The sequence below is a fragment of the Enoplosus armatus genome, chromosome 16 (genome assembly GCF_043641665.1).
Source record: "Enoplosus armatus isolate fEnoArm2 chromosome 16, fEnoArm2.hap1, whole genome shotgun sequence".
Lineage (NCBI taxonomy): Eukaryota > Metazoa > Chordata > Actinopteri > Centrarchiformes > Enoplosidae > Enoplosus > Enoplosus armatus.
This window is the reverse complement of record NC_092195.1, coordinates 8,288,081-8,575,133: the sequence shown is the minus strand read 5'-3', so window position 1 is coordinate 8,575,133 and position 287,053 is coordinate 8,288,081. Positions and strand designations below refer to the sequence as shown.

Genomic DNA, 287,053 nt, shown 5'->3' with positions numbered 1-287,053 from the left:
ATGTTAGTATCTATTCATGTCATGTGGATGAATGAAACTGACTTTTGCCGTGTGATAGTGGTTGCTGTCATTCTACATATTAGGCAAGAACTCATTTGCTGTGATCATTTTGCTCAAAAAGCAAGCTGTCTGCCTTATGTTACAATGTTAAACATCAGAGGATTATTTGTTCATGTTTAGTCAACTGTCATCTTTACAAGTTTCAGCCCTGCAGGGAGCAGCTGAATGACAACAGCCTGTCTGGCAGGAGCAGTACAGCTGTCCTCTAACTGAACTCATCTCACACTAGACTTCCTACAGCAGTGAAGATGTGTGTTAGAGCAAACAGTTTGTGAGCAGAGACGCTGCAATACATGCACCGTAGGTAAAAAAAGGTACAGCAGTGTAAAGCTGCATCACTTGGTTACTGTCAGTATGTCTGCATTTGTACAATTCCTCTGTGAGCAGATGCACTCAGCACTATGTGTTAGTCAAAGCCTTACTGTTCTCCAGTACCTCAGCCACAGCAAGCAAAGCACTGCTGGGAGCAGGGAGGGTGAGGGGGGGCTCGGAGGTGGCCAGCGGTTAGTGTGCTCGCTGCCGCTCACCCCGAGCTATGTGTGTGTGCTACCTTAGCCAGGGAGCGTACAATGGGACTTTCCATGATGCCACGCAGGAAGAGCAGGTCGATGTCTTTGGCGCCCGTAGAGGTGGGAAGCTCACCCAGATTATCCAACACCTGCTGCATGGCTGGATGGACGGGGCGAGGGACAAAGGTGCAGACATAGACAGAGAGAGAGAGAGAGAGAGAGATAAGAAGAGTTAGCCAGGCGTGAAAGTCACACAAAGCATAAACACATGCATACTTAACTGCAGCAGCTGGGAGGGAGAGAAGTACACACTGAAACCAGTACCAGTTGCAAAACTAGGTCTGTATTGGCCATGTTTGCAGTCCATTCACTCTCTTCATACAAAGTTCTGTACATCACTCACGCAACCAGGCCCCCAAAAATGTCAAATTAAAGCTCCATCTGGAGGTACAGTGGTCCGTTCAGATCGAGCACGAGTGCACATGTTCAGTTTGTAAAAAGCTAAAGTCCAGTGATAAATCTAAACCCACATATAATTTGTACATGCTGAGGCACAAAATCTCCCAGGATTCAAATATTCTCAGTTGTTAGAAAGAATCGTAACAAATGAACTCTGTTGAGTCTTTTATTCTGTGCACACAAACAGAGAGAGGTAGGGGAGAGGTAGGTATCAGCCAGCTAACGCCCTAACGACAGGGTCTTAAAGCCCATGTAAGCCCATTTAAGACAGTTAAAGCCCTGGGAACGTGTGTGTGTGTGAGTGTGTGTTCCTCTGTGTCATTATACACTTATGTGGGTAGTAAACATGTCCAGTCAGCACTCGTATACAGTTGATTCACTCTGTGAGTTCTCTGTATTTTGCTCTACTAGCATATTATCATCTTTAACCTTGACACGTGTTCCAAGTCATAAAGTCAGCCCCAAAATGATGAAATACTGCTGGTGTTTGACGTGCGTACTTTAAAATGTTAATCAACTTTCCCTTACAAAAAAAAGCACATACGGGGAAGACCATTTCACATGTGATCATTTCACACACCAGTATATGTGGTTTTTGGACGTAGACTGTAAGACATAATGTATCACATGTGATTAAGACATATCCTCACGTGTGAAATATGAATTTAACATTTGCTTCTTTTGTAAGGTTTGGGTCGTATTTTCCTCCAAAATGAATCTATTTCTGTATTTTTGATTTCTGGTTTCTGGTTTGTAGCTCAAAAAATGTTAAACAGTTAAACTAGAGCTTGACAATGTCATTCTTTATTATTCATCATACATACATAAGTCACACAGCTGCATGATTAAGAAGGAGGAGGAGAGGGAGATTGGTGAAAATACAGTTTATCTCACAATGATACTAAGACCTCGCACTGGCTTGATAACCACAGTGCACAGGCAGACTGCATAAACAGCAGGCTCCATGCAAAAACAAACTTTAAATATTTATGATCCGCTTAAAGAAGGACAAAAAGGGGAGGGAGGTTAACAACTGCACTGCAGACTATCAAACCTGTATATCCATAATATATTTACTGCCTGACAATACAGAAGTCAATTCAGATATATAGTAATGTATGAACAGGGTATTCAGTTCCTGTGGGGACCCCACACTATGTTTCACAAGCCAGAATAAACACAAAGTCTCAGAGCAGAGCTGTAATTGTAGTAAACACATCCACACACACATACCATGTGCAAACACATAAACTAGCATCAAACCACCATCTTGATTGCGCTACACTCACTCACAACCACTCACAGTTAGCCATGGTTCAACCTCCGGATATTTGGAGAATAATGTGTTTTCAAACTTCAAAAAAGTGCAATCCTGCCCTGTTTTTTGTTTAAGAAAGAAAGAGCATGCATGAGAGATATCCAACAAAGACTCGTCCAATGTTAAAACTGACCTCACAAACATAATTGAACACATCTGACAACAAAACCTCAAAAATACATAAACCAACACAAAACACACACACAGCTGGATCCTGCCGATCCGCGTTTTTGTGCTCTGTGTGTTGACCTTTACCCTCTTGGTCAGCTCTGTGTCACTGTGTCCTTGGACCACAGGAATGTTTGCTCTTCCCGGCCCCCCGCCCCCCCTCTGCCACGTGTACTTGTGTGTACATTGCTCATTCCAAAAAGCAACCTCGAGATGTTTTTCTATCCAGTGAGAAATTGGAGATGAGCAAAAGCCTCCTGCCTAAAGTCTCTATAATCCTATGAAATATGGAGATACAACCACCTACCAGCCTCTCGCTAAGCCTGGCCTGAAGAAGTTGTAAAAGCTAAGAGATTACAGCGCTGGACAGTTACAATGGAGAGTTTTTTTCCCCAGTTGGTTCATTCATCTACATAATGAATCATCCTGCTTACCTGCACTTAATTCCTCCCTCTGTGGCACTCTGGTTTATCTGCAGTCTCTCTCACCATCTAACCACCGCCTCTGTATATGTACACCTACCAGCGCTGTGTGCGGTGAATGCCAATGCAGAGACTCCCTGCTTAAGAATTCCTAACTCAGTTTCTCAAGGAAAGCAACACAGATCCCACGAGAAAAGACCTGGCAACCTGTATTATTATGTGTTATTACTATTTTTTAGCTCACAAGTTGGAGACCAGAGGAGCAGCTTGCCTGCTCTGTCACAAAAGTAACATCACCCATAACAAAATATATTTCAGTGTATTTTTTCGGCAGTGCAGGTTAAGGACTGAACCGCCTCCAGGGAAAACAGGCGACTCTCACAGCGAGAAGTGAATCAAACCAGGGGCATGTGGAAAGATTGTAGACTAGCTAAACTGATTTGAAAAAATACAAATTACATTTTGATTAGAAAAAAAAAAAATATATATATATATATATATATATATTGAGTCAGTTGAGTATATGCAAACTAGCTAGTTAGCTATGGGGCTGAGAAGTCCAAACAGTTATCTAAAACTAAGCTAATGGATAAACGGTTGAAATTGTTGGATACAACTTTAAGCTAATGGATGAACAGTTGCAGTAGTTAGCTAAAAGTAATGGATAAATGGCTGAAATAGCTACCTAATTAACAGGTAAAATAGCTAAAAGTCATAGTTGAATGGTTGAACTAGTTAGCTAAAAGTAACAAGCAGTTGAAACAGCTGAAAAGGCACGGATAAATGGTTGAAATGTCCAAGTGGTAGAAGAACAAATGCAAACATGACCAAACCAACCTGAACATCAATAGTGTTACTTAACATCTAGTTTAAAATCAATTTAAATGAACACTTTTGGAACATGACGATGGAGGGGTACTGAAGTTCACCTGACAGGGCTGTGGGGATACATCAGACAATAAAGGCTCTAAAGGAACCACTTCACTCTGTAGGAGTTACCTCACAAACAATACTGCCTTCTGATTATACATTTTTCATAAAAACCCTGCCACTACAGTGTCCCTCTGTTCATCTAAATATGTGACACGCCACCTCTTCCTCCTCCTTTCCTCACCTCCAGACGTATCTGGCTCCTGGGTGGACTGCACGGCCGGGGCCCCCTCCACGCCAGGCTGTCCCGGGGGCGTCATCTCCTCCTCCTCCTCCCGTACCCCATTGGGACAGGCATCCTCCATAGCTGTGACCATCGCCAAGCCCTCCTTCTTCCTCCCTGCTGCCACAAGTATGCTAAGGCTAACCACTAGTAAACCACCAGCAGTTCTGCAACTATGTCTTCTGTCCTCCAATCGTCTTGTCTGGCACTGCTGACCCGCTATACTCCCAAAAACAGAGAGAGAGAGTACAGAGGAGAGAGAGAGAGAGAGAGAGAGAGAGAGAGAGAGAGAGAGAGAGAGAGAGAGAGAGAGAGAGAGGGGGGATTGAGGACAGAGAATGAGAGAAGCAAAGAGACACAAAGAGAACGACAATAGAGTGGGATTAAGATCAGGGGATATTAAGAGACAAGGAGGGAAAGAGGAGCAGAGAGGAGGAGGAGGATGAGGAGAGATGAGGGGGAGAAATTCAAGAAGAAGGGAAGAGGCTGATGACTGACAAGTTCAGAAAGGCAGGCATGAAAAGAGACAGAGAGTGGTAGAAAGCTGGATCGCATACACAGATGTGGACATGCGTTCAATGCTTGTCAGTCCCCTCCCACCCACTCTTTAATACCTTCCCTTCCTAACCCCCCCCCCCCCTCTGCTGATAACACACACACATAATCCCACAATCCTTTCCTGCTGTTGAGGGCTTGCTTGAGCACCCCTCCTCTTGTTTCCCCGACCCCACCCAAAGTCGAGTTGCCCCCTCTTGTCGAAACACACACACATACACATACACACACACACACACACACACACACACACACACTCTTGAATGTGTCATTATGTAAGTAATCTTACATAAGTAAGTGTTACTGAAGGGGGCCTGACCCTACATTCCCATTCTTTTCCTCCGTCTTTCTCTCATTCACTCGCTGCAGCAATGTGCAGAAACTCTCAGCGTGTGCAGAATGTGCTCGTACGTATTCCCTCAGCGGTCGTCCACCTCCTTAAAGCAGCATGTGTCAGCCTAATGGGAGCTTTTTCTCTCCTTCATTTTTTCTTTGGTCTCCCTTCCTACTTAAATTAATGTGCCCTTACCACCTTACATCTCACAAAGTCAGAAGACACGAGGTGCTGACTGGATTATGCACATTTTGGGGCTGCAAATTAAGCTGCTTCACACCTGAGTTTAAATACTTTTGGGAAAGATACTGCCAAACGTTCTTAGTAGGAACCTTGGTTCAACATTTCTACAGTACAGCCGAAGCTGGTGGGAGTATCATTAGTTTTGTGGGTTTTTGATCATAAACCAATACACTGGACAAATTAAAATTTTGATGATGGTGCTAGATGAAAAGTCAGAGGATCACCAAAGTTATTAAAATTCTTCCGGCTATCACATTTTGTACAAATCCAGCAGTAGGTGTTGAGATATTTCACTGGATAATTGAGAAATTTGACCTGCTGGTGGCACAGGATAAAAAGTCAGGGAATCACCAAATTCTTTAGGATTCATCCTCTGGGAACAATGAATGGCAGTACAAAATTTCATGGCCATCCATAAAATTGATGGGCCGACTGACTGAAGGACCAACATTGCCATCACAAGAGTTGCACCGCTTGCATGGCTAAAAACCAAGAAGCCAAATAAAGTTGAGTGCTCTCGCTGCAATATAACATAACACAACCAAACTACAGAAGCTCAGCAGAATGTTTTTGGTTGTCCTGTGATTTGGTTGGTTGGCTGTCAAGATGCAAAAAGGCAGCCAATACAGCCCAGTGTTAAGAGTCATCTAAAACAGGCTCCTCCCCGTCAGCACCCATCAAGTCCCTCCCACGGCGGCACAGCTATGCAAGGAGCAGATCTGTGGGCTTTAATCCGCCCCGCCTCTCCCTCCACCCTTCCACCCAGAGTCAACCCCTCCCCCAACCCGGGAAATGGGATTTTAATCCGGCCACGAAAGCATGGGATTACAGAATCTCTCTCTCCTTCTCGCACCATATCCAGCGTTCAAACATCTCTACACGGCTAACAGCATGATACACTGTCTGGTTTGCCAATGGTTTGCTGACGTACTGACGTTGGCCTGCTGAAATGGCCTTTAGCAACCACCGCCTCCGACCCACGTGTGAAAGGAAGCAAGAGATTGTCCCTTTGGACATCAATACAGTGTTACAATGTATTTATTATACATAAATAAAGCTAAGTGCTTTCTGTTGTCTTCAAAACAAAGCATCATGGGAAGTCAACACAGATTTTAAGAAAATAATTGATCACCAAGCTCCAAGTCTATAATGAGCAAAGTAAGATTGTGCTATGTTATATTAATATAATTTGTTAATTATTCAGCAATAAGCCAAATTATGTTTATGAAGAGCACTGAGTGAAAGCACATTTCTAAAGGCAAGTGAAGCCTGCATGTGGTGACTCATGGAGACAAAGTCTGACAAATATACTTTTACCTGCACTGACAAAAATATAATGGTACCCAACAACGCCCAATAATGTAACAGATGTGCTTTCTGCCAGTCATGTAATGTCGGGTAGGATTCATTCCAGTAAATTAATATATAAAGATTTTTTTTATCTAAAAACTGAGACTTCAATTTCACAGTTTTAGATTAATATTAGCATGGATCTTTAAGTACAGAGGAAGTATTATCAACCGTGTAATCCACATGGACATATAAACACATGCGGGGAAAAAACAGCTGCTTCCTTACTTCCTTAAAAAAATGAGGTTTTTTTTTAAGTGCAGCACATCTTTGCTTCAAAGACTGGCAGTCCTCCCACTGAACTGACAAAATCATGTCAGTATGCAGAAAACATTTTCCTAAATGTCTCCAGCGTGTCAGTACTGAGGAAGAGGCGGCGAGGAAGTTGTGTTTACCTGTGGCAGTCGGTGTAGCCCAACCCCAGTCCTACTGGCTGCTCATCAGTCAACTGTGAAGACCTGGAGAGAGAGAGAGAGAGAGAGAGAGAGAGAGATGTGTGAACGTTTGTGAGACTCGTCCTTATGAGGCAACGATATTCAGTCCTACTCTCATTCCTGCACACCAGTTTTCATCATTCCTCACACACACTTGCTTGAGCATTCAGATACATACTTGTGCTTATCCCTCACATACACTCAATGACTCCTTCGTTTTCCGCGGTGGATTATCTGTTTCATCTATCTATGTCATCCCTTGTCTCTTGCGAGATCGGAGTCTCGTCTGCAGACTGAGGCCGTTGTTTGTTCAGAGCGATGCACAGAGTCATCCAGGACAATTCATTGTCCTCGGCTATTCAAGGATGCCTGCATCATCAGCTGGCACAGTGCCGGCAACGTAGTAAATGGCCACTATTCTCCGAAAGTAATGACAAAGCAGTATGCATTCATTCCCAGAAAGACTCTCCTCTCACTTGCAGACTTGCACTCCTTTTATATGTGTATCATGTAGAACCAGATCTGTGTATAAGAGGATCAATAATATTAGCTGTTACTAGCTTATCAAAGATATATCTATATCATTGTAGGTGTTTGCTGATATGCAAATGCGGTACACAATGCAGGAGTCAGTGCTTTAGGTCACTGAGAAAGTCATTGTTGCAGCTAGACTGAATCAGCCAGGCTGATATATCGACCGTTATTAGCTTATTGAAGATATATCGCTTTCTGTGTATATGTTGGCCGTTAAGTAAGTAAGTAGAAACTGCAGCACAGAAATGCCAAACTAATGTCACCATTGCATAATTTGTCCACCCGAGCGCTCTGAAGTAAAATGTCAACTGTAAAATACGCCATGTATCTTGGTCACAATGATTAAAAAAACAAATCTGAGGGATTCATGTCAAGATTGTTTGTGTTTATGCTTAAAATAAATATTATTGGCCAAAATATTGTAATCAGATTTTTCATTTAATGTATCGGAATCAAACATCCAGTTTTGGTCTTCCTATATTACGTTGTTTAGCAGATATATTTAAAGTACTCTGCAGGACCTGAGTCAACAGAAACTGGAACTGATGGATCCTTGCTTGCTGATGTGCGTTTACGTGCCAACATAAAATATTATCAGCCAAAAATCATTATCTGAATTAGGTGACAAAAAAACTCAAATCAAGGTCTATTTAGTTTTGAAACTTTTGACTTTCATCACAGTGCTAGAGGTGGTCAAACCCATTGTAAGTTTTACCATCTACAGTTCTTTGACATCTGAGCAAGCTACGTCTGCTGATGAAGACTGTGAAAGATGATTGAAAGCTTCCAAACAAGCAAGTAAATGGTACTTGAGTTGAGATTCTGTCAAGCTCAACTAATCAGAATTAAGTATTGGTATCTGCATTAGCCCCAAAATCAATTTTCAATCTCAAAATGTATTTCCATACTTCTTCTACTCTGGTTTTTATTCATAGGGAAGGACCTGCTCCTCTGCAACAACCCAAAAACCCCACTGTACAATGTTTAAAATATCATCTGTCTAATAGAACCGCAAAGTCTGCCAGCGCCTAACCCATTCATGCTGCTCTGAATAGCCATTGTGAAATGGACCATTACAAAATGCAAGCCAGCGAAAAAACAATGAAATAGTGTGATTACAAATAACGGATGCCTGCAATATCCCATAAAACAATAGATTATCACTCTTGCTCGCTTCATTTCGTTCATCCTCTTTCTCTTCCCCTCTATTTCTCTCCCCCCCCCCCCCCCCCGAGGACAGGAAGGACAGTGAGGCTGCTGCAAAGACTGTCCTATAAAAATTACAGCTGTACCTGCTCACTCTGGTAAAACAGTGTGTAAAAGCATCCGCTAAATGTCCTAAAATATTTCCCTCTGTTGGTGTACTTTCACAGACACACTCAGGAGGAGATCCACTTAACCTTTGACCTTAAGCTCCTCTCATGGGTCATGCCAACCCAGTCTCATGTGCCAAACATGTACAAGGTGATTACAACACACAGAGGAAGTCTACTGATCCCTGGTTTGCTATTATCCCTTTTTGCTGTACTGGGGCCCTTTCACCCATCATGCTAGAGCTAATTGGTCCTTTATTGTGTGAGAAAAAGAGAGAGGAAGAGAGAGAGAGAGCGAGAGGTCGATTCATTACGCAACACAGATTACAATCAGGCCCGGCACGCTCATTGGAAGTGAAAGATATCCCTTGGAAGAATGTTAATGGACGCAGAGCCGCCGCAGCAGTTCCTCGCCAACTCATCCGCACCACGGAGCTGGAGCCGGGCTGGGCCAATCAAAGGTCCAACCAAAGGTCCGAGCAGGGAGGGAGGGAGCGAATAGGGGAGGTGAATCTCTGAGCAGAAGATGGGAAGGGGCACAACTTGATTTTAGAAGAATGTATAAAAATGGGCAGTGGGAGTGGGAGAATATCAGAGGAGTTAGAGAGAAGATTCAGAGCAGGAGAATAAGTGGTAGATAAAAGGCACATTAGGAGTCCTGAAGGGGAGGAGAAAGAGAGAAGAAGCCTTACAGATTAGACAGAGTTGTGGGAAAAGCCTCTCAAGGCTTGGCAGGATAAGAGGAGGAGAGGGAACAGAGTCTTGAGAGAGAAAAGGGTAATGGGAGTGGTCGTCAAATTCAAACACCTTCCTAATCTGTTTCACTGTTTCTAGAAACTGCCAGGTAACTCTAGTTCCTCTTGTGATAGCTGCACCAAATGACAATCTTTTTGTATCTGAAAGTCCATGAATGCTTTCTGAGAATTTGCTTTACATAGAGAGTTTGTGTGCGCATGTATTTAAATGCAAAAGCCAGGTCATCTCAAGGACTAGGAACTGGGTTACATCAAACAATTACATTTTTCACTGGCTAGCTATCATTGATTTAAACTCTGAGCATGCACTGGACTCGGGACTCCCTAATGTCCTTTTATCACCATCACTGTCTGGAGTGAAAATTACAGGAAGTGGTCATCTGTGATCCCGGCTGCCATTGGTTGGTGCGTGGGGAAGGATGGGACAAAAACAAAAGCCCTCTGAGTGCCCCCTGGTTGCCAAGCACTCAGATGATGGACAGCTCATGGAAGGGGGATTATGAGGGATCAGAGGGTTTGTTTTTGTACAAAACATCCTTGCTGCCTCACACATGTAAACGTGTGTGTGTGTGCGTGCATATGCACGCTATTAAAAGCACAGACAAACATCAGCAGGCTGTGTGGTTTTAATTCCTCCAGTTCGAGTCACGCTAGCAGGAAATCTCACTCTACCTCCAACTCAGTGTCTCACTGAGCACATTTTGTGAATTTATAGTCTCGGATGGAGTGCAACGCCACATCCCTTGGAGTCATGAAACACAAATACACACACAGAGTTGAGCCCATAAGGCATACATCCTGGAGAGCCCATTCAGTCCGTGTCTATATATTTTCTCCACCTCTATTCTCTGACTGACAAAAACTTACTCTCTGCCCTCCTGTGCATTGCAGAGCCAGGGGGCACAGAGCAGCCGTCACTCTCAGTTCCTCTCAATGACTCGAGAATCACAAAAGAGGCTCGTGATCTCTGTCCTCCCTAAGAGCCCAGATGTCACTTCATTGGCTGACTGCAGGGGTAGCAAAGAGCAATTACTGAACTTTCCTGAGCAGTGAGCTGCCGCGCTCCCACTGTATGGCACCAGTATGGTAGTGAGTGTTAGAGGGGCGCAAGGAAACAGTGTGTAACTGTGGACCTACATGTGTGTAATGACTGGCTATTCATTTAACCACCCCCCACCCCCCATAACCAACCCCATCCTGTCCTGCCTCGCACCCATCACCCTCTGCCTCCAGACAAACCCTATGTAGGTCACTCCATGTGTTAACACAGCCACTCAATAAGAGGATTACTCTGCTGCCCCCAAGATGGCCATCTTAGCAGATCAATATCTGCCCAATATTTACCATAAGCATGTTTTCCAACCAATCATCCTATTATTGCAGCTGTTGATGCAGCTGTCTATAGACCGTTGATGAAATCAGCTCAATGTTGTCTCCAAATCCACCACAAATGATGCGAATGCAGCTTTCTGCTGATTCATGCTTACCTCTCCTCTTCACCTGACACTGCAATCTAAATCTCCACCTTTTGACACAAAGGCATCAATTGTTGCATCACTGCACTTTTCCCTGCATCGCCAGGAATGACCTCATTCTCCTCCTCGCTGATGTTCCAGCTGGTGGGATGTCTGCGCTTTGCCACGCTCAGTATGATATAATTACACGGCCGTCCGCAGCTCGTCAAAACCCCCTTCGGCATTGAACGTGCAGTGATCTTAATAATGAGCACCCCGTGACATAATCTAACCCGCCACATGGCCGAGCCTGCTTCTTCTCAGTCTCTCCCCCTTCCCAGCCTCCTGTTACTGATCATTAGTGTTAAGGAAAAGAAGGAGGGAGGGGGGATGTTGAAGTGATGCAACAGCCCTTAACATGACTGCCAAATTTAAAAAATGAGAAAATGTTGTGTGATGTTGGACGGTGAAAACTGGATGTGAGAAGAGAGAGCGAGGAAGAGATAAGGAAAAGAAATTAAGTGTCAAATGACTTTACCCAGCGTGTTTGCCTTCTTCTGCGTTCGTCTTGTCGTATTTTCAAATATTGGCAAGAATTACAAACACTTGCACCTACTTCATCAAACAAGACCTATACTGTGGTGTTAAACTGGCTGGAGCTGCTCCAGTACTAAAGAATGCGACTTGGAGCTGGTATACTCGCACAATGACCTTAAATAATTTTGTTGCAGATGAGTTTTCAGCAGAAAGTATGCTGGTTATCTCACATGCGTGCTAATTCTGTCACCTTTCCCATCTTTATCAGTCTGTTGTCTGTGGAGTTTTATAAATGTTGCATCACAAATTCAACATTTCTGTCTTTATTTAGACGATTTAAGACAAAAGTTTTGCATAAAACTAAACTGTCTTGTGCTACATGCCCCTTTAAGGCCTTAGTGATGGATGAAATCTGGTGAATCAGCAACTATAAGCTGCAGCAAAAAACCATGCCAAAGACATTTGCCTTGAAGCAACTCTTACACAAAGTCCATTCCAAAATAATGTTCCTCTCTGTACAGGGTTGTCTTTTAGTTTCTTTCTTGACAGGGATGCAATTAACTCATGGTAGCTGTTATGGGGTCAGTTATGTGTTAACTATAGGGAGGTGCAGAGCAGGGAGGGTTGATTGTAGGTGTGTACATAACAACCCTCTGATAAATGTGTTGTTCATAGCTGGGAGGTTTGAGTCACTCCCGTCCAGTGTGTGTGTGTGTGTGTGTGTGTGTGTGTGTGTGTGTCCCTGTCTTTTGTTCTACCCCTTCCTCTTTTTTCCTGTACCATCTCTCCCATAGCCATGTATTAATAATGGAAGAGTAGAAGCTTCTGAGCGATGGATTTGGTCTCTGAATGACTCACTGACAACTCTCATATGTTTCAATCACTGGCAGCACGTGTTTAACTTGAAATTCATGTTTCATGTTCCTGCTGACGGGAAGGGATATGAAGAGGGCTGAGAATTCCAACTCTGTGCTTTATCCCACCTACTTCAGCAGAACAATAAAGGTCATCCTGACTCAAATGTCTTACTGGATGTCCCTGCCCAGGGACTGCAGATTTACTCTAATGCACTAAACGGTCTCGTCTCCTTCCCTTCCTCCTTTTGTTCCTCCTATTAGATTCAACAAATCTGATTAGGTCTGATTACAATTGCAAGGAAGAGGGGAAGACCCATAAACTCTAGTTTAGATACAACAAGGTCCATGCTAGCCCTCTCAGTGGTCTAGTGGCCTATATAGCCCCTCCCAGGAAGGATCCCCAAGGATGTTGCGTATGTGCATGGGCTTCCCCCATCACGTGCGCGAGGCTAAACTGCTTATAAACCTTGCCAAGTGACCCTGTGCTCCTCTGAGCAAGGAAGTCCCAAGATTCATTGAGAGCTGCAGTCTGTTGTGATATGGAAGTGGTTTCATGTTTCGATTAAGTGCCCACATAAAGTGGGTTTGACATCATGTTAGTGCATTATTATTCGATGGCGCACTCATACATCTCAGTGGAGACAAAAAATAAAAATCAATAGGACCGTCTGGCTGCGCCTCCGGTCGGCCAGCCAACCTGTGCCAAGCCGCCGGTCCCCTTCTCCGTTTTCAGTCAGCATCAGCTCCATGCAAACAAAGCTCTGTTGATATTAGGTGTGAAAGTTTTTCTAGACAACAACATGAGAGAGAATGTTCTACCTGGTGCAGATACGGCCGTGTATGACTTGACGTTATAGTAAAAGCGCCCTGTGTCTTCTCTCAAGCCCACCACCCTTTGCTGAGAGATGTTGCAGTCTTTCATTTCGGGACGGCACCAACCTCTTCATCCTGTCAGCACTATAACCTGCATCTCTGCCCTCACATCTTCCCAGTCATGGATCGACGCCACAGTTCTGACGCACGGCCACATCCGTGCGCCACATCCGTGCGTTTGAACCGTGCGCCAGATCCGTGCCAAACGCCTTGCGCCGTTTTGGCTGACCAGACAACTGTACATTCACACCGATCTCGCCTCACGTGCGGCCATTTTTTGTTACCCATCCGAGCCTTTGTGGCTTGCGCACACTTATGACCAGGCTACAGCCCATCCGCTGTATCCTTCCTCATGATATGCGGGAAAAGAGAAAGGACGCGTCCGTCTCTACAATAGACGCCCAACGCAAACTGATATGTGTCTGAATAAAGCTTGTTCTCACAGCAGAGCGGGCTCTGTAGGGGGGCAAACCTCCCCTTCTGTCAAACTCTACTGCACCTCAAACACGGCAAAGTGTCTTTGTCTCCCATTTGAATGCCACGGGATGAATGAATTCAAAAGCCTCACATCACAAATACGATCACGAGCCGTGACTTACCTGTGAATCGTGCGTGTGAGTTCGCGGTAGTCCACCGACCGTCCCGGTTGGACATTCAGGCCCCCCTCAGCTGTCTGTCCTGGTCCCGCAGAAGACTACCAGAGAGCACGACGCCAATCAGACAGACACGCCCCGCCTCCTCTCCTGACGTCATACAACATCGACCAATGGCAGCGGAGGTACAACCCTCGATAAAGCGAATACATTGAAGCGTGTAGTATTTTCTTTCTATCACAATATCACACACTCGTCCATTCACATAAATACATTTTAGCATCATTTCAAAAGCGCCATGTTGCTTATGGACATTAAAGTCAAAAGGCTCCCACGCAAAGTATAGACTATGAAGCTATCATAAATGGCTACTATCATAAACTATAGGCCTATTTTAAAAAGTATATTTTGTTTTTATTTTGATTGTTTAGGCTACTCATTTTGACAACAAGTAGCCTACAGCTACACAAAATTCACTCTTGAGTAACATAAACGTGCTAGTAAATTATACAGCCTAACGTTAATATATTGTACGTTAATTCATGTATTGACACACTAAACAATAGTTAGCCTAGCCATAGTCATTTATGGCCTACAACGTTTTTACCAGACTCCATGTAGTGTTCCAAGTCATTGTTCATCTCCTTTTATCTCCTCTACACAGAGAACCGACGCCTTTAGCGAGGGGGATTACTAAGGGGGGCAGAGAGTGATGAAGTCTTCAATTCATGGTTCAGTGTCGAGCAAGTGTTACTACCTTACTAATGGTTGAATTGGTTCCACACTTAGGGTAAAATGTTGCCACCACCACATGAATACCAAGAAGTCACCGGGGCCCCCCTCTGCACGTGTTTTCGCCCTTTGGGTAATCTCATTCCCATTGCAGACTGCGTGTCTGCGGTGCCTCTGGGCTCTTAACTGCTTGATTTGTGCTCTGTGGGCTGGTTAGATGTCAGGTTGCGGTAGGCTAACCACTCGTATAATTGCAATAATGCTCCTGGAATTGCCATTTCTCCCCTCACTTAGTTTCAGCGTAGGTACTTATCCTTACGGCCACAAGAGAGCGCCATTAGCCACCCAATAGCTTCAAATTGACAAATTGACTGATGTTTTCTGACCATGTAAGCTTTCACTGGACCATTCATGCTTATTAGACCCAGTTTAAATGTACTCTTCGTGCACTTGCCCCATTATCCAGTGTCACAGGGCTACATAAGCTGCTAGAGTCTTGGGTTTCAGCTGGGAGGCGAGGAGTGGCACAGCAAGTCCAAACTTGATCTCATGAGGGAAGACATCAAGCAAACAGTGTCTGAGATGTGTCGGGAGACCAGTTGTAGAAAAACATTTTGACATGAGGGGAACATTCAGGGCCAATATTCTCTCTAATCTGACAACTGGGCGATTTATGTCAAATAATTAATCACATAGAATATATAATATGATGTCAGCCATCAGTCATTTCCCCCTTAACTGTGCTCAGGTATGCATATTTTGCAAACAAATATTAGATAATGTGATACATCAACCATGCAAAAAAATACATTTCTTCAAACAATTAATCTTTAATTGCACAATTATACAGTACAATCAACATGCCCTCCCCCACTTTACTTTTATGTTTCACAGATGATAACTCTGAATAAACTATTTACAATTTTATGGCATTTAAGCAGAGGTGACTGTAGCTGATGGGTAAGGAGGCGGGGCTGAATATACGTGGCGGCTCATAGAGGTAAAAGGGGAAGAGGCAGGGTGGTAGTTTGGTGTAGGAGGGTGTGGAGTAAGAGATGTGTAGAGGTCAGAAATGTCAGCGGCAGCGGGGCAGCAGTGAGGTGGAGCCAACACTGATGACATCATCACCACAATGATGGGTCATATCTGGTGAGAGAGAAGCAAAAGGTCAAGTTCAGTTTCCTCCTGTGAGAGCTACAGCAATGTAGTACACTCACAGTCTTGCACACACACACACACACACCTTGACTGTGGAAGCGTGTCTGTGCTTTCCTTCAACAGCAGCTCTGAGACCAGTGTGTCCAGAATCTCAGGACTGGACCTCTTTCCATACCTGGGACACAAAGAGACAGACAAACAGGCAAAGGGACGATTATTTGGGGAAATTTAAAGGGCTTTGCACCAACCTTGGACCTTTTGGTCTTTAAGAGAAAAAACATCACAGGGGAGGGAGAGACCTTGGCTGATTTTAGGACAGGGAAATAAATAACTGAACCTATTTCTCTGCATGTCCTCATGTCATATGTCCAATTATAAGCTCAGTGAAGGCTGATCGCAGTCAGACCGAGACCTTGCAGGAGCAGACAGGAGTTGCATCGCAGGTGGTCATAGTTCCTTTTCTGTCCCTCAGATGATAAGCCGTGTCGGCGCGCTTGTCCCCCTGGGTGGCTAAACGCCTGCAGCGGCATCCAAGCCCCTGACATTCAAAAGAAAGCTGAAAAACTGTGGGTGATTTGACACAGCATGCTGGCCATGGCAGTCATGTCTCCCCAAGGTTTTTTTTTTCAGGTGGTAAATGGGCAGCGGGTGTTTGCTGCTTTGTAACAAGTCTTAGACTACTGGCAGCTCCAACAGGCAAAACTTTAGGTGGACTTATGGTTTTGTTTGTTTGATGTCAAAATGTTGTGCTTTAGTGTCAGATTACTGTCAAGACCATAACAGAAAATGGCAAAAGTGGAGGAAAGTTTCCTACAAAGACCAATGTTGACGAGTTGGATGATAGCAGAGAAACAGAAGAAAATATACTTTTTCTCATATTTGTTTGTGGAATCTGTGACATTCCAGCCATGAGAATAAACAATCCGCCAAAATTAAAATCCTGCATTCCTACTTAGCAGAAGTTTGTACAGTAAGCAGTAGAGCTATGGAAGAAAATGGCTTAAATTGGAAGAATATACCGAAGCACCACTGAACTTGCAAGCATGTTTTATCTGATAGCAGTCCTGTCATTATATTCACACATTTGTAAAACAGGACAGAATAGAATAGAATAATGTGGGCGAGCTACCAGCCAGTGGACAAATATTACCAATTCATTTCCAATTCATATCAAGTCATTTGAGGAGAAAAAAGATGGCAAAGTACTACTTGAAATCAAATTAAACATGAAACCACATGAACTCCAGATCTTTTAATACGCTTTCTATTCTTGCAGAGGTGTAATTAGTCTGCCTACCTCTGTCTTGTGATGAGGTTGATGTAGTGTCTCAGGGCTGAGTAGTACTTGGCCAGCTCCTCCGCCGGGGCGTCCTCCCCGGGGTTCTCCGGTTTCACCGGGTATCCCTCCGTCAGGGCGCCCAGGCAGAGCAGCGCCCACAGCAGGAACCCCAGAGTCCCCAGCCAGCTCACCAAGTTAGGATGCATCTGACCGGGAAAAGTAAAAACTGTTATTTATTTATAAGACTGATCACTGTTCAGCTTTGAAGTCATTGCTTGAGGAATACATGTATAGTTGGTCGGAGTAAAAAACATGAAAACAATATTAGTAGAGATGGATTTCCAATAACCAGCATTTTTTTGCAGCTGCATAACCAGCAGACAGTCATAAAAAGTCATGTCGAGAGACTTTAAATGAGTTTAATCAGTTCATGTCAAGGTTCTTGCAAATCAAATATGAAGGTACTTACATTTCCCAGAGGGTCGGAGGGAGACTTGCGCGCTGTCCTATGGCGTCTCTTCTGCTCTTCTGGGCTCTTGGTGCGCGGCGGGTTTTATATCTGTGTGCGCAAGAGGCGCTGCAGAAAAACGCCAGCGTCAGAGCTGCGCTCCGTTTAGCGCAAGTCTCTGCTTGTCTTCATGTGAACGTCACCGGTGATGCTGTCATAAGTGTGTGTTTCAAAAAGCTGTTTTCTATTAATTTAAAAGACGTAAAACAACAATGCAAACTAAAAATAGAGTGAGTTAATAAGCCTGGTTTCCAATGAGACCAAGAGGGATTAGTGATGAAGTGTTTTTTTTTTAAAGGATGTGGACAATCCAGCTGCTACAGTTACATTTCAGGATACTAACCAAAATTTACAGTAATGACATTATATTGGATATGATAAGTTCACTACAAAGTCACTGTAAGATGTGTCTGATACACAACATTCAACATAAGTTACTGTGTTGTTAATGTAACAAACATTATGTTCTATGTCTCAAATGCAGGGGTGTGTATAAACAGGCACATCACACACACATTTCCACACTTGCATTCAAACACAGTCAAACAGATTGACACACACATGCTGAGTGTGATGTTTTGGTGTTCATGAGGCTTCTCTATGAGGAAGAAGGTGATAAATTATTGCACAATCAAGTAGTGATTCTTCTGCATAATGAGACCAATAATCCCATCTGAAGTCACAAAAGAATGGCAGCAATGTGACACTGTTGGCGAACTTCAAATGAATCTTCTATAGGCGGGCTCCTTACCAAAAGGAAGCTCATATGACGATGCCTCGGGTGATCTGGAATAAAAAGATCTCAAACAGACACACATGTACGCGAACCCCCCTTTTTTTGACACGCTATTTGACTGAATCAGTCCACTAATTTCATTTTGCGGTTCACTCCATCAGATGGAGAGAGAGAGACTGGGACACTCAATGTGAACAAAAGGCCTAAATGTGAATACAGAGACACGTCAGTCAAAGAAGAGCCCAATCTCCAAGAAACCCACTTAATAAGAAAACCCAAATAGCACTTCAAATGAATCTGGATCACTAAGTGCTTCATTTACCTCCCATTCATAATCCTTTTGTATACCAGCTCGCAGCCATATAATCTATCAAAATCAGTATTCTTCAGCAGTGCTGCTTTTTAAGTAGCGCAGAGGATGTGTTAAGGGCTTTTTGTATAACACAGGATGCTAAGAGGGAGATGAGGAATGAGACACAAGTTAGAGAACGTGGAGCACAAAGTCATGACCGAATCACAGACAGGAATTAGTACTTCTAGTCCTCTTCAGGGGGATACACACACACACACACACACTCAGTGACTCACTTCAATAGGTATAACACCTTTTTTAAGCAAACAGCTTGAGCCTACGGAAGTGTCTGACATGTGAATGAAGCAGATGTATAAAGCACGTGGACAAAGTTGAGAGGTCAGTTAGTGTTTGCTTAAACATGAGACTCAGGAAAGTGACATTAAACTCAGTATGATCATTAGGGGACAGATGCATCAGCTCCGGCGCCTCAGAGACAGGTGACGTCTTAAGATCTGACCGAATGAATGCACAACTCATCGATCCTGGAAGCAGCAGGCTAAAATAGAAGAGGCCATGTTGGGTTACAGTCATGTCAGCTAAGAACAAACAACACTGGGAGTCTTCAGTCATGCTAACAGCTTTGTGAAGCTGTGCTTACTTGTGCCTATTTACACAGTGGTGTATTGAGCTAAAGGCTAATGCTAGACCACCTAATGCTACTAATTAACTATAGACTAATTATGCTGATGTTAAGCAGGCACGCTGTACCGTTTACCATCTTAGTTTAGCGTGCTAACATGCTAAAATTTGCTAATTTGCACAGCGGAGGCTTCACGGCAATCCAGCCATTAGATGTCAAGACATTTCACTCAAATTCAGGAACCATGGATGTCTGTACAAGATGTTGTGCCAATTCATCCAGCTGAGCAAAGTCACAGTATAGAAGTGAAAACTAAGGGAAAGTCAGAGGAATAGTTGTTGAGATATTTCAGTCTGGACCAGACAGACCTACATTGCCATCCAAAGAGTGACGGCAACAACATGGTTAAAAACCAAGGAGTCCTCTTGGAGCCCTTGCTGCCCCTTGATCTAAACCTTAGGTGGGAACAAAATGTTGACAACACAGTGGATGAAACCCAAACGAAATATTCTTGTCACACAGGAGATTAAGAAACACACACAGACAACTCCATGTCTTTAGGGATGCATTTTAGCTTTTTAAACAGCATGCATCCTTCCAACCAGGAGCCAAGCAGCATTTAAACAGCCACAAAGAGAAGCTTAGTTGATAGAAAATGAATAAATACATCATGAACACAGAAACACAACTCTGCATTGTCAGTGTTGCTTCTGCTGATTGACCGAAACACTGACAATCTTAATGGAAGGTGATACATGTAACTTAATCAGTGAATCACCACATTCATTGAGTGACATTAGTCAAATGATTGGGAACATATCACAGTCTCTACAATGCGTGTTACACTGTGAAGGTTAAGGCTGCTGCTATTTTACTGTGAAAAGACCAAAGCCAACAATGATCGCACTGGCAACTATTGTATTTGTATCCAAAGCGTGATATGGATTGTTCCTCTGGGCTACAGAGCTCAATGTTGTCCAAAAAATGTTAAAAATACATCAAAAAGACACACTGTTGCACTGGTTCCTTCCTTACCATGAACATTGGCACTGTAGTCTATTTTGAGTCCCACATACACCATCCTGGTGCTCACTAGTGCAACAAATGTGTATTAATCCACATATGAAAATAGTCCCCAACAAATACACAATTTACTCCTGATTAAGGAACGTTTGCTGAAGACTAATGTGCCCAGCTGGTTTAGGAAATTATAGAGCTTTTAAAAAAATTAAATAATATTATATTTATGACCTGTTTTTAAGGATTTACATCTTCAGTAGGAACAAATGGGTTTGTGGCTGAGTGCCAAAGACAGGGTAGAGGAGTTAGGAGTTATTGAGAGAGGGATTAGCACATTGTTTTGGTCTTTTCAGGGAATTTGTTGAAAACAAGAACAATGTAGAATAACGGTAGTCTTAGCCTTTAAAGTATATGCTGAAAGTGAAGGTAATCAACTAAATTAGCTTAGCACCATGCAGTTGGAAGGTGTTTTCCCTAAGACATCTTCTTTGCACAGTGGATTAGTTCATGATTGGGGTGGTTTCAGTCTCCAGTCGCCAGTGTTCTATTCATTAAATATTCACAACATGTTCTATAATTAAAATGGCTCTGACAACCAGGTCAGATTTTGGGAAGAAATCTGCTGGATTTCTGTGCAGCACAAAAGAGGAAGAGGGCGGTGTTCTTCCAGCTCAAGGGCAGACAAAAGGCCATGTGACGGGGCGAAGTATGGTCATTCATTTTGATCAACATCAGCACTAATAATATCAATGCTATTAGAAAGATAGCTACCAATCATCTCCAACAGAGTCCCGGTTGTTTACGCTAATTAGACAAATCAGAGTACCCTCAATTAATATAGCAATAATATACTGCTGCCCTAATTGTTGCACCAATGCTGTATATAAGAGGATTTCTTGGAGCTTGGTTTGTCGACAGAAATCATGTCTGTGGAGAACGAGTCCTTCAGAGAGCGAGCTGTTTAAATGCAAATGTGTTTTCCCCTCCTCTCATCAGCCTCCTGGTATGGAGGTAAGTTATTTCCCAAGATTTGTTAAGACAAAAAAGGCCTGTAATTTTCCGCTGCTGTGAATCACACTTTTCAAATTTATAGTTCAACGGTAAACGGAAATACTGACAAGCAGGGTGCCTGTATCTTCTCTGTCGGGCCAGTTAGAGGCTGGAAAGGGCAAAATCTCATACGGCTTTGGTGCTTTCTTGGCTATTACACCACTTTCACACACAAGTCTGACATCTAAATTGCTGCTTTTGACTACACTATTGTGCTTTGGTGACAATCTGTTACTTCCGGTAAGCAAGCACTACTATTACTTAGATAGAGCGTCGGAAGCCCCCTTGGCTACGTGGGCTGCAGCTTCAAGCTGAAGGTGATTTGAGTAAAGCGGTCCTGATATTAGGTTCATATTGGAGGTTTAAGGGATTTTTATCATTACCAAAACAATGTGATTACCAAATTGTATTAGTGAAACATGATTTTTTTTTGTGTTGAGCTATGTTACATTGGATTTAAATCAAATACAAAAAATATATTTTATTACTGATTCAATGTGATTTGCATAAATTCCTTAACAATAATTGGCTTGTTTTTACAGAACTGGTCTACCACCAAAGAAGTATCATTTCTGCTATCCACTTCTCTGAGCCGTTAACTATCAACACTTCAAAGAAGCATGTCCCCAAATTGTTCTTCTTTGTTCTGGCGTTGACATTAATTGACAGCCTTTGCAAGCAATTACTGAACCATATAGCATCTCGGAGAACACAAGCTTTTCTCCACTTTCAGTTCAGAGTAAGTACAGTACTGACAACTGCTCAATGAAGGAATAACAAGAAATGATGTCCTTTGTCGTTTTCTCACTTGTTCTTCTATCGCTCTAATTAAGCCCCCACTGCTTTAAGTGTCACCCTATCTAGTCTCAGTGTTTTAATTCACCTGCCTTTACCTCCCCTCTCAGTGTGTGAGTGTGTGTCTGTCTGGGTGTGTGTTTAAATGCGTCTCTGCCACATCTGCTCCCGCGGTGAAAGCAGCACAAACGTCACGTCAAGAGAAACATCATATAAGGTGTTTTGATTGACAGGTGAACAGAAGGTCAAGCCGCCAAGCTGTGGCAGGTCTGTTCGGCTCAGGTGTGCGGGTCAGAGTCCTGAGCCTTGATATTAGGAAACCTGAAGAAAGCTGTGACCACGTCAAAGGGCACTAAACTTTAGTTTAATAACTGATGTGACCTATGTGAGACCACAGTAGACCAGGTTGTCTGCATGTTTGTTGAACCCCAGAAACATTAAATATGAATGAACATGAATTCTGATGCTGATCAAGGTTATACATGCGTTGTCCATCGGTAGCCTATTACAAGTGCTTACATTTAATGGATTTTTACCTGTATAACTTTTATGTTTTAATTTAGTGATATTTCGTGCAATAGGATTAATTAATCTAATGAGTTGAGAACATTTTAAGATGATAACCTCCTCCAGTAAACAATAGCCGATTGCTGACTATCCTTACAGGTTATGGTGGATGTGGTGACTAAATACGCCAGTTATGATTTAAATAGCAGACTGAAATCTACAATATGAAGACAAAAAAAATAACCATGCACACCTATTAAATCTTTTAACACACTCTCATGTTTATGGGAAATTAATGTATTTAAATGCAGCACAAATGAAGAAGGACGTCACAATGCCCAAATCACGTCACTGTTGTGGTTTAACATTTTAACATGTCTGCTGAATACACTTTTGAAAGCACTTTTTCCAGCCATTTGGCATACTGTAGGTCCGAAGAGTTAATGTGATAACCACTGGGGCAGCCAGGTTAAATATATTACCAGCATATTAGATGCATGCTAGATGCAGGCTTCAGCGACGAGGAGCCTGATAATGGAGGGGAAATCATGATTTAAGGAGTCCAGCTAATGCATTAGGAAGCAGTTGAAAGCATTACTTCTCAAGAGTGTGCTGCATTTATGAAAGGACACATTTCTCCACATGGCTGTCAGTCAGCCATTGAGGGTGTCCAAATACGTATTATGCAAAGTAAAGGCATTTCCAGATTTAATGTTATTATTCAGGTAGCTGGCAGAAGGGTGCATAATGCTGAATTTCTGTAAGCACAAGCAGCTAGACACACAGAACATACTCACACAGACAACACTACACTGCCACACTGAAGCAGCAGATACATTTTAATTACAAGTGCAATATTCTTATTAGGAATAGCTCCAATGGGGTTTAAGTTGCAAGTGATGATTCTGACTGATGAGCAATTGTATTGTGTTTAAGACTCTTTAAGACTCCATACAAAGTGCTGTATGAATCTGCTTCATAAAGACACCGAGACGAGAGGACAAAGGAGAGAGACTTTGGCGAGTTTCGTGGTGAGTTCTGAGTTCAATCAGAGGCTGAGTTGAACACAAACACGCAGGCACAAACATGAACGCTGCAATTACATTGGCCATATGGAGTGGATAAACACAATGGCCCAGCAGTCAAATTCATGCGAATAACGCACCGACAGCCAGAGCCAGGTTAGCTGTTTTCCCGTTTACAGTTTTTATGCTAAGCTAGGCTAACCGGCTGTAGCCTTATATATAACAGACAAATACGAGGGTGCTATCGATCTTCTCCTCTTACTCTCGACAAGAAAGTAAAAGCGTATTTCCTAAAAGTACCATCTATTTATGTTTCAAAAATAAAATATTTATTTAGGTCTAAAATACTAATGGATACAAAATCCATAAAGGCAATCCTTTGATGTGAGCACTCTGCATTTATATTTCAAGTAATTTGATGTCATTTTCTACAATTTAGCTGGATTCTAACTGATTTCTAAAAAGGGAACACAGCTTTTGTGAAATATCACAAAAGGATCCATTTGATTGGTGTGTCCACTGTTGTCTGTTTTGTCAAAACTGTCTCATGGATTGTTTGACCCTCTTCTGAAAAACGTAATAATAACTTCGATGGCAGGTTCGATGGCTTATTGTATGGAAACCCTACAACCATTTGTTCTTGACTAGGTCCTTTTACAATATGACAACTTCTTGACTCCTTACAAGTGCCTTATTGCCAAATGGTACTGATAACACTGCACTATACAAACAGGAATTATTAGCACTAATTCCTTTCTGTCAGACATACAGTATGCCATGTATGTGTTTATGGTCTTATGCACTCCATTAATGTGTGTATATGTGTGAGTGGGTGTGTGTGGCTGCATGTGTTTAAGCATACTTCTGTTAGTCAAACATTACTATTGATTTAACCCAGCTATACAACATCTCTTTCTGTTTGTTATCACTGTGCTTTGTGAAAAGGCAAAATCCATTTCTCACGACTTGCTCTCCATCCTCCTCCCCGAGCCTGTCGACACAGGAGGGGATTGAAGCAGAGCCTCTATGAAGTCGCTGCACTGTCAGTTTCCCACTGTTTCTACCACAAAAGAGAGACAACACACACACACGACCAATGTGTCAAAGTCATACGTAGGATTGTGCTTCACTTTTACGAGATTGTGATGGGTTTTTTGTTCTTCTTAGAAACAGAGAAAGCTGCATTTTGTTCTAGTAAGATCTGTCCTAAATTGAAAACGGGCTGATTCTTCAGATAATCAAAGGAGGATTCTTGGAGAAACAGTGAAAATCTGAGTTGATGATGTTTGAAAATAGCTTAAAGGTCAATTTGATGAAAAGCTGAAACAAAGTTTGGCTACCACAGAAAGCTGTTGGGACTGCAGACCTCAAGTAATTCAACGGATGTCCATAAACTGTACACTAACATTATGATACGTGAATAAAAATACATTGAAATGTATTTTAAAAACAAATGTATATTTACATTTTGAAATAGTCCTCCAGTAAATCTGATTCTGTTAATATGGTATGGTAAATTAGACCTAAAAATACACCCTCAAACATTTCAATGACGTTTAGGTCAAAAGAAATTGCCACTTGGTATGGTGAACATGCTAGCAAACTGCTGCCTATTTACATTGATGGACGTATTCCAATATTCATGCTCTTTTATCTGTGTTTTAGGTGTCACTAACTCTTTAGCTGCTAAATGCTCCGCCACATTCACTAACTAGCTGCTAACCTCTACTGCCTGCCGTTTGGTGCTGGGCAGGTAGTGTACACAGGCTTCACCAAAGCTTTATGCTAAACTGCTTCTTGCTGCGTCAGAAAACAATACTGATGGTGGTGAGGGTGAACCAAAACAGTAAAGTTGCAGGCTGGACAACTGAAACAATTAGCTAGAAGACAATAAAACAGTCAGTAGAACTGAGGGGAACTGTGGAGTTGGGTGATAATTATCACTACAAAGCAATAAAAGCAAAGGGTGAGACGCACAACTTGACGCATTGATGATGAATTTGAGGCCAACAGATTTCATGGACTCACAGACTATTTGTTTTACCTTTCACATCCGAATGGACTGCACAGTACGTACATATATGCAATATGTCAATGAAGTAGCTAACAGATGCTCTTGTCCTTTTTTGCATCGTGGAAATTCTATTCTAAGCTGTATTTTTTTTTTGTTTTATCTAGTTGACAGTTTCAAGTGATGTCAGTAGCTGTCAGTCTGTTGTGTCTCTCTGTTTTTGTTACCTCTCTCTCTGTCTGTGGGGAAATTAGAGGAGTGTGTTCTTCTCCGTCTCCAGTTAAGTCAGTGTGTGCTTACTGTAACTTCCACTGGGGTAATTAAGTGTTTCCTTGCACAGTAATTGCCAATTTAATCTTCTGTGCTCGTCTCCTGATTTGCAGTGTCAGTCAAGCTGGGCGTGGTTTCCATGGGGATAAGGGAAGTGTAGTCGTGATTCACTTAAACCAATGGCCAAAGTAAATTACCTGTAGCCTCCTAAACTGGGTTGCTATGGAGAGGCAATTACCCTAAATTGTAATTGTGCCAGACTAATGTGTCAGGCCTTTACCTCTTAAATTAATTGGGTTTTTCGCTCTTTCTCTTTGTCGCCCCCATCTCACTGCACCAACTGCCTCTGACCCTCTGTGAGAAAAATGTCCAGGAGTAAGCAGTGGAAACAGGTCAAGTGTTTTCTAAAGGACGCTTGATTCTAGCAGTCAACAAAGCTCTTCTGAGTTCTGAGTAGCAAAGGGGAAACATGATTTCTTTAAAATGTGAATGTGTGTGTACATACTTGTGGCAACCTGATACCATGGTCACCGTAGATACACACTGAATCCGAAGTGTCAGATGAGATCCCTTCCACTTCCTTCCTCCTCATCACTCGGCCGCAGAGACCCAGGTGCATCCATGCCATCCTTCAGGCGTAACCCTACTTCCTTTCCCTCGAGACCACCTGTTCGGCTCACACACACACACACACACACACACACACACACACACACACACACACACCAAGCTCCCTCGTGTATTGCTTACATTACGACACAGGTGACTTGAGATGCACTGGTCAGCACCAGCGTAGATGCTGATCCAGTTTGACTTGCCTCAGAGTGGAAACATTTGAGTGGGAGTGAATCCCTGTTAATTTTATTTCTCAGTTAAAGACGTTGGAAAGTGGGCCGCCAATGGAGTAAACATGACATGCTTCAATCTCCATTCACTGCCTGGATTAAATCAGCTCTCATCACAGCTGATCTGCCGTGAGGAATGGGATTAATCAATCGGAGACAGTACATCTATCTGCAAATTAAAAACTGTGCTCATCACTGAACACGTAGCTCCATGGCTGTGGTGTTATTTTGGTGACATGTTGAGTGGGCGGCTTTCTCTCAATAAGAGAACATGAATCACACAAACCTCAGATGCATACACTGACCAGGTTATGGAAAGTGTATCGAGAGGGAAATATGAGGCATTTTTGAGAAAACTGCAATAAATAAAAGTATAGGTTGATTAGGGTATCAAACATGACTGTGAGGAATTTTATAGTAGAGATGACAGCAGGTTCTTATGTTGAACTGGCCTTGGGTATGACTTAGTAATTCAATATATTTCTTTTAGATTTTAAATTCAAAAGTTTAAAAGAACTGATTCTAAAATTGTTTAGATTTTACATTCTTAATCTCATAACTTAATTTTACACGTGAGAGTTTATGCATGGTATTTTTGCAGCTCACAGAAACACAGAAAACTAGAGACCATCTTGCAATTTGGATCCCACCAGCCGAGACGCAACATGTTGATGTGCCGACCCATGAGTACTCAGTAGTCCACACTACATTATCACACAAAATTCAGCGCTCAGTACAATGGCTCCCTCCCTTCTTCCTGCGCCCCCTTGCTCGGAACACACCCATCTTCAAACTTGGCCTTCATTTTGACTCAACTACACACCTGTAAAGTTTACACACCTGTGGTAATACCACAGAAAAGATCTCCTAACCATGCTTCCAAATGTGATAAATCCACCTATTTTTTAATCTTGACTATGTATTCAGCCTCTGTCAAACTGTGATTTGATGAGGTTATGTCTTAAAAGTTGACAAAGAAACTGTGTCAAACTCGGAAATCTGGATGATCATAGTCATGCTGCCAATGGCTACCCACACTCAGAGTTCTGATTGGATCAATATATTGTCAGCTAATTATGTATTTGTGAGGTGGGATTTAATCACTACTGTTGCTGACAGTTGAATATACAACAGTGTCACGACACTGACAAAGACAGACTCTCCCCTGAAAATGAAATAGTTCAGCTGTGAAACAATCAAAATGTTCTTAAGCTTTAGACAAGATTAAAGGTTACAGCTCAGAAGACATGTAAGATTTATTTGATTTGTCTTAATTGTCCAGTATCTAATGGACGGTTTGACAGATGGATTCTGAGAAGGTTGCATTTCACTGTTTGTTGGTCTCTCTCTTACAGTGAGTGGAGCTAGATGTTTTAGTAGATGTTTCTTTGATCCTTGATGCTGAACTTCTCTGCTGGCAGCCATCTTCTCTGTCTTGCTCTGAATAAGATATGGCAGAGAGATATGGTTACCAGCTGCGGATGTTGTGTACCAGGTATGCACATGTATGGAACTTATCTAAATCTATGTTGTGTGCATTAACCATACTAGGATCTGAAGCACAGATGGTGTTAAAACTAAAGGCTTATATTTCAAAGAAAGCATTTATCTGCAGTCACTGATGAACTGAATACAAATGTGTTCATCGTAACGATAAATATAACATAACGATTTATGTTCCCAATTAAAGAAACTATATATTGAGTGATAACTTTAAAATGGGGCTTGCAAATGGGGCTTCTTCAATATGTACGCAAGCGCCAACTGTGCATGCGGCCTGTTACAGTTGCTCCTGTTTATTTTCGTACAATTTCCCCCCGGGGATCAATAAAGTATTTCTGATTCTGATTCTGATAGAAGTTATGATGGCTACATCCAATCTGATGTTGTACCTAACAGCATTTGGACAGCATGTGTGTGACATTTGAACTAGACATTTCAAACTCGTAACTCTGTGTGTGCAAAGTAGATGCAAAGTAATCAGTCAACAGCATTTGAAATCATACATAATTAACTACACATAAATGGATTTAAAAATGTGTAATTAATGTTGTACATTAAATCATTAATTACATTTCCATGGATTTCACAAGAGGTGAAAATGACTTCTCAAATGCAGCAGAAGCCATGATTAGTCTGATATAATTTGCAAACTTAACTTGGCATGCTGAACATTGCACTGCAACATTATAACTAAACATTCTCTTAACATGTGCATGTAAGCTTCATGAAGTTATGATGTATGTCAGTTAAGGACCTCTGTGCGATCATTGTAGTCATCTCACATAGTGAAGATGAGTCTTAAAAGAGGCTAATCTCAATTAATCCTGCAACAATATGAGATTGCCTCCCCCAGAAAAGCTCTACTAGTCTGGGTGAGAAATCCATGTGGTGATGAAATCTAAGGCGTACGCATGCGGTTTTTACTACACACCTTTGAACTGAACAAATCCCCACTCTGCAGACTTGTTTATTCAACACTGCCGCTGTGCTGCTCTTTGCTGCCCTCGCATGCCTCTTAAAGGAACTGTCTTCACCTTTAATACAATGCCTGCACACACACCTCCATGAAAACAGTCTTAACAAAGGCTGGATCACCATAACACTGACTCCATGAATCAAAGAATGTCTGAGCTGTATGCATACACATACACAACTTTCCAATGGATCCCTCTGCTGCAGCTTTCCATCGCAGAAGGAGATTAAATCGTCATATATAGGCATCACATATCTGGTGCTCACCTGATCCACTGGCTTCCAAAGCGAGGTAACCATCCAACAAGGAGCTGAACCCTGTCAGCCCCCCCATGGCAGAATAAGGAAAGTCCCTGCCTACAGGCTGACCACGTACATCCCTCTCTAGTTTTGTCTCAACCTGCCAAGAAAACAATGTGATTTGAGTTGAAATTATGTGAAGTGTGCAACGTTATGTCTGGACAAATGGTAACAATATTGTAAATATATTGTGTTTTTTACACCAAGGACCTGTGTTTGATGTTTGACTCTACTCACCAGGGTCTGGTGGGCAGAGCTGGGCTGGCCACACCCACAGGTGTAGGGGCTCTGGAACCCAGAACAGGAAGTGCCTGAAAAATGAGTTATTAGGAAACAAGTATGTGAAAATAATCTTTTGAACATTCACTGTATATATGATTCCATCAAGGTAAGATGATACTGTCTTTAAATGTTGTGATTTCAGACTCACACTTTTTGCACAAGTGGCCAGTAGCTTCACTGTGATCCTGAGGTAAGTGTTTACACCTGCAGTGGACAGGGTTTGGCCCAATCCAGGGAACATACTGGTAGGCAGAACAATGACATCCTCTGACCTGGCATGGTAGGGCGAGGGGTCGCTCAGAGGGAACCACTTCAAAGTCAGTCTTATGTTGCTTGTACCTGGACAAAATGACATTACTAGTGTGTTTATTTATGTACATCTAGCCTATGTGTGTGGTGGAGAGTAAGGGAGAAGGATGTCTGATTTCATGTGTTATTGAATAATATATGACCTGTGTATACAGAAGCACTGTGTCTCAGGGCCAATGAGTTTACAGTCGATACCTCCCGGCACCCCAAAGCTCACGTACAGCCTGTTTTTCACTCGTTGAGGGAGCATCTTCCTCTTGTACTCCTCATATTGCTCTGGAGTGAACAGTTTTCCTCCATCATCATCACCCACAATCCTTGAAGAGACAAACCACCAATAAACACACCGCTATAACTTTCAGAATCAGAATCAGAATCAGAAACTGTTTATTGCCAAGTAACATACATTACAAGGAATTTGCTGTGGTCTGAAGGTGCTATTGTTTTGATAACAAATAAGTAGAATATAAAAGCTAAAATAAGAATAAGAATAAAAAAAAAAAAATAATAATAAGATAAGATAAATAACAACAGTGCAGTGACCAGAATAAAGTAAAGTGTCCAGATAAAGTGTCCAGTAGGGGGTGGGTGCGTTAATGTAACGCAGTGGGGACAAGGGTGATGTACGTTAATATAACGTATAGCTTGTGTTTGTGTTCTTACCTATACAATGAGCTGACCTGCCTATAACAAAAGGGTTATTGTGTTGTTGAAGCATGTGTATTGTACTTTAGCTGCTACATCAGTTCCTGTGTAGTTAGCATTAGTTGTCACATGCTGGTGGCTTGCTCCAAAGTGCATGAAAACCCTCTCGAGATTAGTCAAAGGCGATAAACGCAAACAATCAAACGTTGAGACAAACCTTCTGTACTCCCAGTAGTCATCCACTGCTTTTAAAGCTGAATTATCGAGACATATTGTCTCCATTGTCAAAAATCCAAATCGAATAACTGTGTTTTTGTCTTGCACAGCAAACTGCTTCCCAAAAGCTTTGAGGTTGCCATGGAAATGGTTGTAGACATCCCTCTAATGGTCGCAACGTGCACTGCAAACACACGCAAACATAAAGTTACACATAGAGGGAGAGAACATCAGAGGAAAAGTTTATATCTAACGCTGAATTAAAATTAAGCTACGTAGCATCAACACTGACAGCTATGTAGCTTAGCTAACATCCTTAACACCATGTTTCCACACACTTTACTAGTTAGCTGTTTATTCAGCGCTATATGAACGGCTTTTATTATTTTAATTAAAACTGATTGACTGTAGTTTAACGGGTTCCTAGCATATTAGCTAGTCATTTCTTATTTTGTCTTGTGTTCAATTGAAAGAAAACGAGCAGTATGAATACATTTCCCATGATGCCGTAGTAGTGACGCAAACAGTAGACGTTCAGGGGAACCATGACAGTCAGCACAATTGCATGCTTGGATTTCTAGCTACCGACTTTTGACTGCGAGGACCTCACCGTTTCGGAGACCGTGGACGAAGAAGCCGAAATGATTATCAGACTGAACAGACACCTCAACATGAAGCTCGGCAGCTAACTTTTTTAACGGAGACAGCGAGCTGCTCGAGATATTTTCCCCAGCTACAGCAACGACAGCCCAAGGTTGCCAAACAACAAGCATCATTCAGTGTCAGCCAGAGGTAGCAGCTAGAGCTCACAGGCGCCTCGTCCCTGCTTCAACCGCAAGGTAGCTTCTCAGACAACACACTAGTGTAAATGATCTGTGTTTGATGGCATTTGCTAGATTTGCTGATCATTTCCTGTCTGTCAAGTTTGAGCGGTGCCGAACTAACATTTCAAGCTAACATGAGATGTTGGATGGAGTTGGAAACAGCTTCAAGTGAGCTTGAGCGGCTGCTAACAGTTATTGTAAAAATCTAGTTTTGGTTAAAAAGAAAGGAAACTAAGTATCCAAAATGACTGCACCTTTCATTTATCATCCGTTGTCGACTGAGCGTTGCTTAGCTTACTTTTCATGCGTTTGTTTAACTCGACATATGTAAATGTAGTCAGTTTAGAAACATGTTTGCGAAATTGTTAATCTGTGGTTTGTTGCTACTTACTCTGTTTGTGTTTAGTCTGGTGGAGTTACAGTGTCATGTCTCACAATAATGTTATCCAAGTCTTCATATCTTTTCTATCCTCCCACCCTAATATTATTGACATTTCAGTTTTTAGTTTATGCTGTAGGTCTGCTCATTTAGCCTGTGGCTGAATTACAGATGACAGCTGTTCTGGTCAATATTTAACTTTAAGATTAGGTATGTGACTGATACTCCGTGCCTTATCGCTGTCAATCACCCCGTTAGTTACACGATATTTAAATAGCCCTCTAACCAAGTGGAACATTCATTGTCTGTAGCCTTGGCCTGAATGGTGTGCCTTTCCACAGAACAATGATCAAGCCTGATGCAATGATACATGACATTGAAGACTGGACAGTGTCTGAAAACCAAAACTATTCTGGTTGTCACCAAGTGTCAACCTATGATTAAGTAAGATGGATATGATCTGTTGACTGGCAAATGGATGGCATAAAAAAAAAAATCATCCTCAAGGTTTCTGCCCTGGGGCATGAAACATAATCTGACATGCGCTTCAAGGATTTTGCACTTTTCATATGAATTCAACTGTCACTTTCATAAAGTCTTTACACCTTGCTTTCTCTTTCCTCTCTAGTTCTTGCCTGCTGATACACAGTGGTGCCCAGGTCATAGGAAGGACGTGTGTGTGTGTGTGTGTTTGTGTGTGGATAGAGACTGGGAAGCATCTCTAAAAGGATTCTATTACCCTTCTTTTCATAATTTATTCCCTCAGTCACTGTCCCGTCTCTGACCTCAATAGGAAGTGACACTCCCACACCCAAGAGAGAGAGCGCAGAGAATGAACTTGGTGACAAAGTTGTGAAAGCTGAGAAATGATTGTCTAATTTCCTCTGCATGTGCACAGTGCACTCTCAGGCTATTTGTCAGTCAGAGAACCATTGCTGAGGTTTGAGTAAAGAATGAATGCCCTCTATGCCTCTGTCTGTTACTGTGCCTCCAATTTGGAGCTGCAAAGTGGGTCCCATGAAATCTAGACTGGTAATCAGGAGGGCAGAAAAACATTTGTTGAGTGGGCCATTGTGCACCCTGACCCAAAGCCTGTCTTTAATAATAGCTAAATAGTCTAGGAAGCCACTTTGATGTAGCCACCAGCTCCTTGCCAAGAATGATGAGGTGGATTTTGTTCTTCATCCAGCACATGCAGTGGCGTCTGTTGGAAAATCTTGCATGCATTTATCCACCCAGAATAAAAACCACAATGACTTTTGGTGTACAGCAGAATGAGTTTCTTGTCCCAATTCATGACAATGCAGCACTGCACAATGAAAATGTAAGCATCATACCATCTCTGCTAAATTGATCTCTTAAAAACTAATTTTAATCTTCTCTGTCTATCTTGATATATTTTTCCCACATAGTCAGCAATGTCTGCGGACCCCCTGCCTGAACGCCCAGTCTGCATCTGTGATTTGGAGTTAGACATCTTACAACCAAAGCACCTTTCCAAAAACCCCTGACTGCCGGTGTCTGTGGGCGTCAGCTTCCTTCTGGTTCCACTTCCTGGCCTCTGCTGTTGCTCAACTCTTTCTATGGGTATCGGGCAAGCACATGTCCTGCTGGAGTTAACATGAACAAGGCACTGAATCCGTTTCAGCTCTAGGAATGCTTTGTAGTGGACTTTGACCTCTGACCTCTCTGTGGATACGGACAGCAGAGAAGAGAATTTCCCTGCAGGAAACAACAAACTATCACTCTGTCAAATTATTAGTATATTCGCATCCAAGAAAAGACTTTCAGCCTCAGACCGGGCCTCTCTTGCTCCCCACCCCTTCGCCACCCCCAGTACCATGCTGGGTGCACTCCTGCGGAGGAACATGTCCCAGAAGCTGAGTGTGCTGCTGCTGGTATTCGGCCTGGCGTGGGGACTTATGTTGCTGCGCTACACTGTGCAGCAGCCTCGCCATCAGAGCAGCGCCGAGCTACGTGAGCAGATCCTGGAGCTCAGCCGCCGATATGTCAAGGTCCTGACAGAGGAGAACCAGAATGCGCCAGGTGGACCGCAGGGAACCTCCATGGCTGGTTATGGTAAGCATTTAAGAAGTCAGGAATGGTGTGCAATATATGGGGTTACTACTGTCTTTCCTGAACATAAAATTACTCCCTTACTCCGGTATGAACATTATATGTTTCATCGTTGTGAAAAAGCATACTCATACTCCTTCTCTACCCCTCTCACATGCACACACAGCTGATCTGAAGAGGACTATAGCTGTGTTACTGGACGACATTCTGACACGGCTGGTCAAACTGGAGGGGAAAATCGAGATGGTGGTCAATGCCTCCTCCACTAACACCTCCCATACAGCAGGGGGCGTCCTTGCCTCTGCTCCCGCTGCACTACAGAAATCCTCAAAGCAGGACACACCTGGAAGCCACCAAGGGACGTCTCGCCTTCACCCACACATCCCTAATAGGCCTCGTCCACATCAAGGAGCATAGTCCTGATAGATGTATTGCTTTTTTTATTTTTACCACATCACACTTTTCCAGCATCCATCACTGATGTAGCCACATCAGCAAAGTACAAAGCAATAGGGAGACATATGGACATCCAGAAACTTGGGATGCTTCTCGGAAAGCCAACTCAGAGGGAAGAAGGAGGACTTCTTTATGCTCTGTCCTATCATATGCTGATATTTATTTATTTTTTACCAAGACTATCCAGCGCATTTCTTTATATTTGTATTGCTGATTTTATTTGGCTTGAATTATAGCATTTTTTACAATGCCATATTTGAATCTTGTGACTGTTAAAGCAAATGCAGAGAGGTATAAGCACCCTTGGAACTGAACCTGATTCTCATATGCTTTATCATACAAATGGCTTAAAATGCTCCCCTAGCTACACTGTTTACTACTTTACAATACTGCTTCAACATATCAAAATGCTGACCTAAACAGTACACTTATGAATTAAGATTCTACTTTTAGCTTACATACATAGTTTTAAGGACAATTAAACTGTATAGTTCACCTGTAAGAGATAATCCAAAGAATGTTATATACACTCCATCTGAGGGCAGTGTAAATTGCTGCAAGACTGTTTGAGGTTTATGCAGAATATGATGGGGTGATGCCTATTTGCCACTGTAAACATGAGTGTGTGTGTGCTTTGTCTCAGTTGAAATCCAATGGTTCCCTTGCCCGGTGTTGAGAGATGTTTTGATTTAGGTGTGGAACAGATTGAATGTACTGTGTTGTCAGTCTTTAGCCATGTAGTGCTGTTAATATGACTGACCTACTGCTTACACATGTTCAGGGTTCATGTTGCACTGTGACTCTATAGAGATTTTCTAAAAATGGGTTCATCCAACTTTGACTTTAGGGTATTTTAAGGAGGTGGGCGTACACCTCACCCTGTCCTGTCCAGAGGAAGGAGATCTTTAGTTTGCTCAACATGATGCTCATTAACACGATGACTTTGTGTGGCAAGACAGATTGACAATACATTCATCAATACTACTTGGGGATTGTATGAGACAAAGTCAATGTGGGTGGCATACTAAAATATGAGGAAAAAATTGTTTCATAATGTTGCTCACATATTACAAACTTAACTCTATATGAAGGCCGCTAGACTGAATTATCAAACGGTGGTTTGACTGTGTCTACATTGAGCGATGCCATAAATGTACTTTGCTTCATAATGCTACAGTAGAAAAGATGGTGAGCCAGTTCGCTGCTGTGACATTTACTAATAAAATGACCTCATGGAAAAACAATTCTCCCCCTATTTAAATCAGATTTAAATCAGATTCTCCACTCAATTCCCACAGATTAAATGTGATGGAAAAAATATGCTTAGTGTCATTCAGGACATCTTAGTTGTGATATCATGTGCCTCACAAGACAATTAATCCAGTTGTATTTGCTTCTACCCACATATTCAGTCTGTGGTTCCCACAGAGGGCATCCTCCATGAGGGGTGTGTGTATGTATAAGTGAATTTATAGGACCAGTTTTTGTTTATAGGATAAGTTTTACTGACCCCACCACATGTGACATTATAACTTACCAGCCAAATTACGTCTTTCAATGGAAAGCGACAAAGTACAGCTACGTATTATTGCATTTAACTTTAGTGTTTCCATTTTATGCTATTTTATACTCCACTACATTTGCTTGATAGCTGTCAAGGTAAGAGACTTCACATATAAGAAAATGGTCTGTTTATAAAATTCATTCTTGCAAATTAAGCTACCCAACAGTATATAGAGTGGTTGAAATGAGCTCCATCTCAACCAGCTTCAACATTTAAATGATGCCTACCTTATAATATTTTAATAACTTAAAACACTCCATAATGTGTATAGTAGTTTTACTTTTTAAGATTTTGAATGCAGGACTGTTACTTGTAATGGAGTGATTTTTATGCTGTGGCGTTCCTACTTTTACTTAAAATATCTCAATTCTCCTTCCACCGCTAACCATGGGGGACCATTGAAAAAGTTGTCAGGGTGTGTGGTTATGAGACGTTCAAGTACGCCAAGTTTTTGCAATAAGGGGGCGTGGGACACGAGACGGGACATGACGTCAGATTCTGCAGTACATAAACATACCACCCACCTCACGCGCCATCTTCTAGCTAGTATCCGGCCAGAATAAAACATTGTTTTAAACCTCAGTGCAGTTTATTTCTCTCAAAATACTCGTTTGTATTAGCTATACTGAACAATGAGTGACATTGAGGATGGAAATTATGAAGGGCGGGTAAGTCTTCACATCGAAAGATATCAAATATCTCCCTTTCTGCCTTTTCCTTCCGTGTGGCTGCCGATAGAGAACACTGTAGGCGAATTCACCACTAACGCTAGCTAATCTAACAGCTAAATTTGAGCCAACGCTGAATTAATAGCTTAACTTAACGCTGACGTTAACTTTACGTGCTTTGTTGGCTAACATTATCTGTGTTAGAGAGGCAGAGAGGTATTCTGTTCTTTTGCCTCGTGCCAACAATGTTCTCAAAGCTACTTTGTTATATGAACGGTTCCCGCTCCGCTAGCAAGACCGCTTCAACCAGACTGCTGTAACGATAGCTAGCTTATAAATCACCGGGGTTAGACATTTTTAGCAATTGAAATGTGTCCTATTTTTGCGTTGTCAGTTGAATGTATTTTATCTGTCTCATTCGCTCATTTAATTAGTTAGGAGCTATCTACGACGTTTGTATGTCGTCCTTTTGTGCGGATATCACTATCGCTATTGCTGCAGCCATTGTTGCATTTCGGCAACCTGAGTATTTATTTTCCCTCATCTAGCATTTAGTTATACTACAAGTAACTATAGTCCTAAGCCTTTCTTCCTTCCTTGCTTTCACGCTCTTATTCAGCAAATTCAAACATTGCTACAACTTATATCTAAGATTTTTACTTGTAAACATGTAGCTTAAATTGTTGTAACCTTTGCTAATTTACATAATTTCTGGAATATTGAAACTTAATGAAGAAACAATGTAATTGTATTGCATTCAGTGTTCCTTTTATTTCCTATTATATTTATTCTCCTTTTTTTTTTTAAACCTATGATCTTAATTTTATTGAATGTTCTTTTTTCATTAAGGTTATTGATCGTGAAGGATTTGAAGAGTTTTATCCAAGAATGATGAAGAAAAATTTCAAGATAAAAGAAGGCTAATGAAAACATGTACAGAGCAGAACATAGAAGTGGAAAGGGAGGAAATGTGACTGAAGAATGGTGTCAGATAAAAGCGCTTGCAGTGTAATGGCTAAAATGAAACTGGTTTCAGTTTGGGTGAAGAGAGGAAAAACAGACCTGGAATCAGAAAATGAGAAAACTGAAAAAAGAAGAACGAAGAAGGATAGAAATCCTGAGAGAAGGGCGTAGCGTGTAAAGAATCTGGAAGAATGAATGTGTCCCTAGGTTAAGTAAATATACTGTTTGTGTCACAAATGTCTTTTCTTTACCATGCTCCCTTTTATGTACAATGACAATGCATGTTTTATTTTCTCCCTTGATGGCCCAGGTGGACATGGAGATAGACCTGTCATGTACTTTAGAATTATATGGTTAATAATAGACCACATAGTAAACCAAAGATTTATTTATTGAAATTATAAAATGACTAACCCTTTCCTCCACAGTACATAAGCTGTGCATTTTAGACAGGTGTACTGTATGTGTCCAACATACTCTACTACATCTCACTACTTTGTGCTTCATTTGTTTTTCTGTATAAAGAAATAAATGTTTTTGTCCTTGAGAAAGTTGTTAACATCCTGCTGTGGCAATAGGGGTCACGCTCCCCATCTAAATCGGATCGTGGGAGTCCAGCTCGGGTCAAGTCGGAGAGCAGGTCCGGCTCCCCGAGTCCATCCCGGGCCTCCAAGCGCTCTGAGTCCAGATCCCGCTCTCGGTCAAAATCTAGGTATGTTGTTGCCATTTTATAAAACCCTTAATCACTGATTATCATCTATAACTTCATCATTTGATGTGTACCATTACATTCAATGCCTCCCTCCCTCTATTGCGTCCTTTTCAGGTCTCACTCTAGGCGACACTCAAACCGCCGCTACAGCCGTTCACGCTCTCGGTCCTATTCCCACCGGAAGAAGTCACGCTCTCGATCCTACAGCCCTGAATACCGCCGCAGGAGGAGTCAGAGCACTTCCCCTATGTCGAACCGGCGCCGTCACACAGGCAGCAGGGTGAGTGTGATGAGATCTGAAGACAGGGCAAAGTACACAAGGCTATAGGAGAGCCAAAGGACACTTTCTGTATGCTCACACACACTTATAAGATGTTAGTACTGACATTTTGAACATCATTCAGAGTTTTGTGGAGATTGGCTTATTGCAGATTGTAATTAGTGAGGACATGGGCATATACTGTATGATCTGTTACTTAACAAATTGAACACAAAAATAGTCATGCTCAAAATGTTTTGGGAAGAGAAGGAAGTTGTGACAAACTTGAATTTAAAGCTGTTGCATGGTTTCACAATCATCATGCTAATCTCCTCAAAACTGTTTTTCTTTAATATCTCATTATTTCAGCAATTTGTTGTCTTTTTTGTTTAGACAGATTGGCTTTAGCAAAATGGATTGAATAAATTAAACTTAATGTGTATAAAATGTTTTGCAAGTGGATTGAGTTGGATAATTAAAAACATGATTACAAGGGTTATATGATTTAAGTAACACTTAGTTTAAACTCAAGAGCAAGTGAATTTCTCATTTTATGTGTTAGGAAGTATCATTTTTTTGTTTTTGTTTGTTAATGCTGTGGGAAACCACTTTGAAATGACATTTAATAACCCCTTTTTATTAACCATCCCCTCTTTCCATTATATCAACAGAGCCATGACTTTACAAAAGAAGCATGCAGTCATGGCGGTGATGCTGATGTTAGGGTATGTGGACCTTACGAACTATTTTGCGCAAGAGCGATGTAATGTTTGTGTGTGGGTCAAAGGTGCTGCTCCCGATGTAGTACTGGGTGAGGGATAAGGGGGTAAATATAACTTAGCAGAAATGAAATAGAACTTGGTATATTCAGATGGTGGGTCGCAACCAAAATGGCATGTTACAGATTCTGATGTGTGCAATGTGCATTGGATCACCTACAGAATTATAGTAAATGTGGTAACACTGGTTCAAGATGGCCATTAGCCAGCTTATCAATACTTGTTAGTATTTAAATTACTGTATGTTCATTTTATTGCATCAACATATAATATGTGGATGGCTTCAAATGTGTGTGTGTGTGTGTGTGTGCGTGTATGCAGTTTTCGTGCATTTTAGTTTATAATGTGCTGTATCTGTTTCATTATGGTATTATAGTAAAATATGAATAGATAACATAATATACTAAATATGTATATTTAAGTTAATGTGTTCCAAAACTTTCCTGTAACAATGTGACACTGATAAGGAAGCCTTTTAAAGCTCTGATCAAACTGCTAATGGAAAATGCTAGATCAAACATGTTTGAAAATCTATATTTTACACTTGGAAACATTAATTTTTCTTAATAAATCAGGGCAGCTAGTCATAAGTAGATCTCTGCTTTTCCTGTAGCACCATGTTAGACCACAGTTTGTAATGTCAAAAATGTTTATAGTGCACTGCTGCTTTAAGAGGTCCATGTAAGGCAAAGCAGGAATTAAGTGAGATTTTCAAAGCAAGCAGGAGGTGAATTAAATGGTTTTGTACGTTGTATAATTGTCCCAGGGGCATCTTTTTGAAAGCCGTTTAAGGGGTTATTAAAGCTGTCATAGTTTACCCACTGAGCATTTACTGTTGGACTGGTAAAACTGAAGATGCTTGGTGGGAAAAGTTTTGGTACCCCAATGTGATAATATTCTTACCTTTTTTAGTAGTAACTCAATAACGGCCATATATGTAAGCTAGAAATCATAAGATAAGAGCAAGAATCCAATGTAGTACCTCCTCTCGAAACAGTGAAAACAGATCGGAAGCAGCCAATATATAAGTAAGGAGGTTTTTAAAAGTGAATTAATCCTAGATATATTCTTGGTGATTTTGGAAAGATTTACTTCCACAGTATATGTGTGTAGTGTATTAAACATGAAAAATTATGCCATGTGTATAAAGAAGCATGTTTTCCATTTATCCATTTACTGGATTTTGGATGCAAATCATTACTTCGGGAGATGCGGTACACCACACCATCAACTCTGACCTTATTGTTGACCCTTCCAGGCAAACCCTGACCCCAGCACATGTTTGGGGGTGTTTGGCTTGAGCCTGTACACCACAGAGCGTGACCTGAGGGAGGTTTTTTCGCGCTATGGTCCTCTGGCAGGGGTCAATGTGGTGTACGACCAGCGCACAGGTCGCTCCCGTGGCTTTGCCTTCGTTTACTTCGAGAGACTTGAGGATTCCAAAGAGGTATGGGAAATGTTTGTGGTTTTATTCATTGGGTAGATATCCAACGATCCTCTGTTCTGGTCTCTGAGACTTGTTTGTTTTATGTCTTCTGATGTAGTTAATTGCATTCATCTGGTGTTAAGATGAAGATTTTGCCCATGGACACTTTTTTGATTAGTTCACTTAAAAATACTTCTAAAACTTTAGTTTATCCATATATGGTCATTCGCAACTGCATATTGTTTGTCATTTTAGTACATGCAGGTTCTCCCTTCATATAAAGCCACTAATTTTTATTATTTAGATGTGATTACATGAATACGCCACTAGGTGTCTGCCTTGGCACAAATTCCTTCACTTAGCAGTCATGCATCCCATAGCAAGGGTCTACGGTGGGTAATTTAGGTGGGCCTTTGTGAATTAAATAATTTCTACCAAAAAGCTTACATTAGTCTGACAATATCTTTGTCTTCTCCTGCCTCTTTTCAAGGCTATGGAGCGAGCCAATGGCATGGAGCTGGACGGGAGGCGCATCAGAGTGGATTATTCCATTACCAAACGTGCCCATACTCCCACACCAGGAATCTACATGGGCCGACCAACTCAGTAAGATCAACACTAATGTCAAGTCTCGCACATCCCTTTTCTTAACCTATTGTGTGGCCTTGAATTGTCATCACATGGTTGAAGTCCATGCACATTGAGTTGTGGTGTCACTTATCATTTTTGTATGTAATTGTGCATCCTTTCTTGAAATACATTCGTGATTTGCAACAATTCATATCAGCTTTGACATGGCGCTGTGTTTTTAAAGAGATAAGAGGCCTGGAAGTCATGGCCTTGTTTTTCTTTATTTTAACAGCAATGGGGGTGGGGGTGGGGGTGGTGGCGGCGGCGGTGGTGGCGGCGGCGGCGGCGGCAGCGGCGGCGGCGGCAGCAGGAGGGGGAGAGACTCGTACTATGACCGTGGCTATGACCGCTATGACAGATATGACGAGTACGACTATAGGTATAGGTGAGTAATAATTTGAGAGTACAAAGCCAATGTTACACTGTTAACGTAGGAGAAAATGTATGAAATTTTCTTTATCTTTTGCAGTCGCAGGCGCTCTCCATCACCCTACTACAGTCGATACAGGTCTCGCTCACGGTCTCGCTCCTACAGCCCACGTAAGTGTGAAGAGAAATGCATACAATAGAAAGCCTGCCTAGCTGGATGTATTTTATCATCTTCACACATGAAATCAGACATGCTGTTAGTATTAAACAGATTTATGTTCCTTGATCACTGGTGAAAGCACATTGATTTTAATAGTAATGTACTTATAACTGGACTAATGTAAGTTTCATATGTTCTTTTCGCAGGGCGATACTAAGTTTCTTCTGTCAACTTTCAGCTTCCCTCCAATAATTGATGGTGTGTGTTTCATCAAGGTGTTTCTGAGGGGAACATTTTGAATTAGCATGTCTATATCAACAGAACTCTTAAGTTTTGAGATAGTTCTTGTTTACATGCAATAGATGTCTTAATTTTTAGACGTTAAGATGCATCCGTGTTGAGTGTGAGCAAAGAACTCAGTTGTTGTTTCAACATAGACTTGCATCCTTCCTTCTTAATTGTCTGCAGCAATGACTAATTTTTTTCTGTGAAGTGATGGTTAATAAGATTTATTGCACTGATCACTGTTAACACGGCCCGTGTCATGATGAGGAAAGAAAACTGGGTTTTAGTAAATAATGGTGACACTTAATTTTACAACCTGTATTAAGTAAATATATGAATACACTCGAAAGATAATGGATTAATCTCAATGTTATATAGGACTAACTGGTAAGTAGCAGGTAAATCAGGCTGTAAAAAGAAGTGTTGCCAGCAATCATTGGTTGGTTCTCTGCTCACATTCAGAGTCACTGTTTGTTTTTGTTTTTTAGTCAAGGAAGTTTGAGTTTCTCCAGAGTTTTATTATCATGTGTTACATTTTTTATTGTTGTTTCTTTGTATGGAAATACAAGTATATGAAAACTCCAAAGTTTGTAATGCGTTTTTCTGACTTAATGTGCATGAAATTGAAGTTGAGCTTTAGTTGTATAGGTGGGAGTTAATACTTTAAGTTGAGTGGGTGAGGTGGGAAAACAAGCTGGGAGAGTTTCACAGAACAAGACCAGTGCCAAGACGTTGTGCGTGATAAGTTTATGTTCACACAAATTTAAAGTTGTTGATCTGGAGCCACTCTTTGAAACCACAATAGATTGTCCAAAAGTTGGGTTTTCTCTCATTCAAACTTCACCAATGAGACATGTAAAGAAGGACTTTTACCAACCTTTTATTGGGTGGCTTTCATTACATAAGATACAAAGTTCACATGTGAGAAAAACAAGATTATTATTGAGAGAATTCTGTAACTCTACATGGCATTTCTCTCTGCATATTCACAGTAACTATAGTCATTACTTCACCTTAATGATGTTACTAGAACATTTCCTTATTTACAGTAACACATTTTAAGCTTTGCGTTATGAAAAGATGACTGAAATGGTCAAGTTTGTTCTACTTCTGACAAGATTTACCAGTCACACTTTACTGCATTAAATTGCATCAACACAACATGATTAGTTTTTGTCCCAAATAGATTTAGTTTTGGGGTAAACAAGACCTTGATACTGAGTGGCTAATCTCAAAAGAAAACCTGAAGGAAAGGAGGGCTCTTTATCTGTAGACCTTAGCACCAATAATAAAGCACTTCATTCAAATGGGGTTAATAATCACTGCTGACATGTCATGGGGCCCCTCAGAGTTACGCATTCATTCACACTGACTCCAAGATAATTCTAAAGGTAACCACTAGCTGGAAGGATACAAGGGTCAAAGTATGAGCTGTTTCTCAAAGATTCGACAGTCAAAGCCATCGTCGGATGTCTATTTTGTCCATTTAGGCTAATTTTTACGTTAAGGGAACTTCAACCTCTTGTTTTCCTTTATACACAGTTTGTGTAATCAAATAAGTAAACAGAAAACATTTAGTTATTGTGCTCTAATTCATAGTCTACATTCATAGTTTTACATTGAGAACAGGTGCAGATTGGAGAAAATGCAGATAATTCCCTTGATTTTATGGTTACATGTAAGGTTGTGTTGTGACACAAATATATTTCTCTTCACTGAAATTGCACGGTGACACAGGTGTCGTGGCGGGGGGCACCTTCCAATAGGTTGGCCAGTATGTGACAGAACAGGCAGATACTTTCATATTATTAGAAGTCCATGTAGCGACATCTCACCTATAGAACTATACTCAAATATTCAGAAAGATAGACACAAGTGCATTATTTTCTAGTTCAGAGAAAGGACAATATCAAGAGGTATGTCAACTTTTTGCTTGGAGGAAGCAGTCCACACCTACTTCGCCCGCACACAAAAAAAGATCATTGTTGCACTCGCTGATTCTATGAAATATACTAATTCCATCCTTTTCTCAGTTTTCCATCAACTTTATCATATAGTTATACTATAGATGATTTTATAATAAAGAAGCAAACACGCAGGTGCAACTTGTAGCTTTAATGTGCATTTGTGGTCAGAATAAAGGTGGGAGGGTACACTCCTAACATACAGGACAATGTCTGAAGGTTATCAGGCAGCAGCATGTTCATGTAGTCTGTATGGTTTGAACACAGGATGACTGGTGGAGGGGTGAAGGCTTAAATCCACCACTTCTTCAGTTGTTCACGTCCGAGCAGTAAACATAAGGCTCCACTTGGAACAACAAGCATTAGCAACTGTTTGCTATTCCATCAGCACACACTGATCATCTCACTTATCAGCCAGAGTTCTTGATGATACAGTTGTCCAAAAGAGAAATATCACCTGATGCTTTCTATCATTTTACTTTGGGCTTATATCAAGTTATAGTCAGTGGAAGATGTTTTCAGAAAATGACATTTTTATGAGATTAAATGCATTTATCTGTTTATATCTTAACGGAATATGTCCAAACTCAACCAACAAACCTTTCTTTACTATGCCAGAAATGTGTTTTATTGTTTTGTTTTAACTGTAGGCTAATTTGTATCAACACAATAAAATATTTCATTATCAATTTAAAAACTGTTTGAAACTTGTGGTCAATGTTTTGCATATATGCACAGCTCAGATTTTAATACAAGTGACAATCCACAGACAGCGGAAAGGTTTACTCTGCCATAACATTTTTAAAAATTGCTGGTTCAAAAACCCTGTTAAATCCACATCAAATAATATGTATTTCTCTACTGAAATTAATTTAGAAAATCCTCAAGTTGATAGATGATTACCTCCAACACTTTTACCCCAAGTCAATATTCACATACAATAAATAACAGCTATATTTTAAACAAGAATTTGCAGAAACTTTTCCACCTGAGAGAAAATACAATGTAGTCTATTTCCAGATTGAACAAATAATGCACTTTATTTTGCAATAAACATAATCTAATGTAAAATTACAAGTGTGAAAACATGAAGCACCACAGAATCATGTGTCTCCCCTCTTTAAGAAAACAACATATTGAAGAAATTGATTGCTTTTGAGTTGTTTCAAGAGACATTTCTCTACACAAACCACAGTGTAACGAATCAATCAAGGTGCTGAAAGCAGCAAACAACAGCAGCCAGAAGGGAAGTATTCCTACAAAAGAGACAGAGCTACATGCTAAAGCATGGCCATACAATATAGCTGCAAAGTGTGACAAAGTCTGCAAATATTCATGTGACACTGCGTGAAAACACCCACTTTCATCAGACCTTTGTACTGCATGAGCATGTGGCGTTAATCTGATCAAATGCTCAACAACAACAATAATAATGCAGTCATCTGAGGATCACAAGAAATACAAAAATCAACACGTTTATTACAAAAAAATATAGATTTCTGTTGAAATAATGAAAAGTAAAAACAAATGTGAATTTCAAGCTATTTCTTTTACACATGGTGCAGCGTGGGGAATGCAGTGTGTGCAGTACTGAACCAAATAGCTTGCAATTAAACAAATATTTCATTAAGAATACAGGGAGAGTTGTTGCAACTTGTGACACAAAACAATAGTATGACGGCAGCTATGTTTGGCTGCTATTAATAGCTTTAGGGGGTTGTTTTTAACACAGTAAGACACCAATTATTCCCTTAAAAATATCTCCACATTTAAATAATCTTTTCTGCTACTGTTGATCTAGATTGAGTTAACTTTTTCATACTAATTTGCAGCATTTGACTTTTGTTTGGGGGAAAAAAAGAGTACAAGTGTCGAGAAAACGAGAAAAAAAACTATAGATTCTGTACTAGTATTATTCTTTTTTAAAATAACAGAGATATTAGCTTGAATATATGTTGCCATTTGAATATTTTACCACTTAGCATGACCTTGTTATTTACTGTTAAAAAGAAATGCTCCTTGGCATGTGTTTTGAGGGGGCACAAACCGCCATTTTCTAATGAGATGAAGGGTGTCATCCCACAGGAGAATGTGAGGAGAAAACACATCCATGTTTTTTTTGTTTTGCAGCCTGCATGTAACCTCTTGATGTGAATAGAAAACACATGTCTGGACCCAACAAAAAAAAAAAGAAAGACTTGCATTAACGTCGATCAGGACAGTGTTTCCATCAGTTCATGTTACTGCAAGGCTCTAGACTCTCCTCAACATGGCGTTCACCACAGTGTTCCCTGACTCTGTCCGAAGCGGTCAGTCAGTGGATTTAATGGTTACAACTCAAGTGGAAAGAAAACATAGGTACAGATTTGAATCGCCTAAACAATAAATAAAAAAATAATAAAGCAATCTCACCGGAAAACAGAATCCCTTGATTCAGTGTAGCCTAAAGGGGTTTGAAAAAGAGCCTTGCGCTTGGCGACGCAGACTATCTACATCTTGGAGTGAGGCCAGCAGCTCAAAGTTGGGCTATAAGCTGCGTTTTACTTAAACAATCTGCCTCCCCTCTCCTCTCTCCTTCTCTCTCTCTCTAGAAATATCCCAGACTATGTTTAACCAGATCGATTTTGTCAGTTCTTTTCCTACACTGACATTAACCGCAGCACTCTTCCCACATAGGATGCAGTCTGAAACTTTATGTCAGTTTGCCCCCTATGGAATTTGTCCATAGCGAGGAGTCCTGAGACTGGGGGCGGGGAGACTTTCTGTACATTCCACAGCGATACATTCACTACTCCTCCTGCAGAGCCTGCAGCCACACACACACACACACACACACACACTCACTCACTCACACACAAGCAGACAGGCTGCAGCCATGCATCAGTTCATTTAAACCGACAAAGTCAGGCGAGAGCTCCCATGACTGCTGCCGCCATACGTTCAGTCCACAGAATCGGCCATCTATAAGGCGCGATCCAGCAGGGAGGGCACGTTCAGACCGGGTTCCTGCGCGTGCGTTTCGTTGTTTCATTTGCAGTGGAAATCGTTAAAGCCAAATAAACTGTGTTATAAAAAAAATTGTAGGCCTGGGAGCCTAACTAGGCCAACGGAAAGCGCTCAGATTTAACACATTGCTTATATTAGTCCATACATAAAGAATATATGGATCTAACTGCTGAGTGAAAAGTTATTAAGAAACTTTCCGGGAGTTGAAACTTGAAACAAATTATAAAACGATTAAACGTTAGTAGAGAGTGCACTTAAAGAGAATTTTAAACGCTCTGTTTTATTCTCTTTTCATTTAACCTATTTATGAGTGGCCCATTCATGCAAACACAACCTAAACTTCCTGAACTGTGGAGAACGGTTATAAAAAAGTGCCGCGGATTCGGCCACTGGCTCGCGTTTCGTTACATCTGTATGGTTTATGACAAAGCCCTGCCGAGGAAACATGGGGAGAAATGCATAATTGGCGCGCTGATTCATATAGAATAGTCGAGCCGAGGAGCCAATGAATGAGCGCGTTGAGGCCGAGCCAGCAGCAGTAGTACGGAGCGGGGCTGCAGCCCTCTGATTGGACAACCTTTCCGACCAATCAGGACGCTTCGTGTGTTTGTTCAGCAGCAGAGGAGTAACCCCACTGAGACAGCCATGGCCCCAGTCTGAGCCAGTGGCTGAAGGGCCCACTAAACCAACAGTCCCTTTGTAACCTGCTTTACATGAGCATGCACACCTAGGCCTATTCATTAGGAAACACTGCAGGGACACACTACTATCATTTCAGCTCAAAGCATAGCTCTTTGCACTGGGAATTGCAGGGCTGCAGTGGAGGTTACACCCACCTAAACTTTTCCAACACTTTCCTTCCTTAGTGAAATGCACTTTAACCAACTTTTCTAAACACAGCTGTTTAAAGGCTAAATGACTTAGCATGTAATATATGTAGGCTGCAATGAAAAACATGCACTTACAGGAAAAGGAAATTCAAGGTAATGCTATTATGTAACTTTTTATAGTTTCCATTGTTACTTTCTGGCTACAATTCATACTTAGTTTTTAATTTGCCACTCATAACTCATACAGGACAATTCATATAACATAATTATAGGAATTAAATGATGCCCTTATGCATGCCCACACATGATTCTGAAAAACTGTCTGACAAGTTATACTGTAGACCTCATATCTCAGATTATACCGTCATGTGTGCAGGGTATTGAGCACACGAAAACACTTTCGTAGAACTGACCCCTCAGTCTGAAGATGTCGGGATTAGAGTTGAACATTCAGCTTTAATATTAAGAATATACAAAGTATACACTACATACAGATACACTACAGTTGCCTGTTTATTAGGTACACGCACCTAAAACTAATGACGTCTAATACAACAATCCTGCAGTACATTCTATGTTCATGAAGTGTATAATGTTCAGTTTATTAATTGTACTGTATTACTACACCACTCAGTATAACACAATACACTTCAAAGCACTGCAAAGTGCAGCCCCCAAAATGTCCACAATGTTGAATCAACACCTCTCTAAAAAAAACACTTAAAAAACACTGAACATTACACTGTCATGAAGGTAGAATTTATCGCAGGACTGATGTATTAGACTGCATTAGTTTTAGCTAGTTGTACCTAATAAACCAGCAGCTGAGTATAGATAGATAGATAGATAGATAGATAGATAGATAGACCTACTATAAAATGTAGGCTACTTCAGTTCCACCAGAAGAAACTATGACAGAAATGATGTTTTTAGGTTTCCCTTTCCTCCTTTACAAATCCAGTGTCAGATATGATCTATTGATAAGCACGACACTGTGTAAATCTTCATTTAGGGGTCCCTCCTGTTGAAAAACTTAGTATATTGACCATTATGCCATCAACAGGTATGGATTCAGACGCCCATCAGTCCTATAAACACGGCCATCCACTGCAGAGTGACCCCTGGGTAAGCTATCGGCCTTTGCCTATGATTTGCAAAAGATCTTATTGACAGTTTTGTAATATTTTAGACATGTATTCCACACGTGAATGAATTGGGCTGTGCGTTACATAGGACGCTAGGGGCACTTTAGTGTAGGAGACCCCTCCCTCTTTCAGTACATGCAAGTCCATGGCGGAGGTATAGCAGAGAGGATTCGCCATGTGCAGCCGCTCCACATGGCCAAGGCTTTCTCGTTGTGCCAAATGCTGTGAAAGTTGGAAAAAACAAGTGGCGCGGCGGCACCCATCTCGCCCAAAGACACCCCCCACCCCCTCATTATCATTTTGTGTGACCACGGGCAAGTCGGGCCTGCTGTTGGACTTTGAGTTGTGGATCAGGGAGGGCATGGCTCCACTCTAGCAGGAGAAGATGGATGCCGTCATGTGGATAGTAGTACGTGTCATTCCCATATTGCGCGAGGGCCCACGGAGCGGCGCAGGGCCCTCCCTAGTCATGATTTTCTAAACTAAATGTGTCCAGCATGCAATTTAGCAATATAGTGCAACATCATTTATGAATGGCCCCACCCCCTTTTCCTCTGACTGTGTCATCAGTACAGCGCACTTAGCACAGCCGTGCGCACAAGCCCCCGCAATATCAGCGTCTCCCTGCTATGGGCGTGCGTGAGCGCACTGCCGTTTTACTATTCCGCAGCCGACCAATGAGAATCGAGGCTTTGCAGAGAAAGGCACACGAATGTGATTCTAGTAAAGATACACTGGGTTCTCACGGAATCCCTTTACGCACATAGCTCGCCAGGTTTTTTCCCAACACCAATCCACTCTTCCCCTCCTTTTTACTCCACTCCCCTCTGCTGTCCCCACCCCAGATTCCCGTGCAATTTTCCCCAATCCCAAACACTTAATTGAGCAATTGGGATTCCTCACGTGTGGGCTGATTTGTAGTTTGAACACGTGGCTCATTCAAAAAAGCCGGAATAGCAGAGGATTTTTTTTTCTCCCCCCTTCTTCTTCTTCTTCTTCTTCTTCTTATTCTAGGCTCTAGACTTAGAGGCGGGCGCCAGCCTTACCGTGTGTGACATTCTCTGTCTCTTTGCCAAGGGGTTTGGAGGAAGACACAAAGTAGTTTCTCCTCCTTTTCACCCAGCCCGCCATCGTTTGGAGACACGAGATTAATAATTGAGCATTTATTTATTGCGCGATAGAGACAGAGGGGCGAGGGAGAGCGAACGCACTGTGAGGCTGCCAGTTTAAATCTATCTGTGGCTTGAACGACCGGGAAGCACGCCACAGCCACTCCGTAGTAGTAAAGGCGATTTAGGCTACTCTAAACACTGCACATCCGTGTGAGCAAATAACTATCTCTCCCTCAGCGTAAAGATTGTCCCTTTTCGGCGCAGAACATGAATAAGCTATACATTGGCAACGTGAGCGCTGAGGCGAGCGAGGAGGACTTCGAAACTATCTTTGAGCAGTGGAAGATTCCGCACAGTGGTCCATTTCTTGTCAAAACTGGCTATGCGTTTGTGGATTGCCCGGACGAGAAGGCTGCGATGAAGGCCATCGATGTTCTTTCAGGTGAGAGATTCTGGGCTTAAAAAAAGTGGTATTTGGAAAAGACGCACGAACTGCTGCAATTGTGTGAAGATTGCCATTTACTCGAGCCCTGTAGGGTGGGGGTGTATCCAAGCATTTCTTTCTCTCACACAACCTTTACTTGGCCTTTTGACACCGTGGGCTCAGACAAATAGCTGCCCTGGGTTTGAGTGAAATTCTGCTCTTGTAATTTCACTGAGTGTGGCTTGATAAAATGGTCGAGTAAACACAATCATGAGGATGAAGACACCAAGGCTTTCCCAATGCAGGTTACGTGCCGTTCAGGGCAGCGGGGCTGTGGACGCCGTGAAGTGAACCTTATTGTGGGCTCTATCACACTTTGGCACGATTGGGAGCAGAGGCCGTAGTGTGTTGCTGCTTTTTTATTCACCAGCTTCAATTTGAACTTGCACTCTTATCCAGCTCTCCAAACTATAGGCCTTCTCCAGTGGCCACAACTCGCTACATTGTGAAGCCATTTCGCCCATGCTGACACACCAGGTGGTTTAATTGTGTTGGTCAAATGTAGGCCAACTAACTGAGCCACACGACCATTTGCTTTTGTATATTATTCACTTCGTCCCTCACGGTCTTGTTGTGAAATTAAAGTTCGACCAGCTCAACACAGGGCACGTAAACAATTCAGCTAAATTCGTCTTAATTCTTTACGAATTTGGGCTAATGCCTGCCTCATTTGTGCCCTCGTGCTGCATTAGTGGTTCGCACACTTCCAGCAATTTGTGTTGCTAATATCACACTATGCTGAAAATATCCAGGACGCTGCCATGTGTACATACGCCTGTTTTTTAGATTTGTCCACTACATACAATGCGTAGTAAACACTAACCCCAAAAGCAAGAAAGTAGGCCTGTGTAGGAGGTCAAAGGCTCACTGAAAATTTAATAGCTGCATTTTGTGTTTTTTAGGTAAAGTTGAACTTCATGGGAAAGTTCTCGAAGTGGAGCACTCGGTCCCTAAACGTCAAAGGTAGGTCGAGTTTTATTATAAAGTGGCTCCCTCTTTTTTAAATTCCTTCAGCTATTTTCTATAAGAAGCCTGTATTTTTATTTTTTTACCAAGTGACATTTACCGGAAATATGCGTCTATGTTGTTGCTGAACATTATTAATTCAGTGGTGTCAGTAGGTTTTCATTTTGGTTGAATGAGGTGTCTTTTTTTTCTTTCCTGAATGCTCTGGGGTCAAATGAAAGGGGCGTATGGTGGTATACTCCCTCCTCTCGCCATGGCTGTGGGGTGCTCCTAAAACCGTCGTGCATTTGGGTTTAGCCAGCACATGACTGTATTTTCTCGGTCGCCCATCCACTAGCATTGTTCTTTCTTGCATACGTACAACACTTAGATATTATTTGAGCTCCAACCTCAGGGCGATGAGTGAAAGCCCGAGTGTGCTGGTTTGAAATGTGTGCAGGCTGGCTTTGAGGCGTACAGGCCTTGTGGAGTCGTCCATTTGAGAAGGATCTGCCCGTCATTCTCCCTGCCTGCCCTGTGCTTCCGCCCTCCTCTGCACATTGTGCTGCTGTTGCACGAGATGGACTCCCAAAAACGCCAGTGGAATGGGAGGTTTGGGGCCCAAGCCACGGAAATCCTTAGTTTCAGAGTCAGACCCCCGTAGTGGACTGCCGTGTGTCAGTGAATCATTTCCACAAAGCGTACCTTAAATATTTTCTCTATGGTCTACGTAATGTGTGCTGAGGACGTAAAATACTGGGGCTTTTTGGCATTGTGTGCGTATTTTTGGTGGTGACGCAATTCGGTCATAATTAATCTTTTTCTTGAATTAAATTAAAAAATAGCTCGTGCTTGTTAATTGGTGTAGTAATTTCTAAGTGGCGTTACACGTAATATGCATGGTTCGGTCTCCTGAATGCTGTTGTTACGCAAAGTAACAGGCCACATTTGAAATCAGAAAGTCGAGGTGAAACATGGAGGCTTTCAAAGTAATGTACGTGCCTTATATTGTTTTTTTTTAGTAAGTGCTTAGATGTGGATTAAGCAGGATTTTTTTTTTTTTGACGTCTTTACGTGAAATGTGTTTTTCGCCTGAAGGTCATCAGCTTCCCCTGGCAGCTGCTGGTCTAAATTGTAGCTTGGATAAATAAACCAGGTGAGCTACATTGGGGAGGGGGCGTTTTTTTTTTTTTGTCAAATCTTGAGACCTTCCTCCAAATGTTCCTGATCACGAAAAACTGGTGACGTTGCTCTGTCTTTTTAGTGGTGCAGCCTGCTGTGTTGGCTATGGCAGAGTCGAGTTTCAGCCACACTTCAAAAAAGTAAAACGTGCCCTCCCTTTACAACATGGAACATGGCAGTAGTCAATGGGAACAGTATTCTGAGTATAGGCTACACAACACACACACACTTACTTTACATGCTGGGGCCCCCTCTTTACATTCCAACCTGCAAATATCAACTGGGGGCTTGGCCAATCACCATGGCTTAACCTTTGAACCCCTCAGGAAGGGGAAGTGCTATAGCAGACAGATCAAGGTGGGGTGGTGGCTACAGTTTGGGGCTCATAAAGATAGAGAACCGCGTGGGGTGACATGCTATTGAGTGTGGTGTTTCCCGTTGGCCTAAATACGTCACATAATCAAACATGTTGATATACATTCCTTTGCAATTGTCACGTTTTGAAGCCAAAAGCCCACTAAAATCCAGTGCATTAGCAAAACATCTGCTGCATTCAATGGTGACTCCTGGAAAATATACTGTGTGCATTAACAACATAACACAACAAAATTTAACTAATTGAAAATATCTAGTCCACACATGCATTGTATTCTTTTCATGGTTATTAAACCTTTCGGCCATCTTATGGTCATTTACATTTCACTTTGACTGACTTCTTAAAATGTGTTGTGCTTGGCTTATTTTTTTTCTCTAAATTTTAAATCTGGCATTTAAAGATGACACCCACTCATTCCTGACAATATCTTGCGCATTTATTTATTTATTTTGTTCTGAGAAGGCATGTAAATTGTACAATAGGAAATCAAGCATTAATCAGAATCTTACAGGTGTATTTACACTACAGTGAAAACAGCCTTATTTTCCACAATTGACATAACTGGAAAAATGGCAATTGTATTTTCACGTTTGACCCAGCTTTTTACAAAAGTGTATTGTATATGCTTGTTAGCGCATCTGGGACACATAAAATTAATTTTTGCTAGCAGCTACTAATTTTCAGTTCATAATCAGTTTTTTTTGTTTTGTTTTTTAATTCCAAATATTTAATTTAAACCTTTTTAATAATAAGGCAAACTGGGTTGCAGCTGTGACATTATTGTGTACACACTGGCTTCACTTCCTGGGTCAGATTATGCTCCCCTTAAATCCAACAAAATAAATGTAGTTTACCCATCCCCACATGCATGCTTAGTCACATGTACAGGGAGAGAAAAAGGCATGGCTTTAGGAGGGGTGGCCCCAAGTGTGTGTGTGTGTGTGTGTGTCTGTGTGTGTCTGTCTGTGAGAGCGAGAGGGCAAATGGACGTTAAACATGTGTGTTCAACTTTGACTTATTTTACAACGTACATAGCGTAGCAATTGTTCCCAGTGAGCGGTGTAAAGTTTCAGCCCTTTTGACTTTCCCTTTTTTTATTTTTATTTTTTTCATATAAACCAAGCACTAAAAGAACATGTATAAATTAAAAACAATAGTGTAGATCGTATCAGTGCTGCTTGTAGAAACGGCTCCTGGCTCTTATTACAAGAATTCTGGGTCATGGGGTCACTGTGGGGCCCCACCTGCAAAAACGGGGATTTGGGACGAAGACTTGGGGTGCCAGAGAATTATGAATGTGGCCCCTTGTTTTACCCAGACTGCAGGCAGAGGTTCCTTAACTCTCCCTCCTTCCTAGGCTCAAATCAGAACCTCATTGTAGTTTTGCTTTCTCAAATATATGTAAAATGTATTTTATTTGTGGCGTGGCGGTCGACAGAATGTGTAATAGTCTTTGCAGAAGTTGAGTCATTTCTAACTGTTGATATCCAACTCATTGGAATTCTGAAGGAATTCCAAACCAATCTGTCCAAACGCAAGTGTTGAATGTAGCTTATTGGGTGCATAGTGTGCATATAAGGCCTGTGAGAGGGCAACGGAAACCAGACTGTGTGGAGTTCAGTCATTCAGAACCTCTGCATACTGAATAGTCAATGGCTGTGGATGGGCGTTGACACCATCCCTGATGGTGTCGACGTAGAGTGCTTCAGTGAGGCTGGACGATGAAGAAATGGAGATGAATACAGGTGTGTTGCTGTCCTACGCTGCTTCACTTGTGAATCTTCTTGTGGTTTTTAATGTGTGCACCCTTGTATACGTGTCTGTTCACTCACTTGTGTGCGTGATCTCCACAGTGCAGGCCCGTAGGTCTCAGCTGAGCGGTGAAAGTAGGGGGTGAACATGTAGAATGTTGGTCCATTTTTAAAAGTAAATAAGGAGCCGGCCTCCTCCTGGCCATCACATGACGAGCCAACCCCAGGCACTCCTGGCCCTCCCCTCCTTCCCTCCCCCTCCCACTTTTAACCCCGCTCTACATGTTCCTGTCAGTGGACTTGTCCGTGTCCATGGCAACAGGGCCCCACCCCCACAGGGCAGAGAGGGCCCTTGTTACCCTTGCCTGAAACAGGGCTAGAACCCCCCCCCAACACCACACCCACTCACCCCCCCCCCCTCCCCAAATCAAAGGCTGGGACTAGGGAATGTATACCACCCCCAACCCCCACCCCACCCCATACCCTGGCTGACTTCTTCTGTGTGTGGAGCTATAGGTTAATCCGACTGGAAGTGCTCGGTGCATTTGCACAGTTCACATGGCGTTCCCACCGCAATGCAGAGCATACAGAATGTGTGGGGAGAGGGGGCTGGATCAGCCAGGAATGGCACAGTAGGCCGGAAAGGGCTGGAATTCCTCTTGGAAGTTATTTGGGAATTTTCTTTACAATTTGCCCATTTAGAATTAAGTAGTTTACTAATGTCTCAAATTAAATATGTTGTCGAACTGCAGTTGGCTTGATTATGGCCCGTAGTGGCTAAGCTGAGGAATTTCAACTACTGCGGCCCTTGTTGCACATGTGCAGTACGTTTTACTGCGTAGATATGCATGTTGTTGTTTTTTTCAATTACCTTTTTGTTACATACACTAAAAATTCAAATTTTCTTAAAAATGAGTTGATGGTGGAAAGAGTGAGTTGTGTAAATGCATGTTGTAAGGAGTTATCTTCTACACAGCAGATTACAAAACAACCACTAGCAGTGGAGCAAGTAGATGAGCTGCATTTTAGACATCATTTAACAGCTCAGTGAAGCTGGAGGAAAAGAACAAGAGGTGTGTGTAGTGTAACCTTTTTTTTTTTAAGTTTTTGCACAGAAGACAGAAAATGACGTCTACACACAATAAGTTAAATTAGCTGCATATGTATCAGGTATGTACGGAGTGAGTGCAAGGCTGGTGTAAAAATGGGTTGGGGGGGGGGGTGGGGTGTCAGGGTTTGTGATTCCACATTGTGTGCGTGTTCATGCTTCAGCTCCCGGTAATATGTACATATTGTTCCTTTAGGTTTGCACGTGTCAACAGGCGGGGGACTTTGGAGTCGCCTGCGCTCTTCTCACATTTTTATACAACATCCACATGCAGGCAGACACTTGTGAAACTCTGTGACTCATTGATCCACAAGTTCCATTGTCTGCATGACCCCCACACAGTCTGTATGCTCATACCACTGTACACAAAATGTAACTAAGTTGGGAACCTTCAAGCTAAAAGGATGAATTTGGGGATGTCTGTTCGGGTTGTTTCTAGTGGCAGAGCACAGCAGCACCGTTGTAACTGCTATTCTCCACTTGCTCCTGCTAATGTGCGCACTCTCTACGAACAAGCACACAATTTTGGTTGTTTCTATTTAGAGTGACGTGGTCGGTGGAGATTCCCTTTGGTTTCTGTTTGGCACCTGCACCACGCCCCCCTCCCTTTCCCCATTTTTGATACAACAGCTGGATGCTTCTGAATAAGTGTCTATTTTGGTTGAAAAGAGTGGGCTTGAGCCTTGCAGTGGTTGAATACTCATGACGCAATGCTACAGGGCACATGCTTGACTCAAAGAGTGTAGACAAGACGTTCTGATAGCGTATCTTGGCCTTCTCAACCTCCCTTTTCCCCTCTGCTCTTACTACTCCTCTCCGCCACCTTACTGTCCTGTTTCTCTGCCCTCTCTCGTTCTTCACACTGTGTGACACAGTTGATGTATTGGGACAAAGGGCGTGGTGCGTTTTAGCTTAATTTTAATTTTGAGCACCCTCTACTCAATTTAGGCCACCCAGCAGTGATTCCAAATCACCCCTTTGCTCGCTTTTTCTCCATCACTTCCCCCCCATGTTTTACCCAGCGTGTCTCCGTGCACCTGCTGGGTTGGGAATGGAATTAAAGCACAAGTCATATCTGCAGCTTCTCCACCCTGGTCTGTCTCACTAGATGGCAGAGGGAATAAAGACCTGTTCCTTTTTTTTCCTTAAGATACCTTTCTGTCATTTGTATCATTGTGCCCTTGGTATTGTCAGCTACTAACTGTCTTTCTCCCCTCTTCTCTCCCCATCTACCTTCATCAATTTCTTTTCTCTCCCTCCTCCTTTATCCATCCCCCACCCTCTTCCTCCCTTGTTCTCTCTCCAGGAGCTGTAAGCTGCAGATCAGGAACATCCCGCCTCACATGCAGTGGGAGGTGAGTGCTAACAGGCTGCTAACTGCTTCCAGGGCGGGGCACCATCGCGCAGCCCAACTGGGCTCTCATTTAGTGGCCTCTGGAGTCACCTTGCCTCCCTTTTGGGCTTCAATTGAGCATGCGCTTGATGAATCGTTTGAACAGGGCTGCAGCTCGTGCCGAAGTAACACACTGACCAGGGGGTGGAACTGTGATTGGTAGAACATGAATGATTGCAAATACAACTGGAAATGTGATAATGAAGATTGTATGGTTGGATTTTTACCATTTAGCTACATGGCAGGTTGGAGGAGCATAGATAGGTGGTCATGATTACCTAAACACGTTGGACATTGGAAGATTTAAAGATTCTTTCACGAGAGTAGGGTCTCCAGGTGATGTGGCTGGGTCATGCACACGAGGAAACTTTTTTTAAGCAGTTGCATGATCTTTTGTGGCAGTATATTGCAACATATGTTGGCTACCTACTAGGCATGTTTTTAGGCATTTTGCAAAAACCATGAGCTTTCTTACAAAAAACAACCTCACAGGGAAATACAAATAAACCAAGTGTATTGTGTGAGGGGTTGGGAAACATTCATGGCGGGGGGGGGGGGGGGGTTGACATGGCCCCATGGTTGATGGGATATTTCTATTTATTTTATTTAGAAAATCAATTAAATTATTCAGTACTTTGTGGTGGTGTAGTTGTGTTTCATTAACACAATGAGTGTGGAAATGAAGTGATTTGAAGATTCACACTTTGGCAGTGTGTTTCCTTGACATGTAGATGGTGGAGAAAATAAAATCAGCACCTGCACAATTTAAGGTGGAGAAAATAAAATCAGCACCTGCACAATTTAAAGCAATCCAACACACTGGCCATGCATGAAGCACTAAATGTTTGAAGCTTATAATGCTTAAGTTTAGTCTGTAAGAAATTCAACTATCCCAATTTAAAGACAGCTTGTGGTGTCTGAGAATATACTATGAAGTGTTTTTTATGGTTAATTTGTAATAAAATAATACACCCCATAAATGCCACCACAAACTACACCTCAACGTGCATATTCTCCTGACACTGTAGACAATAATGCAACAGTATAAACTCCACAAAAATACTTTACAAAATGCAATTTAATGTGATATGGCATGCTAACCTAAAACAATATATATATTGCCATATTGATATACACATAGCTCAGAGATGGGCCCCACATTAAGGGGAAAAAAATTAAAATAAAAAAAAGCTAATAGTCTCCAGAATTACAACTATTCCAACACTGGTAACTTTTTAAACTGCATGAATTATTTGACTTGATCTTGGATTAAGCCTGGAAGTGAACCTTGGTATTTTACGCAAAAATACACCCACAAATTTTCTGTGGCAAATTCTTCATAAAACCATGTTTGAATTGATCATGCAAAACTGTCCTCGGTTGCATGAGTGGAACTCGAATGAGTCAATTGGATGTTTCACGTCAGGTTTCTACAGAGGATTTAAAACTTGAGTTGAAGCAGTAAATGGAGGCTCAAGGTCAGTGTAAAACCTCATACAATCCACTTGTTTTTTTTTTGTTCCCCCATGAAGGGTTAAAGGGCAAAAACATGACATGTAAAAATGATTATCCATAGAAAGTGTGAGCTTATAACATAACATGGTCAGAATCCAAGGCCACTGCCTGATTAGTGAAACGAGTGTTGAGCAACAGTCGTGTGTGTCCGTGCATTGCATGTCTTTCCCTGCATGTGATAAGCGTCTAATGTAAAACTGTTTGGCAGCTACACATTCTACTTTGATTACATACTCTTCTGCGGGCACATGCACATTTAGCCGTACTTTTAATTTCAACATTTTAAAGTTGTCTGACAGATTTCACTGAAGCTTTTTTTTCTTCAGAAATCATTTGTGTCAAACTTGAGATCCATGTGGAATCTCATGTGCCAGTAACACAGCTTTACGTGACCTTTTTTTTCCCCCCTCTGCAGAGGTTTAGCTGTGATAGCGTGTGCTTGTAGTGTTTAATTTAATTTTCTGCTCCATAAAGACTAGAAACCTACTGAGGATTTTCTTATTGAATTGCACTATTGTTCCGTATTCTAAATTTGTAAGATTGTGAGGTTCATACATGGCTTTAGATTTCAGCCTGATTCACTCACTGTGATCAAATGGCTACGGACAGGCTCAGTGTTTTATAATGGTGGGCTCGCTTTGCCTACGTATGTCCCTCAAATGCAGCTCCAGATCCACCCATGTTTCTAGTATGTAGCAAGCGGTTTGCTTTCTGAAAAGGTGACATGGAGGTTTCTCCCTTCAGAAGGGGGGGGGTTAGAAGAATGGAGGAACGGGACAGAAAGGGATCTTTTGATGCAAAGGCCTTATATGTATCTTATCAGGTAGATAAGACAATGGGTCATAGTGTGTGTGTGTGTAGCCTTACAGCGAGAGAATAGCGGTGAGTAGTGGCGTGTTCACAAGCTGTAGTGGGTGGGTGGGCTTGGACTGTTTCCCCCTTCCCTTCCATGTACTCCGATTCACAGAATGTGTAGCATGAACTCGCACCCCTCCCCCAGCCACTGCTTCCTGCTGGAATGTACCCCACCCTTTCCTGAATGGCCTGGATTCCCATTGGCCAGGCTTGGTAGATGGACAGGCGGCGCATCCAGCCAGCAACCGGCAACTCTTGGCTTCAGGGAACTCGTATCAGAGCTGGAGCAACCAATGATGTGGAGTGGAGATGGCAGGGAGGCGGGATGTTGCTTGGTTGGTGGGTTGGTGGAGTGGGGGGGCAGGGACGTACTCTTGTTGGCTAGAAAGTGGGGTTGAGCTCTCGGGGGTGTGGCCTTGCGTTTGACTGAGCATGGTCGGATGTCTTAGCTTAGCTTAGAACCCTCGCTCCCCCTCTCACCCACATTTGATCACATCTATGAATTGAAATCCTGTGGTCTTCAGATTTGGGCAGGTGGCCAGCGTGGTGTGGCTTACTTTTGGATGCATTTTCTAATAAACATTTTTTGCTATTTGCCTTTTCTATGTGATTCCAACATGCTGGTAGTTTTTAAGTGTATTTAATAATTGTAGTAATATTTATAAATAAGTCTTAACAAGTAAAAGCAACCATAGCTTTATGGATTTGTTTCCTGAAATGGTCAGGATTTTTTTTTTTTTATAAATCATGAATATTCTTAGGTGAATAGCGGGCTGCTTGCAAATCAAATATTCAGTATTATTTTTTTTAGAAATGGTTGTTGTACAGCGAATGCACAGGTACTGAACTGAAGACTTTAAAATGTTATAAAAGCCGCTCAGCACCTGGAGCTCCATGCAAGTGCCCTTAGGGGGAGAGTCATAATTTGAGGTAGACAGGCTTTTACAAGAAGGCAGCAAATTTATCCACGTAACTCAACATTGAACTCTGGGGTTCAGAATTAATGGACTATGTCCTGGCAGTGAGCTGGGCTGGTTCCCATAGATGAGGGTTAGGGTTAGGCTTCTGCTCACTAACAGGTTCTGGTCAAAGCCTCCTGAGTAATCATGGCTTTTTCTTTCTCTCTCAGGTTTTAGATGGTATGCTTGCTCAGTACGGTGCAGTAGAGAGCTGTGAACAAGGTAAATACACTCTTGTTTAAGCTTTGTGTCGCAATTTGCTTAAAACACAATCCCACCAGCTCGCCTCAAAGCACACCTTTGTACTGCATTCAGAATTTGTGTGCTGTTTTATATTTCAACTGCATTTGTTTCATTTTGATTATCTTTTTGGAATAAAGTACATAATTGCAGAATAAAAAGTAGTTAATTGTTTAACCATGTAAAAGTAGCCCATGCTGGTAAATTGTAACTGTCACTGAATGCGTGTGAATTGACTGTGCTGTGTGTTCTCCCACAGTTAACACTGACACAGAGACTGCGGTAGTCAACGTTCGATATGCAGCCAAGGACCAGGCCAGGCTGTGAGTACACACACACACACACACACACACACACACACACACACACACACACACACACACACACACACACACACACACACACACACACGCAGTGTATTCACATCATTAACCTCCAGCTCATCTGTCTTGATGTCTTTGACGTGGATCTGCTGAAGTTTTTCACGTTACCCAGCATTCTCTATTGGAAACTGCATCAACTTCCTCTGTCTTGTGTTCTTAAAGTGCACCTGATTTCCTCCTTCCAAAAACCAGTCTAGTTTAATTTGACATGCAATGATGACGACGAGGAGGAGGAGTGGGGGGTGGAGAGGGAGGGGGGGTTAAATTAGCCATCTGGTGCCCCCTGGTGTACATGAAACGTACTACAATGTTGCTCTCTGCACGAGTGGTTGTAGAGGTTTCCAGGCATAATTGATTGACTCACTACAAATCTAAATCCTTCAGTCTGACAAGGCAGACATGTATCAAGTGTGAATGCTACCTTGAGGTTGGAGTGAATTTCTCGTAGCTCACATGAAGTAATGTTTGGCCACTGCCCCCTCAGTATGTTGGCCTTGTAGGAGCTCTTACCTCCTGGGTCCCCTCTGCCCATCATTTGAGACATAAACTGTATGAATTTGGAGCGAAGCCTCTTGATTGTGTTTTAATGTCCCCACTCCTTGGATTCTTCCATTGGTAAGGAGATGGGAAAGAAATCAAACCTGAAGCGTAGTTGAGTGCCTCATCAGAAATTTGTTTGGCAGTTGATCCAGTCAGAGCGTTTCACTCTCGGCCTCCCTGTGTTCTTAAGTCATACCCACTCAGTGGCGATCAAGACTTTGAGACTGACATCTCTTTCGTGCTTCCCAGGGCGATGGAGAAGCTGAATGGATCTATGATGGAAAACTATGCCTTGAAAGTGTCCTATATCCCAGATGAAACGGCTGCACCAGAGGGTCCTTCACCGGGGGGCAGGAGAGGCTTTAACGCCCGTGGACCTCCTCGCTCCGGCTCTCCAGGGCTGGGTGCCCGGCCCAAAGTGCAGTCAGACATCCCACTGCGCATGCTGGTTCCTACACAGTTTGTAGGGGCAATTATCGGCAAGGAGGGTGCCACTATCCGCAACATCACCAAACAGACCCACTCAAAGTACGTACACCGAGGTCAGGAATTATACTGAACATTGCCAGTGAGCTGTGTCCTGTCCTTTCTTCTGTAGCCTTGTCTTCCAGCATTAAAGTAGCAACACTTTTTTTTTTTTTTTAAATCCTCTTTCCTTTCACTAAGGTAAAGGTAGTCTTCGGTAAGAAAAATGCTTGATGGGGAAATGCCACATAAAAATTAAAAAAAATGTTTTCATTGATTTCACAATTTGATCCTATCAACCACATAACCTTAGAGGAAATTGTGCAAAATTTGAAATCCTCCTCCTGCTGCCTGCCTCAAGTGTTTTTAACTGCATGGCATCAGATCTTCTGTAAATAGTCAACACTTCTCTACTCTCAGGATATTTCCCACAGGCTCTGAATACTGCAGTTATTAAGCCACTCTTAAAGAACAATCTAGACTACTCACTAATGAACAATTACAGGTCTATATCAAACTTCCATTCAGTAAAATCATTGAAAAGGCTGTTTTACAACAACATAACACACGTTTTGGCCCAAAACAATTGTTTTGGTGTATTCCAGTCAGGATTTTGACCACACCACAGCCCTGAGACTGTTTTTATTTGTCTTGATTGACATCCACTTAAACGTAATAGAACTGTGTCAGTCTTAATATTAGGTTAATCCTAGTTGAAGAGCGGGGACTATTTTGTGTTGGTTGGTAATTACACACGAGTGCACACATTGTGTGGCGTTCCCCAAGGCTTTGTTTTCAGGCCTCTTCTGTTCAATATCGACATGCTCCCACTAGCACAGATCATAGAAAACAACAAAATGTCTTACAATCATTATGCCGGCAAAACAGATTTATATAATATCACCATGTAACTATGGTCCCATACAAGCTCTGAGTAGGTGCACTGATCAAATCAAGGATTGGATGTGCTACAATAAATTTTTTCTCCAGTTTAACAAAGATAAACAGACAGCCTAAGCACTGAGGGCCAAAATACATTTCTAAACTACTTCTCCGTTATGAACCGTCCAGACCTCTCGGATGGTCTGGGACAGGCCAGCTTACTGTCCCAATCTAAACTAAACATGGAGAAACAGCATTCAGTTTTTACACACCACATCAAAACAATGTCTTTTTTTTTTTTATACTGTCTTGTTTCTTTGTCATGTATGGCACTTTGAATTGCCTTGTTGTTCAATGATGCCATCATTTTTCTTGCTTTTTTTACTCCAGAATTGACATCCATAGGAAAGAAAATGCTGGTGCAGCAGAGAAGCCCATCACAATTCACTCCACCCCTGAAGGTTGTTCCAATGCTTGCACAACCATCATGGAGATCATGCAGAAGGAAGCCGTCGACACAAAGTTGTGAGTTTATTTGCCTTGCTTTTTATGTCTCTCTTATAAACTCACGAAAGACCAGAAGCGGTCATTTTGTTAAACACACCCTGATCTGAATGTTTAGTTGCTGTTGAGATGCATGTAACTAAGCCCCCTATGTGTCTTGTGCAGTACTGAGGAGATCCCACTGAAGATACTTGCACACAACAACTTTGTAGGAAGATTAATTGGGAAGGAAGGACGCAACCTGAAGAAGATCGAGCAGGATACGGGGACCAAGATCACCATCTCACCGTAAGACTGTTTGAGACTACTGATGGCTCTTTTTTTATTCACACTATTCGTAGTCTATGCAGCCCATTCATTAAAGTGCTGCTTAGCATGGCATGTATATTTTATATTGTAGTATTTGCTTTGGTGTCAGAAATAAACAGTTGTGTCAGAGTATAAATCCTCTTAATTCCCCCGTTTGTTCCGTCCAGTCTCCAGGACTTGACCCTGTACAACCCAGAGCGGACCATCACAGTGAAGGGCTCCATTGAGGCGTGCTCAAGAGCAGAGGAGGAGGTGATGAAGAAGATCAGGGAATCGTACGAGAGCGACATGGCTGCTATGAACGTAAGCATCTATTCAACAAGGAAAAAGAGAATTCCTTCTAATGGAAAGTTTCCGTTGACTAACTGCTTCAAAAGTGACGTAGACGGTCAGCTACAGTAGATAATTACTGTGAAGTAAGTTAACATAAATATAAGTAACCAGATAACTGGGAGTTTTTTGGGAAGTGAATCAGTAATCTGCACACACAGCTGCCATAGCAGCACTTTCATATCCTCAATCATTGTATCGTTATATAACTACACACACTTAAAAAAAACAAACAAACAAAAAAAACAATCTCAGTAACAATGCTTTTCCAGCAAGATTATATTGTTAACCAGGTTCCTCTTAATGCCTTAGTCTGAAGGAAAGATTTCTTTTCTAGACAATTTCAATATTGAGGACAAAAAAACAGGAATTTACAGATTACTTAAACTCAGTGACCACAGTCTATTCTCAACTGTTGACTTTACAGTGGCCACTGTGAACACAAGGAAGGTGCATACTCTACCTGGAAATTTTTATTGCACCGTGTGAATGCTGTTTATAAGTTGGACATTGCTTAAACTTGTCTATAGAAAATGTATTTTTTTTAAAAAGCATCAATAGACTGGAAGGATGGGCTCACGGTTTGATACATTTTGACAGTTTACAAACATACCTGCTAAAAGCAAACTCAAAATGTTGCTCAGAGATTGCTTGATTTGACTTTTAATTTTTTCGTTCCCATCTGAAGTCCTCACTTATGTGTTAAACAAGTTTGATATCAATCTTCTGGGGAGTTTTCCCACCCCTTCACTGTTTTGAACAAAGTGTTACCAGGAGAGGATTATTGTATATATAATTTAATTCCCCCCTCAGGTAAAATTGTTTGGATAAACTTTATAATTTGCATTTGTTTTTCTCACTTTCCAAGCTGTAATGTGACTTTTAGTAAATGTAATGGATTAATGGTGTTGATGGGCAAGTGTACATCTTGTGATGCATTTTGTATTAATAGAAATGTTCTCACTTCTCTCCAGCTCCAGTCCAACCTAATTCCAGGCTTGAATCTGAACGCGCTGGGTTTGTTCCCCAGTGGAGCACCGGGAATGGGTCCCTCCATGTCCAGTGTCCCACCTCCTGGAGCCCACGGCGGATGCTCATCATTTGGAGTAAGTGATGGTCTCCTTGTCACATACAGTGCAGTGCTCGCCACCATTACAACATTACATTACACTCTATGTTTTGCAACTCTTGGTCAGGCTAGTGAAAACTACAACTAATTTAAACAAAAGCAGAGATTTAGTCTTTAGCAATTCAGTTCCATGTTTCTTTTTTCCTTTAGTGCAGTCCTTATGGGGGTGAGGGGCCATTTTGGGCTTCTATGCTGTCGGCGAGCAGCCAGCCCCTTGCTGTAAGTCACCCGTCCCGAAGTGCTTTGCACGGCTTGTGGCTGCTCGCTGCGGGATTAGGGGGCGGGCAGGGTTTGCTACATCAAAGTTCTTGACCTTTTTTTTTTTTTTTTTTTAGGCAGGCCCTAATCTGTGTGCAGTTGTTAACCTGGTGGATGGGGAGGCATAAGTCCTGGAGGGCAACAGTAGCCTGGGCTAGTAGTCGTATTTTAGATGTTTTACATTGTTATTTCTGCCAAGGAAAGGTGAATATTTTTTGAACAGCGAGTAAAACCTCCTCAGCACTTCTCCAGATTTGGAGGCTGCCAAAGCAAGTTGTTAGCGTGCCCTCAGCTGACACATGGACTGGAATATTGGGCTTGATCCAAAATCAACAGTGCTACTTGTTGTTCCTCCTTTGACGATGCAACCAGCTCCTCTTCCAGAGCTCGAGTCAATCACACACTGTAAAAACAAGGTATCTGTAAATACAGTCAAGACACTCTTCCATTATGGAGTGTAAATGCAAAAACATGAACTTCATATCCAGATACCACTCTCCACATGCTTGTTTTTCTAAACCAGTGGTTCTTAACCTTGTTGGAGGTACTGAGCCCCACCAGTTTCATATGCGCGTTCACCGAACCCTTCTTTATTGGAAAAATAAAATGTGTTTTTTTTCAAATTCAAGACATAGGTTTATGTTTTACTGGTGCACAAAATGAACCGTGCATCAACATCACTGTGTTCAAAGAACAAAACCAGCAAAACATGATTTTCACACAAAAACGTTGTTGTGTTGTATTCCCCATCTCCATGCTGCTTAAGGAAATGTTCCTTTAGCTTTGCCGGTGCTAGGCTAGAATTGCTCAACTTGGCGTTGCAAATCATGCAGTTAGGACGCTGACTCCCATCACGTTCCGTTATACACGTGAATCCATATTGTACATATTCGTCCGACCACTTTCTTTTTTTGCTCGACATAGTTAGTGTGAAGGGATTAAAATATTAAGAAAGAAATCACACGACGTACCATCACGACAGTCACAAGTCGACAACTGAGCGCACCAACTTCCCTGCAGCACAGATAGGCCAAGCGATGTAGCGTGATCACCTGCAGCCAGTGATGGCCAAGCGGGGCGTGTCATCACGAATCATATGAGTGAGGTGTGTGTCTTGACCTCCACCGAACCCCTGAGACTGACTCACCGAACCCCTGGGGTTCGATCGAACCCAGGTTAAGAACCACTGTTCTAAACTGATGCATGTGGCAAACTCGGATTGTGACTTTTGATAACGGAATGAAACTGCTAAATGTTTTTAAATATTAGTTTTAACACTGTGATCTGTGCGGTAAAATGGACTAACACTGAGGCGTCGAACATACAGTGTGCTCTCCATCTGAAATAAGTAAGAACAGAGTGGTGTTCCCACTGGACGTAATGACAGTAGCATCTGCGTTTGTGTTACTGCAGGACATACATGTCTCTTCTGGCCAGCTGGTGATTTTTCAAGAGGAGGGCATGAGCTCCAATGTAGCTTAAAGAATCAAACAGCTTCTGCTAGATACACTCTGCATTTGCACATTGGTGGCTGGAGTTGAGCACGAGGTCTGCAGTTGCTGCTTGTGCGATCTACTGGCCACAGTTGTGCTAACGTGATTTATACCCAGCAGGGACATCCAGAGTCGGAAACAGTTCACCTGTTCATCCCAGCGCTTGCAGTGGGAGCCATCATCGGAAAACAGGGTCAACACATCAAACAGCTGTCGCACTTTGCCGGAGCCTCAATCAAGGTGAGTGACGGACGGACGGGGGGGTTCTGAATTTCAATGATGTGTCGATGTCTGCTGTCCAGCTGTTGTCACTTGACTGAAAGGAATTAGAAGCATAAGTGAAGTTTTTTTTTGCTGGCTGTGTTCCCTCCTTCAGATTGCCCCTGCAGAAGGAATGGATGCCAAGCAGAGGATGGTCATAATCGTTGGGCCGCCAGAGGCTCAGTTTAAGGTGTTGCACCTCTTCACAGCCATATAAACGCATAAAACACTGTTGGTAGAAATAAAAGAATGAGCCACATAGTTAAATTTGATGGTAGCAGCTGTTGGGTAGCTCTTTCATTTACAGTTTTTATTAGTATGTAAGTGGCTCTTTACAGCCAGTATAGAAATGTTTTTCTCAGGCTTGTTTTTTCTGGAAAAAATTGTCCCTTTTCCTGAGTGTGCAGCATGAATAATCTGTACTTGAACCTGTCCGGCTGCAGGCTCAGTGTCGCATCTTTGGCAAGCTAAAGGAAGAGAATTTCTTTGGACCCAAGGAAGAGGTGAAGCTGGAGGCTCACATCAAGGTTCCCTCCTTTGCTGCTGGACGAGTCATCGGGAAGGGTGGAAAAACGGTAAACAAGGCTGCTGATTCATTAATCACTGCTCTAGCTGGACAAACCAAGCCAGAATATTGCACAGCTTAACTTGGCACTAACATTAAGTTTGTTCCAACAAATGAAAAATTAAGCTTTTATCCAATTCTCTTACTCTAACGTTTTATTTTGGTGTCTTTATTGTGGCTGCAGGTAAACGAGCTGCAGAACCTGACCTGTGCAGAAGTGGTGGTGCCCAGGGACCAGACACCTGATGAGAATGACCAGGTTATAGTCAAGATCAGCGGACACTTCTTTGCATGCCAGGTGGGTTTTTAAAGAAAACAAAGGTGTGCAGTGCCCCAGGAATGTAAAAGCTCTGGGTCTGATTGCCCCAGAGGCACATAACTAAGAAGTAGTCTCTCCATCTCTGTGGAATTGAATAAAGGTCCTTGCAGTAAGGTACTCGCTACCTGGTCTTGCTGTCAGAAATAACTTATTTGAGTACTGTGTGCTGTGATCTTATCTTGGCATTTTGTCATATCGTCTAGCTGGCCCAGAGGAAGATTCAGGAGATCCTGGCCCAGGTGAGGAGGCAGCAGCAGCCTAAGCCCACATCTGGAGCCCAACCTCCACAGCCCCGCAGGAAGTAAAAGATCCAGCGGACCTGGAGGAACGGTGACTGAATCTGCCAGAAGACTCAACAGATGGGCTGATGCAGCGGAGTCCAGGGGGAGAAGACAAAGACAAGGGGTCTTAATGCTCATCTCAGGGGTCAAAGGTTATCAGAACCCAACCAAACATCCACCCCACCTTGTCTTACTTGATGAACTTTCAAGTGTGGCTAATAAGAGACCCTACGCCTCTAAACCTCCACCCACCTCACCTCTTTGCATCTCTGTGAGAATGTACTTCTGAGGGCTCCCAACAACGTCACCTGCCCTCAAATGTACACACCCCTCGACCGCTCTCCTCCCCCCACTCCACGGGTGTGTTAAAAAAATTTTTGTCCCCTTTTACACTAGAAACACAAAGAAGAAATAAGGATCCCCCCCTCCTATCACCTCCTTGGTGTGGTACTTCAAACCTGACAAGATGTTTTGGTTGACTTCAGATTTAGTTTAATCTTTTTTTTCCCCCCTTTAGTGTTTAATTGGTTGATGAAGCTTTCTCATGAGTTTTCTGTGGAAAGGAAAAGGCATTGCTATCAAGGTCCTGGTCGGACCAACAGAGAGGTTTATTTTGGGGGGAGGGTTGGCTCAGATTGGATGGGCCATGTTTAGGGGAAAGATTCTTGTTTCAGGACGGGACCCCTGAAAGGGTGGATTATATTGGGCGTCCTGCCCTTGTAATGATAGTGGCATTTTATAAATTTGGATGCATTTTATAGATAGACCTATATACATAGATGAATATATATTTAGAGGTGAGGGCAGCGCCATGACTGACACTTAGGGAAACGGTGCCGAACTGCTGCTGCCCAGGAAAACCAATTTAATATGCATTTTACTTAACTACCTCAGGATCTAGTACCTCAGAAGAGAAAAGAAAATGATTATATATATATGAAAAAATGTTCCTTTCTTTTTTATTTTGCTTTTGTGGTATTTTGTATACTTTATAAAGCTGATAGTCTTTGAACATTTTTATTTTTTTAAGAAAATTTAAAATTTGGTCAGCTGCCAACTGACCTTGCCTTCAACTCTGGTGCTTTAGGCGGCATTGTTCATGTGTATGTGTGACTTAAGATGACCCTGTACATAAAGTCTATTTGTACATAGCAGCCCCGGAGCAAGAGTTGGCGCCCCCTCAGCTGGCGGCTGACAGGAGTATCGAGAGAAAATCGCCTCAGTTTTTCCCCTGAGGGTCCACCATCTTCTGAAAAGTACAAAACAACTAAAACATGCAACTAATGCCAACCGTACATAATTGCAGCAATGCCATTTAGTTTTGGGATTGACACTGTTATTGGTAATGGTACTTTAATTTGTCAAAAATATTTCCTTTTTGCCTTCCTAGGAGGGCTGTGGCCAGGGCATGCAGCGTGGACTGTTAACGGTCCTCTCTCTAGCTGCCCTAGAGTCAGCAGAGCATCTGTTTTTTTGTCTGTTCTGTTCCCAGGCCAGCTGCCACCTTCTTGATGATGGTGTCTTAGCATTAGCAAGGTCCAAGCCCGACTAGGTTTATTTTCATAGAGCAAGCTTTGTCAGTTCGGAGTGGCCCTTGTAGCCAGGCCATCAAGTCAATGTTAACGTCGTTCACTGCATGGTGAGGGTAGGGGGAGTCACACTGATAGACGCTTTTTTTTGTTTTTTGTTTGCGCTATAGGAAAATGATTTAAACAACATACATTTCTCTGTAACCCACAAATGTAACTTGATGTTTCAATTTGTTTTTCGTACAGGGAAAACAAGGCCGAAAAAGGCACACAAAATACTGAATGAACCCTGACTGGGGGTAAGAAAAGAGGAAAGCAATCCAAAACTTAAATATACGATTTATTTCATTTGTCTCTTCATGCCGAATGTAAATATGTTGATTGTGGTAAAAGTGCTTGTGTATCCATGCTTCCACAGTAGAACGCCGTCTACCTCAGCTGAGGGGGTGGGGGGTTGTTGTGGCACTAGGCACCCCACCCTGCCCCCACTGAGCGCCAGCGCGCACTGATACCTCAGTCCCCCCGAACACTTCTTTCTACATGGGCGCGCCATCCTAACACCGCGCTTAACTGAGGGGCACAAGTGATACTTAAAATTATCCCCGACACCTCCCGATTCCCTGCCTCCTACCTGCCAAACCACCCTCCCCATCCCTTTCCCCTCCACCGCAGTTTGTTTTGATCTACCTCTTTAGAAACGTATTTGAAGTAGAGGCATTCTTCTATTTGTTAGGATTTAGCGCCCCCCCCCCCTTTATGCCTCCCCATGCTTCCCCAGATATGAATGAAAACTTAAAACTAAAATCATGTAATCTTTAGAATTGAGAGAATAATCGAAAGTGATCAAATATTTTCTTTTGCCAGTGTTTATATATACTCTTTTTGGCTTAATTGAAATCCTCAAACGATGGTTATTTCTTTCTGCTTTCTAATTTTGGTGGTGTGGCTTACATGTATTTGAACTTTTGCTTGGGTTTTTTGTGAAAAGGTCAAATCACGTGTTTTGATTTTGCATTCAATAGTTAAATGAGAAAATACATTTTTTTTTTCCCAAAGGGCCTGCCTTTTTTTTGTTTCTGATTTGTAAGACTTCAAAATAGATACAAGTCCTGTCTTTTTCCCCCTTTCTTTTTTTTTTTTTTTTGTCTTTCACAGATGCTACACTCACTCGCTGGTTTGGTAGCTATTATCTTCTGTTAGCATTTCTTGGCTGTGTAACGTGGAACATCCTCTTGGTATTAGACAGATATGAGGGACTGGGTCTCTGAGTTTTTTTGGAAACGTGATCTAACTTCAGCATGATATTCCCTCCTCCCACTCTCTGCAACCATGCTTGTGCCCCTTCACCTCCCCTTCACACACAGCTCCACTTGTCAAATGCCTCTGAATTAAAAAAAAAAAAACAACAAAAAAACAAAAATTCAATTGCATTGTTTGTCCTTTTCTAACTTTTTTCCAAAAATATGTTAAAGATTGTTTTTACTGGATTTGGGTATGTGAGCGTTAACAGACAACCAAATCTTTATCGCTTGTTGTTCTGAAGACAGAATGCTGTTGTTTGAAAGAGCCAGAATGGTTGATATTGCAAGAAAGCAATTGGATTAAATGTAGTGCAAAGGTGGATTGCTTTATGGCACAAACCAGGAAGACTGTGCTGTTCTAGGTCACACACACTGTTGCTCACTAATACTTAATTTAGTAATAAGCTTGGATTCGTAGATGAGAGAAATCTTGCCTACTGAATGTTCCTTCTCGGTTAAGAGAAGTTGTGTTGGAGACTTTAGGGTGTGACGTTTATTCTGGCTCAATGAGTAAAAGACTGTAAATGGGAAATCACTTGCACAGTGTTTATTTATATTAATTACACAGAGGAAGGACTAGAAGAAACATCCCTTTGACTGGGATGGGAAGTTGCTGATTTTGAGAAGCACTACAGTGGTCTTCCATTCTTCTTGTTAAAACTTGCTAAAAGTACCTGAGAATTCATATTGAGGATTGGCAGTATGTTGTACAGTCATGTTATGTACAGTAGTTATGTCCCAAAATCCATACTACATACTAATTGCATACAGCTCTTTACAGTATATATTTTTCCAGTTAGTATAGAAGAACTTAACATACTTGTACTATACAAGTATGCTTTTTTTTTATACTAGCATGATTTATGCAACATGTGTCCAAAGGAATCAGTCTTTAAAATGACCAATAAACCTCATGAAGAGGCCGCAAAATGTTTTTTCTAATTTAATTTTCAGCCGTCTGACCATTTACTTTTTCTAGCTTTGAGCTCCATTTCCTTTGTGCATTGCATTGTGGGGGAACAGTACTGTATACATCACCAGCACACTATATAAACTACAGGTTTTTCAGTGTGAACACAAACGTACTTGAATTGGTATAATATGGATTTGGGACACAGCTAATGTCGTGTGTTGTGCTAACGAGGATCCACAGGATTATATCCATGTGTGCTGTTGAGGGTGTAAATGATTCTCGTCTCGCAGTTATGCCACAGGGAAGTTGTCTTGCCAAGGTGGATGTGTTGCTGTTATAAGCTTTCAGTAGCTTCAGTCTTGATTTGAAAATGATAAAAGTGAATGGTAAGTGCAGATTTCTACAAGTTCTTAACCAAACCTTGAATTACCTGTGGGGTATTTGCACTGAAGCAATGTTGATCAAAGAATGATGGAGAGACTAATGTCTGACTGTCTTGAAAAGATGAGTGGTTAATTTACAACTTTAATCAGAGGCATGTCAAGTTTCCAGTGAATAACTGAAATTTTAAGTTGTCTTTCAGTTTAATATTGTACTTTTAATTCACTCAACTGAGGAAGAGCATGCACATGTCACTGGAAGCATCTCAAGGGTTTATCGTTGATTACAGTACAAGGTGCCGTGTTGTAGCAAAGCAGTACTTTGCACACATTTTTTAAATCAGAAAACAGCCATGACTTGAACCCAATTCATCTCCTAGCAACTACTGCATCCAATGATGAGCCGGAACAAGGAGGTCAAAAGGAGCAGTGCCTCAGACATTTAACAGCCTCTTTAGTAAATCATCTCACCAATCATATACTGCTGTAGCCAGCACACGTTTAACAACTAAATTAAGACACAAACAAGACATTATTGTTATTTATTTATTTCTCTACAAACATGAATATATTCCTGCTATCTGGACTTTTTAATGATTTAACTTAAGCTTAGATTTATATGTCAATTGTGATTTTTCTGCAGTATTTTTGCCATTAAGGGCAGAAATGCTTTGGAGTAGCTCTGTAAAGCCTACAGGGGGCGTCTCTCCGTCAGCAGGTGATGGCTCTCCTCACTGGAGGGGAAGAGTGCCTCCCTCAGACGGACCATGTGACCTCTGGCACCAGTGTGGCCGCGGGCGTCCTCCACCAGTGACCTACGGATGGGACGGTACACCTTGTAGCGCCTGGGAAAGAGGAAAAAGTGAGATAAGGGATAGGAGGATGCAAGTGAGCGAAATGTGCTGGTGGATGGTCAAAATAACGTGTAAAGAAAGAGCAGAAAGACATGACACTTTGTGAACACTAGGAATATGTTCACGTCCTCATGCTGTGTACTGTATATCCCCCTGCATGTTGTGACTACTTACTTGCAGACCAGGTAGGCGATGAAAGCAAAGACAGCCACCAGCACAGCGCTGGAGGAGAGCACCACCTCTGCAGTGTGAGAAGTCTTGGACACTACAGGGACAGAGAGCAGCAGTGAGAGGGACAGACACAACCCGACAGAGAGAGTATCAATCTGTCCACTTTCTACAAAGCTGCTGGTTAAAGAGAATGGAGTTATAATAAGACTACTCTTCAAAAAGGTAAATAAATCATTTGTGAACGTGAGAAAAAATGTCTTTGTAAAACCAACCAGGTGCATCCTGGGACTTGTTGATGGTGACAGTGGTGCTGGTGAAGGCCAGGCTGCTGGAGTCCTCCAGGGTGATGTTAACACAGTAGGTGCCAGGCTCCAGAAAGGTTCGCCTCAGATGCACCTCACACTCTGATGACGGCGGCACATCATCGCACATAATTTTACTCACCTGAGTACAGCTGGGGTCTGACACGATGGTGCAGGCTGAAGTGGGGATGCTGAGGATGAGGGGCGGAAAGATGAAGGGTTAAATACAACAACAACCCTTTTCTTTATCTATTTTAATGTGTCATGAAATGTGCATATTGTATATCTGTAGGGATGGGAGGGTTTTCAAATCTTTTCAAAGCCCTCAGACAAAAAAGACAAAAGACATTTTGTCCTCAAGCCAAAAAGGAAATGACAAGACAATAACACAATCAAAGTACATTGAATTGTGTAATGATTTGACAGATTAATGAATACATTTCTAATTTCCTAATTTACTCATCATGATTGTGAAACTTTGAGTGGGACTTTGTATCACCATAATCCAGATGATTTTAAAATGTATAAATTACTTAATTCCAATATAACTGAAAAGCGTCAATCTCTGTCCCGTAGTGACTTATTTGTATGTGCTAGAAACATAAATGGTATTACTGAGAGAAAACGTGTCCCTTCATGACACCTGAAAAGCTGTCTTTTTGGAGATTCACATTTTTATTTCATCCAACAGCAGTCAATAACTCATATAAACATAGTCTGTTTGACATTCATATCAAACTGATAATTAATTACTTATATACTCACTTGCCCAGACATTTCACCAGGAAGCTGACGTCGGTGTTGGTCACTCTGGAAGCCGACACGTCCACAATGCGACTGCTTGGTTGGCTGTTCAGTGCGTGCTTGGGCTCTGCGGGGAGAACAGATTAATGCAGTTGGTTTCAGATGTGTAATCAACTTCTCGTGACATTAAAATTATGAAGCACCAAGTTTTTTAGTGAAGGATGTTGTGAGTGCTTTTGACCCCACAAAGACTTTTTTTGGGGAAAAACTGAACCATAGCAATAAGGATTAACAAAATTATAATCCATCACATACAAATGTGAGTATACAAAAGTGGATTTGTTTTTTTATTTTATCTATGCAAAAATCATTACAGGATTCAACTTAAGACACAAAAGGCCAGTTATATGATAACTACTGACTGGATATTCGCCCTACTGTCAAGACATCTCACATGATGGAGTGATCACCAAACTCATTAGGATTCATCATCTGGGCATCATATATGTCTGTACAAAATGTCCGTAATTTTTTGTCATCCCTGGAGCAAGGCCACCAGTGTGGTTAAAGATACATAAATGATAAAGGAAAGGAATCATATTATAATGACCCAACACTTCTTTCCAGTTATATTTTAAAGCCCCTATGGGTAGGATTTAAAAACATCTGACTTTGGCGCCACCCAGTGGTAGTATTTTAAAAGACACTGTGGCAGGCAGCAATGCACAATGCTTTGACAATGTTGATTAAGTTTTTAATCCCCCCCCCCCCCACACAAATTCATCACAGTAGTGTAAAATTATATGATTCATCAGATTACAAATTGAAAAGGAAACTGCCACCTACCAATAATAGTTATGTTGCCCATGAAGGTCCCATGGGCGTAGCGGAAGCACTCGTTGCTGTTGAGGCGCCTGGTGCGGAGCCAGGGCAGGGTGATGGGGTTAGACTCTGGGGTCACACTGGCAAAAGACGGGGGGAGAGGCTCCGTGGTGGGCATGCCTGATGTCATGGCAATGGGAGAGGAGGAGGGGAGGGTCCGGCTGGTGCTGGGTGGCACTGATTTAGGAAGTGGAAAGATATGGACTCACTGGACAAGATGTGTGTATGTGATGCATGCAAGTATTTTATATTCAAGAGTCTGTCTCACTCTCTTACACAAACATAAACAAACACAAACACACTGTTAGCTTTGGAACTCACCCTGTGTGGTCTCCATCTTGATTGTACCAGCATGAGTACCCGATGGATGTGTGGGAGCCTCTGGAGGAAAAGACACAGGAATGCAGATATAACACATCTAGTTTTGTGAGGCCACACTTCAATGACCTGTGCAGGTAAAGTCACGTCTTCCTTTGCCTTCGCCATCAGAGTCAGACTACAGGACCAGCTGTGTAACAGCAGTGATCCAGTGTCCTGCCCGAGGTTAGCAGGGTTAATGTTTGCCTTTGTCAGTTCATCCAAATTATAAAAAAAAAACATGCTGTCTCACTTCTACTCTTCTCACTCCTCTAGTGGTATGTACCATGCAGATAGTTTTGGTCTTATTTGCCCAAGATTTGAGATATCTCTCCCTGAGATGTCTGCTTTCACTTCAAGCTTAAGGCACTGAACAATTACATTTAAGAATTCAACAGCAGCTTGTATTATCAGAGGCAATGTTGCAGCTACTAAAAGAAATAGTCCCTGGGTGGCCAGTCCATGAGAGACAGATAGCTCAAAACCTGGGCAAATAAAACCCAAACTATCTGAATGACTACATAGCAGTATGTGAGAAAATAGGTTTTTAGTAATTTGGGTGAACTGACCCTTTAAGGACAACATCTTCACCTTCTAGACCACCCTGTTGTTAAAGTATGAAAACAGTTGAATAATGTCTTCTGTGGGTGTGGAGGGAACTTTCCAAAGTCTGAGAAAATACCACTGCTGGTGTCATCAGGGTTATCTGAGCTTGGGCTTGGAGACTTCATGCTCTTTACACAAAGTCTCTGTTACAAACTGGGGGCAGTTTGAAAGACGTAGACATTTACCAGGCAGGGAGGGTCTAACAAATGTTCAGTGTAGGATCCAGCATTTTTACATCTAAGAGTCAGGATATTTCAGCCTCTGCTGCATCGATTTAGACCATTCTTTTTCTTAATGTGACTCTTGTGAATGCCCAAACTTTATTTAATGGAGTACTCCTTTAAGGTCTCTAAATCTGAGCCACAATTAACGGGCCTGGCCATCAAGTATATTACAGTGTGGGAGGCTGGATGCACATGTTTGTTCCTGTGTGACAACATGCAAATGAATTAAGAATGAATGAAGTGCCTACACACCAACTTGCTTTAAACAAAGAGTGGTAATATTAACTTTAAAGCCACCCTGTGTAAGATTTGAAATGTTTCACCTTTGCCCATTAGGGCCATAACTATGTGTCTCTGTCCAGTACCTGTGGGTGTTGGTGACGTGGGGGTTGCAGCGGTGGGTGGACACTCTACAGGGAACGCTGCTTCCACCACCAGCTTCACACTCATGGTCCCTAGCCTGCTGTAGGTGTGTGTGGTCACGGCTCGGTGTGTCACCAGCTGGTTGCCATCTCTGAAGTCCCAGATGTAGTCAATGGCGGTGGCGGTTTTGAGATAGCCACTGGGGTCATGGAGCTGGACTTTGAAGACCACGTCCTCGCCACGGAAGAAAACGTTCTCAGACTGGTTGACCGCAGCCTTCTGGGAGATGTTGACCGCCACTGGGATCTTATCTAAAAGAGAGTGTGTAGGGGAGTCATGAATAATTCATTCTCTACGTTTCTCCTTGTGTTTGTATTTGTCCGTTTGGCTGAAACCTGCCGACAGATAAAGTTGTACAAGCTGAATGTGTGAGTCTCCACCTGTGACGTAGAAGACGGTGTTGTCAGTGGTGAGGGGGCTGTATTTCCTGCGCTCACGTTTCCTGTACACCATGACCTCCATGACCTCTGCCCCCAGAGGGATGTTGGTGGTGTTGATGGTCACACTGGAGGAGGAGCCGTCACATGTCTCATAGTACTGGCCTGGGACAAACAGAGAAGACGAATGGAGACAAAAACAGTTACTTGATTTTGTTTTTTTTTGCATGCAAATCTGTAAACCTGCGTGTTCTCACCCATTGAGTGCCACACGTAGACGTAGCTCTTGCGTCTCCAGTCGTTGCTCTGAGGGAAGGGCTTCCCATCAGGGAACACATTACATTTCATCAGGTCTGTGCACTTTCCAAAGCCATAGTCGTCCAACCAGGAGGTCCAGTTGTACACGTATCCAGAATGCACCTGTCCATTGGCTGCTCAAAAGAGAAGCGAGTGAAACAAAAGGTTGTGCTGTTTAAAAACTACAAAAAATAAGATTTGCTTGTGTAACCATTTTTGTATTACTACACTCCTGTGGTATTTTTTTCTTTCATGTATGGTGCAGTATGGCTGTCTAACATGGTGATGTAATGTGTTTGGGGGCGTGGCCAGGCTGGGCTTTCTTAGCAGCACCTGAGGCCTCCAGGTCCGTACCGTCCTCACAGTGCTCATTCCATACAAGGTCCCCATTGGCATCCTCTTTCTGGCATGGAGGGTACTCCAGCTTGGCAGTGAAGGAGATGCAAGAGCCATTGAGAGCCGGACTGTCGCTGGTCAGACGAACCTTGGGTTTACCTACAGAAAGGTCAGATGTTCTAGGTAAAAAAACTCGGGAGGAAGAATTCAGAGGAAAAAAGATTCTGTTACTCGCCTTTGTGATGCATGAGCCCCTTTGGCTTTGGATTTAGTGGAGGGTAGAGGTAATCATCCCATGGGTTGGTGTCAGGATCCCAGCCAGGGACTGGTGGAATTGGAAATGGAAACTTCCCCACTGCATGCTTGTGGGGGAACATGTCACCGACTGATGGAGACAGAGAACAAAGCACATTTGAAGACACCCAGGCCCCTTAACATGAACGGTGAGGATCACTGAGGGAGGGGTGCCCCAATAGAAACTTTTTCTTTTATTAGTTAATCGTGCACATTTAGCCATGTATTGGAATTTTTCCTTAAATTTCTTTTGGAAAAAGTTACAGAAAATGTCTTAATTTCTTTATTATTCATAAAATAGTTTTTATTCCATGTCTGCAAGAATGGTATAAGTCTTGGCTTTGAATAATGAATTGCTCATTTTTTCATTCAACCTTTTTTTTTTTTTTAATCATGACATGAACATTTTCTGCTGTTTCACCTGACATGCAGTGTCAAAAGTATGAAACCCATCTGAAAAGAAATCTGACTATGGAGTCCTTGAATCATTGAATAGAGAGATTTACCCCTATTGTACATGATGTGGGAATCCTTTTGAGGATCAGGCTTCTGAATAATAATGATGAGTTCAGGTTTTCTCTAGATGGTTCAGTTTTAAATGAAGTATTTTACTAAAAGCTCCCTCTGACTGACATGCAGACGGAAGACTACAGCACACAAAACAAGCCAGAACCATAAAACAAAGTGTGGAAATTTTGGAATAACCTTTTAACACCAGGCACAGCTGTTCTGTGAGGAAGAGGATAATATTTTGATACCAGATGAAAGTATCTGACCCTCAGCTAACACAATTATTATTACCTTGAAGGAATTGATCTGATCCTTCCCAATTTTAATTATATTGTTCTCTAAAAACGCCATGCCTTTGTTTCTGGCTTCTGTCTGAATTCCCTCAGAGTGACTGACATATTTTAACAGTGAAACATGGATGGCAGCACAACAAATCCCATCAATGTGATTTCATTAAAGCAAAAAGAGTTTAGATATCTGTGGGAACAAAGATCTGTGCAGATAATCAGCTCATGTCAGAAACATAAAAATGCTGTAATAAAATAAAAAAACTTTTGTTGTTTTCATGCTGATAACGTGTAATACAAAATATGTTTTTAATTGTTTGTACATTTTGAATCCTATGTGACCCATTACTGTAAATGAAATAGGTTTGAAGGTATATCCGGTTCTCTGAGTGAGGGACCGTCAGCCCGGGCACGCGCCTTAATGAAGCTCATGGGACTGTGAGTGCAGACAGCTGATGACAGGCATTACACAAACTGCGAGACAAATGTCGAATATCAAAAGTCTATTTCACACTTAAGAACTACTGCGACACAACCATTTCCAAGTCAAGACTCATAAGAAAGACATCATTTCTGTGATTTCACTGCGAGTATTTACATTTCAGCAGCACATTCAGTAAATTCATGATGAGTCTGCAGTTAATATTTCTACATCGCATCTCGGCAGATTTACGGCTCAAAACACTGCATCGTAACTTCAGTTTGATCTGTCTGTCCAAACTTTAACGCAGCTCCACTTACTTTTGCGTCCATCAGCTTGATAAACAAAGCAGGCACAAAGCAGGAGAAAAACATATCGCGAGGCTTCCATTTCCACTATGCAGCAGGAAAATATTGGTCAATATGTATCCAAAACAATAGCCTTTCCACCTCCCAAAAATAGTTGATGTCTTCGGCGACACAGCTCGTCCCTCTCTCTGCTCGTCCAGCTCTGGCAGAACTTCCCCCTGCTCGCCCTGATGTTCAGTAATTTAATCTGGGGCCGCTGAGCGCACAAACATGTGATGTTTCCTAATAAGACGCATCTCACCCCTCATTACTCTCAGGGACGCAGGAAACTCATGCTACACGCGCACGCCCCCTCTGCCCTGATAAAACATTATGAAGGCGTTTATTTATCTACAGCTATTAATGCGAGCACCGGTACTGTACAATTTCCCCCCGGGGATCAATAAAGTATTTCTGATTCTGATTAGGCTGCGTACTGTTTACCTGTTTGGGCCTATTAGTTTACTGATTTATTCATTGCCTTTTTTGAAAATATGATAATAATGTTTGCATAATCTATTTCTAAACAGTTACTTGGTTGTGCAGTTCAATGTCGACAGATTTCTCTCCATAGTTTTGTTTTTGAGAATTTAGAGAATTTGTCCTGAATTTGCAGGGTTTTATTCTGAAATTTGCTGGACTAAAAATAAGTTGTTTCATTTTATATCCAAATAAAAAAAAATTGTATTGTCAATTTGATCAGCATCTCTGGCTGAATGGAGAAAGATGTTAAATAAAAGGGACAAACATGGCTTGGCAACGTGCCTAAATTAGTCGTATTAAATATAATGTAATTACAGGATTGCATTATCGAGATTGTGCGTTATGTTTTCGTTGAATTCTTGCTTGAACGCTTAATAACCTGAAATGTCCACGTGTGACAGCTGTGCGCATGACTGAAATATTTCATATGTTGGTCTCATCGAGCTGCGTCACGGTCAGACGCTCCGCGAGGCTGCGTGAGATGTGAGGTCCGGGCAGGTTGCGCCACAGCTGCACGCGCGAAAGCAGAAGGAGAGCGTGTGATGGGCATCAGAGTGGAGTTGGTTTTCAACACCAACATGTGATGGATGTCTTTATTTTAGCGGGTCTTCTGCTGTCACGGGGAGAGTTTGGAAACTGCTCCAAAGGGCTCCTAAACTGTAAACTTCTTGACTTCTTACTCAAAATGTACTTTTCTGTTGAAAAGTCAAGAAAAGAGGTTGTTTTCGTCAATCAAAAGAACGTCTTTGTTGTGAAATTTCTGAAAAACATATCACGATATTTCATTTTAAATAAACAATGAATGAAATATATGTATTTATAAATGTTATAAATAATGCACACAATATTTGGGATGCTGCGGAGCTGAATGTAGACAAAAGCAGGTATCTGTTACTAATTTACAATATTAAATCTAAAGAGAAACTAAAGAGAGGGAGCAGGATTTTGAAACTTTGAAACAATAGGAAGCAACTTAATATGCAGAATCAATTCTAATGTCCTTGCTGATCGGTAACATGATGTCAAGAATTGAAAACCCAGAATAATGCGCTGACAGTATGAGTTTCATCCATTGTTTCATCCATATTCACCGAGACAAAGCCCCCCCCCCCCACGTAGTCTACTCGGTCCAGCTGTTTGGAAATCCAATCCACTAAAGAGCTGTAAAATCATACTTTGCAATGATCAAATAGCGATGTTAAGGTCTAGAAGACTTTGTTTCTGGCACTTCAGTAACATTTGTGTTTCATTAAGGGCTGATAAAGTCAGTCAGACGGTAACTAAACACACAAATTACCAAATTGTTTTCATATGTGATCACATGTTATCAGTAAGCCTGCTGGGAAACAAGAATAGATGTGTGAAACAAAACATCAAATGCTGAACTTAAAGTTCATTTATTACATCTCCATGACAACCGGACACCAAACTCCATACACTCATGAAGGCCACGAGATGTGACCGAAAGCTCCAGAAGAAGTCTAGTAGGTGGCCCTTGAGTTTTTTTTCTTTTCTTGGTCAAGACATGTAATAAAGAAGAAACGTTCAAGCAAGAACATCAATGCTGCTCATCCTCCAGTAGAGGGCAGCACCACCCCGCAGCTCCCATGTTGGAAAGCTGGAGAAGTTGTTGGGGCCCTTTCAAGATCTGGTTTCCTCTCTCTCTCTCTCTCTCGCTCTCTCTCTCTCTCTCTCTCTCTCTCTCGCTCGCTCTCTCTCTTCCTTCTCTCTCTCTCTCTCGCTCTCTCTCTCTCTCTCGCTCGCTCGCTCTCTCTCTCTCTCGTCTCTCTCTCTCTCTCTCTCTCGCTCTCTCTCTCTCTCGCTCTCTCTCTCTCTCTCTCTCGCTCTCTCTCTCTCTCTCGCTCGCTCTCTCTCTCTCTCTCTCGCTCGCTCTCTCTCTCTCTCTCTCTCTCGCTCTCTCTCTCGCTCTCTCTCTCTCTCTCTCTCTCTCTCTCTCTCGCTCTCTCTCTCGCTCTCTCTCTCGCTCTCTCTCTCTCTCTCTCTCTCTCTCTCTCTCTCTCTCTCTCTCGCTCTCTCTCTCGCTCTGTCTCTCTCGCTCTCTCTCTCTCTCTCGCTCTCTCGCATTACAAGATAACAAAATAAAATTGACAAACCATTACAAGACAACAAATACTTAAAAAAAAAACCTTTAGAAAATATATAAGACTGCAACTAATTATGATATCAACTAATATGATATGTCAGAAATAGTCCAAAACTCAGTCTACGATCATAGAAGACTACAAAAACACTCACAGTTGAGAAGCTGGAACCAGTTAATTGTTGGCATTATTACTTTAAAAAATGACTGGAATAATTTGTTGATTGTCAAAACTGTTGCAGATTAATGTTCTGTCTGTTCTGTCCAGAAATATGAATGAACAACAACCCAGAAATGCATTGTGTAGCCAAAAGTCTCTCTCTCTGTGGGTGAGGGAGGGTGTGTGTGTGTGTGTGTGTGTGTGTGTGTGTGTGTGTGTGTGTGTGTGTGTGTGTGTGTGTGTGTGTGTGTGTGTGTGTGCACGCGAGGGGAGGATGCATGTGAGTGCTTGTCGTGCCTTCTCATTTACAGCTCTGGCTTCTATCGGCTGGTGGAATGCAGAAACATTCCCGAGAATGTGGACTGGAGCTTCAGTGTGTGTGTGTGTGTGTGTGTGTGTGTGTGTGTGTGTGTGTGTGTGTGTGTGTGTGTGTGTGTGTGTGTGTGTTTGCGCGTGCATTTACGCGTGTGTGTTCTTTTGGTGTTTATGTGTGCGTCTGCAAATGTGCTGGCAATTCGGTGTGTGTTTTGGCTGCAGGATGGAACATATGGGAGTGTTCACTGTGCCGCACTGGAAATACATGAAGACCTTCTTTCCTTTTCGATCTCGAGGCTTATAAACATTATTCCCACAAGAACACAGGAGTCAGGGGCCGGGCCTCCTCTAGCTCTCTTTGTCTCTCTGATCTCTCACGCTGTCTTTCATTTCCACCCTCTTTGCAACGCCCTCGTCTTGTTGCTCTTCTTGTCTTCTGAAGTCCTCCTTTGCTCTTTCAACTTCTCCCTCTGTCTCTCCAGGTGTCCCCCCCTCCTCTGGATACTGTAATCATAATCATCAGAAGCCATTCTGCCCTGTCATCCTGAGTAAAGGGGAGGTGAGTGCCATTGTGTATAATGGGAGGAAGGCAGGGAGCTGTTAATCCAGAGGCCAGACAGTCACCACCACCAGAACCACCACCAGGACAGGGGAACCAAACTGGCCTCAAAGCTCCACTGGCTGCACTGCCAAGTTACAGGCAGTGGCCTTTCACAGCTCCAGTCAGCCACAACACAGAACAGAGCTTGTGAAGCAGGTTGACGCAGAGGATCTTCATTTCAAGTGATGTGGTGAAGAAAAAGTGGGTACAGCTTGACCTCCTGTTGGCCACCACCAAAGGAAACATCACCCTGAGGTCACTTGGAAAATGTATTAGGAAATTATTATGCCTTTCCCATGGAAACCCTTACATGACTTTCCCCCTTAAACTTATTTTTCATAATCTAATTTTTGGTGCCACTCACTATGTGGGCTGTGCTGCATTCATTTGCAGCGTGATACAGTAGGAAAAACAACTTCATGACAAAACAGAACTATGCAATGTTTCCACTTGTCCAAAAGAGGAAAAAAAAACCAAAACGGTCAGACGGAGGTCTTTCTCTCCATTCAGTTGAAAACAGCAGTCTGGGCTGCCAAGATCTCCTCGGAGAACCCGGGAGATCGAAACTGCGACCGCCCCGCTTCCCGGCACCGACAGACGGTCATGGGACTGCGAGGCCCTCCGCCAGCTGGCCGGAGAGAGCATCTTTGATGTGTGACGCACCGGGGAGACGCCTGCACCAAGCCGACTCTCACACACCAACTGGAGGAAATATAAAAACACTGCCTCATTCCACTGCAATGTGGGATTATTTATAACTTACTGTTGTTTCTGGTGGGAAACATACTGAGTTTTGAAACAGACATGTTGCCATTTCCAATTTTTAAAAAAACCCTTGCAATAACTTTTTTGAGTTTTAGGATTCTGTGCAAGTCATGACAGGAATATTGGCTCCATATGACAGCTATAAAAACTACTGAGTCCCACAGAGATCCAAATCCCTAACTTATTCCATGATTCAACATTGAAAAACAGCTCTCTGGAATTGTAGTTTAGGGTTTGTCTAAAAAAAGTGTTTAAATCCCTGTTCATCATCTGTGCTTTGAGAGGCATCTCACGGAACAGGTGGATGTATCAGGTGCATCTCATGTGTGAGCTCACATTTACTCGGGCTTTAGGACCGCGGGATGAGCTGGATGAGAGGCAAAGTCTGCGCACCTCCACCATGTGGACTAGAAGTTGAGGGTTTGTCTTGAACCTGTCTTGCCTGTCACTCGTGTCCCAGGTCTGGAGCTCCATGGATGCAGCGTTACACTTCAGAAGAATGAGGGGCGATTTATTTCTTTTCCTACTGTTTGGATAAACAGAGTCTCATCACTTTGGTGAAATGCAATCGACATCAAAGTGAAGTCAAAGCTCAAAAATGGGGACTTCAAGACAGCACTGGGCTAACTTCTGAGCGCCGTGCCTCCCCCCCCCCCTCTCCTCTGCACTCTTCACCATGAGGCTGTGGGGCAGAGCTACTGCTGTCCGGAGGAGGATGCTCTGCCTCTGGCTACTGCTCCTCGGGTTCGCCCTGGCTACTCTGGCGCTCTCGGACCTCTTTAACCGGGACCGGGACCACGGTCGTCAGAAACCTGGCCCTCCCCGAGGCCCCCTCCAGCGGATTCCCAGTGCACCGGACCTGGAGGTCATAGAGCTTGGTGCCGATCTCGCCCCGCTAAAATCTCTGCAAGAAGACCAACTTTTATTCGTTCCATCGACTCAGGGCACCAAGTACCCGCCACAGAAGAAGGGGAGTTACAAGGTGCTTCTGCCCGGAGTAAACAGGGATACGCGCGCTCCTGCGCCTCCGACGCACGGTGAAATGGGGAAAGCAGTGCGGCTACACCTTGAGGGCACCGAGAAGGATATGGAGCTCTCTGCGGTGCAGAAGTTCGGATTCAACGAGGTGGTTAGCGAGAGGATTTCACTGCATCGCAGGCTGCCTGAGGCGCGCCACCCGGAGTGAGTGCACGGCGCGGTGGCCAAAGCGCACGAATGAAAGATAAACCAGAACCTTTGCGCTGGTATTAAAAAGCGTTCATAAAGTTTTACAGTGTGAATTTGTTTCCCACTTGGCAGGTGTTTGGGGGAGCAGTACAGCGAGTCGCTGCCGTCGGCCAGTGTTATTATCTGTTTCCATGACGAGGCTTGGTCCACGCTCCTGCGCACCGTGCACAGCGTGCTGGACACTGCACCCAAACAGTTTCTGCAGGAGGTTCTGCTGGTGGACGACCTGAGCCAGCACGGTGAGTTTCTCCATCTGTCCACATCCATCCATCCATCCCCTTCACCTGAGCTGATAACATGACGCCAACGTCTCTGTCTCTGTCCACTTGTCAGGTCACTTGAAGACTGTGCTAAGTGAGTATGTGTCTCATCTGGACGGAGTGCGTTTGATTCGCAGCACCAGGCGCCTGGGCGTTGGAGGGTGCCGTGCTCTGGGTGCTGCCAGGGCTGCAGGGGAAGTGCTGGTGTTCATGGACTCCCACTGTGAATGCGAGAAGGGCTGGCTGGAACCACTGCTGGAGAGACTGGCTCAGGACAGGTACTATTTACTCTAATCATCTATAGAAAACAACTAACAACAGTGCAGATTTCTTGTTATTTCACTGCATTATCATTAGTAAATTGCTCTGTTGGTTAAATGCCAAAAATATGAAATGTAAGTTTTGTAATGAAGAATAATTAAGATCTAGATAAAGATTTGGTCAGAAACCCAGCCCAGCAGCTGTCTGTCGCTTGGTTCTCTATTGTGTTCTGCTGTTTGACAGAACCACTTGAAAGAAGTGAGAAGATGGAGGGTTCAGAGTTATCAGTTGTCCTTACTCATTAGTAAGGCAGGTGGATACATGTGCTGTGTGTGTATCCAAAGCTCAGCTCCCATGATTTGGCTCTAGTCTTGTGTCTCAGGCTGCCTGCAGCGTGGCTCTAATTAAACTAGGTAATTAGGCTGAACTCTCAGACCTGGAATCTGCAACCACTCAACTCTCTCAGCCACATGTTTGACCCTTCTCCCATTTCTTGCTCTCTTTCTTCCCCCTTTAATCTCTTCATTCCATTTCCTCTGAGCATCACATCACACGTGGCCTCTTGGTAGAAATATTTCAAAGAACACATGTGAACCAGAAGAGACCCCAACAGAGGACAGTGTGTGTTTCTTAACTTGGCCTCTGTGACATGAGCCTGAAACACACTCAAACATAGACAGCACACATACATACATACATACATACACACTGATGAGGAAACATTTTGACTTCACTCAGTACAATTCTCACTGCAGACAGACTTCGAATAATAAATGTAAATGTAAAGGAAGGCTGGTTAAGAATTTTAAATGTCCTTGTTCTTCCAAATATTTGACAGGAACACACTTCTCATTCATAACACCAACCTCATTTTGAATCAGCCTACTTGATAAATGTCAATGGAAAATTTGAATATAAAAATGATGAATTTGACGTCTCTGCGCAGGACCAGAGTTTTGTCCCCCATCATGGATGTGATAGACTGGCAGACCTTTCAGTACAATGCCACCCAGTGGCCGGTTAGGGGTGTGTTCGACTGGAGACTTGACTTCTACTGGGAATCTAACCCTCAGATGCAAGATAAGGACCCGGACTCAGCTGTTCAGCCTATGAGGTGAGTTTACAGTTTCTCTCAGTGGGGCTTTCATGACATGAATATGTACCTGAAGTAATGTTGAGTGAAGCCTAAGATCAAATTTGCTTTTCTCTTTTATCTGGACTTGATAATCTGCATCTTGAAAAGTGCAGCAAATGAGAGAGATGTATGAACAGGAAACTCCATTTTTGGAGTTTTTGATTTGATTCGTTTGATTTGTTTCAATGGATCACAAGCTAAAAAGATAAGGAGGCATTGCTCTGGGCTGTATGCTGTGATCCGTTTGTCCCTGCTAACCATGACTGAAGTTTGTAATGTCTCTCTGCTCCTTGGACACGAAGACAAATTCCTGTGTTTGTTCTTGGCCAGTAAAGTGATGCTGATTCTGTCTATGACAGGAGCCCAGCATTAGGAGGCGGAGTTGTGGTCATCGACAGACACTTCTTCCAGAGTGTGGGAGCCTACGACCCGGGGATGCTGCTGTGGGGGGAGGAGCAAATTGAGCTGTCAATCAGGGTAAAGAAAACTTTTTTTTTAATGATCATCTTTCCATCCAAATCCTCTAATTCACCTGCTCACATGGGACAGACAGATGACAGATTGCTTTTGTTTTTCTTCTTAAGTCACGTAAGCTTTCTCAGCGATGCTTTGGCTGACTGATTCAGTTGCCTTCTGTCAGGGCTTCAGGAATGTTGTGCTGGGACATGATGCCTTTTGCAAATGGAAATCTCAGGTTGAATAGTGGTCTGGGAATGTCTGGGCCAGTTGACAAACACACAAGCATGAGAGGAAAATGTTACTTGACCACTTGTTTTCCTATGCTGACCATTAAGACTCATAACGTGGAATTGTTGCATGTTCTGTGAGAGATTAAAATGTAAAATGGTGCGCTTTGTAGAAATAAAAATCCATATGCAATTTGCATAACAAAAGATCATGTGTGCACCAACATGCAAAAAATAATCACTTTCTTATGATACTATTTAAACGAGAATCAAAACCTTTGATAAAGCTTTCCCGTTATCCTAGGTGTGGTCATGCGGGGGCTCCATGGAGGTGGTTCCCTGCTCCCGTGTGGCCCACTTAGACCACCACCACCCACCTTACCACTTCCCAGACCAGGAGCTGCTACAAAGGAACAAGATCCGGATCGCAGACACCTGGATGGATGCATACAGGAAGGTCTTCTATAGAAGGGACACGCTTGCTCATTTCATCAGGCAGGTGTGTATGTTTGGTGTGGGGGATTCGGTGAGGAGATTTTGGGAGTATCACAAAAACACAAAAAAAGTAAGTATTAATTAAAGTAATTGTACTTTTTGTGCAGTCTGAGAGCCCTAACATCACAGAGCGTCTGCGGCTTAAGAGGAGTCTGGGCTGTAGGAACTTCCATTGGTACCTGACAACAGTTTATCCACAACTTTACATCCCCCAGGACAGACCTGCACTGTCAGGCGAGGTAGCGCGCACGCACGCACACACACACGCACACACACACACACGCACACACACACACTTTGTACTACTCATTGCTGGACATGACAGACTGATGTCTCCCATTTGTGCCTGTTTGAAGTTGTACAACGTTGGCACTGGCAGCTGTGCAGACTACCCCCGAGGGCAGGGACTGCAGGGCGGGACCATGAACGTGGCGCCGTGCAGTGGGACGGGCAGCCAGGTAACCATGACAACAGTTGTGAAAGCCGCAGAAAGACAGGTAACACACAGTGGCACAGATGATCTCTCTTGTCACCGCAGCACTGCGATCTAAACTCTGAGTCTGAAGTGCGATGGGGTCCCTCGGGGGCTTTGTGTCTGGACACCAAGGGAGAGAGGGTGGTCTTGTCTCCGTGCCCCACACATCGACCGACTAGCAGCAGACTCCAGTGGAAGTTCATCAAGGCAAGGCAGAGAATTCAACTCTTTTTTTGTTTTTGGAATAGGTGTACGTGGTCATGGTGGGAGTTTGGCTAACTCGGTGTGTCTGCTTTCTGCTTCAGCTGAGCGGTCAACTTGTCCACCAGCAGTCCCAGTTATGTCTGGAGGTTGTAAAGGAAGGAGGGCTCCCACAAAGCAGCCCCAGAGAAGTCAACACCAGCACAGGAGGCCTCTTCCTGCGCCCCTGCACCCATCACCCCAGACAACAGTGGCACTTTGAGCAACTAGTAGCTCCTAAAGGTGCCTGATGCAGAAAGTGCAGAGGGATGAATGGATTTGATGTAAATCCTAAGCACATAGTATCATATATGTACTATGCATAGTGGCACACAGTAGTAGTAGTTTTTTAGCTCCACTTTTGTTCCTGTTTTAAGGATTGCAAATAAAATTTACTGTGATAAATAATTAACAGATTATCTAAAATAATAAAACACAAGATATGATTATGTTGAAGTCTTTATTTAAAACTGCTTTTGTAGGAATATATATTATTATATTGTATTTATGTACATTTAATCATATAAAGTGGAAAAATATGTAGAGAAATTATCTTAAATTATGTTTTACTTCAGTAAATGCTTTCATTAATTCATGTGTAAATGTTTTTGTGCACATTTCCGAAAGATCAAAGTTTTCAGCAGACAGAATCACATTAAAAGCCAGTAAAGTGCTATTAACTGACGTCAGATTGGATGGAAATTATGAAGGAGACTTGGTTAGTATCAAGTAGTAGACAGTACAGAAAATCAGTATGTATGTTATCCCTACAGATTCCCCTTGGCCTAGAGTTTAGCCTATTAGATAGAATTTGTTCTGGAAGCTTTAACCCCTACACCACCAGTGCATCCTTCCTCTCTCTTTATCTTAAAGTAAATATTTCACACTAAGAAGACGATAAGAGGAGATATGACAAATAGGGGCCTATTGAGCAAGCAAGTTGATCTGCAAATATAAACCAGAGGATTATAGGCTATAAAAAGGACCTAAATGTAGACGCAGATTCCTTTGGTCTGGGTCTATTGTTTTTTTAAAGAAAAAAATGTAAATAAAACATCACCAGCACACAACACAGAGATGTAGAGACAATATGAACTCAACAGCAGCTGCAGCCCACAGTCATACATATATAATCAAAGGAGAAACTGCAGTTTTTACACTGACGCTCTCATCTGTACAGTGAGTTGTAAAATAAAGGACACTGTACTCACCTGTCTGAACAGCATTCTGTAAGTCTTGGACTGCAAAGTCCTCCACAATCTGCTCCAGGTTCAACTTCTCTGCTCCTTCATTCTCAAAGCATTTTAATAACCAGTCTCTTTCCCACTCTAACCAGTCAACTGGACCTCTCTGTCCCACTATGACCATCCACTCGTTTTCAAACAGCAGCAAGGCCTCACACACACCTCACTGAAGGTAAAAGTTCCTCAGTGAACTGGAGGATCCACCATGAGCATATTAGCATGTTAGCTAGACCCAGTGTGTACCTGTTGGTCACATGACAACTTGGGTGTGTTTGATTTGGTTCACTTGTTGTGCGCACCGGGTGGTCCATTAGATTCAGTGATTCATTAAGGCAGATGCAACCTTTTTTTAACTACTCTAATGTACTCTAATGCTAACCACAACCATACCCGACAATGACTGTGTTCACTAACTAAAGGCCCGGGCGGGTAGGCGGGTAGGCTACTGCATGGTATGTATTAAAGGCCCTGCAAACCCAGATGTTTTCACAGAATTTCAATGAAATTAATGTCTTTATTTACTCCTGTAAATATGTCCCCACTGTGACATGTCAAAATGTTCTCTGTGCAAGAAAACCATCAGGAGAGCGAGAGAGATGTCAATCAAGCAATCTGCACACACCCACCCTGTCCTGAGAAGAGGTCTGATAAGTGACCTAATTACACCAGTGTGTGACGCATCAGTGTCATTAACTACCCCAAAAATGCTGTATTTTAAAATGTTTTATTCTCTGTGTTTGGGATCATTGCACTCTTACCATGTTTATTACCAAAAAAAAAGAGTATATTGATTCTTTGTCAGCTGTGAACAGCAGGGGGAGCCATCTGCCTTCACAATCTTTTTTAAAGCCCCAACTGATCACTTTGTTATTGATATACATGAATAGCCTCCCCTACATAATTTACTTATGAGGATTCCCATGAATATGTTCTCATGTAAACTTTCTGTCTGTGGTTGGAGTTAATATAATAATGCTATACAGTAAGCCTAACATGTGACAGTAATGTCCTGATGTGCATGTGACTGAGGGGAGTGGATGTTGTATATATCAGGGAAAACCTCTGATTAACAACCACACAGCAGAGTCATGTGTTTTTGTTTATCTACTGTAACTGTAACTCACAGCCCAGTTATATTGAAGATGTTATTTAAGCCACAGAGGCCAATGTTTGGATGGCAACTGGCAGGCAGGGAAGACCCCGAGCTGGTCCTCAGCAACTCTCTCTCTCTCTCTCTTGCCCCCAGGCATTGAGTGCTAACAACTGCCTATACTTTGTCACAGTAATGCTCTTCTTAACCCATAGTGCACTTAGCCCAGTCAAGTACACAGCACCTTTTCAATAAAAAACAGTCATATGGTGTCTGCAGCTTCGAGGCATAGGTCAAATACTTGGACAAACAACATGTTGTTGATAACTTCAAAGTTACATAACTGTAGGCTACTATATTACTATAGGCTACTGAGCTGTTGGCTGACCTTTGGGTCACAGACTCATTGTATGGCTAATTTCACTGTGAGATATACATATGTATAAAGTATACTAAAGGAAAAGACAAAGCCAGTGACAGGTCTGACAGTTTGACCCTAATGTTCTGTTTGGGGTCTAGGAGAACCCAGGCCCTCTTTAACAGCTCAGAAATACACAATGTTGTTTTATCACCTTGATACCTCATGACTTTTACTAACAACACACAATATCTCCTTAGTTAAGTGTAATAACAAAGCTTTATGGTAATTTCTGTATTTTGTCACCTTCATCAGACCTGCGAGCTCAGTTTGTGACAAAGCGAAGGGTTACCATTTCAATACTTCTCTGCATTATTGGTTTTAATAAAGTCAGAATACAAAGAAAAGAAACGTTTAAAGGAAAACATGTTTTTTCATTTGCAGCGAATAGACTAGCCCATGATTCCGTGCATCAAACCTGTCCCACCAATGTTATCCACACACCACACTAACAAAGGACCTGTGAAAAGGAAGTGACCTGTAGCCAACCTCTGACACCCTTGATTAAAACTCCTGTTACTGCCTGTTTTATGACGTAAATCCTACAGACCATAGGGATCTCTGATGTCACTTTATATTGCAGAGTATGGTAAGATGTGTGAAAATGTCCCAGTAGAGCATATAATAGGCCATATAAAGTAATCAGTCATTCATTGTGGTCTCTGTGAGGTCTCTCAGCAATAACTAGTCAAGTCAAGCTGATAAAGCAACACCCTTAATGCTTGTTTGAGGGAGAATGCAGTATGTTTAATAGTCATAACATATGGCAACTGAAGGCGCTGTAACACTTATTTAGTGGCCATTAAATTCCATTGAAGACTGGCATCACATATTTAAGACTTTTTGATAAATGTTGTGAATATGCTGATTTCTAAATGTCATACAAAATAGGAGAAAACTGGAGTGTTGTCCAATATGTCTGAGTATGTATGTAAGTATTTTATTGCAAATGTCTCCTTCTGTTTGCATTCAAATGCTCCTTCTCCTGCTGTACTCCCCCCGTCCTCAAACTGTCCTCCTTCTCTGTTGCTGCATGCGACCTTTTGCTGGCCCTCCCCTCCCCTCTGTCTCCCATCACCGGCATCGTCCATCTCCTCTCCATGTTGAGGTGAGTGTGATAAATACAGTGAACACCCACATCAAACGCTGATGGCCGCTGGGCATGTCGCATTCTCGCCAGCCACCCCCCCAAAACACACACACACACACACACACATCTTCTGGGGAACCTGGGAGACTCAGATGGATGTCAGCTGCTGGTGCAGGAAGCTGTGGCCTTTTTATGAAGATCCATGGGGCTATTTCACCCAGGACGGAGGTGGCTGTACTTACTGTGCGCGCCTCAAAGAGCCTTGGGTCTTCTGTACAAAGACACTGTTGTTTCCAGCGATTTGTAATGTGCTTGTTGTGCAATTAGGTCTATGTGGATGGGCCTCAGGAGTCGGGGGCTGACACTGAGCAAAGAGTAAGCGCATTAAAATGTGACAAAAACTTGGCTTGCAGCAGCAATTAAGGTCAGAGACAAAAACGGCTTTTGAATGTCTCATTTAGAAAGTTTCTGGTGACACAAACACTTTATGAGGGCACCCTTCAAATTCTGAATCAGTGTTTTAGTGATACACATGTTTGTGTGACACATCAAATACTTGAAAAGAGGACTTTCAGGTCAAAAAACACTTGATCAGATAGATATGAATGATATAATAAAGGCAACTTTGATTAAATACAAATCTTAACTGTTCATCTCTCTCTCTGTATGTCATTTATCACGTTAGCATTAACATTTTTCATGTTTAACATGTCGACCTGTGTGAACCAAGTGAACAGGGCAGCATAAAGCTTTGCACAGGTACATATTTTAATTACTTAATATTGCTCCTCAGTGTCACACATATTATGAAAGTTATGAAAGAAACCACAAGGGGTATAATACAACACTTACATTCTGCACAGTGGGCAGATTTCCTTCAGAGTGCTGCAACGAAGTCAGTTTAGATGCCCATCATAGGCATCACACAGCTGATTGACAAGGTAAGCCCTGGTCACACTGGATTTGCTGTAACAAGCAAGCAAGAAGTGCACAGTCCCACACAGAGAAATGTTGCAAATGTTGCGGACAACTGAACAATGAGCTGAAACTCAGTAAAGCCGAGGGGAGGGGCCGATTCAGGTAATAGTTCTCTGTAGGTTCATCATGATGAGCGACCCCTTTCACATTGACATTTGATACATCATTATAGAAATATAATTCATAGCCGCTTCAAGTAGAATAACTCTTAATTACTGAGATGAAATGGATGTGCAAACCAAAGGCTGCCATCCCAAAAACAACAAAATGTGCCAATATTGTAAGGCAAGTTTAAATAAGAAGATTACACAGTTAGATGAGCCCCATCACAGACAAGACACACATGCAGAGAGGGAGCCCTGCTGCCATCATCTTACCAGATAGTCTAATGCTGTTAGTTGTCTTTGATTAGATGGACAAAAAGAGCTGCAGGACTTTGATTCATTGTGTTATGTCAATTTGTGGCCACCCTACAACAGAACAGAAAGGTACATCATGTGCGGCTGTCCAACAGTGTTGTGTTGTTAATTTCTTCTTCATTCCCCAGATGTAGGCGATGATCCGATGATGGAAGGAAACTCCGCTGATACTGACTTTTCACATAATATTGTTTATTTGCATCAAAGATCAGGATCAACAGGCATGCGCATCTTGACCTGTACAGCACCCGTAGCCGAATCAGTACTGCTGCCTCGAACACTGTTCAACCTCGTCCTTTATACATTTAGGCATACATAGGGTCCTACTATAACTCATGAATCTATAAACTTATATTTCCCTAGGGTCCCTCAGTTCCCCAAAACCTATGATATACAAGTTATTTGGACAGCAGTCTAGGGGTCAAGGAAAAGAGACCTCTATCGCATAACTCCCACATTCCAAGGGAGACACCCAAACAATAATGAATCTTATCAGTATGGGGCCCCAACATCTGCTAGTTATTTACCTGGAACATTGCATACGTGACAACTTTGTACTGATATCATTTTATGAAAAGATTACTTTTATGATTAGTATCAAATAATACACATCAGTTTAAAGGGTAAAATGCTGCTCTGGTCACATACAGAAGAATACCTTCTGTAAATGAGTGAGCATTTTAGTCCAGACTTTTCAACAGGGATCCTCACATCACTGTTACATCAACCCAATGGAGGACAACTATTTAGCAAGAGCTCTACATGGTGATGATCCTCCTATCTGCTGCTGTAAAATGCCAGACTACTTCCTGACAGGTGAGCAACAAAAGAGGTAATTCAGCTGCCGTTCCAGCATCCTCGCTTGATGGGCATAGCCAGACCTACACTTCTAAGAGAGGAAACCACCATTAATCTCCACTTCTGACATGCACATTATTCTGCCACCCCTCCCCACCGCCACCACCACTTGTACCATAGCACCCAGGAGAGCAGCTCAGACTCATTTATCAAACACACAACATGTCCTGTAAACCCCCCCCCCACACACACACACTTTACACCAATGCAAATATAACCATTTGGATGTGCAACCGTGACTCCTGTCTCACCCTGAGTGGAACTGATAAATGTAAAGCCCTTGTGTGGAGAGCTTTCTAAAGTTTTTACGTGTGTATCTGTACTCTTATGCGCACAGACACTTGATCTATATGGTAGTACACATAACCAGAACCACACACATTCAAACACAAACATAATGTGTCCTTGGTTCAGCACACAGCTTGGCCTCTTTTCTTTAGCAGGCAGCCTATCAGATCTCACTAAGGGCTGAATGGAAACACCACACCACAGCTGGCAGATTTCAGCATATCTCCATTATGTCCGTGGAGATGAAAGGACAGAAATGGACAGATTTTTATTACCTGAGAGAGAATTTCTCACCTCCTGCACAGTGATGGTGTTTTTCAGTACTGAAATCTGGGGCGAGGGACAAGTGAAGAGGCTCTTTTCACTGGGATAAAGTGCTCATTTGAATGGAAGAGTGAATGCATGTGTGTGTGTGTGTGTGTGTGTGTGTGTGTGTGTGTGTGTGTGTGTGTGTGTGGACGCTCACACTGCATTTCTGTGTGTGCCCAGATGAAAAGAGTGGACAGGGATGAATAGTTGGTGTATTTGGGTCAGGGCCATCATTAAACAATGTGAAAAGAGTGGATTAAACAGACAAAATGTATGTTAAACATAAAAATGAACACATCATCAGTCCACATCCCACCTCTTTTAACAGCCCTTTTACCCATTTTTTTTACCCACCTCTATTCTGTCCTCCTCTGCATCCCTCTGAGTCAGACCCAACTTTGAACAAAAATCACAAGTGGTGGGAAAGAGGGAAGCAAGGGTGCAAAGGAGGAAGGCAGATGGGCCTCAGTTTGCTAATGACAGATTGTGGGAAGCAGTGAATAAAAGATGAGTTCGCTAGCAGGTGGATAAAATGATGCATAAACAGCCAGGATAGGATTGTCTGTACACCATTAAATATGGATGGGTCTTCAAGACCCCAGGCTAAATAACAGCATTCCCACAGATGTGCTGGAGGCGCTGCTAAATACACAAATAATCATCCTCATCGCAAACACACCCCCACCCACCTGCAAGTCCCTGCTCAGTAAAACACACAAGAAATTGTCTAAGTGGGGAATATTTTGACCCTACATATCTAATTTTCTCTCACAGCATCGCCCCCTCTAAAATATTTACACACATGCATGTATTCATAAACACACACCTTGACACAGTTGTAAAGTTATCTCCATTGTAAATAAACCTCACCTGCAACCTAAAGTATACCTCACCTGCATCCCTGCTGAACACATGTATCTAACTGAGACAGATCCAGTATTCCCCCTCGCTCCACTTTCTAACGTAGACAAATACACACACACATGGTGGAGCAGCACCTCGCCAGGTGAGCAGCTGGACCCATGACAGATGTGTCAATGTGATCCTCAGCACGCATACTTACTCAGTCTTCACCCCCCGCCCACGTCACCAGTGGGACATGACGATTGCCACGCTTTCACCTCAGATGAACCGTAGCAGCAGCTTACAAAAGACAGACACACACACGCATACACAAAGCAAATGCACACTACTATTATAAACAGAGTGTGGACAAGCAACAGTTTTGCATGACAGAGATCTGGCATTATTAACTTTGTGTGTTTATTTTTGTGTTAGTATAATAGGTTTGTCTTAGATATAATATTGTTAGCCAATATGCTGTAAAAAAAAAAAAAAAGCTGATATGATTCACAGATTCTTCACAACTGTTCCTCAGTCAGTATTTATTTTTGTTTCTATGAACAATACAACAACCTATGTTTTAGACATTTTAGACACCTGCACCAGTCTTAGATGTCGGTCTGTGCTTTTTTTTTGTCACATCTAAAAATGTCTTGTGCTGATGTTGATCTGTGTGTGTTTAGCCATGCTAGCTGAGTGGCTCTAGGGATGACAATGTTTTAACAGTTATTGGATGGATTCTGCAAAATTCTGCACACATTTTCATATTTTTAATCTGTTTTTAATTTACTTCATATCAGGTGCTAATAAGCAAATGTTAGCATGCTAACTTGGTAAAATAAGACTGTGACCATGGTGAACATTATACCGGCTAAACATCAGCATGTATAAATTGTCATTGTGAGCATGCAGATGTTAGCATTTAGCTCAAAGCACCACTATGCCGAAGTGCAGCCTCACAGAGCTGCTACCATAGCTGTAGACTTTTTAAGTTTTGATGTGGCATAGCATAATATATATCCGGTTTAGCTATAATCCAAGGACATTATGCATTCATCGATTCATTTATCTGAATGTCAGCAGGATATTGCAAAAACCTACGCATACAAATGTCATTACATTTGCTTGACAAATTTGCTTTGAGCCAACTCATCAAGAGTCATTTGTTTTTTTTAATTCTAGCCTTGAAAATCTTGAAATGAATGTGCATGAGAAGACTGTTAAGATGTCACTTCATCCACTGACTTCCAAAACACAAAAATTGAGCTTGAGGGCTTTCGATAGCATGAATCAATGTATAGTACATGGGAATTTTTAGAAATATACTGTACATTTGTTTTGTAAATTTCCTGGATGTGATGAACCTCTAATAACCTCTGTCCTGCATTACTGAATGTTTCTGTGAACAATGAACAAAAAGCCAGGACATAACAGTCATATTTGTCGTTTATTAGCATAACATTTTTTTGTATCTAATAAATATCAAAATGTTAAGGGAAAAAGATGTTTGATTACAGTACATTCCATTTGCAGAGAAGCAGAGTCAAACCTACATGAATTCAAAAGAGAACAGTAGATCTGTAGGGACAAGAGTTAGGACCTTTTTCCTGGTTTAAGATTGCATTGCACCAGCAAACAGCGCTGCCGTAACCTCATATACAGTAGCATCACTTACTGCTATCCCACACTCTTGCATTCTTTGAGGTAAAAAAATACATCTTTAGTATTGATACATTCATAGAAATATAAAAGCGTCTTTTTTTCCTTATTGTGCTTTTATGTGGGAATATTGCCTTCGCTCCGAACAGCTGAGAAAATGGATTTCAGAGCTGATAACCCTGGGTGGCGATCAGGGAAATGGCCTACACCGTGGATCATGAACCACTTTGGTAGTGGCGCTTAGCTCCAGGCTACTTCACAACAGGGGCGACTACCTTGTGCCTAAAATTACCCAGTAGTTTAAACTGAGCCAACATCCAATAAATATGCATCAGTAAATGCCAGGTTCAGCTATTAAAAGATTGAACCGTGTTTCCTTTAAATAGATAGATAAATGGCAAGCTGGATTTCCACAGGGTGACATGCAGCATGTTAATGTGTGTCTACAGGCACTACTCAAAAGGCTCGGAAAGGCATGCAGAGAGCAAGAGAAAGAGAAGGGAGGAGGGAGAGAGAGAATGGTAGGTGTATGGAGAAAACTACTGGAAGAGAAACAGAGAGGGAGAAAGAGTCCCTGTGCTCAGTGTGACGGACGACAGCAGGGGCTGTGCTGCCCGAGGCATAACAACCCCCCCTCCATAACGAACTTCCTCCACCCTCCACCTCCCCATCCCTGAGGGCCAGCGGTAAAGAGCACAATGCGTCCCATCTCTCTCCTCACACCATTCTGTGCTCCCAGACCAACCAGCCGCGCACTGGTCCACGCAATCCCGAGCATCGGGTACAGGTTGAGTGAGCAAGGAAAGAAGGGTTAAAAGGAGAGGAAATGGCAGATATAGGGGGTTGGGGGAAATACAATAACTGCCCCCACCCCTCCCCTCCTTGTCTCCAAAGCCCACCTCCACCACTCACGATGCTTTCTCTTCCTCCAACCAGCCCATCCGACCTGAAACCATCACTAGCCAGGAGCAAAAAAAAAAAAAAAAAAAAGAGGACAAAGAACTCTCTCCTCCTCCATATCCCTCTTGTCCTAGGGGTTGGGGGGGGGGGGGGGGGGGGGCAGTTGGGGGTGAGCTATACTCATAGAGCTGCCATCTCACAGCTCAACAACTGACCCAAACCTCTACATCCTGTCTAACAACACTACATTTCTATAAGGTAAAGCTAACACACCTAAACCTTCTGTCTTGTTTTCATGCAACATGATTTTTAAACACGTGCCTTTAAAACAAAAGGAATCTGAGTTGCATCCCTGCAAACATCCTCCCATGATATGGGGGACCCCAGCTGATCAGTTTGATCTTTAGTTCAGGAACATACCCCAAAAAATATCCTTAAAAAAGTCCTGCAGAGTCCAGGAAAGTTACGATGGAGGGCTGCTACAAACCCTTGGTTGGGTTGTGGTAGGTCCCCCCAAGTCCAGTTTGCGGAGAACACCCAGAGATCTGAAGAGGGCCCTCATCTCCCTCGTCCTGCGGAGGTGGACTGTGTACCCTTGACCTGATGGAACCAGACAGCCCGTCTTTGTAGTGGGAAATCTCCGGTGAGTTGAGGGGTGAGGAAGGCAGGTGGGGCTCTGCGATGGCGGGCTGTAGTTGAAGGGCAGATAAGTTGAGAGTTGGAGGTAAAGTTGAGCTGGGGATAACAGGGTACCCCAGCTGGAGGTCCTGGGGTCTATGTGTGAGGGAGTCCTGGTGGCATATAGCACCTTGTTGCTGAGGGATAGTGAGGGGAGAAGAAGGCAATGAGATGGGCGTGTCCATCCAGATGGAGGCAGTCTGAGAGGAGGATGGTGAAGGGTAAGACTGTGGAGGGTTAGGATGCAGGTATGTGTGGTGTGCTGGGGAGTAGTGTGTGGGGCAGACTACTGTAGGTTGTGGAACTGATGACATGAGGGTCTCCATGAGTTGGGTCATTCTCTTCATGACTCGTCCAAGGTCGGCCACTTCCCTCCCAAGGTTGCTCACCTACAGACACAAACACAAACCACCTTTAGTTTTAAAGAGGAAAAAAATAACTCTTTCATGTGTGGGGTGTGTGATAAAAATCCAATTCCAGACACTAAAATGGATGGTTAAAAACAACAAGCATTTCAAGTTATAATCCTAAGGATTTTCATGAAATCAAGCCCTAGCAGTAGGAGAGAAGACGAGTAGTCTTTATTGGTAGTGGTGGAGTCCGCCATTCCTGCGCTGGATTTAGTTTGCTATGTGTGAGATGTTCACTGAAAATAATGCATCCATGTAATCCAGCGCAATTTTATCTCGTTGATAACAGCCTCACCGCTTTCTGTTTGCTCTCCTTACAACGCGTAAGGGCTGCTTTAAGTTACTGCTAATGCAAACCAAACATTTCTTACTGCCGCTGCTTCACAGGAAACACAATGTGTTTGTCACCACGGTTTACACTAACTATAACTGTTTATCATAAATGCATCTACAAAATAAAACATGGTAATTTTCAGTGTTTTTTTGAGAAGTGGATTAGTTTTCATTTTTGCAAGGGTTGGCGGTTCGATCTCTCCTGTGGCAAGACACTGAACCACGAATTGCGATGGTCAGGGCGGCACCTTGCATGGGGGTGTGTGAGTGAATGAAAGACATATTGCAAAGAGCTCAGTGATTTTATCTTTAACGGGTATCAGCACACTTGCCTTCCTTGTAACACCATGAACTTCAACCCATAAGCAGTCGAATTCCTTTGAGGTTGTAAACCAGTATGCCTCTCGTTGCTTGAGGCATTTGATTCTGGTATCCAAACCTATGACCTCCATGCCTACACCTCTCCAAGTGGAGTCACTGCCATATAGTTGACTTTTCTGGTTATGTAATAAAGGCACACTTTCTAGGAAACACTAATCACCAGGAACAAAAAGCCCCAGGATATACTGTACATCATTATGACTTTGGTGTTTTCAGGTCAGTCATTTTGGGTCAAAATATTTCCGTCTCCTGCCTGCTGGTTTACATGTAATATCCTGTTGCTATACTTGGTCATTACAGTGATGATGAGGTGGCGGGGCTGGTGATTAGTTGCTCTCTGCACGTGGCATTTGTCCACAGAGGGCACGACCATGAAGCCCTGCCAATGTGCCATCTGCTTCTGCCAGTCAGAGCACTCATGACCATTCATCAGGCCAATCACGCACATCAGTGCTACTGGATGCACATCAGCCCTCAGCAGGACACACAACTCCAGGTGGGAACTGCTGCCGTCGCTGTGTGAATACGTCAAGAGGTGATCAGGCTGCAGGCATAAGTACATCGCCACGCACTGCAATGCATACATACTATACTTTCGCGCATATGTGAATATTAAAATGATGTACAAATTCATTGTCTTACTCAGACATCAGTCATCTACCACACAATAGTTTTAACAGAGCAAAAATATTCTCTCTGCTATTCCTCTTCCACAATTCTCCCATCTCTGGAGTGGCTGATAAAAGGCCGGGTCTAAACTCTGGCCCTGATAAAAATAGAAAAAGCTGAGACCGACAGGACAGTCCAATCTGACACACTGTCAACATGATTCCACTACTCCCACCTCAGAGCCAACCGTCTGTGGAGATTGTCAGACAAAGCAGCCTCGATGGACTACCAGAACCCACTGCGGCTACAGGTACACGTTAAGCCCAAAGAAATCAGCGATACCATCATTGGATCATACAATGCTTATGCTAATTTAACACGAGAGGTCTAAAAAATATCTGAGACTACAGCGGATAAATAATCTACTACAACAACTGATTCATCAGATCACACTGATCCTGATCCTGATCGCCCTCTTGGCTGCCGGGTTGATCACATAATGAATAAATTATGCCATTATGCCTTTTATTTGCAAACTGTTTGGCTTGATGCAGCACACACATATATATATGATGCATATATACTTTCACTTTAGTCAAGTTAGGAGGATTATTTACATTTGGTTATTTAAATTTGTCTTTATATAAATACATAAACAAAATTGATGTCAACAAGAATTGACTCCATTTTTTTGTTAAATCTGAGCATTATTTTCTTTGATACAATGACTTAAAGCTTAAGCTATTTTTTTAAGCTACAATTTTTAACCCTTAAACACATACCACATCACAGCCTGTCTAATTCATTGAGCTCTGTGTGTCTGAGGGTTTATGCATCTTTGAACTCATTGTCTCACTTTTTGTTTCACCCCCACTTTTTGTTTCACCCTCGCCACTCATATCAACCTTGTTTCCAGCCAACCAGAAGGCTGTTTTACTTTTGCAAAAAAAGCTACTGTGTCAGCACTAAACAGCAGACAGGAAAAAGTTAGCTAGTGGTAGTGGAGCGTTTACAGTGGTGGGCTAAAGAGCCAGAATATTTTGGGTTGGTGGAGATCAAAACAGAACTAAAGCGAAAGTGAATATTGGAGTTACGTTCGCCAGGTGGCCAGAAACATGCCTCCAAATAAATGCTAATGTTGCTCCGTGTCTGTTAGATGTTTAAATGAACAATACGAAAATGTTGTGTTAACAGCTTGTTCCATTATTGCTGTCTGTGTACTGTTTATACATTCTGTTTTATACTTGCTTGGAGCTTTCAGTATTTGATTTTGTTTCTTACTGTTCATTTACTGAAGTAGGTCACTACTGCTGTGCATATGTGTGTGCACCCATGTCTCATTCCCAAGTGTATCTGTGGTGTGCTGTTTGTGTGTGTATCATGTTGTGGTGTGTTTCTTGCCACTTCTTGTAATCACAAGAGTAATTACTCAGACTGTTCAGGCACAGCTCTCATTCTTCCAGCTCTCCTGTGTAGCTGTACATTATGATTTCCATGACACGGTACAAAGGCCACCATGTCAGGCCTCTCTTTAACTATACTAATGCCTTATTCAGCTCCCACTAGAATAAACCCTTTAGTGGCAAAGATGCAGCAGAAGGTCAAAGGGTAAAGATAAGAGGTCACAGAGCAAGGCAGAGCTGCTTTATTACTGTGTCCACACAATTTACTGTTCATTAAAATTCTGCCACCTTCGTGTGGTTCAGGTCAGAGAAATTAACCTTGTCAGTTTTTTGTTCAGATGGCCACATCTCATGCTTACAGTTGCAGTTTGTGCTTTTGTACTGACAGATACGGGTGCAGGTCTCAAAAGGCCCCTGCTCTTTGATTTTGACTGAAAGAATGGGAACTGTTGTAGTTGTTTATTAAGATAAAAAACACTGCCAGCCAACAAATTGGGACCATGCAAGCTGTTTTTCACTAGTGTTAAAGTGTTCTCTAGTTTTACCTACAGTTGAGATGCAACAACAAAGACTGGAGAGGGACATTGGCTTATTTTCATTGCACTGGTACATGAGTTGACCACAATACTGAATTACAGTACTAGGGAGGACTGGCTGTGAACAAAGGGGCTAATGCCAGCACATATGAAAATACACTTCTTTTTTTGCAAATAAATACATTTGGGAACTATGTGCAACATAACATACAATGTACCTCATTTGTCATTTGTATCTGTGTTTGGAGAGAGCAGATAGGGTTTAAACCAACACCCCATTAGATCTCCTATGGCGATCAGTGTGGATGGACCCAAGTGAGGATTAACAGCCTACAAGAGCATGCTGAGAGACTTCCTGTCAAACACTGGTAACCCACAGCGACACAGAAAGCGCAACAGGGCCAGTATGATGAAGTGTGAAGGTGCTCACGGTTGTCTTTCACACTCCCCTTTTTTTCAGCCCTCTCTGATTTGCTTTTTGTTTCTTTTCAGAAAGCTCTCTGTCTTTTCCCCTTTCCCTCTCCGGTTCACTCTCTTCACGTCTCTTTTTCTTCTCTGCCTCTGTCTACTCATCCCAGGACGCAGACTGAGACTTAGCAGGAGGAAGCAAACATTCCTCTTCATCTGCCAAATGTCTAATGTCAATTTAGCCACCCGCCAATCAAAACCATAGGATGCAGCACGAGAGGCTGTGTGTGTGCATGTGTGTGTGTGAACAGATTATTTCAAGCTGGACAATGAACCACTAAAGTCTATAAATCATCCATATATGATGCTATACAATAAGACTGACAAGGCACAGTAGATATATAAGGTGTAAAAAAGAAATACAAAAGAAACACATAAGCATTTCCTTATGAGCTTCAGCAGATTACAGGGACAAATGTATTGTAAGGCTCATCATATATGAATGTAGGGTTTAGATGAAAAGTGATACCATTCTTCAAGTGAGACCTTATATAACACCACATCCCGTGGAACAGTCATTTCAACGATTATTATTTTTCAGGTTCATTACTTCTCCCAATCCTTTCACCCGTCTCATGCCTGACATGCTGATACAGCCATATGGCTTGTCCTTACCTGAGCCCACCTGTCTGTCTCTCTGTCTGTCTGTCTCTCCTCTCTCTCTCTCTTAACACACACACACACACACACATACACACACACACACAGTCCTACCTGCTGGTCGAGGTGCCGCAGTTGTCCCCTGGTCTCCTCTGCTTTAGCTGCTAACTCTGCTGTGCTGATCTGCAGTATATCTGTGACACAAATGAGCAAGTTACAAAACACTTCAAGTGCCGAGTCAGAAACTACAAATGCACACCCAGCAGTTATTGCATCAAGGCAGCTGATAAATACTCTAGGCATTGACAGAAAGTGCACATTCTCATTAATCACCCTCATTATACAACAGTACTGCAGGGATTTGGATGGGACCATTTGTCGCTTCCCAGGATGTGGGAAGTTGAAGGGATTGTAACTATTAGGCATTAGGTCATATTTGAGAGGTAATTGCTGTAGGATGGGAGGACCTGTGGCAGATGCTGAGGAACTGGTTGGTTCATTGACGGGACAACCTCGGCTGGTGGGGAAGGAGAAGGCCAGGGAACTCTCTGTCACCTCACTGTCTTCAGTACCGTCCACTATCCTGCAGAGAGACACAAGTGTGTGTGTCAATTATATGGTTATTGTATATTGTCATATTGTTTAAGTATTGTGCTGTGGAAACAGAGGCAAACAGCAGCCTGGCTCTGTCAAAACCAAACAAAGCTCCTTACAAACACCTCTAAAGCTCCCTCATTAACATTTTATATCTTGTTTGTTTGATCCATAGAAAAAGTGTAAAAATGAATTTTGTGGTTTTTCCCAACTTTAACTGTACACTAGCTAGGCTAGCTGTTACCCCCTGTTTCCTGTCTTTGTGCTATGCAAGGATAACCTGTGTCCTGGCTGTATACAGCTGATTTCAAAATATATTTTCCAAATTCTTATGCTGTGTCTATGAGTCGATTGTTTAGGTATCTCATTACGTGCCAAATATTTTTGAGTATTTTCATATCAAAATGCTCTCTTTTCTCCTGCTGTAAAACGTTACAATATCTTTGATGATTTTGAACTGAAGGGTGTATATATATATATATATATATATATATATATATATACACCAATTTACTGTATATATATATATACAGTAAATTGGTCCAAATTGATCCAAAATCCCCAAAACATCCAAATTGGGGTGACTAGCTAACCCACTTGACCGTTAGCTTGAAACCATGGGTCAGAGTTGTGTATTTGGATGTAAACTTTTTTCATTTTCAACAGAGCGTGGTCTAATTCATTCATTCATGTACCCCCTCCTGATCAAGTAACGTGAGTGAGGGATGTGTGGGTGGTGGCCAACAGTTTACCTTTGAGTAATTTAAATCCCTCTCATAACTAAACTATATATCTTGTCAAAAGTGCCCAGCCCTAGTTTGTATCACATGTACTGTGCGAAAGGATGACAAAAATAGACTTAACACAGAGTCACAGAGACACAGGCCTACACAGGCAGACACAGGAAAATCGATGGCGATCAAACTCACCTGGGGCTGAGGTTGGAAGGGTCTAAAGTGGTGAGAGTAATTTCCTGGATCTTCCTCCGGGGCCTCCTGGAGCTCTGTCCCAGGGTCCTCTGGCTGGGACGGCTCAGTGGAGACTTCCCACCCGTGTCCCCGAGGTTCACCGCCCGTTTCCGCTCCGGTGACAGAGATAGAGACATGGCCTCGTTATCCTCCTCTTCCTCATCTTCCTCATGTTCCTCCTGTGCCTCGATGATGGGCGGATACCCCTGAACCACTCGTCCATTCCTTCCCATACCAGACTGAAACTAAAATTAAAGAAATAGAAATATACATGAAAAGAATCTTTGACTGTAGCGACAAATATCAATCGCCTGTGATTTGAGGGCATTTTTAAATACAACCTTTGAGTGTGGATACTAGGGGAACTTTTGGAGATTACATAACTACGGAAAAAGCAGAGCTGACATGAAATTAAAAGCTATTCATGTCGATTCGAGTCATCTGAAGCATCACATTTCCTCAATGCCTCTTTTTGAAAAAAAAACAAAAACCTGCAATTCCCTGTATTCTGTCACAGCAAATGTTGCCATCCTTATTTTTTCTGCTTCCTCTGAAGATCACCATAACCCTGAAATACTCAGAGGTGTTTTCAATCTATAAATATGCACTAATGACTGCTAAGTGCAAGGAGCAGACCACTCAGCTGGATTTATGAGTGACAAGGCCGACCAAAAATCCCTAGATCAACATTTTAGACTGAAACTGTGACCTGCATAATAATGGAGGCCTCACCGGTGAACTCTGACATCAATCTTAATAAACACGGAGACCTGTGTCTTCTTTTGTCAACGGTCTGCTGTTGTGGTAAATTGCAAGGACGCTGATCAACCATAAGATGAGGATACAATCAGGTAATAACAGATATAAGGTCCACAGTGACCTTATTGATCAGCGGCCTATGACCCAGCTCTCTCTCAGAAAACCAACACCAGCGGGAGGTTAATGGCTTCGTTAGGTGGATTGATTTTTCTGTAAAATATCTATGACTTGGATTATTCTATTTGTGTTATTTGTGCAAATTTTCAACATTCAAAGAGCAGCCTGACAGCATGTAGAACATTTCATTGCCCTTTATTCTGGGCCAGCCATGATTTAATGACTGCTAACTCATTCTGTGCAGAATCGATCTTCTTCCAAAAAATAATCTCTCCATCAGAATCATTAAGTCTGAAAGAGTGATTGAGTCCATTATCAGTGTTGGAGGTCTACTGTTGGATCGCCCCGCAGACTTTTCATAAGGACAGAAAAACTGAGTGCGGTTGAGCTTTAATTTGAGTTTCATAGCGCTGATTAAAACGTCGTGGGCCGGTATCAAGGTGGTGGTGTCTGTCTCAAAGCAGGGCATATTGCCTTTAGACAGTAAACCATCAATCAGTGTTTGAGTGTGTTGGAGCGTTTGTGGTCCCTTACCTGAGTATCTAGAGCTGTTGTGGACAATCTGGCCTTCACCTGGAAGAGAGCCAGAGAGAGAATATACAGTAAATGAACTGCAGGAAAGAACAATCAAGATGTGGCCTTTTCTCCTCTCAGTTTTAAATTACGGAGGAGCTATTTCACAGTGCTCAGCAGTAAATCACTTCGCAAAGCGGGCACAAGGATATAATACGTGACTACATGGCTTGCAGTGATCCAATGATGGAAAATAATTCACCTTAACACACACACTGCTACTATTGTGTTGTGCTCATACACAGTATAGTAATATCCAGACAGCAATCTCAACCTCTCAGCCACAAACACATCCTCCATCCTGAGCTGCCTCCTTCTTCCTCGTCTTCATTTTAACTCTACTCAGTCTTGAGATTCGGGCTACCCTTCTGCACATTAGCTGCACCTAAAAGCCCTGCAGCAGGTAGTGTGTGTGTGTGTGTGTAAGTGGGCCAGTGGTGTTTGGGCTGGAGAGACAGAAACACCTGACTGTAATTACAGCAGCAGAGCTCCTCCAAGTGCCACAGCTATTTTTGCCTCTCACACACACACACACACACACACACACACACACACACACACACACACACACACACACACACACACACACACACTCCTTATTTTAAAGCTTTCCCCCTTTCTCCATCCGTCCGTCCTCAAAGTATCTCTCACCCTCCCAACTCTAGCCCTGCTTGCCTTCCTCTTTCGTTTCACTCAACCTATCAGTCATTCTTACACATTATTACAGAACTTTGATTCATTACACAGAGAAATTGGCAAGTGTGTATAAAGTGCTTGTCATGCACTGCACCGCTGTGTGTTATTCTTAGGGCTCATTCAGGTACTTTATTAAAACAAGTGTAAAGATCCAATAAAAAAGTCAATAATACAAAATCTGAGTGACATTTGACTTGTTTTGAGAAACTGGTGCATAATCAGCACATCATTAATGTTTCCTCCACACTTTTCTCTTTACTTTCTATTAGCGGGAGCTTTTTTTCATCAACAATGGGACCTCATTAATGTAAACTACAGTGATAATTGTCCTCTTGCCGCATGAAATTGGGACATTAAATCAAGGTGAAAATCAGTTTAACCAGTCTGCTCTGCAAATAAATGAAACAATGAGTGGCAGTCATACTGTAATGCAGAGGCAGCAACACCTTGGAGAATTTCACAGTTCAATACAGCTTGGATGGACTTACGTGTGTTTCATGTCCCTCCCTCAAGTTGTATGTGAGGTCCTGCTGGATGTCCTGGACAAAGTGGTGTGAGTATTCAGGGTAGAGGTCCAACACCTCATACAGCCCCTTCAGGTTGATACACTGCAGGTCACAGTAGGTCAGGGCTTTCACGTCCGCGTTGGTTTTTATCACTCGGTCATCTAAGGACAGGTTCGCCCCGATCAGGTCGCCTTTACCTGCACAGAGAGAGACACAGACACAGTAGGTCAGAATGGGGCACAGCATCATGTTTATTCTCTGGTAAAAGGGGTTGAGGTTGCAGACTCTGGAACAAGTCTCAGATCATCCATTTAGAGTTTCTGAGGGAGTACTCAGGTTGTCTAGACCACTTGTCTCATCAAGACTCAGCTCAAGCCCTTATGTCAGCATGCATCTGAATGCCTACAATCTCCAGAGGTGATGATTCCCTCTGACCTCACTCTGGAGTCAAATCATTAGTATGTTAATAAAAGTATTATTACAAAATAACATATGTTAGGAAAGGCATTAAGTCATCAAATGTCAAAGTCATAGGTTTGTCACTTTCTAATAAGCCAACAGCAAAAGAAGTGGATGTTAGTTCAGATGTGATGCAGTTCTTCTCCAGAAAGTGAAGTGGTCAAATGATCCACTGATGAACTAAAAAGCTAAAAAGACAAAGGAAATGTCGTGCTAGAGGAGGATAAACACCAGAAAAAGGGTTTTTTTCACAGCCTGGCAACCCAAAACCTGTTCTTACTAATCACTTAAAACTGATCTATAAAGCATATATGATTTGTTAGACATGAATATGGTTCCAATATTTATTTAGTTATCCTCTGATCACTATGACTGAAAGTTTGGTTTGAATCTATTTCTGGTCTAACTAGGACCAGGGAGCCATAACTGCGGCAAACATGAGGAAACTGTCATTCCACCATCATTTAAGGTCACTGTAATTTAGCCTTTTGCCAACTGAGGCTGTTGGAAGCTGTAACTTCTACTTCATCTACTTCTTTTCATCATACATTACAATAAACAACAGCAAGGCAGCTGGAAATAAACACGGCTGACAACAAGCTTTTCTATTCCATCTTTACATTAACATTAGCGTCTGTTGCTCATTAACTGCTGCCTCTTACTTGTCAGATGATGTTAAAATCAAAAGCACACTGGTCATCTGGATGCATCGACTAGCCACATAAATAAGCAGAAGAGATGAAACTCAAGTCACAAGAGGTATTGTTTGGGGAGCCAATCCCAAATCACTGAATACTACCTTAAAAACAAAATGAGAGCAGGATCAATATTACTGTTTATGGTCTATGATTACTATTTATACACGATCCCTCTCACTGCTTTTAGTACATTGTACTGTTTGAATGAAGTGGTGTCGACAGCTGCTTCCTGTTCTCTTCATACATACAGGACGAAGCACCCCGTTAGTGTTAATACCCCTTAAGCAGTGATAAAATATTCATTATGGTCATTGTGAACTGTGAACGCTGCTCAATTACACCGAGACTGATGGAGCGCCAGTCGTGACTGTTCTTATCCCACCCCTCCCTCTTTCTCTCCCATTGTCTCTCAGTCCACTCCTTCTCACCTCAGTCATTACTTCTCTCCCTCCCTCTGTTGCTAGATTTGTCACTCCTCCTGATATAACAGAAGCCTTCACCATTGTCTTCTATTTCCTCATAACTGCCCCTCTTTCTGTATGTATGACCATCTTCTGTGCTGTCTTTCCCTTTCCTCTTTCCTGCCTCTTTTCTTCTTCTCTTCCCCTCTCCGTCTGTGTTCTTTCCTTCCTTCCATCTTTCATCCTTGTTTAGATTCCTTTGTTCCCCTTTTTCTTACCTCACTCCCTGCTTTCTGTCCTCTCCTACCTTCCTACTCCGTTTTAATTACTTACATCTTTTCCTCCCTATCTCCCCCGTTTTCTTTCTTCCTTATTTCCTTCCTCTTTTCCTTCTTTTTTCTTTCCTTTCTCTGCTTTGTGTTTTTGCTTTCCTTCCTTCTGTTTTCTTCCTTGCTCTCTTCCTTTCTTCTTTATTCCGTTTTCTTTCCTCGTTTTTTTCCATCTGTCCTTTATTACTCCCTGTTTTGTTTCTCTTCCTTTCGTCCATCCTTACTTACTTCATCTCTTTTCCTTTCTTCCCTTTTCCTTCTTCTCTTTCTTCCTCCCTGTTGTTCTTCTTTCATTTCTTTCTCCAACTTTCTTACCTTCCCTACCTCAGCTCTATATTGTACGTATATACATACTTCTGTCTTTCAATCTCACCGCTCACTCTCCTCAATTTTCCCCCTTCCTGCCCTGCTCCCTCTCTTCCTCTGCATTTAACTCTGTTACTTCCTTCCTGCCTTCACTCAGCCCAGCCCCCTGACTTTTGTTTCATTTCTGTCAGATATTCCACTACACACATCCTCTCTTCATCAACCCCACTTTCTCCTCATCCTCTCGCCATCTCTGTTTCATGTCTCTTAACATGGCCTCTCTCACTCTCACCCACTCTCTATTATGTGGTTCTGAGCCGTGGCTGCAGACTTGTAGTGTGACAAGGGAGAGGAGGGTAGAGAGACACACACACAGAAACAGAAAAAGAGATAGAGACAGAGAAGCTTTTTTCTCTTTCAGTCAGACACTCAATGTCAGCCTGACCTTCTGCACAGTCAGCAGGCAGGCACAGAGACAATACTCTCCGCCTGTCAAGCCTACACACACACACACACACACGCACACACACACACGCACACACACACACACACACACACACACACACACACACACACACACACACACACACACTGACACACAGAACACACACATATGCACCCACCTACACACCCACACATACAAACAAACATTACTCTGTACACCAGTAAACAATTCCACCTACTCCATACACACACATGCCCAAACACACACAAACTTTTTTTTTACGTTACTTGCATGCAGGTACTGAGACAAACAACAGGTAAACACACTTTGCACACACAACACACACAAACACGATAACAGAGATCAAAATAAAGATTGTAAGTTCCGTACCAACAGAGACAAAGTGATGGATGTTTCAGATTCTTATCTTTAACTCACTTTCTCTCACTGACTCGCTTAAATACACACACACACACACACACACACACACACACACACACCTTCTTGGCACACACATGCTGGTGCCAGATTGGTCTATAACACAGTGTCATGAAGGTCAGATAGCAAAAGCCATTAAGGTTACTCAAAACAAGAGGTTGTGTTACACAGCAGACGTGCGTGGCTGGGAAGACAGCTAGATGGAGGGCTGTTTGCATCTTGTTTCGGGGATGTGTATTATATCTACAGCGCTTTTCACTACAGCCCCAAACTTTCACACAATTTGTGAGCATAAGTTCTGAGTGGGAAATTCTCCACCACTCAAAAGCCGGTGCCACATTTGTGCAGATGTATTGAAGGAAGGTTGTGATGGAGAGTTTCAGCAGCACTGAATTAGTTCCTAACACATTTTCCAAGTAACCTTTTCATGAAGATGAGAACAGTAATAACTAGAAACATATGTCTGCCAATATAAATATGTAATTTAAAGGTTCGACATTTTGGGGAAAAGAACAATGTACAAAACCGGCAAGTTATGGTTTGTACGGGGGGTTATGTGCATTTGAAATCAATAAGCGAAATATTACATGAAAATGAGCGAGCTTTAGAGTAGGTGGCAGGTGGACTGCTGCTAAGCTAACCGGCTGCTGGCTGTAGCGTCATGTTTACCACACAAGCATGAAAGAGGTATCTATCTTCTCATCTAACTCTCGGCAAGAAAGCGAATAAGCATATTTCTAACATGTCTAATGATTCCTTTAATGACAGATACTTTTTTGAAATGTGTAATCTGCAAACTGTTTGGATCAAATCAACATACATATAGGGATGATTACGAGGTACAAGTGAGTGCAGTAGTTCATGATAAAATAGAGAAGAAGTGACTTTGTACTGAGCTGCTAATGCACTCTGGTACACTTTTGATAAGAGGTGCATTTGGTTGCTATTAACTCGGGATTATATGGAGACATATCAGTACCATACACCGTCCACCTGCTGCGGTTGAAGTGTCTGCTGGACCAGTTTCTTCTTCTGGGTCATTTTGCTCTCCCGAGGTGGTCGGCTTCTGGTTGCGATGGCTTTTTAAAAAGCAGTCTTTTCTTTTATACAATGCATCTTTTTTATATAATTTAATCTATTTTTCCTCATAATGACTCCTGCTGCATCAACAGCACCACACTTTCTATAAAACTGATGATTATTATAATTGTATGAATAAAGTAAATATCTTTTCTTAGTTTGAGCTGACTTGCAGCTTTAGCAAATGTTTTGGAGCCTCGTTCCTTCATTAATGAGAAGCCAATTTCTATTTTAGCATCACTACATTTAGTTTTTTTTTCTGGAATTGCTGATTTCAGGGTTAACACACCACTGTAATAGACTCTTAAGTTTCGTATTATGCTGTTGTAGAATGCACAGAAGTCAATGCTGGCAGCTGAAATTCTCATTAGCTGCTGCCTTAGCAAATCAAACACTCATTTAACACTGCAGATGAAAATGCATACAAATGTGGCCCTGGGTGCCATATAAAGACTGATTTCAACTACACTGACCATAGACTGGACCAGACAACACTAAACTGGCCTAGACTAGATGGAACTGAAATGACCTGACTCCAGTGAATTGGACTAATGAAATGGGCAGGACTGAATTGGACAACACAGATTAAAGTGGACAGGACTGAATTGCAATGCTACAGAATAGACTTAACCATACTCAGCTGGACATCACAAGACTGGAGTGAATCAACCTGTATGGGATTGGCGATCCCGGGTTGCTCTGAGGGGATTAGTGGCATATAATACACACAATCTGAAGTGGCTGAATGTTTGAATGAACTGCTTCAACATCTGCCTGTCAGCTCTGCTCACCGTCACTGGACCAGCCAATAATTATTAACGCTGTTATGTCACACAACATCAAGTAAGGCTATGGAAATTAAGAATCTAGCTCATTCATTTTGCATGCACAGCTAGAACAAACGGCATCAAACTAGAGTTGGTTTTATGGGAGTTTAATAACAATAGGCTCTGAGAATGAGCTGTAGCCTTTAGGACTCTGTAATGCTCCTATTTCTAAACAATGGGCTCATTTACAGACCCAGCTTTTATCACAATGAGCCGTGCAGCTTTATTATGAAGCCTGCTGCTGGGGGTTTCTTTGTAAAACTATAATGATGGCACAGAGGGATTCTTGCTCCTTCTTCCACACACCACCCCTCTTCCTCCCCTCCATCCCTCCATCATTTATCGTACCCAGGATGGCCAGCACCATGCCATCTTTCAGCACCTCCATGGACCCCGAGCAGACGAAGAAGATGGCCTGGAGTGCGTCGCCCTGTCGGAGAAGGTACTCTCCGGGAGCACAGAAGGAGGTCTTGATGTGCAGCGACAGGGAGCGCAGGCAGCCGCGACTGGCAGAGGCAAACAGCGACAGCTCCAGGATCTCCTTGTTAAGGTGCATGGTGATGTCGGATCGCAGCTCGTCCGGGAAGTCCTTCAGCAGCTGTGACAATGATGGGAGAGAGAAAGGCAGAGAATGAGACCGAAGAAGCAGGCAAGAGTGAGGAGAGGCATGACAGCTGTGAAAAGCCATGCTGCAACTCGCTGATTAAATTTCCCGCCTTGGTTGCCTTTGATTTGATTCCTAGGCCATTGTACTACAGGAAACAATAGTGTCAAGTCAAGTTAATTCTATTCACATAGCCTAAAATCAATAGTTTGCCTCAGAGGGTTTTACAATCTGCACAACACACAACACTCTTGATTTAGATAAGGGAAACCTCCTCCAAAACCTCCCTCTTCCAGGACATTGCATGTGTGTACATAATACATATATATATGTATATATGTACAGTATATATACACATATACATACATATATATATATGTGTGTGTGTGTGTTTGTGTATATACATATCTATATATATATATATAGATATGTATATGGTTTTCTACATGTGATGGTGATACATATACATCTAAGAATAAGGCATTTTGGGTCAGAGCCTAGAAGGTTGACATTAACTCAATACTGGACCCTCAGAATAAACACGTCTACGTAAATAAAAAACACTATGAATCACTAATATTTCTAATATGCTACTGTATAAATCAACACACAATATACATAGTTGTTTATCATAATATACACACATAACGTAAACACTCAAATATGATCTATCACAGTTGCATATCATCTGTCTGTCTGTCTCGTTGTCAGGACAAAGATCTGGAGCTCACCGTCACATAGAGTCGATCAATGAGTCATCAGAGCCAGGCTGACTTTAATCAACAGGCCCATCTATAATTCATCTGTCTGGGATTCATCATCATCACTCCATCTAAGCGCTGGTCTGGGCTCTGACAGCTGTCTCGCAGGCATTCGCAGCCTGCAGGGACGAGCTCCTACTAGACTACTAACTGGTCGCCTCTGTTTCCCCCGGGGCTTCTCAAGAAGAGGTGTTGTTCACCCTCCTTTTTCTGTTTGTGTTTTCTCTAAGCTTGTCCTCATGCCACATTCGCTAACCTCTCCACCTGTCTCCATTTTTCAATTTATGTTGCCACCACCACATTAGCTTCAATTCCAAGACCAACATCACATGCTCCACAAATGTTTGTTAGTATGTGTATGATCCAATATCTACTCTGTTGACATTGATGTAAAAAGTACTCAGATCCTTTACATCCTTAAGGAAGTAGTAACTCTATTACAAGTCAAAGTCCTACATTCAAAACCTTACTTAAGTAATAGCTCATAAGTGTTATCAGCAAAATATACTTGAAGAATCAAAATCAAAAGTACTCATTATGCAGAATGTCCCCTTTTACCATGTTATATGACTATATACAGTATAATACATTACATTATATTTATATATATTTAGTAGCAGGTCAAGGGGGTGCTAATTCAATTACAATTTGAAAAGTAATTTGTAACTAAAAGCTCTAAAATAAATGCAATGGAGTAAAAAGTACAATATTTCCCTCTGAAATATGGTGATGTAGAACTGTACAGCAGAATATAGTGGAAATAAATACTCAAGTAAAGCACAAGTACCTAAAAAATGTACTTTAGTACAATGCTTGAGTGAAAATACTCACACAACTTTCAGTACATTCCTTGTATTTGGCACATAATACCAGTCTGACTTCAACTACGAGCAGTCTAAAAAAGGTGTGCAAAGGTTTAAAGCCCTGAGCCTCAAGGTCTCAAAATATCCTGTCATCCACAAATGACCATGTAAGACGGAGAAGTGACGTCTTTCTCTCGCGCTCCTTAATTTCTCATTCTTGTCTTCTGTTCCCTCCTTGACAGTCAGCGCTGAAGAAAACATCACGCTCTTACATTGTGGAGGATCATGTAATATCGATCTTATTATCACTCTTGATGAGTTTGACATGTGAGGAGTGAGAAGTATCTTTCAAATGAATTATTGATCCCTATAGTCTTTGCTGCTGGGAGTCAAAATATAAGTTACCAGAAAAAGGAGGATGAGGATTTATACCAGCTTAAGTGTACATATGCTCGCGGTACCTCATTACAGTCGATGCCGTTGTTGACCGACCAGGTTGTCTGAAAATACTCCAACATTCGCTGCTTGAGGCTCTGCGGCAGATGATGGACACGTATGAAGTCCTTGAGGTCTTTGGTTCTGGTGTGGTACTGGGACCAGCGTGAGTACATCCTCTGGATAATGGCTGTCACATTACCAAAGACCAAAGCATGCATCAGTGCTGCAGGTATAAAGAGGGAGAGATGAGGGAGGGATAAGGGAGAGTTAGACAGGGGAATAGATAATGGAGCATGGGCATGAATGAAATAAAGTGATTGTCAAGACGGGAAACCAAACTTGGAAGTCTTTCTGGATGCTTTTCTAATGGCAGAAGCTCAACAGTGCCAGAGTGCATGAAGGGGTTGTTTCAGTCACAGTAAGGAGCGCAGTGCAACATTAATGGGATGACTATAAGTCTGTTCTCAATGTTTGCCTCCATGTTTGATTGATGAAATCCCTGCCGCAATGAAAAAAAGCTCTGTAGTGGAAACTAACAACATGACAGAGACAAGAAAGAACTTAAATTCACCCAAAAATCATATTTGTATAATCAATATAAATATTTCTGACAGGTAAATGTGACTAAACATGATTCTTAGTGGAAGCTGTCAATTTCTGTGATCAAATAAACAGACAAACCAGTCAACCAGCTAAATATCACATTTACATTCATGTCTTGCAACTCTGCACCTCCCAGACAGGAACTGATTCGACTGGTATGACAGACACCTGCCATTTATACGCCCACAGACAATGTACTCTCTTGATCTCATTCAGTTTCCAGCTGTGCTGCAGGTGCGTCGCTCACCTCTGGACATGAAAGCACCGACTGCAGGTCAAGTGTGACTGACCTCTGACTCCTCCTTGTGCCATTGATGAACAAAAACTGAGCTTTTAAGTCACATTATTTAAAAGTGAACCATGTTGTATTGTGGTATGGTAACTGTTTATTCCTGTTTAGGCATACCGTTATTCTATATGTGTTATTATACATGTACAATATATCAAGGCAATAATCCACTTCCTTCCACAAACTCACTGCATCTGACCTATGCTCTGCTATAAATATGAACAGGTGCTTTGTGTTAGTTTTCATTTCACGTTAACACACAAAGGACACTATGGGTGTGTATGTGTGTGTGCATCTGTGACTGCTACTGCCCCCAGGCAGCTAAGGACATTTAACATTTAGCCGTACCAGAGTGGGGAGTGTCCACAGGGAAAATCCCACCACGATGACCTCTCTTCATCCCCAAAAACCAAACCTAGTGTAACAACAGTTTAAACTGGATCAGACCAAAGGTCTCTTCAATATACATTACACTGGCCACTGGATTATAATGAAACTGCGTGCATGTGCAAATGTGTGTGTTTTCTTTGGCCACAGTTACATTTGTCCTTTAAATACAACAAGTGCAAAAAAAAAAAAAAAAATCAGATTTTATCAATATTGCTACTGAATAAAAACCAAGACATGAGGGATTAGTAGTAGATGTAAATATAATTATATACCATAATTCTACATGCTGTTGTCTGAATTTAAACAGTGTAGGACACAAAGAGAAAGTCACTTCCAAACCAGACCTATAGTATTGTGATCAGATTTCAGATTTTCAGGATACTTAACACACGTGAGTGCGTGTGTGTGTGTGTGTGTGTGTGTGTGTGTATTCTGTGTACCTCCTATCAGCATGACGCATATAGAGAAGATCTTCTCGGTGTCCGTGTTGGCCGACACGTTGCCGAAGCCCACGCTGGTCAGACTGCTGAGGGTAAAATAGAGTGAGGCGACGTAGACGCTGCGGATGGAGGGGCCGCTGCCGGTCTCGTTCACACCTCCTATGGCAAAGTATGGCGACTCCAGGCGCTTCCCCAGCTCATGGAGCCATCCTGTTTTTTAAGATGGTGTAAATGGGGATATCGATGGATGGAAAGACAAATGGAGGGTTAGAGCTAGTAACTAATGTACTTTCATTGTTTTCCAAGCTAATACCATTGTCCCACTCTGTCTGTCATAAGAGATGTCCTGAGCAGTATCTACAGTAAATAATCAAAAGGAGCCTTATTACAAAACGTTGCCTATTCCCACACATTTTCCACAGGCTTCTTGCATTCCAGCAGGACTAGATGCTATCACTTCAAATGCACCATGTGATCAGTTTTTTTATTGTTGTTTTTAGATACAATGAACTGCAGTGGTCATCTCAAAGCTGGGTGCAGTGAAGCATGTAGATGCAGACAAAGCTGACAGCATTGTTTCCTAGTCCTGGAAACTGTGGTAAGTAGTGCTTTCTCCGTGCCACATCCGAAACAATGGATTTAACAGAAGAAACAGATCAGATGCTTGGTCACCAGAACTGATCCCTGGTCAGTACAGTGTGGAGACATGCAGCTGATCCCAGGAGAGTCTCCTGCAGACACTGATGAATGGTAATTGGATGGAAGCCCCTCATAGCTGCCTGACTTCAACGCTCAGTTCAGCATCAGAAACGCATAATTAGGACACAACACATTAATCCTGCCTCATGTACTGACCCGTTATTTTATGACACTGAAATGCAGTAATTGGTGGAAAGAAATATGCATTGTTCTCAAGACCACGTCAATGCTGACCCGGAACCAGTTACACCGACACCCGTGCAAGGTAATTGCAAACTGTGCAGCTCATCGATACTGACCAGAGATCAGCCCAAGGGGCCTCATTATATGTGGGACCTGGAGGCTGAGGGGGAATTACGAGAAGAATCATACCATTCGCTCTGTCAATTTTACAACACACACACAAGCCTTCATGCAAGCACACACACACACACACACACTGATGTAGCTGTTGCTCTCACATTTTCCATTCAATAGATATGTTAGAACAGACTTAGGAGTCAATAAAATCGATGAGGAGATCATAAACTTAATTAGCTGTTTACTGAAACATTAAGGGGCCCAGACAAACATGTAGTACTGCCTCCGGAGTGCAAACACCTACTCCATATTATGACAAGATGAGTCCAAAACATAGTTATTAGCAAGGACCTCTCAATTGAATATTATGGGTTTCAAACCCACATCTATGAGGACTGTCTCTATTATGGCAGTGCTTTAACAACAACAATGCATCTAAACTTGTTTTTAATCCTGGTTGTACACAAACATCTGCCTTAATAGCTTGGTATCCTACAGGGATGAGGTCCATGATGAAAAACAGATGTAAAGGTGAACGTCAGATCTTACCTGCTGAAAAAAAAAACCTTCAGGATTCACGCATCAGTACTTTTTCAGCTTTTTTACTGTTGATTTGGAAATAATGAGCAATGAAACTGCAATGCACCAGAGTATTGACATGTTTACCAAAGCCTCACGCACGTGATACTTGTGATAAAGCAGAAATTCAATCTGAATACAAAAAGCAAAGAGTAGAAGAAAAAGGAGGGAAACTGAACCCTCCTACTAGAAATATATGTGAGATTCATGTGATCAAACAAGTGAAAAATGACTTGTTTTATTAATGCCAGATGATCAATAAAAAATCCAACATTTTAGCTTTATAGCCTTTTATTCTAAGCCGCAAGCCATGAGCCATTTATTTCACAGTTTTTTGCCCATAAAAGTCCAGCGTTTCCTTTATATTGATTTAGTACAAAGCTTGGTTCCCTCAGCTAAAAAAATGTAGATAAAATGAATACACGTCATCTGGCCTCACTACTGTATGCATAAAGAAAACACAAACAATTACATGTGCATCAAGAGCACAATTGTCTGTGTGTCATGAATATCCATTTCAGATCCATTCTGAAACTGCCACACTTCAGGTGCAGCGCTGCTGGACTGAGATCAAATCTCTCATTTCTATGGATTTAAAGCCTAAATCTGCTCTTGGTTTTCAGTGTCTTTCGTCCCAGCCCAACATTTCATCATGGTTGACGCTAAATGGTCCTCATCGCTTTAGCATTATGTACCAAAGTTGACACCGTCTTGTAGCAGGCACACTTCACATGCCATTCAACTCTCACCACAGCAGCAGGTAGCAGCAGGCAGTGTGCTAGTCGTTTAGATTCATACTTTTGATTCTTTTCTTTAATGTCGTGCAACTTTTTACTCCTGTGAACTCTTCTAGCCCATTTTTCTGTAAACAGACCTTCTCTGTTTCCCTTCTCATTTTCAATTCACAGCAACTAAATCCCCATTCAAACTGGATTATGGAGGGAAAGCCGTGCAGTTGCATTCATTGTAAAAGCCATATTGTGTCACTCTTGTATTTTCCTTGTATCTAGTATTTTATTTACTGTTATTATGTGCCATGTTTTGTGGAAGGAATGATGTTGTCGGTCGAGAGGTGTTTTGGGATTTGAGGGTACTACTTGGCATAATCTTTACTTTACTCACCAATATCCCAGTTGTAGGCGTTGGCCTCCATCTCCATCTTGCCGATAATGTACCAGATGCAGGCCATCCAGTGGGCCAGCAGGGCGAACATGGACATCAGCAGCGTCAGGACCACCGTGCTGTGCTGCGAGTAGCGGTCCATCTTCTGGAGCAGCCGCAGCAAACGGAGCAGACGTACCGTTTTTAACAGGTGGACCACGGACACCTGGGGATTAAGGACCCAAGGTTGAATTTATTTTTAGGATGCAGATGGCGAATTGATCCATTTCATGCAGTTTCTGTCACAGAGGGCATTTCCTGAAGATGGCGGGTGTCACAATTATCATTTATACCAAAACACACACCATTGTCTTGCTATATATGAACACTACATCGTTACCACCTCCCTCTCCACAACTATAGCTTCTGAAGGCAACATGTGTTACTACATAACCTTTCTTTTCATTTCTTGAGATTTTCTGGTGTTCTGCTGAGAGCAAAGTCAGTCAGAGACAGACACAGATATAAAGAGAGTGAAACAGAAACTATGAAAGTGAGGAGCAGAGACTGCAATCGTCTCTTTTTTAACGACAGTTAATCTCATGGGAAGAGTGACAAACCAGCTTAATACACACACACACACACACACACACACACTAATACATAATTGCATACATAGCTCTGCCTGAAGTGACAAAAAGCTCTTAACCATGCTTCATGTCCCCTCCAACATTAGAGGCTGCTCAAATGCTCTCAGAATCTATAATTAGAACTTGACAAAAAGCTTGTAAACACATCAACAATATGTTCTATATGAAGACTTCCTGATGAGGGATCCTTGAATACAAAATTACCAATTACAGCAATCAGGTGCTCGCTCTCAGGTGTGTTTGTTTGTTTTTTTGAATCCTCACCATCGCACCATACAGCATTTCTCTACTCCAGCTTCGTCTTTGTTCTGTCACTCTTTAACAAATGAAACTACTTTCTGCTCCCTTCTACTGACTTACATACACACACAATGCAATGTTCCCTTTCACACATTTCCCACATTCATGTGCTGTAGATGTGACGTGAATGTCATCCATTGTGCACCTGCTCCTCATGCAATCTCCACCAACAGTCTATCATTTAGGGCTTGCCATCGTGTATCCCCATTGGATATAGACACACACATACACCCCACAACACACACACACACACACACACACACACACACACACACACACATATATGAGCAGCTATTATTTAGAAGGGTGTAGGACATGGAGGATATTTGTAACCTTACTATGATGATGTATGTTGCATGTGTACTTATGTAGTGTGTGTGTGTGTGTGTGTGTGTGGGGAGTGACTGAGAAAATGGGACAGACATTCTATAGAAAGGGTATATATAACATAATAACCCAAATAAACAGAGGGAGAAAGAGGGAGGATGTGGGATGTTCAACAAAGGAATGATGAAGAAAGAGGAGAGAGAAAATGTGTGTGTGTGCGTGTGTGTGTGTGTGTGTGTGTGTGTGTGTGTATTAGAGGGAATTACACGATCAAATCGTTTGAACAAAGCTAAGAGGAGGAAATGTGTGGACAGTCCTTAACAGAGCTCCTGTATGTGTCTCCAGTATGTTTTATGACGTTTTTTTCACACTCTTGCTGTGAGAATTAGAGAACTGGTGCAGCACGAGGGGTAATGAAGCCTCCTACCGAGCCCTGGGGAGAAGCTCCATCTACTCTCCACCATCTATCACCATCCAGCAACCCACCTATGGAGAGAGCAGGCTGTGCCACATCCCATTCTCCTCCAGCAGTATGAGCCGTAAGCAACGTAATGTACCCAACAATGCATGCACACGGCCTTCCAGTTTCTCCTTCAACTTTTCCCTCTTCAACTTTTCCCTCTACCACTTCCACCTCACCCCATCCACTCACATTTGCATTTCCTCTGCTCGTCAGGTGTGAAATTTACATTTTGCTACTTGATTGCTTACTTTCCGTCTGCTTTTTAAGGCTGCATTTGTGCACATGTAGCTTTCACGGAAATAATGCTCATTATTTCTCCCCCCGCAGCCACGCCTTTAGCGCTACAAGCCAATCACAACAGTGTGCTGGTCGTATTCAGTTTCATTTTTTTTATTGATGCAGCAGTATTGGGGCAAAAAGCATGCATAACACTGTTCTCCAATACCATCTAGGCCTCCAGGCCGAGGATACATGTCCATAGGAGCTTTAATAATGACTGTAGCAGTTAAGTATTCATAACAAATGGCTGTCTTTGGCCCACGTGTAAAGACATTATCACTAGAGATAGAGTCACAATTTAAGTCAATATAAATATGTCAAGTAAATATGAAGTGCAGTGAAATTCAGTGACAATATAAGTTTGTTTGTTGTACCTAAAAATCTAACTAAAAACACAAAACACCGAAGTCAGGTATAGAGGGGATGATCAGGGGGAATGGGAAACTGTGAAGGAAATAAAGACAAGGAAAGTCAGGGAGGAATGGGATCACTTGATGGACTGTAAAACATGCCAAAAAAGCAGAAACGACAGAGATGTACGACAAAAACAAAAGAAAGGAGAACACCCGGGAGGGACACTGCTGAGGCCCCTTGGCTCATTTTGGTGAAAGATGGCGTCTGCCCTCAAAGGGAACATCAGTCTGAATGCTCCGTCCTTGGAGGGGACATCACGCAGAACGCTCAGCATTTACCGGCCATTCCCGCTCTGCCCGGCGGCGGCAGGGGAGCTTGTGGCCCAGTAGCCCTACACCCAAATCCTGAACTACTGGGAGCTTGTGGTATTTCCATTAATAGAATCTGGAACCAAACAGGCACCTTCGCCTGGAGCAGCCCGTCACTGAGCCCAGCCCTCCCCCAGCCCTCCCCTTCGTAGTATAAAACACATCTATTATCATTTTGATCACACTTTCTTTCACAGCACTTTTTTTTGGCCACTCCTCCTTCTCTACTTCTTTCTTTCTTTTTTTGTTAGTACCTGTCCTTTCTTTTTCTTCCCTTTCTATAATCCCTCTCAGTCCTGTTAAAAAGAGTCCCACTTGACTGGTTTGATTCCTGTTCTTCTACCTGTATGAGGAGTCTTTAAGAGCTACAGCTTAATTGTTTTTGTGTGTGTTTGTTCACACACACACACACACGCACTCACACAGTATATTGGACCCTTTGATTGACATTACAGTGGTTGAGTGAGAGCAAACAGCAGCTCAAAGCACAGTCACAGCATCTCTTTCTCTGAGAGAGAAGAGGCCAAAAAGCAAAAAATGTCCATAAGCAACCAATCACAACCTCCCTATAGTGTAAGTGCTTCAGTTGTGTGATATCCTTCAGCCGAGGACAAGACAGGAACATCTTCCTAATTGCTCCACATCTCCGTTTCTTCCTCCATTCAACCATTCTTAAGGGGGCCATATATTTGACTCAAGCAGAAGAGAAAAAGGTTTTAATGATACAGGTCTGATTGTTTTCTCAGCGCTTGTACAGTATGTTGAATCAATACGCAGAAACAAAGAGGCGCCGAGCAGAGCTGGAAACACTCCACACAATCTGTCCTTACGAAATGTCAAATGTGCTGGAGGTGTTGCACTACAATGCACCAATGTGTTGACAAGAGATAAGAGAGCGGGTCTCTGCTGCTGGACAATCCATCAATCATGAGATTTTTAGTAATCAAAGTCATGTTCTATTAGCTTATACTTATATTTCCTTGTTTATCCTTCATGTTTTTACTGTATTTTTAAAAAAATCTTTTTTAGAGAATTGTACGTGAATATAAGATATTGTTTGGATCTAACATATTTATTTGATCATTAAAAGTTGTATTTTAAATCAAAGATTTCTTGGAAGTCAATAGCACGAGTGACAAAAAAAAAACCTTTACAATGTTTATTAAACCCAGGGGGTTAAGTGACAAGCCAATGGCTACTCACCACGCTGACTTTGAAGGCATAGAGCAGGTCAAAGGGCAACGCGGCCACCAGGTCGATGATGAACCATGTTGTCAGGTAATGGATGCAGATCTGTCGAGCGTCAAAGATCACCTGGCCCGACTTGCTGACATAAGTTGTACGAAAATTAAAAACAATGTCTGGTGGGAAAACAGAAAGAGGAACAAAGAGAGTTGGGGGTTTGGTTATTGTAAATTCTGGTAATTATAAAGCCTAGCCCAGTATTCATATTTGCTCTTAAATTAGATCAGTTTTGTCCTCAGTTCTGCAACGAACCTATGATGAACAGTATCTCCACTGCGATATCACTGACAGTTGTGCTGCGGGTCAGGTCGTCATCATCGCCGATGAAGCACACGTTGTAGGGCACCGTCACAGCAACGTAGAATGTAGCAAGCAGAATCAGCCAATCCCAACCAGCTTTGAATGTGCTGAAGTGCAGTAAGATGAATTTGGACTTCTTGGCATCGGCTACCTTGTACTCTGGCAGAGCAGGCGGATCCCCGAACACATTCTGGACAGGACATGATAAGAAAACACAAAAGATATAAGTAGCATCAACCTGTGACATCCCCTTACTTTGTTGGTTAAACTTGTAACTGGACCTAATTAGCTGTACAGTACTGTAACTAATATTTAACAATATTAAGGCAATAAATATCAAAAGGCTGATAAATCAAGCAGCTCAATCACAGAAAATAATGCTTGTACCTTGTACGGCCTGCAACTACTGCTACTGTTATACTCTCACTGCTCTCATCAACTTTGTTTCTAGCTGCAGCAGCTGTTTTCAGTGAAGTTGTATGTTACCTGCCTAGCACCAAATGGCCGACTAAGTTAGCGACTAGCTACAGTAATATGCTGTAGTGGAGCTAAACTGCCAGATGGTTCCCTCAGGAGTTGGCAAATACCAAAACATGAATAAATGAATGCTAATGTTGCTCTGTGTCTGCTGGAAGTGTAAATAGGATTTTGTTTTTGCTGCCAAGTTTGCCATCTCAACTTAAAAGATAATAATATGCCAGTAAAGCGTGTTGTGCTGCCCCAAATATCAATGAATGCATTACACTTTTTAGACATTTGTGTTGTTTCCTAATGTAATATCTATTGTTCTTCTGGTCACAAAGATCTTTGACAAAGTGGTATGCTTGTGGTTAAATCAAAATGGGATTAAATTGATGCTAAAAATAACTGATGTTCTGAGATAACGAGCATCAGCCAATGCAACACGTTGTTTAATGGAGAGTTGTGTGGTGTGTTGAGCCCGTCTGAGACGCAATATTTCTCCTCAGCTCCTTGCCCTTTGACTGTGTCCACTGTATTAATACCAGCAAGGATCTTCTCACTTCCCAAGTAACAGTAATGATCCTTCATCATGTTGCATCCTGCTCAATTGTTTGAAGTGTCTGATGATACCTTGTTGAGTTTAATCTTGCTCTTCTCTCTGCTGTGGAGGTGACCAGAGATGTGGTAGAGCACTGTGCTGCTCCGCAGACGAGCTGAGCTGAATGGAGAGCCTGTTTTCACCCTGCCGCGCCGTCGCTCTGTAAACACACACACACACACACACAGACACACACAAAAGTTAGTACACATCCCCCTTACAATACTTTACCCCCCAAGGTTAACTCTTGATGACTGAATCAGTCATTATGCTTGATGAAATACATAATATTCTGTCCTGAATAGGAAACATGAATATGCAACAGGAAGAATGTGTCATTTCTGAACAAATTGCACAATCTCTGAGCAAAGTGGGAAAAAACTGGGTATTTACAGTCATTTAGCTTTTGTAAATGTCGAAGAACATGTGTTACCTGTTTTGATTTGCATTATTCAGCCATAAATATTGGATGATCATGTCTTATTGTGTAAACAATCCAACAAAACGGCGCAATTTTCAGCTTTGATAAGACGCTGCTGGAGCAGAGAGGCAGTTAAGTATAGTATTGTTGATTTTCTATTGTCAGTCGCTACTGGAGTGGGTTTGTGCGCTTGCTGCTGTGCTTGTGTGTGTATTGTAGTAGTAGATAAAGTAGATAGTGCAGGACTGATGTGTTCAGACCAAGGAGTTGGGTAATAGGAGAAGGCATTTTATTGCTGCTGGGTTCTGAGCCCCATTCTCACTGCTGTGAATCCACAGGAAAGGACTGAGGCCAGATTGGCTTGAGGGGGGATAACGGCAATAACAAACCTGGAGAATAGAAGTGATAACTGCTTTTGAGTGTCCTTTGGAAAGTGAGTGCGTTCTGTGGTGTGTGTTGCGAGTGTGTGTACGGACTCCAGACGAGGCGAACAGACAGGGCCATCCATAACGTGGCGCAGCCTTGGGGGACGCGACACGGCAGGAGCACAGAGACAGAGACATGCTTATTTTTAGATCTAATGAATTTCCCTCCGCTTTTATAGCCATTCTTGTGGGGTAGAAGGGGAGCATAAGGGGGGGAGGGGTGGGTGTTGTGTATGAGGGCGAAGGCATGTAGGGCAGATGGGGGAGTTGGGAATGGATATACTGTAAAAGCAGCTGGTATAGATGAGAAATAGACGTGATAGGGAGAGAGGTGAGGAAAGGATGCCAGAAAGCAAGAAACAAAGCTGGGAGTGAGAATTTGCCCAAGATGAAAAGGAGAAAATAGAGAAGGTGAGGAGAAGAGATGGGGGGTGAAAAGAGAGGAGACTGTTGACGCCGGAGACTGGGTTTCCCTCTTTTGCACACACTGTCCACATTGTTCAGACAGAGAGCTAAATGGGTCACATCCGAGGTGTCCGTCTGTCCTTAAGAGGCTTCCCCAGCACGGAGGGAAATTGCTCATATCTATCACCTATGATGGTTTTATTTTTGCGCTTTGTAACTTTGGTGTTATAACAACCAAGTTTACTTACGTACTAACAAACTTACTGACTTTTCTGCACTGGCTTAAACACACAACATGTAAATATTTCCAGAGACTTCACAGGCATATTCTAATTTAAACAAACTTATCAGACCCAAACCCATTATAGTGAGATGTTCATCTCTGTCTAAAGGCATGCTGCATCAGCCTCTTTCCTATTCTATGAAAAGCATTTCATTATGTGGGCAAAAATAACTTTGCTTTCTGCTTCCTGTTCTCCCTTATTTACAGTAATGAGAGTAATTAGGCAAATCCAGGGGAGGCAGGCCTGAGATGAGAAAAGTCAGTTTGCTGACTTCACAGACACACATATATACACACACACACACACACACACACACACACACACACACACACACACACACACACACACACACACATTGACTTTCTCTCTTGCTTTGTAGGCTGCTTTTGGCTTTAGCTCAGGTGTTGCCCATAAGGTAATCCTTTGAGGAAATTGATTTTGATGGCAGAATTTGCAGCTTTAGTTCCTTTATTTGGTCTTTGTATTTACAATGATGAATATAATTAACACATTCGAAGGGCAAACGTGAGGTGGCACTTTCTATATGAAAATGTATCACAGCCAATGCTGTCCCTATATCCTTAGAAAAAAGTTGAAAACATTTTGGCCCATCATGCAAACCTTTTATCGCAAAACTGTATGTTAATATACTTTACTTTCCAATGGCAAATACATTTTGTAAGGCATTCAATGCCTGAATTACATTTTTTTATCAACATAATAAGGAAATGGTTTTAATGAACGTATCGTAGGGTTGGTTTGAAAAAACAACAACAAACAAACCTATTCTACTGAGCACACATATCAGGTTCCTATAACTGAGGTGTCAAAATAACTAAGCAAGAGTGAAGTGATGGTATAGTGGTCTTACCACCCTTTTGTTGGAGAAATCAAACTAACCTTCAGCGCATGGCAATCACACAGATTTTGTGTTACCATGGAGGCTGAGGATTGGTTTTGTCTTTGCAATTTTACCAATGGCCTTAACATCACCAAAATAAGCTAAACAAATAGCAAACATTTGAGAGCTTTTTATAATGAGTGGATATTGCCTTCCCTTGTCTGGGAGCCATTATAGTCAATTCAACAACAATAACAACACACCTCCTACATTCATACAGATACTGACCTTCCTTCTTGTCCTCTTGGATGGCTTTGGCTTTCGTGTCGGTGATGTCCTTAAATGAAGCCAGAAAGAGCACCACGTCTCCCTTCTCGTTCTTAATTGGCACAATGTCCAGCAGGCACCAGAACAGCACAGCTGAAAGGGGGAGAACGCTCTTATTAACACTTCTATACAACATCTCTGATTATACTCAAAATGGATTTACAATGTCTGTGTGTGAGTGTGTGTGTAGAGCAACAGTTTCACAGATTCCCAGACTTATTAGTAAGCCTATCTACAGTTGGAAGTCCCTCTGGAGAAGCAGAGCCTTTAAATAGACCAAGTCCCTGTTCCCCAGGCACCGCAAGAGATGAACCCATCTCTGAGGTCCCATCTCCTGCTAAATAGATTGCTTTTCAGAGGAACTGCGGGTCAGCATGTGTGTTTCTGCACCAGTGTTCCTGTGCTTGTGCTGATCATTGTTTCACTTTTATAAGCTTGATTTATCAAAAAGTCGTCACAGGACACTGATTATTTTTTGGTTTAGAAAATGCTCAAATATATTGCATCATTCTGTGCATAGGTTTTTGTCTTTAATACTTAAAGCTGCTCTAATCAATATTTCTATATTTACAATGTATTAACTGACTATGTGTATGTGAAAGGGGTCGCTTACAGTGACGAACCCACAGCTATTTATCACCAAACTCAGAGCGTTGTTTTGATTCAGTGTCACTGCTCCTATTAACCTTGTTAGCAAGTTGCTTCCACTAGCTGGTGAACATAGTGGAGCATTTAGCAGATAAAGTTTTCTAAAAAACTATTCTTCACTTTTTGACAGAACACCTCTTAAACTATTGTCTGAATTCCCATCAGCTGTAGCGAATGTTAAATATATAACAATAAATGAACTACACCACAGTCGCATTACTTCAACGTCACCACCACTAAGCTTAACTTTTAAGAGAAAACAGATCATAGACATATAGACATATAGCACGAGGTTGTAAAGGTGGACTAGTGAGTAGATGACTTTCCGTGTTTGGCATGAAGACATTAAATGTCCGCAACATCCACTGTATCCACTCATTTAGCCACTTCTTAGCAACCGCCTTTTTTAAGACACGTAAAACCTCCAAAATTCACGAGTAGGGTATTGACTTACCTTAAAATCTCTTAAGCTTGTGTTAACCACAGACCTCATTTCAGGCATTTGACCAAAAACCTATTGACTTCGAGATGATGGAATCTGAAGTGTAAAAATGCTAACTGATTTCTGGGTTTTAGGACTCATTCCTGCAGCACCCAAAAATGCAATTAAGCTGAGACAAATCTGACAACAGAGAGATGTTCTAAAGGGGTTACTGTACAGAGGACACACATTTTTAATTTGGTTACAACACAGCCTTTCCTCTGGCCCCAACCTTGAATTTCTTAAAGGATCTTCGCATAAAAAGAGTAAAAATTATGTTGAGCATTACAGCATCTCAGGGGTTTTAATCTTGTTAACGTTAATTAATTAATCACATCAAATTCAGTCTAATCCACATCATGCTGTGGCGTATATGCGACTGTGTCCCTGGTACATTGTTTTGCTGGTAGTTTTATTAGATGGTGGGGTATTTTTCATGTTTCATGTTTTCCTCTTTGATAGTTTGATTATTTAATGAATTCCTTATTTGAGCTGATATTTTTGTCCGATGTTTTTCATCAAAGGGAAAAGGTTTTTTAAAAGCTCCCAAAAACGTTTCCCTTTAGATCGTTTGTTGCACATAGGTTTTGTCAAGATGACCGTCTTCAAAGCAGAGGTCATGGTCTACCTTTCATTCTCGTCTATTTAGTGAATAGAAATGAATTGCTGATTAAGAGGGATTTCCCATGGAGTTCCCTCCCATCACTCCCACTCACTAAATCTTCCTTGCCTGGTGATGACTCAATCACAGTGTTTTTGTCTCTGTGCGCGCGAGCGAGCGAGTGTGTGTGTGTGTGTGTGTGTGTGTGTGTGAATATCTGCATGCCTGCGAGACAAGGCAGCACTATCAAGCACACAGTGAGAGAAGGAGCATTCCTGATTGCGAACACGCAGCTTTCTCTTTTCTCAGGCAGACAGACGGAGGACAAACTGAGTCAATCAGCTACGTTTACTTTTAGGACTCTGCTATGACAGACGGAGAGAGAGGGATGAGACAACATGAAAAGGCAAGGAAAGAAAAAAAAAACCGATCAGCATGGGAGACAGACAGACAGACTGGCACAAACTGTACTATGTGAAATGGTAAAAGAGGTGGAAGAAAAGAAAACTGATGGTAAAATGAAAGGTGACAAAAGTGAAAGAGAACAGAAGGGAAAAGGAGACTGGGGAGTGACAGGAGAGCCAACAAAGCCAGAGACAGAGCGGCGTAGACAGTCACATCTGTGATGGTATTAGCAAAGTTGTGTCTATGCAAACTACACAGAGTCATCTCGGAAAGTGGCACAACCATCTGACACATGCACATACCATGATACCTGCATAAGTCATTTTTATTACAAACAATCCTTACAGTTGTACCACAAGGTCCATCTCACCACAAGGTCCATTTAGTAGCTGTTTGGAGCTTTTGATCCAGACATCTCTCCCAACACCTCCCATTTGTTGTTGTGCAATTTAAATAGGTCTAGTGTTCTGCCTATGAATGGCTTCTCCCCCAGTTAGAGAAACAATTGAACTTAACATGTAGGAATAAAAGTGGGCTCCATGAGCTAGCTAGCTACCAAGCTAGATTAATGAAAAATTGTAACAGAAAAATGGGGAGTGCAGATGAAGTATAAGTTGTTCCGAGAAAAAACAACTCTAAAATCGACATATGTCTTTGATCAATGTGAAAAACGTCAAGTAAACTGCTCCTAGCAGCAGCCACCTTGGATAGGTGATTGGATTGATATATCACTTGCCACTGAGTGGTTAGGATGAAGATAAAATAATAAAATAAACCCCCTCCCAACAAGGAATTTGCAAACATGAACACAATGTCACGCTGCATGAAAACAGTGAAACAAAGAGTTTAAATTTTTCTGAGCATTTTAAGTAATTCTTAAGATTGAAAGGTCAAAAGGGTCAAGTATGACCTGAATGATCAAAAGCTCCAGAACAGCTACTAAATGGACCTAGCAGTGAGACTATTTCATCAATCTGTTTCCAAGGTCAGGAACAAACAGTCTCAATCTTTACAGTTGTGTTTGGTCTCTGCAGAAATGAGAAAGCTTGCTGTGCTGATAAAACAAATAACTGATTTCTCTTGATTTGTGATGGGAGAGAAGCAGAGAAACTCACCACCAGACACAAATGTTGCCAGGCTTAATTTAAAAAGTTTGTAGATTCACACACACTGAATCTACTGCAAGACACAACAGGAACATGAAACATGAAAGTAAAGAAAAATAACCATGCAAGGGCACATGGCACCATCCCACATCACAGCGAGCATGTATCCACTGATGCCTAGATGTGCTCATTATTTTCGTCTCCATCTTGTTCACTGGCCAGTTGGCTAATCAGCGAGGCACACACCAAACCATACCGCACCAGGGCTGGCTATTGGGCTCAGAGTAATCGAAGGAGACAGAGTTAAGGAGTCACTAGCTGACAGCTATGAAAGTTTAATGTGTCTCAGCGTTAAATAATAACTGGGGGACTTTTGTGACTGATTGCTTTGTTTAATCACCTTTTAATGAGAATGGACCAATAAAAAAAAGTTCTATGGCCATTTATCCTGCCATTACTTCATCTATCCATGGGTCCATCTATGCCAATTTAAATGTGGCTTCTTCAGAAATAGCCACAGAAAACTGCCATCCATTTATGGGAATGTACGGGCAAAGTCCCACACGGTAACCGCTTTGTCTGTACACTCTCTAATGGCTTTCTGTGCTCGTCTACTTGCCTTGGATCCAACGCTTAATTGGTAAATGGTAGAGGAAGGCACAGAGTCTGTGTTTTATGGTGAAGAATGAGCACAAAAGAGCAGCAAAATCAAATGATAAATGAAGGGAACAAAGATGACAACAACTGAATAAACAACTAAAAAACAAAACTGGCTTTCCACTGCCTACTTGTCTTTTTGTAGAACATGATTTCATCCTTAAACTCCTTGCGCTCCTCCAGGGCGTCGTCAATGCTGAGGATGATGCTTTCGCTGGTCTCTGGCCCATACAGGAACTTACAGGCACAGCTCTTCTGCATGACCTCGGCCCGGGAGAATCCCGTGAGCTCACAGAAGCCATCAGAGCAGTAGACGATGGGAAAGCCCTTCGACACCTGTGCATTGGCCAGGATGAAGTTGCTGTCTGCAGGAGAAAAAGAGGCAAGGTGAGATGAGGACAAGGAGCTGAGGCAATTACATTATTCTCGAGGTTGTGGGGAGTTATGGTAGAATCATTTTATGTTTCCTGCCCAGATTTAGACAACATCAACGTCTTATTGATGTCCCTGTATAGAGTTTAAAGGAATAATGAGCAGCGAGTTTAACCTAGCTTAGCTCAAGTCCCAGCTCCTCTCAAAAGAAAGGAAATACATTGTTAAAGTTCCCCAAAGGCTGTTTAACATATCCTCTCACTGAATGTAGTGACATAAAAAAAATATCCAATGTATTTTTCTGACTCTAGGTGAAAAGGAAAAATATTCTCCCCACAGACCCAACTATAGTTTTAAACTATTCATTATTTTGCTCCTTCAAGAATTCCTGGAGGTCCCAAACACCAATCCCTTAACAACCACAGACCCGTAGCACTGCAAATATCTAGCAAAGCAAATAAATATCATTAATTAACAGTAGTAACAGTAATTAACATTACGAAGAGTTGCGAGAGTGCTTTTAAACTTCAATTGACTAAGCATGAAGACTGCTAGAATTGATTTTTTTGGCCACTTGGGAGCACAACAAGCTGTAAACACAACATTGACCTGTATGTATATGACCTTAGTTGATACATTTTAACTAATAGTTGCGTATTTTCACATCCAGGAGGTGGACCAACATTTATTTTGGAGTGTTTTTGGTCACCTGCAAATGTAAGTCCAATATTCACTCTCTTCTAGAAAAATTGCTGGTTCTTTAGCTGCTAAATGCTCCCTTGTTCACTCACTAGTTGCTAACTTTGTCTGTCTTTGCTAGTGTTGAGCAGGTACTGTACAGTGGGTTCATCAGAGCTTTTTCTGGAAAACAGCCGCCTGCAATGGCTGCAAGTTGAGAGAAGTTGATGAGAGCTGGTGAGAGTGAACCAAACCGTACATTTTCAGGCCGTAAAACCAAAATCAAAATCAGTGAGCTGAAAGACGCTCCGTGGAGCTAAGGGGAAGAGCAGAGATGGATAATAATTCTCCGTGGGTTGGTCAGTATGAGAAACACCTTTTACATTACATGCAGTCATGTGATCCATTGTTATATACAGATATTGATGAAAGCAGCTTTAATGATTTCTTCAGCAACATGGAAGCTGGACATTATGACTACAGTTCCCAACTAAAATTTTGCCAGCTCATCTAGGACACTGTACTGCTTTAACCTCTCAGCTCCCAACACCCACTTTTGAAACTTCAGATAATAAAAATGAAAGCAAATCCAACTGGTCAAGGAGTGGCCCTCTGGCTGTTTCACTGAATCGCTCTCACTAGCCATCGTGGCTAAAATGTGACTTTTAACACACGGACAGCAAGGCTGATGGGATCCTCAGCTCATGTAGATGAAAGCCTGTGTGTGCTGCAACATGAAGGTCATTTACCTCAATGAATGATGGATTTATCTGCAAGCTGAAGAGCAATGGTACTCTTGACACGAAGCTCATTCCCTCGTGTCAAGAAACTGACCATGAATTCGTAATACTTTTAGCGAGAGTTGCAGTAAAGAGAGGTTACGTGTTAAGGAGAAGTTGAAGAAAAGAGTGAGAGAAAAAGCAGGAGTGCAGAATCAGAGGGGAATGTGCTGGAGCGATGACAGTTAAAACACAATCACATTAGTGCTGAAGTCTCTCACAATTAATTAGCCTATTTATGTCTAGCTCTAAATACCCAGTTGAAGAGGACCAGCTGTTTATACCTGGATCCATCTATTACGGCACACAAACACACACACCCATCCACGCAAACAAACACCCACAGTGCCAATGTAGCGCACAATGATGCTGAGCTGCGCTGATAGACAGCTAATGTTTACAGTACAATGCCCATTATACAAGACAGTGGACTGCTGCGGTTTGGCAGATTCGATCATGTGTGTCCGTGGATGTAGGTGTGTGTATTTCTGTGCGCACTGCTGTAATTTGATAAGCAGTCAAACCTGCTCAAACTAGCCCCTAAGTCTCAAACCACATACACACACACACACACACACACACACACACACACACACACACACACACACATGCATATTTAAAGGAGACATTAACATGATCACAGTAAATAAAGTCAAGCACACACTCACATACACATACACACAAAGCGCGACGTGAGCTTGTTTATAATCATTGCTTGAGACATCCTTCAAAACGACTTGTTTCAATTATATTTCATTACAAAAATCAATTTTCTGCATCAATAATTCCTTTTTCCACCAACACCGATGTTTAATTATTTTATGTCGTACGTCAGGCTTTGTTGAAGGAAACCACCTTAGATTTGAACTGGGAATACAGCAGCAGAGAACGAAACCCTTGTATGCGTCCCTCTAGAGGAACGGGCAACATGTTCCTTTTTATAACCCCATTCAGCGATCAACAATTGCTTCTGCACGCTTGCTGGCACTCGCTAAAAAATTGTGATTCATGTCACTTTCAAGAATGTGGGACTTTGAACAGGAGAGGTTACCCTGAGATTATGTAATGGCGAATAAAGGACAATTCTGGTTTACTATTTGCTCAGATCTAGTAAACAAGCCTTATAACCACTGTAGCCAGGTTACCACTTTATTTGGAGATCAAATCGAAAGTGAGCGTACCTGAAACATTGGTAATAGTCCCTCACTGCACAGGGAAACTGTGTGCAACCGCAATAGATGTTTCCAATGGACAGTTTGGGTAATTATTTTACAGTTCACCTCCATTTTTTCTTGGAGGTTTGTTTGATCTGTCTGATCATCTCACCACTCGTGTTTCTTGTCCCAACCGACTCCTTTTTAGCGATGTCACTGAGTTCACACATCTCAGCAGTCATCTTGGTTAATACAATCTTACTATGTGTCAACATAGATGAATACCCATTCAAGAAAGAGAAAAACACAACGAGAATGTCATGTCAGCTGTAATACTCTGACTGCGTGGCCCAGACAGATGGTCAGAGCGGGTCTCAGCGTTGGGACCGGCTGTCAGGCGTGAGGCCCCTCAGGCTCGGGGTAAGCAAGAGTGAGACGGAAAGGACTGTTGGCCTCTCAGGGAGCCGGAGCAAAAGGCCTGCAGCCTGTCTGGTGGCAGCTCCCAGAGCACGAGAGGATGGTGCTGACAGAAAACGAATGTTTACAGTGAAACACACACTGAGCTGTGTTTGACTGTGGATTACTTTGGTTGGACAGAACTGACAGACATGTTGCATTGAGAGCACAGTATGTATGCGCGTATGGAGGTTAGCCAAGGCGATGTTAGCATTTATCTGTATCTTTTATCTTCTTAAAAAATAACACCTATGGATGCTTTTTCAACTGGTGTTTATTTAGTCATACATATTTAATGTTATAGAGAAAAGTTTTGAAAGCAAGTTTTCAGGAGCTTTATGAATTGTTTAATAAATTGTGTCATTTGATCTCAGCAAAAAAGGTTGACACAGAACAGGATTGACATTTTCTTGAACTTTATACTATCTTTTGTATTTTGTCCTTCATCCAAATTCCCTCATCCTTCCTTTTCCCTACCTTTCTTTTCTTCCCTCGCTCCTACTGTCCTACTTTCCCTGGCTACTTACCTTCCTCTTTTGCTAATGCACCAGCATTATACCCCCCTTCTTGCCTCCCTCCACCCTCTTATATGCCTACCTTTGCTCCCTTCTTTCCTTCCCTCCTTACCTGTATATTCCCACTTTCTTTCAATCACTCCCACTGTCCTTTGCTCTATCCCTCCTTTCCTCCCTGCCTCCCTTATCAACCATTCCTCCCAGCTGTTCTTTATGTCCCTCCTATACCATTTTGGATCTCTCCGCCTAATTACTCTTCATCTCCTCTCTGCCCTTGGAATTCCACCAGACTATCCCTCTTTTCCCTGATCCATTTATTCCCTTCACCTTCTTCCCCAACACCTTTACAAGAGCATCATCTGTCTACTTTTACTATCTTTTTTCTGCACCCCGAATCTCTGCTATAGGAAAAGTCTGAATCATCCCGCCTTCTGAGTCCTTTTCAGATGTCATCTCATTGTTTTCTGCCCCTCCGCCACCTCCACTTTGTCTCTTTCTTTTGTTCCTTTTTATTTAAAAATCTGGATCCTCTCTCCTCTGTCTCAACCCCTTCATCACCTCCCATTTCTCTACTGTATCTCTCTCTCCATGCTGAATTTCTTTTGGCTAATTGCTCCGGTGTAGAAGCCCATAGATCATCTCCCCTCATGCTCACACTACTGCAAGACAGTTGTTGGAGAAACCCCACAGGGACACGGAGAGGAGGAGGGGTAGAGGAGGAAAGAGAAGAGAGAGAACAAGACGGAAGAGGAGAGAGATGGTTACAGAGCCTTCTTATGCAATAAAAGTCAAATTAAGTCCCTTGTAATTGTTGGTGAACAAATGATTTGTAAAGCATGTGTGAGCTATTAATAAAAGATACTTTCAAGTGTAATTATACCATCAAAACACTTCTTCCTCTTGAAATTCATTCCTTTTGGTGGTTTGGAGATTTGTGTTTTTTCCAACCTCAATCAAGTAGTTTTTAGCCGAGCTAGCAGCATGGCTCTAAGGATGGCAATGTTGGCTGGTCAAATTGATCACTTAGCGAGTGACATATGTATATCCACATCAACTATAGATTAGCTCAAAAAATTTGAACGGACATTCATGGTTCCCAGAGGATGAAACCTGCTGACTTTGATAATTCCTTGACTTTTACCAGCAGCCCGGACCTGAATTGTTCCCAAACAACAGATTTAAAGGACGCAGGTGGGTCTTCCAGCTCCAGCATTTCGTTTGCACTCGCCATAGTGTGAGTGACTCGCACGCCAAACAGCTTGTTGTGCTAACCTTAGCACATGCCGTATGGCTAGAAGCTTTCAGGCAGAACTTGCACTTGTGAACTTTGGTTCCGCATTACGTGCATCAATCTACATACCGTGAAGTCTGTGTGCAGGTGCGTACACCGGACCATAACTGTTTACATTGAGAACTATGGTGATCCTCTGACTCTTCCTCCACTCTTCATCAGGTCAAAATTTCACTTTCCCAAATACTTTTACTAATAGTAAACATTACACCTGCTAAACATAAGCATGTTAGCATTGTTATTGTGATATGTCATGTTAGCATGCACACAATGACAGTGACAATGTACATGACATTGTTTTGTTTACTCATAGCACCACTGTGCCTAAGTACAGCCTCACAGAGCTGATAGCATGGCTGTAGACTCAACAACAGGGGTGCCAGATCAGAAAACACATATATGGGTCGCTTTTAAAAACAATGACAACCTGTTATGTGGTTCAGGTTGGAGGACTTGCTGGAATTTACTAGTTCTAGGTGGGTCAGAGGAAATCTGAGGCACAAATTGCAGCTCTCCTAAACAAATGGAACATAGGGAAAGAGGTGAGTGTGTGTCCGTGATACCTTGTCCACACACTGCTTTGTCCCAGATTTGTGGCTTTAAACACACTCACAAATGCTCAGTATGCACATTTACCAGCTCCTAGACAGCCCCCGGACACCATCTAGAGTAACCCCTGAGCTATTTACAGCACAACAATTCATATGATGGGTGAGCAAGCGTGAGGAAGCAATGGAGACATAGAAAGGGAGAGAGAAAGAGAGCAAGGGAAGCAGAAACCGACAGAGAGACACAGCAGGGAAAGAAAGAGATGGATGGCAAAGCAGGTGAGAAAGTGAAAGATGAGGGGGATGTGGAAAGGAAAGGGGAAGAGAAGGAGAGGCTGAGAAATGTACTGAGGCAGACAGACGAGGGTGGGGAAGGGACAGAGGGTGATAGGGTGATGTGAAAAGTTGAAAGAAAGTGAGATGGAGCTGTGAGAGGTGGGATGATGAAAGATGGAGATGGAGTGTGGTAAAAATTGGCGGGGAAGTGGAGAGATGGATGGAAAGACCTCCTCACCTCTTTGCCAGAATTCATGCCAGCCTCTAAGGAACTGCTACAGAGCAGCCACATAACTACAAAAAAGTCACTCTAGAGTTGCCATAGTAACCACTGACACACACCATAGCAACCAAGGTTACAACTGTACAGTTTGTCTAAGCAATGGATACTAAAGCTAGTCAACATATGGGATTATGGGGTTAATGTACACATACCAAAGGTCCTGTAGTGTATCAACAAATCATAGGTTGTGCATCAATTATTTGTATTTTGTGTTGAAGTCATAGTCAGCATACACACATCTATAAATGTGCACACACATACTGGACTTACACAGCCATTTAAGCAGTGGTAATCCTCTCACACCATATAACTGAAGAGAGAAAATCATTAGACAAATCCACAGCCTTAATCACTTCTGTGGCTCTTTATCATATAGTCCCCTAGGCTCTCACCAACTGAAACATTACACCAGTCATTACGTTCCTGTAATTTGCAAGCCTGCCTCCCTGCTTTTTTTTTATTTTTTATCTCTCTTGGTCAGTATCTTTTTTTTCTCCGTTGTCTACTTCCCTCTCTGCATTCTCAAAATTTCTGTCATAGCCTCTCTCTCTTTCTCAGAAAACCCAATCAACCCATTTTATAAAGTTAATTGAGACTAAAAATGTCCGACTTGGCCAAGACTTCTGCTGGTGAAACCCCGTTTGTCGATCATTTTGGACAGGCCATTAGAGATGGTGATTAGGGGAGGAATCTTGCTAATTAGGCGGTTAACAAGGCAGAACGTCCACGGTGATGGGGAGGCTCTCATGCAGAAGTCCCATAAATTTGGTGGAACAGATGACGTACTCGCTTCCTTTAAGTGCACAGTAATAATCAAGTCTAGTGACCTTACAGTGAGGACAGCGTTTGCCTGCTGAGTCTCTACTGATGATGGTGGCTGCCTGTGTCCTGTTAACTGAATACTTTGTCAAAGGCTTGTTAAAGCAAGTGGATACTGCTGGGTTGCTATTAATTCAAAATGCTAATTTCCATTTTCCACACTTACCCGATGCCTTTAGCTATGTTGGTTTACAATGAGTGAGTATGTAGATGCTGAGGATCTTGTACGAGACATGTAACTGATGGCATTGTAAGAAACAGCCTATTTCTAATTCATACAAGATAAAACATGTTGTCTTGAGGCACATAATTGTTATTTAAGTGTATACAGTGGAGCAGCAGGCAGCTATGTTCAGTAAAATAATATGCTCTGATAAACTCACTATACTACATGCCCAGAAACAAACGGCAGACAGACAAAGTGACTATTTTGTGATGCATTTAACTAAAGCACCAGATATTTTTGTGGAGTCTGGGACAAAGCTAGGGGGAGAGTGAATATTGGACATTTGTCAGGTCGCCTGAAACACTCGCACACAAATGAATGCTAATGTTGCTCCGTCTCTGCTGGATGTGTCAGTAGGCAGCGTTAGCTAAGGTCACCATGATAATATGTCAATGTTGTGTTTACAGGATGGTGCACTGCTCCCAAGTGGTCAAAAAAAGGTTTGAATAATAGAACAATTAGAATTAATGGAGTTCATGATACAAATATGTCTTTCAAATAAATATGGTGAACTTTGTGTCCAGTTAATTTGCTGGTGATAAGCCTGTTAGCTTGGTGAAGTGTTTTGGCTATGGCTAGCGGGCGTGGATCGCATGTTACCGATTAGCTCAGGAGCCATACCTTAAGTAGCCCTTTGTCGCCAAACTTCCAGGACCACTTATTTCACAAGGATGCATGAATGATGCTACTTCCTGGAGCACATGGGCACTAAGGCCATACTTCTATATACGATTTTGTGAAAAAGAGGTCCTCTGTATTCTACATTGTTTACTAGGATACAGCACAGCTCCATCCTTTCTGTTTATTTTTACCCTAAAATAAAACAGTCTCGATATTAAGTGGGCTTTGGAGAAAATGGGAACAGCATTGCCAATATATTGGCAGTAAGTGAGAGCCCCTCTGCACCCTGCAGCACTACAGTCAATGGTGATTGATTACTCCCTCACAGTCTCATAACTGCACTCCTTACTTCCTTCACAGTCATTCTCTCACTGAGGACAACATTAGACCTGCCTTTTCGCAAGTTAGCATAATCAGATGGTAAAATAACAATGTACTGAGTGTCTATTAAGGGGAATTAAAGATTTTCTGATGTTTTTGACTCTGTATGACATGTGTAACCCGGTCTAATCTCAACAAATACTCCAGGTTATCGCTACTTTAATAAACCTCACTGAAGCATATGTGCGTCAGCATGTGGTCTGTGGTCTCCCGTACTCAGTAATTAGCTCCCTGGGTCTTCCTGCAGGTCATGAGGTTGCTGGTGAGACTGAGCCATAGGGACAGCAACAGTATATCCTCCTGTCTTCCCTGAGACAGCAGGATCTGATAGCGACGGTTTCTTCTTTTGTGTGCGATACTCAGATGACTTTTTAAACATTCACCTGGCAGCAAGTGCTAGTCACGATGTGGGATCCCACAGCCAACAGCTTAATTAGATGTGCTGCATTTAAAGAAAGTTAATCAGCGGAGAGGAAACTTCTGCTTTACAACCCTTATGCTCTAAGACAGCTGAACACACACACACACACACATAAAGTTTTGTGACACAAACTAGCAAAGTGTGAAAAATGCTGCACATTTTCTTTTTTCTTCTTGCTCTACTCTCCTCCTCTGTGTCTTCATCTTTCTTTACACACATACAGATCCTCTCTCTCTCTCTCTTTTTTATTCACACACACACTTAAACATACTAACTCAACACACAGCTGTTCCAAGTCTTGGCATCAGTGATTGTGACAGTAATTACCTGCCTAGTGGAGGTGGAACTAGTGTGCGTTGAGAGCTGGAAAATAGCTATCTGGAAGAATGGTGCAGGATAAGGGAAGCATGCAGCAGCACACACTGGGAGACTTTACACAGCCCTCTGCTACAACTATACCACCAAACCATCTGCTTAATTTGGCAGAAGGACAGCCTAATACGATGAAGGCCATCAATGGTTGACAGAAAGTCAAGTCAGCAGGTTTTCTGAACTGGTGACGAGACCAGTGACTTTTTCAGAGGTATTAAGTGACAGTTTGCTATCCAGACAAACATGTGGATGAATTTTAACTGCACTTCAGTGATATGACCGCCTATATGGGAGGCCAGTTACAAAGGAACTGAAGATCTTAACTCTCCCACTTTGATAAAAAGGCAAACGAAATCATATGCTTTTCATTTTAATTGATTTTAGCAAAATGTTGCAACAGGTTTACTTTGAATGAGTTGTGATAGTTTAGGTCCTGTTGTTTTTTTCCCAACAAAAGTGTATGTAACTGCAACTATTAGTCAATTAATTAACTATTAGTATAAGTAGTATTAGTATTATAGTTGATCAACCATTTTTAAAACAATAATGCCCAAACTTCACTGGTTCCAGCTTCCCAGATGTGAAACTTTGCTGGTTTTCTTAGCCTTCTATAACATTAAACTAAATATCTTTGGATTTTGGGCTGTTGGTTGGACAAAACAAGCTATTTGAAGAAGTCAGCTTGAGTTTGGGAAAATTGTATTGGGAATTTCTTATTATATTTTCTGATTTAATGAACGATTAATCTAGAAACTACACGATTATGAAATTAACAGTTAGTAGCAGCTCTAAATGTGCATACTCTTCAAATTACTACACTACAGGTTAAGTGATAATGTGTGATTGTAATTGAGCAGCACACCACCAAACACAGCTCCAGTGACGGACAGGTGGTAAAATTAGTCACCTGGATGGCGTGGTGTTGTAGTGATGACAGAAGGTGTCACAGCACTCTCACACAGTCACCACAGTGCAGAGCTACAGACAGATTCAGTTATTTTAGTTACAGTACAGGCAAGCTGGGACACACCGATCCCGACACAGTGATCAGAGGTGTTTGTGTCTGTCAACTAATATGACAATAATATTGACAAAGCACACAGTGCAACACACACACACACACACACACACACACACACACACACACACACACACACACATTGTCTTTTGACAGGTCATGAACTGAGCTAGAAGATTACTTTGTTCAAAATGAACTCCAACTTGGCCGAAGTCAGCTGTGGGATGCTGTAGAAATATTTTGAAAATCTGAATATTTTCTTCCTCCTCCTCCAATGAATTCTGAGTTATTGCAAAAAGCTGCTACTGTTGTTCCTTAAAGCATGGAAAAATGATTTAAACCTTTACATCTACTCTCATCTGAGCTATTTAAATGAGCAGGCATGATGCATTTGGTGTCTTCTCACAGCTGTTAATTAAATTAATCCACTTATTAACTGTCTCTGTAACCACTAGGTTATGCCTGGGATGCCTCAATTTATCTAAACAAGCCTGGGTACAAACATTAAACTTAAAAAGTTAAATCAATTTTAAAGGCCACCAGTAAATGTAAAAACTTTTCTCTGAGTACAAATCTGATCAAGTTAAAGACTTGATTACTTTCACTTTCATCCATTTATCATACACTGTTTCCAGGTCCAACCTGCTCGCCCCGGGCTGTGGGTGACGTCAAAGGGGATCGCATAGCAGTGAGCCCAGCACCTCCCTTATATTTGCTCCTGGCCTGGCTATCAGACCCAATTTGTCCCGTCAAGCTCCGCTGCCTCCAGTCTGCCCCGTCCTGCAGTTCAAATCCACCGTTCATTTCCTCTACCTGGCAGCTCAAAGACAAGCCACTTGTTAGGCACAGTGCCTCTCCAATTCCCTTGTGTTAAAACAGAGCTACTGCCCAGGCAGCTGGATGTTTGTTGCCACTCGACATATAGCCTGCTCTTATTCATACACTGGTGCTCAACTGAAGATACGGGGACTGAAATAAGGAAGGATGTCTGTGGTTATTGTAGTGCCTCTCTCAGTGGTATGATATACTGGACAAAATGTAGAATATCCCAATAAGTGGCGATAGGTGGTGAGTTTAGGCTGGAATCAGCCACTAAATGCAGGATGTATTATTATCACCAAACTCTATGAGGATCTATGAGGATAAAGATTTTAACAATAAGAGGCAAGTATTGGCGCAGAGTGATGTTACACACATAGAAGTTTTAAAAGGATGTTTTGAAACACCAATGAAGACACAAAAGCTTTTGTTTGAGTGTGTTTTTGACAAATAAATAATATTCAGCACTAGTCTCTGGTCTAGTCTACCAAGCCCCCTCTAATTATATGTAGTATGGTACACTGATACATAGAACTACAATGATTAATCAATTAGCTGATAGATAGAAAATTGATCGACAACTATTTTGAAAATCAATGCCAAAAACTAATTGGTTTAGGCTTCTCAAATGTGACAATGTGTTTCTTTTCTTTGTCTTAACAGAATAAACGGCCTTCAGGAGACTGTGAAAAATGGCCATCACAGTTTTCTGAGGTTTCACAGACCAAACAACTAAGCGATTAATCAAGGAAATAATCGGCTGATTAATCGAGAATACAAATAATCATTAGTTTCAGCCCTACTGAACCATTATAGTAACTATCTGAATCAAAGAGCAAAGACAGCCAGTTTCTAAACCAAGAAAATCACTGCAAACGCGCATGTCTAAGGATGGCTGCCTAAACAAACAAAAGGGACTAAAATGAAACTCTTAAAAGCCTGAACATGAGTTGAAACTGAGCAGAAAGACAGACAGGCCTAGAGAATGGGAGTAGAGCAGCTCACCTTGACTAAACGTGGAGCAAACTCCAGCTGTAAAACAGTGCTGATTTCTAAGAATCCTCTAAGAGAAACATGGAGACTGTTCATTATGAAAAGAAGAAGACTACTGAGATAGGAGGCGAGAGTTCAGACAAAAGTTGTCGTTTAGAAATGCCTGTGTGTGTGTTCCTCAGCCCGGGGAAAGGCTTGCTGTAATGCCGCCGCCGACCAATTAATTTTGATAAATGCGACTGCTGGTCTCAGACCGGCGGGAGGACTTGTCTGCCAAAGAGCAAAGATAATAAAGGTTAACCTCACGGGGAAAAAATGATGTGTGGACAACTAAAAAAAAAAGTTGGATGTGTTCAGGTGTGGTCACAAACATATGCATCAAACATATGGCTGCAACTTGTGAACAAGTCGTCCTCATGTGTGGCGTGGACGGCAGCTGGGAGCGTGTGTGAGCGCCCAGTTAACCCTTTGTAGCTGTCTGTGGTGCTGCTGAGCGTCCAGCACCGCGGACAGCGACAGCCTCAGCCTGCTAATTGCTGTGGGAGCTTCTCCGGCTTTCCTTTTTTCCCTGAGACATGAAACAAATTTGAATTACCTTGAAGTTAAAGTCTGTATCCTTAAAAGCAAACGAGCCTGAGATATCTGGTGCCCTGATGTCTGACTGGAAGGCCATTCGCATCAGGGACAACAAACCGAGAAGCCCCCTATTCTTTACTAGATTTTTTTTTTGCAGGTGGCTGTTCATCTACTCAAAGATTTCCAGGAAATAAACTGCAGCCTCAAGCTCCTTTCAAACCAGAGAATACAGGCCATCCCAAAACTTAAACCATGAACTATTATAGCTGGTAAAAAGATTGTTCAAAAGATAATTAAAAGCAAACTTACGAGTGCCATCAAACCGTGTGGCTATAGTGTCCAGAAACGTGTTCTGCGGCGCTAATAGTCCCTTCATCACAGGCATTTTCCCTGCTTGGTATCGAAGTCCCCATCAAAGTTACTGGAGAGACGGTGCAAGTCGTCCAAATGTGTGAGGTGCTCCCATTTAAGCCGCCGAACCTATATGAGCCATCCGGTCCACTCAGCACAATGTACGATCCCCAGTCAGTGGAGGGTGCACGTGATGCGCGCGCCCGCGTGCCTGTGAGCTTTCTGTTGCGTGTGTAAATGACAAGAGAAGATGAAGTCCACAGGTGCGGCTCAGGTAATGGCCTGGGTCGACCGTGAGAGAGCGAGGCTCCCTGTCAGCGATGCCATTATTATGCCGTTGGGTTCAATGATCGTCTCTCCACAGCGCGCAGTGGTGGCAGACATCAGTCACTCTCGACAACAACTGTGATCAGAGCGCAAATGGGGGAGTTTCTCAGCGCGGGGACACAGTGACATCACGAGTCACAAACAGAACTTTTATTTACATTTTGTTCTCTATATCGTTTTTTTCTGTAGCTTCCTCGAGAAACCAGCTATCTCTGACTTATCACCGCATTCATTACAGTAAGTCATGGCTGTATATCCGTATCTTATCTTGTGACACAGGGGCACAATTACACAGTAGAACAATAGCAGCCAACTAATTGCTCAATTGACGGAAATCCCACTAAAAGCCGTGCACATGAACAACTGTTTTTATATATCACTGTTACCTCATTGCTTCATGATGTAGTGCACTCTATAGCATAAAATCATTGAAAGAGTTTAACGGCAGTTGGTCTGTTATTAAAAGGATGAGGTGCAAAAAACGTGAAAGTAGAAAAAAACAAAAAAAAAGATTGTTTGCCCAGGCATTATACAGAAGAGTCTGACTGACAGGAAGGTAGGAAACAGCATTTCTTCCTAATCACCCCAAACCCCAAACTAATAATAAACGCAATAAATAAAACTGACACAAAATGCAGTTGATGCCCAAACAGATAATTGCTTCAGGAGATGCTTGGCTCATTTGCATTATTGTGCTGGTAGGCTGACTATCAACCTGTCCACGCTGCTTCTCTCTCCAAGCGCACCTGTCAGTAGACGCACAGCAACAGAGATATAGCGAGTTTATAGCGCCATCTGATGGTAAAATTAAGGCGTGACCTGCATGGAAGACGTGCCTTGGTGGGCTGGAGTCAAAAATACCCATGAGCATCACAGAAATGTTCAGCAGATCCATCAGTTGCACCACAGCGCCCTCATGTGGACAGAAAAGCGTCGAGCTCCAGAACACTATTTCACAAACAGGTATAACTTACCTGCAGAGAATGCAGAGAAGCACATACATGTTGTTCTGATATGATTTACAGGAATTAAAGATAATAAATAGTAAATTAGTCAAATGTACAAACAGAAGTAAATTATCCATGTCACACCAGAACAAAGTATGGTAAATTCTAAAATATAAATGTATATGTAGGCCTAGAAAATGGCTGTTTATTAGAGCTCTGAAGGTGTCAAATAAAGCTCAGTACAGAACAGTAATTCAACTAATGAAAGTGAAATCTATGAGCTTTTTGGTGAAACTGACAGAAACTATCAATTTACAGCAGCCTCATAACAAATAAGTTCTTCCCTTGGTTACCACCAAGCTTGATAGCTCGTTTTGTACATAAGGACCAGAGCTGTTGATATGTTGACTGATGGCGAGATACAATCCTCACTGTCAGAGTGGGTATCAATTCTGACGTAATGATGGAAATCATCTTGAAAATGAACACAACCAAAATTCTGCCTCAGGTATTCATAAAATCCCAAAGTCTCCTCCATAAATCCATAAATGGGATTGCACCCAAAGTTTAGCAATTACAAGCTTCGTGTTGCGAGTACAAGACACCTCTAGCAAATAACAACAAATCTGGAGTTCACACACACACACACACACATATGCAGGCAAAACATAACAGACAGAACCAATCTAGGTCAATCCCATTAACAGTTCCACAGCATAGGACTAAACACCAAAAGTCAAGCACTGTGCCTCCCACTCAGATCCCCCACACAAGTGAAGCAGCTGTTACAGCTGTTATGTCATTTACACAAAGTGAGGTCATCAGGTGCTCCGAGGCTGACTGCTGTGAATCATATAGCACCTCAGTGGCTTCAAACGAGCACACAAACTGTACGAGCCTACATGCACACACGCAAACACATGCAGGATACAGGTAAAGAAGGATGTGAGTCATGTCCCTGAGGTGAGGCAGTGTGAAACACAGAGATATACCTCCATAAAAGTGTCAGCTAATAAAATTAAAACAGACAGCCAACGCACAGTGATGCTTCACCTGAGTAATTAAGTGCTTAATGCATCATTTAAGCCTGATCACCGCTCCAAACACACATTTTGTGTATGTGTGTGTGTGTGTCATAGTTAAGTTCGTAGTGAAGTGACAGTTGAGTCAAAGTGAGTCATTCCTGTTCACAGTGTTACCTCACCAGCAGCTTTATTAAACTGGCATAAATTAGAATCGTTTTACTTACATCTCCCCATTTAATGTTCAGTCGTCACTCAATCATCACTCAGTTATTTAAGTCACTGACTCAAACAGCTCCTTTGGAGCAGGGGAGTCCTTTGAGATCTTATACGGAAAAACACAAACATATATGGTGTAATTGCAGTAAACATATTAGGGAATAGGAATCTAACTATGTTTTAAAGCAACATTGATAAAACTAACCAGAATTTAGAAGATTAAAAAATCATCATCACACCTTTCAACACAATTAAGACTAAAATACAATCAAAAACAACAAGAAACCAAAGCAAAAAAAAAACACTTAATGTTTTGACCTTGTAAAGACAACAAAGTCAAACTCAAGACAGCAAGTGATTATATCAAATACACCAAATTATTCTGATTGCATCCATTTATTGTTTGTAGAAAAATGAGACGATCACAGTGAAATTTGCTGCTTTGTTTTGCTCTCAGCTGTTCATTCTCAGTGTCCCTGGGTCAGATCTCTTTTTTTAATGCTACCACTACGAGGTGCCAGAGAGATCTTTAAATGGAGCTTTAACATACACAATGCATATTCAGATATGCAAGACCCCCTTCATAAGCATCATTTATACCTGAACTTCATGACAGAAATGACTTACTGATGAGTGATGTGCTGCTCCACTGTAACCTCTCTTTGTTCTCTGGTTTCATTATAAACAGTCCTGGTTAAACTCTAATCTAATCTGGCCTCGTGCCTGTGGAACAGTCATGCGTTTATGCTTTAAGACTCCCTTGCTGCGTTGCAAAGGCAACACTGTGACGACATTTTAACTTGATGGCTTTTATGATGCCCTCGGGTGCTATCTAAGAAGTGGGCATGGCTGTTTAAAGATGCGGCTAAAAGTTCATTTCACACACAGTCTGACAAAGCTAATAGCCCATATTGTACGTGCAGTATGTACACAGCCACATTCACACACACACAATCGTACTGTTGTCATCACTCACAAACCACACGACACAAGTCCTTCTTAGACAAGCAGTATAGAAATGTCACAACACGTCAGACTGTTATGCCCTCTTCTAACAAATGCTTATTATGTCTCCTCCTTTATTATGTCTTCTCATCCTTATCTCAAAAAAAGCTCAAGACATTTTTTTCAGCCTTCCCACAAAACAAAACCCACCAACTTTACAATCTAATTGGTAAGGAGGGCACATCTCACATCTGATCCCAAGCTCACAATCTCATCTGAAATCTGGAGGGTCCCTGCATTCAAGCTTGAACCTCTTAAGTCAAAGACTTTCTGATTTGTATACATCAAAACCACCTTAACCTGAGGCTATGTTTTTTCTCAGCTTATATCTGATACGTGGGCTGCTACAGGAGCCTGTACACACCCCATATCAGGAGAAACCTGAGGAGAGACAGCTGCCTTCAAGGCTCTGGCACAATGTCAGCAATAAGGTTATTGTATGGATACGTTATATGTCTGTGGAGGTTTCTGGGTTAGGGTGTTTCAGATTAGAGATATGACAAGAACAGTGGTGGAAAGGAGTACTGAGTATCAGTACAACAATGTAAAAATACTTCATTACGTAAGTAAAAGTCCTGCATTTAAAATCATATTTAAGTAAAAACATAAAAGTGTAATCAGTAAAATGTAAAAGTATCAAAAGTAAAAGAAAATAGGCCCTGTGACTGATACTGTGTATTTTTATGTATGACATTATTAGATTATTAATACTGATGCTTTAAGGCACAAGTAGCAGTTTGGTAGTTCAGTCTCTTATCTTTGCTTTTTTTTGTTGGATTGGATAATATTTGTTTTGGCATCTAACAAGTATTTAAATAAAACCATCTAAGACGTTTAGAGGAGAAATCACTCTTGTAGAACTACTAATAAATCAGAGACATCTGAAATGTGATTAGGGGCCCCAACTAGACACTGCTTCTAACTACTGTAGAGGAGTAAAAAGTACAATATCTCCCTTATAATGCAGAGCAATAGAAGTATAAAAGAAGTAGCACAAAATAGAAATACCCAAGTAAAGTACCTCAAAACTGTATTTAAGTAAAGCACTTGAGTAAATGTACTTAATTACCAACCGCACAAGGAGATAGAGATTTACATTTAGAGGTGACAGATCATTTGGGTTAAGGTGGTATGGTGCATGTGTGTGTTAAGATGAGGTGTGTGTGTGTGTGTGTGTCTTCTTGTCAGTCTGCATAAACCCTTACATGGATTTATGAGTGTCCGTGTGTGTGTGTTTTGTACTACACTGTGTGTATCAGATAGCAAACGTTTGTGTGCATCTGCAAACATACTTCAGAACACGAGTATGCATGTGCAATACTGAGTGTTGGCAATCCATTTCCCCTTTAACGCGCCAACATGATGCCTCCACCCATCTAATGGCAGCAGGCTCACTAACCATATCATGAGTTTATAATAACCACATCACATCCATGGCGAATGAGGTGGAATGAAAATCTAACCTAATTTGGAGAGATACACGACTGTGTGAGTAGTAGGGTGTCCCCTGAGATGAGGCTCCGATTGAGGGAGCCGTGTGCTGCACTGGTAGCATGCTCTGTGAGCGTGTAATGGTCTTAATTATCATTTAGCATGCCAGCCTCATTGACGACGCATCAAGCCAGTGATAAAATAGTGGAGCAAAGGGTGACAGAGAGAGGGAAATGTGAACATATTAACACTTAAAGGTACAAGCACACACAAAATAGTAGTAGATATCTCTTAAAACACACACACACAAAACAGTGAACTTACACAGCATCGTACCCAGAGGTACAATTGGAGCGATACACATGCACACACACACATTTCCACCCAGCTGAGTGACATCTCTCTCTCTGAATTAGTCACGATGAATGATGTGTAACCAGCCATGACTCGTTCTGGCTGGGGAGATAGCTAATTCACTTTGTTTAATTAGTCAAAAGTAGTAGAGCATGCTCTCTCTCCCCAAACACACACTCTCATCGCACAACATCCACCCATCGACGTGCACGCTCCCTCTCTGTAGAAAAGGACAGACCTGTAACCGCGCCGGTGTAACATTTCATGGGGCAAGTCTTAGAATCTCATCTGCCAGAATGAAGGATCTCTGACTCTCTCTCTCTCTCTCTCTCTCTCTCTCTCACACACACACACACACACACACACACCTGTCACCCTGTGCTTTGTGATACCTTCACAGAGATTTCAGACACCATTTAGAGATCACGGCTCCAGAGGTGCATCTTGTCTGCAGTGGACTGCAACGGGGAGGTCTGCTGATACTTGGCTGCAACTTCAGGTCTCTGCGAACAGGACAGAAGAAGCGAAGCTGTTTTATGCTAATTGAATCAGCCAAGTCAAAACTTTGAGGTAAAGTGATGAAATTTCTTCCTTTCCTGTCTTTTTTCTAGCTTTGGGAGCTACTTTGAGATATTTTACAGTGTGGTTTAGTGAGCGTGTCAGAGTTAAATGATTAGAGTCAAATGATCATTTTGATAATTATTCATAGCTTTATCTTGCTGTCTGTAGCACTAATACATGAAGAACTACTATGCTGTGTAATTCTAGCGTAGTATAGTACATATAGTATAATAAGGGTAACTATATTGTTGCATAATATAAGCTACTACAGTACTCTGTACTGTATATACTATGCTATACTATACTAGTAGTACTATATAGGCCCATACTAATATATATAGCCTATTGTACTAGTGTACAGTTTAGTATTACATAGTGTAGTGTAGTATATTATAGTATAGTATGGAATATCTGCTGTACCACTACAATATGTATTATATGTGCATGATACTACAGTGAGTACTATTCTACAGGCTACCACAATATAATGTACTATATACAATACTATAGGCTACAATACTATACCATACTATACTGTGATTGTAATGTGACATAGGGCACTTTCTTGGTTGCATGGAGTAAAAACAGTGACTATCTACATAAAACATGAGCCATAGATAATCTGGCGACAACAAAACATCACCGTTCAAAAGTTAATATCAGTCAGCCAGTTCCACCTTGTCCTGCTCCACTTTGTTACCATGGAGAGCTCCAATACCCTAAAGACAATAATAAGTGCGTGCACAGCATGCGGCAGAAAATAATAAATAGATTTATGCGCAATTGTCACATTTAATACATTTACGGAGCGCGCTAGTGAATTCATTATTACACCATATGCTAATGCAGCTGGGTCCGCGTATTTATGAGTCTGTGTGGGTGTGTGAGTGTCTCTCTCTCTCTCTCTCTCTCTCTCTCTCCCCCTCCCTCCCTCTCTCCCCGCGTGCGCATAGGGCTTTGAAGTGTAACCAACTGCTGTCCCGGAGTCAGTGCTGTAGCCTAATATATGATAGGGAATGCACTCCAGGAGCTCCGAGCCGTGTATTGTTCGCTGTGGATGGGAGGTCGCTCTGAACTTGCGCTGAGGCCAGTGTATCATTACACCGAGAGGGGAAGCGCGGCCGGAAAACAAGGAGGGACACGGGCTGAACTACTCAGACAGTAAACACGAGATAATGTCGATGTTAAACACGCGATTAATGTGAGTAAAAAGGACGCACGCCGACAGCCAAGGGACGCGTTTCTGCTCCTCAACTGGAGATCAATGGAAGCGAGGATAACATATGGATACAGCCGATGCCTACGGGAATGGGCTGTTGATGTATGATGGCAGGTCGGACATGCACGCTGTGCCGACTGAAACAGGTTGGTTTCGCCTCGATCAAACTTCAGCGGAATCAGACGTGGGACGATTAGCGCGCATTTAGGTGCCGGAGATGAACTGAATCACTGTCGCTTACAGCGGCGCGCCTGGAGATGACAGCGGGTTTATTATGGAAAATTGCGCTCTATCGTTCACTGGACTTTTTTTATATACTGGATTTAGAGGGTTATCCTAATCGCTGCATCTGGGTGAAGGTCATCCCCTAATACTGATCCGGATATCCTTCAGATCTGAGCGTGTGTGTGTGAAAATTGTGCTTTCTAATTTCCTTGTTAGACACAGAACTGTAAATGACTGAAACAGCTTTCTGTCACACTCTCTAGACACTCACCAGGTATGCAGATATACTTCTTGGTGTTCTCAGTGTTCTTTTTATTATTATTATTATTATTATTATTATTATTATTATTAATTACTGGCTAGACATTATGGACTGATGTAGCCTATTCTACCGAGATGAAAACATTTCACTGCAAAAGTTACTTTAAAATATATGTAATATCCTCTAGGAATACAATAGGAGGTTAAAACACCAAAGGATCACTGCTGACCACCACAGACATACTATCAAAATAATGTGAGTGATTCTGTGTCTCTGTATTAGTGTGAGAGCACAGATGGACGCCCTGTGTAATGGAGCCAAGAAACCTGAGGGCAGTGATCCCGTTGTAGACCCCCGGCCCCCTCCTGCCAAGCTGGCTCGACTGGAACAAAACGGAGCAGGACCCTCGGCCCAGGAGAGGAGCAGGCAGGGGAGCCCCGTGGGCAAAAACCCCTGCCTGGCCCAGAAACCCACCACAGCGAGGCCACAGAGCAAGAGCTGGCACAGCAAAGGTACACGGGCTGATAAGGGGAGTTTTAGCTACACTTACTTGAAACATGATATTACAGATTGGGTCTTTAGTTCAGTGATTAAGACTCCTACGTCTTATATTTGATATGTCTAATAACTATGTGGGGTTCCTGGGAGGTATTCTCATTTAGATTGGGTTCGTTGTGATTAGATTTTAGAGAACATTGCAAGTTTGGAAATTCAAAAACGTGAATCGCATATATTTGGTTTAAAAAACAACAACAACTCAATATATGACTTCATAATGAAATATAAGCTGATGGTCATGGTCAGCTAAGACTATACGTTGCAATCTCCAATGTTATGCTGTATGATATCATTTGTGTCCGTCACCTCAGGGAGCCTGCTGCCGGTGTTCTGTGTGGTGGAGCACAGGGAAAGCCCTCTGGAAAGAGAGAGGAGAGAAGAACATGCTGAGTTTGTGTTGGTCAAGAGAGATCTGCTGTTTAACCAACTGATAGAGATGGCCCTGCTGACACTGGGCTACTCACACAGCTCTGCTGCACAGGCCAAAGGTACAAAACACAAACATGCACAGAGTCAAAGACACAAGTGCATTGTTTTCTCACAATTTTCACTTTTTGTGTGCATGTGCAGGTCTGATCCAGGTGGGCAGGTGGAACCCGGTGCCTCTGTCCTGTGTGACAGACGCTCCTGATGCCACAGTGGCTGATATGCTGCAGGATGTTCACCATGTTATCACCCTTAAAATACAGCTGCTCAGGTAGGGAGCTGACTTCACATCTATAAATATGTCTGTCTACAGTTACAGTCACACACTCTAAATTAACTGTAGGTGTGAATGTGAGCCTGAGTGTGTTTGTCGTGTGATGGACTTGAGTATTTCACCCAGTGCATGCTGGAAAAGACTCCAGCTACCCACCATCCCTCATTTGTATTAGGAAAAGAAAATAGCCAAAGGGCATGGACCAAATCAGACCCATACAAAATCTATTTTGGTGTGCAGTCTCCAGCAGAGAACGATACATTTCCTGATTTCTGACTATTTTAATGCCATTAGATTAAGTTTAATGACTGATTTTATTTGCTTCTTGCAATGAATATTGATGAGAATTTTAATAGTGGAAGACATTAAAAGTTATTTCCTGTAACATTTTTGAATAATAAATGTCCCTTCCATTGTTTTGACAGTGGACTTTTAGTTGTGACATATATTGGGTCTTGGGTCTGATGCACCATGAGAAGAGTTAGGACAGTGCAGCTTATATATTACTACAAGATACAAAAGTATATATATGTGTATGGGTCCACAGCAGACATTTTGACTTCATAGTAGGAAAAACACAGGCGTTACTAATAAGATTAACAATGGCTAACAATGGAAGCAGCTAAATGGAATTCAGACATCATTCATTTTATTATTTTCACCTGTGACTGCGCCTTTTCTACTGTGACATGTCAAAAGGTCTTCTGTAAAAAATGGCCTGCTGTCTCAAAGAAAGAAGGAGGTGGATCATGTACATTTACCCTGTGCTCACATGAGTTTATTCATTTAATTCATTAGTGTATTGAGTGCTTTAGTTTCCTCCCACAGCCCAGACTCTCATTCACATCCTTGACTGTGTGTGTGTTAGACTGGAAACTCCAGTTTCAGTGCATGCTGGGAGAGGCTCTATATAAGCAAGTAAAGACGTTTTAGGGATATCTTCTGTTTAAAGGGGCACTCCAATGATTTAACACATGAAGTTCACTTGTCACAAGAAGCACTACCCAGCCTGAGAAAACAGTTGTATGTCCTCTGTGGCTCTGAAGGGAGCTTTCTTAAGTCATCAAAATGTTTTTAATTTGCTCTCCGTGTAGCTGTCCCAAATTGGAGGACTTGCCAGCAGAGCAGTGGAGTCACTCAACAGTGCGAAACGCTCTGAAGGAGCTCCTTAAAGACATGAACCAGAGCACCCTGGCCAAGGAGTGCCCACTGTCCCAGGTACAAGACACACACACACACACACACTAACAAACTAATACAAAACATTAATATACGAAGAGAGAAGAGAAATTGGACCAAAGTTGAAAATATCTACTATGCATGTAAAGTCTTTGCCCTTCCATGACCTGCGAGTGTGTGTGCGCCTACTTTGACACATGAGGCTGAGCAAACGTGTGGTACAATAGTTAGACAGGAAGTCCAGATGCAGAGGTAGATAAGGTGTGGGGGCAGAGCGTGAGAGAGAAACAGATAAAGAGAGATGGCTATCTCTTAAAAAGCCCTACTGCCTGCCTGGGCTGCTGCCTATCTTGATGCTTTCCACTGCCAACCTGTCTGCCTGTCGCTCTGTCTGTCTGTCAGCCTCACTCTTTGGTATTTAGCTTTTTCTGAACTCTTGGCTGATTCAGCAATAACATCCGGATCTGGTTTTAAGATCTTCAGTTCAATGTGTGTTTAATTAAGCAAATACAGACACAACCGCAGAAATAATTCCACATGCAGTATTTGGGGAAGGCCTCTTTATGAATATTCATAATGATCAACTTAGTCTTTCTGTTATTTTGCCTGAGGGTGCGTAGGACATCTACAGTTTGATAAAGAGAAATTGCTCACTATCTCTCTCTTCTTCAGATTCCTTCCTTCTCTGCAGATCTGATACCAGCCAATCCTCCCTCCCCCATCTTTCCTCCCCCATCTCTCTCTCTCTCTCTCTCTCCTATCACTCCCTTTACCACCTCTCTTGTTTGCAAGAAGCGGATTAAAATAAATATGAGAAGATGAAAGGTGTAATCAGATGTAAAGATTGCAGAAGAGGACGGTCTTTGGGGAAAAACTGTGTGTGTGTGTGTGTGTGTGTGTGTGTGTGTGTGTGTGTGTGAGTGAGTGAGACAGACAGAGAGGCATAGTCTCTGATGACCTCTAGTGTTCTGTTTGATTACACACGCACATGCACACACACACACACATGCATACACATGCTGTACATACACACAATGCGCACACATGGAGCTCACACACTGACACACTCATCTGTCTTTATTATCCTATTTACCTGGGGGTCTTTTTAATAACACAGATCTGAGTTCATTATTATCAGATGTGTGAACAGCTGAGACACCCAGGCCGCCCATAGCAGGAGCTTGGAAAATGTAATACACTTCTATTGTCTTTTCCCTTCTGTTTCAGAGTATGATATCATCTATTGTAAATAGCACTTACTATGCAAACGTCTCAGCTGCCAAGTGTCACGAGTTCGGTCGATGGTACAAGCACTTCAGGAAGACCAAATGCTTCAAGGGTGAGAGATTTCAATCAAGTCTGCAAACATAAAGTGTGCGTGATAAGTCTTACAGCATGTCCTAAATCCATACTACATACCAATTCTATACAGTATATACTACACACTAATAGTATACTGTTTTAGCAGTTAGACAAACACTTTTTTTACTAACATGATATTATACAATACATCAAATACTTACTTACTAAATACATACTTCAAACTGCAAGTTTGAAATGTCGATTAAACTTTACAGAGAAAAAGCAAAATGTTTTCAATATTTTTCTTCTCCAAAATGTTTCTGGAGGTGTCTCACAACAACCCACAATTTATTTAAAAATGTCCATTGTGAACAGCTTCTCCATGTAATTTGTGCATTGCGTTGTGGGAGAACAGTGTCTGTCAGCAGCACACTCAAAAATCAGTCATATTTAGTATGCTGTCTGATTTGAGTATACTTCATTTTGTCTTTCCCAGTGTGAACACACCACATACTCAAAGCCTGGCCGGCTTAGAATTAGTATAGAGTGCGGGTTTGGGACACACTGTTGGTATTTGTTGTGTTAATAATTGTACATCTGTCTTTGCTTTCCTTTTCCTGCACCAGAGATTGACAGCTTCTCTGACCAGCCCACACATATCACCCTCACCCAGCAGCCAATCACAGGTAGCCCGGCTGATCAGAGCTCCACCCTTCTTTTCTCTCGAGGAGAAGTAGCCAACATATGTGGCCATTCCCCCCTCGGCCTGCGCCCTCACGGGTTGGTCACCCAACCTCTCAGCTCCCAAATGGTCAACCAGCAGCTGGTGATGGCCCAGTTCCTCAACCAGCAATATGCTGTTAGCCGCATGCTAGCTGGCCAGGGTCTCTCACCGTCCCCACAGCAGTATCTCAACCACCCGCCTGTAGGGAGGGCTCCTGCCAAGGTCTTCTCCAAAGCCCCTGATTCCCAAGCCCCGCAGCAGGCACACTGTGGCCAAGGGGGAGGCCCTGCAGCCGGGCCCCAGAACCAGACCTCGGCTGGGTCTTCTGTGGGGCCAACAGACGTGCCAAATGACATCTACCACGGTGTGAGGGAGGAACTGAAGAGAGCAGGCATCTCCCAAGCCGTCTTTGCCCGGGTGGCCTTTAACAGGACCCAGGTATGGAACACACACATCACACGCTGTGATCTGAATGAAAGGTGTTGAAACTCATAAAAGGCTTCAACTGTTTGCTGGTGATTATCTTTTGGAAGTGTTTTCTGGTGTCGCGGTTGTAAAGTGTTTTCTGTGAATATGTGTGTTTGATAGCTGGTACATTGGCATGGCCTTTGCCGCAGTGCCCCCTCCCCCCATGCATGTGTGTACGTATGTGTGTGTGTGTGTGTGTGTGTGTGTGTGTGTGTGTGTGTGTTTGTTTGTGCCAGCTCTCTGCAGCACAAAGCTGGTGCCAGCACTGAAGCAGCTGCTGGGCCAACTAATCACAACCCCTTAGAGAAATGCTGTCTCCCTCTCTACCTCTTCCTCTATCTCACTGTCCCTCCATCTTGCCACCTTTCATGCCCGTCTGTTTGTTTAATATCAACCTCTGACTGTCACTCCATCTTTTCTTTTTATCTTACCCTTTTTCCTTCCCTTGGTCTCCCTCATTTTATATCCATATCTCCCTCCGCCATCGCCTAAAATGCCACGTTATCTGTGTCCATCATCTTACATTCACCACCACACCCACAGAAACAGGGCTCAGAGGACAGGCTAAGACCATTGTTATCATTATTATTACCGCCACTACCGTCATTTTCATCACAATAAGCAGAGCTAGTTATTATCCACCCCCATGTTTCCCCATTGCCAAGTCCATGGGGCTTCAGTGCCAGCCATACAAGTTGGGCACGATGCCAAGATGCCATATAGAAGTGAGGGGCGCATTTGTCATTTGGCGATTCACGTAAAGCCTCCATCTATTTGGAAGGAGGGGTTTGCTGAGTGGATCCAAAGATGATCCATGATTTGAATAAGACGGCTGCTTCCTCTCTTTCCATTTCACTGCCAGCGTGAAATCTGATTTCTTTTCATGGAGGAAGCCCTACAATCTGCATGTGATGTTTGAAGGCTTTCCTGCATACACAGATACACCCAGAATAATGCTAGCTCTACAGGCGAGTAGTGTGCTTAGTACTGACTGGGAACTGGCTCTGTATCATCTATAGCTGTGAAACACTAAACCGCAGGAACTTGACAAGGTGCCTCTTTGAATGAGATCCAGAGTTGGATATGAGGAGCTTTTGCAAAATTCCTTCAGGCATATGAGAAACTTCATATTTGGCATCTTTATGTAAGGATAAGAAAGATCTTTAATATGAGATCTATCATGATATCCTCTGTATGTGTGATGTGTAAGGTGTCAACACACACTCTGGGAGCAGCATCTGAAAGATTGTCTGGGTCTTTGAAATACCAAAGACACTTAACTATTCTTTGTGCCTAAATATTGATTTCAACATAAAAGAAATCTATGGAAAGGTAGATTTGGTTTTAAATTGGACTCACAATGGACTCACAATCATCCCTCTGTCTAATTTAATGTTTTCATCATAAAATGTGTCTGCTTTGAGAAAATGTTACAGTTTAACACAGTAGTTCGACATTTTGGGAAATGCTCTTGTTCGCTATCCTGCTGAGAGTTAGATGAGAAGATCAAGACCACACTCATGTTTATACGGTAAATATGAAGCTGCAGTGAAGAAACAGCTCTGCTTAGCCTAAAGACTGGAAACAGGGACACAGCAAGCCTGGCTCTGTCTGTTAAAACTGAAGTGTAATAACAACAACTTGTGGTTTCCAGTCTACATGCTCAGCTAAGCTAACCTCAGCTGGCTGTTGCTTTATATTCAACAGACAGATATAAGTGGTATTGATCTTTTCATCTAACTCTCAACAAGAAAGTGAATGAAAGCTTTTCCCAAAATGTTAAAATATTCCATTCAAGACTTTAAATTGAAAGCACGGGTGATTAGAAGCTGAAAGGAATATAACTTTGATGGTAACCCCCACAATATTTTCACACCCACGAGCCAATATACACCTACACATCTGAATGAATTGGACATTGCATGCATTATTATGTATGGCTTGCTTATACTTATCATTGAGTATCGACTGTGTGTGTATGTGTGTGTGCGTGCGCCTTTACCAGGGCCTGTTGTCAGAGATTCTGCGGAAGGAGGAGGACCCTAAACACGCCTCCCAGTCTCTGCTGGTCAACCTGCGGGCCATGCACAGCTTCTTGCAGCTCCCCGAGGCTGAGAGGGAACGCATCTATCAGGAGGAGAAAGACAGAAGCCTGTCTGGATTCACCCCCAGCTGCAATAACACACCGCCAAGACCCACACAGGTCAGCCAGCCAGTGGTAGAATGTAACTACGTACTGCACTTAAGTACAAATTCGAGGTACTTGTACTTTACTTGAGTAATTTCCTTTTATGCAACTATATGCTTCTACTCCACTACATTTCAGAGGTAAATATTGTACTTTTACTCCACTCCTAAAATACAACATACACAGTAATGCATAATATTAATCTAGAAACATCATATATAATAGTAAAACACTGACAGGGAACATTTCTCTGCATGACTACTTTTGATACCTGAAATTTTGCTGATACTAACACTTTTACTTAATAACCCCTTACTTCTTCCACCACTGCAGCCAGCAGACAGACTGAGAGAGACAGAGATGAAATCAAACATCAGTGTCACAAAGCTGCTATGAAAGATTTTAACTAATGTGTTTCTTATGAAAAAGCACTTAAGTATTGAAGAGGGAGAACTGTTACTTAGCTGAATTTCTACTCAAGGAGATGTTGTATATCTCAGCAAAAGTCAAATGTAGCAGATTTTATATATACCCTGAATGGATGATTTATAATACATTTGGTGATACCTTACCTGTTAAAGCCCTCATCAGGTCAAAATTGTAATTTGACCAAATGCCTCCAAAAGTAATGACATTTGCATCAGCCTCAGCTGCACTTTGTGTTTAATGCAAACACACTAAACTAAGATGGTGAACATGGTAAACATTACACATCATTGTGAGCATGTTAGCATATGGATGCTAGCATTTAGCTCAAAGCATGCAGCTAGCATGGCTGGAGACTCTTAGTCTAGTTATCATGTCATGTCATCATTTTACACAAAACAACAGTTTTATAACATACGCGTGAAAACAAAGATGATAAGGATTTCATTTTTCCAATACTGCAGTGCAGGAAAGATGATGAACTGTGTCTCTCATCTCTACATTTTCTCCCTTTCTGGTATAGCCAACTCCCTGTGCGCACCACTGCTGACTCTCTCTGTTGGCATGGAGCGGGTGCAGACTGCCACATGTTTCCTCTAATAAACATGAAGCTGCCAGCTGCTTCTCCTGACAGGGAGGAGCTTCACCTCCAGGGAGTATCATGTGCATTGGTTCATGCTGCCCCCCCCCTTCGTATAGGCAACCCTAGGGCTGCATAAAGGACATGATTCTTCACCGGCTTCCCATTTCTGAATACTTAAAAGTGTGTTTGACGTAGCGCCTGGCCAAGCCACGATTGTCTTTGCATTCACATTTATAAATAACACATTATTTTTGTCTTTCTGTCTTCTCGTCTGCCTCTTTTTAGGCGAGACTGTCCCCAGTTACAGGAGACAGAGGGTTGAGGACAGAAAGTTGTGTTCTCAATGTCAGCGCTTCAATCTACGAAGAGATTCAGCACGAGATGAAGAGAGCCAAAGTGTCTCAGGCTCTGTTTGCAAAGGTGGCCGCCTCCAAGAGTCAGGTACTCGCTTGCTTGCTGGTGTGAATCTCATGAAGATGTCCTATGTTCATTTACACATTCATATTGCACCCAATCGTTTCTATTGCTTGATTGTTCAAATGTAGCTTTTCTTGTGAATCCATCTCCTCAGTTAAAGCAGGGATGCTAGTGTGTGTGAAGGAAAGCCCAGATAATCAACCAGCAGCTGTACTCTGCAGAGGACTATCATCAGTGCATCAGACTGCTATTGTGTCCTAAATTATCGCTTTAATAGTCACCATACAAAAACAGTGCACACACACACATACACACCACTCATTTGTGCACATAGACATACTGTACGAGCACCCGCATGCACACACAATCCCACAAACACACACAGGCAAACAAATGCACTAATACACACATACGCACACAGGCATGATTTGAGTGTTTATTGTTCTCATTTTTATGGCGGCCCCATAAGCTTGTTATTGCCTTTTGTTTTGAGGATAATTTCCCTTCATGGAATGGGGGGATTTTAGCTGTCTCATTTTCTCTTCCTCTCGTGTATGTCTCCAATTTTCACTTTTCTGTCTGCCTTTCTTTCCTTCTTTCTTCCTGCCTTCTCTCTGCTCATCATGAAAATGTTTGGAGGTCATTCAGCAGTCATGCCAGTACAGACAGGTGGTCCAAAACCCCTGAGGTTCTTATTCTATCTATTCGCTGGCCTCCCTTTATACTTTACTTTCTCTATTTTCTCTTTACCTCTCTCTTTTCTCTCTCTCTTTTTTCTCTTTCTCTCTCTCTCACACTCTCCCTGTATTACCCGGCTGTTTGGCAGGCAGAACCATGCTGGATCTCTCTGTTCTATCTGCACTGTGCATCTGGATGGTATTGTGTGCTAGACTTGGTCTACAGCCAGGTGTGTGTGTGTGTGTGTGTGTGTGTGTGTGAGAGAGAGAGAATCTGTGTGTGCACATCAGCCTGCTTGCAAACGTAATCATGCTCCAGTTCATGAATCTGAAACTCGCTTGGCTTTACGTTCCTCAATCTGCCACTCACAGGTTTCTTCCCTCGTGGTGGAGAAAATCATTCATATATTGGGTTATTTATATATGGGTTATTTGGGTTATCTAGCCAATAAGAAAATCTCACCATCATCTTCTGGCTTTGCCATTAAAGCAGTGGTGCTCAGCTTGTCTCACCTTGGGACCCACATTTTCCATGGTCGCAACCCAATTTTATAGCATTCAAACCAAGCAAATTTATTTAAAAAAAATAGGCTAGTAAACATACAATGTCACCATGCCCTTTTCTTAACATAAACATACACATATCTTCATCCCTGCATTCAGAGAGGGTGCTGTGCTCCAAAATGCCATGCAGACTTCTGTATCTAATAGGAGAGTGACACACATCGACACATAAACACACACCGCCATAGCATTACATAAGCACACTCACATAAATATGTGCACACAAGAGCACAATACACAATCATACACAGAGGAGCAGTCATACCAATAATAAACACACAAATACAATGTAATCTTCTCTTTTTTTTTTTACATAAAATATACACAGATTTCCATCCCTGCATTCAGAGCACATTACTCCAACAACATGAATAACATCTGAACATCACAACTGCACGCTGCTGATTCTTATGAATATTAATAGAATTAACATAATAATACATACAACTGTGTTTACACACACAAAATAAGTAAGGCCTACAAAACTGGCCGTTTTCACTTAACAGACATTTGTGGAAGTTAATGAGATAGTTATAGATGTGCTTTACTCCTGAGAAGAGTTTCAATGTCTGGGGTGACGGTAGACAGAGCTACACTCAGATCATGCTCAGTGTCTAACCTGTTCCTCTGCTTTGTATTGAGCCGGACCAAAATAGAGAAGCCACTTTCACACAAATAGGTAGGGCTGAATGGTAGGAACGTTTTGACTGCATGAGTGGCAAGGGACGGATACTCAGCCATCACATCGTTGCACCAGAACTGGGGGAGGCTTACCTCATGGTAAACTTAGCCTGTCACCTTTCAATCAAATGTTGGTGTTACCATGACAATGGCTAGCCTACTGCAAGTCTTTCATGCACATCTGTCAAATGAAACTCCGACATCAGACAGCAATGCATTTAAAATAGATTTTTTTTTTTTGACCACACACTCTGCGACCCCTCCAGAACGAGTCTGCGATGATCCACCAGCTGAGAAAGCCAGCATTAGAAGATTTTCAAAACACTTAAATGTGTTACAGAAATTAGGCAAAGGCATACAAAGTTAAACCTTTTAAGTTGGACAATGCGTGTTTCTGAGTGGTGCTGTTAGTCGCTTCACGCTCACCACAACATCATTCATCCTTTTTGACTCGTAATTAGGCAGAAAGACCCTAAGATATTGATAATCTGAGGTATATGAAGATGAGCTTGTTGATATAAAAATATTCTCCATAATTAATGAACAAATTAACACAATTATTGACTTAATTAGCATGGCTAATGGTTATGTTTATTATATCGTGGCAATTATGGCAGGACATTAGGCAGCTCAACAGCTTTTTGTTGTAACATAGTTGATCACGCAAGAGATATTTTTCTTCTTGCTTTCTCTTGCTCTACAGAGTTGTCAGATCTGGGCAGATAGATTTGCACCAAAGGAGCTTGTTAGGTGTCAGGGTCATGTTTAAGCACACCTCAGAAGTATGGATGTGTGCTAACATATTGTCTTGACCTCTGGGTGAAGGAAAGGCCATTTAATGACCACAGAGCACATTTGTGTTTGCCCCAGCAAACACATTAATACACACTAATATCTGCTTACACCTACATTGTAGTGTGTTATAAACCATTTATCAAATGTTTATATACCGCTTATAAATGCTAAATAGAAAAAAAAACTTACAGTCAAAGTTACCGTCTGCTCCTGTAGGGCTGGCTGTGTGAGCTGCTGCGTTGGAAGGAGGATCCCAGCCCAGAGAACCGGACCCTGTGGGAGAACCTGTGCATGATCCGCCGGTTCCTCAGCTTGTCCCAGACTGAACGAGATGCCATATACGAACAGGAGAGCAGCAACACGACGGCACAGCAGCACTGCACTGACAGGCTTACACTGCTCAGCCATGACAACACACTGGTGAGACAATACACAATATCATTACACACAGACTGTGGGTTCTTTTTTCATGTTATGTTACCAGCTATAGAAACAGTTTGAAATAAATAAAAAATAAAAAACACGAACAGAAAAGGCTCACCGGTTTGATGCCAGTTCTCTTTCACATCCAGTCTAAAATGAATAGAGCACATTTCATTACGCAGTGAATGAATTATTATATATGCATTACTACATTTTTAAACTGAATCAAATAATGTTCCATAAAAAAAATGCAAATAAAGAAGCCAAAACTGTACCTTATTTGTAGATCTTTGAGCCAATCATATCAATGTATTTGTATCAATCATACAAATACATTTCTGTCTAAGTGGACTTCACTTCACATCACCTACCATTAAAATGAAACATAGAAATGAAATGAAAACTAGCTGGTGTTGAAAATATAAAACCCAAAACACTAAGTACGACTTTTTACTGTAATTGCTCCTAATTTCTCTTTTTCTCTCGTCAGTACCAACGTAACTCTCCGCTGCCACAGCAACACCATCTTCAACCCCATCAACCCCTGCAGCCGGAGGCAGGACCTCACCTGTCTCCACGGCAACCATGTGCTGCATCACCAGCCGAGTCTGAGGCTGGGGGCAACTGGGCGCACATGAGAGTACGTTTGCAGGGCCGGGGTAGTAGTAACGGCGAGAGAGGGGACAGTAAAGACTGGGTGGAGGGGGGACAAGGGGAGAAGAGCAGTTTTGTAGGGGACTGGGGTGGCACTGGTAGGGTAAGGGACAAGGGTGCGGAAAGCAAGGAGCAGGTGAGGGATGGAAATGTGGGCGAGGGAGGAATTAATGAGATCACTGGAGATAGCAAAGAGGGCAGGGTTAAGGAGAAGCTCACCAAGAAGTGGCCCGGCGAGAGGGATGAGGACCAAGGAGTGGCTGGGGTTTGTTCAGAGGCAGATAATGAGGTCCAAGGTGGAGATGAGGTCCAAGGTGAGGGCTTAAGAGTGTCCCACGAAGCACTAGGAATCCTGCAGAGCTTCATCCAGGACGTGGGCCTCAACCCAGACGAGGAGGCGGTCCACACCCTGTCGGCTCAGCTGGGCCTGCCCAAACAAACCATCCGAAGATTCTTCAACAGCCAGGACCATGACCAGCATCAGCACAGCAGCCAGAGCCCAAAACACAGTCGAGACAACAGGCACGGCTGTGCAGACCCAAACCTCTCCCAGACAGACGTGACTGCGGAGGAACAGGAGGAGGAAGGTGGAGAGACTGAACAAAAGGAGGAGGAGAAGCAAACAGGGAGTAATGAGGAAAGTGAGATAACTGTTTTGAAAGAATCAGATGTTGGGACTCAAACCATTCCCCCCATGAAGGAGGAGCAGGAGAGTTACATCTAACCCAAATACATGCAGTATGATGAACAAGAGCCACCAAGATGTTTCACATCATTGGTCCACATGCAACTCAGTCGCTGTTACATACTGTGCAAGTACTGACTCACAGTGTTATATAGGTGTGTGTCCTTAAAAGCTGTGGACTAAAAGCTGACCTATTGTATATGTTTATAGCACAGCTTAGAAGGATACTGATGTTTATACCCGGACAGTACACCTACATTATACTTAGGAAGCTGTCCTGTGATTTGAGAACCCCTACTGCACTAGAGACAGAAGATAACTGTGACAATATGTGCAGATAATGTCATAACACATTGTTTTCTGTGTATATATGTGTCTGGATGAATGGGTACCCCAATACAAAGAGCCTCAGAATACATATCACTGTTAAAAAAAAGAGTAAGTGTAAGTGTAGTTGGTTGGACTGATCTAAAGTTCGAGAAATGTTCATGCCAGAAATGCCTTGTAGAAAGTGGCACTGCCAATCTGTTTTTTTTACGATCAATATCTGCATTATTTTAGTTTTTGCTATATTTTAAGAGTGCTTTGTGTTTTGGATCAGTCGTTTTAAAAATTCAACTGTTCCCTTCAGGAATCTCACTGTTATATCTGTTCTTGTGTCTGTCACATTGTATTAAAAATCAACTTTGCTGATTCTGTTTTAAATGAAATGACAGCTGAATTTGTGAATGACATGTAGCATTTGGAATTAACCCTTTCACAGACGACAGGGCATCCTCTGCATTTTCTTTTTACAGCAGTGCTTAATAAATCAATAGATGAAACAACATTACCAAACTGATCAACATATGGTCATGTAAAGTGTCTCTACTGCAAATTATTTATTCACAATGTCAAGTTTTGTTGAGGTCTAATGTGCTCCTGAACACATCATAGTTTACATACAGTATTAGGCATTATATATTTATTGATGCATGAATCTATAAACTTCTATCCCAAAATAACCGTTATTTTAGGAGTGTTATGTTTACACATCTTGTGGTTGTTATATTGTACTGATTTATCGTCATACATACTTTAGCAGAGACAGACACAATAATGATGAAGCGTTTCCCTGAAAGTTTGCTTTGACACGGTTCACATGGTTCACACGAAGCGTGCTGTAAGAATGCTCAAAGTTGTGTTTCTCCATGAAAGAAAGATTGTGGACTATAAGTATATGACTGAAGCCGTGCAGACGTGTACACAAAATGTTAAAATTAAATCATAGAGTTTTCATTTGTAAAAATTAAGACTCATTCATAATTGCACTGTTCATTACTTCTACAATCTGTTGTGCTGTTGTGTGTAGCATGTGATCTTCCAGTTGGAAATATTTTTTTCACAAATAATGTGTTTGAGAGTCCAGACGCTTGGACGGATAACTTTTAACATAAAAAAAAAAACTTCAGTTAATCTAACTTAACCCTCTACTGCATACATTACATTAAAAATATATTTCATCTTATTTCATGGAAGATTGAGGCTCTCTGATAATCTGAAAATCTGTTTCAGAGCATTTATTCAGTGAAATACATTAGAAATAAGCATTCTTTATTTTTTAGTATTTGTTCAGAACATTTGTATTAGCACAGTTTTAGTCACTGTATCGTAACAGATTGTGCAGAAAGCACAATTTAGCCCATAAAATGCCCCAGTGTCCATTGACTGTGAATTTCAGCCGATATGTTTATAAAAGACATTGACCATTGTATTCATTTTACATCACATCTCAAGTCCTTCACTGAGCACAATACTGCTCTGAAAAGAAGCCTATCTGCGAGAGAAAACTCCATTATTATTTTATTTTTTTCCTCAAAAGCATCAAATGCTTCTTTAGAGGTTCATACACATGTACATATTGTATTGTCAAGTTCAAGTTATCTCTATTTTAAACATGCAAAAGAGTGACATTTATCTTCCACTCAGACCATGCAGTCACTTCACTTGTCTTCCTGAAAGGAGCCCCCTGTCTGAGGTACAGAAGTGTTCTGTTGCCTGAGGGCAGCGGTGTGCAGTAGAAGGCTATACTTTGTTCAGCATACATTTCACATATCTCTTTTGTTGTATATATTAACCAAATAGAAAGTGGAAACTTTTCTCCCCCATACAAACAGTAACATATGATGTTGCTCACCAGGACACTCAGGTTTAAAACCTCATGTGATAGAATCTGAGGGAACACACAGAGGCTGAAATAGCTAGGAGGGCATCATGCTGTTTCTGCTGCCTGGCGGATAAATAGATGGCTGTTTTCTTTCTAAGTGGCATAATATCATCAGATGACATTTGCACTTTTAAAACATTCAGTTGGGACGTGTTGGTTGTACGGAATTGGATTTGGGGACAGTCTATGAGATTTATCACACTAGAAAGGCTCATCGAAACAAGCAAGTAAATAAGAGATGAAGCTCATTTATCAGACTGCTATTTTAAGACAAGCAGAGGGCTGTTGTAAAAGACCCATTAAAGATTGAATCATTGGTTCTGATGTCCACTTTCTGTACTGGTGTTATAGAGTTAGCACTGATGATTTCCTCTCATATGACTGTGTCTATGTTGGTGAATTGCTGCCATTGTTTCCAGCCATCAGACAATATTCTTCTGTGCTGATCACTAGGACTCTCTGTACCAGTGGATCTGTGTCTCTGCACAATCACATGCCCCTTAGTGCTGACAGTGTTTTCTATCTTCTGCCTCTTTTTTTCTTCTTCTTTTATTCTATCCGTCTCCACTGCTATTTCCACCTGTGTTTCTGTCTGTCTCTGCTCGGGACTTTTCACGGTGCAACATTCAAGCCCCATTTGGTCAGAATAGCTTTATCGAGTAATTCAATAAAGCTATGCTCTTTTCTGTCATCTGTTTCCATGGTGATACCTTAGTCGGGGCCAACAAGAGGCCATGAAAGCCTCATCATCAGTAATATTAGCTATAATAATGATGATAATGGCGCTCTCGAAATGCCATGCCTGTGATGATGATGATGATGATGATGATGGTGGTGGTGGTAATGGCGATGATGGTCATTATGACTGCTTTGTGTTAACCCCCACCACCACACATGCACACACACCACTACTGTACCATTAATGTCTCCAGCTGTGCATACTCTCACATGGACTCCTACATTTTTCCTGTCATGGCATCTTGCTGCTGGTTTAGTTTTGTTTTTGTGTCGTCTGACTTGTCACTTTGTGATAAAGGTGTTTGATAAAAGCACTCTACAGATAAACTTGACTTGCCTGACCTCAGAAATTGCTGCAATTACGTCTCCATTAAACGGTCCTAATTAACCCATGTCATAGAGCCCCTTCAGTGTTCTTGCTTATTTGTGATTTTATTTCTCCTCTGTGATGTGATCCACCACAACCATTCTGTTTCTTTCTTTCTGTCTTTCTATTTCTTTATTCACAATCTCGCCACCCATATTGTTTTTATTCAACACTGAAATACGTTGCTGCTACTTTGATTCAAATAAGGACCCTAAACGCCACATTTGGTATGCTCATACATTGTAATTGAATTTGTAATCTCCTATTCGATTTTATCTCTGCAGTTTGAAGTCGTTGAACATCTTCGGAGCAACCTCAAGAATCAATTTCCAAACCTGTCTAATGGGATTGACGTGTGACTGAGAAAAAGACAAGTGTGGGGCTGTGGAAAGCACAGTGCAGGGCGCATTCAACATGCTTGCCATGAAGTTCAAAGAGGACAATCTAGGAAGGTATCTGAGTCCTCCTGTTTGCGGTCTCTTCCTACAACAGGGGTGGAGCTATAAATGAGCCTATCAATTATTGGAAATATTTACAACTTCTTATAGTGTATGTTTCCGATCTTTGCCCTCACAGTTCAAATTGGCTCCCATAACTACTGTATATACTGCAGCTTCACCAGAATTAGGTTGTTAAATCTGTACAACTTTCTAAAACAGCATAAAGGGTTTATAAGTTGTAACTAATGACTTCATTAAAGCTTAATAAAAGCATTGATAAAATCAACTTTTGGGTGCCCAGATTGTCTCATTGGTTGGTTTTTATCCTCCTCCAGCAGGACAGGTCTTTCCATCAGGTAAACTCCTCCAATGCACCTCTGACCTCTGGCCTTATGGAGAAGAGCTGCAGAGCATCCAAAACAAAATCAATTTCTCAACAACTAATTCACAACTGCAGATGTGGTTATTTTATAAGACGTTATTATTGACATTATAAGCAGGTGTCCTGCTGGAGGAGGACATACACCAGCCATAGAGTTTCCACAACCTGGCAACTCAAAGGTCGTTCTAACCCTCATCATACCAACTTATTTATGAAACCACCATCATAGCAAAATGTTCACTTATTTATTGTCAGAACAGTATTAGTTATCTAATTAATGTAAAAACAGATTATTATTATTTTAGGAAAGTTACAGTTAATTTGCATATTGTGTCATTTCTGACTTTGACCATTATCTTACCTTAGGAAGAGCAGCATTTAGGGTCGTCGACAGAGCACGTGAGGAAATCTGTGTCTGCTGCATCTGTGTCAGCCTCCTTCAAAATGACTGACCGGGTGCCTAATCGACTAATCGTTGCGGCTGTAGGTCTACTGGTACATTTAATGCACATTTAATATTTGTAGCCTACTTGTAAATGCATTTGTAAAGTAAAGTAAAGTACAATATTTCCAGTTAAGTAGCCTATAAAGTGGCATGGGAAGAAAATACTCAAGTGAAGTACAAGTACCTCAAACTTGAGTAATTGTACAAAGTTACACTCCACCGCTGTATTTCAATTACTGTAAACCAAAGCCTCACGAGTGAAAACTATTTTGACTTCATTGCACTAAACTGCGGAGCACCATGAGGAGCACAGGTTACCTGCAGACAGCGGCATCACCAGCCCCAGCTCGCCGGTCACATGATCAGTCAGCTGGTCTTGAGCACATCCGCCTGACCCGCTACTGTTTACAAATCAGCAGACAGCCCGACACAGCAGAATGAGGAGTCCTGCGTGATCTGAACAGGTACCTGAACCGCACTGACAGCCCACTGCGGGTTACGGATGACTCTGTGGCACTACTCACACTTATATTAGCCCGTGTGCGTGTGTGTTTGTGTGTGTGTGAGAGAGTGTGTTGCGAGTTTGTCCCATGGCTTACATTATAGCAGCTGTGTGTCGGAAGTGAGGACAGGCCTGTGCATCGGATCGGTTACAACTTGCTAACAGCCAGGCTAACGCCACATTATCTTACCTGCTTCCTGACACCTGTAGTTATATCCAGTCAACACTGACAACCACAGCGTGTCATTGTACGTCTATTTAACTAGCTTACCCCTCAGTTAGCATTGTTAGCCGACGCAGGATACAGGCTAGCTTAGCTGTTGTTTGGCGTTTTGCCCTGCCTGCATCGATAATCCCTCTGGTTGTCACCATCCGTGCTGCATCAAAGACGGACGCTGCGTGCATTGAACGTGAAGTTATAGGTACACTGTCAGTGCTGGCTATTCATTATGGTGTCAAAACTTTAGAAAGCTATTTTTTTTTTCATATAACGGTTCCTCTTTATGACAGGTTTGCTAGTGTAGTGTGCCACACACCAGTTTCCTCGGGCTGGCCCACTCTGCCTGACAGATTTAGTGATGTGTTCAAGGCAGTGCAGAGGTTTGGTAAGAGCGAGCACTGCCTTCCTGCACGGTTTAATGCGGTTTTCACACATCTCTCCACACTTCCCAGAACCAGTCCGGCACAAGTATGCGTGCAGGGAGAGTACAGTATGAGTGGCTGCAGGCTCTTTCGGACAAGAGACAAAAACCAAGAGCTGTGTTGTTTGCATTTTAACTCTAGGAAGGAGGGACACTGGCTCATGACTGACACTAACCTGCGTGTTGTGTTGGGAGACAATAGCTGCCCTGTAATGCACATGTCTGCATTGACAAGTGAGAGGAAATATGTTGTAGGTCAATGGTGGGGACATTTGTGATACTTGCTGATCTTCACAGTCTGTTTCTGCAAATCAGTGAGTGTTCCTGCACGTTTAAAGGTTTCTTCCTCTATTGCAGTGGTTCCCGACCTTTTTGGCTTGTGACCTGTTAATATATGTGTAGGCCTACTTGTGATAAGTAAGTGAATTGTGAGCAGTTTGTTTTTGCGGTATTTAGAAGCCTTGAGATGTAAAATCAGTAATCCACAAGAAAAAAAAGATAAGAATAGAGTAAAGTCTGAAAGGAATGATTTTTCTCTGCTTTCCTATCCAACTCACAACCCCTTAGATTTATGTTGTGACTCCTTGTGGGGGTGTAGATCCCCAGGTTGGGGTATACAGACAGATATCTGTCAGATTCCATCTCTACTAATGTATTTGGTAATTGAATCAGTCAAGACCCAGCAAGTTCATGGTATTTTGCCAAGGTTAAGGTCCCAGACATGTTCTCTTGCAGGGCATGTGACTGTGAAGGCTCCTGGGCTGCTACTGCGTGCTGAAGTAGAGGCATGTGAGTTTGTTTAGCTGGGGTGTTTCAACTTTGACTAAACTGCAATCTGCCGCTCCAAATGTAGCTGCCAGTGACAGCTCCTCTTGTCGCCGCTTGCAGAATCCTGTTTGAATATTCATCCTCTAAAGAGCCCATGAACTGATTCTGAATCTATTTTACATTAAACTGCTCTGACAATGAGCTCAAATGAAGACTAGTGGACTGGTTCAGCTAATGACTAATGTTATTAGTAAATGCTTAAAAGTCTGGACATGTATGAGAAATGATTTAAAGCATTTTCCAGAGCTGATAACAAGCCTGCAGCCTGTTCATTTCAGAGGAGCTGCAGTTGTAATTCAGTCAGATGTCTCCAAATGGAAATTCTGCAGGCGCTTCAGCAAAACATTTAATGCAGTTTAATCTGGGTTTAGTTTCAGAATAGTTTAGCCTTTGTGCCTTTAGGCCAATGAGCTTGGAGCGGGCTGAAGCTTTTTTTTTCTTCATGTCGGCTCAACTTGGACGTGGGATCTTTTAGCATGTGGTTGTGCAGCCGATACATGAACAAAACCTGCCTCTGCGTTATGAAGAAGAGCTGGAGAGAATTTGAGTTTGTCAACTTGGCTGCTGTGTTGATGTGAACACCTCGCCTCCTTTGCTGTTCAGCTGATCCGCGGCTCTGAAATATTCTCACGCCCCGAAAGAATGTGATGCTGCCTGGCTTTGATCAAGTGGGAAAAACAGAGAAGTGGAGGGAAGCTTTAGGGCTCAAATACGGTGATTACTGTGGTCACTTTGAGACTGACTGTGTGTTAAAGGGAAATGAAATGTTTTGTAGCACACATTGAGGATTATTGAAGGAAGAGGCTGTTTGACTTGACTTGATCGGCATTGCTCCTTTTGAAATCATGCTTGAGGCGATAACTTTGAAAAAGAAAATGGTTGAGCAACCTGAGTATGTGTAACAAGGTAATGTAATGGCTACTGTTTGGGTTTAGCTTGACGGGGCTGTTGTTGTGAATCCCGGGAACACATCTTCTACCTCAGAACAGATGGACGCATTTGTCTGTTGATTTATTTATGCATTTCATTATGTATTGATTTGATTATTTCATGAAAGATTCGTGTTTTGAATTATTGAGTTGTCTCCAGGTGCTGTGGATTAAATTATGCAGAAGCTAATTTGCCTTGATTATTATGTTGTAAAGTTAGGATGGCGTTTTTTTTTACGTACGACTCTGGGAAGAGGCAATGAAGGCAGCAGAAGGCTAAGACAAGACTCGCTTCAGGCAAGACTGTGCTAACGCGGTGAGGCCTCGAGTCTTTCATTCACTCACAAAGGCTCACACACACAAGACATGCCTCATCAAAGGTGGCAGTGAGATATCTGTGAAGGCCTCTTTGGAAAGTTTAGAATGGCTTTTTATTTTTGGAAAGGAGGGACACAGCGCTGGATGTGTTTGCAGGCCTGTAGGGAAAAATATGCCTCAAAATATCTCTTCCTCTCAAATGTTTTGTCAGATAGTGATAATATGAATTAATATTCAGTACGAGGTGACTACTGTTGTATTTGAAGTTGCTCAGGAGAGTTTGATGCCAATCTTTTAAAGTAAAACTCGAAAAACAGGCTATTATTGGAGACACCTATTCACAACATTTCTCTGTCTTTCCCTATAGTTGTGGATTAGTTCCGATTATTTAATGGGATAATATTCTTTTTATGAGGGAAGGGAGAAAAACCCCTCTGACTTAAGGAGAGCATTATTCGTTGAGGGGAACAGATGTTTCCTAAGAAAACAGGCACATACATTATGCATATAAAATTATTTCTATTTTGATGGCATGTGTAGCTGATTTATCGAGCGGTGTTCCATTCACATGGTTAATGGGTTTAAGAGATGCCTTTGTTGTGTTATTTCCACAATTAATAAAGCGAAAGGAAACATAATACTCTGTGGAAGCGTGCTATTCTGTAGGCCTGTGTATTAGGCTAACCATATTCATAAACGTGGAATAATCCCAAGCTGGATAAAGAATGGAGGCAGAATTGTTTAACCTAGATTGTGATGTCTCGCAGAGAAAGTTAAACTTCTCTCATAACTGTGATTGTTGGCAGAGAGGCGTTGGCTCAGGGTTTACCTGCTGAGAATTTTAAAAAGGCTGTACAGTTTTTTTGTAATGTTTGTTGTGTTTGTTTTAAACATTGGTATTTGTGGTTAGCACATACTTTTTCACTAATAACGAAGACCTTCAAACTGTTACAATATTGATTGCAATATTGATTTTCAATAGAATCCTACTTTGTCTGCTGCTCAGTGTGACTCTTAGGGCTGCAACAACAACAATTATTTGTGTTATCAATTAATCTGCAGATTATTTTCTTGATTAATCTATTAATAGTGATATTTATTGTTAAAACTTCCCACACTGATGTCTTCATGTGTCTTGTTTTGTCTGACAAACAGTCCAAAACCCAGAAGATATTCATTTTACAACGATAGAGAAAAGCAGCTAATCGTCAAACTGAAGAAACTGAAGCCACAGAATGTTTTGCAATTTTGATTCATTTTCAGATAATCAACTGATTTCAGATAATCAAATAATTGTTCCTTTACCAGTAACTATTCACTATTTATTGCTACATGAGTGCATAGTTTTCTTGCTGCTAGCTAACGTCTGAAATGTCCTGATTATTTACATTATAACCACTTCTGGCCTGAACTGGAAAGTGGCCTGATTCTTTCTGGTTAGATGTCGATGGTTGCTGTAATTATCAGTGTCGAGATTATTATTGAAAATAACTATATAACTATAACTGGTCCGATTGCATTCTGTGCTGCTCACATTTTAATTTCATGAGCAACAACAAATTTTCTTCAAAATGTTATAGTTCCTTAATAACTTCGGATACATGGTTAATACTGTCTATGTGTTATGTAAAGACCAGTCTGTTGGCATCAAAATATTTAATTAATGCATTAATTTGCCTACTTAATGACCTCATTAGCATTGCTGCTTATGTTTAATATATCACAGCGAGCATGGCGGGGCATCAGGCAGCTCAAGTGCTTCTTGTTAATTTAAGCCATTCTTCACTGGCTGTAATCAGTGTCACTGTTTTACTTTATGCTGCAAAGTTGTGTTAAATGCAAAAGGTGTTTGTGATCACCGTAACGCAAAGAACCACAAAGTCACTGATAACTATTTATGAATATTTATGTCAATTCTTCATTATACATCCTGGTTTGATCCTCATAACGATGGTATATAGTGAATTAGATGTCAAGCTTAATGCAAATGCTATTCTAAAATGTAAATGGTGAGTTTACCCTCCTCTACTTCCTTGATTTTGGTATTCTTTTTCTGCTGCCTGTTTTCTTCGTTTTTTTATTTGTGGTATACATGCCTTTGATGACACCAGCTCATTTTCTGGCCCTTTAAGAATCATGATCTTTATTCTGCCTGTGTGCTGATGGTGTTCAGTTTCATATATGCTTTTTTTCTTCTTGCAGAGTCATCTTTTTCTTCTGAGTCTTGGCTAAGGAGGATCACAGGGCTGTTGACAGTAAGTCCTGAGATTAAACAGTTCAAGGGTGTTTAATGTTAGGAGCAGGGGGGACCCTAGTGATTGCAGTATGAATAGGTCAGAGGTCAGGTTAGCGAGAGAATAACACTCCTGCTCAAGAAGCAGAACAGATGCCTGTCAGCACAAGCTCTGATTGAAGGTCAGTCAGATGTTTCGAGGGAATCTATTCTTCTATCATTTGCAGTTTGTAGTTTTGCTTTCTAGCTGATCTGTTCGCTGTTTCACTAACCTGTGATTTAATTTTTTTTTTTGTTCGTCTCTCTGGTCTCCTATTACTTTCTCCAGGTCCGGCTGGGCCACAGTCATGCAGCACCCCAATTTCGAGACCCGCCACCCGCTCCAGACAGACGAGCAGCAGGAGACGGGCTTCGACCCGCTCCATAACTTCAACAAGAACCGCAGCAGTACGCCAGCTCTCACAGTTGTCTAGACTAAACTCTCAAATACAACCAAAGACATTTTGTGCCTAGACTCATTCCAAAACATACCCGTGTTTCTGTTGTGTTGGAACTGTTCTTTAAGTTGGTCCTTGATCAGGCTCTAGATATTTTATTATACCACTCCATAAACCCTGTCAGTAGCCCCTTCCACAGATTTATATTAGGGTATCCATCACTCCTCTGAGTGTAAGAGTAGTTTTAATTTTCTAACAGGGGCTCTGACCAGCAGACGGGGTGTGGAGTAGAAGAGAGAGTCTCAATAGCCTGGAAGTTCTAGATGGAAAGAGATAATAAAAAAAGAAATTTGGATCTCACTGTGAAGTGTGAGTCAACAGACGTGGCTGGCGACGGCCCCAGGCTGAGGGTGTTTTTATGTTTACGTGTGAGAGATAGAAAATGTTGGGGGCTGGCATGTTGTGGAACTGATGAATATTCATGCTGAGTGTCCCTGTGGAATGATCTACTCCTGTAACTAATGTTGATAGACAGCTCTCCGAGTTGAATGCATGTTCACCTGCAGGCCAAATTAGACTTATTACCGCCATTAAAGACAGAGAGGAGTACGGCGCTTTGCTCTCTGTCGTCACTTTCCCTGCTTCTGGCCCTTTCTTTGCTCCACCACATGGCTAGAGAAAGAAGCCCCAAAAATAACTGATGGGTCATTTGGAAGCAGTAACTAGGCCAGGTCCTTATTATGGTAGTTGTCAAAGGTTATGTTTTTGTTTATGATCCCGTGTTCACAAGCTTTAAAAGTGATTGATTTCTAGCTCTTCTCCTCCGCACCAGCTGTTTACATCTCCCCCTTGTGGTTGTGTGTGTGTGTGTGTCTGTTTTAACAGGAGGATCTCTTGACAGCAGCACTTACTCACAGTCCCAGTCAACCTTCCTCTCATACAGGTGAGTGTTTCCAGTATTTTCTTGTGTGGGTTGTACCATAAACTCTTGGCCCATCACACTGCTCCAGCCTCCTGGTTTACTGCTGGGTGACACATTAGATGGAATACCGTGCCCAATTTGGGTTGAGAAGCTCATAAATCTCCTTGTCCTCTGCCTCCCCTCCCCTGCACAGGAAAGAATGGGACGACTTGTTCCTCAACAGTAATTATCTGGCCAGGATCCGGCAGGCAGGCATCAACGGTCGACTGAGGAGCAGCCGCTTTCGGAGCGTATGCTGGAAGGTAACTGCCAGATGGATTAAGCAGTCCTATCGAGTTTGATTAAAGTGGCTTTGGCAATTTCCCTGCCGCAGAAAAGACTGCAGTTCTGGCAGCTTGCAGACCTTCTTTGGTGGAAACGGTGGCCTAGAGTTTAGTTCTGAAAGTGCCAATTTTCTGCATGTTTGAGACTTCTAAGAGGGAAATTCTTGTCGAGGTAGCATGCACTAACCTGCGTACTGACTGTTCTGCAGTTGTACCTGGAGGCTCTTCCAGAAGACAAGGATCAGTGGATCAACAAAACCAAGGAGCTCAGAGGCCAGTATGAGAAGATCAAAGAGACGGTGAGAGCGCCTCCGTGTGGCCGTTTCCCTCAGCATGATGAGAAAATGGTTATAAGGTCACCCAAAGTTGCAGTAGCCTTTTGTGTTTCTGCAGCAATTTGTGGAGCATTATGGTTTAATAAATAATCTCCTTGATTATGTTTCTAGATATGGTGGTCAGATTTAAAGATTTAGCATATTCAATTATACATTTATTAACATTTTTTTGAGGAACTAAGTCACTACTCACTGTTTCAACTACCACAGACATTTAAAACGCCCACCCTATATGCTGCTATAAACTTGAGTCACATAAATTCTAGCAATGCAGCACTTCAGGAATTAACTAATCACTGATCTGTGAATGACTGTTATTGACATCTGTATGTTGTTGATGTCTGTATGTGTTTGAATTTTTTTTTGGTCACAGCACATCACTAACCCTCGCAAGGCTAAAGGCCAGCAGGACCTGGTGGTCAACAACCCGCTGTCCCAGGACGAGGGGGTGAGTGTGTGTTTGTGTGTTGTGTCAGTATGCTTCTCTTTGTTAGTCAATTGTTTCATATTTGCATGCATAATGTGACCCTGATGCATTCCCTCCAGACTGTTTCATTGATTTATTATTGTTGATTCATTAACAGATGTTTTTAAAATTAATTCTAAAGCCATTGCATTGATATTGGATTAGGTAATTAACAAATTGTTGAAAAACACTTTTTTTCCACTTAGTTTCTGATTGGGCGATGACTCAGAAAGCCACACTGATAATAACAGAGAGGCAACAAGAGCTGTCATTGGCCATCTAGGGAAGTTGACAACAATTTCCTAGGACGTTTTTCCAACATCCTGGAAAGAACTGTGTGATTTGGTACTAATTATAGAGAAATAGAGTGTTCAATTGGTACACTTCCCGTTAATGAATTCAAATTAATTGCTAGTGTAAGTCTTTTAGTCAGTACACAGCAGGTTAGCTTAACATGAAAAATGTCAAATCTGTCTGTAGACAAGAAATAATTTCTGCATATTACTTTAAATGGAGAAGTTTTTTCAAGGAAATAACTGCTTATAAACTCAACACAACAGCCTAAATACAAATAACTGTCTCAGAACTTTGTAAGTAGCTGCTAAGGGAAATATAGGGAAAATAGAGACATAATTCTTCCATGGAAACTTCCAAGGAAATTGTTGGAAATTAAGGAAAATAAAGGGTTACTGGGACGTTTTAGATTCACTCTTTATGCACAAAAGGCTGCTGAATTACACCAAAGCGGCTGATCACTTCTGTTATTAGCATATCAGTCATTTATTCATCAGTCAAGGACAGAGCTGCAAAATGGCATTGCCTAAGTTATTATAAAATTCTGTTATTGTAAAGACAGTTTGATCCATCTATCTTCTATTGATGGATTGATTCATTTTGGTTACGATTTCTAATTCTTGTACTGTCACAGTGGCTCCTCTAATCTCCCAGATCCCCCGGTTTCTGAGTAATGTCTGTATGCCTTTTTCCCCTCTCCTGTCCAGAGCCTGTGGAACAAGTTCTTCCAAGATAAAGAGCTGAAGGGGATGATCAAACAGGACGTGTTGAGAACGTCAGTATCAGTTTATTTATTTGTTTTATTCTGTTTATTTATACCTAACGCCTGAAAGCTTTCTGGTGTCAACATGAAGTGAACCCCTCCTTTCTTTCTTTCTCTCTGTTTGCTTAAGGTTCCCTGAGATTCGTTACTTCCAGGACGACGATGTGAGGACCAAGCTGACAGACATTCTCTTCTGTTATGCCCGAGAAAATGAACAGTTACTGTATAAACAGGTATGATTGACACATTGTCCCAACAGCTCATTCACAGAGCTTAAAGGTAAAAGTCAGACACTGTGTGTGTGTGTGTGTGTGTGTGTGTGTGTGTGTGTGTGTGTGTGTGTGTGTGTGTGTGTGTGTGTGTGTGTGTGTGTGTGTGTGTGTGTGTGTGTGTTGTGTGTGGCCTTCTCGATGCCCTGTCAGCCCAGACAAAAGAACAAAATGCCTTTGTAACCTGATCATTATCAGTGTCTGTAACAGGTGCCAGCGACTGAATAGACGGCCGGTACAGCATCTTTTTTGCAAACTGGAAGTGACACACGGCCGGGCAGTGGCTAACAATATCTAAATTAAACCTGTCATCACGGATTAGAAACCTCGTGCATCACCATTAAAGAAAGACTGACCACAAATGAACCATCATTTCTCTCTCCCCTGCCCTCTTACGTCTACCTCTGTCTCTTCTTCTCTGTCTGCAGGGGATGCACGAGTTGCTGGCTCCCATAGTGTTTGTGCTGCACTGTGACCATCAAGCCTTCCAGCATGCTAGCGAGACGGCCAGCCCCAGGTCATCTTCCACCCTTTAGTTGCCATGAACACTTTTTAGACCTGCTTGTGCTCTAGACCGAAGCCAAAATGTTTCTGCATTTATTTGGTGGAAAGATCAATTTCAGGACTTTCTTTTTCTTTCCACAGTGAGGAGATGAAGTGTCTGTTGAACCCAGTGTACCTCGAGCATGATGCCTAGTGAGTACACTCCTGATATCAAACAAATGACGAGTGTTTATATTTAGAAATTTCATTACTTTTCAAATAAGTGGAATTGGTTTTACATGCCTGTTTCCATCTCACAATCTCACAATATGTCCCCTCTTTGTTTGCTCATTATTTATCTCTGTCTCCTCTCTCCACACACACACACACACACACACACACACACACACACTGACTCCCTCACACACATACCTCTGTCTATAGTGCCATGTTCTCGCAGCTGATGGAGACAGCAGAGCCGTGGTTCTCCAGCTTTGAGAGGGAAGTGAGGAAGGTCAGTTTGATCCCACAAGCAGCCTTTGACATTGTAATTACAGTAATTGATTTTGCATTGTAACACAGTATTGGCTGATTGCACTATGATTGCACTTTGCAGAAGACATGACATTACACTTGGTATGCTGACATAAGGTTATTAACACTTTAAGTTATAATCCTCAAGATTTCAATCCTGGATGATTTGAAGACACACATGGTTACCAGGGTAACAGTAGTGCGATATCGTTTTACAGCAAACAGAATAGCAGCTGGTGTATCTGTTTACAGTGCAGCCAAACAAACTCATGTTGTTTTTAATAAAGTCAGTAAATAATAATTTATAATATTTAAAACTGATTCTCTGTCAAAAAAACACCAGAAATGACCATTGTCTTGCATTTGTGATTAAGGATCGTGGTTACAAATACATTGCATTTCCTGTGACTGCTTCACAATAAAAGCTGTCCCATGTGTTGCTGTTTGGATGCTTTTGATTTGAACTAGCAGCAGTAGGAAATGTTGGGTTTACATTAGCAGTAACTTAATACAGCTCTGATAAGGTTGTAGGAAAGTGAACAGTAAACATTCATTTCTTGCTTTGGTAGGCAGTTTGAATCCAGCATGGGGGTGGCGGACTCCGCCACCTTCAATCTAAACTAATATACAGTGAGGTAATTACAGGATGAAAATACACTGAATGGTTTTTGCTGGAAAATGCTGACCATAATTAATATCAAACATTTCCTAAAAATCTTAAGGATTATAACATTAATTAATGTTCCAATATCTAATATCCAATAGCAAAACCACATTTGGCTTAAAAAAACTTTTGTTCAAACTCAATTATCTGACTCAGACAATGTTTTGTCATCCTAAAGAGAAACCCTGTATTTGTCAGCATTGCTCCTTTTCAACATATCTGGTAAATGTTGGACATATGGACACAGATGCTGCTAATTAATGTTTACATAATGAAATGCTAATTACGTAATGATCTACTGCTCCAGGGTAAGGAAGAGATGCTGACCAGCATCCCTTTCGCTCGGCCCCAGGACTCAGGGCCATCTGTTGCCATAGTGACCAAAGTCAACCGCATCCAGGACCAGCTGGTGAAGAAGCACGACATTGAACTGCACATGCACCTCAACCGGCTGGAGATCGCCCCGCAAATCTACGGGATGTCAGTATTTACACCTTTTACATCAGACTTTTTTTGACCCTCAGCTGTACACAAATACAGTTACCCCACCTCTCTGTCTGTTTGTCTGTCCTGCAGCCGGTGGGTACGCCTGCTGTTCGGCCGTGAGTTTCCGCTCCAGGACCTGCTGGTGGTTTGGGACGCCCTGTTTGGTGACAGTATCACTCTGGACCTGGTGGACTACATCTTTGTGGCCATGCTGCTCTACATCCGAGACGCTCGTACGCTCCATTTACTACCAAAATAATCCAATCACGCCATGTGTTGTCTTCGTAGCATGTAATTTCATAAGAAACACTTAACTGGAAGAATGTGATTTACTCCACCTCATTTAATTAGATGGAGTCATATTACTTTAAATAGAATACAGTAGATCTTTGCTGCCATACATACAGGCAGGATGAGGGTTTTTAAGCTCTAATGTCGGCAAACATCGTCCCTGCTTAAGTGCTTTTTAGTAAGACATTGAATCCCTGCTGCTGTAGAACAGATGCCAAAGTACCAAATGCACATGAATACAGCATTTCAGACGACTTTTCAATCAATCTGCACTTTCAACTTTATGTAAAACTTAAATACAAAGGTTTAAGTTGCAAACGCTGAACACAAAAGACAATGATATTGTTGATCAGTAGCACTGTAGAGCTGTTACAGCCGAGTGTCCTCGGAACGAAGAGGAAGCTGTTAATCAGGTGCTTTTCTTGAAGGGCACTCTGAAGGGATGCAGGTAGAAAAAATGCAAGGACTGATGGGAACACTTGGAGAACATTTTTGACACACATTTTCGATCATGTGATGCAGCTGTGGATAGGTTGCTCAGTGTTTGCCAAGTTTCATGGTACGACAGCGTTGTTCTAAAGCTTTTTTTCCATTTGGAACTATTTGTGAAGGCATGTGTAATCATGTTTTACAAAGTCAGAGTGCATTCTCTAATACAGATACTGAATCAGCTCAGAAGCTCAGTGTTTGAGTGGGCGGACTGTCCCACATAGGAAAGGTCTCAGGTTTAGTCCTAACAACAACAACATGTATCTATTTAGCGTGTTTAAGCAACACACAGTGCTCTCAGATTACATTTTTTAAACTCACCAGGGGATACTGACTAATTCTGAAATTAATCTGATCGGTGCACAGCATCACTCACACTGCATTTGTTGTTCTGTCTTTCAGTCATTGCTAGTAACTTCCAGACCTGCCTGGGCCTGCTAATGCATTACCCTCCATTAGGAGACATCAACTCTCTGCTGCAAAAAGCTCTTTTCCTCCGAGATCCCAAAGTAAGCCACACTAGCGTAATTAATTGGAAAATTATTATACATGTGGATTTTGTGTCCAATAATGTTTGTGTTTGTTACTCTTCCGTTTCCCTGAACGTCCTGGTGTGGTATATTAAGCGCTTTCATTTTGCACGACCGGTCACAAGTTAAAATGGAGAAGAGAAAGGGAGAAATGTTATTCAGTGCTTCTAGCAAAGGAGATACTGTGCTAACAGAGTAATACAGAGGTAAGAGAAGATTTGCAGAAGTGAAACACAAAACAGCTGGCGGAAATCCTCGAACAACAGTCATGTAGCGTAAATTTGGTGTAAAGGTGTAAAAAAATATATATATATATTTGGCAGCTAATGATTCAGTTCCTCGCACTTCAGTGGCTACAAAAAGTGATTTTAAGGAACTTACAGTAAATACATGAAGCGCAGTCAATGAACCAGTTAATAAGAAAGAGGAAGAGGAAGATATATCTACATGTTTGCTATTTACATGTAGTGGGAAGGGCTCAATACACTGTATATAACACATGAATAAAGCTTTTTAAATCCTGTTAAAATATTTAAATAATATTTGAGATCAAGCTTGGGACAGCCACAGATACTAATACTGTTTCACCGTTTTACCCATAGTGCCTCACAAGAAGGAAGCACACAGAAAGCACAGAAAACGAGAAGTGAAAACTTCTGCAAGATTGACTTTGAAACATCACATCACACCTCCCTGGGAGAAACACAGCCGCCTTAAAAAAAAAAGCTCCCCCAGGACGCATTGGTATATATGTAGAGGGAACCAGACAGTTGTTATCCAGTCTTCAAATATATAAATCCATATTACTCTCTTTTTGAAGAGGTTGTCTATCAACATTGGTTAGTTAGAGTAGTGTATCAAGAATGTTGAGACCCCTAAAACATACAATACAGACTGCAGTTTATTCAAAACCAACATTGTATTGGTCACAAAAAAAAACTAAAGGTGGTACAAAGGATACTTTTGTCAGAATAAGATTTCTTTTGTCTTGAGGTTTACGTACTGTGGGGCTAGATTAAGCCAGCTAATGTAGAAGGATTACTTCCTGCCACAAATTGCATATACAATTCTGTGGCTTCAATTTCAAAATAACGTCTAATAGAGTTTTGTTATAGATGCATAAATTGGCCTTTTGATTTCAGCTTCATGACAGTTTGTTGAGCCTTTTTGCCATAAAAATGTTAAGTGAAATAGCCCAGTATTAAAGGGAAAACTTGCCCTGAGTCTGAACGTGAAAGCACTTAAGTTCCTATAAATGTAGTAGCTGCTTCCTATTACAATGATGTAATTATTATTTGTAATGTTAGACCGTTGTGACTGAAAGACAGTGAGAGTGAAGACAAGACAAGGTGTTGACATCTTGAGAACTTCTGCTGCCTTAATGTGAAAAATGCAGAAGTATGTATTCAGGATGTATGAGGATTGTCATTTTTTGCCATATCTTGCAGGCCACATATATTTCCTCCTGTCACACACTTGTTTCTCTCTCTCTCTCCCAGTCACACAAACACTAAATCAGAGGTCACTCTTACTTCTCCTCACACACCGAAGGATCACATTCTTCCCTTTTTACCTTTTGACGTGTATGTATGTTAAACCCGACGTTTTCTTTGACCTTAGACCTAACGCCTCACTGTCTCGGTACAAACCATCTTCCTTTCCTCCTCCAAACTCACTGACCCGTACACTCAAACACAACAACTCACTACACTCCTGTCCACTACTCTCCTGGGATGAAAATCCAGGAAGGTGCTGATCCAGCGTGACAGTGTTTCCCCCAGGTGAACGACCATGTCACACCACGTCCACATCACAGTTACACCTGGGGGGGGCATCATCCCTAATAACGCGGGGGGGGGGGGGTGCAGGAAAGAGGCTTGTTGCTCATATGTACTGACTCAGAAACATCAAGGCACACGTATTTGCTTGTTTACGCAGTCATGCATGCACACACAGTCGCAGAAGTACACAGATTTTAGGTTGATTTGTCTCATGTTTGTCACGCACACCACAGACATTTTTTCTGACTTGTAAACAACACCAAAATAGTTTATTCTGTTCCTCCTTTTGTAGAACAACCCACGACCTGTCAACTACCAGTTCCAGCAAAACCTGGATTACTACAAAACAAGGGGGGCTGACCTAATGAACAAGACACGGTAAAACACACACACACACACACACACACACACACACACACACACACACACACACACACACACACACACACACACACACACACACACACACACACACTACAACTATTCCTCTATCAAAAGTCCTTTTTAAATTCTTCACTTTTATCTTTAAAGATTTCAGGTGTTTAACGTTTAACAAGTTACAACAGATTTCAATATTCATTACTTATCACATTGAAAGGAAGTACCAAAATAAACAAAATTCTAAAAAAACATCCATCCATGTGTATATGGCTCACTACACTGCTCCGCCTTTAGCTTGTTTGTTTGTATGGATTCCTGTAGTTCCCTGAACGTCTCCCAAGCATGTCACTCAGTTTCAGAGAACACCATACTCAAGCTACTTAGGTCTTACCACCCAATTTTTAATTGTTCTTCCTTTCATTTCACTGCTGTATGAAAATCAGATTACAGACTTGAAATTTGCTCATTAACGCAAGAAGTGATACATTTTCACATTGGCTTTTTCGTAGTGTCCATGTTTGCTTTTTGTTTGACTTCTGAGATTGACTTTCTGACAGCAGATCTCAAAAATCCTGTACTTTGGGACAGCCAACTCTCAAATCTCATTTGTTGTAGAGATATTGTTTACTGTGATCAGCAAGTTGAGCTCCATTCAGTACAAAAATAAAATGGAAACCGCTGCTAGGAAAAATCCAAAACACAGTGTGGTTTGGAAAGCAGCAACAAGTATCCACCATTTTTAGAAATGGGTCTAAAATGTGCAAAACCACAGGTGTTGTTTGTCTGTAGGCCTTTGTTGTTATTCACCTCAGCATACTTTTGTCCTTCTAGCTCTGGTTCCAGTACAAAAAACGCCCCCCTCAACATCAACAAGGTCTCCAGCAGCCTGCTGAGCTTCGGCAGGAAGCTCATCGCTCCAGCCATATCAGGCGGGTCCAGCGGCGTCTCCCCAATCAACAGCGAGGTACACTCCTCCTCTTCCTCCTCCCCGTCAACTTCTCCCGCATCGGCGCCTGCCCCCGCCCTGCCTCACCCGCTGGCTGAGCCCCCATCGGGCCACGCCCCACCGCAAGCCCAGGGCCACACCCAGGCTCAGCATTACCGCCTGCTCAAGTCGGAGAGCATGCCTGTCCACCTCAGCAAAGGTGAGCAGCAGGACCAGATTTGTTCCAGCACATACGATGCATCCTACTTACCAACGACTATTTAGGGCTTTTTTGTTGGCTGTTATGTGAATTAGCTGCATGCACAGATGATCTGAACATCTGTAAGCGTTGGTTTGTGACAGTGTGGCAGCATCAGCTTTGACCTCTCCTGTCTGTTAGATGTAGTTGCAGGTGGAGTGTCTCAGGTCTCTCTCCCAGCCCAGACTCACACTGACACACAAGGTAACTGCTACCATGGCAACCGCTTGTGTAACACCCCCCCCCCCCAATTTTGGTCCTTGCTTGAGTCACTGCTGTCATCTGTTCCTGTGCTTGATTAGCTGCTCGTTAGATACATATCACAGTGAATGTGAATTAGTGTCCAGAGCATGTAACAGTACATGTTGACCAGCAGAGGGAGATCACAGCAGTGGAAATCAAACTGTTAGGGTGAGCGTCCTGGATGTGTGTTGGCATCTGCTGTCAGTGTTGCTTTGAGCATGTGCTCAGGAGCTTGTCATATGTGTGTGTTTTGTTTCTTGATCACAGTGGCTTTGCATGTTGTTGTTGTGTGTCATGTGTTACTAAGGGCAAAGAAAACAACCGAACTTGTAAACAATAATGCAATGTCCTTCTTCTATGGAGCCTGGAATAATTGTAATTTCTATACAGTTTTTATTATAATCAGTTCTTAAATTAATAAACGTAAGAAACAATTCTAAATTGATTCAGATTTGCATTTAAATGATACATTAATGAAAATGATTCAGAGAGGAGCAGCAGGAGCTGTGATCGGTCTGACTCTACACATGATACAACACTAAACAGATAGATGGAATGGAATTACAAAAAGTAAATTTAAGAAGTTACATTAATTTGCTATTCCATTTTAAAAATTATAATTATAAGTATTAATTCATAATTTAAAGACAAAATAAGGACATAGTTATTAAGTGGCAAATTTAATTACCTTTTTTACTTTGAGTTTATTAATGCATCATTTAAATGCAAATGTAATCAATTTATACTTGCTTCATAATTATTCCAGTTGCACACTCAAGGCTTCATATTCTTGTCGACCTTTCTACTCCTTAATTTAGTTAAAATAAAAGAATTTAACCATAACTTCTCCTTATTTCTTTAGACATTTATATCATTGTGCCTCTTCTTTTAATCTTCCTAAGCAGGAGTATTACGTGACAAAAAAAATCTTTAGTCAAGGTCACTTTCATTTCATGGTCTTCATCAGTGAAGGACCGGAAAAGCTAGTTGGTGGACCTTGAGTTGAAATAATTCTATCCGTCATCCACGTCCATGCTCAAGCAGAGTTATACTGTTTGTATTTCCGATGAAGGCGCATTCTTATTGTGTTAATGTTTTGTCTTCTGTCCTCTGCCTCTCCCTCTATCCATCCCTTTCTCAGGCCAAAGCTCCAGGACAGTCAGCTCCTCTCCCAGCATAGAAAGCCTCTCTGGTGGGCGGGGTCATTCCACCGCCTCCCCGCCTCTCCCCCCCTCCAGAGGGAGCGATGTCAGCACTTCGTCTCCGCCCCTCTCCGCCACCAAGAAAGACTCTTTCTTCAACATCACTCGTTCCCGCTCCCACAGCAAGTCCATGGGCAAGAAAGAGACGGTGAGCTGCTCGACCTGCTGTCTTTTCTAGTAGTCTTTCGTTATTTTCGACTGTCTACATGTCTTTGTGTCCGTCTTTCTCTGTTCGTCTCACTTTTTCATCTGGTCTCACACTTTCAAGCCTAATCCCTCTTCTGCGGATTTCTTGTCCCTCTCTTTGCCCTCTGTTACCAAGCTCATTTTTGCTCCCCTCCACTTTTATTGTCTTCTTCTGACCTGTCTTCGTGTGTGTTGTCAACAGGAGGAGGACCTGGAAGCCCAGGTATCATTCCTGCAGGGCCAGATCAACGACCTGGAGGCCATGAGCAAATACTGTGCCAAGATGATGAACAGTCACATCTGTGAGTACATGTTCATTTTCAGCATCTACATTAGTCAGTTCAAATACTAAATATCTTGAACATGGTACCTTGTTTTTGTAAAGAAGACCTCAGCATTTTATTTATTTTATAAAGCTTTAATTTAGTTATTGTTTCATTTTATTCTCAATTTTATTAACTTAAATAAACTGGCAAAGAGATAATATAGTGCACTAGGTAGCAAATAAGGGATTTTTGAGACACAGCTCAGGTTTCATGGTTTCAATTCATTACAGTAATTCATTCAACTGATCAGGAGATTGTGTTATGTAGCTCAGTGAGTGACTGCTTATGTCTCCACAGGTAAAATCCAGGAAGTGATTCTCCAAGAACACCTGGAGAAAGAGGATGAGGTCCTGGTATCACTGGCTGGACTCAAACAGGTGAGTGTGAGTCTGCATGCTGAGTGCTGGTTACTGTTCGTGTTATGTTTTTGTGATTAAACTCTCTTTTCATGTTCGTTTGTCTGTGTCTGGGACATTGTTTTCCCCTGGACAGATCAAAGACATCCTCAAGGGGTCGCTGCGCTTCAACCAAAGCCAGCTGGAGGCCGAGGAGAACGAGGAGATCACTATCGCTGACGATCACTACACCTCCACAGCAGCTGCCGAAACTGCTCTGAACGCCAACAATCACCTCAGTGACCACCAACAACATGGAAACAGCAGGCGGAGCCAGGACTCTGATCTGGCTGGGAGCGTGAGCAGGGATGAGAAAGAAGAGGAGGAGCCGGCGACAACCCCACCTGAGCAACAGGTTAATTGTCGATCTGTTCTCTTTTAGGCTGCTGGAATTGGAGCTCTGCACTGTCAGCACCTGCACTGGTATTAACTAAAGCACTCAGTTCAGACAGGATTAGTTTTTCAGTTGTTTGGTGTAATTGTTTGACCTTTTTGATCTTTTAAATCCGATCATTTTCATGCCAACAAATTGTACCCTGTGCGCAAAAATGATCCAGTGTTTGTACCAGAATTTTATTCTTTGCAGGATTAGACCATGTGACACTAAAGCTGTCCCATTAGGAATGAATCAAACCCAGAATGATGCTACATAATACAGCGACTGTAAAATTAAAATACACAGTCACATATTCCCTGGTGTCCGGGTGTTGTTGCATTTGAAGACATTGAGCTTTAGGGCCAAACAAGCAGCAGACGGCGGTTATACAACCTTGATTTATGTACACATCTTCTGCCACCACCGCTACCAATCTAGTGCACCATCAGACTGCACTGGATAAAGGACAGTAAGGTAAATCATTTAAGGTAAGAGGGCGAAATCTTTGCTAACACAAGAAAAAAAATCACACGTCTCATTGACGACTCTCACCATGTCTCATGTGCAGGTGGCGTCTTCTTTTGGCTTTGAGGGTAAGAACTGGGACGACTACATCCTTGTGTCCCAGGACGGAGACCTGCAGGCTGCTGAGGGAGGAGGAGGAGGGAGGGCTGCAGCCGAGCGCACCCCTCCAATCAGGCGGGGGCGCGGCTTGGTGCGAATGGAGCCAGAGGGCGCGGCCGGGACCTTTCATGACCCCCTGATGGCAGGCACCACCTCAGGCTCCTCCAGCCCGGACGAGGGCTCCACCCACAGCAAGGACTCTGACTTTACCATCGTCAACCCGAACGACCTGTGAACGAGCAAATCACCCCTCTTTCTCCCACTCTTATACCTGTATCATATCCCATTCAGAGGATGTGATCCAAAAAAAACTGACTGGGGATCAGAGGGCGGAATCTGCAGTTTTTGGTGGTAGAGCACCACCGGAGCTGCTGTTGCCTAAAAAAAATTGCACATGTGGACTGTGACACTTCCAGTCACAAATACCTTATACTCTGTCTCTTTACCTGTCATCTGTGCCACTTCAGTCCTGTCTGAGCTGATGCTATACGCTATCTCATCTACTTAATGCCTGTCTCCTCATTATGTTGGGTCCTGTCACTCATGCTATTTAATTGCAGAGCCCTGCTCTACACAGGGAGGGCGCCATTGAACTTCTTACCCTGTCACTACATGATCACTCTGAGGAGTTGGACCTCAAACTGCAATTTCTTCACAGGGGAGGACTCTCTCCTCCTGAGCTTACTGTAATGATTTGGAGTGTGATACTCTGTTTCTTCTGAATGTGGAGATCTGGCCATACCTCTGCCTGTGTTCTGTCTATATGTCCATGTCCTTACAGAGGAAGCTCTCTTCTCTGATACTCAAAGGAAAGAAGAAAGATGTCCTCCTGTCAGTTGTCGAGGGCAGCTTTCTCCCCTCCTAAACCAGTGCCTCTGACCATTATTCTTCTCTCAACCAAACAAAACCTGACTCTGTGATCTTTTTGTTAGCTTTCTTTGTTTATTTTTAAGAAAATATTTTTAACCCTTAGACCTTTCAGTTTCCTGGATACAAATGATTAAATTATGGAATAATTCATTTTTTTTCCTTTTTGTTTTTAAATTGATTCCAATGTGGACATTTTAATGTGGTAATTTTCATTTCTCACATTACAATTGAGTTGTTCTTGTGTCCTGTGGAAACCATGTAAAGCAGCGCACACAAAGAATGTCCCTCTAGCTGCCCATTCAGCATAATTAACTCAAGACCAATAAAACTGCATCGCTCTTGCTACACACTGAAGTTATTGTGTCTGTTTGGGAATGCTGTGCTTGTTTTTAAGACGTTGTACATTATTTCACAGTCAATTATTTGCCAATGTCAAAGAAAATGTTGAAGGTATTGCCCTTTAAATTCCATTCTTGACCTTGGAAACCACATTTGCGAAAATCTTTCAACAGCATCCATTTAGCAGCTGTTCTGGAGCTTTCTGTCATAATCACATGGTCTTCACCAGCATATGACGATTTTTTTAGGCTAACATGAACAGGAGGTCCTTTGAATGCCCTGTGAGGCTGTACTTACTACAGTGGTGCTTTGAGCTTAACGCTAACGTTAACATTTTAACATGCTCACAATGGCAGTGATACCATGTGTATTTCCTACTATGTTTACCACGCTCACAATTGTAGTGTAGTGTGTTAGCATTTGCTAATTAGCACTAAACCCAGAGGCTTGAGGGTGTCTGGAATGTCATTAGTTTTGTAGGTATTTTACAAATTGAAATTCTGACCTGATAACAGCACTAGAGGAAAAGTTATTACGATTCAATAGTACACTGTTGTACTGTTGAGGGGGCCATAAATGTCTGTTGCAAATTTCATGTTAATTCATCCAATTGTTAAGACATTCAGTCAAAACCACAAATGTGAACCTCGTGGTAGGAAAAGTCAAACGATCACCAAAGTCAGTAGGATTCATCCTCTGGGACCATGAATGTTTGTACAAACTTTCATGTCAATCCATCCAATTGTTTAACATCTACAATTTCATGACAACATGGCAAACTCCATCTGCTGATGAAGATCATGTGATATTATTGAACAAAATGGACCTTGTGGTGAGATTGCTTTCTCAAAGTTGAAGTTATTGACTATAGGATAAGATATGAAGTAAAACATACAAATATTTATCAATTCTGTGACTTTAACCATGATCTTTTCACCCATGTGAGAACTGAAGCTATAAATGGAAGCTGATTAGAGGCTTTAATCCACTGCATGTTACAGCACCACAGGTCTGTTTCATCTCTGCTGAACGTGCTTCATGTGTCAGTGTGAATGAATGCACATCAAAGAAAAGCTCTTGCAGCAACAGACACATGAGCCTCAGTGGTTTAAAAACTAGTTTATTTCCAACCCAACTGTGAAGGAAGGTAATGATGAACTGCAACCTCTTACAGAGCTGGACGGGTTGAGCCTCATCTACTGCACCGAAAACACATATCTGGAATGTTTTCATTCAGGATCAATAACTTATGTAAAATATTCTTTACAGCAAAAAGAATTACATATTAAAATACTGTACAGTGTTTTGCACACAAAGTAAGCACTTTCAACTTAACAGTATTTGTTCTCTAGAGGCAGACATTTACAGGTCTGGAGTTGATTATTAACAATGGTTGAATTAGCACAAGAGTTTCAAGAGATTACAAAAATATATAATACTGTATGTGAGACAACAATGTTTAGAGGGTGAAGTGGAGGATTTTGTGGCAAGACAAAGGACTTCGAGGTGAAGGAAAAGCAGCAATCCAGGACTTACAAATGCTTAATGGAGAGTGACATCAAGGGGCTGCACTGGTCAAAGAGATATACTGTTAAAAGACCTAAAACATCTACAGATTCCTGCTTATCTCCTGTTTAAACAATGGAGAAAGTGTTTCATTTAAACATGAGTTGAATCCCTACTTGATATTGCTTGACAGTAGCTTTTGTGATGTACAAGCTGCTAACATGTGGAGGTGGCAGTTTTTCAAAAGTTTTCAAAAGGCTTTGAACATATTTTGGCTGAGCTTCGAGTCATCCCAGACTGTGCCAGAAAAATGACAAATTTTCCTCCCTCTTCGAGACACATTGCACATAAGAAGAGGTTAATAGACACTTGTTGTATTTACAGTTTAATACAGTACAAACTGAACCTTGGCTTCAAATCTAACTACATTCGTCTCCCCAGTGTCATTTGTCTTCTGTGTCCTCTCAGCAGTGCTCTGACTTCTGCAGCTCTCCAGTGTTGTCCAGTGCGACAGGTGGGTGGACAGCAGCTGCACTTTGAAGACTTTTACATTCATCAACTCTTCTCTTCTTCTCTCTTAAAAACACAGTACTTGCTTTAGCCCTCCCACGGTATCGTGAAAGTCTGCCACTAAGGCGGAAATAGACGTTGGAGCACTTTTAATAAAATGAAAGGGTTTGTCACAGCAGCTATGATGGCAATTTGGTCGCATCTTCTATCATGTGTTGGTCATTCGCTTGCTACGCCGAGGGTCCTCTGGCACCCGTGGTGGGTTTGTCGTCCTGACCTCGTCGTGTTTGGGAGCGGACTCTTCGCACTCCTAGACTCTCCTTGGTGAGGTTTCCAGTCAAAGCGGCGTCGTGGACCTGCTTCATGTTCTCCTGGACTTCAGCTTTGGCGTGCTTCAGCAGGTCAGCCTGACCCTGAGAGAGGGAAAAGGGGGGAAATCAGGAGAGAAGTGAGGGAGTGCAGGGGAGCAAAGAGAGACGGGGACAGAGGGTAGACAGAAGTGGAGGGAGGGGGGTTGAAAGAGAACAAAAAAAATGAGCAACTAGCTAGAGGCCAAAACATGTTCTAATGGTCTACCCCTAAGGTTGTTTGGGTTTTTTGCGAGTGTATGAGTGTGTGTTGCTGACCTTAAGGATGGTGATGTTCCAGCTGAAACTCTCCAACGCTCGACTGACCTTGCGACCTTTCAGCCCCTCCTTCGCCGCCAGACTCTGCAGCTTCTCATGAAACTCCATGGCTAAAGCCAAAAAACACACACAACCACTGCAGATTAGAGGACAAATTCAAAGATCAACCTGTGAAGAATTATACCTGCGTTTTGGGGAAACTGGCTAATGGGTCAACTTGTCTGAACACAGAAAACAAAATCCTCCATGTTTGCTGTTAAGAGTTAATTGCATACAAATAAGCACCATCCAAATAATATCTGATATATGACTGGATTAATCACCATTATATTTTCTGCAGACATTCATGGTCCCCAGAGGACGATTCCTACTAACAAGTCAGTGTGAGTATGTTAGCATGCTGACATTTGCATTTGGGTCAAAGCTCCACTGTGCCCAAGTATAGCCTCATAGAGTGGCTAGGGTGGATGTAGACTCTTGTGTATTATTATTTGGCTTATGTAATATGTACATTTATAAATTCTGAAAACGAAATATCACTACCATACAGTTAGCATAGCCAGGTTTATTTAAGTGTTTCAGTGGAACAATCCATTGATGCAGTAACTTTAAGCAGGAGTCTCCCCCACCGACCTGTGTCTAAAATTATACACATTTTCTATATCATCTTGTGTTAATTTGACTAGCCGTGACCACATGTAATTTAGCTTTAAAGGTGTGACGGCTTCTCTTTTCTCAGTTCAAATTAAGCTACTGTAGCCACGTAACAACAGTGTACTGTAAAGATGTAGCATGGGAGCAATGTAGCTATAATTGACCAGGGACACAGGGACGATTTTGATTTCTGCGTACTCATCAGTTAAAGCTTCGAGCACACTGGTCTCGTCTCTCTCAGGTATTGAAGCCCACACACGCCACACGATTTGACAAACTATCACCACCACCACACATTACACAACAGTGAGCAGTCCTAATGGACCTCAGAGAGTGTGTCACTCAAACTATGCATTCCTACCAGACTTTTGACCAACCCCCTTGTTTTGTGTACAAGGTGAAATGACCAAAACAAGATCTATCTATATCGAGCTGTGAAAACAGGCTGAGGATGATTTGTATACGCTGTCGAACAAACTGAAATTGAGCAACGTTGCTATTTGCCAGTCTCTTATCGGACTCCTGCTGTCATTGGCCTGTGTGAGCAGTAAACATTGGGAACAAAAAATATCATTATAGTAACATTATTCATCACCGCTGAATAATGTGGAGTACAGTATTTATTTTTATTTCTCTCACCTTTTGTCTTTATTTCTCTATGGGTGAATTTCTGCTATTTCTGCCATCACTTCCCCGCGCTGACCCTTTACATTACATTCACAAATTCTGACGTCGCCATATCTGACCAATTCTTCCTGCCTACATTCCTCAAATCAGTCGGTCAGAGAGTTTGCATCATCCACCGGCAGGCTTAACTCCGCCACCAGCAGCATCTAGACTCTGGGGAATCCTGTCCTGTCTCCCATCTTCATACGGGCCTGCGCTTAATGAAGATGCTTCACATCAATGGGGTCTAATCACCAAATTCCTTCTACGCTGCCACCCTCAGTAAATGTTGTTATCCACTTCTAATTAATCCCTCATTATTGAAATTCAGACTGGAGTCACACGAGAGGACACTTAGGGAGGAATTCAAAACCTCTATAGCCTTTTTTACTTTGTAAGCTGATTTCACAGAGAGAGAAGAAGAAACAAACAATGAGCAATGAAAAATGCAAAGGAATGATGTAAAGTGGATGGAAAATCTGAGAGACAGATGGAGAAAGATACAGAGAGAGAGAAAGAGACAGCATCATAGAAGTCAGGCCGCCGGCTAGTTTGAGTATGTGCAATGAGTTGTGTTGTGTGTCTGGCTTCCACTGACCGCCCCGGGCCACTGTCCCACTGTTACCATGGAAACCCGGAAGTGGGTTAACACGAGGCACACATCACTGCAAGCCATCAACGAGAGCCCAGACATTAAACATGCCAAGCTGTGGGCCACACACACACACACACACACACACATTGATCGAGTATAATTTACCAATTCCTCACACATAATCCCTCCCTGTCACCAAACGTCTGCAAACACGGATGCGCACCTGCACACACATACGTTGTCCCTGCTCCACATTCACACACACCTACAGAAGTTGCCTGAATAATAACCTTTACTGCACGGTTGCTAGGCAACTCGAAGCCTACGAGCCAATGCAATGTGTGTGTATGTGTGTGTCTATTTCCCTGTGAAACCAAGCGAAGCCAATGGAGGGAACATTATTTCCAAGCCAATACTGGGACAGTGTGCACACACAGACAAAGACACAGAAACAGGGTCCTGACCCACAGGCCAAAATAACCTTCAGGGCCAGCCAAACAGGACGTAGCAGGAAGTGCGTCACCTTCACTTCCTGTCCTCTGTCTGGACTGTGAGCAGTTTTGATGGGAAAGTGGAAACCCTACAGATCTGACTTCCAGCCTGACGTCGTTAAGAAATAACCAGGCGTGTATATTTATTAGCATCTCATGAAGAGCCACCAAAACAGCTTTAATGCTCCTTGGCATAGTCTCTGAACACTATTGGAGGGACAAACGGCATTCTTCCAAAATATTCCCTTATTTGATGATGGTGGTGGAGAGCGCGCTGTCTGACACATTGCTCCAACATCTCCCAAAGGTTCTCCGTTGGGTTGAGATCTGGTGGGTGTGAAAGCCACAGCATGATTCATTTTCTGATTCTTTTCATATGATTCACATCATTTTCTTACTCATCAAACCATTCAGTGACTCCTTGTGCATTCATTATGTTTCTCCCCTCATTTATTCATGTTTGCCTTTTAACTCGTCCCCCTACTGTATGTTTGAGGGAATTTCGAAACAGTGGAACCTTTACATAGTTTGTCCAACAGTGTTCATTTTCAACTATAAAATGCCTCTCTCGGTACATGTCTTGGTCACAATTCTTTAAAAGCCAATTTTAAGGAATACTTATTGAAAATGTTTGTTGATCGTGAATCTGTTTAGAAAAACAATATTGGCTGATATGTTGTTTTCAGATTTTTTAAACTCTCAAATATCAATATCTGCCTCAAAAATAAGTATTGGTCAGGTGCTGTGTGGTCAGAGATGAAATAGACTTGAAACTTTCATTTAAAAAAAGTGATAAAGAGACAGATATCTCAAAACCTGGCCAAATAAAACCGAAACTGCATAGCTATATACCACTAGAAGTAAGTGAGAAAATATTTTGTTTTTTATTTGGATGAACCAGCCCTTCAACACAGCAACACATCCTGATACTGAAGTGAATTCACTCTCACGTCTCCCTTGGTGTTCTTGTCTTCCTCTCAGCATTGCCTCTAGCTATCCATCTCGGCCACTCATCTTCCCACAGCTTTCTTCTCCCTCTCCGTTTCATCCCTCTGCTCTGATGTAACTTCCAGACATCCATCTCTGCCACCAGCCGTCCCACGACACCCTCTGAGTGACATGTTTATGCCTTCTGGCTGCCCACCCCCTCTTCCGAGACTGAGAGGTGGGCCTCCGGCTTGGGATCACCTGATCGCCATCTCTGCTCTTTACACACAGGAAGAGCTTTGTTCATCAGACCAGGCCTCAGACTCTGCAGCAGCTCTTTATCAGATGAACGTACAGGCCGACAGCACAGGGCTAAACTATCACCCTTTCGGATCTCACTCTATTTATAATATGCTAATAATACGACAAGTGCTCACATGTGAAATAAAAGGTCTATGATAGAGTATACGATGGTTACACAGTGTCTCAGCAGCAGTTGGCCTCCGCTGCAGTCCGAGCTGCAAAACAGATGAATATGTCACAGATGATCTGATCAGCGAGTGAAGCTGTGGCCCCAGAAAACCTAAAATAAAGTTCAGTGGAGGATGGGATGAGTTGTCTGGGAGCAAAGCGAAACAGTCTGCACATTTGTAAACAGCATTCATCTCTGTCGAGCACTCTCTCTTTCTCCACAATGGCCCCAATTGAACGATCATCTTCCTCTCGAAATACCATTTCGCTCGAGGTTAATCTTAATTTCTCCTTCATTTCCTCTTTTCTATTCACACTTATCTCAAGGGTGGCATTGAAAAGCTTGCAAGTTTGCATGTCAACCCACAAAACTCCCATGAAACCCATAGTTGCTTATCACAATCCAGCACCTAGAGAATCATAAATAACGTGAATGTGTTTATATATTTGCTCCCCAAATACTTCCAAATGTCAATCATAGTGTCTCCTGAGTAACAGCTGAAGGCTGAATTGAGGGAGTTAGGAAGGAGATGTGGGTAAAGTGCGTGTGTTTGTGGGGTTGTTTATTGCCACTATGACAAGAGTCTGCCAGACTAATGTCAGATGACCCAAGAGGCTCGGCTGAAGTAAACAAAACTCTGCCAAAGATCACAGAAATGATTTCAGCCGGTCAGATATGGTACCCTTCATTTTAGAAGCTGAAGGGTGATTGATCACGGGAGCTGCGCCAATTTAAACCCCTTCCATCCAAAACACACAGATGAACTGGCCATTAATGCCATTAAAAGACTCATCTAACCTTGTGTAGCATGAGGCAGATGTCTGCAAAAGATGGGAGAGGAGAGGACAGGAGAGGAAAAAGCATAAGAGGAAAGGGAAAGGTAAGGAAAGAGGATACAAGAAGAGAGGAGAGGAGATACATGGAGAGGAGAGGAAAGGAAATGGAAGAATGAGGGGAAAGGAAAGGAAAGAAAGTGAGAAGAAGGGAAAAAAAGAAAAGGATACAAGAAAAGGAGAGGAGAGACCATGAGCAGAGCAAAAGGAAAATGAAGGAAAGGAAATGAAAGAGAATACAGGAGGAGGAAATGGGAGGAAAGGAAAACAAAAGAGGAGAGAAGAGAAAAGAAAGGAAAGATGATACAAAAAGAGGAGAGGAGAGAGCGTAAGAGGAAAGGAAAGGAACGAGGGTACAAGGAAATGGAAGGAATGGAAATGAAAGAGGAGAGGAGGGGGAAAGAAAGGAACAGACGGGAAAGGTATGAGAAGAAGAGAGGACAGGAGAGAGCATAGCAGAAAAGAAAAGGAAAGAGGATACAAGGAGAGAGGAGAGGAAATGAGAGGGGAGGAGAGAGCAGGAGAGGAAATGAGTTAAGTTAATGACAAAAGCAGCCACTGTCTGGATAACAGCACTGTTGAAGAGGCTGTGTGGGAGTCGCCATGAGTGGACTAAAAACATGAGTATAGCCTGATTTCTACTCATTACACACACATCATAACACACGCTCCACATAGCAGCATCTCACACACACACGCCTACACACCCATTGTCTGTATATGCAGGATCCTGTCGTAGATTCCATCGGAGAGCTCGATCACTGCTCTGCTCGCCTGGACCATCTGCAGACAGGGAAACATCTATTAGCATGAAACACACACACAGTTGTAGTATACCATAAGCCCATAGCTCATTTTGTTTCCTTTTGTGCGCAAATCACACTGTTTAGCCCATATACAGTCTGTTTAATTGTATGCTGTAAAAGAACACTATATAGTAAACATTAAAGTGTGAGAACAGATTGGTGTAAATCACATGGGAGGTGAAAATTTGCAATTAAATAAAACACTGTTGTGATGTTTTACATTTGTTGGTGATTGTTAAAATGATGAAATAGCCAATTACACTGTTCACACTGTAGGCAGCTCTACCACAAAATGTACAAAAGATGCATACAGATATACACATGCATATGCACGTGAAGGAACCCACAGAGACAGCTCTTTAGTAATGACCACACAAAACGCACACACACACACACACGCACACACACACACACACACACACACACACACACACACACACACAGAGGAATGACATGAGGAGCTTCTGCCTGATTAATTCTGCACCTCTTCTGACAAACCCCGCTGGGACGTGTCACCTCTGGGAAAATAAAAATGCTGTTCTACAAATAAGGGATTAGCAACAGTACACTACTCTGACCAGATCCAATTCAACAAGACACGCATACACAAATACACACACATTCATCCCCACTTCCTGTCTCTGTTATTTGCCTCTCCCTCCGGGCATCAGGATTGAGGTGTGGAATCCATTCAGCAGAACGACATTCAAATCTATGCTAATGGTATTCAACTCTGATCCGCTTGGCTGGAAACGGAAGTGGCTAAACACACACACACAGACACACACATGCACATTCTTACGTAAACAATAACGCACAAATAGACAGTCGCCGGCCTATGCAATTGCTTGTTGCATTGCATTGACAAACAACCATAGATAAATTAAAGTGTCACGGTTTATAAACCAAAATCTTATAACTTAATAAGACTAGAAACAGATCCATTTATCTCCACTACAGCCTGTTTCTGAGTGTCTCCCGCCTTCACTCACAATGCACATACACTCGCACATATCACATATGTTGTCTGGACAGGATCTCTAAATTGGCAATTCATACTGACTGTACATCATCCTACCCAAGAGACTCCTGGGGAATATCTAATATGAAACATGACGGAGTGCACTTTCAGCAAATATTAATCTAAAAAGTATTGCGGCGGCCAGACAGATGGCACAAAACAGGGGTGTAATGCTATTTACCACAGCAACACTTCAACATATGGAGACAGGCCACCACTCCACTGAGTCCCGGACCACAGCTGTGTGGGAACCACTTACGGTGGCCAGCCACAGTCCAACCAGAGCCAGAGGGGAAAAAGAGGAGGCGGGAACTGAGAAAGATGAATGAGTGAAAAAGGGATGAGGAAGAGGCTGAAACACGGAGGTGGAGACCAAAGGGAAATATGTTGAAAGTGAGGATGAAAGAAAGAAAGCCTGATATTGCATCCTTGCCGTTACGACACCAGCTGAGCAACTTAAACCCACTCAAACAAAGTGATTCATCCCGCCTTATTGTCTACTTGATGAGTTGACTAACAGACCAATTGACCGCTCTGCCCCCTTTCTTTCTCCCTCTCTCCCTCTTTCTTTCTTTGTATTTATTTCCGCGGGGGAGTTTTTCTCGACGGCTGGATTTATTTGCAGACACCATTACATAAATTAAAGTCTGTTAAATAACTTTCTCCTTGGTCAATGAAAGTCCAGAGTTTATTTGGGTGGAAACGCACGAGGGCTTCAGGCCAAGGTGAGGATGCCGCCCATGTGTTTACGAGCCTTGTTACAGCCAGAACAAATGGGAATGTTGTCTGCTACATAACAATGAGAGCTCGCTTTGTGTTGGAGAACATATTGGCTAAAAAAGGAAGCTTTTTGCCTGGGGGTGGGGGGGGGGGGGGGGGGGGTTCATTGTTAGGTCAAGTAGACAGGAGATGGGAGCTGGTTGGCTGACTTGTGATCTTTGCTGCTTTTGTTCGGTCCTTTCCTTCCTTTTAAATGTTGTTTTTGCATACTCCTTTATCTAGTGAAAACCCACAAGCATAGTAACTATCGACTCTCTTCCCTACTCACCATTTCATAGGTGGAGACAACCCGGCGGAGGACGTCGGGCAGGGGACCATGGGGCTCCAGGGTGGGGTAGTGGTCCCGGAGGTCAAACAGTAGTAAGGGCGCCCCGTCTGGTCCTGACACTCTGGAGCCCAGAGCTAGTACGCACTGCATGAGGTTAGCCACCGCCGACACCCCACACAGCTCCCTGAACACTGCTACTGAGTTCTGTTGGAAAGAAGAAGACATCTGCAAACTGAAACATGAACACATACAAAGTCTTTCACAATATATCTATTTCTTATTTCCTGACAATGATTGAAAAACAGTGCAGAGACACAGAACGATATCAAAATCAAATAAACATAAAATCTGTGAAATCTTTTCCCCACTTGGTTTGCTTTCACTTTCTCACACACACACACACACACACACACACACACACACACACAGATAATCAAAAGCCGCTCCTGCAACAGAGCTATTTGTCTTTTCCTTCGACTATTGATTTGCTCTCCTGCAGTTTGTGTCAAATCAAGAGACATGGATATCAACAGTCTCACCCCACTGACTGAACATATAATTACTGTTTTATTGCCCCAGGGTGACACAAGGACACACAGACCAAACTGCTGCCTGGCTCAGAAAGGTTAGATCAGCTTTTAACAATTGCAGAAAACGTGTCGATTGTGGCACTAGTCTTTCCTTTTATTTCCTTATTTTCAATCGTATACACAATCATCACCGCTAAATTTGTTACTCCCCATTCTCCCCATTCATTATAATGAACATGAATGACGCAAATTATTTGGGGCTGCAACAAACAATTAATTTTTCATCAGTTCATCTGTCGACATTGACATTGAGTGTCATATTGTTTGTGTTGATTGACCATCAGCCTAAAACCCAAAGATAATGAGAGTTTAGAATAACTTAAAAAAGAGAAAAAGAGCAAATCGTCACATTTAAGAAGCTGGAAACAGTAAATGTTAGGCATTTTTCTTGATAAACGACTTAAATTAATTATCAAAAATATTTTTGATTAATTTTCTGCTCATCAACTAATCAATTCGTTTATCGACTAATGTTTTACAGTTATGATTATGTATTGTTCAAACTATGCTGACATTAATTTAGTCTAGTTTTAGGACTGCGTGTATCATAAACACAGTTCCAGTTAGCAAATATAGTCACTCCTCCTCACCTGCATGTTTTCCCTCAGGTCAGTGGCTTCCCTCAGCGGAGGAGCAGCCATCTTGAAAACCTCGTCCACAGCGCGAACCCCCAAGTCCCTCAGAGCTGTGTAGTCCCTCCCCTTGCGGGCCTTCCGTACAGACAGTCCCCTTTTGTGAGGCTTTCCCCCTCCTCTCCGATTGGTGAGGGCCACGTGGACAAACAGCTTGGCATGAGGAAGTTCCTCCCCTGTCAGAGACTGGAGTGGTACATGTCGGTAGCCCGGTTGAAGACACTCCAGAGGGATGGTATACTGACCTGTGGTAGTAGAGAGATCACATTTAATTTCAGAGCATTTCAAAGGAATATGAAAACAAGTGCGGTAAACACATTCAGTTAGTCTAATCCACTCTTGCACAAACTTAAACTATGAAATCGTTTGTGTGTTTGAGTCCATCTGCAGTAACTCTTCTGACCTCTGACCCTGACACCGACCTATGAACTCATCCCCTATGAAGTCGTCATCCAGCACCACAAAGCGAACCATGGCGAGCTCCGGGAGGTTGATCTGGAACTCAAAGCTCTCATCGAAGATGGGGTTGTCCCCATTTTGGGTCACCGTCCTGGTGCGGCGCTCTGTGCAATCAGCTGGGATGCCGTGGATCTCAACATACACGTAGGGGTCCACCACATCTCCTTTGGCCCCTGAACCCCTTGGCTTGGGCAGGTTCTGGCCACTTATCACCTGGGAGAAGGATCAACATAAAGGTGTTATTCACTCATTGTTGGTTTTCAGAACATAATCACCAAATAATTGCAGACACATTTCTTGTGGTCTACTAATTACTCCGCCACACCTTCACATGCAGCAGCTGTGGAGACACACCAGGCACCGTGTCTCTGGTGTCAGCACTGAAATAAGACACCTCCTGCCGCATGATGGCTGGTCGCAGAACGTAACCACAGTTCCCATTCTGCCTGAACCAGGCTGTGTTCAGGTCCATCATCAGTCCTGCTGTCTGAAAATTCATAGACACAATCTGGCAACCGCACTTCCACAGGTCCTGAGGGTTCATGTTGCTTGAGTCAATACGCATGGGACTGGGATACACCCGTGACAGGAAATGCTTGTTGTGATTGACAAAGTCGCCGGGGCTCTCACCAGCGAGACGTACAGCCAGAGACTCGTGAAAGGAACACAGTTCCCAAGGTTTTTGGCTTTCAGATGATGTTGGAAAGTCAATGAAGCGGATTGAGCAGCAAAGAGTTACCAGGTCAGAGAGCTCCTCCAAGAGTTGGAAACGTTTGGGAGGAAGATGAAGAGGACTAGAATGAGTGACAGCTGTGAAAGAGACACTTTTCTGCACCATGTCCTTCTCATTTCCTCCTGGTGCTGGCCCTCCACTGTTAGCTGCTTTCATCCTTTGACACATCTCTGCCCCTTCATCCTCTTCACTTACCTCCCCGTCCTCCCCATCAGGACCTGGCCCCAATTTTTTACCCTTGAGTAGAATTTGATGCCTTAGGGCATGCGGCGATGGTAGGTATGACTCCCTTTCGTCTGGGGGATCTGTGTATAACCTCTCCCCTAGTATCCTCATGAGATGTTGCCACATCACTTTCTGTTGTCGAGGGGAACAGTGGTTCTCAATACATACAATTAATGGATACTCTGATGCCACAAATGCAAACCTTCCAATTGCTTCTAACACACAACGTAGGGCCAGTGGTGGGGAGAGGGTGTGTCCAGTACACACCACCGGCTCCTCATCAGGGCCATCCCAAATGTCCACCTCCACACATCGACAACCCATCTTGAGGGCACGGATGTAGCCGGAGATGTCGGACGGGCCGCGAAACTGGTCCTCGATGAGGTAGGTGTTGTGGGAGGAGCTGATGTAGTAGTGAGACAAAGGCTGGGACATGTCCTGGCACACGCTGTCATGCTCCCTATCAAAGAGGTGGCACTCTGCCGAAGTGAGGTAGCTGGTGAAGCCATCCAGTGACAGGTATCCATGCTGCCGGCCCTCCTCCGATGGCTCGTGGGACTGGATGAGCTTCAGGCTGGTCTCCTCACTCACCTGGAGAACACAGGAAGAGAGGGGAATTGAAGTATAACGGAGATATTGGACAGGGGAGTAATGACATACAACAGCAAGGCTGGGATTGCATTTGTGAATGTACGCCTTACTTGTTTTCTGCTATTTGTATGTGTGATTAATTTGTGTTACTCACTTGAGCCATGCCCTGCTCAGCCTCGAGGAACCTCATCAGGTCTTTGGTGTCCAGGAACTCCTTGTTGCTAGAGAACTGCACCAACAGAAAGTAGATCTCTGGACGAGTGCAAAAGTCGTGGAAGACCTCAATGAATTCCTGCTTGGTGACACGCTCATTTCTTCCTGTTGGTCTTTTGTTTTCGCTGTGATCTTTAACTCCAGATCCGTTATCTAGAGTAAGCCCACACATCTTCTCCCTAACTCTTTGAAGCTCTTTAAACCTGTACTCCACTTTGCCACCACTCACGCCAGGGTTCACACTCTGTATCAACTTAATAGCCGACTGCAAGCGGATCCCTTCCTCGACAGCTTCCTGTCTTTCTGAATCAGCAGCAGATGAGAACAACTGCTCCAGCCAGACAAGACGAAGGCTGTCCTGACTGCTGGAGAGCATGTCGAGGGCATGTTTCCCATACTGCATCAGATACCTGGAGGAAGACGAGAATGGACAATGCTGATGCAAGAGGACAGAATATTTTCCTCACAATACTGCACCACAAACATTTTCATTTTCATCTCAGGTATTTCGCTGACACTATATGAAATACAATAACTGCAGCTGTAAAATCAAATAACATTTACTGTCAAAGCCCTTCATCACAAGCACATCTCAAAGGACTACACAAACAAATCAGCCCACCAAGATCTCACTATTCACCACAATACAAAGACAGCCAGTCAGAACACAGTGAAGGTTGTATGTCCACAAAACACACAAGATAGTAAGAACAACATGTGCACTGCGCTTAGTGCTTGAGTTGTGATTTTGGGCTATATTAATAAAACTGACTTGACTAAGGCCGCAATATCAATTTTTACCCCCTTTGGCACCTTGAATAATCTGTTCCTCATCATGTCTGTTGTTTTAGAGACGGCTGACATTAAGCTAACTTTTGCTGTGTATTATGTGCACTAAGAGTCAGTATTACCAAAGTTATGACTGACAGTGAGGGTGATTAATGACAGAAGGAAATGCTTGAATAATGACAGTTAGCCATTGTATTTCAGTTTACTATCTTTAATATACACCACTGCTGTAGTGTACTGCTGATAGGCTCTGAGGAGTCTTTACCTAAAAATGTGAATAGTGTGCTTCTGGTACACATTACAATTTACAGGTGTACAGCATAAGACCACTCCTGGTTCTTTGTTGTGTCATACCTTAGGCCAGTCACCCAAATGTTAGCCACTTCAGCAGAGTTAGCCACCAGGTCCAGGCTTTCATACATCTCCCCGTAGATGATGGAGAATGCACAGTCCTCTGAAATCTGCTCATAAACTCCACTGGTGCGGAAGGTTTCCGTGTTGCGACCTGTCCGTACCTGGAGTTTGAGACCACAAGAGAGGCAAAAACAGAAAAACTGATCAACTGTTCAGGGTTGTAATTATTTCTTTTCCCTTTTTCTGAATAAAGGGTTCATAAAGGGTTGATTTGAAAGCTTTGTTCTGGACACTGACCTCTCGTATGGAGGCGAGAGAGATCCGGGCTTTGTCAGACTCCTTCTTGGATGGCTCCCAGCATAGAGCCTGAAGGCCTGTGTCCAGCAGGTAGTAGCGCTGGTAAATACGTGAGTTGGTTCGGATTTTCTTCAGCTCACTCCCCTCCACCTGGCAGCAAGATATGGATGGAAGTTGACACCCACTGTCTACCAGTGCAGAGCTCGATCCATCTTACTTCTGAACAAGCTCTGTTGAGCGTTCGACAGGCTCAAAAGCCTGTGATCTAACAGACACCCTTGATGCATGCATTGCACATTAAATATTTCATGTATAGGTATGAAAAAATTTATATTTTATGTAAAGGGTTACACTGTAGCTGACCCACCATGGAGTGGATACAGTCTGCAGCACTGCTGATCTTCTTCTCTGACAGGCTGCTGCTGAAGGACACTGTCTTCTTCCTCTCCCGACCAGCACGTGACCCATCCTGATGAGGAGGGAGGAAAGGAAGGATGAAAGGACGGTGCAGATAAAGAGAGGAGGAGGGAAGGGAGGGTGTAATAAGAAGAAGAATGAGTTGAAAGAGAGAGAGACAGAAAGACAGATGCCTTTGAACAGTATTCTTTGCTTGGCCATGACAAACATTTTTCCCATCCAGAATGGATCTCAGAGGATTAAAAGGCATATCAGTTTATATAACCATACATAAACACAGATTATTTGGTCTACCACATAAAGCCTCCTCCTCCCAATCTGTTATTGTTTTTCCTGGTACTAAAAGCCTTTGCTTGCCCTTGCCCTTCACCATTACACCATTAATCATACCTGACTAGACAGAGGCAGCAGGCTGCAGCATTCTAATTCTGCCCCTCCACAGCGACAATGGCAGACCCAATCAGTTTATCTGGGCTCATCCATCTGATTTATTGACCGATCAGATGTCACCCCCACAGAGAACCTTATACTAACAGATAAAAGCATATATGTGGGCGAAGTTATAGTTATTCAATTAGGGATATATTAGAGCCATGATAAAATCAAATCAAAGACTTAATTAAAGTTAATCTAAGGCAGGACAAGCAGGGTAACATAATTGTGGCTGATTCAATCCGAAATAGAATGATTGAGGACGAAAACACCCACATGTTCAACATACCACCGTCTTACATACTGTGTATATCACATGCAGGGAAGCAAAACCTAACAGTAAAAAAGGCTAAATGTAAAAAGCCTTAAAATAAAAATGTAATTATATACACATTCCAGTAAGATTCTGGTTTTCTTCAAGAAAATTGCTTTTAAATTGTGAATAAATCGACACAATATCTAGAAATATAATTGCACTAGGGCTGTAACTACTAGGAATTACTTTCATTATCAATTAATCTGGTAGGATCTAGAAAATGTCAGAAAATGTCCATCAGTTTCATAGAGCCCACAGTGACGCCTTCAAATGACTTTTTGTTTGTCTGACCATCAGTCCAAAACTATTCAGTCTACGATTCATCACCTAACCGTTTCAGCTCTACAAGATTCTAATTAAAATGAAAAAAAAATTTTAATTACAATACTTGTATAATATCACAGTCTATGGTAAGATTCAGATTATTTCCAGGAAGTTGTTTTGAAATAGTGAATATATCATAGCAACATAAAGAAAGGGTTAGAAAAATGTTCACATACTTTTTTCAGTGGAAGATCAAATCCAGCAGCCTGTTGCTCTGTGGCTAACACATACTGTACATAAAAGTAATATCTGTGATGTTTTAGAGTATTTAACAAGTCTAACTGATCACCAATAGGCTGATCAACATTTTCATATTCATAATGAACATCTGTGAATACTGATCAGTGGCTGATTAATCTTTACTCATCAGCATATCTCTGATTTCCTTCAAATAAGAGTTCATGTGAATCTCAAAAGCACTTGGATCTTTTATGAGAGAAGAGAGGAGGGAACCCTTGTTATGAAAGAAATCTGGGGGATATGAAAGGCAAAAAGAGATGAGAGAAAGAAAAAGGGGAAAAAAAGACCTGAGCTGTGTTTCATCTAAGGAATATGAATGAACACGTGAAAGAGCAGAAATATAATTCACAGAGGATGAAAGGGTTTCCCTCAGAGGGAAGGGAGGATGCGTAACCATCACAAATCCTCATAGAATTGCCTCATTAGGATGGAGAAGTGTTTCCAATGGCGACAAGTTTTTTTTTAAGGTGAGGGAGGGAGAGAGGTGGTGCTCTAAAAATACCCCTGGTGCCTTGGGGCATGATAGAGGGAGTGAAAGGGGGTGTGGACAGAGAGATAGTAAGACCCACCCACCACCACCACCAAGTCTTCCTGCTGGAAGAGAGAAAGCAAAAGGAAGAGCTCAATTTTAGCCCCTGAAAGAAGACACTAGGTGGCAGGCAGTCCATTAAAAAAATAAAACACTGACTTGTAATTGAGTTAATTGATTTTGTGTTCTCATTAAAAAAACTTGCACCCTTTGGAGTGCTTCAGCAACACCTCTAAATTTAACTCTACCTCAAATAGGAAGACTGAGATGGAACGCCACCCCACCAGCAGGGAAAAGAACATGAAAAGCTAACCAGGTGTCTCTCTCTTTCTCTCTCTTGAAAATAATTTATTTTGAAAACTGCATTTGAAACGTTGGAAATTCCCAGGTGACGCAGAATGAGGCGCAGAGCCAACACTTATTGACTTAACTCACAAATACAAAGACACATGCACCTTCACGCAGATGCATACAGTCACACTCTGTCTTTCCTTTCACACGGCGTGGTGACAGGCACCGGAGATGAATGTTGGTCTCAATCTATATCTCTTCCTTCTGTGTGTGACATTAGCGGTAATGGTCCCTTTGTGGCTGTATCAGGACCAATCGCTGTGCACACGTTACCCAGTTAGAAAACTGCACATAAATAACACGGCCTCCACAGACATTTGTGCATGTGACCAGTAACGAACATGTCATCCCTGATTAATAGACACGCAATGGACAGAAATCATACTGAAGCAATGTATACCTTCCCTTAAAATCTCATGAACCTCATATGGTGTGTGTGTGTCTGTCACCAGCCATGTTTGAAGGGAAACACCAGAATTCTCCAAGTGGCCTGTTCAACGGTTAGGATTCAATTAATGTGTGGAGGCTGTCCTGCACACTCACCTCTGTTGGCCTACGACATAAATTACTGAGAGAGGGGGAGACAGAGTTCAAACACACAACCAAACAGCACTGACGTCACTGTAGACTCTAAATAAATTATCTTGACGAGATAAAACTAGAGGCCACAAATTATCCTGCAAGTAGAATACCACCTGAATGAAATACAAAAGGTAAATCTTGTTTTTTCCGTGTAAAAAAGACACACTGTCAAACCTGATTAGAGTACACACACAGACACACACAAAGCAAAACAAAACGAGTTCCATCTCCGCCCCCTGATAAAATTCAAATTCCATTTTACTTAATCCCTGTCAGAATGTGCTGTATGTCTCCGTCACAAAGGCCCTATTTTGTTTTTCTCACACAGAGCGAGATGAGTCTCCAAAACCACCACTGCGCTTCAAAACAGGAAGCTACATGTCAGCCGGTTACAGAGAGCTTCCTGTGGCTCAACTGAGAGCCGAGTGACAACAGGAGAAAGAACGAAAGAAAGAAAGAAATTCTTGATACAGTGATGCAGTAAGGGTGGATGTCACTGTTGTGTGAAACCTCATCACTCCTGACTCTTGATCCAGTATTTGTTATTTTTAGGTTTGACACTTTTGTGAGCCCAACAAGTGTTAAACATTGAGGCCACATTCAAATCCCTTTTTATTATCAACTTTTTAATAGCAGCCATGTAGAGAAAAAAGTCTTGGTTTATATATTGTTAATACAACCGGTTGAATATTATTTTAATATATTTAATATTAAAAATTAAAACTCTTGGTGTATCTTCAGCAGTACTTTACAGAAGTCAATTATTTCAAATATCTTAAACTTACATTGCAGTTTCTTGGTGGCAGCGGAAACAAGCTGTAAACACAATACTAACATATTATTGGCTTTGAAGTTGATACAGATACAGGGGAACATTACCATTAATTTGGAGTTGAATATTCACTTGACTTTTAGCTCTGTTTTGATCTCCAGAAAGATATCTGGCTCTTTCGCTGCTAAATATGTTCACCAAGAGCATTTTTTGCTGAAAACAGCAGCCTGCTACAGCCAAAACCAACAGTAAAGTTGCGTGATGTAAAACTAAAACAATGAGCTTAAAGACATTAAAACACTTCTTATAGCTGAGAGGACCTGCAAATTCAGTTGATAATTCTCTAGTGTGTTTGTCACTAAGAGCGACCCTTCAAACTTTAATCAATGTTAAGATAACTTAAAAAATGTCTATTAGATATTATTAGAAAATAAGGTTAAGTTTTTCATCTGCCAGTGTTTATCTGATGGAAATATATAAAAGATTAGTGTGAATAAATTTGTGAAATTAAGCACTGCCATGACATTACTGATCTTCCTGACAGGACCTCTAGACTGATTGAACTGTATGGACAGACGAGAGAAATGGGGGGGGGGCAGCATGGAAGAACAGATTAGATGCAGTTGCATTAGCAAAGATGACAGACAAGATGACAGAGAGACATCACAGAAAGGTGAGGACATGGATTAACAAAATAGAAAAAAAAGATGAGTCGGAGGAAGAATGGAGAGAAATAAATAAAGAAGATCTTCAGCAGATTACTGTCTATCTTTATGCATACAGTCACAGAGCCTCTGCACTTGGTATTTGCCTGGAGGCACCTACATGGCCTTGTGCCTTCATTATCCAGCTTACATGCATGCATAGTATGGTGTATGATATTATTATGGATGCAACAAGCCCGTATCAGTAATTACAACATCTCAGAGTCAGCAGAATGAAGATGTAAGTCATCAGTGGGCGTCGTCTTTGAGCCACTAATTAAGACAGACAGAAAATCAGAGAAAGAGGTTGTTAGGTGAGAGAAAATAAAGAATAGAGGAGTTAATATTGGTGGGGAGGCTAAAGTGTTTTTTTTCTCCGCTGGCCTTGTGTGTTTGATGGCAGATGATGGATGATTAATGGCATAGTTTAGTCCAGTGCCTCTCACCCTGGAGCACAACACCACCAGGAGGGAGGGGGGTTAGGAGGTGATTTACTGGGAATCGTGAGATGATGTATGGAATGTGCAACAAAAAGGCCTTGAAAAAGAAAGGGACTCTACTGTCAAGATTTATTATTTAATGTACAAAAAGGGAGAAGCAAAACACAGTCAGGTTTCTAAATACACAACCACGCGTGTTTATTCTTGTTTGAGAGCCATTACTTAAGTTGAACACTCACATCAGGGCGCCAGCAGCCACCACTATGTGCGTGTATATAGTCCTTGTCGTCCCATTATATCATGGCCATGGAATAATTGTGTCTGATTGGCTGGCAGGTGTCCATTAAAACTGTATATGAGAACATAGTTCCAGTTAACCACTTATTCACTGCTCTAAATCACTGCACAAGGTGTAAGCTATTACACTGCAGGTAACCATAGCAACAATACTGATGCTTCATCCCAAGTACCAGTTAACTGTTGCTGATGAAACTAACCTGAATGTGGATTAACACACAAACAGCCTCTCTTTTCTTATTTGCTAAAGTGTCTACATTTTGGGCTGTAATGCTGTTCTTTACCTTCACGTTGTCCATTATTTTCTTAAATCAGGACTAACACTGAAATGATTAGTCGATCAACAGAGTGTATTTCAAAAATGTATTTCAAACATTTACAAAAAAATCAAGAAACAAGACTCTCTATGCTCTGTACTGTGAAGCTGTACTTGAGTTAAATACTAATATCATCATGCTAACATGTTCACAATTACAATACAGATGTTTAGCAGGTATAATGATAACTATGTTCACCATCTTAGTTTAGCGTGTTAGCGTACTAACATTCGCTAATAAGCACTAAACACAAAGTACAGTTTAGGATAATGGGACCATCATTAGATTTTCAGGTATTTAAACCACACTATTGGACAAACTGAAATTTTGATCTGACGAGGCACGACAAGGCACTAGATGAAAAGTCAGGGTATCACCAGAGTCATTAGGATACATCATCTGGTAACCATGAATGCCTGTAAAATGTGTGCCAATCCATCTGGTATTTATATTTATATTTATATTTCAGTCTGAACCAAAGTGGTGACATGGCCAATCCCTAGAGCCACTGTGCTAGTGGGGTCAGTAATAATGTAGAACATTTGTTGGTTCTCACATGTAGGGATTTGCTGCTTTTCTCTTTTCTATGATTGTATATGATTTTGAAGACATCACCTTGGGCCCATTTTCTAGACTAAACAATTAATCAATGAATCTGAACATTAACTGTCATATTAACTGATTAAAACACAACTTGTTATTAGCTGCCCTAATCAGGACATCTTCATGCATTATCACTAACTAATCACAAAGTGTGAAATAATCACACCATCTGCGTCTTTGTGTATGTTGGGTCACACATGTGTGACTGCTATTGACAACAGGACATTAGTGTTAAATAGAGCACAGGAAGCACTATGTGGTCAAGTCATTCTGTCAGCGGCTCAACGCATGGGAATAACGTTCAACAGAAAATGTGGTGAGCATTCACAGTAACTCAACTGCTCAGTCTGGCTAAAAACCCCTGCCGTTGTGGCAAGTAGAGCAGCAGATGCTCTTTTACGCTTCAAACCTTTGAAGTCCCATGTGCACATAATCAAACAGACACACACACACACACACACACACACACACCCCACACAAAATGAAACAAGTAAAAGGTTGACTTGAAAAGGTCACCTTGTCAGAGAGCTAACCACGATTTCAGCTGACAAACGTCACAGATGTATTTACTGAAAATAGGAGGGCAAACCAAGAACAGGTGATTGGAGCCTTAAGTCAGGCATCAACGTAGCGATCAACTGTCGACTTCGGTGAGGCTCACTAACAGGCACAAACTCAGACATCCATGCACACACACACATATCTCTGTGGAGCTCAACACATGCATGGCTGGATGTATTTTATAAATGTGGAGTGTATATGTGGAGCGACTCAATCACCAGAGTAGCTCAGAGCAGTAGTATGTCATGTGGCTCCATCGCAATCAGTGAGAAGGTTCATCCACTCCCTGTGCTGTGCAGGGCCATGCTAATACAGGCAAAAGATGTTGATTTGAACTGCAGGAGGTGCTCAGGGCTGCACTGACTCAAACAACTACCCTCCCCAGCCACATGCTAACGCCTCTGGCTAATGCTGCTCCCTCAGTCTGAAAAACACACACAGAGACAACCAAAATGCACAAACACACCCATTAGGCACACATACTGATGAATGTATATACAGACATACACACAAGTATGTGGATCTATAGAGAAATACCATATTTTACACACACACACACGTAAGTAGACAGTTTACACAAGTAAACACACTATGTACATTTATAGCACTGCTGTCCATTAAGGTTGAGTTGAGGTTGAAGTTAAAGGAATAGTTTTGGGAGACACGCTTCTTTGCTTTTTTTGCTTTGAATGAAATAAGATTGATCAATACCATCCTTATATCTGTCCATTAGATATGACACTGGGGACAGGAGATGGTTAGCTTAGCTTAGCATAAGGACTGGAAACAAGGGGAGACAGCTAGCCTGGCTCTCTCCACACTCCTGTTTTTGTACAAGTGAAACAAACAAGATATAGCGTGTTAATTAGTGAGCTTTACAGGTGCTGGCAGGCAGATTTTCTTAATTTAGGCCAGAGCCAGGCTAGCTGTTTCCTGCTGCTTTCAGTCATTATGCTATGCTAAGCTAAGCTAAGCTAACCGTCTCCTGACTCCAGCTTCATATTGAATGGACAAAAATGAGAGTGGTATCAATGTTCTCACCTAACTAAAGAAAGCAAATAAGCGTATTTCCCAAAATATACTATTCCTTTAGGCTGTCAGGTAAGTTGAAGTCTCCTTTATCAGTTGAGGCAATTCTTGGCATATAGATCCCTTTATAAACCCATTGGATATTTATAAAAATGCATTGTTTTTCTCAATGAAAAGCTGAGATTTGGGAGATATGTGTTTTTCACAGGACAGCAATGTGCACACACTCATGTGCACATACACTCTCTCACACACACTCGTAAACATGCCAACCATGTCTTAAAGTGTGTGTTGGCATGAGTAATGAGAGAGCTGGAAAGCAGATATTTGTTGTGCCCAGTTGTGTTTTACTAGAAGGCAGGTCTGTACAAGTGTGTGTGTGTGTGGACATGTATTACTCATGTTGTGGGGACATAAATCATTTTACACAGTCATGTTGTGGGGACTCGCCTTCCTTTTGGGAACAAATAAGTAAGTGCCCATAATGTAAATCATTACATTTAAGGCTGAAGAGTTAAGGTTAGAACTCTGTGTTTGTGTGTGTGTGTGTGTGTGTGTGTGTGTGTGTGTGTGTGTTTGAAACTAAGACAGAGAGAAAGAGAGTACCTGATGGTTATCTACAACAAGATGAACTTCAAACAGACACAAACTAAGTGGGCACCTGATTCTGCATCTCCTTCACGCACACACAGAAGAGTGAGACAGAATAAATGGGAGGACAGCGGACAGCATGAAGTCCATACTGATGAAATACAATTAAGCGTACTCTCATTACCTCAGCCGAAGCGAACAGAAGGACACACACACACTGGACATAAATCCCCTGACTCCTGTTCCTCCAGTCTGGAATGTCATGTTTCCTGTTTATCTGCCTACATACCACCCCGACTCCTATTGTGTGGAATCCTGAGTTTAGCCATAGCGCTAGTTTAGCAAACAGAAAACACACTGTTGTGTTGACAGGTGGATTCATAACCCCCCTGGTTCTTAGACTGAGCTCCATCTATCTAAAGCTTCAGGTGTTTATTATTCAAAACACAAGCACGTTTATGGTGGAAGCACAAATATATGTGCAGTGCTGTGCTTGGCGCTTCGTTCATCACCGAACATTCATGGCATTAAATGTGCCCACTGAACATATGAAAGTCAAACACGTCACCACACCATAAATACATGGCAATTTCTGCTGCACAGGATGCACATGCAGGCAATACCCCAGGGTGAAGGTGATGTTCTGGAGCCATTAATTGCCACACATCAAACATGGCGGCAGATATCAGGCGGCATGCAGAGCCAGGAGTTATTTAACGCCATATCTGCATATCAGCATGAGATGGCAGAACTCCACTGAAGCAAAACAGAGTGTTTTTAAATCCTCAGCGTTGGGCTGGCTGCACTGTCGAAACTTACAGAGGAAAGACAAGAGCAGGCCTGTGTGTGGGCAAGGGGGTGAGAAACATTGTGTGCTTGTGTGAGTGTGTTTGTGTGTGTACCAGTAAAAGAGAAAGGGACGTGTCATCACCAACTGCTCATGACTTAATAGCAATATTGCAACATGAACTGTGCAAGGAAATTGGCCAACTGGCCCGGCTTCCTGCCTTGCTGAGTGGGGGCCAATCAGACGCAGATGAAGCCATGTTCAAACAGTCATGTCTTTGCAGGCAGTGGCTCTGGAGACAAGCAGCAACTAGAGATCAATATGAGACCTCCCACAGGCCTAGAGGCCAAAACCATAAAAGGACAAAGTCAGGGGATGAGTTATTGATTAGATGTTATTGATATGACAATACTTTCAAATGCCTTTTGAGTCAAAAGCCAACATGAACCACTAAGTGTGATATCTGTGCTGAGGGCTTTGTCCAAATAAACTTGGCATTTTCTCAAATGTGAGCTCAGATCAGTGTAGGCAGTGGGGTTAATTGGACAGGGGTATTCAACTGTGAGCCACAGAGGGCGGAGTGAATGCAATTTCTCATACTAATCAAAGACTACAGCAGGTGGTTTCACTTATTAGTTCCTCCACCTCCTCCTCCTCTCTAGTTGATGGAGTGCTAATAAGTGACATTGCCTGCTGTAGTCTGTGGCTGGAACAAAACCTTCTGCCTGCACATATCAACCCAATGTGACGCATATGATTGAAAAGCTCTGAAACAGAACTCTGTTTTTTTAATACTAATTACTAATTAACGGCGTAGTCGAGGCTCTGAGTCTAAATGTTTGACAGGCAGCATTTAAACTCTGACCTAAATGTGACATGGCCTGATGTGCACCTCGAAGCACAACATTTCCTCAACAGCAATGACACTGAGTGAAATGAGATGACTGATGATTCTGATATTCGACACAGATGGAGAGGAAGCTGACAGGAAGCAGAATCACAGTGTATTAACTGCTTATTTTCAGGTTGCCTGTTGATTATACTAGGCTGTGTTGGGGGAGAGATTTTAAGTAAACATATCCTACTTTGTCATATTTCATCTTCTATGGAATCATTTCAGAGGATTTATGAGGTCTTCTCTGGACCTGCAACAGTTTGCATGCATTTTAAAGTCTTTCCTCTTATATTGTTGAGCAAGATGAGCTGCTGACGGAAATGATGGCCTACCTTGATCAAACTGCTTCGTCGAGGGATTGGTTTGGAGGCGGAATCTGAACCTGTGCTCTCCCAAGTTGGGGACTCGCAGCTGGATTCGTTTTGGACCCTCTTCACGGTGTCTGGCACGCTGCAGTTTCCGTTTGACACCGGCTCTCCTCGGTGCGTCTCCAGGCTCATTCCGGCTCCTCCTGACTCAGCCTTCCAGCCAGCAACCGGTGGACCGACGGCGCTCCTGTTCTCTCCAAATTCAGCCATGGGGACACTTGTGGATTCCTCAGTTCTCTTGAAAGCAGCGGGGCTCCAAACGCAACAGCGCTGAACACGGACACGGACGTGCCATCGTCTGTAGTGAACGAGCGGCGACCGTGAGCCAAACTTCTCTCTCTCTCTCTCGTAACGTCTTCCTCCTCCTCCTCTCTCTCTCTCTCCCGTAACGTCTTCCTCCTCCTCCTCTCGCTCTCTCGCTCTCGCTCTCTCTCTCTCTCTCTCTCTCTCCTGCACACACACACACACACACACACACACACACTGAGGGGGGACGACAAGAGGATAGAAAGCTGAGCGACAGCAGTGACCGACACACCTTCCAGATCTCCGCCGCCGACACTCATCACATCTTCGCGACAGCTGGAAGTGCGCTTGCGTAGCACAGAGCCTGTCTGCTCTTCTGCCGCCGCCGCAAATCTAAATCCTCCTCACGCAAAAGTGTGTAAACCGTGATGATGGTTTCTAACATTTCGACCGGACTCGCTCCAGTCTTCATCAGCAGCCGAGCAGCCACTGGGTATACGAGCGCAGCAGTGGGCTAATAAAGTCATCATCTGTCACCAGTCTGTTAGATGGTTTTTGCTTTTCCGTCCCTCCAGCAACGAAGTGTATTTTCGGTTTTACTTTCTATTAATGGTTGATAAATCACTTAATTATATTTTATAGATCAGTTATAATCCATTAATAAGAACAACTTTTTGATGTCCAGGTTGTGAATTCTCTCTTTGACTGGTTTGATTGTTTATTTCTAGAAACATGCAGCAGAAACCTGATGATTAAAACCCTTTATTAATGACTTATTAACATTAAAAGGCAAAACTTGGTAGTTAAAGGCCTTTCTTAATTACTTATCAACATTCATTCAGAAATTATGGTAACTAATGACAACTTTACGTGGTTGTCATAGTTACAATTTATAAAGCCTTTATATCAATGGTGCCTTATTAGAAGACCTTATCCCTTTTTCATCTTTAGTTTAAAAATATGCTTGTTTTTGTGCATGTAGGTGATGATACTTTCATCTGAAACTGTTTAATTTGACAAAATACAGTATCACAGATAACTAATTGTGTTGTCTTTTTGTGTGTTTGAAGAAACTAAGCGACTGTCAGGGCATTTTTGCAGTTTAGACTTGCACTCAAATTGATATTCTTTTCTGGTGTGCACTGTTGAGACACTCCCTTACATCCCTAATCACACCTTCAACTGCCTCTCCAAAATTCAATTGAAATCAAGGTCATGGATTTTGCTCAAGGACTCAGGAGCACATTTTTGTGATTCATTGCTCCAGGATGGATACAAGGATGCTTTCCTCAAGGTGAATGCCAAATACAATGAATGAGTTTTCTTTTTTTTTGCCTCTAAATGTAATTACTAGAACTGGTACGGACAGAGAAAGGTGCATCCAAGTCCTATTGATAGACTGGTGTGCACGTTCCCAGAGCTGCAGTGACTCTGCAAGACAAACAACAAGCTCTGAACAGCTGAAATGATTGTGCTTGTTGACACACAGTTATACCAATACTTACACAAATCAAGGTCGGCACAACGTTCACTGACACAAAACCAATGTGTTGTGTGATCTATGTGATGAAGGTTTCCTCCATTTCCATCTAACACAGTATCATAGAGAGTTCATTATTTAGGGGAACCTTATCTGAAAAGACAGGGGGTTCTTCCATTTCATTATCAGCTCAACATTAACACAATGTAATGACTGCAATAAAAGCTCTGCATCAGTTTCTCCTTGCTCAGAAAAGTGAAGTAGAATTTTTGTAATGCAATAAGTGTAGAGTAAGAGTAAACAGAGGTGTCAGACTCTCATAAAGCATTGGAGGACATGTCTTTGCTCCACTTGGCACACATAGTTCAGTTTGGGTCATTTTCATTAAAGGGAAATGATCATTGAGTTTCCAGGGGGATCTTTCTGGAGGACATTTACACATTAGCTTAAGGAGGCCTGAGGGGACTAGATCGAGGATGACTCAGTCAGATTGAACTACAGGGTTGGAGTTTTTAGAGGGCCTCCTTAAATACAGGTGGCACAATGGCTCCCACTACCACTGAACATAAGGTCACCGCTGAAGTTCATAGCATCTGTCATTTCCTAACATATAGATTTAATGTTGCAGTATTTTATGCCCTATAATCTAGGGTGGGTATTGATGCACCAGCCGAATTCAGATGTCAGATGAATAATGTTTGAACCCACAAGTGCTGACTACAGAGAACACCAAGCAGTTCCGACATAAATACAGCATCAGCCACGCAACAATACTCAGCTGATTGCATGAAACGATGATTTGAATGCAAACACTTTCCTTTCACAAGTTTGTTTGAAAGAGGGCCATTGTGAAAAGGCTCGGTGGGGATTTGCGGCATCCCGTGTTATAATGTATGTATGTTATACCTGCATGCAGAGAACAGCATTAATCCTGCGCTGAATCTCAGCATTTCATAATTAAGTCATGAATCTGCTTGTCGGGAGAGGAAGTCGTTGTCACACTCCCGGTCAGACCTCAATCAGTGATGGTGAGGCACATATTTACAGTACAGTATTTGGCACAACCATTTCTGCTCTTGCTTTGCACTCACCTTTTCCAGTTGTTAATCTGGACAGAACCCTCTTCAGAGTGATAGGTGAGACGTTTTTTGAACATCAGTGTTTCATTGACAAATCGGTTACAATCACTTGACGTAATTACCACAGGCAAATGACACCATGGTCAAGATATTTTGGCAACCTCTATGTCCCAACAACGATATTTTAGTGGTATTGCTTCTCAAAATTAAGACACACATTTCCCATAACCCATTCTTGGACTTGATGACACACTGTTAAACTACATAAACGCATATATTAATGTAGCTAAATACATAATTAACACATATATTAATGTTGCTTATGTAGAAACTGTACAGATATGTCAGTGAAAATGTGACAGCCATAATTGTGGGTACCAGTTGAGATTCCTGTGGAATGCTGGTTTGACTATGCTGCCATCTAGTGTTTGCCTTCAGGACGCACTGCTGGGTGCACCTGTGACTCAAAAACGTCAGTCTGCTACAACATCTAGTCTACACTCCTCCTGTGTAATGGAGTTTGATGTTGACACTTGTGATGACAACTACTCAAATGTATACCACGCAGACATTACGGTACATCACCGGCAACACTGACATTCTCATGGACATCATGTTTTGACATTATGTTGACTTTATTATTAAGTAACAGATCTTTGTAATAACCCACTACCCACTCTGAAACAAAAAGCACTGCATAGAAAATAGAATTGTAGCGTAAAGTGGGATAATTTGGCATACAAACACATAGACTTTCTTTGGCCTATACAGTTTTTTAATAGTTCAAAATACAGAATCAGTTGATGCTGGTTCTTAGTCATCCAGCTGGCAGAGGCATGCCACTCCGCGGTTAACCCAGTGTTTCTGTGGCTTGTCAGAGGGCAACTCGATGGACATGACGTAGTTGGTGGAGTGGCCAGTGGTGGACAAGGTCCCTCTGCGGGCGCTGGTTTTGTAAACAGGACAAACGTAGATGCTTTCATGCTGAAACTTGGCCATTTCTCCTGGTTGGAGCTTGATGATGGGCAAAGAGTCAAAGAGGATCTTGGGGAGGGACTCTCCAATGACCATGTTCTCTCTGTCCCAGCGTGCCCCCTCCATGAAAAGACCCTTAACATATGCCCCGTCCTCTGGATTCTCATCCATATGAGTCTCCTCTTTGGTTACCTGGAAGACGACCATCCAATATATCCATTTTATTATTAAATCATTATGAATGAATATGACTGAAAAACACTGAGAAAGGTTAGCAAAATAATTACATACCTCAAATTCAAAGCCAATGTAGTCTATGGGGATGGTGTACTTCCTGGCATAATTCTGAGCCACTCCAGTAAGAAATGACTGTGTGAAGTAGAAGCCAGAAAGCCAGAAGACTGTGGGTGGACCGTTATCTATCCAATCCTGTCAAGACAGACATGCAAGCATATGCATAGGTATTAGTATATTCAAAAAATGTGAGAAATCTCTTCTCTATATAACTAGTGTTGCTGTAATTCGACCTGAGTGCAATAGATTGGTTTATTGTGATGTCAACTTTGTTCATTTTTTGCTTATACATATTGAAGGTGCATATCCAAACAATTTCCCTAATTTAGCACCAAGGAGTACCAACAGTACATATATGCTATTGAACTTGAATTACTTCATTCAACTTGCAAGTCATGTTCCACCTTCGCTCGAGGTCTGTGCGACCCACAACAATCATAATTCTTACTTGGAGGAACTGCAGCCTGGCTAAGAGATCAGTCACGTAGCTCCCCATTGGCTTGAGAGATGGGTATGACTTGGCTGCCCACATGGCGGGCACCTTGCCCACCAGCATACTGTTGAAGACGTTCTCAAGTTCAGCAGACATAACGATCTGGCCCTTCAAAGCCTTGCGGATGTTTACCAGGCTGACGCGCACCACATGAGTGAGTCTGTCAAGAGGGGGAGATGTGATCGGGTTATTGGTAGTTATTGGTAATTAAGTAAGTTTGTCTTTTCCAACATGAACATTTATTTACACGGCAGCACAAGTTGTTAATACCTGTTAAAGCGGATGATTTCCTGCCTCAAAACAGTATTCATGGACTCCTCATACATGACTGGGTATTTATCAATCACCATTTGTATGTCAAAGTCTGCAGGCAGCTTGGACAGGATGTCTTCCGCAAGCTCATCTACTACTTCCTACAACACAAACAGCCAACAACACAAAGCCTGAATATTTGCATACAGTGTTTTCCTCAGGGAAATTAGCATAAGCCAAAATGCTTCAGACAACAGGCAGTGCAAAACCTGAGGAGACTTAGCCCCGCCTCCTGTCTGCCTGGGCAGAGTCAGCAGGACTCCATCCAGGAGCTGATTGGTCTCTTGATTATCCTTTGTGATGTCAGCGTTGCTGTGAAGTCCGAACACACAGGGATCGGCACAAATTGGAAGACTGCGAATGTAGTTCACATACGTCTGGAATAGAGAAAATCATTTTTGAAAATGTATCTCTTTATCAGATGAGATGATTAAAGAATTACTTGACTTATAAGAGTGATCTTCAACACTGTGCCCTCAAGGCCAAACATTATCTAGATTTCATTCCACATAAGCATTACACTCTGTGATTAAAACCATTAATCCTCCTCTGGGTGTACAGTGAAATCAGCTGCTCTTGTATTTATTTGAAATGCAAGCCTGTATTTACTTTGGCAATAAGCTGCTTTATATCATGTCACGACTGATAATGATGGATATGGCAGTCGTGCGCTGTAGCATTAATCAGGAATTGACCAGAGCTCTGACAGTACCTGATAGGGGCCATGAGCTGGGACATAATACAGATCTCCCTCACACAGGTGGCAGCACTCCTGCTCTATCAGCTCCCAACTGTAGAAGATGGACAGAAGCGACAGCAGCAGACGCCTGTCTTTGTCATCTGTCACCCTGCCACCATAGTTACATTCACCTGAGAAGAGAAGAAGAGATCATTAAAACCCCCCAAAAAACAGTATACATATTTTTATATATGCAGAGAGAGGGGGGAGTGATAAAGGTCACAGATTAAAAAAATAAAACAAAATACACCTGCCCTAAGGTTTTGGTTACATCAGCCTGTGATTCAAGGGTGACCTACATACTCAGAATACAACCTTGCTGCCAATTTCATGTGGTGTAAATGAATGCCCTGCTGTCTCAACAACTATGGAATTTTCACCTGTAAGGTATGAAAGGGCCTCCAGCGGAACCTCATCATACTCATCCAGGAACATCTGGATCTGTCTCATACTGATTCTCAGGTCAGACTCATTAAACTCATAAGGAATATTCCAACCTGAGAGAAAATGGACAAGCAACAGGATTGTTTTGACATACAATGACAGAATAATGGTACAATAAATATATTTAATAATTACAAATTATAAATATCAAAATGAAAAACTTTAAACTACATTAAAATGATCCATGATAAAAGTTTGTTTTTCTCACCCAGAGGTCCAAAGTTCCTCCTTTCTTGTACTAGAGCGTGGAAGAAGGTGAGACCAAATAGGAGCTTCTGCCAAATGGCCTGTTTCTTGGAGCTGCCAAAGAAGGCAGGGTCCGAGATGGGGTGAGTTAGGTAGGAGCGCAACAGGTTGGCTCTTATTCCTTTAGGAGGCTCATTGGTCATCTTCAGCCCATTCTGCAGAATACTGACTGGGAACTTGTCGGTTGGATAACTTGTCAACCACAACCTGGGGAGAGGAAAAGGTACTTGCCTTTATCGTATTCTTCATGCAAGAACATGTTTCAGTTGAACCCACTGTATAGAATCTGTTACCTAAAGTTAGGGTGTGTGTTCTCTGGGGTTATGGTTTCCTCACAGATCCTCTCCAGCGCGGGCATCCAGCTGGTGGCCAGGTGGCAGTTCTGCAATACCACCCAGGTGCCCTGTTTGTTGGCTTTGTCAATCATCTGAGCAGCTATGGGTCCTTGTCCCTGTCCGAGCGAGATGGTTTGGGTCTTGCTGCCCCCCATTTTTAGGTCATCAGCAAATTTCAGCAAACCTGAAGAAACAATGCAATACTCTATCAAATACTTTTGGCATCTAAAAAAACCAAGTCACAACCAAGTTTCCTTCTGTATATAATTGTATAGTACAGTTTGACTAAATGGTGTGGGACTATCGCGTGAGTAAGTCTTCAATTAATCACCTGCAGTTGGATCAGATCCTGGTGACAACACAAAGATGAGAGGAGAGCAGCAGTTGGAGTCTTTGTAACTCCCTGCCAGGTCAAAGGTGGGTGGTTCAATGTAAGCCTGTCCCATATTATCCACTATGAAATCCTGCACTGCTGGAACCAGTTTATCTGGCCTGAAGCACCTGATTACTACCATTCTGTCCATCCCCACCAACGTACTCCACTGGTCAGGTAACTGGTACTGATGGGGCCTTCCTGAGTCATAGAGCTTCTTCCATTTGGAGATGCTGTCTTGGACATGTTCAAAGAAACCATCCAGGTTTGGAAGTTTGGATGCCCTGACGATTTCAGACCAAGATTTGTCAGACAGCCACTCTGGAGCAGGGTTGGGGTAATGGTTATCCAAAGCAATACCACCTGTTAGAAGAAAGCGCCAGACTTGGTCATCAACCTGGCCTTTACCCTGCATGATGCCTACAGTGAGCAGCAGGGAGAAAAGCAGCTTATCCTTCTCAAAAAGCGAGCGGCAGACATTATTGTAGATGCTGAAAGTAAAGTGCTCAACAATGTTGTTGATCCTTTCAGCCACATCATCACTCTTCAAGCTCTGGGAGATAGAACACAGGTAAAGGTTGATGAACCAGGTCAGGGAGTACTGGTACATAGGCTCGATGTTGGCCAATTCTGAGATACAGAAAAACAAAATGGAGGAGTGTTCAGCCACAGGACGGTAACCCATGCGAGTGTCATCAATCTCTTTCTCTGTGACACTGGCAATTTTTTGCTTCTCTGAGATCTCCTCAGAGAGAATTTTGGAGGAAGACAAGATCTTAATGGCAGTCTCATCCTCCAGGATGTTCCCCTCGGAAGAGGAGAGCACTTGTAAGATCTCATCCTCAATTTCCTTCAGCTGCTTGTTGTTGGCAGCACTCTCCAGAATGAGCTGATTCTTCTTCTCTTCCAGCTCAGGTTTCTCTTTGGCTGCTACAAGCCCTAAAAGCTGGTCCTGCAGGCCTTGTGGCGTGATCATAAAGTTCAGCAGACAGACTTTGACAGCCACCTCTGGGAGGTAGTGAGGGCTCCTCAGTCCAGTGGTCATGTAGAACAAAAAGTCTTTAGAATATTCCACAATATTCTCTCCTATTTTCATGTACTCTACACCCTGCTGTTTGAAAGTCTGCTTCAGCAATATGGGTTCAAGTACCGGATCAAGTTCCTCTCCAATGTTCTCCAAAAGAACTGGGGTTCCAAACTGGATGCAGTTCTCCAAGATTCTCACATAGTTTCCATCAGACAGTTTGATGACAGCAAGTTTATTAGCCTTCTCCATGTTCTTAATCCACTTGTTGGCTTGACCTTGAGGGTCAATCATTAGGGGCCACCGACGGGAGTTAAACATAATGATACCATTGTCTGTGGAGAAGGAGTCCACTGGCAGTCCAGCAATCTGCCATGCCCTGATGGCCACCTGGTTACCCAGAGTGTTGCTGAGGGTGAAGTCCTCAGAGCAGGGGATTTTCTTCTCCTGGCACAGAACATGCCACTGCTCCTGGCACTCTATACGGTAGTCTACTGTAAATGCCCCAAGGTAAGATACAGCTCCCGAAGAGAGGAGTATGTCACCTGTTAGGTTGGTGTATCTGCAGAAGGGAAATATAGTACCAGTCTTATTAATATTTAACTTCAGGCACAGCACAGCACACATCATGCCTAATAGTGAGGATTAATATACAGTATACATTTTCTATATATACCTAATCCCTAGTTGCCTTGCAGCCTCTGTCCACCTGTCCTTCTCCCCACCCAGTCCTCCTATCAGCTTCTCTGCCCTGATCAGCTTCTGAGAACATAATTCAATGTTGGCCTCCAGTTCTTTCTTCTTCTTGATCATGGCACCCAAGTCATCATTCAGGCTCTGCAGTCTGTCCTCAACTTTTTTCAGCTCAGCTCTTTTCACAGTCAACATTTCCATCTGTATAGCCAGCTCATCCTCAGCCAGCTTTAGTCTCTCCTTCTTTGGGGCTACCACTTTGGCTACCCGCTCATACACTTCCATTGCTCGCACCCATTTACAGAGACCCTCACAAGCCGAGGAGACATTTTTAATAACAGAGGGCTGGAACTCAGGGTTGTCGATGAACTTGTCTCTGATTTTCTTGATGTGCGGGGCAGGAATGTTGTCTTTGTCGTAGGCTTTGAGGTTTTCCAAAAACTTCAGGTCTCCAAGGAGCTTCTTAGAGGGCCCCCAGAAGTCCTCAACCATTTTACCTGCAACATATTTATTTGAAATAATACTGCTATCAAATTTTATATTGAGCTGAATATCTGATCATTTCAAAAGTACGATATAAATCCTTGTCAATGAGAATAATGCCATATCAAAATCATTCTTTCAAAGCTATGATCTTACCTGAGCCACTAGGATCAGGTTTTCTCTCAGGTTTGATGCCCTTCATGATACAGATGGACTCCATGACTAGTTTGACTAGACCTGGTGGATTCTGCATTGACTTAACTACTGTAATGTCTGCAGGTTTTAATGTATCCAGGGCTGACAGGGCAGCCTCCAATGCAGGCATTGCTTCTGCCAAGTCTCCCTCACACTCATCCTGAAAAACAACAAACATTTCAACACTACATAAATTCTGGACATTTTTGCACTGGCAAAATGTGTCCATGGTCCTGAAATACACGTATACCTTAATGGCTTGGGCTGCCGCTGCTGCTTCATTAGCCACTTTCTCATCAGCAGACACAAGTTCTTTCTTAGCGTCCACCTCCACTGTTTCCCCCTCTATCTTAACCATCATCTTATCTGTTTCAGCTGAGGTCTGGATGAGCTCTGGCTGCAAGGCTGTCAGCTCCTCCTGCATCACTGACACCTGTGGACATAGTATCAAGTTGGCTTATGATGTGTCAATATCATTAATTAACAAGGTGACGTTCTAGTTAATATTGCTTGACAGGTTCCATCACCTGAGATGCAGCAAACTCCAGTTTCTGGAGACCGACGATATAGCGGTTCCTCGCAGTATCCACTTCATTCCTCTTGGCTTTAAGCAGAGTCTTGAAGGTGAGGATGAGTTCAAGGTAGGAGGTGGGCGTGACATAGTTGTGTCTCCTCAGTCTGGAAAAGTACCTTTGAGACATGTCTCTGACACTTGTCTGGAAGGTCTTGCACATCTCCACCACCCTGAGATCACAGAAAACAAAACTAATACTGGCCATACTACACAGTGCTATATGCAAATTAAGTCCATGCCACTGTTAAGCAGTGGGAACAAGTACAATCTTTTTGCATCCTTTTTCAGTCCTTACTCCAGTCTGATGTCACTGTCCATTTCCACATCCTCTAGGAACTTGTGGGCCACCATCTCCAGAGCATCATTTGGCCATGCGTGAAACCAGTCAATAGTGCAGCAGTTGATAAGGGAGGGGAACATCCTAAGACGGTTCCTAAATGCATCACCGATAGGACTCATGGCTGTTGAACAATAATTCCCAGTTACAACTACTTACTAAAACTTAAATCAAAAAAAGGAAAAGGACACATAAAAGTGCCTACCTAGCACAATGTGAAGGTTGGCCTTCACACGGTCAATGAAGAAGTTGTACATTGAGAGCGGAGTGGCATCAATCTTTTTGCCCTCCATCCGGGCAATTCCCTGCACTTTCTCAATGATGTCAGCACGTTCATCTGCAGCAAAGATGTTTGGCACATCACCAGTGTTAAGCAGCATGTTGATGTCTTCTAACATGGCCTCATCCTTAATTTGGCTGTCATTGAACAGGAACACCAGGCTCTTTCCCTCGATGCCTGCTGTAAGCATTATCCGCTTCATGTCCTCACGCCAATCTGACATGCTGTAGTTCTTGGTCAACTCAATCTGGAATGGGACATAATCATTGATGAAGGTGCCCAGCTTAGTGGTGCTCTGACGCCCTGAGCCACCAATGCCAACCAGCAGAAGGTGGCCATTGTCTTGTTTCAGCACGCGGCAGATGCGGGAAATGTGCTCAATGGCAAATTTGAACATTACGAGGGACATGGGTGCCTTGCTGCAGTTGTTGTACTCATCCAGGTAGAACTCCATCACTTCTTGTAAGGCACACAAGTCTGTGATTTCATCATAGGCCTTACCATCAGAATCAGGCTTAGCATAGTCACCGAAGAGCAAGCTACGGATGCTCTCGTCCCCTACCTTGCCATCTGGGCTGAGATGGCTCAGGAGCTAGACAACAATAGGAGAGATTTAGGATTAAACACAGGAGCTACAGTTTTAAATCTAGACCACACTGCACCACACTACACAAAGCAGCAGCTTCTCTAACAGTTTGTTTATTGTTTATGTTTCGGGTCTGACTTGTGACTGCAGAGCTGTTTAGTACAAGTAATGATTGGGAAATCCTTAGATTTGGCACATGAATGCAGAAGTAGTTACTGAAAGACAAAATGCAACTGATGGCAAAAACTCTTTAAACTGATCTCAACCCAGATCTACTAAACTGATCTTTTTGCAAAGGGCTTTTTCCGTTCATAATAACATGCAAAATGACCGTTGTTTTGACTTTACTGAAATGATTTCTGAGAGTGTGTGTGCGCACGCTAATCAAATATGTACCTTTTCCACGCTCTGCTTAAAGAAGTTTGAGGTTCTCTCTTTGACAATGCCAAAGAATGTCTCCTTGTCTTTGTTGTCAATGAGTCGGTCATAGAAAACACGGTAGATCTCATGGATCCACAGGCGGATCAGTTTGTCTCCATCCTGGCATAAATGGCCAACACATATGAGGAAGAGATACAGCAATTCAGAACAATTAATTCAAAAATGTCACTGTTGTTTCCACTCTTACCTGCATGTGTGTATGTGGAGCCAGGAGCACACCCCGTATCACTCGAGCAAAGTCCCGCAGGTTGAAGATGTAGTGGGACTTAGATGGGGTGGGGAGGAAGCTGTCCATGGTATCCTTATAGACTGCCATTGTGGCCTGGACCATTATCTTGCCTAGCCTTGGACATTAGACAAAATACAGTAAATCTTTCTTACAAAGATCATATATATCCTTCTACCACTGTATGACATACTAATACATATTTGACAAGTTACCTGTAGAAAGAGGCATCAAAGCCCTTGCTGAAGTGCCAGTCAGTAATGGAGCTGAATATCTTGGTCAGAGTTTCATCATCAAAGGAATCAATTGAGATGATATTCAAGTGGCGGGTGAAGCGGCCTAGCATTTCAAACATTTTGTCAATTGCAGTAAACCTTATTACTGCTGCTTTCTTCATTGAAATGACCTATATTAAATAAATAATTATTTCAACACTACCTGTAATGTCATTTTTCCCACCACCAGGAGGCCCCATTGCAGACAAAAACAGCACATCCACTATGTTTAGTCTGGAGGTGTCCTTGTCATACCAGTGATGATGGTCAATCCACTGCCTCAGCAGCTCAATTGGGGGTTGGGCACCATAGATTTCTTTAGCTGGCATGTTCAGATCATCTATATAGAAGAGGTAACAATAATGATCAAGGAAGGACAATCAAACGCTTCTTAATGTAACACCCTCCCTGAGTGAAGTGATCCACTTTTAACCCAACAGTATGGGATTATACTGAATGTGGGTCCATCTTTACCAACATAGACGACACACTTCTTTCCCATAGGAGGTCCAAACACGCCCTTCCTTCTTCGGTCCAGCTTGGCCATGATGATGTCTTGGGTCTGATTTGCTGAGGTCCGGGCTGAGAAGTTGATACAGTTTGGTGTGTACCGCTCTTTAGGCAGCGTTACCAGGAAGCTTTTGTTGATGACAGATTTGCCAGTGCCAGTGGGCCCAACAAACAGCATGTGTATTTCATGTGCCAGGTAGGTACGCAGGAAAAAATGCTGACGTGCCGTCTCCATGGTTGGGATGATGAGGTCTGACACCTGGTGACGGAAAGCAGAGTTTCAGCGAACATCCACAGTGGCATCTTTAGCAGCAGTAACCTCTGTGATATAAACAAACGCACATTGGCTCCAGCTGGAATGAAGTTTTCTTCTTTTGTGATTGAATCAGTCCATACATTCCACTGTCCTTGTCCATCCTTGTGAAAGTAGTAGTCATAGACCATGCCTGCAAAACAACAAGTAAACATAATGCATTAAAAAATGATTTTTACTTGGTATAGTAACTATATACATAATCATTTTGTTTTGTGACCTCTCTCAGGGAAGATGTTGTTCTTTTTGAGTTTGATACTCTTAGGCCGAGGGTGCTCATCGTCCCTGCCCATGATCAGATTGCGGTAGAAGACATCAAACTTCTTACGACTGTCCCCAGTGATGGTCCCACCCAGAGTCCATACAACGGCGAATAGGAACAGACCCTGCAGCCACATGGTTATCTGCTGACTGGACATCTGTGTACCATTGGCTCCCGACGTAGAAATTTCATCTGGGTATAGACAGGAATGTTAACACACACACACACACACTGACAAAAATAAATATGTATAAATGATCAATTAAATGCCATTCTTACTAACCCATCAGGCAGGTGTACAACTTCATAAGACTGTAGGCCAAGTGAATGGGAGATGTTTGAACCACAAAGTGACACTCCCTGTCTATAAAGTCCAGACAGGGCTGAACTAGCCATTCAAACAGGTCCATGATCTGTGAGACAAAAGATCAAAGAAGCAGATATAAGACACATCATATGACATCTGAGAGGATATAAACATAACAAAAACTGTAAAAGGCCATTGATGAGCCAATTAAGACATGCATGTTTGTAATCCCACCAATTCTCTATGTTCAGTGCTCAGGCTTTCAGGCAGTGTGTTCATGTAGGAATCTCTGAGAGGAGACCAGCCCAGCTGTTGAGGTTCCATGTAGATCATACCACACCTTCAGACATATGGTCACATTAAAAAAAACACAGTAACTTTTTCGAAAACTTTCAAAACGTATGCTTTCTATATATATATCCATATATATATATATATATATATATATGGATATATATACCACAGTTGCTGGTGCAGCTTCGGTCTGTGTTGCTCACCTACTGACGGTAGCCGGAGAAGCTTGCTCCAGGTCAGCAGGTTCGAACATCAGACTCATCTTGGAACTCATCTGGATGATCTCACCACTCATCAGACAAAGCTAGCAGAGAATAGAGTGAACAAGATAGAGGCTTTCTATTTAAAGTCTGTAAATCAAAGGTAAATCCCCTACAAAAATGTCCACCCCAAATGTCATTAAATCTGGCCAGCAGGTGTTTAGAAAACTTATTGTGGATGTTTTAATGAACAGAAAGCCGGCCAACCAACTGACTGACCAACTGCTATCAGCACTTAACACCCGGGAACACTTTTTGACAGCAGAAAGAAAAAAACCTAGTGAGGAAGGCGTCAAAACGGCCTGTACCTTCTTGTTGTCATCCAGCACAGTATTCATGTTCTCAATCCAGACAGCATCAATGGGCCCATCAAAGATGATCCACTGTCGATTTTCTGAGGTGGAGATAGCCTGATCTCTGAAGGAGGTGGCCAGCACACCATCAGACCACTCATGGCTGACTGGATCGAAGTAGCCATATAGCTGGCCCATGGTGATGGCTTTGGGATTGATGATGCGGTAATTTACTGCAAACTCCTCCATGAGCTTGGCTAAAAATGTGGAATGAGACAGAATAAACCCTTATGAATAATAATTGCAAAAAAAAAAAATTAAACAGAATCATATCTTTGCTAAATGGCTTGCTAGAGGCCAATTTATGATAATAAAAAAAAACATGATGGCGACTAGAGGACAGGTGTTAATTGAAATACGTACCTTTATAAAGGTCTCCAAGGGCAGCAGCAAGAACTTTATATGCAGAAGTCTTTCCTCCTAGAGGGTCTCCTACTATCATGAAACCATGGCGTACCAACATCATCTCATACACCTGTACGCAATCACAAATTGGTTGAAGTAGTACGACTAGCCAAACAAGTTTTATGAGTATTACAAAGCAGTACTCTTTTTTGGTACCTGGATAATTTTGCCAATGAACCATGGGACAGGCTGGAGCTTGAACTTGGCAATGTTGTCATTAAGAGCCTTGAGGAGGAGATCATAATCTGGTTTTGGAAGGACCACGCCAGGGAATAAATCAGAGATGATACCCTGTGGGCAGCAGCAGGAGAATTGAACTGAATAACATCTAAACCAAGTGACACATACAGAGAAATGCAATTGGATTTGGTACAAAATGTGTCACCTGAAACAGTGGCACATCCTGTGCTAGAAACTTGGCCATGTTGACGTCCATCAGCGCCCGAAGCAACAACACGCTCTCGTTCTCCTCGGGGTACTTCAGCTTCAGATTCCCCGCTGCAGTCAGTACAGACTTAACAGCTCGCATGCCGTAGTCATAGTGGTGTTGGGAAGACAGCTGCTCGGAGCACAAACGGTAGGTGGCCACGATTTTCTGGGCCAGACTGGAATTTGAGATGTATGAGGCTTGGTGAATGAACCAACCGGGAGCTAGGCCAGAATATAATATACTTACTAAAATATCATGTCATGACTGCATTCACACATACCTGCGAGATTCAAGGAAGCCCATGGAGTATAATGAGATTTCTCCAATGAGACCATAGTCTGGTACCATCATAGCCACCGTACGGAAAAGAGCCTACAAGACAAGATTGACAGGAATACATGCAGTTCCAGCATCTTATTCTCTAAAGTATTCTTTACACTTGAGTGGTGTTAAAGACTATACCACTGCACTATAGTGATGTACCTTTAGGTTGTCAGGGAGCTCAGCCCTGCCAGCATAACCGGGGTTCATGGTGATGAACACAGAGCAGGTTGGGTTGAGTGACAGCTCTGTCCCCTCAAACAGGAAAGTCTTCAGATTCTTGCCAATGGCCTGTTGTATGCAGAGGACCTGCTGAGCCACCACAGAGAGCACCTCCACCTGTGACACACGCACACACACAAACACACTATGAGTAACTAAGTGAACACATTTGTAAATTAATATGCATTTATGTACTGCCTTCAGCATCATTGGAATGCACTGTGACCAATATTCATCATCATCATCAGGCCATCATCATCAACATCGGCTCTATGTAGGTATACATTTTAAGATGCAAATATGGCATATTGAACTGGATTGAAATTCACTGGCAAATGTATATTTTGCGGACCAAATATTCTAAAGTAGCTTTTCTTTGCATTCATCATTGGCATAACATTGTTATGAAACAACAACACAAGAGCAGGTATGTTTGCTATCTAATTGCTTGAATACAAAACAGGTAATCCCATGTGTTTTTATTCTGCCATGGTTAAAAATAAAACCTTTGGTGTGCATGTAAAATATGCTAATTTTAGGAGCATACTTCTTACATGGTAAATTCTTTACCGAAGAGGATGAGAGAGAGCACAAGACAGGATATGAAATGATGATACGAGAGGCCAAACTGACCATTTTACCATTAACATTTTTCAATACAACAACAAAAACAGCAAAAAAACAATACTAAATCCAATATTTAAAAAACTTTTGTTCACTAATACTATTCCGTTAAAGCAGATGGGGTATTTGGGTCATTTGATTTAACAGATATACACAAATTTGACCAGTATAACAATACTTGTGCTCACCTCAATACGATTGAACTCGTCAAAGCAGGCCCAAGCGCCAGACTGAGCCAGTCCTTTGAAGAACTTACTCATGGCCTTGTAGTCCAGACCATCGGAGCAGTTGAACACCACACACTAGAAACAAATAATAGCTTTAATGTCAGTACTAAGAAAAAAACCAAATCAAAGTCAGATCAGTGTTTTACTGTAAACAATTTTGGTGTACCTGTTTAGCCAAGGCTTTTGCCAGGTCTTTTGTGGTCTCAGTTTTGCCAGTTCCTGCAGGACCCTCAGGGGCTCCCCCCAAGTTCAACTTCAAAGCCCCCATTAGCGTTCTGGTGCAGTACAAAGTAATTTGACCGAATGATACACTGAAAGAACTTCACATCTTTGACATTTAAGTTTAAGTTATTTTTTACCATGAAATTATATTTTGCAGCTCTTCATCCATAGCTAAGAATAAACTGTAGGTTACCTGTAGCAGCGGTCAGTGAGCGGTGTAATTACAAGACGGGGGGAATTGCCCAGATATTCATAGCCATATTTCAAGCAGGTGGTGATCATGCGCAGCATCACTTCTCCACCCTCCCAGAAGTACCGCAGCTGAGAAATCCACGCAAAGTCATTCAGTGAGGAGATACGGTCCTCTGCCAGTTTTGCCACAACATCTCGAGCTAGGAGAGAAAAAAACATGAGATTTTCAGCAGACTAGATTTAATCAAGAGAACAAATTATCTCCCTTTAAAATAACAGTTATATTACCATGAACATCTATAACAGTCAGAGCACCAAGCGTCATCCTTGCCCCTCCTGGCAGCTTCCCACGCACCAGCTCCACAATGTCCGCAATCTGGGCGTTGCACTTTTCCACATAGGACTTTGGGTGGAATGGAGAATCAGTACACAGGTTAGACTACGGCGTAATAATTATGTCATTTTTGGGCTTAAAAGTTATCTTTCTATGTGGAAGTTAGCAGTGGATGTACTGGTGGATCTAAAAACTGACAGGCAAAGAGTTGGTCTGGATGGCTTCAGATACTTCAGTAGTCCAAAAGATGGAGGAGGCACAAATGACAACTTGGCCAGGCCACTGCAACACCCACTTCTTCCTGGGCATCTACAGCAAAGAAAATAAATATATAAATATTACACAATAGATATGAGGTTTTGTAACACTGCTTATACCCGTGGAAATGCTTGATCTGGACCAGAATCAATGGTAATGATGTGCAATTTACACTAACATTCTTTCATCATCTTTTATCACCCCCTTTTTAATACTTAGAACCAATGGCTTTATAAAAAAACCATACCATTCATAAAGTTAAACCATCCCAGTCCCCAGTATAGGTATGACTTGCTTACATCTACTGTCAGTCAACCTAAGTTCATCACAGATTCAAAAATAAAGTATATTCCCTAAATACCTCTGCATACTGAATCACTCCCTGATGGATGACGTGTCGAACACTCCTGAGCATTAGATTCTCCACCTGCAGCAGCCACTTCTCTACCATACCCTAAAACACGGTAACAGTCCACCACGTTATGTCCAACACAGTAAAATTTGTTATATAAATATATAAACATAAATATAAGAATATGAAATAGACATGACACATACATATATATCCATTTAAAGTCAAAATATATGCAACAACTACTGACACGATGTATGAGAACTGTGTTCTATACCCTGGCTTGGGCTGGATACATTTTTTCTGTGAAGGTCACAGTCTCCTTCTCAGAGCTGATCATGCCGGTGATCGCCATGTCCTCTGTGAACTCCAGTTTGGCGATGCCCTCAAAGCACTTCTTCAGGTGGGGCTGCACACACAGTGGGTCTTTGGTCTGTGACAGGATCTCCAGCAGCTCGTCGTTGGAAAGGAAGAAGAACCTGGGAATATGATGAAGAGGAGAGAGGAAACAAAACAACCACTTGACAAGACCCTTAGAAAGAATGTTTATATAAGTGCCCACTGTATCTTTTGTATGTTCTGTAATTATAATGTACTATTAGGGATTGTACTAGTGGTCGAAACCTTGGGAAATAGAGCCTCTTCTTTTCCAGGTAGGTATTGAGGCCTTTTTGGATGTCATCCAGGAACACATTGGACTCCTGGAGCCGTTCCAGCATGTTGGGCTGGCTTGTAGCCACCAGCACATGTGTATCCTTAACCTGGACCAGTGAAATCACACAGAAGCCAAAGCAAAGTGCATGAGACTCCATTTCTGCTAACTGAAACAGGAGGTTGCGTGTTCAGAGGATCTTACGGCTTCAGCGATGATGTTCTTCCAGTAGCTGTCCACAATGGCAAACTTGCGTCCCTCCTCAGGCATCTGGGCAATGATGTCCTCAGAGCTGAAGATAGGTTCAAGGTAGAGCCAAGTAGCTTGACACCTTAACATGGAGTCTAGGATGTCCTGCATACTCAGCAGCTTGTCCTCCCATTGCTAGGTAGGAAAGTAATGGTGAGAGTAACACAAGCTATTCATGTGTCTCATAGTTGTAGCATTTCTGAAGTATAGTTTACAAAATATTACAACGATCCAACAAAACCACCATCATACTCAAGGCATGAATGATTAAAAAATAGAACTCACAAAAAGGAAAAACAAGACAACAGGGTAAAAACGTTACAATATTCAAAGATGGTAGTGTAAACAACAACATGTAAAAGCAAGCCCATAAAAACAGATGTCGATTCAGAAGATTACTTTGTAGTAATTCTATTAGCCTGCATTCCTCAAACAGGTTGTTACAAGCCTTTTTATGGTAATTTTATGGCTCCAAACAAAGCCACTCTCACTGGTGCATAGTGAGTATAGTGAGTGGCACTGCTGAGGTTGTGTTTATGCAGAACAGGCAATTTTGTTACTTGTTCTGGCATGAAATTATGCTTGCATTTCCACCCGCTCAGACCATCTCTTATTGCATACACAAGCTTACATTACTTTTGTGGCTTTAGTTGGTAGAGGGGCACACACATACTTCCAAAATCACACAAACTCATTATATCTATGTTGAATTTTTGGTTCTACAATTTTAAAGTTGTTTGTAGGATGTATACAGTAAAACACCTGTATCTCTCCTACAGCAGCAGGAGTGATACGTGTGATTCATCTGCAGTGTAAAGTATGATGATCCAGGACCATTGTTCCATTCTTTAAGCAAAGGCATCAAGGCTATCTCAAAGCCAAGTTCACTATGGCTACATCTACTATTCATACCTACTGACCTACACAGCAAAGGCTTTATCCCTTTACCTAAGTGTCACCTGCTTAAGGGGACCAAGAGTGATTTGTGTTTCCATGTCTTACCTTACATTCAGTCTCTATTGGCTTAATGAAAGGTGAACCTCGCATGGTCTGCGTCTTAATAACGTGGTCATCAAGAAGCACTTGGATGTCATCCACTGCTGACACAATATTGGTACCCTATGATAAAATATTAAGTGTATTTAATAAAAGCGGATGTTCTGGTGTTCTGTATGAAAACTCATGGGCTGTCTGAGTTAAAGACAGTGACAGCAACATAGCCAATTATTTGGAAGAAGTTACAATGACAGTGTTTGAGCATTTTGGCTTGTGGTATGTCTATTGTGAAAGTATGTGATTGCATATGTGTTTGTCATACTGTATCTCTGTACGGAGTGAAAGAGAATCTGAGCTCGGCCCATTCATTTTTCATCTTCTCCATGGATTTTTCCAGAGAGTACTCCTTACTGGCCGATGCTCCAATCTCTTCCAACCTAGGGCAGAGGTGAACAAAAATGTAAACACTTTGCTCTTTACATGTATTCCAACATTGCTTAATGTCAGTGAAGTGTCTTACTTATCAGAGAACTTGGAAAGGCCAAGGTCCAACATGTTCAGCAGTGAGCTGTTCACATCCGGTTTGACATCGAAACCCACAATGTTACTAATCTGGAGACAGGCATAAATTATTCACATCAGCTTCATGGATCACAGGAGACGCAGGACACTTGGTCCTTACAAAGTGAATCTGACACTGGATTTCTGTTAGTGTCAGCTGATCTAATGAAGCAAAAAGAAAATACAATCGGCTGACCTTCTCCCAGTGGCGGTCTTTGATGCCGGGGTTACAGATGGTTGTCAGGATGGGGAGGTGCTGCTTGAACTGGTCTATCTTGCTTTTGAAGCTTTTGGCCACACGACAAGGCCCGGGAAGATTACCTAAAGACTTAGTCAGTTTATGCATGTTCCTCCACATGATGTCCAGCTCATCAGAGATTTTCTCAGCATCCAGGTGTAGGAAAGGACCTAGAAGTTAAATGATACACCAATGTGAAATGTAGTCACACGGTAGCTATGTTTCACCACTGTGAGTCACCTACCATTCAGCCACTCTTCTGACATGCTCTGAAAGTTAAGTGCTGTTGTCCAGAGCTGTTCATATGGCTGTTTGTCAGCTATCAGAGTTTGGAGCATTGGGAACTGGGTCTGGTCTTTCTCCAGCAACGTCTGCTCTTTGTTTATATCCTGTAGAAATAATATCCAGTATAAACATTTTCCAGCAACCACATGAAACTTGACTTTCAGCATGAAGTAAGATCTATGTGTTGCTTGGATATCAAAGCTTTCAAATCAAAAAGATAACCACATGCATATTAGTGGTATCCAAACAAGCATTTTAGTCTTGCACTGTAAGAGTGCAGCGTTTATTACCTCTAGTTCAGTGAGAGCAGCCTCCAGGTTGGCAGTGATTTGAGTGAGATTACCCACATTTTTCTTCAACTCCTCCATATTCATCACTTCCTTCTTCTTAAAGGCCTGTATCTCCTTGTCCACATCCTGCAGCCTCTGGTCAAAGTCAATTATCCTGAGATAGTCATATAGATAGATACAGCAGTTGTTATTTCAGTTGTTGGCTTTAGCGACACTATAGTTAGTTTGGTGTGTCAGAGAACACTGACTGTGGCCAAATTTACAGAACAGTTAGCTAACTAAATTTGAATTTACTGCACTTCTCCATCTTTGAGTGGGAGAATGGGTAAAGAGACTAGGAGTGTGAAAAGTATTTATTCCAGTAACCTTGTTAGAAGATAGTCCTCAGCTTGTTCTCTCATCGTGGCCAAACGAGTCTTGCTGTCTTCAAGCTCAGTCAGGATCTGATTGGGCCATTGGAAAACACGGGAGTTCAGCCTCAAGTCATCAGCTAGAGTAAGAGAGAAAAGACAGCCAAAAAAAAAGGTTGATATAACTGCTTTATATTCCAACATTGGTAGATATGGATAGGGCTTGGGTTTAGCTAAAAAGATGAAGGACAATTTACACAACATGTGTCATCTATGGTAGTATTTGTGTACATTACATGTCGTTTCACATACAGGGTAGAGTGGCATGGTCCAGGAGGAAGCTGAGGCGGTATGTTGCCTCATCAATTTCATCTATCAGCTTGTGAATGGTCACATCACTGGTCTTTCTAATGTACTGGTTGAGAGACACCAATTCCTCTGTGGTTTCTGGGGTGCCCCTGATGGTCTCTGTAATCTCCTCATACTTTTGACAGATCCTGGGAAAGAACGATAGCTTGTGGTTGACATTCTCTCTCTTCAAATTTAAGTAAACATATGAACATCAACATTTCCTGTTGAGACTAAACAAAGAAAATAAATTAGGTGTTGAATCCATCAGACACTTCAAGTGTGTTCAAGTGCTGTTCAAGTTACAAAAGTTTAAGGAGGCAGAGAGTTTCCTCTCACCCCTTGTTAAGCTCTTGGTTCTCCTCCACTTCAAACACGATGATCTTGTTTTTCAGTCTCTTAGCACGGTCACACAGGTCATCATTCAGCTTGCCAGCATACAGACAAAACATGGACAGGGGCACCGTAACGTGCAGTGAGGCAATCTCCTTCCACAAGTGATTAATGCTCTCAATTTTCTGAAGATTTAAAGAGGGAAAGAGGACTTGCAAGTTGAAAACAGAAAGTGGTCAGTGTAGATTTTAGATGGAAAGGTTTAATTACCTTTGTAAATCCTTCCAATGAGTGCTTCTCTTTGAGAAAATCTGACACCTCCTGTTTTGCTGTATGGTCCAGTAGATTGCTGTACTTTTGATATACATTTAAATACCTGAAGAATGAGATGCAGTATTAGCAATTTCTTTACACTTGCTGGTATCAGAATACTTAAAAGACATACAGTACATTCAGTTCATGTGTCATTACATTTTAGGTCCCACTGTGTTCTTGTGGAAAACCTCTTTGGCTTTGTTGATTAGGTTTGTCACCAATGACTCATCAGGACCGACAGTGCGGAGGTACAAGTTCTTGATATCGGGAAAGAGGTTACATTCCACCTGGCCAAAGCATATCAGTCACAGATTATACATACATTATGTTTGTTGTATAAAAGCAGAAACAGCACCATGTGTTGTGTAATATATATATAAAATATAAAATATAAAATAGATGGCAATAAGATCATTAAAGCTTGTGGTGCTAAGGGAATACTGTACCCTTGGGAGCTTCTCAGCACTTTTGATGATTTCCATGAAGGCTCTGTGGATGAGCTCCCAACACTCCTGAAAGCTCGGACTAAAGTCAATGTGAGGCTCATCCACTTGCAGATTAACCAGCAGCACCTGAGACTGAACATACTTCATCTCATCAAACACCTCGCCAAAGTCATTGCCGTCCTAAAGAACACACAACACAGGAAAAAATCTGAAGTGTAGTCTGAAAAGTAAGATTTGGGTGCTCCTCTCACACAATTCCAAAGAGTACTTTAATGTGTTAACAAAAATTGGAACAACTAAAAATGTTGTCCAAACCTCATGTATACTGAAGAAATATAACAGGTCCTGTAATGATTCTTCGACCAAGCTTCGGAGCTGCAGTGACATGAGAGCAGCCACACAGCTGAAGAATTCCTGAACAGCAACTGGAGCCACCAGCTCACTCTTGGGTATGAGGGGCAACCACAGATCCTCGAAGGTGTCAAAGAGTGATGCACAGAGAGGCAGCCACCTGAAAGAATAGGGTTGTGATGAGTTTAGTTCTAGCTATTCTTTTGTGTTTATTATCAAAAAATTGAAAAATATACCCATTAATAGTGTTGCATGTTATATGGCTATCCATGAATGTATCAACAGTCATTTACATTTTTCCAAAAAGTTGTGAAAATTGTTTTTAATAAAAAATCATACCACAAAAAATTGGGTGAAAATCAGATTAGAAAAAAAATCAATTTGCAATACAACATCTTTGTACATGAATTATTTCTTGATTTCTACTTATGTAGAGGGACTATGGTGCATAATATGCTGCTTTTCTGAATTATGGTTGTTGGAAGAGGGCTTCATTTATTGTAAGGTGCAGTGAAAAGTGTCTTTTTACCCCAGGCAACATCACAACTTTGGGGTGCATGCTGATCGAGGCAAAAACTGGAAACTTCTCCGCTTAAAAAATCTGGGTTCTTTTTAATTGAAAACTAAAATTCACAAATCCAATCCAAATCTGTGCCTGGACTTGACTTTTTCTTAATGTCACTTAACACTGGTGGTCATAGTTATTTTCTTTGCTGTAATCATCATCATAATCCCCTGCCAAGTGTAGTAATAGAGTACCTGAAGCGCTTCCTGCACAGTGTTCTGTTTGAAATCCTACAATATAACATCTACTGAATAAAAGCTCTACCGACTGCACTAGTTACTGCAGTTATTATATCCTTTATTTATTCCCTGGTTCTTACTGACATTTACACAATCCCGTAGAGACACATAATGTCCTCTGCATTGAGTATGGCTGGCATGGGAAACTGACACACAGCAGAATAATGGTATCCAAGCGGGTGCAAATTATGAACATGAGCATAAACAAACGGCAGCTAGTTTCTACAAATTACAAAGGCTCATATTTCAGCCGTGCAGTCGGAGATCCTACAGGGCTGCTACATGGTCTAACGCGCTATACAACAGGCACGCAAACAAAGGGTGCAATGGAATCCTAAAGAGAGGCTGTGTGTAAAGCTATCCCCTGAAAGGCAGCCTGACATGGGTCTGACAAAGTGGACAAGGTGGAAACATGAGACTGCACCTACAACAGGATTAGCTCTCTTGGTTGTGTACATACTATAGACGCCAATGATTAGACACACTACAATGATTAAGTCTGGACATCACCTTATGGTCTCACTGGCAGACTGGCTGTTTTGAGACGTTCTGGCAATACTCACTTTTGGACCAGTTCATTTCTTGTGGTTTGGCACTGTCTCTGGACAAACTCTTCAAACTCAGATGGCAGGAGGGGGAGGCTGGTGGAGAACAGGTCCTCCAGTTGAACAAATCTCAAGGATGAGAAGCTGAAACAACATAACAAGATTTATTTAATTTTTCATTTATCTTATTTCTATGCGCATTAAAAAACAAAATTATCATAAAAGATTTGACGTGTATACAAAGACAATCACATATATACAAACACACTTTTACCCACATATAATCAGATACACATGAATCCAAAGCAAACAAGAGCTTGTGCAGGAGAGGTAGGTTATAAGCCTTTACTGTACAAAGACCCCTCCTAAAAACTGGCAAGATAAACAGAATTACATTGAATAAAAATAACAAGGGATAGGGAGACTACTACAAAATAAGGAAAATAAAGAGAAAAAGAAAAAAGGAAAAAATATATATACATAACAGTTCTCAACAGTCAACACTGTGATTTGGACACTACAAAAGATGTTTTTTTAAGTAAATTTTAAAGATGATGAATGGTGAACAATATGTATGTTTGAATTCCACAAAACTGCCTCTGGATCGAAATGAAAATCTTGCTACTAGAATATAAAGGAAGATGAAGATGTTCAGACTGTCTAGTAGGATATGAATGAAAAAGTAAACTATAATCTAATCCTCACTGAATGCACAGTACAGTACACGTTTGTGTTACCTGTTTAGCCAGACATCCTGCAGTAGGACCATAATGTAACTGACAGTAAACAGATGTTGGCTTTGCCATGTGTGGGCCTCCTCGTAACTAGTTGCCCAGGGCACTGGTGTACGGATCAGCCTCCTGGGAAAGGGCTTGGGGACGCTGGATATGGACAGTCGCTGGCACTCAGACCGGTCCATCAGAGTGTAGTCCACTGACAAGGAACAACATGGACGACAAAACAGATTGAACAGATTGATAGAATGTCATTTTCAAGGCAAGGGAGGCATTTCATCACAGAGGAAAACATTAGTTAACTAAAGCACCAACTAGAGTGACTAGTTTTCTGACAAAAAAATATGCTAGCAGATTTATAGATATCAGCAGACATAAGGAAAAGTCAAAATGGAGTTCTGTTTTTGTTTTGGTCAACGTTGAAGTGATACTGGCACAGGCTTAGGATGTCTAAATAAAGAAATACTGCCATTAAAGAATCACTGACACTTTATTGTTTTATACCTATGCTCTTCTTGAGGCTGAAGTAATAATCTCTTTTGACCTCCTCTTCCATGTTTGCCCTCATAACCTGGAGGTGTTTACTACTATCCTCAGTGTCGGGAGGCAACAGGCACATGATGTTCATCATCTGCTGGCGTGGCTGGGGGGCCAGCACAGAGCTGGGGACACCGGTGGTGATGTAGTACATATACCTCTGTGTGGGTAAAGTTAAAAGTTAAAAAGTTACAATGTGTCAAAAAAATGACTCAAAAGATTCTAATCAGCAACTGACACGATCATTACTGAATTAATTAATACTTGCTTCCAGGTCCCTCTCATTAGGTTCTGCCTGCATGGCCCTCATCTTCTCCTCTTGGTTGTACATGATGTCCAGCTGCTCTGTAGGGCTCATAGGCCGGCTACTGGGAGTGCGAATGTTTCTCAATCCAGGCTTTGGTCGAGGTGAGAGTGCAGCCTGAGAAGATGTATCTCTGTGAAACAAATCAGAGCCAGTGCTTCAAGAAAAAGAATATCGTAAAAGTTAAGCTAAAGCTGAAATGTGTTGCTTTAAGGACTACCTTCTCCTCGGTGTAATTGCTTGTCTCCTTCCTGGTGGGGTTGATGCTGAAAGCCTCATTAAGATCAAATGTTTCCAGATCAGTCTTAAGTGTTCATATTCTAAATTATGATCAGATAACAAAGTAAAGAATCTCAAATAGTTTCACATAGGCTTCCCTTAGTCACACGGACCAGGGTTTGCTATGAGAGGAACTTAAAAGGATACATGGACCTGCTGGTTTTGTCAAGGTTTGACGTAGAGTGTGTCGTCTGTGCTGGAGTTTCGTAATTTTAAGGTCCTGGGCCCAGGGACTGTAGTTGTTTCCAATAGACTCACTAGGAGTACGGTGGTGACATTGCTCTTTAAAGGGAACGGCTAGAGTCCAAGAATTGGTCTGGAGGATGGGTGGGTGATGACTGTGCCTCAAGACTATCTGAGATAAAATTAACAGCTTTAATGTTAAGATGGTGTAGCACAAAGGTTGGCAAAACTGGCTACTCTAAATCACTTTGACAAGGTGATTTTCTTACTTGATACAGTTCTGAGGGTTCTGCATTACAAGTCATGGGCAAAGGTGGGGGAACAGAATATCCTCTGCTATGACTCATATTGTACATAGAGTCATCCTCCATCTGTAGTTCAGACAAAAATAGTTAGCTTTGCAACACACTGACACTTTCATTTGACTTTTATTTGCACATTACATAAAATGCCCCTTATGATGTCTTAATTATTTATTTTTTATACAAGCCTTATTGATTCAAAAGCTGTACAAGTTGCAGTTAAATGCCCCATTAAGACACACTGTACTTTTTTTTTTTACAGTACTTTAAATGTAATATTTAATTTACTTAATATGATAAACACACATGCCTTTAATTGTTCCTTTAAAGTTGTTCGAAGTGAATACTACTTGCATGCAAAATATATACAAATGGTTACTTTCAGAATCAACCCATATCCATACATATCACTTTGCTCAGTGAAACTGCAAATTTCATTTTAAAATTGCAAACCTAACTAGACATATGTACAACGATATCAAGTGGCATATTAAACAGTATAGTATAATATAGCTAGGCCTATAAGTATTTAGCTACGTGATTTCACCATGAAAATGTAGCCAAACTGACAAGACGAAGAGTCACAAATAAGCTAGGTTAACTTTACCTGCTTCAGTCGTTCCATCTTGTTCAGCTTTTCTGCCAGTGAAAGGAATGAAAAAAATACAAATAACCTGAATGTATGAATGAAAAAATATATATATTTCCATTTTTTTTTTATCAATATAACCCAACAGTTAAAGAGTAAGCATACACAGAAAAACATGGTTGAACCGTTAATATCAGTTACCGTCTATCGGTCGCTCTGTAACGTTATGTCGGCAGGATTTCATTCATTGCTGCGTGGCGTTAGCTTAAATGTTTCATGTAAAAGTGCCCGCAGAGTTTGGAAATACTAATCTGCTACTTTTCTATTGTACAAGTGACGGAACTACTTTAAGCTAGTTTAGTTTTGCCCTGTCAATGCTTTGACTAAGGAAAAGCCATCACGTTGCTGTAAACTGAAACACTGTTGATCTCATCCGGGAAGGTCTCCATGGTAACACCAACCACCTTGTTACTATCAGCAAAATTGAGCAATGTGATGGGCGGTGCCCCGTGAGCTTGTTTCCCGATACAGGTCGGACCAGGTATACATTTCTGTTTGTAATATGGTCACAACCAAAAATACTACCACTGCTGTGATACAGCCACATTTGTAATTAAAATGATTTCATTACAATCGCTTAAAGGAGTTCAGGTTCTGCCTTGGTGGGTTGTCCTAAGAGTTTACCTGGAAGCATTACCATCCAGAAGTTGCCTTCTGCCCTCTGCTGGTAGCCCCTCCCTCTGAATGTGCCTTCAGATTGGGTTCAAGACTAACCCATATATTTTCATGGGAAAAAATGAGGTATCAGTATACTTGCATTTCTGACTCGCTTGTCACCTAAACTTAAAAAAAACCCCAATATTGAATTACACAACTTCTTTAACGTTCTTTGTTACGTTCATTGAAAAAAATATTTGGGCTTAAAACAATAACAAAGTTATCAGTAGGAGAATTTGTGTTTTTATTGTTTACAGACCAAGTTTAATGTTGTTTCATAATTATTTTATGTCCATAGACAGCATGAGAGGAGGAAGCAAAAGCAAGAAGAGCAACAAGAGTGAAATATTGTAAGGTGCTTCTAATGTCATTAGTTCCTGAAAGGAAAACGTTTCACTTGTTTCAGTTTTCCTGCAGGAATTATGCAGGCATTGTGCAGGGCAATCCATTTTCTTGCAGGGTTTTTTATTACAACTTTTGTGATACATTTGTATATAATTATGAAAAAGATAATGTCAGAATTAACTGCTAAAAGTGAAATGTATTGAATTTACGTGTTTACGGATTAACACTTGATAGGATGTTAGATTAGTCATGTGGACTGGGCGTGGTTTTGGTTGATGTGAGGAGGTTGTTGTCGGGAAGAAGAAGCGCCGCGGCTTACTTTTGAGTGTGTCTGGCTAATTTATTCGTTTTAATTATTTTAGATATGGTAAGTTTCAGTGTCAATCTTATGTGCACAGCAATGTAGTATTACAGTTCTAGCCATACCTTCGCTGTGTGTAATTGAAGGTATTTGTTGACTTATTAATCAATATGCTAGCTAACTACTGTGCTAACATTATGTTAGCCTATGGTGTTAGCTTGCTAGATAATTGGCGACCTTCGCATCGAGGACTAAAAAAGGCGCACTAGCTGCTGGTAGCTAACACAGTTATGCTGTGTTTAACATTAACTAGTAACAACTAATGTTAACGAAAACTACGCCTTAACTTAAAAAACAAAAAGAAAACAAAAAGAAAAACACCCCACTATTTTCAGGTGTTGATAAATCTGGAGCCAAACAACATTGATATTTATAACATGATTTTGGCATTTGTGGCGGATGTTACTGCTATAAATAAGATGCACAAGCTAGCTAATTTGCGTTTAGCTGTAATATTATTTCAAGAGCTTGCAGAAAATTGTGCTCGAGTGCATGAGTGTTGATTGAAGTGTATAGCACTATGAATTTAAGTCGGTGTTTTCCTATGATGCAACTCAAATATCTAAACGTTATTTTAATGTAAGGATATCCACAAGCCCAGGAGCAGCAACCAGACTTCACCTTCCCTGAAGTTGTCAAATGGCTACATACTACCTGAGGGCAAACTGACTCCCAACGCCCTCTTTGTTGGTGGGATTGACATGAAGGTAAGATCAGATTCACATTCATACCACACATCGCATGATTATGTTATGATCAAGGACCAAGTAAAAAGGCAAAATGTCATGTAAGTTGATCATTTCAGATATATTCAAGGTTCATTCATGTGTGAAAGTAAGTGATAGGAATCATAATTGGAAATGCACAGACCAAAATTAGTCAGCTATGGCTGAGAAATGTGTGCACTGAAAAAATATTAGAAAGATTTATTGGTAAAACAGCTGTTTTATATACATTGTTAGCTAGCAGTAGTGCCCACAGCTCATTGAGTGAGGGGAGCCTTTGCAATAAAATTATCTGCACTAATGATTTCAACAGGTTATATTATATACATGAATTGCGTCTCATGGGCGACTGTTTAATGTACTTGAACAGCACAAGTACACTGCTTTGTTTTTCTTCTACAGTACTTAACGGAGTAAAGATGGTGTAGCAAGTAAGTATAGCAACTAAAATCCAGTTTTTGAAATTTATTTCAACCTTCAGGTGGATGAAAATGAAATGCGGGACTTCTTCGCCAGATATGGTGCTGTTAAAGAAGTAAAAATTATCACGTACCGTGGAGGGATCTGCAAAGGGTGAGTTTTGCTGTTTGGAGACTCTCAGGTGTAGGTGCTGAATTTTACAATACTGGGTGCCTTTTTTTCCCTTTTTCTTTTTGAGTTGACTCTTTTTGCTACAGTGTGAAATGTTAAAAACAAATCTTTTCACAGGTTAGCAAATTTTCAATGTATGCTTATGTTCTATTAATGTATGTTTCTAATTTTCGATTAAGGGATTAGAAGAGACAATAAAAAATAAACTATAATAACTATTAGCTTATTTCATAACTTGATTTGAGCTTTGATTTCTTTTTTCCATATTTTGCATTGGTTTTGAGTCAATGTATTGTTGTATTTTGTGTGTTTCTAGATATGGGTTTGTGTACTTCAATGAAGATGTCAACATTCAGTCGATCATTGAGGTTAGTGGATGTCTGTCTGTGGAACTGCTGTTTTTATTATTTTTCATTTCTAACTGAGAGTAGTGCATCAACTGTTATTAATATATATTTTTTTTGCCATAGCAACAGATCAGTTTTAAGGGCCGGAAACTCAAGCTGGGCCCTGCCATTATGAAAGAAAGGAGCTCTCGTATGTATTCTGATACTTCATTGGATGTTTGGTTGGCAGTGCAAATATAATATCTTGCCACTAAACATATGTTTCATATTGGGGTTTTTTTTGTCTTTATCCAGGGTCCATGCAATCCCGTCTGGTTGGCCCAGCTCCTTGGATGAACCCCACTCAGTACTTCTACTGTGCCTGCTGCTCACCCATGGGAGGGGGTATGCCACAACCTTCGCCCATCCTCAATGGAGGCAGCCCCTACAATCAGGTAACACACTCGCACACAAGCTATCAGGAATCTCATTTCAGTAGGCAGGCAGTTGTCAAGCCAAGCAAACACACTGTGGCATTACTAATGCTGTCACGCACACACACACACACACACACACCTCTCTATTCACTCTGTGACATAAAATTAACCTTGTTTTCTCTGAGGGGAAGTTGGCTCATTATCACAGCCAAGAGTAGAGGTGCAAGGTGGAGAACAATGTATCAATTTACATTTCAATTTACCAGAAAAGATACAAACGTTTGCTGTGACATGATTAATGACATTGCTAATAATTGGTTCATTTTTCAGATAATACCAACTGTCAAAAACATCAGCAGTTAAAGTGTATTCCTTGAGGGACACTAGCATGAGAAACCGAGTTAGTTATTGTTGTAGCCTTTCAGTCTGTTTCAAGATTTTCAATATGTATTTTAACATATGCTTAGTCCTGTTTGCTATATAAACATAACTCTCCGTACTGTGGTTTAATGTGTTTCTTCTGGCTCTTTGCAGCCGTACTCCTACTCCAACTTTGGAGGGGTCATGATCCCACAGATGCCAATGAACTACGCACAGAACGCATACGCCTACCAGGTACACACACACACACCCCCACCCCCACCCTCACACCAATTAGTCAACAGCATCCTGTGTAGGGTCTCCTAGGCACTGCACATATGCTCCTGCATATGAGCTGAAGGGTTCAGCCTGGCTTAGATCCACCTGTCCCTGCCTACCCAACACTCCACACCCCCCCATCCCCTGTAGAGGCGAGTCTGGGTTTGTCTGTTGCCCTCTGTTTGACCGCTGACCCGTCTCCCCCCACACGCAGTACACTCCACCTCACTGGACGACGGACCAGAGGACACGACCTGTCAATCAGGTGACTCTGCATTTAGTGGTAATAGGAGTAGATGTCAGTATGATTAAGTTTCAAAGCACCGCAAATCACTTTAACATTTGAAACCTCCTCAGGCCAGTGGGATGAAAACAGTCCACAAACTGCAATGTTCATGCCGGCCACTAGATGGTGTTGTCTGGCCAGTGTTGACATCCTGAAGAATCAACTGTACATCAAATGAATTCTTATAATCTTCAATTGTACGAAGTTGATTTTGTGTACTTGGCAATTTATAGCACTTGCAGTGCTTTTTTGGGAGCCTGTTTTTATGGCAGTTGTTTGTCTTTGAAGCATCTCTGTGAGATCGTTCTGTAATGTGTAAGTGTTTTGTAATGTTATACTCCATTTCCAGAACTTTGTGGACTGTGGAGTCCAGACTATGCTGACTGTACTGTAGTCTACAGCTACAGAGCCCCCCGGCCAGGTAAAACACTACACAAAACAAAGAGCTGTCATATCAGGGGCACAGTAGGTAACCTTGTGCCATGGAGAGCCAAGAGTCTAAAGGCTCGCACACCTTTAATGAGCTAAATCCTTATGAATGCTTTATGGTGTAGTGTGTGGTTGAACGAAAAACCTGCACACTGTTAGCCCTCCATTGCATGTGGTTGCCTATCCCAGTTTAGCTGTTTCACAATCACTTTGCTCCTCCTCCATCTATGATGTTCTGCAGTCATGCCCAGCATTAGTCCATTCATTTTCTGTCCTCAGTGACCCTTCTCATTCTTTTCTACATCTGACCAACACAGCTTTTAAAATGACTAATCCTGATTGGGTGTGTAATTGAAGGAGAGAACCATTCTTTGCTTATGATGTGGTTTTTTTTCTCCTGCTCCCTCAGATACAGGCTACAGTGGCTACAGTGAGTCAAAACGCAGACAGGATGACATCTTGATGTTCTGGACGGCTGGAAGAAACCCAACTCCTCACACTGTTTACAGAAAGCCCTCCTCTCTCCTCCCTTCCCTCAACTTTTGAGACCCATTGTAACACCAGACTGCTGAAGCTCTCCACTTTAACTGTACTAGTTTGATCACAGTCACTTTGACCACGACTGGTAGGGACCACTGTCGTGTGGTCAACACGCTTTTAACCCACATGGATCACAGTAACAGTCGCACAGGAGGAGCAGAGCACTCTCACCATACCAGCTGATATATGGGCTCACATTCCTCATTCTTTTTTGTTTTCCTTTGTTAATTATCCCAAAAAAATGGAAAAAGACTTTTAAGGTCAGCCTTTGTGGCTATTTATATTTTATGTTTCATTATTTATTTTTGGAATTATTTTAAATGTTTGTGTGGGGCTTTTTTAGCCTCTGCAAGGGCTCTCTGTACATAAAAGGTATGTTTATATATATTGTAACAATGTCTTGAAAGCAATCTGGGTGTCTCACCATGCTTCTTTAAGTCCAATTCAGGTCTAATGCTCCTCTGGTTAAGTCATTTCATTAACTTGTCTACTACAACACAAGGGCGCTTGGTCACTCCATTAATTTCAAGCACTCACATTTATTTTGTGCTCTGTTTTATTTGATTGGGTGTCGATTGAGGCAGTAAATGAATAGCAGTTTTGTCACATTGTTGCGCCTCATCATGTCTTGGTCAAACGCCAGACTTTTCAAGTTGAGTCCCACAGAGTGAGGCACACTGATCATCTGTGTGTTGGGTTTCTAAACTGTCCCATCCTGTTTCTCAAACCATTCCAGGAGTTCACACTCAAACACAATCACGGCATCAATTATTTTTTCCCCCTCATTACTCATCAATCAATTTATGTTTTGGGGAAAAAAAGTGGAAAGCAGTTTTAATCCACTTTGAAAATGAAGGACATGATTGAAAGTAAGGTGCTCTCTTTCTTTGGGAAAATATTTAGTGTACATGGTTCACTTCATACTGGTTTCTATCATCATTTTGGGTTTTAATCTAATGGCAGGTGATCTTGCACGAAGCATTTTACTGATATTGAATAAGTGAGCAATGATTCTTTTATACATTCCTTTCAGTAAATGCACTTAATATGTCTTCTGTTGACTTTAAACACTTAAGGAGCAGCTTTGTGTGGTTGGAGATCCACATTTGGTATTTGGTGTACATCACAGATTTTTCTTTCCCTTGACCCAGTTCTGCATAGTTTTATTTTGGGTATTGACCTCAGAGTCTCCCGTGTGCAGACATCTGATTGTATTGATAGACTTGTTTTGTCCAGAGAGCCTGAGTACTGCACTGTTGGGTTTGGTTCATTGTTAAGCGTTCATGTTTTGCAGGGTTTGGATGTTTTTGTTTGAAAAATAAAAGTTGAAGTATGTTATCATTTAGGTCTGTCGTTCTCTTTAAATAGTTTTTAGGAATATTTATTGTTTATTTCCCACTTTCAGTTAGCAGTTGATGTCGGAGCGTGGCGCTTTCAGAGTGCAGCATGCCACCTCTGCTGCTCCCAGCCTCAATAAGCCTGTCAGTGGCTGCTGCTTTTCAGTCAGGGTTGGATTCCCTGTCTTCCCTGGCAACAAGCCATCATCTCTTGGTCACAGAGCGTTTTGTTTTTGTCACAGTCTGGTGGTGTGACTAGGCTCCCCGGGGTGCCCTGTCCAGCCCATGGCCACCCACCAGCTCCACCCACCTACCACCCCAGTCAGACGTTTCTGAATTATGAATTAGTCTGGAATAGCTTCCTATGAAATATAAATTTTCCAAAGGAGACCCTTGAAAAACACAAACACCCCTAACCTCGATAACATCGATGGGAGACCCACATCTACATGTGATTAACACACTCAACTAAAAACTTACCACTTTGACTGCTGGGCCAAAAATACCTGGAAAATATCCAGTGCAAGAAGGTTATCTCTGTATACTTTGTGTCCTCGCTCATGTGTCTGCTGTCACTTTTCTAAGATTTAAAGTATCACCGGCTAAGTTTCATCAATAGGATTAATCTTGTGTCTCAAAGTGTTTCAGAGTAACAGCGTGCGAGAGACAACAGGGAGGAGAGTGTGTGTGTGTGTGTGTGTAAAGCGCCCTCTCGTTCCCTCTCCTCTTCACACGCGCTGGCGACAGAGAGGCAGGCGGAGTGTTCATCATGAGCTGCCCGCGAGCTTCAGCAGCAGCAGCCGGTTGTAGTTTCTAAATGGGGGACTCATGTTTTCTTCCCATTGCATCGCAGTTGATCTGAGCCGTGACGGAGACAGACAGTGAAGACATTACACGGAGAGGAGGGGGACATCACATCCGACAGACTCGAGTGCGAGAAAGCTTTCAGTCCGGCACACACTTGGTACAGACTGGGGACCACTTGACTGGTGAGTTGAAGTCATGGCTGTTTGTTTGTTTTCTTTCTGCAGAAATAAATAATCACATCGAGGCTACTCATGAATGTCTTATTAATATTTAGATTATTTTTTGGCTATATGAGTGGCCTAACTCAAATTAGGCTACATAACATGACTCTCATTGCGGCACGTGCATTTTCTCACTATGAAATAAGATATTTTACAGCTTTGAAAAAAACTTTAAAGAGAGTTAACAACATGTAGAGACGGAAATGGTCTGCTAAAATTAAAGCCAGAGAAAAGTCTTTGGAAGCCTTTCACAATAAAACGCTTGATCTGTGACAGAGACAGATCCTCTTGGTTTAGACATCCAGCCAGTCATTTGATTTGTGTGATGTTTGTGTGCCATTTGTTTTCGTGGCGGAACGAAATGAATAAGCCCCTCTGCTCGCTGTCACAGGTTGAAGTGAACTCAAGATATGCGTGACGGAGTAAATGTGCCGAGCGCAGATGGAAGAGGGGGATGGAGCGAGTGTGTGTGAGTGTGTGCGTGTCAGAACGAGAAAGATTTGGTGCGTAAGCGACCTGTCATGTATCATTTCCCGTTGACTAAACTACCGGCGCTAAAGGGCAGCACCAGCTAGCCACGTGTTGGTTGGGTGGGTGTGTGCGTGTGTGTGTGTGTGCGCGCGTGCAAAGAGAGGTTGCATTTGAACGCACCAAAGGTGGGGGGGGGGGGCAGAAACATGTAATTTCAAGGTAGGCTGCACCCACAAAAAGCATGGGGCATCACTTAGTTACATGGCCTGTGTATGGGTGCACACCATATTGCTTGGAAATCTATTTGGGAGCCTTTGAAAAAAAGCACTCATTAGTGGTGAGTGACAACCAGTTCATCACAAGGGCCATGCAAACAGTAGGCTGATGTTCTATAAAAGTCATCAGTTATTCTTACTCCTCAGAAATGGAGTCTAAATTGTTAAATGATGGATTCAAGGACCTTAAGAGCCTACCTCAAGGTTTAGTGAATTGATGCCCCCAGTCCAAACAGTCTTCCTTTGTTAATAAACTGCTCTTTCTAGAGCAAAATAGGCTGCACAAGGATCTGCGCGACAGACCAATACATCAATGTCATAATTTGTTTTTATCCTCCCCATGCAGCCTCATTAAAACACCGTTTGAGGTGATTACTTTGTTGCTTGGGGGAGTCGCACCTCCCTCCAGGCACCTTGACATGCTCCCAGTCTGCTCTCTGTCTGTCTTCCTCTCTTTTTCTGTCTGCCCCCCCCCTTTCTCCTCAGTCTGTTCTTGCTTTCCCCCATCTTCTGCATACCCCATCTTTGGATAGAAACTGAGTGGCGCTCAAACCCAGCGGGAGGGAAGCCCACTCCCCAGGACTCAGTCTGTCACCTCCCAATTTTGAAATTCAGTGAATTGCATACAATATGAAACAAGATCTTATTAATAATGCAACAGTTTTCATTGACGTATCTCATACATGTTTTTGTTGTCAAACAACCATGCAACTAGAGTCAAACATTGTTAATAGACCAAAAATCCCTTGCATAGACACATAACAGTAGGAATTATGGCTTCCAAGCAGGCCCATAAAGTCCGATAACAAAGGAGACTGGAAGCCAGCAGCGACATTTTTATTTCCTGATACCTTTATATAAATCAGTTTAGTGCATCAGGTGCAAAAATGAACGCAACTAGCAATTACTGTGTATTACATGCAGCAAACCTAACACGCCTCCTCAGGTGGCATGAGAGCTACTACAACCACTTGGTTTTGGTTAGGGATTTTTATGGTGATGCTTCAATGATTAAACAGCATTGCATCAGACAATCAAGTGCTTATACACCTGTTTACTCTGACCTACACACAGTAACCTTTCAAACAACCTTTAAACATTAGATGACAAACAAATTTCTTTTGGCAAAATGCAGTGATAAAATTGGGATGATGAACTCTGAGGTGTCGTAACGTAATGGACTTTGATTTCACCTTGTATGTTATTTCGTTGTATCCGGACTCCTCATCGTGCATTATTGCTTACTTGTTTCTCAACAGCTGTTGCTACCTGTAGCTTGTCAGCACAGTAGTTGATTATGATAAGTGGGTTTAAATATATATTTATTTTTAAAAACAATGGCTAGGACAATATAAAGTGTTTAGTAGGAAGAGACTGAAAATGTGAATTTGAACTTTGGCACTATTTGAGATACTGCTTCTTGGAAAGTAGACATCCACCCCTGAGTGGCACGAGAGGTAGCAGAGCAGTGGCATAGCGCACACGGATTATGCTCTCATGTAAATCCGCTGTCATTTCAAAACTCTCTGTTACAAGAGATTCTTTAATGAGAAGCCCTCTGCTACTCCCCGTCTGTCTTCCTCTTCACTCCATTCTCTCCTTTTCACTTCTTTCATCTGTCTCTCTCTCCCGTCTCTCTCCATTTAATGGATATTTTTTGCTGTCAAGGCCTTTTTCTGCCTGTTTGTTTGTGTGAGAGCGAGTGAGAGATTCTGTTTGAAGTCAACATGTAGAGAGAAAAAAAGGCCTCATATGTAACAAAAAGGCCTCAAGTCTTGAAGGCACTGGAGTTTCTCCGGTGCTACAACCACCTTGGTTTTTCATTCTGCGTTGTGTCCAATTACGGAGATCTGTTTCTAAACCTCAACAGACAGAGTTCATCTGTTAAAGCAGAGGCCTTTGTTTTGAAACGAAACCGTCAGCGCACGGTGAAAAGGATGATAAGATGTTGGATCAAACAGTAGAGCTGTAGGCTAGTCAAGACCAAGACTAGAACCAATCAGGTTTTATTTGACAAGAAAAACTGCCACTAGCTAAACAGTAAGCAAATTATTCCAAATTGTTGTGATATTTTAGCACCGCATAATGCATTATGCATAAACACAAATGAGGACAATGAATGAATGTGATTTTTTAAATTGAGATCATTTGCATTGGGATAGGGTAGAAATTGTATTAAAATGCTAAAGCTAAGGCAAAGGGTGAGAAAGTGGGTAAGTGCATCTAAGGAAAGACTCACTGATAGAAGGGTGCAAATGACAGACATTTCTGTCTTTCCCTATATGCTTCTCTTCGTATCAGAAAGTCATCATTATCATATTTTAACTACATCTTTCTCCTCCAACCTACGCTTCACCCTTGACCCCCTTTAAAAAAAACAGCCAGAGATGAAGCCTGCTAAACATCCCCACATTAACCTGCCCTGTTACAGACAGTGTCTATTAAAGCACAGCCCTGGAGGGAAGATGTTAGGGAGTGGATCTACATGGTCTGACTTAGTCATAACCCAGGGCCTACTTGGCTGGCTGTCTTTCTGGAGACATTGTAATACTTTTATGGGACTTAAGAGGCTCAGCAGGGGAGCACTTCGGCTGCGAAAACTCATCGAGCCACCAGACAGAAGGAGTGGACGGATGGAGGACGGAGAGTGTTGGAGGGCTTGTAGATAGGGAGTGCGGAAAGGCGTAATGTAACGTTATAATGTAATGACAGGAAGGATGGAGACGGAGATGAACAATGTAGAGTTTTGGGAAGTTGGTGAAGGAGCAAGACTGGAGGGAAGTTGAGAAAATAAAAGTGGACAGAAGGAGTGAAAGTAAAAGTCAGGATTAACCGATGATGAAGCGGGGAGGGTTGGGAGTTCTTGTAATCAGATGGACACCAAAAGAGAGATGACAAAAATGAATAGTTTACTGTCAGACTAATCAAGGCCATCATGCCAATAGAATGAAGGGAGTTGTCCTAATCAAGGATGGCAGACAGAAGCAGAGCAGAGGCCGAAGAGAAAGAGGTGATTAAGGCACGGGTCAGACATGGGGAGAGAGAGGTTTGTAGAAACCATGAGTGAGACACACTGAAGAGCTAATGGCATTAGAGTTTTAAGAGGGGAACAGACAGGTCAAGAGGAGAGGGAAGGATGGGGTGAAGAAGACGAGAGAGGAGATAAGATATACTGTTGTGTGTGTGTCTCTCTCTCTCTCTCCTTCTCCTAAAGCCTCACCCCTCCATCTCTCCTTGTTTGTCCTCATTATGAACGAGCACGTTGTGTTGAAAGAATAATGACTCTTAATTGCTTGTTCTTTGCAAAATTTGAAATGACAGAGTGTACTGTCTCAAGACAGATGAGGTATGAAAATGTGTCCAAAGATGCTGCCTTTTGCAACTTTGTAACCTTTCAAAATGCACGTACCATACCATCAAAGCTGTAAGTCACCAAACGTGCGCACACACACACACACACGCACCAGGCTTAATGTAGTCTGTTAGGATCGTTAGCCGAGTTAATGTCCGTGCACTCGGCCCAATGGGAGTTACTGTGTCATTCTCCACGCTCCCTAAACAGATACAGATACAGAGACACAGATATAGACCTGCCTTTGGGGAAGACATATGCACACACTCACAGACGTGCAGATGCGCACCTCGCCTTGTGGCTCTTACAAGCCGTGGCAGACGGGGATATTAAGCGTAACTGTGGTGATGGTTTGAGGGTACTGACGCTGTCACATCAGATTAGCTTGATGACATTTGGCCACGCCTTTTTTTTTCTCTTGTCCTTTACCCCTCTCTTACTCCTCTCTTTTCACTCCCTCCGCCCATTCCTTCACTTTCAATTCCCAATCACTTGTCTTAAAAGCCACCTCACGCTTCTTGTTTTTCTTTTTATGCAACTCAGATCTTTGGGTCTAAATTGGCTGTTGAAATTCAGGAAAGGAGGAATTTAAAAAAGAAATTTCAAGCTCTCTCCAAATTGTGTTTGCAATCACCTACCCTTGAGGGTATCTACTGCTCCACCATCTGAAAAAGTACTAAAATACATTTCTTTGGGCCTCAAGGCTACCCCTGGATCAACCTATAAATTGGTTAGCAGTACAACGTAACATCTCTCCTCTCCTCTCTCCATCTAGTCTCATGTCGCTTTGCTTGACAGGGCAGGAAATCAGTCTCATTTCTGCTTTAATTCGTTCTGATCAAACATGTCGCTCCCAATCAGCCCTATTTGATTAGGAGATGCCCGTAACACAGCCCACCAAGCAGGTGATGGCTGACACTTTCATATTTCAGGATTATTGCAGTGTGTGTGAGTGTGTGTGAGAGAGAGTTAGATACACACATTATTTCCCACAGCTCGAGCTCTGTGTGAGCAATAGCATTTAGACTGGAGTGTGACTATCACACGTGCTCTATTGGAAGTGCTAATGTGTTCTGTATATTTAGAAACTCTATCAACTCCATGTCTCTCGCTTGAGTCTTTGTTAGCTCCCTCCTCTGTTTTTCTCTTCTAATCTCCCATCTTTTTCTAATGGTTTTTAAAGCTCTCTTCCCCTCTCCTCTATCGCAGAGTTATGGGGTGTAGGCTTCCTAAGTTGCGGAAGGCAGAAGAGAGCCGAAGCCCAGGCAATATCTACTCCACCCTTCGACGGCCTCAGGTGGAGACCAAAGTGGGCGTGGCCTACACCTACCACTTCCTGGATTTCCTGTTGGGGAAAGAAGGTATGGATAAGATTATCCATTTACTGTCATTCATTTCTCCTGTGAGCCCTTAACATTGTACATATCCCCAATTATGTGTAAAGTCTTTCCTTTGTCCTGTTTGGGCTGGGCTTGTGAAACCCAGTGAGATGTCCACTTCATGTGACTTGACTTGACTTCTCCCACACTTGCATACTTGAAATAGTCATGTGTTACTTGTTTCTTCATGCAATGTTTCTCTATCAAAAATGATGGACACAAAAACTAATGATGGTGCTATAGCAATTTAAACATTTTGTTTAAAACTTTACTGTTGTGATCCAGTCTCAGCTCTGTCATCAACCTCATTTCTAGCCGCAAAAGAATTCTGATAAACGGCCTGTACACTACCTCCCCAGCGCCAAACAGCAGACAGACACAGTTAGCAACTAGCTGGTGAACACAGGTGAGCATTTGGCAGTTAAATAGTTGGTGGATACCAAAAGAAGAGGTAAAGGGAGAGTGAATATTAGACTTATGGCCTTTAAAAAGACCTCAAATGAATGGTTATGTTGCTCTGTGTCAATGAGCAATACGTTTGCTAACATGATAGCCATATCAACTTTGTAAGGTGATAATATGTCAATGTTTTGTTTACAGTTTGTTGCATTGCCCCCAAGTGGCAAAAGATCATGGTGCAGGATTATGCTTTTTTTTTTTTTACTTTCAGAAGTTACTCATATGTCAGCCTTATTCCTAGATATACTTAACTAGCTTCTTAAACTAGATGTTTTAGCTTTAACAAGGGACGGATAAATGTTTAATTTATGGTAAAACTTGGAAAAACATCATATGGTCAAATTTTCCTTTAAATCCTATTATTTTACACCTTTCATCTCTGAGATTGATGGATGTCAACCTTCTTGGTAAAGTGAAACCAAAGCTATGCTAAAAAAAAATCATAATGCAGTGCTTCTCCTTTGCTCCTGAATGACCAAGTAATGATAATTGAGTGTCTGAAATCACTCACAGTAGAGTACCTTACTGAGTGCTTACTATGTACTGCAGGGATCAGTGAATGAATGATGACAGAGGGGGCGATTTCAGATGCAGCTGAAATGAAAAGAACAAATCTTGAAGCAGGCCGTTTTGATTCAGATCTGATTCACATTTGTCCCAGTTCCACACTGGAAGGGGGGCAGGGGACAGGCTCCAAGGAATGTGTCTTCACATTTGGTCATAATCCAAAGGAATTATTTTTACAGAGCACCTTGTTCTTTTTTAAATGTGGTTGTTTAGTAAGTTTACATGTTGAACCCGACTCTGCTTTGTCATCCTGAACTCTGGCTACAGTGTTTGTTTGTGTGTGTGTGTGTGTTCCACTCATAAAATAGCCACAGTTGCTACTCCAACCAGTTAAATGAAATGTTTAGGTCAGCAACTCTGCGGAACTGTTTTTTTTTTTTTTTTCATACTGTAACCATCTTGAGGGCGAAAAGTGGTTTATAAGCTGAAGTTGTGTCTTTGTGCGGCTCTTGTTGCAGGAAGTTCAAAGAGTTCTTGCTAATTCTCAGATTCAGCTGTATTGTGCACGCTGTAGCCATGCCCTCCAACTTCTCCCTGCCTCTCCCTCGTACAGTGACAATATACTAAAGCTGATGTGTGTTTGCACGCTGTCTTGGGAGCCATGTGTGTGTTTGTGTGTATCTGTTTGTGAATATGAAAAATTGTGTGTCTGATAACATGTGGGTGGGTGTGTGTTTGTTTGTCTGTGTGTGTGTGTGTGCTCGTAGCGTCTTGAGAACGTTTGATGAGAATCCTCTAGAGGCGTCTGGTTTCTAAAAATACTAATTCTGCCATTGTGTTGGTGTGGACTGTGAAGAGATAGAAGGGAGGGACGGAGCGAGGGGGGAAAAGGAGGCGAGGAAGAGAAACAGATAGTGTTAAAGCAGACATTTAAACACTTTTTTTTCCTTATGGCTTAATGTTTCTACAAGCCTGTGTTGTGTGCACTCCATCACCCGACAAGCTGAAGCAGGTGCAAGTAGCTCAACTGAAGTCCTTTTTTAGAGTTTCCAATGCAACACTGTAACAGACAGCAGGCACAGCGCCACAGCCAAATGGCAATGATCTGGTTGCCAGTCGGCTTCATTTGCAGCCAGCCCTGTTATGTTTGGCAAATGATTTAGGCTGTAGTGTTGGCTGAGAGAGATCTGGCAATGCGAAGTGGTGGTGGTGACCAAAACAGACAATAGACATGAGGATGGCTCGTCTTTCTCGTTGCTAAAGGCAGTAGCAGATAAATTGTCTAATCACATGGGTGGCAGCAGCAGCAGCACACATATAGATAGATACAGAACCACACACACACACACACACACACACACACACAATGTTCATACAAGCAGCGATGGCGGCTCATTCAAGCTCACACAAAACACTTTATAGCACTTGGTGAACAGAGTTAGTGTTATCTTTCAACAGACAGGCAGGTCATTTATATGGTAAACTCAGTGATGCCACCTGAGCTGCTTAAGATGAGTATACTCTATTTTAGGATAAACACAGCTACTGTGAATTGATTGTGTGTGTGTGTGTGTGTGTGTGTGTGTGTGTGTGGTTGTGAGTGGGTGTATGCCTGGCTCTCTCTCGCTCTCTCTCGCTCTCTCTCTCTCTCTCTCCATTTGTGATAGAGAGACCAAGAGAAGTGAAGGATTCCTGAAGGATTATCTGATTGTTTGTGGAGATTGAGAGACCTCATTCCCAGCAAAAGGGATTTATTTGTATTTGTGCGTTTGTCCGTGTGTGTTTGTGTGTGTATGTGTATGTAGGAGGCAGATAGAGGAATCTGTATGTCAGTCCATGACATTGAGGAAACCCACGGTCAAATCCATGCTTTAATTCAATTTGGCCTCCATTAATAATATTATTTTCCAGCCAGCGTGACTTGACGACTCCTACACAGTAATGAAAAACAAATATCTTTTGCTGGTGCCCCTCTGAGGTATGTTGAGACGAGGTGGCCATTTATGAAACTAAGTTTGTTGTCAGGAAGAGGAGCTTAGTGTTCAGAATGAAGAGTGCAGTGCGGTTTCTAACTTTACCCTCTTTGACTAGTGAGTGATGAAACTGACCAGAAACAATGTGGCTGATAATAGTGTTTCTTTATGAGCCTTGCTCCAACCAAAAATATTTCTAATCACAACTTACTCATGCTGGGTCATAGCGACCCCGTGGTGAATCCAGGGAGGGTGAGGAGGAAAATGTTCAATGTTCCAGGCATTTGGCCTGCGCTTCACACTTAGACCTTTTTTATTTGATTTTCAGCTCCATCTCATCATACGACCTAAAAACCAATGTGTCTCTAATCACCAATCGGCTGTACACTGACACATCCCCCACCTTGAAAAACAACTGCCATGATCTTCTTTATTCTCATTGTAACACTGATTGGTTGCCTTGACATGTCAGCATGAATGTAGAGTATGAAATGTAACAGCCAGGTGTGACATTTTAACCCAGCCTCCTTTTGTGTCGAAGCTGTGCTCAGATAATGAGCCGAAGAAGTGTAGAGCATGAGCAGAAAAGAGGTAGAGTGGAGGGGGGAAAAAGCAAAGTAGAAGGGAGGCAGAATAAAGTCAAGGAGGTGCAACAGAGAACAGAGGGTGAGAGAATGAACAGCACATAAAAAAAAAAACGAGCGATGCAGCTAGCGTTTGTCAGGTCTGGATCGAGGAGGGAAGCGGAGTGTCTTGAGAGCGAGGAGAGGAGAAGTCGAGAGAAGAGAGAGTTGGAGGTGTGAGAACGAGCGAGCGGGAGTCAGGAATCCGAGGATGTGTGAGGAAGTAAGTTAGGTGTGATGCTGTGTGACTAACGCCGGTCTCTGGAGCAGGCAGTGAGGAGCTGAACTCTGCTGATGACTTTCTGCCACCCTGCAGAGACGGAGACCCACTCGGCTCATTAAAACTTACAACATGTGTCTAATGCTCAGCACTGTGTTTGTGTGGCTTTTTGCGGCGCTACTGTATACCTGTGGTTGAGTTTATTTTGCCAGGAAGTATATGTCAGTGCTTGTGTGTGTGTGTGTGCGCACATATACATTTGTGTGTTATGATATATATTTCCTCTGTTGACAAAGAATGATATACAAGCCCCCTGCCTTATGCGGTACATCTTTGCTATCAGAATCTGTGTGTGATGTATTTAGCTCAGAGAGCTGGCGAAGCACAAATCCATCAGTTTGATGGATCTTTGCTGCCTGACACACTTTCCCAGGTAAACACATAAATATTTTTTATGAAAGATTGTTGAAAAAAGATGATCTGACATAGCTCAAACCATTTTTCTGGAAAGATCCTTTATGCTGTTTCAGTCTTATTGGCATAAAAAAGCTTGAGAGGATACCAGCAAAGATGGCAGAGAGATTCACGACATCACAAGTACATGGTACTGTATGCATCTTAAGTGCCACAGTGTGTTCTCACCACAGCAAACCTTTTTTTTCCTCCCCTTCTTCAACTTGTAAGTAATTTTTTACTAGTTGAAGAAGTCTTTTTTTTTTTTAAGTCAATTGGCGCTCTGTTTCTCAGACATTTCCTTTAAAGCGTGCGTTGTGAGGAGATCAGACTCCATTTGACAAAGCTCAGATGCTGACCAACAACTGTCATAGCCAGCGGCTGCATTCCCTAAACAGTGGGGAGCTCCTGGCTCCAGGAAGCTGATTATTTTATAGTCACTGTTTTGGCACATATCCTCGCCTAAAACCTCTGCAAGTCATTAGATGGCTATTTAAATAAACGTGAACCTCCAGCAAGCAGAGGGATAAGCCTTGAGGGTGGCTGTTAGTAGTAATCCCCATGCATCACCTAGCAGGCTTAGTGCAAACTCTTTCTTTCTCATGCACAAACACACACACAGGCAAAAAAAGATCGCCCATACACACTCACTGAGATACTTCGGCAAACTGTCCACAAAATATGCTTTACAGTCGCACACAGAAATTCAGGGATTTGTACAAGGAATTAATAAGCCCTTTCAAGCGGCTACAGGAAGGGGATGACTCTCACACTCCGAATACAGCCAGGGTCAAAAAGTGAGGCGTCTGCGGCTGTCGTGTGGTCAAAAGCTTCGGGTTGTGACGGAAATAGCAGAGTGGGGATCAACAGCTGAACAGCCGCTCGGCCCCGTCTTGTGTCTGTTAAACAATGCACCCTTGGACGCATGTGTCTGTATCTCGCTTTCAAACACTTGTACATGTATGCATGTATGGATGCAAATGTTCATGCTCGTTCACATACACATATACTTCCACTTCTTCTCTTCTCTGATCCTCAAAGTCACAAAAAACAAATGCACAGCAAGACTCCACCAAACATCTCCGACTCCCTTAAACATACATGTGCTAACACTGCACCCCTTCCCTGCCCTCACTAGCTGGCACTATAAAACTCCACCCGGATTTTCTGCCCTGAGCCGTTCCCATGTTCCCATTCTAGAGTGGAATTGCAGCCTCCCTTTAAATCCCACAGTGGCAGACAGTATAAATGAAGTCGCTTCCCAGCCTAAAGCGCTGCATAACACCCTAATAACTTCTGCATGCCTAGCCTGAATTAGCTGCGATGCCTTGCCTGCGTCTTGTCGGTGGGTGAGTGCCAGCCGTGCAGAGCTAATGACGGCTAATGACTGTTTACGATGACAGGATCGTTGTTATCTCCCCCTGCCACCCCACCCCAGTCTCCAGCTGGTATTATTATTATCATCACTGTACTGCTTTTGATAAGTCCCCACAGACACCCGTTTAAAGTGTTTGCTTGATGAAAGGCTCTCGTGGTTCCGAGCCAAGCTGATGTGATGATCGGATTTTCTCTTGGAGTTTTTTTCCCATTGTTTAGAGACGGGAGTCAGGAGTGCGTTCATGTGCTTGTATCCTAGCGTGCTGGCCAGCCTCTCATATATGTGTGTGAGTGTGTGTATGTGTGAACACGCCAGATGATGGAGAACAAATTGAAAATGAGATGGCTTGCACATCTTTTTTTTTCCCTGTGTGTGCATGTGTGTGTTTGTGTGTGTCTAGTTAATTTATTCAGGTTATTTTCTCTTTTCCAGACCCATGCAAATGAGATTGAATGGGAAAGGATGACAAGCATTCAGGCACAAACAGACTCATCTCTCTCTCTCTCTCTCTCTCTCTCTCTCTCTCTCTCTCTCTCTCTCTCTCTCTCTCTCTCTCTCTCTCTCTCTCTCTCCTCTTTCTTCCTTCATCTCTTTTTGCATGCTCCTCTCTCTCACACACCTGGCTTCACTGAGCGATACAGAAACACACAGTCACACATGCACATGTTCCCTTAAAAGCCTGTGAACAGAGAGAGGGCTTTACACAATGCACCGACCCCGAGAGGGCGGTTCTCACAAACATCGCGCTCTCCCAGGTGGATTTACCGTGACAGTTTGCCTCCATACGATAAGCTCCGCTAACCATTTCTACTGAAGTAAAGGGGTTTTCTTCCCATTGTGTTTGGTAATAAGGGAACCGGCTCTGTGTTAGCGATTGCTGCAAATACCGCACGCCCAAACAGGCAATGTGATAGTATTGTCTTTCCAACCTTTTAATGTATGTGTGTGTACATTTCTTACTATATCCAGCTGTCTATGTCTGTGATATGGATGTGTGTGTGTTCAAAAGAGCATTTTCCAGCACACATGTAGGAGTGTGTCTTTGCACACACTGTGTGTGTTTTCCAGAAGCCAGACTGCTGGTGACAGTGAGGACAGAGGCTAATAGTTCTGGTGTAATTAGTTTCAGATTCAGCGTGAAGATGCCATGTGTTGTTGTTCAGTGGGAATTATCATAATGAAACATGCTCTGTCTTTGTTTCTTCACACCCTTTGTCCCCTTTTCTCTTTCCCCTGCTTTTTTCCTCCCTTTTCCTCTTTGTTCCAGCTTTTATCCACCTCTAAACACCCCTCTACTACTTTTCCCCTGCCTCTTTTGCAAGCTGTCATGTCCATGTCTTGACCATTTCCAATTACCTCTTCTTGTCTAACCTTGTTTTTCTCCCTCCCCTCTCACCTGTTCTCTTCCCTCCAGAGGTGCCGGTGTCATCGGTGCTTTGTCTCTCGTCGGTCCGAGAGCTGCCGGTTCAGGTCAGGGAACTCTATGCGCAGGGTTTTGTCCTGGTCGCTGTCCATCCGTTTGTCCATCCCTGTGGCCCTCACCACGCACACATCCAGCGCCAGCTCCACCGGGCTGTGCTGGTCCGAGAGACGCCAAGGTACACAAACCAAACACACCCTTGTCTTCAGCATTATTATATAAATTATAGAATAAAATAGTTTGGACTATAATGACTTATGTAGCAGATTGATTAATATAAATGAGATGATTCACTTGCAGCCAGATTTAGAGGAGGTAGCAGCTTTTGTGATTTCATTGTTTTAAAATGGAAGCCAATTGAGACCCATTATCACAAAACATTCTGCACCTCACCACCTCCTCTTGATGTAAAAAGAATTGCAGATGAGTCAGCCACAAAAAATGTCTAACTTTAGCTCACTGTCCCAATTCTTTCACTTTTGACTATACATGATAATATACAATACTGTGTATCTTTTGTGTAACCCAGTTATTTTTTGATGACACTATAAACTACAACATTCGCCACCATATTTGAGCAGAGCATTATTTTCATACCTCCCTACTATCCGCTCTGGTACAGAATGCAAGCTGACAGCGTCTCATTGTGGAATTTACTGACACATCTCACTGAGCCACTAGCATTGCTGCGGACTCTTAGTCTTTTTTATTTGCTATTAATAGTGTTTGAACCAAATATTTATCACTTCTTATTAAGATTAAGAAGTCTTCAGAGAAATAAAAGTACAGAGATAAAGTACCATACAACTCGTAGGGATCTTATATGCTAGTATTTAATGAAGCACTTTACATACCATTTCCCAAAACATTTTTTTTCTAACATTCCCAAAACATACGTGAGTGATCTACAATACATCAAATGATCCACACTCTCTCCAAAATATCTCACATCAGTTTACTAGAACTTAATGATAATTTGGATGAAGAAATGTCTCTGTTGTTTCTCTGTTGTGTGATCAATCTTTGTGTGTTCTCACTCAGACAACCAGGGTTACATATTTAACCTTCCATTTTGTTGTCACTTACTCTTTGTAATTAAAGGAATTATGTTGCTCAGCCTACATTTTGGGGCATTCTCCTGTGTACGATGTACGCTCTTTAATGTGAATTCAAGGAATAGCGTATTGTATACACACTCACTCACACACAAACACTGACACACACACTCTAGTGCACAGGCAGGTGCCGGGCTTCTCCTTTGATGCCCCTCCTGCCAAGTGGTCCTGCTGCTTCCTGGCACCTGTCACCGTGGAGACGGCTGATTGCATCACCGGCTCTCGCCAGAGGGGAACGGCACGCTGAAAGAGAGAAACCATCTCTCCATCCTTTCATCTGCTTACTTCAGTGATGGCCGTCCCCCCTTTTCTTTTGTCCTCCGCACCCCCCTTCGTCCCCTTTACTCCGCCTTTTATGTCCCCATCACCGCCACCCCCTTTCATCAAAAAACCCTAAAAATGAAAGGAAAAAAAATCTGACAGAACCACTGTTTCAAATCTAGCTGAGAATGTCACTCACGCCTCAGAGCACAAGATATTACCACGGCCTTCCCACTGACCTCAATCCAAATCTGAAGAGGCGTATCTGAATACTCCTTTTATGATGGTGTCTTACAGCGGGAGCAGAAGGAAATTCAGTTCCTTTTTCTGTCTAATAAGTCTATTGTGATTTCGGTGAACGTGTGCTCTCCCTAAATGGAAAATTCACCCTGTACCAGAATTGACATTATGTTGCTGCTGTGATCATTCGGGGTCAATGAGTGCTAGTGAACATGAGCACGTCTGCCAGAATCTATAGAGCCAAGGCTCGTTTAGACTGTAATGTTACTGGGTGATGGAACTGCTCTGGTGATAATGGACAGGAAACGAACCGACAGGGAACAGGCCAGGGTAATATTATAACAGTACAAGAACATTTTCCATTTTCTGGTTCATAAGAGCAGAATTGAACTGAACTAAATGACATATGATTGATGCTTTATACTGAATATTTGTCCCCCTGCAGTTCAGAGAAAAGCCAACTGAGGTGGGGAAGACATCGTCTGGAGACAGATGTGTGTGTGGCAGGTCACCAGGCAGCTGACCCAGAAGTGATCCAGAGCTATGTCAAGAGGGTGAGTTCAAGGGGGAGCGCAATCATGCCGACAAAGCTGGTTTGGTCTAAGATGATTCCCTTTTTAATGAATTTGTCTTCAAATAGAGATGCCTGAAGCCTGAGATAAGATAAGATGTTTGCCCTTGTATTTCGCAATCAATGTTCTACAAATCTTTTATTTTACTTTAATTTCCAGGGTAGGTCAAATAGGCTCTTTGTGCACCATGGCTTTAATGATGAGGCATCTACGCAAGGAAGAGGGCTTAATATTGCTAGAATTATTTCAAGGAAAGGCCTTCCAGTGAAAACCGACATGGACCGACAAATCTAAGTGAAGGACACTGAATGCTTCAATTAAAAGAGAAGAGCAGAATAAGAAAAATATTTAAATCTGTGCTTGTTATTTGTTTAAACCAGTGGGAGAGTGTTAGGTATGCAGCGATCAGACTTTTCTCTACCAATACTGATTCGAATACCTCAACTCTGGGTATTTGCAGGTGCCAATCCGATACCAGTGCTCTCTTTTTTCATCTCTTTTTTCTTTTTTTTTTTACATTTTAAATGTGTATATGCACTTGGAATCAGTTTTATAAGGTAACATGAGGGCAGGGTTGGCGGCCAGTTGTTCTTTAAACCTTTTTTTTTATGAATTTTGCACAGGCATGCCCAGGTATGTTCAAAATAACCGAAGAAAATGGACCTGTACAGTACTTTCAAAAAAAAAAAAGGACAGCTAACCAGAAAAGCAGAAAAAGCTAAATCCAAACTTACAGGAGCCATAGACCTGTGAAGCCACTCAGGAGGCAGGAAAAAAATGGGACAACATTAATGATCAATAATTATCATCAAGACACTGATGGAAACTCTTATCTTTTCTAATTTAATATGAAAAAGAATGTCTTTGAGCCAGCTGGAAGGGGGGTGAAGAGTGTTTCCACTTTGATATAGATGAGACAGCTAGCCAATAGGGTTGTAAAAGCAATGACCCGCTGTAAGGTAAATGACACAAGATACCAGTTGTTACTTAATAGATACATAACTGATAGCAGAAACACTGAATTTTATAATGACACTGACCAAGAAACATTGTTACATCATGGCTGATACCCGATCTGCCTAATGAGGTCAGTATCGGCGCTCATACTGATCCGCCATATTGAATCTGTGTATCCCTATAGAGAGTGGTATGTTTGATAGCCATGTAGAGATCTGTAGACAGAGAGAGGAGGTCACAGACTGAAGGCAGGTGGTCCACATCTCCTCAACCTCAAATGTCTTTTCAAAGAATCTTAACCACTTTGAAAATGCTCCATGTCTGCTGTTGTTCATGGTCATGTTTACACACTACAGTGTACCACACCAAGGTGGAATAGTCCATTTAATATAATGGGTGAAAGGTAATGTCCAGTCCTAATGGCAAAGATGCTAGTATTCAGTTGCGTTGTGGGTAATGTAGGCTGCAGGTTTTGACAATGAAGAAGAATGGAGTGAAAAAGATGATATCTCTGGCTCTTCTGTGTTGATTTTTGCTAAATCGGTGGAGTCCTCTTTTAACAAAAGCGTTCTATCCACCACTCCCTCCTTCTCTGTCTCCGTACTTGTTGCACTGTGTGTTTTTGTGTGTGCCTTTCATGTTGCCGCAGCACTGCTGTGACAGTGAAGGATACATTATGGGGCTCAAAAGGCTACAGGCAACTGCCTGTAATTGCCTGTCTGTGCCATATGGTAACCCTGCCTCTTGTCCTGACATGCGGCGCTTGTCCAATTCAAATGGAGCAAATTTGATTAGAGGTTTTCCATTTCAAATAGTGCAAATTTACCTGATTGGAAGGATTTTTAACAATACTGGCCTCCCACTAGTTGCACCTCCTGTGACACTGCTCACTGGAACTAGGAAACAGAAGGAGGAGCTATATAATGAATGGAAGGTTACAGAAGTTACGGAAAACAGTTGTGAGACTTAACCCTAAAATGCCCTGCCTACCACAGCGTCATCACTGGCATTTATCAGCTGTGAAACTCACTTTTAGTCTCTCTGCTCATGAATTCGCCAACGGTCCCACAATGGGAAATGAAAATGTGCTCTATTGAATAGATTTGCATCTGAACACCCATAGAGCACAAAGGGAAACCTGATTGGATGGAAATGCACATCACTGAGTATAATGTGATAGGCTCCGGCAGCGTGACATGAATAACCAATCAGATCACAAACTGCCAGAGAGAGTTCGAGATAAGAACCCAGGAGCAGCACCGGGCAGACAGAGTGACAGGCTGTTGTGTGTGTGTGTGTGTGTGTGTGTGTGTGTGTGTTGTGTGTGTGTTGTGTGTGTGTGTTCGTGTTCAATTTTGAAATTCTATACTTCTATTTTTCCCGCACTCACTAGCCCACCCACTCTCAATCTGTCCCCGGACATACTCGTCAGATAAAACTGTGTGTGTAATTGTGAGTGTGTTACATGGTAATAATATATATGTATATATGTATATGTGTGTGTGTGTGTGTGTGTGTATATATGTACATATATACACACGTATATATATATATACATATATATATACATATACATATATATATGTTTATATATATGTGATGAGTGTGTGTGGATGAGTGAAGTGTCAAAAGTAGTGGGTAATTGGGGAAGATGTGTCTCATTATTGTTTGGTGGTAGTTTTGCAATCTGATTTTTCTCCCGTTGAGCCTGTCTAAAACTGTCAGCCCAAATATCAACTGACAATTAACCACCAGAGCTCCATGGGAGGGAGCAGCACACACACACACACACACACACACACACACACACACACACACACACACGTGCACACACACGTGCACACACACGGATGCGTTCGGATAATGAGGTCCTTTTGTCATTTGAATATTTGATCTTTGCAGATGATTAGGTAGGTTGTTATTTTGCAGAATATCTACTCTGCGTATGTCAGCCTTTGTTTGTGTGTAAATGAGGCTTTGTTTGTCTGACTATAGTAGAAGAGACTGTGCAGATGTATTTGTGGTGCTGTGAATGACGTCCTTTATATTCATGTGTCACTCAAATGTATTCTAATAGAGCTTATTGGTGTGTATGGATATTGACATTGTGTATGTATATGTTACCCCTACAGATCCAGGATGTAGCAGAGCAAGGGGTAATGTTTGTGGGCTTTCTCCAGCAGCCGGGCGGAGGACCCTGCTTCTTGGGGCACTGGGACCCTGAAGAGCTGTCCTCTTTACATTCAAGCCCTTCACCCATACATCGACACCCCTTCAGTGCCAACACCAGCCCAACAGATCCCACAGAACCACTTCATAATGACATAGAATCTGACCACCACCACTTTGAACCTCAAGAGTTAGATCATGAAGGCATAGAACATAACATGCGGGACCACGAGCCTTTGGTGCCAAGAGAACCAGACTTCAGTCTTCTGAAACCCATCCAGAGTTTAGAGCTTAACCAAGAAGAGTCCAGTGAGCAAATCCAGACCTTAGAGATCACCCTCAAAGAGTCACTGGGATCTACAAACCAACCTCAAGATCACAGCAAACCCAGTGTAGACTCAGTACAGGGATGTCCACATCAAAACCAAGCAGAAGCCCAAGGGAACCAGCTGTGTCCCAGCCCTCCTGAAGCTGCAGGTATAATCATACAGCAGAAGGGCCAACTACCAGACCTCAAAGAATACACAGAGAAACATTTTAACCTCTCCAACCAGAGAGAAAGACAAAGTTCAAGCTCAGACAGCTGGCTCAGTTCTCCAGAACTGGATCAAAACCATGAAAGAAAGGCTAACTATACCTGTACAGACAGGGTGACGACACACAACAACAACCATATCCGCCTCAAGAGTTCAGAGAAAGATAAGAATTCAACCTCACCACCAGCACCGGGTAGTAAGTAACCTGCTTCCTGTTTGTAGTGGGATCATTGGACGAATCATCATCATGCAAAGTTCTGTTCGGTGTCCAATCGTCCATTTTGCTTTTTTGTTTGTGTGCCTGTAGGGATGCAGCTCTTTGCCTTGTACAACCACACAGGGGAGCTGAACACTTCTCTGAGGTTCTACTCACTCAGGGTGCCACTGCGAGTACAAAAGGAAGCAGGGCTAATCACAGAAGTTGACACACACTGGCTTGACCACATGACTCAGCATTTCACCAGTGGCGCGCACCTCATCGATGGTTTTTTCCACCTTGGAGACGATAACGGTGTGGTTCATGGCTATGGTAACAAACGATTGCTGATTATGTCATTAAGGAAGCGCTTTCACCATCATACATAGAAAACATTTTAGAGCATGAGTGCCAAGTCACACCAGAAAGTGGCTTCTTGTGAACTCTCAAATAGCTCATAATGGAATCTTGGAGTTAATAGGATAGCTTCATCCATTTTGGATTTCCCGATTTCCCGTTATCACTATTAAGACGGTTTGTATCGGTCAGTGGCGCAGATTTTAGAGTCAAAATTCACTAACATTGAACTGAAAGCGCCTAACAAATTAATTTCATATCCACTGGAGGCAACAATCCCATTTAAATACGTTGATTTTGGTCTGAAATTGTACTGTTATGAAATCCTGGTGTGACTGAGTTCTTTTAATGTGAATGCTAAAAATGTTCCACGATGCCAATCAGCTTAAAGTAAAACTCCCCCAACACCACAACTCCTAACCCACCAAATCTATATTGTCTTGACCTTTAACACGCAGTTCTAAACCTAAATAGATTTTATGGCCACTTGGGAGCAGCACAATAAGCTGTAAACATGGACATATTATCCCTTTATAAGGTTAATATGGACAATGTGTTTGCAGACAGTTGTCTATTTCCATATCCAGTTGTGGGCCTTGAAACCAAAACAACAAGCTGAAAGAAGCTAAAATGTTCCTTAAAGCTAAAGGGAACTTCAGATTATCTGTGGGTTCATCACTGTGGGTGCCCACTTTCACATTAAGCACAGTCATTTGACCAACTGTGAATATAGAAATATTGATTGTTGCAGCTTTAAAGTAAATGTTTCACCTTGCCTCTGGACCTTAACCTAAGAATTTTCACTGGTTGAGTTCCACTAGTTCAAGAGGAAGAAGCTGCTCAGGCTGTAGATCTCTGCTTCGCTGCTGGATGATATGCAAGGAGTTATGTGCCTTAAGTCCACGACTTACACCATAAGTCACTGTTCAGTCACCCATGGAATAAGTAGGCTTAAGTCAGGGAAGGGGGGATCAATAGTGAGAGATTGGAGAGTGGAGATGAGCCTGTGACTCCTGTCTGAATCACATACATCCTCCCCTGTTTATCTGACTCTGTCTCTAATTTGTCCTGTTTCTCCAGACAATGGGGTTTCATCTGTGGATAGTGTGTTCATCTTCCAGAGCTCTGCAGAGGAGACCACAAGCATCTCCTACGACGCCATCGTGGTTGAGCAGTGGACCGTTGTTGATGTGGGTCTTTGAGTTTTTTTAATACTCTGAAGAAGATGTGCACTTTGAGAAATCCTTTGTGACTGAAAGCTTAAGCTGTCTTCTGTCAAACATTACATAAAAGTGGAGATGGAGGAAAGTAGTGTGCATGCTTGTGGCTGAGCTTAAATTTGCTTGCCTGCACGCGTACTGTAATGTATTTGGGCATTTCTTTCCTTGTGTGCATTTGCACTGTATACTGTATGTCTGAGCAATCTCTTTTTCCTGTCCAGGGTGTTGTGGTGAAGACGGACTACATCCCTTTGCTCCAGTCTTTGGCTCCGTATGGATGGAGGCTGATGTGTGTGTTACCCACACCAATTGTCAAGACCAACAGGTACAGTTAACTACCAAGATACGACTGTTAAACTGACATCTCTACTAAACCTGTCTTCTGCTTTTTTCTTTACATTTGATCACTTTGAATAACATTGCCTAAAATCAGTGAGGACTAATTACATTGCCTGTCTCATTCTGTTTTGAGATTAGGACTGACAGTGTAGTTTAGATACACAGGACAGATGGTTCGAGATCTGACAAATCATGATCATATGCTCATCTCTACATGAAACTGCTTTTGAAGTCTGTTGGAGCTGCGAACAAAAACACAGTTGCTGATGTGCTGTTGTCTTGTAACTAGTCACTTCGCAAACCGCAGGGAACAGAAACTGGATTTCAATACATGTAGCGATATGCAAGCTCCTCAGATTATAACATAAGAGGTAACAGTAGTAAAAGTGCTGCTCTTTCCATTACACAGTGACGGGAGTTTGTCGACCAAGCAAATCCTCTTCCTTCAGAGACCCATTTTGCAGCGCAAGAGAAAAGACTTCAAGGTTTGTTCCCCTTTGTCTTCCATCTCAGCAGCAAATCTGTCACTTGTCTCTGTTGTGCCTTTAGGATACGTGACTTTATGTCACAGAACGTGCCATTAAAAAGTCATGTTACTAAATATGGGATGTACAGCAAATATAAACCAGCTCAGGAAACGTCTAATAATAGGCAAGTAGTCGACCTCAAACTGCACAGGAAAGAGGCGTCAATGAAAGAGGCTTTGTTGTGGTTTGTCAGGTGTCTGGAGAGATGGAAAGAAAAAGACACGGCACAAAGCGTGAAACTGTCTCAAATGTGTCTATTTGGTTTCAGATGCTGAACCTCAGGGGTCGCACCAAGGCAAAGAAAAAATCTACTGGAGATGCACAAGAGGAGAGAGAGAACAGGTCCCCTGTGATGGAGACAGAGATGGACAGGTTAGGAAGAAACACAAAAGAGGAGGAAGAAGAGGCAGAGGGGAGGAAGAGCAGGGACAGCGGAAGGAGCGAAGGAGCGAGCCTTCAGAAAGGTGGAGAGGAGAGTGAAGAGGATCATCAAAAGGGCATCTCGTTCCTATCGGGGAGCAGGGCTTCTGTGGAAGAGCAGGAAGAGGAAACTGACATCGACGAGATCCCAGCGTCCAAGCAGGAGAAGTCGGTGAGATGGACAGATGTGTGTCAGAGCGATGATGGAGGGGTCAAGGAGGAGGTGAAGACGGAGGAGAGGATCAAACAGCAGCTGTTTTCCGGCGTCTGTTGACGCATTGGGCACAAAGCAGACAAGGGGGAGCTGAGACCTGTTTAGCTTATCAAAAGAAATGCCTTTCAAAATAACGTTTTGTTGATGTGGATCTTTAGTTCTGCTGCGGACGACCCAGATGTAGTCAGTCATACTGTTACTAGCCATCATGTTTTGCTTCAGTCTGCTGTTTAGGGCGGTAACACTCTTGAGTCTTTGAGGTTGTAGCTCCCATAATTGGGAAAGTGTTGTGCAGTTCTCTCCTTTGGGTCAGTGTCGCTGTTTGATGTATCCTTTTAAGAAATGAAGTGAAACTGTACAAGGCTATAGAGTTCAACCTACAGCAAGCCTCCAGTCCAAGCCTTAAGTATCAATTTCTTGCCCATCGTTGTGTTTTACTACTTTCTTGTAATAGGACTGTTAAAAAGGGAGTACTGATTTCACTGGGCTCACTGTATTTTTATATGTAAAGTATATCATTTAAGATAGAAACGAAACTGTTAACACAAATTATGTAGTGCACTGCATTAGAACCTGACCGATACATCTGCATTGGCCAATTTTAGCCTCTAGATACGTATACCTGTATTGGCTTAAATGTCGGCCGATAATTAAGAAATTGAAGTACAGAAATTACATTTTTGAGGAAATTTAGAAACTGTCTTCATTACATACTGTAACTTCACCAGAGTTTATTTTTAACAGTGTGTTGGTGACAACTTAAAAAAAACTCTATTGGTGTTGGTCAGGCTCTACACTGCATTGAGATATTAGATGGTATGTTTTATTGGGCCTAAACTTTAAAGGGCCAGTTCATGTAAATTAATATAATAAAAAAACATTCTGTCACTTAGCTCTAGTCCGATCTAGCTGGTTTTGATTTTTGGCCAGATTTTGAGATATCCATTTCTTCACCTCAATACAGGAAGACATTTTCTTTGTGGTGCTCATTATATTAAAACAAACCCCAGAGACCCAGAAGCAACATCACGGATACTTTAAATAATCCACAGAACACACAGTCGACAGCTTTCTTAGGGACTATTTCTTCAGTAGAAAACAGTTCTATGGAAACTGTTGATTATCCAGAGTACCTGGGACATTGCTTCTAGAAAGACATGTTTCTGTTTTTTTTGGATGCTGGGAGCATCAGAAATTATGTCAGTTCACCTCCATTGTAATGAGGTGGTACCATAAATTTCAGAAACCTGGCTGAATCAACCCAAAAATTGTCTGCTTGGCTAGACACTACAAGAGGCAAGTAAAAAAATCCTGTTTGTAATTTGGGAGAACTGACCTTTCATCTTCAGAAAGTGTGTACATTAGAAATCAACTATTTATTTCTTATTTCATGGACCACCTCGTGTTGTGTGTAAGTAGTGAAACATGTAAGTATTTATATAAAAGCAGAGGCCAATAAAGTGTTTGAAAACAGACTGACTCAATTTCCTTTATTTCCTTTAAATCTCACCTTACCAGCATAAAAAATTTTCCTCATATGAGGAAGAAATGCAGAAACAACTCGAAAATGAGTCTCAACAGTGCAACCCCCCACTGAGACGACAACAAGAAGCTCGCAACCATCTCCGAGGGATGTTCAGTGATCCAAGCCAATCAGAGACCACCTGGAGGTTCCATTACAGTGCACCATGGGAAACTCACTCCACCCCGGGATGAGAAGCCGTTTATGGGTATGTGGAAGTGTGTATGTGAGATAAGCACCGTGTATGCATGTAACAGTGTGCGAGCGAGTAAAACAGGCAGGGACACCAGCCAATATGTGGGAGATTGTTTATAAATACACTCTCAAAAGTTTGCATGCGAGTAAAATGTGAAAAACAATTGCTCCAATGTAACCCAAACTTATCAGCCACACAACTCTGCAAATAAATAGCTCCCAGTTATTTCATTAAGCATATATACACATAGTATAACACTTCTAAGAACACATGAGCAGGAGGTCTTTTGATAAGAAAATGAGTCAGTCATAAAACACTTATGCACAGTGTAAAATAAAAATGTAGATTGCTATTGTTTGCACTGATCCTCTATATCTTAGTGACTTTAGAGCAATAGTTTGACAATTTGGGAAATACACCTATTCGCTCTCTTGCAAAGAGTTACATGAGAGCAATACCACACTCGCAGCTGCTTAACTTAGCTTAGCTTAGCATAAAGACAAAGAGAAGAAACAGCTAGCTGGCTCTGTTCGAAGTTTACAAAACTTGTCTAAAGCTCACTGTTTAACCCGTTATATCTTGTTTCTTTCATCCATACAAAAAACAAAGTATAAAGACAAGTTGCACTTTTACAGGGGGGTTATGTGACTATTTCTTGGACGGGTGCAGTGTCTTCCTGGAAATAGTTGAACACATAACATCCATAAAACCACAACGTGGCATTTTTACACCTTAGCTTTAGAGGTGCTGGTAGGTGGATTTTGTTACCTTTGGACAGAGCCAGGCTAGTGGTTTTCCTGTTACCCATCTTTACGTTAAGGTAACTGGCTACTGGCTGTAGCATCATATTTGGTAAACAAGTACAAGAGTGGTGTTGATCTTCTCATCTAACTCTTGGCAAGGAAGCGAATAAGTGTATTTCTGAAAATGTCAAATTATTGGTTTAGGACAGTCTTGCATTGGGGAAAAAAGTGTGTGAAAATTTTGGGTAAAACTAAGCACCACCTATTTGTTTGAGCAGAACCTCAGTCAAGCAAATATATGCTAGAAATGAGATTGAAGATGTGTAACATCTGTGTCACAATCTGTTTATCATACACATAAAGGGGACACTGGAGTTGCAGGTTTGTTGGAATATTCAGCAAGGCAGTGAGCTGAAAAACGTCTTGCCAAAGTTGAGATTTTACAGTCTGCTCGGTGGTCCTTTTTAGACTATAAGAAATAAAACATCGCTATTGTCTCGGTGATTTAGCTGCTAGCTGTAGAGTGGGCGGTCCCAGCCGTCTATCACAGGTCAGGCACCGGTTGCAGCAGCATGGATCACAGTATTTGAGCACTCATATTAGTCCACATCGCTGGAATATTTCAGTTACTTTCCGCTCTCACCACACCCCATACATCCTGCCAGGAGGACAATCCTGTAGGTTTCTGGGAAGCACAAGAGTTTCTACCACCACTTCTCAAAGAGGATTCTGTCTTTCGGGAGGCCGAAGTCCATGAGGGTTTTTGAAATTGCTTCGATCATTGGCGGGGGGCCGCACAGGAAACACAAAGTCCTCTGCGGGTCCACATGACCCCGCAATTCCTCCTCTGTAATTCTCCCGCCTGGGGAGACACAAGGGAAGTCAATCAATTAATCAAGACTCAGTGATGCTGCACCTATTCCCTCCGAGTCTCCCATGTGGAGCTTTGATGGTGCCTGTTCTACATGACGACAGAGATAAATCAACAAAGACAGATATGGTAGAATGTGACAGTCACTAAATCGTCCCTGCTAAACAAAGACAAGTGTATGTGTGTAGGAGTGTGTGTGCATGGGGATTACTTACGGTTGAGAAACGGCTGGAGGTCTGGGTTGACATCTGTGCTCTGTTGCGTGATGTGGAAGTCACAGGAGAACTTGTCAGGGAACTCCCGACACGCCTCGATGATGGAGCTCTGGGAACACAGAGAGTAGATAATAACACACTTGTGACAGTTTCTCCTTACATACTGAAACACACCTGCCAGTTTCCTGCCATCAGCAAGTTTCCTAAAATTCCTCACAAAAACACTCAAAACCAATACAAGAACACACCTTAAAGAGCAGTTCCTGTGTGTTCTTGGCGCTGTAGCAGAGGTGGGCAGAGCCTATGTTGTAGTCCCGTCCACCAGAGGCATGGTTGAGATGCAGCAGATCTGTGGTGTGCAACAGGATGGAGTACAGGGGGTTGATCCCGACGCCGCCGGCCACCAGAAGCAAATCTACAGACAGGTCAGAGGGCGACGGGTCGAAGAAGAAGTCCCCACCGACACGCATGGCCACCTGGGAGCCCACTGTACACTGAGGGGGGAGGAGAGACAGCGATTCAAAATAAAGACAGAAATTGAAAAAAGACAGACACAGAAAACTAAGACTGTGTTGAGCTGGGTAACTCAGACACTATGGCTCCCAATATTTCTATTTTCTCAACAGCTGAAATACACCTTTTTGAGATATGAAATAAATTCCAAGAAAAACACAGCATCGCTTCAACTACATCAAAGCCTCAGGAAACAGTAAAGAGACACTTTTAGATCAGCATGCATGCACACAACAAACCTATGCTATAGCTGAAAGCGATTTCACAAGTTAAGCAGAGAAGGTCTTTTGAAGTCAAAAGGAACAGTAAATATGCCCTCATCTGCTTTTGTACACATGTGAGCACACACACATAATAATGCTCACCCTCTTAATCTGCTATCACGGTCCCTACACTGTTCCTGCTCGCAGAGAGGAGTCGGAGCGCAATATCAAACAAATGAATCATCAAACGATCCCAGAGCAGAGCGCTGTAAAGTCTCAAAACACTCAAACACATCGCACCGCTTTCTGATACTTCTTTACAGTGGCGTAGTAGCTCAAAGCTATTTATTAAGGCTCATCATCAAACACAGAAGCTGCAAACAAACATGCAGAGTACAGAAATGGAAGGGGAAGGTAAGCAGAGAGGAAACATTGTTCACATTCATACAACTATTCTCACACACTGGATTAAAAAAAGGCTACCTTTTGGAGCGTGTGCTTGTAGACAAAATACAAGTGTTATGCACCAAGAACGTCACATTTTTCATATTCTATATTTTTATTATTACACCTTACACCTATTATTATTATACCTATTCACACCTCACCCTGTGTAGACTTGCTGGCCAAACATGTCTTGCTCGACACACAATTAAACAACTTCTGTTGAGTTTTTAGCTTCACTATCACAGTTCTACTTCAGAACTACTACACAGACAGTCTAACTAACCCTTGACAGCAATTACACATGATTGAAAAACATCAGGGGTCATATGGGGAACAAAACCTAGAAGAAAAATATGAAAAGAGAAGGAAAAAAATAAAGTGGTTAAATGAACTGAATGTTCAGTTGGGAGTGTGTCACTACTTTTTAATTTAATGTTTTAGTACAGGTAAGAGCCCACTGCTTCTGCAGGTCGGACAAAAGAAATTAAAACAAATTCTGGAAATATCCCTTGACTTGCCATTTTCCTTTTCACACTTTTTAGAATAACCACTGGTGTGATTATGTGGCAGTCTTCATTTCCTTACTCTACAACACCTTAACCATTTCTCAACACCCTGATCCTTTCGCTGCACTTGTTCTTGTTCTACATCTCTTTTCTTGAGCTCTCATCTTCACGCTGTTTCAGCGTCTCCATTGGACAAACATGTGCCTGACCAAATCTACTTTTCTAAAATATTCTGACTCCTGGGCAGCAATCTTTGCAGGTAACTTTCAATAATCTTCCTGGGAAAATTACCGCTCACGGTAACGTTGAGAATGTCAATGTCATACTTATTAAGGAATATATCTGACTGTCCCACTCACCGCGGTGTGAACCCAGTGTGCTGGTGGGTGTTTGGTGTATTTGACGGCCAGTTCAACGACGCCCTCCCTCTGCAGCAAACCCGGGCTGGAGCACATGGAGAAACCTCCGACCTTCTCCACGCCGGGGATGAAGAAATCCACCCTGCACACACAACCACAAAACAATTAATTATTGATTTATTGTGGATGTTTGAACTTGATTATGCATATCTTGACAAAAACCTTGTAGTTACAATGTTTACATCACTGCAGAGGCTAAAGCTATCAGACGTTATAAGAAACATATATTCCTGTTCTTCACTCGAACATAATACTAAATCTGACCATGGATGTGTTGTTTTGGCATCATTTTATTGTATTATATGTATTACATGTATTTCCATTGCATTACATGTATTACAACTACATGCACATTGTTATAAAACATAATTTAATTTGAACCATTTTTACCATTATTGTTTTTTCACACTAAAGTCATGTTACTCCGATTGGAAATATAGCTGACTTTTCAGATTTTCTAAACAATAATTAATTGAAGAGTGAAAATGTGCTGAACTGAGGGTCAAAGTGTGAATGAACGTAGCGTGATGCCCTTTGACCTCAGTGAAGGGGGCAGCCTGTTCCAGAAACCAAGTCAAACAAAACCAAACCAGATGGAAAGTTACCTGCTAGTTACATGGTTGCATCTGTCCGTCAACAAGCAAGGCAGCTCCCACCCCACCCCCACAGGAAAACAGCAATGCTAAACAGCTGGGCTCATGTTCCACCAACACAATGACCCACTGTTACACTAGAGAGAGACTCCACAACCCTCAGAGGCATCATAAATATGGATCTGCTGTGAAGACACGCACATATGTTCCACCCACCACCACCTCCTCCTTCTTCTTCTTCTTCCTCCTCTTCCTCCTCCTCCTCCTCTCCCACCTGGAGACGAACAACTAAACAGTCCTTTTTCTCAGAAACACTGAAACTCAAGGATTTTCATCTATTTACATTCATTACCAGACACCGCAGGGCAACTGGCTGCCGGTTTTATATCTCACCACCGCCCACCTACAGTATGGGCTCATCATGTACGTATACTGCATGTGCAGGGTACACTAATTAGCATTGGCAACACTGACTGACAGACACAGACTCAGGAAAAAAAAGCTCTGCCTTCATCGAAGAAGTACTTAACTTGCTATTATGATTAGCAAGGTTCGAACAGCTTTTTAATAATAATAATCATAGTAATATTCAAGCACTTTGCAAGCACTTTCAATGTACCAAAACCAAACATTTCTATACTGAGAGCAGATGGTCGCCCTCATGATGCCAGGTTTACACCAGATGCAGAACAGAGCGGAACGGAAAAACGCCCCCTTTTCATTTCGACGCCCATGTCAGTCAATCTATCTCTGGTCGGCACCTTCTCCAGGGTGAAACTCCACGAGACAACAAACGGACGATGGGATCATTACGTTTCAAATATTAAAAGATTTACACGAGTGATTATGTAGATGAAACTCCAGACAATGGAGAAAATCAAGCATTTCTCACGGAGGTATATTCGAATTCAAGCATATTCCTAACCTTGAAAACATAACCAAACTTTCAAAACTTTGGTCAAACCGTGGATTAGAAGAGAGTTACTGGAAGTTAAAACATTTCCCAATGTTGTGCACCGGTCAAAAAACAAGCCACTGTGTCTCAAGCACCTTTCAAATTAAAACTGGAAGCGCACATACAATCCAGTGCATACAGCTACTAGTTACCTACACAAACCTATGAGCACACTTTAGCTTGTTAAGTCCGCAACTATTTGGTTTATCCTTATTTGACAAAAAGCTCTTAATGTTTTCAAAAGCTTTGATCCTTCCATTAGCTGATGTGATGCATTCCTTGACAACAACTGTCTTCTTCTTATCAACAATAACCTTGAGCTGGCTCACATGTTCACTGTGACATAGGATTGTAAATGTCTGTTTACTGTAAAAGTTTTGTAATAAAAGAAAACCACTAGGACAAATCAAACACAATGCCACCACCTTGTGGTTACTATGAGTACTACAAGCACTGTGAAAGGTCTCCAGAGGGATGTTTCACAAATCACGCTCAGGTGGTAGCTTAGACATATCCAAAATATGTTGGGGTTCTACTCAATCCTGTTTCATGAAGAAAGTGTTACTATGGTAACTTCTGCTTTGAGCTTAAATTTAAAGAGGCTAATGTTGCATTCATGCAATGTTGGAAGAAAGGGAAGAACGGGAAAATGTTTGGTTGCTAGGGTAACCCTCTGAGAAATGAGTGAGATTTTATCCTTTAGATTTTATTTATGTACATGGCAGCTATGGTGGCTTTGCAGCAATTTTGTCACAGGTTTGTTGTCACTTGCGTGTGGGAGTGTGTGAGATACTGTAAGCCTCAGAAATTCCCGACATCTCCGACTCAGAATTATAACTTGGAGGGTGATGTGAGCGGGTTTTTCACCTTGACAGCTGTGTTGTATTCTTTTGTTGTGTGTTTTTCTGCTGATCTGTTCTGCATTCCTCTATTTAATGTTCTTTAAATGCTTGGGAATATGCAAGTCATCTGACAGAAGGACAAATGAGTCCCTACAGGAGGTCACAAATCAGAGTAACCAGAGTAACTTTCTCACTTCTCTTAGTCTCGTTGTTATCATTACAATACCTCAGGTGTCACAAAACAATGTGACAGTGTTCCTTCACCTGACCAAAAAAACTGCTTAATGAGTTGGTGAAAAGTTAGCGTCAGTGTCTACTCACCACTGTCCTGCTTTGAAGGTGAAGTCTGGATGGACAGCTATTCTCAAACGTTTCACCGTCTCTGATTCGTTTATGATGCCACATACTTCAGCTGGATACAGAGCCTGTGTTAGGCAGCCGGTCATGCACATAATACACACACACACACACACACACACACACACACACACACACACACACAGAAAGAAAGCAGAGTTCATGAGTGGGTTGGACTGTCAGCAAATGGCATTGTTAATAAGTGCCACAGATAATGGACACAGTCAACATGAATGTACTCAAATACAAAATATCCACTTACATTTTGTCTGGAGTTGCTCGCTGTTCTCTCTAGATGGTCCATTTGCCTTTTGGAGGACATGTTTCTTCTGATAAAAAGGAGGTTGTCTTTGTCACTTGTCTTGTATGTGAAATATTATCTAATGCAGTGAGTGAGGAGCTACACAGCAGCCTTATGTGACAAGAATATTCAGAAACGGCAAGTGGACTTTGCCCTCATTGCCAGCAAGCAACAACAAACTTAAAAGGACCAGTTCACCCACATCTGTTTTTCATGATTTGGATGAAGTGAAAGTTTAAGTTTAAGTTGAAACACACTTTGAAACCTTGACAGTAGATCTGGCTGGACAACAAGCATTTCCCTGCATAGTGTCATATATTCGTTTCCTTGGTGTCAGTTTCTACAGTGCCTCAGGACTGAGCAGCCATGACAGCAGGCCACAGTAAACACAGCCGGTACATTCCAGATGAAACTCACCTTGTGACGGAGCTGGGGCCCAGCAGCCGGCAGCAGAGCAGGCCGGCGGCCGGACAAGGCAGGCTGAAGCTTCGGGCGGCGGAGGACAAGACACAGGGGACGCTCATCGCGACCTGGACTGCTATCAGAAAAGAATAGAGAAGATCCGGCGTTAGCTGTCAAAGCCAACAACTGTCGCTTTACATGACTTAGCATCACATATGTGTATATCATACATTTGTTCATACATTCACCTTTCTCTTTTAGTTTTCTTGTCGATTGATAAATGCTCTGTACATCAGCGGTAGACTCAACAGCTGAGCCCCTCAACAAAGCGGTTGAACTAAAACGTCACACCAAACTCTCCTCACGGAATTATCTAGTATACCTTAACAACCATGACAGGTAAAATGCCACCAAACTACACCAGAAAACGTGGCTCAAGACCTCGGTATAACTAATAATGCTCGCTGCCACCAGCCGTGGTGTCTTTTGATGGACGAGGATGAAGGGAATAAGAGGCAGACCTATCCTAAAACGTTACATACTGATCAAAAAGCGGCTAGATGTATTATTGTGATTATTTTAAACGGAGTATGGCGTCACCTCCGTCATGCGGCTGATAGTTAGCTCACTAGCTACTAGAAAGCCAATGCCGGTTTGTTGCTTAACACAGACACATAATACTATAGCAAACAACGAGCAGCTGAGCTCTTCTTCTTACCGAGATAAGATGACACTGTTTTTGTCAAATGATGTTCATACTCTCCACTATCTTCGGGATAACCTTGGTCATGTTATGATTACATGACACTACTGATGTCTTCTTCTTCTTCTTTTTGTTCTCTGAAGTTGTACTGCAGCCAGCGTCTTCTTCTGCCACACGAGGCGCATTCAATTTTGTTGCTGTAGCGCCCTCTTCTTGTCGGTTGGCTCCTAGCTCGTAGGGCAATGGAGGAATTACTAGATTATTATGGAGCGCGGATTGGACCATTAGGTCTAGTTCAGCGTCCTGAAAGATGTTGAAATGCTAAACTGTGGGAAACTGCAAACTACCTGTAGACGTTTGATGGATAGATAGATAGATTTCATTGTCCCCAAATTATATTATATATATATAGTCTTTATTGTGTTTAAGAGCTTTTAATAGAAGCCATGAGGTCAGTTTGATGTAAAGCAGCAGATTGGCCATGTGATTAAAAATTTATAATCAATTATTGAAGTATTTTCCAGCCAAACAGAACTTTGCCCTTTGTTCATTCAACTGCCAAACTACTGTCCTTTACTGATTTACAATAAACAATGGTGAAAACTACACATGATATGCCTGTGATGTAATAATCACACCTTGATTGCCTATTTTTTTGCCAGTTTTCGCCTAGTTTTCGACTGCTGCTTTGAGGGCACATTTACTCTTACCCTATTGGTAACTTCTCCAAAGGACTGCATTGTTTGCAGATTGCTTTGTGGAGATCATGGAGTCCAGTACATCATTGGAGCTGGAGGAAGCTGAGGCTCAGACCTGCACCAGCACTGAGCCTTCACAAGCGCTGGTCCACAGCTCTTCTCTTATATATATATATTTCTCAGCTCCCTCTCCCTGCTACAGTCACTGTCAGCAGTGACCTGGTGGAGGATCTGCCCGTCCAGCTGATGCTGAGGCTCATCCCACTGAGGAGCTTCATTGGAGCACACTTGGACCAGCAACAACTGCTGACACTCTGTCTGCACATGAGTGCAGTAACTTTAGAGACCCTGAGGAAAGTCCCAGGTGTCTCTGTGGATGAAAACCTCCCTCCTCCTACCTGCAACACATGGAAAGCTGCTGTGCTGCTCCAGAGCAGCCCCATGAAAAGATTTGGCACATCCATTCAGGTGAGAAAGCAGCTAGTGAGAAAAGACCCAGCACTCCGGAGCTTCATCCCTCATCACATCATCGAGGCCCTCCTCACAAAATACAAGGCCGAGTCTGCAGATGAGTCCATTCCCACCCAGGCACCCAGTGACGAGGAGAGCCGTCTGTTCTGTCAGTTTCTCCCTGAGTCTGTCAAGGAGGAAATGTTTGGTCAGCATGGATCCTGGATAAGACACACTACGGTCTTCCAGATGGCTTTCCCAGACAAGGAGATCCTGGAGTACCAGCGACGCATCAGCAAGCCTCGTCTGTCCAACTGGGATGTTGTGTGGGTGGACAAAAAGTATGTTGTTGCTGATTTCTATGAGGAGGTGGAAACTGCAGCTGAGAACAGCTCCCAGCTGCAGAACCCAGTGGTAGATGCTCCCATAGATGCTCCAACACAAAGACTTCAACCCCGAGCATCAAGAGCTTTCCTCACATTTTGCTGTGACAAAGTGTTTTCTCTGTTTTTCTCTGTTTCTGTACATTTCTTTCATTATTGCATTTAATAAATATGTTTGTGAAGTGGAATTTTAAAGTTGAATTGAAGTGATTCTTTATTGCACCCAGAGCCAATGAAGGCATTGAAGTACTGGAGTAATATGTTTATGTTTGCATGGACGCAGTGACACACACACACACACACACACACACACACACACACACACACACACACACACACATTTGGATTGATGTTGGTCAGGGCTTTGCAGAAGCATGTTTACACCAGTAGGTGGCAGAAACACACAGCTGCTTGAAATTGTATTAATTCAACAGGAGGGGAATTATTGATAACAATCAATCAATCTCTAATCAATCTTTTGACAAAGATCTTTATTAACATTATTGTATAAATCTAGGAGGAAATGTATTTAGTTTGTAAAAGCCTTGTACTTTTTGTGGGAAGCACAGTCATTTTTCACACCCTTTTCACCAGCTAATTGCTTCAAATATAGGAGATCCTGATTCACAATTATTAATAGGCTATATTCTTAATATTCAATATTTTTTATATTAATAATGGATCAGATTTGTGCTCA

General features: G+C 42.2%; 16 protein-coding genes across 25 annotated transcripts in view; 8 read left to right on the top strand and 8 right to left on the bottom strand.

Annotated features, from left to right (window-relative positions):
- The window catches only part of pals2b (protein associated with LIN7 2, MAGUK p55 family member b), a 19,702-nt gene extending 5,698 nt beyond the window's left edge, over positions 1-14,004 (bottom strand). Inside the window, exons 1-4 of the mRNA XM_070921300.1 lie at positions 13,928-14,004; positions 6,967-7,029; positions 4,051-4,308; positions 611-729 (exon numbers count right to left, since the gene is read on the bottom strand). Coding sequence (XP_070777401.1) covers positions 611-729; positions 4,051-4,183 — 252 coding nt within the window. The 5' untranslated portion in view covers positions 4,184-4,308; positions 6,967-7,029; positions 13,928-14,004. The remainder of the gene's footprint in view (positions 1-610; positions 730-4,050; positions 4,309-6,966; positions 7,030-13,927) is intronic.
- A 1,459-nt stretch (positions 14,005-15,463) lies between these two features.
- Positions 15,464-17,604, bottom strand: npy (neuropeptide Y). The gene is made up of 4 exons (XM_070921151.1): positions 17,560-17,604; positions 17,109-17,296; positions 15,897-15,986; positions 15,464-15,799 (listed from the first exon to the last, which is right to left on the bottom strand). The coding sequence occupies exons 2-4, from the start codon at positions 17,294-17,296 to the stop codon at positions 15,778-15,780; spliced, it is 300 nt and encodes a 99-aa protein (XP_070777252.1). The 5' UTR covers positions 17,560-17,604; the 3' UTR covers positions 15,464-15,777.
- A 10,515-nt stretch (positions 17,605-28,119) lies between these two features.
- Positions 28,120-31,085, bottom strand: fam221a (family with sequence similarity 221 member A). Its single transcript, XM_070922309.1, has 6 exons — positions 31,021-31,085; positions 30,302-30,475; positions 29,998-30,188; positions 29,805-29,878; positions 29,535-29,667; positions 28,120-28,232 (listed from the first exon to the last, which is right to left on the bottom strand). Exons 1-6 carry the CDS (start codon positions 31,083-31,085, stop codon positions 28,120-28,122), a joined length of 750 nt encoding a protein of 249 aa, XP_070778410.1.
- Positions 31,086-33,895: 2,810 nt separating this feature from the next.
- On the top strand, positions 33,896-34,779 carry ccdc126 (coiled-coil domain containing 126). Its single transcript, XM_070922369.1, has 2 exons — positions 33,896-34,301; positions 34,465-34,779. The coding sequence occupies exons 1-2, from the start codon at positions 34,064-34,066 to the stop codon at positions 34,713-34,715; spliced, it is 489 nt and encodes a 162-aa protein (XP_070778470.1). The 5' UTR covers positions 33,896-34,063; the 3' UTR covers positions 34,716-34,779.
- Positions 34,780-36,750: 1,971 nt separating this feature from the next.
- On the top strand, positions 36,751-43,149 carry tra2a (transformer 2 alpha homolog). Its single transcript, XM_070921499.1, has 8 exons — positions 36,751-36,986; positions 38,528-38,661; positions 38,776-38,941; positions 40,958-41,146; positions 41,616-41,731; positions 41,988-42,140; positions 42,225-42,295; positions 42,491-43,149. Exons 1-8 carry the CDS (start codon positions 36,951-36,953, stop codon positions 42,499-42,501), a joined length of 876 nt encoding a protein of 291 aa, XP_070777600.1. The 5' UTR covers positions 36,751-36,950; the 3' UTR covers positions 42,502-43,149.
- Positions 43,150-50,893: 7,744 nt separating this feature from the next.
- Positions 50,894-69,212, top strand: igf2bp3 (insulin-like growth factor 2 mRNA binding protein 3). 8 transcript variants are annotated; one of them, XM_070921516.1, is made up of 16 exons: positions 50,894-51,068; positions 52,013-52,073; positions 57,779-57,827; positions 61,365-61,416; positions 61,694-61,757; positions 62,607-62,885; positions 64,095-64,229; positions 64,374-64,496; positions 64,685-64,820; positions 65,822-65,933; positions 67,588-67,596; positions 67,858-67,967; positions 68,104-68,178; positions 68,432-68,563; positions 68,738-68,851; positions 69,076-69,212. In XM_070921516.1, exons 1-16 carry the CDS (start codon positions 50,894-50,896, stop codon positions 69,175-69,177), a joined length of 1,728 nt encoding a protein of 575 aa, XP_070777617.1. In that variant the 3' UTR covers positions 69,178-69,212. The 8 variants fall into 8 exon arrangements, with proteins under 8 accessions (XP_070777617.1, XP_070777616.1, XP_070777611.1 ...); XM_070921515.1 differs by lacking the exon at positions 67,588-67,596 and adding an exon at positions 66,216-66,221 and having other exon boundaries at positions 65,822-65,953; positions 67,848-67,967; XM_070921510.1 differs by lacking the exon at positions 67,588-67,596 and adding an exon at positions 66,127-66,195 and having other exon boundaries at positions 65,822-65,953; positions 67,848-67,967.
- A 4,747-nt stretch (positions 69,213-73,959) lies between these two features.
- On the bottom strand, positions 73,960-80,751 carry gpnmb (glycoprotein (transmembrane) nmb). Its single transcript, XM_070922320.1, has 12 exons — positions 80,682-80,751; positions 79,085-79,234; positions 78,847-79,008; positions 78,474-78,647; positions 78,220-78,381; positions 77,782-78,090; positions 76,551-76,610; positions 76,194-76,406; positions 75,369-75,474; positions 74,574-74,794; positions 74,305-74,395; positions 73,960-74,121 (listed from the first exon to the last, which is right to left on the bottom strand). Exons 1-12 carry the CDS (start codon positions 80,749-80,751, stop codon positions 73,968-73,970), a joined length of 1,872 nt encoding a protein of 623 aa, XP_070778421.1. The 3' UTR covers positions 73,960-73,967.
- Positions 80,752-85,809: 5,058 nt separating this feature from the next.
- On the top strand, positions 85,810-90,239 carry LOC139299391 (polypeptide N-acetylgalactosaminyltransferase 15-like). The gene is made up of 10 exons (XM_070922290.1): positions 85,810-86,315; positions 86,433-86,599; positions 86,694-86,898; positions 87,828-87,995; positions 88,376-88,493; positions 89,007-89,201; positions 89,305-89,436; positions 89,554-89,655; positions 89,736-89,879; positions 89,978-90,239. The coding sequence occupies exons 1-10, from the start codon at positions 85,810-85,812 to the stop codon at positions 90,161-90,163; spliced, it is 1,923 nt and encodes a 640-aa protein (XP_070778391.1). The 3' UTR covers positions 90,164-90,239.
- Positions 90,240-100,487: 10,248 nt separating this feature from the next.
- kcnh8 (potassium voltage-gated channel, subfamily H (eag-related), member 8) lies at positions 100,488-146,559 on the bottom strand. The gene is made up of 17 exons (XM_070921186.1): positions 146,484-146,559; positions 133,708-133,941; positions 129,640-129,771; positions 127,008-127,135; positions 125,868-126,105; positions 125,574-125,731; positions 121,651-121,855; positions 118,951-119,160; positions 117,252-117,451; positions 114,971-115,220; positions 113,709-113,711; positions 109,622-109,836; positions 108,399-108,437; positions 106,950-107,227; positions 105,876-106,009; positions 105,541-105,620; positions 100,488-101,075 (listed from the first exon to the last, which is right to left on the bottom strand). Exons 1-17 carry the CDS (start codon positions 146,557-146,559, stop codon positions 100,488-100,490), a joined length of 3,168 nt encoding a protein of 1,055 aa, XP_070777287.1.
- Positions 146,560-153,665: 7,106 nt separating this feature from the next.
- Positions 153,666-167,918, top strand: satb1a (SATB homeobox 1a). The gene is made up of 11 exons (XM_070921409.1): positions 153,666-153,756; positions 154,380-154,609; positions 154,967-155,143; positions 155,226-155,352; positions 156,450-156,573; positions 157,762-157,873; positions 158,463-158,998; positions 161,034-161,231; positions 162,511-162,666; positions 165,576-165,779; positions 166,273-167,918. The coding sequence occupies exons 2-11, from the start codon at positions 154,393-154,395 to the stop codon at positions 167,158-167,160; spliced, it is 2,739 nt and encodes a 912-aa protein (XP_070777510.1). The 5' UTR covers positions 153,666-153,756; positions 154,380-154,392; the 3' UTR covers positions 167,161-167,918.
- Positions 167,919-177,116: 9,198 nt separating this feature from the next.
- On the top strand, positions 177,117-192,358 carry tbc1d5 (TBC1 domain family, member 5). 2 transcript variants are annotated; one of them, XM_070921347.1, is made up of 22 exons: positions 177,117-177,172; positions 177,479-177,597; positions 178,473-178,530; positions 178,703-178,811; positions 179,042-179,131; positions 179,541-179,615; positions 180,635-180,702; positions 180,821-180,923; positions 181,388-181,476; positions 181,605-181,655; positions 181,887-181,956; positions 182,948-183,120; positions 183,217-183,359; positions 184,309-184,415; positions 186,510-186,595; positions 187,430-187,743; positions 187,924-187,986; positions 189,167-189,375; positions 189,616-189,715; positions 190,037-190,116; positions 190,232-190,489; positions 191,079-192,358. In XM_070921347.1, the coding sequence occupies exons 2-22, from the start codon at positions 177,498-177,500 to the stop codon at positions 191,367-191,369; spliced, it is 2,637 nt and encodes an 878-aa protein (XP_070777448.1). In that variant the 5' UTR covers positions 177,117-177,172; positions 177,479-177,497; the 3' UTR covers positions 191,370-192,358. The 2 variants fall into 2 exon arrangements, with proteins under 2 accessions (XP_070777448.1, XP_070777449.1); XM_070921348.1 differs by lacking the exon at positions 187,924-187,986.
- A 1,089-nt stretch (positions 192,359-193,447) lies between these two features.
- LOC139298570 (inactive phospholipase C-like protein 2) lies at positions 193,448-218,149 on the bottom strand. 2 transcript variants are annotated; one of them, XM_070921223.1, is made up of 12 exons: positions 217,901-218,149; positions 207,749-207,850; positions 207,382-207,531; positions 207,085-207,245; positions 205,883-206,351; positions 204,505-205,728; positions 204,143-204,392; positions 203,679-203,965; positions 202,499-202,702; positions 200,331-200,406; positions 194,986-195,095; positions 193,448-194,772 (listed from the first exon to the last, which is right to left on the bottom strand). In XM_070921223.1, exons 1-12 carry the CDS (start codon positions 218,144-218,146, stop codon positions 194,590-194,592), a joined length of 3,462 nt encoding a protein of 1,153 aa, XP_070777324.1. In that variant the 5' UTR covers positions 218,147-218,149; the 3' UTR covers positions 193,448-194,589. The 2 variants fall into 2 exon arrangements, with proteins under 2 accessions (XP_070777324.1, XP_070777323.1); XM_070921222.1 differs by lacking the exon at positions 217,901-218,149 and adding an exon at positions 217,759-217,803.
- Positions 218,150-221,554: 3,405 nt separating this feature from the next.
- Positions 221,555-245,679, bottom strand: dnah3 (dynein axonemal heavy chain 3). Its single transcript, XM_070921185.1, has 62 exons — positions 245,662-245,679; positions 245,022-245,123; positions 244,717-244,924; positions 244,511-244,556; positions 244,255-244,423; positions 243,954-244,146; positions 243,453-243,648; positions 242,734-242,859; positions 241,331-241,526; positions 241,016-241,195; positions 240,726-240,856; positions 240,525-240,630; positions 240,261-240,439; positions 239,886-240,070; positions 239,590-239,713; positions 239,224-239,377; positions 238,893-239,037; positions 238,607-238,818; positions 238,370-238,461; positions 238,172-238,286; positions 237,856-237,972; positions 236,809-236,988; positions 236,577-236,713; positions 236,230-236,431; positions 235,962-236,054; positions 235,541-235,651; positions 235,297-235,411; positions 235,010-235,208; positions 234,761-234,869; positions 234,556-234,669; positions 233,684-233,860; positions 233,481-233,572; positions 233,156-233,375; positions 232,927-233,061; positions 232,729-232,840; positions 232,321-232,562; positions 231,956-232,056; positions 231,693-231,798; positions 231,435-231,564; positions 231,110-231,343; positions 230,919-231,022; positions 230,541-230,835; positions 230,230-230,406; positions 230,007-230,130; positions 229,753-229,909; positions 229,521-229,664; positions 228,464-229,130; positions 228,217-228,382; positions 227,875-228,091; positions 227,598-227,780; positions 227,309-227,507; positions 226,653-227,166; positions 224,911-226,538; positions 224,538-224,763; positions 224,207-224,451; positions 223,935-224,051; positions 223,528-223,685; positions 223,025-223,192; positions 222,774-222,916; positions 222,459-222,663; positions 222,008-222,145; positions 221,555-221,908 (listed from the first exon to the last, which is right to left on the bottom strand). Exons 1-62 carry the CDS (start codon positions 245,677-245,679, stop codon positions 221,555-221,557), a joined length of 12,132 nt encoding a protein of 4,043 aa, XP_070777286.1.
- A 1,879-nt stretch (positions 245,680-247,558) lies between these two features.
- On the top strand, positions 247,559-250,464 carry dazl (deleted in azoospermia-like). Its single transcript, XM_070922136.1, has 9 exons — positions 247,559-247,564; positions 247,651-247,773; positions 248,273-248,364; positions 248,699-248,750; positions 248,853-248,919; positions 249,024-249,163; positions 249,680-249,760; positions 249,999-250,049; positions 250,420-250,464. Exons 1-9 carry the CDS (start codon positions 247,559-247,561, stop codon positions 250,462-250,464), a joined length of 657 nt encoding a protein of 218 aa, XP_070778237.1.
- Positions 250,465-258,715: 8,251 nt separating this feature from the next.
- rftn1a (raftlin, lipid raft linker 1a) lies at positions 258,716-275,097 on the top strand. The gene is made up of 9 exons (XM_070922387.1): positions 258,716-258,863; positions 265,909-266,092; positions 267,976-268,084; positions 271,192-271,960; positions 272,072-272,275; positions 273,398-273,507; positions 273,759-273,862; positions 274,286-274,361; positions 274,672-275,097. The coding sequence occupies exons 1-9, from the start codon at positions 258,716-258,718 to the stop codon at positions 275,095-275,097; spliced, it is 2,130 nt and encodes a 709-aa protein (XP_070778488.1).
- A 1,452-nt stretch (positions 275,098-276,549) lies between these two features.
- Positions 276,550-284,924, bottom strand: oxnad1 (oxidoreductase NAD-binding domain containing 1). Its single transcript, XM_070921964.1, has 8 exons — positions 284,841-284,924; positions 284,138-284,258; positions 283,682-283,748; positions 283,384-283,487; positions 280,613-280,754; positions 278,833-279,078; positions 278,585-278,693; positions 276,550-278,360 (listed from the first exon to the last, which is right to left on the bottom strand). Exons 2-8 carry the CDS (start codon positions 284,242-284,244, stop codon positions 278,203-278,205), a joined length of 933 nt encoding a protein of 310 aa, XP_070778065.1. The 5' UTR covers positions 284,245-284,258; positions 284,841-284,924; the 3' UTR covers positions 276,550-278,202.
- Positions 284,925-287,053: the final 2,129 nt, after the last annotated feature.

What these genes read in the sequence shown, in the direction of transcription:
- npy (XM_070921151.1), bottom strand. Translation starts at nt 17,296, where the DNA reads ATGCATCCTAACTTGGTGAGCTGGCTGGGGACTCTGGGGTTCCTGCTG. An exon ending in AACCTCATCACAAGACAGAG is followed by an intron (nt 15,987 to 17,108) that starts GTAGGCAGACTA and finishes TTTGTGTCCCAG; the next exon opens with GTATGGAAAGAGGTCCAGTC. An exon ending in GACACGCTTCCACAGTCAAG is followed by an intron (nt 15,800 to 15,896) that starts GTGTGTGTGTGT and finishes CTCTCTCACCAG; the next exon opens with ATATGACCCATCATTGTGGT.
- fam221a (XM_070922309.1), bottom strand. Translation starts at nt 31,085, where the DNA reads ATGGAGACAATATGTCTCGATAATTCAGCTTTAAAAGCAGTGGATGAC. An exon ending in GACTACTGGGAGTACAGAAG is followed by an intron (nt 30,476 to 31,020) that starts GTTTGTCTCAAC and finishes TGTCTCTTCAAG; the next exon opens with GATTGTGGGTGATGATGATG. An exon ending in TTTGGAAGCCAGTGGATCAG is followed by an intron (nt 28,233 to 29,534) that starts GTGAGCACCAGA and finishes TATCTTATTCAG; the next exon opens with AGCAAGACAGAGAAGATGGC.
- ccdc126 (XM_070922369.1), top strand. Translation starts at nt 34,064, where the DNA reads ATGCTGGGTGCACTCCTGCGGAGGAACATGTCCCAGAAGCTGAGTGTG. An exon ending in AACCTCCATGGCTGGTTATG is followed by an intron (nt 34,302 to 34,464) that starts GTAAGCATTTAA and finishes ATGCACACACAG; the next exon opens with CTGATCTGAAGAGGACTATA.
- tra2a (XM_070921499.1), top strand. Translation starts at nt 36,951, where the DNA reads ATGAGTGACATTGAGGATGGAAATTATGAAGGGCGG. An exon ending in TACATGGGCCGACCAACTCA is followed by an intron (nt 41,732 to 41,987) that starts GTAAGATCAACA and finishes TTATTTTAACAG; the next exon opens with CAATGGGGGTGGGGGTGGGG. An exon ending in GAGTACGACTATAGGTATAG is followed by an intron (nt 42,141 to 42,224) that starts GTGAGTAATAAT and finishes TATCTTTTGCAG; the next exon opens with TCGCAGGCGCTCTCCATCAC.
- igf2bp3 (XM_070921509.1), top strand. Translation starts at nt 50,894, where the DNA reads ATGAATAAGCTATACATTGGCAACGTGAGCGCTGAGGCGAGCGAGGAG. An exon ending in GCGACATGGCTGCTATGAAC is followed by an intron (nt 64,821 to 65,821) that starts GTAAGCATCTAT and finishes ACTTCTCTCCAG; the next exon opens with CTCCAGTCCAACCTAATTCC. An exon ending in TCGGGAAGGGTGGAAAAACG is followed by an intron (nt 68,564 to 68,737) that starts GTAAACAAGGCT and finishes TTGTGGCTGCAG; the next exon opens with GTAAACGAGCTGCAGAACCT.
- gpnmb (XM_070922320.1), bottom strand. Translation starts at nt 80,751, where the DNA reads ATGGAAGCCTCGCGATATGTTTTTCTCCTGCTTTGTGCCTGCTTTGTT. An exon ending in GGGGCTCATGCATCACAAAG is followed by an intron (nt 79,009 to 79,084) that starts GCGAGTAACAGA and finishes ACCTTTCTGTAG; the next exon opens with GTAAACCCAAGGTTCGTCTG. An exon ending in GGGCAACATAACTATTATTG is followed by an intron (nt 75,475 to 76,193) that starts GTAGGTGGCAGT and finishes TTCTCCCCGCAG; the next exon opens with AGCCCAAGCACGCACTGAAC.
- LOC139299391 (XM_070922290.1), top strand. Translation starts at nt 85,810, where the DNA reads ATGAGGCTGTGGGGCAGAGCTACTGCTGTCCGGAGGAGGATGCTCTGC. An exon ending in TTGCTCATTTCATCAGGCAG is followed by an intron (nt 89,202 to 89,304) that starts GTGTGTATGTTT and finishes CTTTTTGTGCAG; the next exon opens with TCTGAGAGCCCTAACATCAC. An exon ending in GACCTGCACTGTCAGGCGAG is followed by an intron (nt 89,437 to 89,553) that starts GTAGCGCGCACG and finishes GCCTGTTTGAAG; the next exon opens with TTGTACAACGTTGGCACTGG.
- kcnh8 (XM_070921186.1), bottom strand. Translation starts at nt 146,559, where the DNA reads ATGCCTGTGATGAAGGGACTATTAGCGCCGCAGAACACGTTTCTGGAC. An exon ending in CAACAGCTCTAGATACTCAG is followed by an intron (nt 107,228 to 108,398) that starts GTAAGGGACCAC and finishes TTTTAGTTTCAG; the next exon opens with TCTGGTATGGGAAGGAATGG. An exon ending in AGGTCCTCCCATCCTACAGC is followed by an intron (nt 105,621 to 105,875) that starts AATTACCTCTCA and finishes TTTGTGTCACAG; the next exon opens with ATATACTGCAGATCAGCACA.
- satb1a (XM_070921409.1), top strand. Translation starts at nt 154,393, where the DNA reads ATGGACGCCCTGTGTAATGGAGCCAAGAAACCTGAGGGCAGTGATCCC. An exon ending in TGGCCTTTAACAGGACCCAG is followed by an intron (nt 158,999 to 161,033) that starts GTATGGAACACA and finishes CGCCTTTACCAG; the next exon opens with GGCCTGTTGTCAGAGATTCT. An exon ending in CACCGCCAAGACCCACACAG is followed by an intron (nt 161,232 to 162,510) that starts GTCAGCCAGCCA and finishes GCCTCTTTTTAG; the next exon opens with GCGAGACTGTCCCCAGTTAC.
- tbc1d5 (XM_070921347.1), top strand. Translation starts at nt 177,498, where the DNA reads ATGCAGCACCCCAATTTCGAGACCCGCCACCCGCTCCAGACAGACGAG. An exon ending in TCAACCTTCCTCTCATACAG is followed by an intron (nt 178,531 to 178,702) that starts GTGAGTGTTTCC and finishes TCCCCTGCACAG; the next exon opens with GAAAGAATGGGACGACTTGT. An exon ending in CACTGGCTGGACTCAAACAG is followed by an intron (nt 190,117 to 190,231) that starts GTGAGTGTGAGT and finishes TCCCCTGGACAG; the next exon opens with ATCAAAGACATCCTCAAGGG.
- LOC139298570 (XM_070921223.1), bottom strand. Translation starts at nt 218,146, where the DNA reads ATGGCTGAATTTGGAGAGAACAGGAGCGCCGTCGGTCCACCGGTTGCT. An exon ending in CAGACTGTATCCACTCCATG is followed by an intron (nt 207,532 to 207,748) that starts GTGGGTCAGCTA and finishes TCTTGCTGCCAG; the next exon opens with GTGGAGGGGAGTGAGCTGAA. An exon ending in CCTGCATATACAGACAATGG is followed by an intron (nt 195,096 to 200,330) that starts GTGTGTAGGCGT and finishes TTTTGGCTTTAG; the next exon opens with CCATGGAGTTTCATGAGAAG.
- dnah3 (XM_070921185.1), bottom strand. An exon ending in CTAATGAGAGGGACCTGGAA is followed by an intron (nt 244,147 to 244,254) that starts GCAAGTATTAAT and finishes TTACCCACACAG; the next exon opens with AGGTATATGTACTACATCAC. An exon ending in GAGGAACTTTGGACCTCTGG is followed by an intron (nt 224,052 to 224,206) that starts GTGAGAAAAACA and finishes ATTTTCTCTCAG; the next exon opens with GTTGGAATATTCCTTATGAG.
- dazl (XM_070922136.1), top strand. An exon ending in CGTGGAGGGATCTGCAAAGG is followed by an intron (nt 248,365 to 248,698) that starts GTGAGTTTTGCT and finishes GTGTGTTTCTAG; the next exon opens with ATATGGGTTTGTGTACTTCA. An exon ending in GAGGCAGCCCCTACAATCAG is followed by an intron (nt 249,164 to 249,679) that starts GTAACACACTCG and finishes GGCTCTTTGCAG; the next exon opens with CCGTACTCCTACTCCAACTT.
- rftn1a (XM_070922387.1), top strand. Translation starts at nt 258,716, where the DNA reads ATGGGGTGTAGGCTTCCTAAGTTGCGGAAGGCAGAAGAGAGCCGAAGC. An exon ending in TCCAGAGCTATGTCAAGAGG is followed by an intron (nt 268,085 to 271,191) that starts GTGAGTTCAAGG and finishes TTACCCCTACAG; the next exon opens with ATCCAGGATGTAGCAGAGCA. An exon ending in CCAATTGTCAAGACCAACAG is followed by an intron (nt 273,863 to 274,285) that starts GTACAGTTAACT and finishes TCCATTACACAG; the next exon opens with TGACGGGAGTTTGTCGACCA.
- oxnad1 (XM_070921964.1), bottom strand. Translation starts at nt 284,244, where the DNA reads ATGAGCGTCCCCTGTGTCTTGTCCTCCGCCGCCCGAAGCTTCAGCCTG. An exon ending in CGAGCAACTCCAGACAAAAT is followed by an intron (nt 283,488 to 283,681) that starts GTAAGTGGATAT and finishes TGCCTAACACAG; the next exon opens with GCTCTGTATCCAGCTGAAGT. An exon ending in CACAGGAACTGCTCTTTAAG is followed by an intron (nt 278,694 to 278,832) that starts GTGTGTTCTTGT and finishes CTGTGTTCCCAG; the next exon opens with AGCTCCATCATCGAGGCGTG.